We start from the raw sequence: 288358 nt of genomic DNA on the forward strand, positions 1-288358 counted from the left end.
AAATCCAGAATATATTGTCAAAGAAAATAAATAATACATTCACGTTAACATCTCCAATTTAAGTTCAAGTAGTGGAGGTCTGCAGCTTTGAGATATTGTGCACTTTTCACATGTATAATGGAAGGGGGAGAAAAGAAAAGGCAGTCAGTACCATTATTTAGAGTCAGCATTACCCTTAGAGGATGAAATTAAAAGGCAAACACAATGTGTGGGGCCTGCAGCTACATCCATTTGTATGACCAGGCTCCATGTAAATGAATTTAAATAACTAATTTTCTGCAAGTGGCAGCCTGGAATACAAATGACATCATTGGCTCGCTGCACATTGCCATGCACCGGTCGCTGGAGGTCGCTGTTTACCCCTACCAATAATTGACGCAAGTCTGACGTAGTAGGAAGTGTGCTGAAGAGCATAACAAAACTGCAGCAAATCTGTAGCCGGCTACTCACCATTTATTATAAGTTATGGCACCAGCAGGCAAGAATGCATTGACTTTTCATTAACACTGAAGCTCTCTCTCCTCTGGAATCACTGTGGTGTTCCGTTTTAACACCAAAAACGCCGAAGAAGTAAGTTTTTATTGATGTCACTGGCTCACGCTAGTTAGCGGGCTAGCCTTAGTTAGCCTATGATTGAATAAACAGCGTGGACATGTTGTTCCTTACTCCCATATTCTCGAAGCTACATATACTAACTACCAGTCAAAATGTACCTGGACCGTACATTATGAACACCTGAGGTATAAGGTCGTTTACGTGCTTCTTTAATTGGTGTAACTGTCAAACTGAACTCGGTCATAAACGCTGTTAATTTGAAACTAGACTGCTTGCTGTAGAAATTCATAACTATCTGGCAAAATAATAACCTCAATCCTCTAATCAACAGAGCTTTCTGGTAAATTCGGCGTGCATATGATTAACAAAATTGCATTTGAATTCTTTGTTTGACTGGAAAAGTTGGCTTTAATTCACCTGACCAGTAACCAGTGTGCGATGAACATAACGACACCAAATCCCCCCGAAATAAAATGTAAATATTAACGTGTGTATTAACTATACAATCCGTCTTTGACAGGAAACCATAAAGACCCGGGACCTTTTTGAGTAGACTTTTACGTGTGTAGTTTATCTGAAATCTGTCGAATATGAAATCAACCCTTGTTTTTCAGTTGAGTTTGTTTGGATTATTAATGCTTGTAGAAAACTGTTTGTCACCCTCAACATTAAGTCGGAGAAGTACAAGCTTGTAGTACAAGAAGTTGAAGTACAAGAAGTACAAGCTTGGGGCTGGTCTATGAAGTGCAAACAAATCACTTTCATTTCCCCTTAATGACTTTTTCTGTCCTTGTACCATAAACACAGTGGTTTCTTTGTTTTAGGTTCATTATAATTCACCCTTGAGGACCTGTCCAATGTCTTCTGGTTGTCCACCTCAGTCACCTGCTGTGGCAAAGTCTGAAGTAGCGGTAGAGGGAGAATGCCCGCTCCTGGCTGCCACCTTTGCCTACTGGGACAACATTCTGGGTCCCCGGGTGCGCCACATCTGGGTACCAAAGGGTGACCAGTTGATGTTCCTCAGCGATGGAGAAGTAACATTTTTGGCTAATCACACGCTCAATGGGGAGATTCTGCGTAGTGCAGAGTGCGGCGCCGTGGATGTGAAGTTTTTTGTACTGGCAGAAAAAGGCGTCATCATTGTGTCTCTCATCTTTGATGGCGAGCTCAAAGGGGACAAGAATACATGTGCCTTGTCCATTATTTTGCCTCAGACAGAGCTGGCCTTCTACCTGCCCCTGCACACCATCTGCGTGGAAAGGCTGAAGCACGTTATCCGCAAGGGACGCATTTGGATGCAGAAGGTACCCTTGACTTCAGGCTTTTTCCCTTAGTTTGCACAGACAAAGAGGCTAATTATTACCCTTTATACTCATAAAATCAGCTTTTTATCTTTAATTATTCCATTTAAAGGGCTATCAACTTATCTGTCACATTTTTTTTTTTTACCCTTTTGGGTTTGCAGCAACATTGCCGGAATAATAAAATTGTATCCTCCCAACACAGAAGGGTTAGTTAGCTAATTAGGTCTGAGGGATCCTGCAGGGGAAGCTAGTGAACAAGTAATAATAGGGTTGGACAGAACGATTTAACACACCACGAACTGGGGAAAAATTTGTTTTAAAAATAAATCACCATTAATTACACTGTAGTAAAAATTCGTCCAGAATAAGCCTGTTTGTCATGTCCTGTGTTGTGCATATGTTTATGACATAATCCATATTTATTAATTTAACCTAGATATATTAAATTTGTTAGTAGGACTTTAATTGTGGCTGATGCACCTGCTGGTTTTAGTCCTGTGACGATTGTAATGCACTGATAACGTACTCAAAGCTGTCAACATCTGGTCAGATTTATAACCTTGGATGTACTTGCATGCAGGATTGAATAGTTATGTTTTTTGGGGGGGGGGGGGGGGGGGGGGGTTCTCCTTTTTCCTTAAACTTCAGGGCTACAATATCATCTCAGTGCTGAGCTTAGAGATTGTCCCCATCATGGAGCTGTTGGCCTCTATGAAGACGCACAGTGTACCAGAAGATATTGATGTAAGCAATGACTTTTCAAACGATTAATACCAGCTTCAAAGTAACAGACTAAGGTCAGCCATGTTCCAGTGAAAGTATTCAAAGAGAGTGAAAACTGTTCATTTTGTATCAAAAACACTGGTTGGTAATGTTATCATCATCAGGAGACTTTCAAAACTAGCCAGTTAGAATGACAAAATGATGACAGCGTTAATAGTATTTTATCCAGGCTGAAAGGAGCTTGAATTACAGCAAGTAGTGAAATGCATTAACAAAACTGTAAAATATTTATCTTTCCATGGTTTTGCTTGTTCAAATGGCTTCTTTTTCTGAGAGGTTTCACTAAACGAGGTTTTCTCCTTACCTAGATTACCACCCAGTGTGATTCAGCACATTTGCTCCCTTCTAATATGCAAATGCAGCAAATGCAAAAGTACAGAGAAGCTCCCCAGAATCTTTCACTGTTCTTTTTTTTTTTTTTTTTTTTTGCATTTTACTTTCATTACAATGCCTTGCAGATGTGCCCGTCAGCACTTTTGTCTTTGTTGTAGACCAGTTTTTAAAATGACTCATTTGTTTCGCTCCTGCTGAGCAGATAAAAGACACGGTGCTAAATGATGATGACATCGGGGACAGCTGCCGCGACGATTTCCTACACAAGTAAGCAATCCGGTACAGGCAAAGGGAGGCAGATGATGAACAATGCCCATTTAACACCCATCAACCTTCAAATGATGAGTAATGGCCCTCCACTTAGCTGAAGTTATCTCCTGAGAAAGGACGAAAGCTTAATCGCTGTTTAGTGTCGAGAGTCTGGAAAGTCCATTCTGCCAATGAAGCGCCAAATTGCTCGGAGTTGAACAGGATTAGCTCACCATCCTGTGACGACGACAGAGCATCTGGAAACTGGAACTTATATGGATCTTATATTTATAGCTCAGGCCTTAAGGAAGAACACACTTGCTGTGTATTACTTGAAATAATCTCAGGTTTAGAAGTAATCCTCTTTTATGAGCAATCAAACAAGTCAATTGAAAAGGCTCGACTGTGAGCCAGGCTAGATGAGTCAAAAGATTTAAGGCGTTGTTTTTCTGGGATGCATTTCCTTTGTCTCAGTTGTTAGTCCTAAAACTTGTCACTTATAATTAGAACAAATCTAATGAAGCTAATTGGAGCTAATCTGCATGATGTTGTCTCTGTGGTTCAGGGCCATCAGCTCTCATCTGCAGACGTGCGGCTGTTCAATAGTGGTTGGAAGCAACCCGGAGAAAATAAACAAGGTAAATGTAGTGGATTAGTGGCTGCACACAGATGCAGCATCTACATAATTTTAAATGTTTTGAAGCTTTTTTGGGGGGGGGGGGGGGGGGGGGGGGGGTCTTAATGAGCCCCTTTTTAGTCTTGCATCAGTATTTTGATTGTCAGTCTTGTTACTGCTCTTCTCTCTCTTTTCACACCCTTTCAAGTTTTCCTCATTTTTCTGTGTTTCATGCTCATCCTAAAAAATCACATTTTCTCTCACCAGTCTCTGCGAAACACTCCACACTGACAGAGAAAAACCTGTTACTGCAGTATGATGACTAAAATTAAGCTCTCTTGCATGTCACGTCTATCAGTTGTCCTTGAGATGTTTTTACACCTCAATTGGGAGTCGAGCAGGAAAGGCTCACACTTACCTAGAGAGGTCAAGATGATATGTGAGAAAAAATTGTACCAAGATAGAGATCAGAGTACAAGACCATTTCTGCAGAATTGAAAGCAACCAAGAGCACCATCACTTCTGTCATTCTTCTGTTAGTCATTGATAGATATTTGTGACCATGACAGTCTGGCCACCCAGCCAGACTCAGCTTTAAAGACAAAGGGTCTTGGTCAGAAGGTAACCAAGAACCCAGTGGTCTCTATAAATGAGATCCAGACTTTACTACTTTGCAGTACACCTGTACTAAATGAAAAAGCACTCAGCTAATCAGGACCTAATGGTAGATTCTCAGACCATACGAAACAAAATCCTCTGGTTTAATCAAATGAAGACTGAACTAACCAGGCACTGAGCATCGCCTCATTATTGTCATCCCAACACAGTGTTAGCTTCTTATTGTGTAGATGTTTTCTCTGCAAATGTGGACTGAGAGACTAGTTAGGAGACAGGAAAGATGAAGAGAAACCTTATCCAGAGTTTTCTCGGGCTGTGGCAGAGGTTTACATTTCAAGGCTGACCTGCAGCATAAAAGCATCTCTAGGGAGTGCCGAAAATGGATGTGCACTCATCATCCAACCTGGCTGAGCTTGAACAATTCTGGCAAGAAAAAGAGTCATTTTTATTTTTTTTTTAAAGTGAATTGATTCCAGTGAGTCTGAAACAAAGTGAGAAAAACTTGGAAAGTCTGAGAACTTTCTTAATGCAGTGTTTGTGGAACCACTTTAAAAATCTCCAGATACCCGATTTAAAGAAAGATTAGTAGTGCGAAAATACAGCAGATACAGTTTTTCCCAGTGAATATCAAAAGCACACACTGCATTAATTTGTAGGTTTCTTGGCTTGAGGCCTAAACTGAGCACCAATTAAATCAAGACTGTTTTTTCTTTCTTGCACGAAGCAGCCAGCCTCTAGCTGTATGTCAGATTTAGGTGGTTAACCAACATGTGGTTTCTTTTAGTAGATTTAGTGCTGAAGTAGCTTCTTGAATACAGTTTGTGCTGACAGTGACCCTAACCACAAAAATACAGTTAATGAGTTTTTAGATAAATAATCAAAACTAATTTTCTGAAGTCAGAGTGTGTGGTGATAAATCTGACCGTCTTTTTTGCAGATTGTGCGGACTCTCTGCCTCTTTCTCACGCCGGCCGAGAGGAAGTGCTCTCGCCTCTGCAGGACTGACTCCTCCTTCAAATATGACACTGGCCTGTTTGTTCAGGGTCTGCTCAAGGTAGCCACCAGCTCCCTCTCATTATACAGTGCAGTGTGGTTAGGATTACACTGTACTGTTTGGTCTGCTGGTTTGATGTTGCCCTTGTTTGTTGCTCTGACCTAATTTCTTTTTCATATCAAGAAAATAATGCAATAAGATTTTTCTTTTACACTGCATAAAATTCTGATCTATTTTATTTATTTATTTATTTACTTTGCATTTTTGGTCATAATTGTGACATCGTTTAAGACGATTTAGACAGCTTATCAAAGAAAGTATTCGAATAAAAATCTAGAGTCGTAGAAATGTTTCATTTTTCAATGAAATAGTTCAACTTCACTATTAACTACAAAAGTTTTAGAAATCTAAGCATTCCTTTTTTCTACTCGTGGATCTGTATGTCATTGAGAATTGATATTCCGCTTGTCTCAGGTATGTCAGGTAAGCTCTGACTGTGAACACAGAAGCCCCACCCACTGCTGTTTGTGAGGGGCAGCCAATCAGAAAAAAGCTGGCTTTAAATGAAGGGAGGAGGCCTGAAGAAGAGCTAAAATGGCTTCTCTCTGACAGAATGAACTGAGGGGCTGCAGTAGGTCCTAGCATAAGATTAATGAGGATTATTTTGAACTGTGAATTTTGCAGAGCTACTCCAGTAGAACCCAATAATAGAAATAAAGTATTGGAAATGTGCATAATAGATCCACTTTATTGTAACGTAGATTGTTGTTTGCACCCACAGTTGCTCTAAATTTGATCACATTTTTGAAAACAAAACCCACACACACTCTCCCACCTTCTTTTTTTTTTTCTTCCATTCTTAGGACTCGACCGGCAGCTTTGTTTTGCCCTTCCGCCAGGTGCTCTACTCGCCCTACCCAACTACGCACATTGACGTCGACATAAACACAGTGAAACAGATGCCGCCATGCCACGAGCACACGTACAACCAGCGGCGCTACATGCGGTCTGAGCTAAGCGCACTCTGGAAGACGGATAGCGAGGAGGACATACCTCCAGATACAATCATCCACACTGACGAAACCTTCACACCTGACCTGTAAGCCATGCTCATATCTGCTGTATATATCTGTTTTCACAAATGCACTCCGGACAGTGTTTCCTTTTCACATTTGCCACACAAAAGGAGATGGTCTGCTTCAGAAATACTCTGAGGAAGCTTCCAACATTGAGCAAAACCTTTCTTACATGGACACGATTGGACATCACATTTCTAATATAAAGACAGTTTAATTCCTGCTACCATCACATGTTTGCATTCTTACATGCTCCTTCATTCTGTAGTGTCCATAAAGATTTAGGGCTTGTTGGAAAACAGCTTATGTAACATTAAAGTTATAGCTTTTTTACGCTAATTAAAAAAAACACCCTCTCAAATGAAAAACACTAATATGATAACCTTTGTGCCTTTTTTCTTAGGAATATTTTTCAAGACGTCATGCATCAAGACACTTTGGTCAAGTCATTTATAAATGAGGTAAGAGTAAAACGAGACTTTGTGATCTGTTGTATATAAAAACAGCACAAAGGAGACATGTATATCATGTATATCCCTGCAGCATATTGGCACAATAGGTACAATAGCAACATAATAATAAAATGTAGTCATGCGGTCTTTTCTTGGCTTTCATTTAAAATAAGTATGCATATAACAATAGAAGGAGGAAGAACCGTGCCTTCTGTGGTATGAAATGAGAGTCAGTGGCCATACATATGCATTGATCCATGCTTTATCTTTCCCAAAATAAACTCCTTTATGACTGAGTGTTGCTCGAGCCAGGCTGCAAAATTCGTTCCAGTAATTGCTGAAATAAATGACATGTTTTTGCAGGTATGTGTCATCTAATTTTTTGGGCTCACAGTCAGTTCTGAGGCAGGGAAATGAAAATTCAGCTTTTACTCTCCAGCTGTTAGGTGGGAGTTTTGTACATGGTGTCTGCTTAAAATAGCTGTACACAGTCGCTGTTAACATTACAAACAGTCACATTAAATAGAAAAAAACTTAACAGAATAAAATTGAGTTCAGTTTTAATTAGATTTGAGTTACAGAAAGTTCGAGGATTTCAGTTCATGAGTGTGAAAACAGCACCCCCAAAACCTCATTGACTTATAATAACTCAAGGTGATGCTAAAGCACATTTACATAGGCAATAATAATATAGTTTAAATAAAGGATTTCTGGCCTTTGCTGCGTATTAATGCTTGCTTTCTAATCACTGAGTTGCTGGTTGTTAATTGATTATTATGTAATCGCTGCTGTGTGTATTATTGTGAAGTGGCTGAGTCGCTGTCATAGCTGGTCATCAAATGCAGGTCACATTTGTATCTGGCTTCACGGCGTATATTTGAAATGTTGTAATCTCATATACAAAGCATGAGAACTTGTTCCCCAAATGGTCACAACCCCTCATTTGTTTTCACACACACACACAGACACACAGCTAGAGCTGTTGCTGTTACAAGTTTTCCCCACAACAGTAGCAACAGCATGATTCTTTCTCAAGGTTAGCACAAAGGAAGGGAGGAGTATATTATTCAGCTCTTCTTCCAGCAGAGCCGCAGCTCGGACTACTAATTGACATCCTGTGTCGTACCCAGGTGTTCATGCTGAAGCCGGGCCTGTCCCTGCGGAGCACCTATCTGGCCCAGTTTCTGCTGCTGCTCCACAGGAAGGCCCTCACTCTGCTCAAGTACATCGAGGACGAAACGTAAGAGCTGTCACTAATAAGTCTTTAATCCAAATAAGAAAAGAGATTACCATGTGACACGCAGAGACACCGCACCACAGGAAGAGTCAAGGAAATCCCAGAAAGAAGAGCTGATGATTTCCTTGTTTTGAGCCTTTTTGATTTGACTTTGCACTGTAGCTGTTTTGACCCACCAACATTATAACTGGGCATCTGTAGGGCACACAGGCAGAAGTACCCTAAGGCCTTGTTATCAAAATAGTAATTTCTAGTAATGTCTCCAGGGTTTTGCTGTGCAGTAGTGAGGGTACAGCAAGCTCAGAAGGACAAGTTAGCAAAAAGTGGATAGTTAGTATCTGAGAAACATCTGATGGCTTTGAGTGACGACCAGTGTTCATTTCGTTGATGAAATATTTTCGTCATAGCTTTCGTTAACGACCCTTTTTTTCATGACAAAAACGAGACGATATCTAAATAAAAACTACCTAAAAGGATAAAAACGATAACGAAATTAACTGACACTTTCGTCAATGAATGAAAACAAGATGAAAATGCTTGGCGCGGACGAAATCCAATCAGAACGGATTTAATTTTGTGACAGGGCGGGACAAGTTAGGAAAACATCCAATCAAACGCACAGTTGCGCAAATTTGCTCTAAACGCGGGAAGGACAAACTAGCCTGTGATTCGTTTTTACGTCCGATAGAACTAAGTTATGTAACCAATGTCAGCAGGGAGAAAGAGAAGAGCCGATGTATGGACACATTTGTCCTTTGATGCTGTGACAAACAAAGTGATGTGTAAACCATGTGGGGCGACTATCTCAGGTAAAAACACAACAAATCTTAAACAACATCTGCAAACCAGTCACCCAGATCTCCGTGCAAAGGTCAGCATGTTAATGTCATGCAGGGTAAAGTGTTTTTCCCAGTTTAGCGTTTGTGTTTAGAGAAAATCTCCACACCGCGGTGGATTAGCCTTTATAATCTTAGTCCTGAACACTGCCCTGTACCTTTCAGAGCGTCCTGCTGTAAAACGCTCGGATTATCTCAGTAAGGTGGTTTAATGATCAGGTGTGTGGGAAGCAGGTGAAACGCTGATGTTAATATTATTAATAATATTCCTTAACTTTTAATAAATGTTTAATTTTGTGTAAGTGTGTATAATGACTAATTCAAGGGAACTGAAGATAAAGCATTTACATTTTACACCCTTTATATTTTAGACTAAATCGACTGTAGATTTAGTCGACTATATTCTTACCATAATTTCGTCGACTAAAACTAAAACTATTCAGATGACTAAATTATGACTAAAACTAAATCAAAATTTGCTGTCAAAATTAAGAGATGAAACAGATGAAGACGCAGATGAAACCACTCTCAGATGTGATTTAGGTAGATGGACAGTGGGGTTAGAGGAGAGGGAGCGCCTGGTGAGTCCACTCGGACTAAACCACAACAACACAGGAGGAGAAGTGTCCCTTTATCTGTGATGTTAGATTGAGAAGCACAGGAATATAGACAGCTCACATTCAGCTGACTGCAGGTGTAAGCCTACACTTAAATCAAGATGAAGAGGAGTGTGTCAAGAAATACACAGAGTGGAACAGAAGGTCACGGGAACATGGGGGTTGGCTCTTTGCAGGAGAAGTAGTGCAAAGAATACAGACGCTGTTCTGCTGAGCAGGAGGCAAAAAAACTCCTATGATCAGATGAGTCATCCTTCACACCGGTCTGAACAAGCAGGCTCTGATGCATTTCCCAAAGAATCTATAGGTCTGAGCGCGTGTTTCCCCAAAGTGCTTGTTTTGGAGGGAATTTTGCTCCTATGCGTTAATGTTCGCCATTCTGCTCATGAGCAGAAAGTGTGAACATTGATGCTGTTGGCTTAAATAATTGCATCTAAAACTCATCTGCGTGTTGCTATTGTACAGCAGGAAATAATAAATATCCCCAGATTTCTGGAAATACCAGATGCTAGTAAATATAATGTACTTTGCAACCTTTTACTTAAGAGTGCCATCTTCCTAATGTGTGTTCACAACTAGAATAGTGACAGCAGAACACTTCCCTTAACAGCTGCTGTCTTGTCTACAAGACTGATAGCACATCTCTATATTATAAAAATAGCACATTTTTATAATATAGTGATCAGTGATCTGTTTTCATAATCAGCTGTTCTGTTTTGTTCATAGACTAAAGGATGGACGGTTGCGTATCACCCATTGGCTTGTGAATTGCACACACTGAAGCGTGACTTGAGCTTTTTTTTGTTTGGGTGGAGAACCAAGACATGACCATGTGTATATATTCGATGGTGGACTGTTTAGCAAGCTTGGGTAGACTTCAGTAACGCACCCATCGGGTTACTGCAGTGGCCCGTAGTTTTCATGGAAGGCGCTAACTTGTCTGCAAACACTCGCTGTTTACTCTCCAAGTGAAACTTGGAAAAACTGCGACGCAGGCTGGAAACTGAATTGAATTTCCCTGCAAACTGCTGGTGACTGTGGCAGCCTGGTAGTGACCAAAGCAAAGAGGTTTTCAGTGCAGCAACATTTCTCTCTTTGCAACCAATCACATGCTGGTGACTTCCAGCAACCACTCACCAACTGGTTGCAGAATGCACACTTTTTCCTAATGACCAGTAGTTGCCAGGGCATCACTGACTGGTCTCTAGGCCTAGCGATTTGTTTCAGAGCAACAACCAGCAACCACTTGCCAACCAGTGAAGGAATACTCATTTTTCTTGACCAGCGGTTGCCAACTGGTTGCCGACCATTGCCTGTGTGACTTGGGCCTGAGCATGCTGCATCCACAAACTCTATGGGTGCGTAGCAGTGACACAGCCACCTGTTAATTGGTCAAATGCTAGAATTTTGCTCAACAGATCTGGAGCACAGAGTTTTTAGACTACAAAGTTATTTGTCAAACAGTTTGTTAAAAATGCTCCAAAAGATGCCACCAATACAACTTAGGGCAGCCTTTTGGCACCTGCATTCTGCTCATAGTGACCATGCCCGCTAATAATGCAAGGTTTAGGTCTTGTTAATGTTAAGGTAACCCCCTGTACAGTTTACAGTTGTCATATTTTTTTGTACCAGGCTGGAAACCTACCTATTTCTGCTATATAAATTTTAGCATTTAAACCTGGGTTTTATGTATCCATATTTATGTGTCCACGATGATATCTTCTGTTAGTTAATAAAGTCCCCCTGTGAAGCTTCAAGCTGAAAATTATTACTGTCGTCATCTGGTTTATGAGATGGATTTCAAGAGCAAAAGATGCATCTCTGTGTGAAACTGCACTCTTAGTGGCTAATGACTTGTGACAAGGTGTTACCCTTGTTAAGATAAAATATGATAAGAACTTAAATAACCCCAAGGGCAGTTCTTGTGCCTCTTAAATACTCAAACCAATAAAAATAGAAATGGAAATAAGAGTATAAACAAGAGCTGAAGCAGAAACACTGGCTGTAGGGAGCCACACACAGGACTGTCAGTCACTAACCGCAGCGCAGAAAGGACAAAAAAACAGCAAAAATACATTTTAAACAACAGGAATAAAGTGTAGCTAGTAAAAACAAGAGGCAGATAAAAGAAAAATAGTTGGAGTTATGAATATAAATATGTTCATGTGTGACTAGTGGTGTAAATAGGCAAAAGGGACCAAGTTTTAAAAGATCTCCTGTAGCACTCAGTCCTGCACCTCGGGGCACTGAGCCTTTTACTGCGTGTGCATCTGACACTTGTAATGACTGTAATTTACAAAGTGAACTTCATCTTTTATTCAGTCTGACCTGAAACTACTAATTGAGTGTGTAAATTCATCAGGAAAATATTTACAGAGAAAAGGAGCTGAAGGATGATTTTTATACAATCTGAAATGGTTGTTTTTGGCAACACATCTCACCCCCTGTTGGCCATTGGAAAGAATGCAGGTTTAAGGCGCATTGGTGTCAGCTTCAGTTTTGCATGAGCTCTTCTTTTAACAACACTTGGAGAGCTAAGGAGTCCAGCTGCTGTAAGCAGATGTTTTCCCATTCTTGCTCGATACAGGATTTTAGCCTTTTTCAGTGGGTGACAGATGTAGCGTGCAAGCAGGTCAGTACAGTATCTGTACTGCTTTCTGGTCTTTCATTTCCTGAAAATTATGTCTTTCAGAGGGCACCATGTGCTGCTCCAAATCCTGCATAGTACTGCGTGTACTTCATTCGGTTAGTATTTACATTTAAACTGTGGCCCAACTTTTTCAACTATGTTGATTGCTAAGGGGTTTTAATCATTTCCAATTTTCCATTTTTAGCCCTCTGAAGGGACACATCTTCAAATAATGCGCCTGTATGGTGGAGAGCATAAAATCTCTGTCCTGCAGTTACGCACCAAGAAAATGGGTTTACACTTTCATAGCTTCATTGAAGGGAGAAAAAAAGATCAATTTAGTTTTGAGGGCGTTAATGCCATTCCTGTAATTTAGTTCACAGCTTTAACGTGCACACAACAAACTGTGAAACAGAGGGCTAAAAATGAGAAGACTGCGTGTTGTGCATTCAGAAGCAGGAGATTCCTGCAGTGTAGCACTCTTTACACTCCTGAAGATATAAATAGTTTAAAGTGTTACCACAGAAAACACCAAATGGAAAAATGCTCATGACATCTGCACATTTATATCTGTTGTGAGGCGTTTAGTGACAAACGTGAGTAGATCTTTACTTCTTCAGCAGAAAAAAATATATATATATCAATCATGAATGCTGACCGCTGGCTCGTGCCAGCTTTTCAAATATTAGGATTGGCTTTTTTCTAAACACAAAAATGTGTTTAGAAAAGATGATTCATTAATAAAGAAAAGGAAATAATTTCAGGTCTAATATGTGTAAGATATAAGGAGGAAACTGGGATGAAGAGGCTGCTTTTGTGGCCACACAGGGTGATAAATCTTCTGCATCCCAGAAGGACAGCTTCCCCATCTACATAGCACATGAATTATGTCTTTTGAGAGAAAATGGTGCACAGCGCATGGCATATCCTTCTGAGGTTACTCCAGCTAAACTTCTGATTTTCAGGTTTGGGAAATTACATTTTCCCCTCCAAACACTAAATGATGTTTTTATGATCGCCATTTGATCCTGTGTGACTTTAGTCCAGGTTGCAAGGTGACCTGGTGGCTTATGGTGGCCTCATCTCACACTATAACGCAGCTTTAATTAAGGCAGTGTGTTTGAAACCAGCACTGAAGCTTTGCGTTCTACTCTATGCTTTAATTGCCTTCCCCTCTGTCTTTGTTAATAAATAAAATGAGACATAATTGTAAGTCCAGTCACACTCTAATCCCATCAGACTTATTTTACCCATCTCTGGCTCGTGTCCAGAAGTGCCTCCTTAATCCCCTTCAGCTCATCTGAGACTCTAAAGTCCACCACAGTCCTCAGCCGCTCTGCATTGTTTGATGCCTCCCACCCTGTGGTGACCTGGTCATAGCTCCATCTGGCCTTGACTCATCTCCTTCTGTGCTCCACAACAGTTGACTGACCTTCCTCGACTCTCCCGCTGCTTCTACAAATCAATAATTTGATTTTTGTTCGCCTCCTGTGTAAAATGCTTAAAATGAGTCAAAATGAATTATTTTGAAGCCTGCCTGTTCCATCCGAACGTATCTCACTCCAGAGAAAACACTAACTGAACAAGCAAAAACATTATTTGTGAGCTCGTGTGAAAGCATAAAAGCCGTCTTGTTTATGGTGCCGTCGACAGATTTAGGTCTAAGGGCATACTATTTTACAGGTGCCTTGACAAGACTGTTTATGCTCAGGTACCATCCTGTAGCAGCATACATAATTCATTATGGCATGGCATTCCTGTGCACAGCTGCAGCCTGACTAAATGCTAATGCAAGTCCGCTGACCCTGAGTTTTACAGGTTAACCGTTGCATTATACTTCAGCGTCTCCTCGTCTCTCTGCGCAGGCAAAAAGGGAAGAAGCCGTTTCGATCTTTACGCAACTTAAAGGCGGACCTGGATCTGAAGGCGGAAGGAGACCTGAACATCGTGATGGCGTTGGCTGAGAAGCTGAGAGCCGGACTGCACTCGTTCGTGTTCGGGAAGCCATTCTACACCAGCATGCAGGAGCGAGATGTACTCACGAGCTTTTAACTTTCACTCGCAATTTGTGTTGTTTTAGGTTCGTTTCATTGTTACACGAAAGCGCGTGTGTTGATGCGAGGCTACCATCGTGCTGTGTCTGCTCCTGCTTTGCTGAAAGGAGAATCACTTCTCACCTAACTTTTGTGTCTTTATTGACTGACTGTTACTGCTGCTGTTATGAGCCATCACAATTAAAGTTTTGATATATTGCCATGATCAACTGTATATTATCAGTATGTTTTCAGTAGACATGATTCTCTGAGGGATAAAGTATTCATGTTTTCTCATCCTTCTCTTAATAGAGGATCTGCATTAATTTATTGTTAGAATTGGCTGAGGTGTCCACCGGGATGTTTGCAATTTAATTTAAAATTATATTTATTAAAACACGAGTTATTAGTTTCTTCACTGCCTGTATCGTGCAGCAACCTCAGCTGGCCTTTGAACCTCTTACACGTGTGGCTTGCCTTTTTTTTTTTAATCATCTTTGTTCAATTAATGCTAAATGTGAATGATGTCGATTGCTTGACGTTACAGGAAGGTTGTGAGTAATCAAGGTGCCCATATTTCATTATGGAAAAAGACAAAAGCATTGTAAATGACATCTTCTCACAATCCCTGCTGAAAAAGTCGATGTGTGTGTTCAGGTGCCTTCGCTGGATGCATTTCCCAGTTGTATGTAAAATTGATTTTCCCCCTCTTACAGTAACAGCCTGGTTATTGGATTGTTGGAAATGCTCGGCTTTAGTGCAACCCTGAATTTACTGTGGTCTTAAAGTCTTGTTTATGTGTAATATGCTGACTTAATAATGTTGTGCTATATTACATTTTTATATTTTTAATCTAGAACTTTCTTTCTACTTGCAGATTGGATTTTTTTTTTTGTCTAATTGTACATTAACTTGTTTACATCAGCTGATGAATAATAAACACTGTAATTACAAATGTCTTGTGCGATTTGATAATATAACCTGCATAAGTATGAAAAGGTACATGTTTTATAAACGTTTGCCCTTCTGCGCACCTCGAAAAGCAGCGTATAGAAACTGAACGTCCCTGATAGGAAAGACTCATTCATGTCACATTAGGGCGTTTCAGGTAGTCACAAGTCAGAAACTCAGATTATATATTATGATGCTTCTTAACCAAAGCAGCATTCACGGCAGGTCGTTTTGGTTTTAGTTTCAGCAGTTTTTATTTTAGAAATGTTTCTTCTTGATGACAACAAATTGAGTAATAACACTTTTGCAGACATGTATCTGTGGCCAAGTGTCTTTAACAATCATTAGATTATAAACTTGGCATAAAAAATGAGTCAATTTGTGTTTGAAGAAAACCTTTTTTGGTCCCAGAGGGAAAGCCATATGTCTGACATTGTTCATCTGTTTGGATGATAAATGAAAAGCCTGATGACTGTGGGTACGAATGATTTTCTGTGTCTAACAGAGAGAGAAGAGTCCTCCAGTACAGGTGTTATAAAATGAGTGATCTGAGTCAGGATGGTAAGACAGTAGCTCCGTAAGATTCTTTGACACTGGTGTACAGCAGATCAAGGGTTTTATTTTCTCTGGTAGGACAGTCAACAAACTGTATGACTCCCGTCAGGTGGGAGGAGAGAGAAACGTGATTGAAGGCTCCTGAAATTATCAAGAACGCCTCTGGATCTTAGTCTGTATCGTAGCAACAGTTTCATGGAGAACTTCACGTGGAACTTCGGCCTTGGGTGGAATGTACACAGCTATTGTTATGATATGATTGATTTCTCTTGGCAGATAATATGGTCACATACCAGCTGCCAATAATTCAGTATCAGGATAACACATCCTCTCCTTGACAGTGACATGCAGGATTACACCATCTCTGGTTGGTTTTATCAGATCCCCATCATAATCTAGGCACTACTAATATCTGCAAGACAAATATATCCCAGAAGCTTTAGGATGGATGTTTATGAAATATTGTGCAAACATTTGGTGTGCCCAAGAGATGAAGCTTATACCTTTTTTCACCTGGTGCATGTGCAGAGCCAGTTCTGCCTCAGTGCCCACATTTCAACAGGGTTGATAACCGAGTTTATATTGTGTCCAACAGCAAATATTGGGATCATTTGTGTGGAAGAAACTCTACAGCATCCATTCTTTAATTTTCTTAACCATTTATTTCAGGGTCATTGGAGGAGGGGGGGCTTCAGCCTATCCCAGCTATGGGTGAGGGTGCACCTTGGAGAATTTGCCAGCCCATCACAGGGCCAACACAGACAGACAATCATTCTCGGTCACATTCGCACACAGTGCACAGAGAGAACCCAGGCAGGCACAGGGAGAACGTGCAAACTCAGCATAGAAAGGCCCCAGCCGACCTGCAGATTCAAACCCAGGACCTTGAGGCAACAGCGCTACCCGCTGCAGCTTTACGCCCAAATGTTCAAGAAGTATCTGTGAATTTCTTGCAGGACCCTCTTCTATAGCTGCTGCTGTTAATGGGTCCATGGGTTAATGGGCTGGTGTCCTGCAGGTTTTAGATGTGTCTCTGCTTCAACACACCTGAGTCAAATAGAGAAGTCATTAGCAGGACTCTGGAGAACTTGACTGCATACTGAGGAGGTAATTCAGCCATTTGATTCAGGTGTGTTGGTTCAGGGATACATCTAAAACCTGCAGCACACCGGCCCTTGAGGCCTGGAGTTTAAGACCCCTGCTTTAGAGCTTTTAACTTTGCCTCAGTTGCTGCTGGGAGGTAGAGCATTTGTAGTTCTTAGCATTATTGGATTGTAATTAAATTTTTTGGACATCAAGTGTCATGGCCCCTAACAGTATGCACCGCTTCGGATTCCCGTTGACTGGGAACATATATGCACCACTGATAGCTGGGGCCTCTCTGTCATCACCAACTTTTAGAACTGGAAGCTTTCACAGTGATTTTCGCTGGCAAGCTCAGTTTGACTGGCTGATGAGTCCTTGATGTAACTGAGTGTGCCAAATGTACTTTAGACATTCAGTAATTGATTTCCTGAGATAAAGTGGTTAATAAATCCAAGTTATAACATCTGGCAAAGTATTCACAGTGAAATTTGATACCCTGATGAGACCAAGTGGAGGTCTTCAGTATGCAAAGAGAGCAGCGTTGGACCCAAGACCCTGAGAATACACATAGCTGATCAATCAAGCGGATACAGTAAACACCAGCGGGCCCATTTGGGAGCTGCATCTGTGTGTTTCAAGATGTTTTTGCTGAATAACATTAATTACATTTGAATAATACAAAACTGGTCAATGGTGTCAGAGAACAAGCCCTGAAGGGGAGGCCTTCATAAGCTCACTGCGGCTTCTTTTCGATTTGATGGTCTGTAAAAATGACAGTCTATGAAAAACCTGCTTTCTCTAAACCATTGGGGTGGGGGGGCTGCATTCTGAAGTTCACAGCCTTTCTGTAATTGCCTCAAGCAAGAAAAGTCTAATTATGTGTCCTCTAGAGAGCCTTGAGTTGCTGCATATTTAAAACAAGAGAGTAATGAAGCAAAAGTGAAGGAGCTGTTAATTACTAATAGAGTATTTGTAGCAGCTACGCCGTGGACATCCTTCAGGAATTCAGGTAAAATAACACTCACAAGACCAGAAAACGGATTTGTGTGAGATGCGGTTTCTGTTAAAGCTCCAGCCAAAATGAGACGGCCTTGTGGGAAAGGTTGATTGGCAGGGAAAAGCTTTGAACCTGATGTTTGCGAGCTTTGCGGTAAAGCGACTCCCACGTGTTCTTTGGGGAGGCTTTGTTGTTGTGACTGGAGGAGGGCTCGACAACATCCTCTCACATTAAACAATACCCAAGAGTTCTGGCAATTCCTAGAGATAACAAAGAGTTGCATCCTGGACTGTTTTCTGGTGCTTTTGAAATTGCTTTTTTGAATATAACAGGAAACCTGATTGTTTCTTGTTTTCTTTCATTATGGCTCCCAGGCTAGAAGAGTTCTCATCAACTTTAGATTCAACAATTTTCAACAGTTTAACAATATTGGTTAAAATGTTGGAAGCATTTCTCCAAGAACCATAACAGAGGAGGTGAAAAGCAGCATAGTTTAGCGGCTGCGCCTGCAGCCTGGACCAGGACAAGCAGCAGAAAATGGACAGATGGGTCAGGATGAATTTTAATAAATGTGGGGTTTCACTTTCCATTTGCAGCATGATAAATTACCAATTTTAACATGTAGATCACTTTGTGTTCACTGCCAGTTAGATAACAATAATTATAATTAATTATAGTTCCATAAATAACACAGCTGTGACTGGCCAAGGCCTGACTTCTACAAGCGCTCTTAAGCTGCCCAGGCACCAAGACATTTGCATCAGATCCTTTAAGTTGAAGGTGGAACCTTGAAGACTTTTTCATTCTCCTCAAACACTTCCTGAAACTTTTACAATGTAGCAGCATGCGTTATCCTGCCATCAGGGAGTACCGTTGTCATAAATGGATATATGGATGCACATTGTCTCCAACAATGTTTAAGTAGATTGTAGGTGTTGTGGTAACATCCATGTAAAGACCAGGACCCAAGTTTCCCAACCTTCACATCCATCACTGAGCTTCGGACACCCACAACTCTGTCAGTGTCTCACTGATTGTCCTTTTTAGCAGGTACTAACTCCTGCATGCTGGGAATACCCTGCAGGACCTGCCATTTTGGAGAGACTCTGACCCAAGTCCATCACAATGTGGCCCTCATTAAAGTTGCTCAAATGCTTTTCACACATGCTCATTTTTCTTGCTTACAAAGCAACAACTTCAACAATGTTCACTTGACAGGTGCTGTTGTAATGAGATAATCAGCTTAGAATGGCCATGTAATTAAATAGTCTGAAAAACAACCTAAAGTCATTAATTCACTGTGGCATTTACATTTTCACTCACAAGTTGCAACAAAGAATTTCTCTTCAAATAGCTGCAAAGAAACACAAGCAGAATGTGACGTGGCTGATTCACTGGGAGCACCGTAAGCTTCTTATTGTTGTGTTCAAAGCGTGTTTTCTGCACCTGTAAATTTAGAAGCAAATCTGTCCACTCTGCATGCATCATGAAATTACTCCAAGCAGTTTCTTTGAAGTGTTATCTACATTCATTTAAATTTGAGTTTTTAATTTTCAGTCAACTATGATATAAAAAAAAAAGTTCTTTTAGAAAATATACTAAAAATGTACTTTAACCATCATCTTTGCTGTTGCAGACAGGTCAAGTGGGGATTTTTCTTTTTTTATAAAATTCCCCACCTGACCTGTGGCTGCTCTTTGCCCTCCAAACTCGGGTCCTCTACCAGAGCCCTGGGAGCCTGAGGGTACTGCACAGTATCTTAGCTGTTCCTAGGACAGCGCTCTTCTGAACAGAGATCTCAGATGTCCGAGTTGGCCATTTTCAACCACCTGTGGGGGCGTATCCCACTTTGACCTCTGGACTTCCAGGTCATACTCGGCACACATGTTCCTGTTTACTGTGCCAGCAACTTTGTTGTGGCGTTCCATGTAACCCTTACCTGCTAGCATCTTGCACCGATCATGTGCTCAGAGCTTGTTCCTGTGCGGCCATGATTAGTGCCTCTGCGCTGTCTGTAAGTCCAGCTTTGTCCAGCCATTGGTAGGATTTCTCGATATCAACCACTTCTTCTATCTGCTGGTGGTACATGCCGTGCAGAGGCCTGTCCTTCCATGACGGTTCCTGTTCTTGCTCCTGTTCTATCTCGGGTTTCTGCTGCCTGAGGTACTCACTAAGCATGTGATCAGTTGTGGCCATCTTCCTGATGTACTCCTGGATCTTTGTTGTTTCATCTAGGACAGTGGTTCTGATACTCACTAGTCCTCGGCCTCCTTCCTTCAGCTTAGCGTGCAGTCTCAGGGTGCTGGATTTGAGGTGCAACCATCCATGAATGGTAAGGAGCTTTCTTGTCTTAAAGTCTGTGGCTTCCATCTCCTCTAAAATTAACTATTACTACATTATTTTAGTGTTTATTCCTTTTTATGGTCTGTATTTTATTTGATTTTTTGTATTTATTCTATTGTTTTCTTATTCAGGTATTTATTCTGTTTTGTTGTGTCACACTGAGTGAGTGTTTCTTGTCAGTGCGTGGAATAAATTGCTGTTGACGTGGCAATAAAGTACTGAAATTTGATGACTGGCAGAGTGTAGGTGTCACATAAAACTATACAATATACATAAGACAGAGATGTTTACAATAAAACACACTTAAACAACATATAGATTTAAGACATACATCATACTAAGTTGAATTCTCCCATTTACTTCATATCAAGATTATTTTTGATTACTTTGTCTTTCTCTTATAGTGCCTCTAATTTAGCTTTTTGAGTTAACTAGTAAGTTGTCAACTGTAGAGAGAAGGAGAAACAGTATAATACTGTAAACTAACTTTCCATCCTGCGAATTCCCTGCTGCTTAGTTTTGCAGTATTTTTCTTATAACATCTAAAAGCTGCACAAATAAAGGTCAGTAATTTTCTACTGTACAAATCTCGACATAGTCTAGAAGAGCACAAATATCCAAAGCTAATACAAGAACTTGGCAGGATATTGCATATATTCTTAGGGAAAGTCTCACTCTAAACAGTCTCTGCAATTTCATAACAGTGAAATGTTATAGCGACATCTTGGAGCCATTTACAAAACTAACAAAGATAATTGTTTGAAATGGCTAGAAGAATAAATATGAGGTTGTTATAATTCTTTTGACTACAATATTTCGCCATTCCCAAGACACAGAATTAGCATAGAGTAGCTGTGCTGCTCAAAACACTGTAATGTAATTTAGAAAGAATTTCTTCAACCAGAACACCAAATTAAGATTGTGGGACAGGCTGAATATATATTGTTGAATTTCTTGACGTGACCAGCCTACACATTACACTTTCTGTTTTGATGAGATGCCAGGAAATAAAGTATTAGTATACTTCTCCAGAATAGCCTGCACTGAGGGATGCAATGTCAGCTGGCAGTGCACTATTGAATTTTTTAGTCATAAAAATTGCAAAAATAAATAAATAAATAAAAATGTAAGCATGGATTGGTCCCACAAGCATTACTAAGTTCAAGTCCATTGTAGTCATTTCAGCAAAACAGTCTATAGGAGTTTGCGTTGTGTGCTCACATATACAAAGACACATCCAGCAGCACACAACACAGCACAAAATACAAGAGCATGTAAGATATCAACCCATAAAAGTATCTTTAATGTGCATTTTAGTGCAACAACGTACATCCAGACTGGAGAAGGGAGACAAATACCATCCCTGAAGCATAATGTTCAAACAAAACAAAACAAAAGAAAATAAAAACAAAAAAACAAAAAACAAAACACAAGGTTTTAAGAAAAAACAAAACAAAATAAAGAAATAATATTATGTACTTAAAAAAAACTACATAAAATTAAATGTATTGTTGTTATTATTATTATTATTATTAATAATTTTATTTTTTCTAGACTAATGATTAAAAATAAACAACAAATTCAAAATAATAAAAACTATTCTTAAACTGGCAAAAATAAAGTTAGCATTTATGAAAAATACAAATATGTCTGATCCATATCTGCTCATCTCTATGTTTTATACTTTGACAACTGACGGACTAATATATGTGTATTATTTTAATGCATTAAACCATTTTTATGTTCTTGTACCCTGGAAAACCAAAACCCAACCAACCAAACAAAACATATAGGCAAATAGATTTTATATAACCAACACGACATCAACGCATCACTGCCACAAAAGCATTCACGCTGGGAGGTAGGAAAAGTGACTGTCAGCTGTGTGCCTCGCTCTCCTCTAATTGGTCGGAAGCGGCCCTGCTTCTTTTTTCCTATTGGTCGAATTGTGGCCGCTCTCGACACAACAGGAAGAGATGCTAACTGGCCGTCTGCCTGGCAGGTAAATATTACACTGGGGATGCTAACTGTGGCCATCTCCGACACGACAAAAGGGCAGAAACTCCGGACTAACTGGAGCAAAGATGAAACCACGTGCTTCACTGAGGACATTAAGGTAAGTAAGGAGCAGCAGCTGTGTTGTTTTCACAATTTAGAAAATGAGAAGTTGGAGGGCGCGGCCTGCTGTCATTAGCCTGCTGGCTAACCTCAGTGCTAACGTTGTGATATTGAGCGGCTTTTAAATTAATGGGCTGACACGTCATTAACCAAGAAGCATCCTGGCCGCATAGGACAGATCACCAGTCTCTTGTTACAAAAAGGAGACGAGTTAATTTCAATACCAGTTTGTCTTTGTAGGCAATTGAAGTTGATCAAGACCTGGAATTAGCTAGGTGTGTGTTAGTTTCAGGTGTCTCTGCATTCCAGATTACACCTGAGCTGGAGTGAGTAATCGTTTTACACCTGGCCGTGTTTAGCTTAGAGCTCATAGCCTTGTATACAATTTAACTGCCCTGTCCCTTCATATCTTATCACCTCTCTCAGCAAAGATACAAACTGTCGACCTCCCCTCTCTTGTCGCATTCTTGTTGTCTGACATTTAGTTGGATTAAATATTAAAACGGATGTTCTGTTGACTACACTAGTTTAGTGCTGATAATCTAGTTAATGGCCACATTTTGGAGCTTTTTAATCTGCCAGTCATCTTAGTGACGTCTTAGATCAGTATTGTTTCTCTGTACATTTTTTTTTAAGTACAGCAATGAGACAGTGCGCCTTGATTGTTAGTTTGTGCACCTTTGTTTGTTCGGAAGCAAGCCATGATTGGCAGAATCCCAAGCACGTTATTATTAATTATAATCCCTCCTAAATAACATATTTTGGGGGCCATCTGTGGATGATAATCCATTGAAATGATATCCCTCCGAGCTTATTAGTTCCTTTTATCAGTCCTTGCATGTTTTTCTGCTGGTTCCACTGATACCAAGCTTGTGGCAGTTGCATGCAAGGCTTTTTTCCTCTCTGTTTCTACATTGTGTTTGGACTCAAGTAATAAAACAGCTGAACTGATACTGAAAGCCCTTCCTTGTCCACATAGAAAATTGAGCAGGAGTCAATAAAGGACCGGACCTAGAAATGATAATGACATTGGTATCAGTAAACTCTTGGCAATATCCCAGAACTGTGCTAAGGTAGGTTAACACAGGGTTTAAGACAGGGTTTCCAAAGTGTGAATTTTTGAATCTAGATAAGATATAAATCATAAAGATACTACTGTTTAGTTACAGTGGCGTTTTGTGCCTGCATAAATCCATTAGATCTGTAAACTGTATGATAGAGGGGGGTTTGTTTTTCCATGGAGTGTATTATGCAGTAGTTTTGTTTAACTACTACTCAGGTGTGTCCATTGAATTGTTGTTGACATGAAAATGTTTGTATACAACAATTATGTTAACTAACAAAAAACTGATGGGTGTTTACTTCAGGTGACGGCTTATTGCTGTAATCAAGTCACCATTTGTGAAGTGAATTTGAAAACAGTGAGCTTTCTGAGAACACTCGTGACTCACTGATTATCAGAGCTGATCTTTCCTGGAAGCCAGCATCTCATAACTTGTGCTGGATAGTAAAACCGGAACTCACCTTACAGGTAGTCACTGGTTTTGCCTGAATAGAACATTCATTTTTCCCAGGGTTTGGTGGATCATCTCCAGCATGGTAATAAATTATTTTTTAACAAGTTTCCTAAGTTGAGATGTCATTTACTTTATTATAGACATGTTTGTTCATCAAATGGTCAGAAATAATAGGAACATTTGTTTAACTTTGGTTAATTTAAGTATCATAGACTCATTCCGTTTACTGTATGTGGAAAGGTTGTGCTTACAGTGCCATCACCCCCAAAGTCCCATTCTGAGCTAGGAAAAACCCAGGCACAATTTCAGTGTTAACATTAGGCAGCCCGAAGCAAGGGCGTGGCCCACATATAATCCAGTATGACCAGTAAAATTCCTGAAAAATAAACTAGAAAAAATCTAAATGATTTTCTTTCCTTTGGTGTAAAGAAGTACATTGTAAAAACGTGTAATGAACCATTTATATACAAAAGTGTACTTTCAATGTAAACTTTCTCAGTTTTTCTGCAGTCATCAGAAAAATCTTTTCATGAATTCAAACAAGAGTTGCCTCAAGTTGCTCTATATTGTGAGGTCAAGACCCTGCAATATTGGAGAGAAAACTCCCAACAATTAGACAATCCCCTTTGAGCAGAGCTTGGTGATGGTGGGAAGAATGAATTCCCTTTTAACAGGAAGAGATCTCCAGCAGAACCAGACTCAGGGAGGAGTAGCCTGGTTCAATAGGGGAAGACCTCGAACCAAGAACAGTAAACAGAACAAAACACAAATTATGGGAGAGAGAAAACAAAAGTTAATGAGATTCAGTAGTGGTATAAAAACACATTAAACTTAATTTATACATTTGTGTTGGATCTATGATGTTGCCTTCACAAGTGGCTGTGCATGTGTTGCTCTTTTGTTGGCAAAACATTAATTTGGTGGTGGGGTTTATTGCTTCAAGTTGGTCTTTTCCAGTTGATTCGAGAAATGGCAACAGAACCAGCAGTAGTTGAAAATGCGTAGGAGGAAATGATGGTACCAAATTGGCCATTCACAGTTGTTGAAGACTAAGAGGTGCATGTCAGGGTGTGGCATGAGTTGCCACGTAGGATTTTAGAGAGGTTTGTGTGGTTATGATGTACCTATACGTTTAACACAGGAGTATAATTCTCCTATCAGGAGTGATATGAAAAAACAAACGGGAGAAGAAATGCTAAGTGAATCATGGGAAGTCTCCCAGCAGCCTGAGCCTATAGCAGCATAACTAAGGGATGGTTAAAGGTCACCTGACCCAGCCCTAACTATAATCTTTATCAAAAAGACAGTTTTAAGCCTAATCTTACAAGTATAGAGAGGTTATCTGTCTCCTGAATGGCTGCAGTCTGAGAGTGAAGTGCTCTTTTATGATAATATGATGCTATGATGTCTTTAAGATATGATGGGGACTCATCATTGAGGACATTTTATGTGAAAACGAGGATTTCTAACATCAATTCTTGATTTAAACGGGAGCCAACGAAGAGACACTAATATGGGGGAAATATGATCTCTTTCTAGACCCTGTTAGTACTCTTGCTGTGGTGTTTTGGATACAGAGAAGGCCTGTCAAATAAGGGTTTAGAGCACCCCGATGATAAGGAATTATAGTAGTCCAGCCTGGAGATAAGATTCTGGCATGTTTGATCCCTCTGACCTATAGGAACATTTGCCCTTTTCATCGTAACAGCCACAACCAGAGCTGGATTAGCATCTGGCAGGTAGTTGATTTAAAGTCCAGTGTGAGGGGCTTCTGTTAATTTATGTCAACTGTGAAAAGTGAACTCTTTTTCATTCTTACATGTAATATCTGTCAGAAAGAAGCATTTAGAAACTGTTTTCTGTGGGAAACTGTGACGGGTTTGTTTGCATCTCACAGGTCTTACAGCCAACAATGTTTTGGGTGGATTAGATGAGGATTTGTTTGTGTGAACAGTGCTGAAGCCTTTAAGCATGGGGTGACTGAGATCACAACACACACACACACACACACACACACCCACCAGCCTTTCACCAGCTCCCCACCACACGCGAATAGTAATAATCTTTGTAGAAGCAAAGTTCAAATCACTGAATGCAGCCACAACATGCAAAGTTATTACACATATAGCTAATTGTAATGTGATACACCATTACAATTAGTTATTACACATATAGCTAATTGTAATGGTGTATCACATTATGTACACTGTGGAAAGTATGATTAAATGACTTAAGCAACACTTTAGAACCTGCACTTTTTTGTGCTGTTATTATTTTCATGTTCTGGGGTTGCCTGTCTGTACTTGTGTACAGTTGTGAACATGAAATCTCTTAGGCACAGACCTTCATTTGGACTCAAAGATGACCTGATTAGATTTTAATATCCAAAGTTCAAGAGCACTGTGACCCCACAAAACATATTTCTGGACTTATTTGAAAAATGTACACACTGACTGTGGTGTTCTGATGTGTAAAAATGCGTTATTTTTGCTGCAACTTTGCTTTATATCTAGAGGGATGTGAACTGTAACTTGGAGACATATAAGATGCAGTATGACTTGAAATAATTAATGACCCTTTTGCCCACAGTTCTTCCTTCAGCTAGCCTGCTATTATTCCTCTCTTACAAAATTATATTTGCAAATGAATCTGCCAAATTTGAATAACTGCAGTGGGAAGTGAACCAACTTAAAGAGACATGCAGACATGCAGACATGGTGAAACAGCAATGTGGACAGCACAGATTGTTTATCATTATGTATAACACAGTTTAAAATAGTCAAGAAACCATAAAATGTAAATAAAAGCAGAACGCAAAAAGATCTGAATCACTGTATTAAATAATTTACAAGGGCAACATATCAAAGTTTGAAGCTTTATTATTTTTTGAAAAATAGATCCTCATTTTGAATATAATGAAGTTGGGGCAGTGTTTGCCCAGCATTTTTTATCACTGTTTCTTTTAGTTACACTCTGCAAGTGTTTGGAAACAGGAAACAGAACTTCCTTTGCTTTTGTTTCACAATGAGCCCAAACTTTTCAGGCAGTGACGAGTCTAGACTGCAGCCAGTCCAGACTGTTGTAACATGTGCAGAAAATAGTTTGAAACAAGCAAAGGCCTGCCTGGAAAAAGACATTAACTGGATGCCAGCATTTCTTTAAAACTTCCAAAACCTGGGACCTTCACAGTTCTGCAAGATGTTCATGTAGTGTCCACCGGTGCCATCCCATACCCCCACGGATGCTTGCTTTTGAATTGTACACTGATGAGCTGGATGGCCCAAAAACAAAACAAAAAAATGTAAACTGTTGATTCGTGCCCAGAGGAGGCAGCTGGATGCAGAGATGAGCTGTTTATTGACAGATGTTGACAGAAGCATTTCTGAGCAGTTTCCACCACAGAATCATGTTAATGATTTTTTTTTTAATCACCAAATATCCTTTGTCAGCCAAAAATATGCTTTGAACTGAAACTGCAAAATTAATTTATTCCATCTTATCATATTTAATAGTGCATGTTTTCCCTCCATGTTGTTGTATTTGTCTGCCTGGTGGTTGTATCCATCCATCCATCCATCCATCCATTCCGCTTATCCGGGACCGGGTCGCGGTGGCAGGAGCCTAAGCAGAGAAGCCCAGGCTTCCCTCTCCCCAGCCACCTCCTCCAGCTCATCCAGAGGGACCCCAAGGTGTTCCCAGGCCAGCTGAGAGATATAATCTCCCCAGCGTGTCCTGGGTCTACCACGGGGCCTCCTCCCGGTGGGACATGCCCAGAACACCTCACCCAAGAGGCGGCCAGGAGGCATCCTAATCAGATGCCCGAGCCACCTCAACTGGCTCCTTTCGATGTGGAGGAGCAGCGGCTCTACTCTGAGCCCCTCCCGGATGGCCGCACTCCTCACCTTATCTCTAAGGGAGAGGCCAGCCACCCTACGAAGGAAGCTCATTTCTGCCGCTTGTATTCGCGATCTTATTCTTTCGGTCACTACCCAAAGCTCGTGTCATAGGTGAGGGTAGGAACGTAGATCGACCGGTAAGTCGAGAGCTTCGCTTTTTTACACTAAGCTCCCTCTTCACCACGACAGACCGGTGCAGCGTCCTCCATTTTCATAGTAATGCGCTTCATTTCCACACTTGAACATGTTCATGTGCCAGTGAAAGCAGACTGACAGTTAATCATTTCAGTTTCAGACATCAGACTGAGAGCCTGTAGCCATGGATGGACCTGCTGCCAAAACCAATGAAAGCACCTTCCCCAGCTTTGTGGATCTTGACAACTTCCTTAACAAGCACGACTCCAACTTCATCTGGCTTCTCGTTGGTCAGTAGTAAAAATTTTTATGGAGAAAATCTGTATGTGTACCTTTGTTAAATTCGGTGTTGATTACCCTCATGGTTACAAATATTGGCTTTGCAACACTGTTATTATTTCAGTCAATGTAACTTTATGAGGGTGTGATGCAATTCAATTCACTGGACATAAAAGGTGTTTTCTGGCCTTCACACTCAGCATTGAATGCATAGGGATGACTCAGCAGTGATTCAGCTCAGTTTACTGTAAGTTAATGTGCTCTTTTGACGTATTGGAAGTTTGTTGTACTGAGCTGCAAACCAATTGTTCCATACAGCCTCAGTTTCTCTAGTCCTAGTTGTAGACGAAACTTTTTAATGGGGGTCTTCATTGAATTTTTCTTTTAGTCTGGGTCTAAGTTTAATCCATGTCTGGGAAACTTGCTGTATGTGTTTAAGATGGTCTGTGAATAATTAATTGGTGTTTGATTTAAATCATTTAGTTAAACCTACTGTTGATTTAATGATTATTGCTGAGTTTGCATGCTGCTTTTCGTAGGCCGATTATATCGTGTGGCTCAAAGCTGCCATTTCGTTGGACTGTAGAGTCTTGAATGAAACTAAGTCTGTAAAACACAGCTGTCACAAGTTAGTTCACTGCTCAAAAAAATTAAGGCTACACTTGATCGTCACAGTATTACACAAAGGTCAGTTAAACTTCAGGGGTATCTGTGTGTCCACTTACTGAGCAAAAACCATGTCACCTGCTTTGGGTCAAATGAAAGTGACAACAGGCACTGTGGAGAGTCAACAACAAGACAGCTCCCAAAAACTGTTGCTCTCTCCATATCCCTCCTGACTGATTATTCCCTGGTTTTGCGATTTGCTGCTGTCCTGTACCTGAACCTGTAGCCCATTAATGTTGCACAGGTACTCCAGCTCCTCATCCCCGCACATCCAAACGTGCCATTGGAGTAAGGTTTGCAGTGTCTCCCAGCACTCTCGAGCAGGGCACGTATCTGCTCCTTTGTGTGAGGAGGCACAGGAGGAGCACTGCCAGAGCACTATGAAATAACCTCCAGGGGGCCACTCGTGTACATGGCTCTGACCAAACTGTCAGAAGCAAACTCCATGAGGGTGGCATGAGGTCCTGGGATCCTTTGGTAGGACCTGTGCTGTTCTGTAATGATCAAGTGTTGCCTTATTATAGTTTAGTTTTTTATTTATCTATTTTTTATTTATTTTTTTTAGCAGTATATATTAATTTCATTGCGTTCATCCTTAAAAACACCAGGAGTAGTTTCAGGTGGAATTTATGGAAATCTTAGTATGAGTCCTGCGGTGTTGCTGCAGAATTTGGGGCATTGTACTTAAAGAACAAAATATGTTTTATTAAATGTAATAAAAAAAAAAAACAGAGGAAGAATTAGGCCTAACAGACTAATCAGCATTAGTGATTATATTTGAAAGTATGGCCTACTTAGCTGTTTCATTCACAAGCAAATATTTCTAAGCTTTGGGGTATTAACAGCTTTTTAATTTTTGTAATTTTTTTATTATTGTTTATTTTTAAAATGAATTTTACTGACTGACATCATCTTTTTTTCCCCCTCTCCTTTTCAGCCACCATTCTGTCCTGTGGATGGATTATCTATTTAACTTATTACAACTCACGCAACATTGGTCTCATCCTCACCCTCATCATCAACAGACTCTACAAGGATGGCTACATTCACATCGGTGTGTTCATCAGGAGCTCTGTCGCACTGTGATGAATAGGGAGGAGGAAGCTTTCAGTTGAAGGCGTTAACTCGGTCTGCTGAATATTTCATGATGAGCCGGGTTCTCTCAGTGATTATATCCGCATTGTCTGAGCAGCAAAGTGCATCCAATACCAGATTGGGTTTTTGTACATAGGTGATACAGGAATTAATTTCCAAAAGCACGTTGAAGCCACAATTCAATGAAACTCTTGCTTTTTAGGATGTGATGAGTTTCTATTAAACACGAGTTCCTGTCATCTGTGCTCTGAGGTACTCTGAGCACTGCGCACACCAGAAATAATTAACAACAACAGAACGTCAGAGCTTGGCAGGAAATTGACAGATTCAATTCAGTGTAAATTACCGCAGACTTGCGCCTGACTGGCTGCATGAATGATAAGTGCAAAACGACAATAAAGGCAGCATAAAAGTTTAATGAGGAAGGCACAGCTTAGTTGACGTTTCTTTGCCAACATATGTTGGTACAAATTGAGTAGGCACCTGTTTGTTTAATAATCTGTTTTGTTTTTTTGCTTTTTTTTTTTTATTCATTATTTTTGTTATTAATTTAAGTCAGTTTATGCCATTTCTGTCCAGGGCATTTCCAGCATTTCCAGAAAATTTGCACTTTTTACCGACAGTTTGTCGGCACATTTGTGTCAGGTGTTGAGCGGGTTTGAACGCGCCCCAGGTGTGTGTGTTGTCATCAAATTTACTGGAAAACATTCGCTTCTGTAGCTCTGTGTAGATTTTTGGGTGACTGAGACATTCTGTCTAAAGTCACTGGAAAAAAATTCCACGAATGTGAGGAATTGTCACCATGGATGATAATGCATGAAGCACTCAGGTGCTCTGTTTGTATGAAGTAATTGAACCTGAGAAAGACATGTTATGAGCCAAAAGAGGTTATTAACAGGAAATCATGTTCGAGCTTTCAAATTCCTCTTTCTTGCTCAGTGACAGCCTGTGACCTACTTGCTGATTTAGATGCTAATTAAGATTGTTTCTTTCTCTTTGATAAGAATGAAAGTGTGATTAAATATCCCAGCAACACCCATGCTGTTGTTATTCTACCAGAGCTTTCATAACCGTATAATTGCAGCTTTGTAATGTTTTAATTAACTGGTTTGACTTGAATTGAAGATGCTGTTATCAAATCCAAACAAACCTGCCATGGAGGAGGTTACTAGTATGATGTAATAGTAAAACCAACACTTTATGTTGCCGTTGCTAAAACTAATTGCTAATACTGTTCAACTTTGCCTTTCTCGACAGGCTCCTTCTCCTTCTCCGTGCTGTCAGGGAAGGTCATGTTCAGAGATGTCTACTACATCAACCAGGACATGTCTATCAGGTAATCTGACCGGTGTTTGTGTTGTTGCTTCTCCTCCATCCGTCCCTCTGTTATCTTCTAACGTGCGTGCTGATTATTGCTTGTGTGTGTTACAGGATACAGGACGGCTTTCTCATATTTCGTTGGTGGAAAATGTATAACCCAAAACAGAAACAGCATGGTGAGTAGAGAAGGATTTGTTGACTGATTGGATTAAACTTTTAAATGCATATATTATTAGTCTACCACATGTTTAAATATTAGTATGCTCAGTCCATCAATATTTGACTATCAAGATGCAACAATCACCTTGAGTTCTTATTTATTTATTTTTTTTGTGCATCAGATCCCAAGGCAGAGACGAGGCTTTACGTGACTGTCAACGGCTTTGAGTTCCACGTCTACAACCGGACTGACCTCTACGCACGGCTGCAGGAGACCTTTGGACTGGACCCCACGCTCCAAAGGCCCAAAAAAGATGAAGAGAGGGGGCGAGAGGACAGAAACAAGACACTGGAAAGGTATGACTATGGCATCCTCCAGCACCTTTACTTTGTATCCAGTGTTAATATTGTTTGGACAACATTTGTCTTCAATATTTATTTGACGTTTCGAGTTGTTGATTGCTAAAAGCTATCTTCTCTAGTTGTGTTAGCCTAAGATCAAATAAATGTGTCACTGGTGTCACTGGCCAGTTTTTAGCTGTAGCTAAACCAAAAATAATGTGCAGCATGATTGTCAATCTAAATGCCTGTTAAAATAAAAAAAAAAAAACATGCATACAGACACTCGTGCTTACTGAGCAGGTAGTTTCTTAATTGTGATAACACATTTAGGAGTATATTGTTATATATTCTCACCAGTATGGCTGTATGGTTTCAGTTGAGCAGAACAGAAATGAGTGCAAGAGCATATTTAGAGCTGTGGCTGTGAATGATAAGCAGCTGCTGAAAAAGCTGCATAATCTCACACCCTTTTCTCTCCGTTGTTACCAAGTGCATCGGGAGTGCAGTCAGAACAGAGCTGCTGTCATTTCCTGCTGACAGTCAAATTAAGTGAACTGACTAGAAACGTAGCCCAGCTTAAATGCCTCCAAACTGAATGTTTTTTTGTTCCTTTTATAGCGTCAGCATTAAAGCTGAAAGTCAGGATCCCTCATCGTCTTGGCGGTCCCTCATTCCCGTCATCAAAGTTAACATCAGTACTGTAAGTGCCACTAATTCTGTGGAATTTGGCCAAGTGGTTTAGTTTTAAAGAATTTTAGGTTCATGTTTTACCCTGTATGACAGGAAAATAACGTGTTCAGTGCATTTAGGAGTCGCTGCTTTAGCGCTTGTACGTTTGCTCTCTTGTAGGGTCGCTTGGCATTTGGGAACCACTACCTCCCCCAGACTTTGTGCATGAACTTTGAGGACGCCTTCCTGACATACGCCACCAAACCTCCCTCCAGCCACTTGGACCAGTACATGCACATTGTTAAAGGCTCACTGGAGAATGTGCGGGTCATGCTGGTTCCCAGTCCGCGCTACGTGGGCATGCAGAGTGACGAGTGAGTCCAAGTTATCGAGGAGGAGTTCTGAGGGTGACATTATGCATTTTTGGAAATAACTTTAAAAATCGCATTTTCAAAAGCAGGGAGTTAATGAAAGATTAGGTAATGTAACAGATGTATTGCTATATTAAAACTTGCACATAAACAATGTTTTTCAATTTAAAGTGTTGTCGGTAATAAAATATTTTCCCTCAAAGCGTTTTAGAGACGTTGTAGTCTAAAGAAGAACTTGAGGAATATCCTATGCCACTTTTTTTTTTAAGCACACTGAAATGACTGCAGAAGATTGGCTCATTGTGGGCTGCTCTTTCCATGGTTCCTGTTTGTCCTGCAGCATATCTGTGGTGTGAATCTTAAGCACAGACAGGCTGAGGACTGAATTAATATTTTTCTGCTGGTTTGTACAAAACACAAGGCGCACATTTTTATTACTTTACAATAACTTTTAATTACTGTTGTTTTTTTGCTCAAGTACTCAAATGCCTTTAAGTGAAAGGCTTTGTTTCAGGTGTACTGAGTCTTTAGTTCAGTGCAGTACAACTGAAGGCTTTAGAGTATTAAAAAAATGAGGCTGCAGAGTTCCTAATCTCTGAAGATATTTACCTGTGAATTTCTCCTCCAGACCCCCTAGACTGATGGGAGAAGGATTTGTGGTGATGCAGTCCAATGATGTTGACATCTACTATTACCAGGATGAACCAGGTGGGCTCATGCATGCACACATCCACCCAGATACCTTTTTTTTACTTCTCAGACGAAAAAGGCTGATGGGGTGTTGTTGTCAAACTTCCTGTTTTGTGAACGTCAAACTTCCGTCAAACTTCCTGTTTGCATCTACTAAAAATCTCAAATGAGTTTGAATCTTGGTGAACTTGACCTCAAGGTAGAGGTCAGAGGTCAAGTTTTCTGAAAATCTGATGAACGCAATAACTGGAATGATGCCACCTAGGATTTTCAAATTGAGGCCATGGATGCATTTTTTTAAACAGTTACTTAGTTGTTAACATAATAATGCCAATCACAGAAAGTGACAGTATTCTCAGTGGTTTGTATTTATTATATTTATGTGTACTAGACCTTGTGCTTCCAGGGGATTTGTGCCAGTACGCTGTCTCTTGTAAAGTGTATTCATGATTATTTTTCAGTGTTCTTTTTTTTTGTGCACAGTTGTGTGTTTTTGTGTCGCCGCCTTTTGACATCCAGGATTTGACATCTGTGTATGTCCAGGTCTGGTCCCTGCGGAGCAGGAGAGTGGCGAGGAAGCAGAGACGAGCAGTGAGGACGATAAACTCCAGGACCTGCCTCCTTGTTGGGGTCTGGACATAGTCTGTGGGAAAGGAACTGATTTTAACTACGGGCCTTGGGCAGACCGCCAGAGGTGAGTGGAGAATAAACACAAAAAAATAACAAGATTAAAAATATACATGAACTAACATTATAATTGTAGTGCAAACCAAGCTTTTTTTTTTATTCAATTGGAGGTTTTAGTTTTTTAGAAATCTCTATATTTAATTTTGGACAAACACACACTTCTGTGTACCCAAATTCCCCAAACAGATTTTTGCATACAGACTTTACTTGGGTGAGCTGCCCAGATATATTAACCCCCTACCCCGCTATATTTATTGTGGCACTTTTTTATTTCTCTGTCCTTCTGAGAAATGCCTTTCCCAATGAATTTCCTAGTGGACACCCCCATCACTCTTATTTTGAAAGTTCAGTCCCTGATAACCAGCCGTCTTCGGCTCTTTCTGTCTTCCGACTGACTCGCTGTTGTTGCAGTCTTCTATCATTCAGCTGCCTCTGTAGTGTCATCTTATGGGCAGATGGACTCCGACTCCAGTGTCCTGGATTTGAGGTGGCGACAGTAATCATTGCTCTTGAAGTCTGCAGCACGCTGGAGGACCGCTCCCATTCATGTGCTGTTGAGCTCACCCTGGCTACAGAGTAAAAGCTGTACGAGCCGCACCTCAAGAAACTGAAGTTTGAGATTGCCTGTGGAGGCAAAGTACTTGGCATAAAAAAAAAACTGCCAGAAGTAGTAGGCTGCGCGGTGATGCTGTGTCCAGCTCTTTATTGCCTTAAATCTCTGGACGCCTTGTGTGAAATGTTACTGAGATTGTTCCTGTGTGCACATAAAAAGCCGTTTGTTGCTTGTTTGCTGAAGTTGTTCAGGGTCATTGTCCACTTCCATATGTTAGATTTCATTCAGTCTAAAACATGTATGAATGCACTTGAGATGGGGACACACTGCTCATGAACAAGGAAAAGAAATGAAATCCAACTCCAGTATTTTCTGAGGAGCCGGCCTCTCGAAACTGATTGGGCTTCGTTGTGATGGATGACAGAAAGAAGACTCTTGATTTGCTGGTTCTTTTGGCTTAAGAAGCTTGCAGTGATGTACCTGTAGAAACTGTCTGAACCGAAGAGAAAAAAATATGTAGACTTAAATATGTCCCACTAAAACAAAAATGTCCACAGAAGTCCACCATTAAAGGGCCCGTTGACTAATAAATGATGGAAGCTTCATTCAGGATCATTGCAGTTAAGCTCAAACCAGTTACATCAAGTCTCTAAATACACCACTTTTAACATGGATGCAAGTGCTGGAGATAGATGGTGTTTATGATTAGTTCAAGCTTGTAGACTTTGCTCTATAATATGACTTTACCTTTCTCAGGGACTGTCTGTGGAAGTTCTTCCTGCCTGCAGACTTCCAGGCCATGAAGGCAACTGAGGTTGCACAGCCAGGAAAACCCAGACAGATCCAGGCCTTCGAGCTCCGCATGAACATCATTGCTGACGCCACCATCGATCTGCTTTTCACCAAAAACAGGGTGACTTGTGCTCTCTCTCCTGTCTGCTTTCTTCCCTGCTTTTTTTTCCCCTTCTTGCTAACCTCTTTGATCTTTCTTCCTCTCCCTGCTGCTGTCCTCATCTTTGTCTTTATATCTCACCATGTTTGAGCTATTGATATTGGTTCATGTTTTATGCTTTTTCATATTTTCTTCCTGGAGCAGTGCAGGGATTTTCACAAAGCATGTGAAGCATGTGAAATGCATACTAAATAACGCCATTAATACACACTGAATAAAAATCTAAAATGGCTTGAGCCAGCAAAGATTGCCGTTTTATTACAGCTTTTGAACACATTTCTCTTCAGATTAGGTGATTTTCTCGTATTTTTATTTGCTGAAGTGCCCACGGATAATTTGACAGCATGTATGAAATTTCTGCTTGCTTTCTCTCCCTCTCTCTGATACATCATCATCCCTGTTACTAGGAAACCAATGCCATTCATGTGAATGTAGGTGCAGGCTCTTACCTGGAAGTCAACATCCCCATGACTGTGGGAGAGAATGGTAAGGGCGTGTTTCACAGAAATTACAGCAGCAGACCAAAATATGTGTTCAGATCAGCAAATATCCGTCTGGCTCAAGGTCAGTTCTTGTTAATGTAGGCGCACACGGCAGTTTTCCCGTCATCTAAGTAATAATCTTTTGCGATGAGTAATGGCTGAACTGCAAGTATGATAAGCAGCTTTATTAGACGTCAGTATAAGTTCATTTAATTGTACAGTGACAGATTCTTCAAGCTGCTTATATCATGGGCAATGATGAAGGTGATGGTATCACAGTTTTTATTATTCTTCAGGACATTTATTTCTATTGATATTTATCCCATCCCTTTATTAATATTTAAGGCTTAATTTAATTTTGCGGTCAGATTTTCGTTATAAAGTCATAATTCACTTTTTATTTTCAGCCCTTAAAGTGAACTGTTGTAAATTGTGCTGTGTCCAAATACCTCATACCAACTGTCAGCATAGTGGTGGAGGGGCGAGTACTTGGGCTTGTTTTGCAGCCACAAGACCTGGGCACCTTGCAGTCATTGAGTCGATTATGAACTCCTCTGTACACCAAAGTATTGTGGAGTCAAAGACGGATCATATTATGTCAGTGCTCTCCTCTGTTCCCAGAAGTTAACATAAGCAGCTTTGGTAAATGACCGTATTTCTAAGAACATCGCTGTAGCTCTGGGTTTTGAGAGATGATGTTTTTCTGCTTCTGCCCTCAAGGCTACTCTCCCACCATCAAAGGTCAGCTGCTTCATGTGGACACCACCAGCAGCATGCAGTACAGGACCCTTCTGGAAGCTGAGATGTTAGCTGTGAGTATCACGCACTCAGAAGGCTTTTCACTTGAAATTTTGGAGAGATACTAATGGTGCATACACACAAGGCCTTAAAAGTTAAAATTTGTCTTTACCCTTTTTTAAGTTCCACGTGATAGCCAGCTACCCCCGGGTATGGAACATGCCCCAGTCGTGGCAGTGCGAGATTGAGGTGTACAAGGCCACGTACCATTTCATCTATGCCCAGAAAAACTTCTTCACTGGTAATATTCAATATTCAGATTCTTTTATTCGGCTGTGTGTGTACTGACACATCAGGAAATCCCCGAAAAAATCTACAAAAAAACTGAGAATCACTATTTCCTCGTTCTTCTTCTTAGATTTGATCCAGGACTGGGCGAGTGACAGCGCCCCTGATATCTACTCCTTCGTGCCGTATTCCTGGAAGTTCAAGGTCCTTTTCCACCAGTTTGAGATGATCTGGGCAGCAAACCAGCACAACTGGATCGACTGTTCCACTAAGCAGCAGGAGAATGGTAAGAAAGCTGAACAGCTTAAGCTCATCTTAAATGTTTTCTTTTTAAAATAACTTGAATATTTTGAAAACCATCTGAGTAGGTACGCTTCTTAGAAGGCTCTGAGGGACCCCTTTTAAGTAACTGTCGCTTCACTGGTCGAGCATTTATTCTCAGCCAGTTAAGGGTGCCGTAAGGTTATAAAATATGTCCTGTTAAAGCACGAGATGGTTTAATAATTATCTGTCTGAAGGGTTCTTAATATTTCCTGCAAATGGCTGCAACAATGTGCTGATTCAGTGAGGACATCATTTTAAAATAAGTAATGTGTGTGAATTTACACTGACTAAAGATTTAAGAGCCTTTGTAATAATGGGAGTGATGTAGTATTGCAATGTGTCAAATCAACCTACTGTTTATGTACATGTTGAGCAAAAGTGTACGAAAAACATCCAGATAGAGCTACGAAGCCAGTCGATACTTTAATACGTCTTTAACACTGCCAGCTAATGTCCAAGGCACTTTAGCTCTATTAAGTCATGATATATCTTACAGTATATGCATGCTCTACTTAATCCTAGAGGACGGCAGACTAATCAATTATATTATCGATCTTATATAGTGTACCTGGCAGCCTGCGGCGAGACGCTCAATATAGACTTCACTTTGCCTTTCAATGAGTTTGTTCCAACCACCTGCCATACCCGCTTCAGCTTAAAGGTGAGTGAATCAGTTTATAGTTTATTCCAAAAATAAAAATCCAATAAAAATGTCTTTTAAAAAAAAAAAAAAAAAATTGTAGTTCCAAAGTATTCTTCTGTTTAGAAAATACTTCAGCAGTATTTTATCGATACAGATGTATTTGCTATGTGCTCGCAACTCCTTTGGCACCATTTATGAATGTGTGTGGGTACGTGGACGTTCACATCCTTCGTCCTCCTCAGGCGGAAGATACAGACATGCGACTTTCCCTGCCAGAGTGCCATCCGAGTCGCTGCCCCCTGCTCACCCTGGCCAAAGACTACCAGAATGTGAAGCTGCCCCCAGACATGTTCATGCCGGGGGAGAATCAAGGAGCTCCCCCTCCGAAACCCGCTAAGTCGTGCTGGAGGAACATCACCCGTGCAGAGTGAGCTAAATCCAGCAATTATTTCTCTGTAGTTCTGGGGGGGGGGGGGGGTTAGTGCGTTAGCAAAGAACGTGATGACTCACCACCGTAACACTGACTCACATCTCTTACTTGTGAGGTAGAAACACAGTAGGTGGTAATTTCAAGTAAGAGTAGCACCAACCTTCATTTTTTATGCTTTGGTCTGATCAGTTGTTGCTAGTTCTGTTGGTTTGATGTAACATGAAGTAGACATTTTTAATGGGGCTAGTTTCTGCTCAGAAAAGGGTCCTTTTTAAATGCTTGGGTATGTCTTATTTGAGATGAAAGTATAATTGTGTGCAATTTAAGTTATAAAGTAGTAAATACAGACATTCAAAATGAAAAAATAAGCCACTGTTGCAGCCATATCTTATTATTTTGTGAGGGATGTGAACAGCAATTGTAAAAATGTGGATAGCTTACAGATATCACATCTTGCAAACCTTCCTTTTTTAACCCCCCCCAAGGGTGTTTCTATTCTTGATTTAAGAAATGTCAGCCACTCTTAGTTGCATATCGCTGAGTTCTGAGATATTTTAGGGTGTCTTGCATGCACATGTTTAAGAGCTGCACATCAAATTTTCAGTGATGCTCACATCAGGGTACTGTGAGGGCTGTTCACTTTGTTTTTTGCTTTTTTTTAGGGGGATTTTTGAGTTCTCCTTTCTTTCCATTCAGGGTATCTCTTTTTTTTTCACTGCATGAATAAGATTTGAATCCAGATATGGTGGAATCCATTCTTCCTTTTACTGTTCAGTGTTTGCTGTGACACAGCTTCAAAGTAGAATTTACACCCTCATTTTTAACAAGGTGGCAAAGTATTCTTCTCATCAGCTGTTAGCCTTTTGTCTCCACACGTAGCTTTGTTGAAATACAGTACCTCCACAAGCTGTGGGCGGTGACCGAAAGAAAAAGATTACGGACAGAAGCGAGCTTCCTCCAAAAGGTGTCTGGGCACTTGCTTAGAGATAGGGTGAGGAGCTCAATCATTCGGAAAGGGCTCATAGCAGAGCAGCTACTCCTTCACATCAGAAGAAGCCAGCTGAGGTGCTTCAGGCGTCTGATTAGGGTGCCTCCTAGGTGAGTAATTTCGATCGTGCCGAAACACCTCCCCAGGATACGCTAGAGAGATCATGTCTTTTCGGCTTTCTTGGGAGCTCCTCAGTGTCCCACGAGAAGAGCTGGAGCTAGAGAAGGTGGTTGGGGAGAGGGAGGTCTGGGCGCATCTGGTTAGACTGCTGCCCCTACAAGGATGAATGGATAAATGGATGGATATGTAGCAACTTTTAAGTTAGGTAACATCAGCCAACGTTGCCTTTCTGTCCAGCAGAGGGACAGTTTGTTTGGTCTTCCAGGAGAATTTATGAAACTCAGCTGACAAATTCTATAATGGTGATGCCTGATATACCTTACAGGTGTTAACACTGGTTTAATGAGTTCTCCTAACCATGTTACAATAAGAGCATTTTATAATCCTGCAGGGCACGCATGTATTTATTTTCCACCCTTAAGACTCAGCAGGCTATATAATTTGCTCATGGATGCTTAGAGCTTTTTGAGGATAATGATGACAAACCAGGAATTGAACCGAGGATTTTTTTTTTTTTTGCTTGTTACACAAATGTGTAAACCACCAGGTCAATGGGAGTTTAAAGAGATCCTAAAGATCCTTTGCTGCTCGGGCAGCACATGCCTTGTGCACTCGGTACATGATAACCAACATCCAGATCATTTATTATACATGGCCCACAGGCGCAGCACTGTGAGACACCCACTAACCCCCTGGGAGGTTACGATCGAATACTTTCTGGGCCGGCGCGCTGTGTGCTGCAGAGAAATCAGGCGTGACCTATTTGCTGCCTCTGCTCTGTCCTCGGATGAATGGGTCATGAGGCAAACAATAACGTGTAAAATCCATCTGAAATGGTGATAAAGCATTATGACTGTGCCCTGAGTGTCCATGTTTTTGTCCTTACGTCAGAGCTGGTTGGGTGGATTGCTGGAGTGTTCCCAACTTCTTGCTCATCATTGACTACACCTGGCACCCCATTTATCCTCAGAAGGCTGATGAGCAGCTCAAACAGTCATGTAAGCTAACTGCTCAGTTCAGTTCTTTCAAATCTGTCATCGTGTTTTAACTTGATGTTTATGTACTGTTGTTTTTTTTTTTACCTCGGTGGGATTATTTCCCCAGTGTCTGAGATGGAGGAATCTATGCTGTCAGCTTTGCGGCCCCCGGAGCACACCTCAGTGTCCCACAGTGTCCCGCCCCGCTTCACTTCAACGACTGCTTCAGCTTCCCACAGTCGGGCAGCCACCGACCCCTCCGAGCTGCCCCCTGACAGACTTCATGTGGAGATGGAAATGTCACCAGATTCTCAAATAATTCTCTACGGGCCTTTGCTCCGAGCTCTGATCTCCATCAAGGTATTGAAATTCTTTAGTCAGCCAGTAATAATAATAATAATAATGAATTTTTTATACTGTGCTCAGCTGTTATTGCTTACTGTCTAATCATTGAACCAATTTAATGATACACACTTGATAAGCATAAGAGGAGTGAAATCATTGACAATTCTTACAGTTTTCTAATCTCCCTCTTATTTGTTCTCACAGGAGAACTATTTTGGGGAGGATGACATGTACACTGACTTCGAGGAAGCCGTGTCGAGCCCCGTGTTGTCCACTTCTACTTCTTCAGGCCTCGGCTGGTCTCCACTGGGAATGGAGGACAGCGAACACAAGGAAACCTCAGACATCCATCCCCTTGACCTGCGGCCCTGGGACATCACCGTGCTCATTAACCTCTACAAAGTTCATGGCCGGCTGCCAGTGGTAAGGCTGATGGCTGCCAGTAGTTGAGAATGAGGGAGAGGGACATGAAGCAGTAACTCATACTATTTAAGTATAGTAATAGATTACAAAATACTGTTTTATCTTGTAAAGCAAAAAATAAAAAATGCAAATTTGTGCTATATAGACAGATTATATACATTATTTATTTATTTATTTTTAATATACTTTTTTTTGTCAGCTATTTTCCGTCAGTGTGTGTCTGTGCTGATGCGTGACTCCATGTGTTGCTTACTTTCTCGGGGGCTTACAGCATTGCAGCAGCGAGGGTCCCGAAGCTCCATCCGGATTCTTGGAGCGGCTGTGTTTTGAGATGAAAAAGGGCTACAAGGAGACGAAGCTTCAGCTGCTCCTGTCCCCCATTCATATCTTCATCAGTGATAACTACCAGGTATTATACACTACTGCACGTCTGCCTGCTGCCGGCTCCTGTAATTTAGTATTAAATGTTTTTAAAAATATATTAACTAATGAAAGCATTCGATCAGAGTTGGGTCAGAATACTCTAAGATGTTTTTAGTCATGTCTCTGCGTTTTTCCAGCACACAATGCTGCTATTTCTCCCCCCTCTATGCATTTAGATGACGCAAGGCACCTGCGTCTTAGGGCTAAGCTATTTTTGGAGCAGGCCAGACTCCCAAGCCACACTCCCAATCACAAGGCTATACAAGCAGGAGCACACTTTACCGTGCTAATGCAGCTCTGAGTGATTTAGCCAGCTGTAATGAGTAATCTGACTTGGTGGTTTTGAACAACATCTTAGAGACACAAAAATGCCCAACGCTCGGGTCCAGCTGGAGTCCCGTACATGAATATTTTTTAATACGTCCACATGAGCACTGTTTTGAAAAATATCTCTACATGAAGAGTGAAGAGCGTGCCGAAGCAGCAGGTGGTGATATAACCCCTATAGAAATGCTGGCTAATCAGAAGCCTGGGGGGACAGTAACACAGCGCACAGCCTGACGTCAGAAAAGGAGAGGTGCGCTCATTTCATCTTAACTTTCATTTGTATTAAAACGTCTTAAAACCTTGCTTTCATGATATTGTTCAAAACTATTAGATTGTATTACACAGACTATGTCTTTACATTTTGAGTCAATATTAAATACACAAACAATGACCTTTTATTCTTCACCTGAAAGGGTGATTCAGTCCTCTGAAAGCCATAAAGCCTGCAGTAGATGCTGCCTAATGTGAAGCATGCTTGCAACAGCCACATGTTTGCATAAGCAGCTGCATATTGTGTAACCGCACAGAATTTCTAATCTTTAGCTGTGAGTTAGATCCTATTTGCTGCTGAGTTAATAACTTTCTCTAATCCCTGACAGAGAATGCGTAGTCTTCATCTCCCTCCCTTGGCTAGATAATAAGCACTTTTTAAATCTGGAATCTGGAAAATCTGGAGACTTATTAAAGAACATTGTCACAGGTTTCATGTTAGGAAAACAAGCATTGTGTCATTTCAATTTGTTAGTTTTTTTTTTTTAAAGTGCGAATCCTCTTTTTGTTACAGCGTCCCACAGCTGATGGGGTGCTGAGGGACGGCCACCTGAGTCTGTCTGGCCTACAGATGAGGGCCCATGCCATGTTCTCCGCTCAGGGCCTTCCTCTGGGCAGTGACACACTGGAGTATGCCTGGCTTATTGATATGCAGGCTGGGGGGCTCACCGGCAGGGTCACTGTTCCACAGGTGTGTGTGGGTCTGTTTTTTATTAGCTGGAAGTAAAAAGAGAGGGTTGAATTATGGAATGGTGTTAAGCTTGTTTGTTTGAACATCAGTATCGTCCTAATGAAACCAGCTCAGCAACAATTCTGCATTTGCCAATTTTTAAGAGATTATTTTAAAGCTTATTGGGGTGGCGTGTTTGAATGTGCTGTGTTTTTAAGGTTTTTCTCATGTTTTGTGCAACTGCACAGTGACTGTATTAATTTTTTTCTGTGCCTTTTTAAAGTGACTGTTTGTCTCGGTGATTATTTAGGTGGCCAGCATGATTGAGTGGGCCAAGACTTTCCTTTTCCACGTGTTCTCCCGAGAGTTCCAGCTAGAACAACCCAAGCCCTCTGTGATCTGCCAGCATGGTGTTGATCGTCGCATCTGCAATGCCAAGGTGCAGACAGACACTATACAATGCTTCTCCGCTGTAGCTGTCAAGCTCCAGTTTGAACTAGTTAACAGCTGTGTGTCTGAATCTCTTACTGGAAGCAGCTAAATTAGATCATTATGGCTGAAGGCTGTTTTCTGTGAGATTTGAATGCTGATAAGAGCTGTCCTTTGTAAAATGAAATGTTCAAGTGAGACCAGAAAATAAACGGAGGCCGCTCTGAACCGTTCTCTAATGATGCATGACTCAGAAAGTGCAGTTTTTCACACAGAAAAACAGAATTTGAGGGGGGAAAAAAAGGTCTAACTTGGAACAGCTGTACATAGATAACACCATGATGTAGAAAATGATGTTCAGAAAAACAGACTGTCTTGCCTGTATTCGAACACTAACAAGGTTATTTTTAAAAACTGCCTAAAAGCCCTCATTAGCGTCCAAGCCACTGTGTCTACAGGGTATGCAGCAGTATGTAAAGCGCAGTCTAAACTTAAACACGAGCTTGGCTTCTTAGTAACTGTTCCAAAGTTTCTGCTGCTAAATGCTGATTGTCTTTCAGCTGAGCTGCCTACCCGGTCACTGTCGCACATCTGAGGAACTGAAGTACACCATGACACGGCTGGCCATGGATGGAGTTGACCTCTTCATTGTGGAGCATGGCTGTGCTGCCAGTATCAAGGTAATTAGCATAAAAAAGTTCTGAACTGTCAGTTTATAAATAAAATGTTTGGTTTTTTTGGGTATTTGTAAGGACCTTGTTTTCTTTCTTTCTCCACCCCCACCTCCAGACGGGCATTATTCGTGTAGCCAACTGTAACCTGCACAACCAGGCAGTGGGCGAGGGCATCAGCGCCGTGGTGCAGGATGTAAACATCCGACAGTACATTGAACAGCAGCACACCGAGGCGACCAGGCTGCCGCCGGCCGGACAAGGTCAAGGTCCGGGTCAGCCGTTGGGTCTCGGTCAGCCACCTTTGCTGCGACGTTCTGTCTGGCTGGAGGCGGGTTCAGTCAACCTGAACCTCATCACAGCAGATATCGCCCTGGCTGCTGACCACCCAGCCAAATGTGAAGTCCAGAGGCATTTTCTGGAACTACATGATGCTCAGACTAAAAGGTAGAAAAAAACAAGTGGTAATCTATTTTAGTTTCCAAGCATCTATCACCAAAAAAAAAAAAATTTTTTTTTTCTTTTTTCCCCCCCTCAACTTTCCAGCAGTGCGGTCACTAGCAGCCATGAAATGAATCATGGGAGAGCAGTAATAATCGCACCAGTTTAGGGAAGTGTAAAAGCTGAAAAAGAGTAGAACTGACTCACAGCGTCTATCACACTCCTCTAGAATGGGTCACTGATGCAGTCATGAACATAAATCAAATACATTTACATGTAGTTCATTCTATTTTTGTCATTTACAGTGATCTGACAAATTAAACATGATGTCAAATGAACGTAATCAGAAAATGTTAAGGAACCAGTGTCAGCAGATGCTTTCTGTCTTGTAATTCAGCATGTTGCTTCTTATTACTGTAGGTAAATATTGAATGTACATTTTATTTTGTTGCTGTAAAAAAAATGGATTTACAGCAACAAAAAAGCATTAGTTTTTTTTTCTAGCTAAGATCCCAAATCCTCTCTTTTTCTAGTTCACTGCATTTGTCTTATGTTACTTTTTCATTCCCTTTTATTCACTCCTTACGTCCCCTCCATTTTCCCTCAGACTCTGGTTCCTGTGGCCAGAGGAGGCCGCCATTCGGAACAAGCGAAGCAGGAACCGCTGCGGCTGCCTCGGCGGCTGCAGGTTCTTTGGGGGTACCAACATGGGCCTGGACTTCTTCAAGCTCGAAGAGCTGACCCCCTCCTCCTCGTCTGCGTTCTCTTCATCCAGCACTGAGTCGGACATGTGTTATGGCCAGTCTTTGCTACAGCCTGGGGAGTGGATCATTACAAAGGAAACACCCAAAGTGGATGGTATGGATTTGCTAAGATTGATTCTTTATTTTCTGCCACCTTTAATAAGAGCGACTCTTCTTTGGCGTCACTAGAGGGGTTTCTTGTGCATCCTGGGAAAAATAAAGAAAAAACGCAATCTGTAATGTTTTAATTAATTTATAAATGAAAAAGAACCTCTCTGAATATACAAGGCCCTGCAGTAAGAGTGGGTGTCCTTGTTTCTTTTTTTGACTGAGAATGTGTTAGGTATATGATGACGCCTTGAGCTTTTTTTCTTTTCATCCCTACTTTAACTACCCGATTAAACTGTGACCATTTCTGATTTAGGAGGGAAGGTCGCAGGACTGAAAACAGACACACACTCTCCTTGCCTGCCTCCTGAGGTGCCTGAGAGGCATGGTCAGCAACACCTCAGTCTCCAGGTGCCCCAACGATCCCACAGCTCTGCCTCTTCCTCTGAAGAAAACAGCTCTTCCAGTGCTGCCTTGCCCTTGCTGGCAGGGGAGAGAGATTCCCCCTCACCAAGTACAGAGGAACGCATGTTCCCCATGAATGGCAAAAGCCCTGCTGAGTGAGTACCAAATAACACATTTATGTAATTTACTGTGCCCCCAAAATTCTGAACTCTGCTTCTAGTTACTCATTGATTTATTGGATATAAGATTTAATGTCTATACATATCTTGTTGCAACTTCTGAATGTTACATTTTTCCCGGTTTCTTTGCAGCACCTTAGGGGAAGTCCCGGAAGTGTCACCAGTGTCTCCCAACAGCTCCCAGGACCGCTCCTCAGTGCGCTCACCTCTCTGCTCTCCTCTCAAGCGTCAGTCCTCTGTGCACTCCGGTCGGCTGGGCAGCACCAAGAGCCTGTCGGCGGCTGTTTTCACAGATAAGCCACCGCCAGTGCTGTCGGGAGGCGTGCAGTTCAGCAGCGAGGTTTCCCGCAGCGACGAGAACGTCTTGGATTCTCCCCGTCAGCGTAGAAGCTACGGTTCCTTTCCCTTCACGCCGTCAGCAGACTCGAACACCTTCCATCAGTACCGGTCTGCCGACTCCAGCATGTCAGTTGCCGACAGCGAGGCCTACTTCTCCGCCGCTGAGGACTTCGAGCCGATCAGCAGTGCTGATGAGGGACCGGGGACTTACCCAGGGCGCAAGAAGAAGAGGAGGCAGCAAATGCAGCAGCCTCAGCAGCCACCGTATCACATGGAGAACTACAGGTCAGATGAGACGATAACATACTTTAGAAAATGGAGCGTGGAATATTCTCCAAATGGCGACTGGGTCCCAGGGAAACTTGCAAAAGTTCCCAAAGTTAAAGAGTTTGAAAAATTTGAGAGGATGGTCAGATCAAGTAGAAGGTTAAGCATGGGGATTAAGGTGATGGTAGACTGAAGACAGCTCGCAGTAACATCAAAGAGTCTCTTAGTTCTCCTCTCTAAGAGCAGAGGAATTAATGACCTGTGTAGCAAAGTTCTGACCTTGCTGTAGTTCTTTCAAAGTTCTACCCCATTTAAATAATATTAATGAGCAATTGTAAGGATTTTTTTGATTTATATTGTATGTGTTAAGATTCAGATTACATTTAAATACAGCAATAGAATGAGTGGTTTCACTTTAAGTTTGATGGTAGCTGGAGTTCGAAGCAAACTCAGACCTTTTGAAAACGAGCAGCGAGGCGATCTTCAGTCTTTACGATTTGTAAAATGTTCTGATTGGACAATATGCAAGAATACATGAACTGTGTTATGTAATTTTTATGTTTAATCCCAAACTAGTTATGAATGTAACTGCGTAGAGCAGCTTTCCCTGAAGCTAAATATGTTGCAGCTTTATTTTATTACTCTGATTCGATCATGCATGCATGTCTGGGTGTCATGTAGAGGGATTGAACAAATGAGATGTTTGATTCGCGGGCAGCCACTTACCGCTGGTATGTTTCACAAATTGGATTTCACTCTCGTTCTGAAACCACCTCGTCATTTCTATGCTGCCATAAATTGCTCTTGCATTGATTTCAGCATGCTTTTTGATTGATACAGCCTCCACAGCAACACAAATAATCAATTCGCTCTCGTGAAAAGTTTCAGCAGACGCAATCGTGGAAACAAAAAAGCACGAGGCTGAATTCAAGAGAAAAAAGTACACAGACGCACATTATCGTCAATTTGGTTCACAGATAAGCATTCAAAATATTTTTGATTTCAAATGCAGTGAAAGGCTGTTTTCCACTAAAACAGGTACCCTTAGATTGGCATTATTAGAACCCCGAGAAATTAATTTGATGCCTTTTTATTGATGTCGTCTTCTCCCTCAGCCGAAGCTCCATCTACCACAGTGTTGAGGGTCCCCTCACCTATGTTCTCAATGGGGAGCTGATCACTGAACCACGTCCTCTGCCGCTGCCCCCGACACTACCTCCGCTGCCGCCCCAACCCCTGCCCAGCCACACATCTCAGGCCTCCTTTGTCTCAGCCCTGGCCATGGAGGAGGAGAGCTCGGTGGAGGCAGAAAAGATGGCGGAGCCAGGCCCGGTAACGCGACAGCCTCATGTCATGGCGTGTTACCAGAACTACCTGGCCCACTATCAGGTAAATCCTTTGGCATTACACTCCTAAATTTGTTTATGTGAAGCCTGAAATAATGATTTGTTTAATGTCCCTCCATTTAACTTCACCTCGACTAGGTCTCAAATTGGTCTGTCAAGCAGCCCACCAATAAAAGAACCTCCAAGTCTTCTCTGCATCGCCCCCTGGATCTGGACACGCCTACCAGTGAAGAGAGCTCCGGCTCTTTTGACCAGCTCTCAGTCCCCAGCTTTAAGGTCTTTAACTTTAACTCAACAGCAATAATCTACATGCAGTGAGATTACTGACTCAGTCCACATGTAATACTTCCTCTGCTATTAATGCGCTTTGTCCGTCAGTTTAAGAATGGGCTCGTTTCTTTCACGTTACAGGTGATAAAGCAGGGCCTCTCAGCCAGCTCGCTGTTAGACAGAGGAGTTCAGCTGATGGGTGAGAACAACAGGTATTTCAGCTGCATTTTTTTATTTTAACTTCCTGATAACACATTCTCATAAGAATGCTTTTTTTTTTTTCATGAAACACTCAAGAGCACAATAACCTGTAATTATGAAGTTGCTGTATTGTCGCTCAGCCTGATGAGTTTGGTTGTTTTTCTTTTTGTCAGCCGGTAATGTGTCAGCCACCAGCTCTAATTATACACGAGTTACAGCCCTTTGAGGTTGCAGCCTCTTCTATGTTTGATTCTAGCCTATGAATGTCTCATCATATTTTCACAGTACACCTTATACCCCCCTGGATAAGAGGGCCATGGAGAACACAGATGAAGACACAACGACAGATGACTGGTCTCTGGAGCAGCCCCTCGCTCAGACCAGAACCACTGCCATTGTGGAAGTGAAGGGGGCCATCAACGTGGTGCTTACGCCTCTCGTGGCCGAATCCCTGGACAGGTAGCGACGAGGCTCATCAGACAGAGTCGGCTGGCTGGGAACACTTCTGTTGTCAGGCTGCCTAATTAGCCACATCGCTTTAGAAAATAGGCTTTTAATACTTGTTTGAAAAACCAGATTATAAAGATAACCTCAAGACTGCCAAAAAAAGCCTCTTTCTCACACTGCACTTTCTTAGTGTACGATTATTTTTAGCCTAAGGCTAAGATTTGACCTTAAGCCAGTTTAATCCCTCTGCACACTGAAACTTGGATCTGAAATTCTGCTGACAGAGCTTTGGACTCTGGTCCTTTTCTTGATTGTCTAACAGTGTGAATCTTTAGTTTGCCAGAGGCCAGCAGCACTGGGTTGGCAGTATTCTAAAAGACATTAATCTCTTGACTTGTGCAGTTTGGAGTAATGACCCAGTAAATCAGGTTAAAGAAGATTTTTTTTCTTTTTTTAAATTGAGAATCTTTTCTGATGTCATTACAGTTTGTTGCATATAGACTCGTATCAACTCATTCTGTGAAACTTTAAGTTTTCTAATAGCTGTTTGTGTATTTGGTTTGCGTCAGGTACATCGAGTCCATGGTCCACTTTGCCAGTATTCGACACCCAGCAGCAATTCTGGATGATCTGCATGGGAAAGTCCTCAATGAAGCCTATCAGATCAGCAAGTCTACGGTCACCGAGTCTGTAAGTACAGCAAATCACAGAGCAGACCAACAACCGTTAACAAACGAATGTTTCTCATCCAAATTTTGGGAGATTGAACAAAATCTCCTTCTTAGTTTAAAAGTGAGTTGAAGCAGGGCTTATTGCCTGTTGACTTTTGTCTCTCCGTTTTGGGCCTGCATCCACACAGAGCCAAACAGGCAAGCAGGAGCATAAGCTGTCCAAGACAGAGGGCACGACCCCTGGCTCCCTCAACATCTCCCACGGCCAGACAGACCTGTCCGTCAAACCAGATAATGTGAAAATCAAGGGCCTCCAAGCCAACGTGTCCATCCCCAAGGTGAGACCTGTGACCCAGAATAATGAGAGGCTAATGGCTTTCCTAAAAAATATGCTGTAACCACAAGGGGGGTTTGGGGGAGCAAGCATAGAATCGTGAGCATGGTTGTAGATCCCTTTACATTGAAATGATGAATATGTAATGGGCTCTGATTTAGTGCAGAATAATAGCAGTAAGTCCTCTTATTAAACGGTTTGTTTGTTTTATAAGCCCTTTTTAAATGATATTAGCATTTTTTTATTCCTCTGAATGGAAGCTGTAAGATTACCTAAAGCTGACTACGATCATGTTTTCCTTGTTTTCTGTCACGTGTGCTGTTAAACTGGTCGATGGCTTCTTGATATAATTATTTTGGGTGGGCCAAAACAACCTTCAGCTTGGGTAAAAGCTTGCTCTAACTTTATGCATCCTTGTGGGAGGATAATTGGTCTCTCTAAATATGTTATAGTAGACATGAGTGTTTATGTCCACATAATCTGATTTCTGAAGGTTTTATTTTTTTTCTTCACACAGCAGTTTACGTCACGTTGGATTTGTGTCTCTTTGCTTTGTTGTGTTTTGTGTGCAGGTGAACCTTTGCCTCCTGCAGGCCTCTGTAGAGGAAGGGTCACCATCTTCCTCCAGTAAGTGTGTCACACACGTGTCTCTGGTGGCGCTGTGCTTCGACAGGATTGCCACCCAGTTCAGGATGAACAGGTAATGCCTCCAGCGCTTGTCATGACGTTGTATGTGTTTGTGTGCTTCCAGTGACTAAGCTTCTTGGAGTGTATGTGCCCAGGGCAAATATCCCTGTTTGACATGCTCTGCTGTGGTTGTTGGAATTCATTTTTTAAAGAGGATGAGTTCAGTAGGATTTAGGAGTTTTAGCCTAATTTAAATTGTTATTCTTTGATTGATTGAAAACAAAATTTCAGCTCCAGAAGGGGTGCAGATTATGAAATCAATCAAATGTACTTTGTAAAGGTATCTAACATGATTTTATTCTGCTGCTTTCAGGGGTATTGTAGAGGAGACTCCCAACACCACAGAACATGGCCGGCCCTCCGTCATGCTGGAGAAGTACGCTTCAGCCACTAAGATGCAGCCTCAGTCTTCGGGCTCTTTGCGCTCCAACGCCGGCATCGAGAAAGGCAAAGAGATTGCTGCGAGGCTCAATATCCACCGAATCCACAGCCAGCTCCGAGGCCTGGACTCCACAGGTTGGCTCTGCAGAATGATAGTTTTGTTTGAACATCAGACACCGACTCTTTGTTAATGTGCTTTATGTGACAGTGTGGAAAAAAAAATTGCTGTTACTTGACCTACACTTTCAAGACCCGTTGGGTTTTTGTACATTTTGTACTTAAAGGGTATGTGGCGTTTTCTAACAGTTGTTGCTCCTTCATCATCTGTAGACATCGGCACATGTGCTATCACAGCAATCCCTTTTGAGAAGTCCAAAGTTCTTTTCGGCCTGGAGGAAATGGAGGAGTTTTCACTGGTGGATGAAACTGATGCCCAGGCGACAGCAGGCGACCTGGGCCGTTCTACCGCATTGCTGGAGAAATGGGGCTGGATCATGTTTGAATGTGGCATTGAGAACCTCACGGTCAAAGGTAAACAATCCAGACTCCTTTAATCATATATCACGCCTAAGTTTAGGTCTGGAAATATTAACACTCTTATTAAGATGAGGGCTGTTGTGTACTGATTTATGAATGTTACTTTGTTTCGCAGGGGGCCGTCAGTCAGGAGCCATTCTTTACAATGCGTTTGGTGTGATGGGGCGCTCGGACACTGGGGGGAAGACGGGCATGTCTAAGTCCAACGGTTCAACCGGCTCTCAGACAGGAAGTGGTTATAGCACCGACGTGTCTGATGACAACCTCCCGCATGATGCTGTCAGTCCAGCCTCTGATGTTAATGAGCACTCAGACTCAGACGACCAGGTGAGACGCCACAAAGACTTCTCTACTGTGAACGTAACTTAAACCTTACACACTGCTGTATTTGATTGACTTACGCCTTACATGACAGTGAGATTATGGGCCACTGCATATTAAACAGTGGTACCAAAGTGGTTCTAGTGATAAATAGTTTAACAGGAGGTTGAACCAAAATCATAAAGTGTAACAGTAATAGATGTGTAGGGGAATAAAACATGGTTGAGGGGACAGCCCCACTGAAAAGACGAGGTTGCCGAAGGAAAAAAATCTTACATCACGGCAGAAGCGAGAATAACAAAAGACAACAACACATTCATCTTGCTTGAGTAGGCAGGCAGAATTTTCACAGCCGACAGGTGTTTCCAGATGTGATGCTTAAACTTTTCTGCAGAAGCATGAAATAACAGCCCAAGGACCGAAAAGCGAGTGAAGCAGGCGAAAGATGCATCACTCTGACTTCCCTTCAGAATCAAAAGATGTTTTGCAGTGCCATCGGCTCCGATCTGGCAAAAAAATTAAAAAAAAAACCCAGTAGGACCCTGTTATACCCTTCTTTATGGAAGACTCGCAGCAACAAACAAATGCTGAAAAACATTTGCATCTGCAGTTTGTCTCCCACACACTCGATGAAGATGAGCGTTTGCAAGCAATAGTGAAGCATCATGCAGTTTCCTCACGGGGGCTTCATTTTTGAAAATGGATTTCAGTCAGAATTTGTTAATTTAATGCTGTGACTCACAGTCAGGTTAGTGTCCAATGCCACGCACCTCACAGGAGAAGTGTCACCACTATCAGATCATCCTGCAGCACAACAGTGAGCCTGAACATGAGCAACTAATAAGGAGCAAAGAGTTCTGCAACAAGCTAACAGGGTCCTAAATTTAATTCAAGTGCAAAAGCTCTGCTGCGCTTATTTCAAACTGACCGCTTTCTTTTAATGTCATTATTTGATTCACATTTTTTTTGCTCACATAAAAGGTTAAACGCTAAGATTAAAGGTACATTAATTTTTTTAGGTTATTTAATAGAAAAAAAGAATGTTGTACTCATAAATATACACTGATTAGTGTGCAGCTACATCTTCCATCTTCCAAATTAATGCATTTTCATAAACTTAATCCATTTAAAATACATAGGAACAGCCACTGGTTTGTGGAAACCACCCTCCATCTTGAATATTGTGGCTGAGATGGACGTTGCCGTTCCACCTAACTGCATTTTATTTATGTGGTTAGTGATCGGTCACATACACAGTACGCCAAAGGCGGAGGTGAAGAGAACTCGTAGGCATTCACCTGCTGTGGAGGGACATTTTAATTTGTTTCTGCACCTTCAGACTCAAGATAGGAGTCATGTGAGAAGGGGTCCCCTTCACCAAAAATGCAAAGGAAAGAAACGGCACGAGTGCCATCTGGATAAAAGGTCATCATCTTCCTCCTCACCTCAAGCCTCATCTCCTGAACTGAAATCGGGCTCTAAACATGCGTATTTATTCCTGATATTGTTTCAGTTCCTCATTGTCAGCAGATCAGACATGTGACCCTCCCGTCTCTGGACAGCTGACAATGAGCTGGCTAAACGACAACAACAGCTGGTTATAAGTTAACATTATGCCAGAAAGTGTCCAACAATGTAAGATCCACTTCAAAGAAAGTTTCACTAATGCCGGCTAACAGCAGCACTTACTGACAGAAAAGTTCAGCTCGCCTCAGTGTCATCGGACAGACGTGAGCTTCACTGACTCACTGACTCGTATCGGACTCCTTTCACAAAGTTTTAAAGCTTCCTCCAGAGTAAATAGATGCGGACACCAGCTGAGGTAAACAGTGGAGGTAAATGGCAGCCAGAGTTGTTTGTCCTACAGCGGCCACGGCAGCTAGGATTACGCACTGGAACTGGGAGGGGAAAGAGAACAGAATGCAGTTGACTGCAATTTGCAGTCTACTGATATCCAGCAGTGAGATTTTACACAGAGTAACTTTAAGGTTCAGATACATATATTTAAAAAAAACAAAACAACTAAAAAACACTTTTATTTCTTACTCACGAAAAATAAAAAAAATGCAATAACCTTAAATGTAGTTCATTGAATCTGAAGAACAATCTATGATGGCAAGTGCAGCTCCACACAAAGGAGAGCCATAAATCTGTTGAATATATCCTGTTAAAGCCCGTGCACTCTGCCCTGCAGGATGAAGGCGTTGAATCAGACGACCTGAAGAAAGACCTCCCTCTCATGCCCCCACCACCCGACTCCAGCAGCATGAAACTGACCATTAGAGAGATCTGGTTCAGTTTTGCTGCTCCCACCAATGTGCGCTCTGCGTCACAGACCATCTCCAGGTAGGGCAAGCTGTCACATAATTACAGTAACTGTTGGCTTTGCATTGAAATGATACAAAGAGATGACCTCACAGTTTGAGTTAACAAAAAAAAAGGTCAGCCACTCTTCATCATCGTCTGTCTGAAGCACACTACGCTGATTAATCATTCTCTTAGTTTAGAGTTGAGTTTTGAATTTTCACATTATTCAGTCTGGTGTCTGCACTAGAAAATAAAGCAACAGAGCAATTATTAAACACTTGCAGTTGCAGACATTATATTAATTTAAATGCCATGGCTTTTAACCTATTAACTTTGCAGAAGTGTGATTTATATTTCAGTTATAATGAGCAATAGTTATTAAGGTGATTCATTACTGTCTGACTTTATTGCGCGCGTGGGTTCGCAGGCAGTTGAATCTCCTCAGCACAGCCACGCCTGCCATTGGCGCCTGGTTGGTTCCCATCGACCAGCTGAAATCATCACTTCGGAAACTGGACATGGAGGGCACTCTGCGCGTTTGTGCAGTCATGGGCTGCATCATGACTGAGGCTCTCGAGGTTAGGAGTACATACGTAAACACGTGATCGCACATGAGGAGCCAGTGGGCACTCTGGGTTGAATCGTTACTTTAAAAATGATTTTTGTGTAGCATGTGGTTTTGACTTGCCTGCACATTTTGTCATTCCCCAAAAGAAAAAGAGCATCCACATCCCGATCAGGAGCAAGTACAACCGCGTGACCAAACGAGCCCGGTACCTCCACGAGAATCCCTCTTGTATGCTTTGTAACATCTTGCACCGCTACCTGCAACAGGCCGACTACTCTGTCATTGAGGAAGCCACCATGGTTAGTGCGAGCCTTTCATTCTCTTCTTTCGCACTCCTTCAGGTCCACAACATGATCATGTGTACTTAGTTGGCTAATAAAATTAAGAGATCTCAGAAACCTCTCTTCTCTTGGCTCTCCTGCATTATTTAAATTAATCTGTTATCACTGTGAAGCAGTGGCACTAATCCAGTTCTTTCCTCTCTTCTTACCCCAGAATGATGGGGTCCCAGCCCTGGTTACTCTAAAGAAAGGTCTGGTAGCGTTGGCCAGGCAGTGGATGAAATTCATCGTGGTAACTCAGGGTTTCAAGGCTATTGGTCTGATGAGGCCCAACCAGCTTACTAAGCCCAAGGAGCATCAGCAGAACCAGGGTGACACAATTTTAGGCCTGGACAATGGAGCTGCACTGCAGAGTGACACCAGCGCGGATGGGGCTGAATTTGAATTCGACGCAGGTGGGAACTTACAGCTTTCAGAGTGCTAATAATATTGTGAGCCACCCATCTGTTGCCACAGATGGACTGTGAAACTCTTGACCTTTACTTTCAGTGTTTGCAAAGATCCGTTATAGACTAATATCACTGGTTTACTGAAAGGAGCTGTAGAGATGAATGACAAACCGTTCAGCTTAACCTTTTTAAATTAGGTTTTTTTTCTCAGAGTTTTATTTTGTGGTGTTATTGTGAAGCCACAGTGAGTGAACACACGATGTTGCTGGAGGGAGCATGCAGCCGCCCCCCACCAAAAGAAGCCAACTCTGGTCCAGTGAGTGGAGTGGAGATCATGAGGAAACTTTCCAAGTCGCATACACACAACGAGTCTGTGCTCAGAATAAAGGTGAGTTTCAGCTAATGCATTCATATGTTCCCCTTCCTTTTTTGGATGCAAACCAAGCTGCATAGAAAGCACATGTTTGTAAGCAGGGTTTGTTAGAAAGGTTTATTTCTCTCTTTAGCGCCGCTGTCAAAGACGACAGTCAGCTGATCTGATACAGAGCCGGCGCCATCCATCAATTTTTTTGCTGAATTTGTTACTTCTCGGTCATTTATATTTGAAATCCCCTGAAACTTGAGTAAGACTCTACTTTTTAAATGTTTTTTATTTTATTTTTTTTAATGAATTATCAAAATTTTCAAGAAATACTGTACATTGATGTTTAACTTCAATCACTGCTCTTCCCTTATTTTGTTGGGCAGTTCCTGTGAAACAATGAGTGTTCATTGGTCAAAGGTCTGTTGAATGTTGCAGACAGATTTTCAATTTAAAAGTAGGTGTGAGCTCAGTGATGGTTGACCTGCAGCCAAATTAGTTTCCGTTCCAATATATTCCATATTGTCGTGTCTGAAAGATTAAAATCAAATACTTTAAACTAGAACACTTGATTTGAATTGATTAATTTATTAATCTATTGGTAATTAAATTTGGCCAAACAATTTTCATTTTTCAACCAAAATAGTGAAAAGATCAGTGACTTGACATCCTTAAATGCATATATCTTCTGTTTTTCTCAGTCTTATGAGCTTGTAGATTTCATAAATTTGAATTGTCAGTTGGACAGAACAAGGATTTTTAGGTTGTCATGAGAGATGCATATTATTTTTTTTTTAAACTGACATTTTATAAGCCAGGGTTGCATAACAATATCCTGGTTTATATAAGCACCATGTTAAGGTTGGAGCTCTCCGCTGCAGAGTCTTGGCTGTGGTATGAAGGTGATTCTGCTTTTGGAAAGCCAGGAGGGATTAGAGCCTTACATTCAGCGATGAGATGAAATTTTCCTCTCTCCCAAATTAAAATCAGATGTGTTTATATATATATTTTATTTTGTTTTTTGTTTTTTTGAGCCAACTCTGCTCTTTTGTCTAAAAAGTATTACCTCAGCTTTAGATTCAGCTGTGTTCATAATGTTGCCACACACAATTTATCCCACCTGCCGCCGAACTAGATCAGCCAATGGCAGCTTGTGAAAAACTTATATAGCGTGAACAGGAACTCCTCTCAGCAATCTGCACATTTGTCACACCCAGGGCTCCCATCCCTACCAGTCACTGAGCTACACCAGCGGTGACACAGCGGCTGATTCACCCGCCCATGTGAGCCGCGGAGGCCTGCCAGCCAAGGACAGCCCCAGGAAGGAGAGCCTTCTGAGCAATCTGACGGGCAGCTTTCGGAGTCTGCACAATCTGCTGGAGGGCACACCTCAGAGGAACGAGCCGTCTGCTGCCACCGCAGCCAAGAGCAGCTCGCTCACTCGCACAGGTGCTCACACTCGGCCGCTGCTCTGTTGCACTGCTGCTGACTGCAGTATGTTCTGGGAAAGGCTGATCATGAGTCTGAACTTGATTTTTGTCACAACTTCAAACCATCTAGTTGCATTTCTGTTCCAACACTGACCTCTACCGTTCATAATGTGAATGGTGGCAAACTGCAGCATGTGCTTACGTCAGCCACAAGCTTGCTATGAACAAATATGTAGAGAGAAAAATGCACTAAAACCTGAGAAGCATAAAGTTAAGAGAGGAGAATCTATAACAAATAGGATCATGTGTTTTTAAGGTATGAAAGTAGGAAAATTTTGGAAATCTTGCCTTTTCTTATTTCTTTTGTCATATCCTTATTTACATTAACCATATGTGCTGATTATAAACGATGAATTTTGCATGAACAGCAGTCAATCACTGCATGTCCAGGTTTTTTAGTATGTTCCATGATGCAATGTGCTCACAATCTCTTTTCTTGTCCAGGGACAGACATGCTGACGGAGCACCCGCTGCTGTCGGAGCCCTCCTCTGTCAGCTTCTACAACTGGATGTCCAACGCTGTGAGCAGCAGGACGGGGGCTGGAGTCCAAGAGTCTCCGGTCAACCGCTCCCAGCACAACAGCCTGCAGACAGGTGAGGTGATGTGAGCTTAATGGAGGATTTTTTTTTTCTTATTTTATTTGTTGAGCCATTCTTATACATGCACATGTGCTTATTATGATAAATGGATGTTTTTGGACCCTGATGTGCCACATAATGCTTTGTTTTAAGCCTTTTTTTGTTTTAAGTATTGAAGCAGTTTTGTTATGATGCTGTTGGAATAGATAAAAATGACCAACACATCCACTCTTGTAGTAACAGCTTAGGGATTCAAGCTAAAGTTTTCTTTGATGTTGTTTCAGTAGCCTCACTGGGTTCTTCTGTCAGCCTCTGCTACCAGTACCAACCACTCCCAGATAACAGTCCAGAAGGAGGTCAGGGATACTGAGTGTTGTGCTGATGGTGTTGGTGAACTAATTAGCTGATAGTTAGCGATTTCCCCCCATTAGTTTATTAGCCATCTAGAACACCTTCATTTATACCAGAGGGAAATTAATTTATTACAGTGACTAATATTAAATATATAATGAAGGGTTTTATTTTTTTGACCTTTCTAAAATCTGCACAAAGTGCTTTAAAAAGGTCTGCAAATTTCAGGCAAAAAAAAAGAGACTGATAAAAACCAGCGTGGTTTATAAAATCTGTTGCTTGCTGTCGCTGACTTGAACAAATTGAGAAAAGGCTCTACGAAAGTGTGTTTTAGGAAGAAAGGAGAGGAGTCGCTCAGCTGACCTGATTCGCTGAGCCACATCGTTCCAGTTTCCAGGCTGCAGACGTATCTCTGCTGTAAGGTTGGCCGTTTTACAGCTCACCGTATGTGAAAGTGACCGTAGCTGGATGAGAGGGTGGAAGACACTGAGGACAGTATGTTTCCAGCATGTCGTTGAGGTGCCAAACAAAAGAAGTGTTCTCCAAAAGGCTCCATCAGGCTTTACTTTTTTCTATCCTCTCCAAAGTTCTGAATCCTCACCAAACAGTCTGATTTTTTTTAAAAATCAGTACAGAACCTACATGCTAACATGGTGCCTGACTCTTAAGCTTCACTTGCATATAAAGTGAGTTCACGCTGCACCTGACAGGTGATCATTATTGGACAGTTCAGGCTCTGCTATATTTCCCACCTCCTCAGATGTCAATCCTTATTAGGTCTCCCATTGATATGCACTTAAATAGCTTTGTCTCAACACTGAGATTAATATAACCCAGCAGTTACTTCACCAGCCAATTTGCCCATTTGTTTATTCCTGTTCTCATAAAGCCCTTAAGCTGTTTCTAAATTCTTGATAGTATCAGGAAAGGAAAAAAAAGTCAGGATCCTGCCCCCCTGTTGCCCTTTCCTATATGTAGCACACAATAAATGGTCCAATTCAGAAGTGTTGTCAATATTGGAAATACTGTGGTTTAGATTAAGGTGCTATCTTAGTGGGAGCTAATGTAAAGACTCTTAAAGAGGAGGGATGCGGTCATCTTTCATGCAGTCTGGACTCAACAAAGAATCCATTCAAGTAAAGAGGCCGTTGCAGTAATCCAGGTGTGCCCACACACTGCTGCCAGTGTGTTGGTCTTTTTGGTACTACCGCTGGTGTTATTTCAGGTATTTTCAAACCCTTCACGCTACAGAAATTGAAAATAGAAATGTTATGTGGCACTAGGGCTCTTTTTTTTTTGTTTCATGAGTCTTAAACCTCAAGTCATGCGGTAGCTTGTTAGCCTCTCCTGCTAAATACACCGTTAGTTTCCTCACATCACTGCTTTGTCGCTCCCTTTGTTCCCCTCTGCTCCCGCTCATCTTCCAAGTTACAAACTGCTGCTCTCTACATTTTGTTTCATTCTCTCTCAATAGCAGTTTATTACTTGGAATCACCCATGCAAATGACTGAAAACATTTGTTACCTTCACAATTGTGCAGAGCAATTGTGGGTGCAATTATAACTGTGTAATGACCGGATTTGTGCCAAAGTTGATTAACTTCGTCATTATGTAGTCACCCAAGTGTGAGCCAATGACAGCACAGCAAATTAGCAGCAGCAGTTTCTCACAAACAAATTAAGTAAGTGTGATGCGGTTGTTTAGAGTTACAAATTGTGCATTTAATGGCTGTAAAGTTCCCCTTAACGTTCTCTCTCTCGCTGTCTCCGTAATTCATTCAAACATGTTTTTCACGAGGAGCTAGAGTGGTAAAATCTTTAACCCTTCAGCACCCCACTCTCTCACTGGTTCCACATCCTCAGGTGGGACGTGTAACCTGCCCACCATCCCTTCAGCCTCAGACTTCAACACAGTGCTGTCCAGTGACCAGAACACCCTTGACGGGACCCATTCCCAGCATTCCCAGCACAGCACGAGCCAGGATGACATGGCTGACATTGAGGAGGGGAACCAGTGTCCAGCTGCTGTTCAGCTGGCTGATGCTCAGGTGCTGCTGATACATCTGTTTGCACTTCTCTGTCTTTTAATCTGTTTCTGCGCTTTGTAATTAGATCTTAATTAGTCTGGTAGTTTGTTTGGTATCTACAGCTCACTGATAAGTTCAGAAATTGGTTTTTAAATGAGGTTTTTTTTATGTTGATGCTATTGAAGCAGATAAAAGCTAAAGCAGCCTTAATGCACGCTGATTTGCAATTAGCCAAATATATCCACTGAGTTAGAAAAAGTGGAATATCCAAAGGGTCTGCCGATAAGTAATAATTCTGTGCTGATATAAATGCCATCCATGTCATACTGAAAACCAATCAGATCCACATTCTGAAAGGTGTTCACTGGGCTTTCTATTTCCTATTCCCATTTTTATCTTAATTTCATGTGCAGATGTCAGACGCCCTGAATGCAAACCTTGTAGTTAAGCCTCCACAGAAATCTGTTCCTTCCTGTGCCGTGATCGTCTGTTTTCATCCCCTCAGGTTGTTTTCAAGCCTTTACTGAGCTACACAGGCATCCAGGCCCAAGATACAACCCCGCTTAGTTATAAGATGTATTTTGGAGAGCACCTGTCGTTTTCCGGCAACCTTGAGTGCCTCAGAGCAGATATTGTCGACTCCGATACCACCAAGGAGCGCAAAAACAAGCGATCCAGGAGGTAAAACTGTCCTAAAACACAGCAGGCACACGATACGTTACCCGTCCTTCTTTTTTTGTTTTTTAGGCTGTTTTCATTGGCCGCTTCTCTTAATTTTTAAATGTTTTGGGTTCGTTTTGTTTAAAGGCAAGGCTTGGTGAACCTGCCTCCGCTTGAGTTCAAGCCAGCGTTGCTGATCGAGACTTTCAGTGTGAACGCAGTGGTGATGGAGAAGTCGACCAGCGCCCCTCAGGGCCCCACTGCAGTGCCGCTCTCCTTCCACGACCTCAACCGCCGCCACTACAACACATTCCACTGTGACTTCACTACAGCCTGCCAGGCCATCAGCCAGCGTGTTGACATGGCCCTGGTGCGCCTCATCCACCAATTCAGCACCATGATTGACGACATTAAGGCCACGCAGACCGACATCAAGCTGAGCCGCTACACCGCCGGCTCGGCCTCCCCGACACCCACCTTCAAGGCCCGGCCGTACCGCCACTTCAGGTCGTCGGACTTCAGCCGCAGCTCCCGTGGAAGCCTGAACGGGGCGGGCCGCAGTGGAACCCAAACCCTGAAGAGCAAGAGAGGGATGGGTGGAGGGGGAGGGTCAGGAGGAGGAGGAGGTGCAGGGGGCGCTGGTGGTTTACCTCCAAATGGGCCTCCATCTGGCATGGACACGCTGGGACGAAGGGAGCCTAGAGGACGCAGCTCCCTTGGACGTTCAGAAAGACGCACCTCTAAGGTAACAGTGACGAGGGCAGATGTGATTATAGGTAGAAAATAACAAAATGACTGAAAGTAACGTATACATGTTTGAACAGAGTTGTGCAGCTAAGCCAAAGATAACGAAGACTTGGTACAATCAGATTTGATATTTGTAAAAGTTGAAATGGGAGAAATGAAGACCTGGAAAACCTGTCCAGACCTTTTGATAGATTCACTAAATTCATTCAACAGCTCACAATTCTCCACACAAACCCTAGAGGGAGCCAACAGATTTCTCAGAACAGACCGCATTATAATAAACTCATCTGTGATGTTCTGGTTTTTTTACTCATGTCAAGGTTTCCAAGTAAAATTTCAAAAAAAACCTCTCCTCAAACATGTCTGACTCAAAGAAAGCTCTTTTGTCTCAGCAGCTGGAACATGATCTGAGGAGCTAAGCACTTTTTAAAGGAGATTTTTATTAAAGTAAATGACCTATGAGAGAGACTCATGATACAGTTGAAGTACTTTCCACATGTATCATCTGTGCCAGCTCTCTTAGGAAGCTGTGCTGGAATAACTGAGTCACCTCTCTGTGTACCAGAGTTCATTTCACAAGTGCCTGTTTTTATCTTTGGTTAAGTGCGACTGTCGTGACAGCTTACTTCATCGTGACTTTACTGTCAGAGTAAACAGCAGCGTAATAAAAGAAGGAATAAGTCAGCAAGGCTGTTTATTTACCCTTCAGCCTCATGATGCATACTGCAGCATGTCTTATTTTCTCTTTCACAATGTGGAATGTTGCGTAATGCCCTCAGGTGTCAAGGAAAGGGTCCCGTGACGTGGCCGACCACATGGCGATCCCGATGGATGACTCCGACTCCATCACGGTGTCAGAGCAGAGCGAGCCATCAGCAGAATGTTGGCAGAACATGTACAAGCTGCTCAACTTCTACTCCCTCATCTCCGATCCCACTGGCATCCTGGAGAAAAGCTCCCCGGAGAACTGCCTTTCAGGTGGAATTCGGCTTTCAGCACGCATCCAGTTCCACATTTCAGTTCTTCAGTTCAGCTGTACCTTTTCATTCTTCCCTTGGACCTTTTTATACTTCTGTTGCACATTATTTTTATAAAACATTGCTGTCTTTTGGAATCTGCACACACTGCTCTTACATTTCAGTTTGTTTTTCCTTCCTCATCACTGTTTTATAACCACTTGAACATTAACTTCTCCTATATATAAGTTTATCCTGCTGTACTGATTCCCCCCATTTCTTCAAGGAGGCCATTAAATGTAACCGATAAGGCTGTAATGGTAGGACAGTGTTTCAGTAAACGAATGGATGCTAAAATGGGAGGCTAAATAAAAAAAAAATGTATATCAGTTAGAAAGAAACAGCACTATTTTTAAAACCTGTGAATCTAGTCTTTTCAGAACTGTAAATATAAAACCAGTATTATTATGTAAAGTGTAAATCTTATCCACAGAGACGGCACGTCAACCCTCGGAGCCGCTCTGTAAAGTGATATTTGAGAATGAGCAGCAGGACCCCAACACGCCCAGCAAACCTCCAGGTGCGGGTGGAAGGCGACGCAGCCTGGTGAGCTCCGAGCCTCAGCACGTCACGCTCATCGTGTTCGGCATCGGCATGGTGAACCGCACGCACCTGGAGGCTGACATCGGTGGGCTGACCATGGAAGCAGAACTGAAGAAGATCCACGGGAGTTTCACCCTGAAGGAAAAGATGAAAGGTTAGGCAGTGATATTGACAGAGATAATGATTTTTTTTTTTTCCCTTTTTTTGTGTGAGGAAAGATCTGATGCGAAACTTTGGGAAGTTCCAAAGTAGATCGATGCAGTTCTGCAGCAGAAGGGAAGTTGCTGGTCAGTAGAGGTTTGTTTTGTTTGATCTGAGCTTCCTGTTTTTGTCTTGTCTGCAGATATCCTGCATCAGAAAATGACAGAAACGTGTGCATCTGCTCACATAGGAGGGGTAAACATCGTTCTGCTGGAGGGGATAACACCTGACATTCAGTACGTACAAATTCAGCCGGTCGATTAAATGTTTCAGCAGCTGTTTAAAAAGAAACAAAGTATTTTAACTGGTCCCAATTGTATTGATCCTCGCTGTCTCTGGGTCATTTTTCTTTTATTAGGCCTTGTATTTGTAGGCGGTAATGTTTCGCTTTTATATTAGTTTGGACCTTTTTCTTGAATTGCATTTTTTTTTTTCTCACTACTTTCTCACAATTTTTATAGACGTAACAGTTTTTGATTGTTCTATTTTTTATATCATACTTTAACTGTTCATTATATCTGAAGTAAACAACTTTTGCAAACTGTACTTGTCCATATCAAAAAAGTTGTTTGAATGCTTTAGTATGAACTCCATAAGCACCTTTAAAAGCCCACTAAAACATGGTTGTGTTGGTGCTCAGTGAGACACGCGCAGGCTTTTTCCAGCCAGGTGATTTTTATTATCAGTTTTCGTTTTACTGCAAGCAATTTCCTCAAAACATAGCCAACCTAATCAGATTGCAAACCTTGAATTAGTGCATTTAGACAGGCCAGTGTGTCTCCACAGCTTTTTTTGATTTAGTTTGTTACTTGAATAGATGCCTTACTTAACAAATCCTCCCACTGTGAACATAAAACTGAGACCTGTTTTCATAATGTACCTGCAAACTCTGCCCATTTTTAAAATTTATGTAGCCAAGACCGTAGCATAGCATTCTTGAGTTGTTACTATGATTGGCTATTTTGGCCGTGTGCAAAGACAGCAGGTCCCAGTGCAGAAGGAACATTAGACCGTGTGTCTGCCTCATTAACTCCTTATCTGAAGTTGTTTTAGTTTTGCCTTCCAGATGAAGTTTACTTAAGAATATGTTTAACTCTACTTAGCTGAGCTCATCCTGCTTGTTTTAACTGCTTTGTTAATCCAGAGTCTTATAAATAAAGCCCGAGCAACTAAAACAAAACGTACATGTATGGCAGCGCCTCAGAACTGACCATGTTTTCACTGTTACTGCATGTGAAAAATTGCTCTGACCTTAAAGTGTCTCAAAGTATTTTACACTTTCTTTGTCTTCTTTTTTTTTTTTTTTTACTTTGCTTCCTTTTCCAACTACTTGCCTAGACTGGAGGATTTCCCAACATCTCCCACCAGCACTGCTAAACAAGAGTTTCTGTATGTTGTTGCTGCCTTTTAGGGGACTCATTAAACCAAAAACACAACTTCCTTAAATGTGCATTCTTCATTTGTCCAAGTCACCTGTCTGCCACATCTGTTTATGTAAATGGAGCAACTGTTACTGGCTAAAAGCATGTGCATTGTCATTCCTGTTGATTTAATGAAAATATTTTTCACAAACTGAAGAATCAGCTGATTATCATCTCACTTTTTTCTACAAGATGTCAGAAAGTAGTGAAAAATATATGTATGTATAAAAAAGAGCAGCAGCTGATCTAAACATTTGAGATGCTGAAGCCAACAAAAGTTTGGCAAAAAAAAAGTGGTTTCTCATATCTGCTAAATTTTCTTGTATTTGTTTACAGCATTCAGGTTCTTCCCTAATCCCATCAGTCTGCTAAAACACTGCACTGTGTTACAGTTTAGTCCACACTTCAGCATTTTCTGCTAGTTCAATTGCACCATAAGCCATCCAGGATCTGCATAAAGACCATGCATTCTTTGTTTATGTAGTGTCACTGCCATAACTGCTCATTGTGTCCCTCCAAAAAAAAAAAAAAAAAATTTGCAGTCCTGAATCTGCTTTGTGTTTCATTGTTTGGTGTCTAACCCCGCGTTCATTCACACGTCCACGTCTTCTGAGCGATCGGACTTCTGTCCACCTGCTCATTCCGGTGTCCCCTGTGTTTACAGAACGGTGGTGAAGTGCAACATCGCCAAGTCTCAGGCCTTATACAGCGCCCAGCGGGGCCTGAAGACCAACAACGCAGCCGTCTTCAAAGTGGGGGCTATCATGATCAACATCCCCCAGCACCCGGCTACGCTGCACAGCATGATGGTCCGCAGCTCCCACCAGCTCTCCAAGCAGATCTCAGACCTCATCCGGCAACCCTCCACCGTGTATGCCTGCTTCATTTATTATCATTTATTTATTTATTTTTTTTTAAGCAGCCAATTTCAAAATGTTGCACTCAACTTGAAACCATAAACAAATCCATCATCCAACACCTGCTGTCTCTAAATTGTAATATTTACTCATTCAGTTCTTAACATCTGCTAAAGCGACACGTTACTACAGCGTACCCACACTGTCGCCTGCCTTTAAAACCTGTGTGTGTGTGTGCTCTGTTTCCATGGTAATATGCTGCATTATGTTAATATATTTATAGAGTTGTAGGTGTGCTTTGGGTGTTAAAGAACTTGCCTGTAATTTGATTTTCAGTGGAATTGAAGCCGGTATCTGCAGAGTTGTGCATAATAACACACACGTAACTGAATCAAAGCAGTAGCGGCAGTTTTTGAGTGTGTACTGTAGCTTCCCTCAACACAGCTTACCTCATGAGGCTGGATGGAAAACCTGAGGCACTGCATCCCAAATCCAGTCCAGATATTAACATATTACATCATCACTTGATCATATGACTACGTGGCACTTTTCTGGTCTCACTGACCAATCAGTGTGCTTCTCACACACATTTATGAAGCGCTTAAAGTGCTTAAGTAGAAAACAATCTGCCCACTCGCTTACGGCCAATTTAGAATCATCAATTAAATTAACGTGCACTTTTTTTTTGGACTGTGGGAGGAAACCAGAGTGCCGGGTGGAAACCCGCACGGTCAGCTGCTGCCCCAACCGTGCAGCATCATCTTCACACACAATAATAAACCTAAATTTTATCAGTACAGCACTTTTCTTAAAGTTTCATCCTATGAAATAATTAAAAAGTAATTAAATCATCTGAGTGAAAAACAGAAATCATAAAAACAAGAGATTAAAAAAGAATCAAACACGTCATTAGGGATCAATTATAAACACATATCAAACATTCATTAAAGCCTTCCAGTAAAAGAATGTTTAAGAAGGGATTTAAAGAAGTTAATGGATGTAACTGGGATTAAGGCTATGTAATACTTTAAAAGCCAAAGTCACCACTAAAGTAGAAAATCATGCACTCCTGACCACATGAGTTCATGTTTTTTTTTATGGTTTTCGCAGCCAACCTCCTAACAGGGAGGACACCCCCACCCCACAACCCTCTGACAAAGCATCCAGCATCAACCAGACCCCCGTCGAGGCCAACGAGTTCCCTCAGCTTCCCGAAGGCCTGGAGAAGAAACCCATCGTCCTCAAGTTCAGCGCCATGATGGATGGCATCACCATTGGGGCTGCCCTGCTCCCGTCACTGAAAGCAGAGTACAAGATGGGCCGCATGAAGAGCCACGGCATGACGGGTGTGTGAAAATAGATCTGAGAGAAACTTCCACAATGATCTTTAAAACTAATTGCTTCCAGTTGGCTTTTCCATCTGTGCTGAGGTTAACAGAGTCCTCCCTTAAGACTCAGTCGCAGTACTTTTCTTTCTCTCCCCATCTTGTGTTTAGGAGCTCAAACCAGTTTCACCTTCGAGTTGCCGAACCACAAACTTTGCTTCCAGTCAAAAGTGTCCCCGGTGGACATGTCCCAGCACACCATGTCACCATCAGCCAGCCTCACACTGCCTCCGGTCACAATGTCGGGCGAGTACATCATGGAGGACCATGATAGTCACTCAGACCAGGGCTGGGTGCAAGACGACTTCCCGGCAAAGCAAGGAAACTACCTGCAAGGCAACTACCTGCGCTGCGTAGCTGAGGTAAGCGCCTCGGAAATGCGCAAACATCTGATGCCTGTGGAACAGCAGTAGGTGTTTAATATGGCCTTTTGACTTATGCTCTTAAGTAAACCAACATAATTAGTTTTGATGCATCTTAAGTCTTTATTAGCTCAATGATGGCTGACCTACAGCCAAAATAGTTTCCGTTCCAATCTATCACATATTATAGAAGTAAAACATTTGACAGTGGAGCTCTGCAGGCCAGCAGGTTTCCTGTTTTTAATAATTGGTCTTTATGTTCATCGTCCTCTCTGATGCACAGATTGGTTCCTTTGAGCACAATCTGACCACAGACCTACTCAACCACCTGGTCTTTCTGCAGAAGGTTTTCATGAAGGAAGTCAATGAGGTCATACAGAAGGTGTCAGGTACTGTATCGTACACCTCCTGTATTTTTAAATTTTTGTCTAACTCACCACACTCACAAATGACTGCAGAGCACTTTCCAAGACTGTTTCCTCCTCTGTGCCACTGCAGCAGTCCAGTTTTCCTCATGGATCAATAAAGTTAATCTAATCTCAAACATCTGGCTTTTCCCTACAGTATTCTGTAGCCTACAGCTGCTGCTTAAGTTGCTGAAAAAAATCGTTTTTCCTCAAAAATCAATGCCCAATGCACTGCCACAAATCCACCCTTGTTTATTTCCACAACGTTATTGATAGTAATTTGTTAAGCTCACCAAGCTTGATCGATATAATTGCCCAACAGAGAGAGGAGTTGGTAGTGTTTTTGGCCATTTTAGAGAGAGGAATAATGATGGAGCCTTCAGCTGAGTTTCAGGCAAGTATTCACATTCAGGAGGAGCAGCTGCAATGGAACACTTGAGCAGATTAGGACTCGCACATCTACCCTCGGTCCACGCTGTAGCATATTTTATCCATCTTCTGTGTGAACTGAGGTGACCTGGGAGGTGTGTTCATTCTGTTGTTGCAGGAGGAGAACAACCCATCCCACTCTGGAATGAGCACGACACTTCAACAGATGCAGACAAACCCAAAATCCTCCTCTATTCTCTCAGTCTCAGGTTCAAGGTATCTTCTGTTCAGTTTGTTTCAGAAATGCAAAATAATTCTCCCTGGGAGAAGGCACTGTGTTGTTTTGAAGGAGTGAAACCAGTAAAAGGTTTCTCTGTGGAGATTTTTATTGTTATTTTTCCTGTTCACAGGGAATCCAGATGACAGCAACCACTCCCTCCATGCGGGCCGTGCGCTTTGAGACAGGCCTGATTGAGCTCGAGCTATCCAACAGAATCCAGTGCAAGGCTCAGGCCGGAGGCAGCAGCAGTTACCTTAAACTCTTCGGCAAATGTCAAGTTGACCTCAACCTGGCTCTTGGACAGATTGTCAAGCACCAGGTACAAATGAAATCCCCGAGTAGCAGCGTGTCTTACTCAGACACACTGACGCAGAATCCTCACTTCCTACCAAGTTCTGCTCTCCCTCCGTTTGACGGTGTTTGATCGTTATCTGATCCCTTTTCTCCTTTTCACTTTAAAGGTGTATGAAGAAGCTGGGTCAGACTTCCACCAGGTGGCATACTTCCAAACTCGGATCGGTCTGAGGAATGCTCTGCAGGAGGAAATCAGTGGTTCCACAGACAAAGAGGCCGTCCTAATCACTCTTAACAGACCGATTGTTTTCGCCCAGCCCGTGGCGTTCGACAGAGGTTCAGTTTGCTGTTTCTCAGCATCCATCTAATACAAACCATTACAACTGGTCCTTTTTGAAACAATGAATTAGCAGATAGCTCTTTTTGGGCATGGGGTGTATGGCATTTCTGACTCCATCCATGTTTCAGAGTGATGATTTTCGGACGTTCGCCCAAAGGTCACTGTTACTTTAAAGCTTTATTCAGTACAACAAGTGATATCCTTAAATTCAGACCTTTCTTAACTTGGCAGCTTCATTGTTAAAGTTACTTTAGTAATTAGAGTGGGCATGTCTCTTATGAAGTTATGGGAAAACATATATACACGTGTAATAAACTTTAGTAAATGGTTCTGACAGCTTAAAAGCTGTGGCTGTGTAAAGTACACGCTTTAATTTGCTGTTGGATCCTTATCAAACCTGTCTGGGATAATTTGTTACAAGTTTTTGCCTTTTTGCCATGTGTTTAAAAGTCACCGCTGCTTCTCACTGATGCTGCAGTTAGTTTAAAGTCAAAAACGTGCGTCTATAAACAGCCCAAAGCAGCTGGATTCAGGCATGAAGCTGACATATTTAGATGCAGTGACATTAAGGTTGCATGTGTGAAATATTATTTATATTTTATGTTTGTTTTACATGATTTTGGTTCCGTAACACTTCAAAACTTGAACGAGCTACTTAAATAACATTTGAGATCTTACTTAATATTCATTCTTCCCACCTCTGTGCTCTCCTGCAGCTGTCCTCTTCTGGCTCAATTACAAGGCAGCGTATGACAACTGGAATGAGCAGCGCATGGCCCTCAACAAGGACATCCACATGGCCACAAAAGAGGTGGTGGATAAGCTCCCAGGCATCCAACAGACCTCCGCCCAGGCGTTCAGCACCCTCTTCCTGCAGCTGACTGTCAATGACCTGGGTATTTGCCTGCCAATTACCAACGCATCTCAGGTAATGTGCCTGGTTTTGTGCTTCAGTGATCAGTCCTGTTGAGCATTAGTGTTTTTATTGTTTATAAGTAGCAGTACAAAGTTTGAAGCCTGTTCTCTAAGAATCCTTTGAATGCAGGTTTAGCACATAAAATGTATCAGTTTCTCTCCCTTTTCAAACATTTAATGTTTTGTAAACAGTTTTAATATCCTGAACTGAATCACACCCCCCCACAAAAAGCAAAAATTAGATCCCCAGGCAAGGTGTCTGTCTGCTTCCAGCACTGCTGCTGTTTTCAGATGTTACAGCAGAACTCAGGACTACAGTAGAACTGTCCATTGAAATGCAAAGAAAAGGACAGTGCTGTCTAAAACTAGCATAACTTGATGTACTCCAGGGGGCACAAGAAGACTACTGTAAAGGACAGATCAGCCCAATTTGAATCAGGTTTGGTTTTTGCTTTCTATGGTTGTGGAATTTTGGTTGTAGTTTGTTATATAAATAATATTCTGTCTAAATAAAAATACCAAATTATTTACTGCAGCAAGATTAACACTTGGCATCAGTTTTATTATTATTATCCTCCCGCCTGATATAAAGCAGGAGGACACCGTAGTCTGTCCATCCGGGCATCTTTCTGTGAGGATTTAGCTTTCAGGTCTATAGACTCCAAAACCACAAGGAGGAGAATAATGTGTTCTTTACTCTTCAAAAATATGCACACTATATTCATATTCCTGGATGTTTAGCACCCTTTGTACACTGGCTGTATTCATGAAGTGGAGAGTCAACAACATGAAGGATTTCAGGCTGGTAGTGCTATCATAATATATGCTAATGATATGCAGCATCTTTCTCGTGCCTAATTGGCTTAGCCTAATCATGTGATCATATTGTGCTGTATGATTGGCTATACCTACTTGATCATTATTGACTGAAATGGAGAAAGTGGGGATTCCTTATATCTAGCAAATGACCTCAGTCACTGCCAGTAGCTGATAGTGAGAAACTGGGGAATCGCAAATTTCTGGATAAAGAGCCAGAAAAGGAAGTCCACATTTTTTCCCCCTTTTTTTAATTTTTTTATAAAGTATCTGGAGATTACCAGGCGATCACCAACCAGTCTGCAGTCCTGTGAGACTGATGACCGTCTAACAGCCTTGAAAACCATTCACTGACATTGATAAAAGAGCTGCTGTTTTATATAATCAGTGCTTCCCCAGCGTTAACTGTAAATCTGTGTACAATCCCAACAAACAGACTTTCTCAGTTAATCAAAGTCATTTACATATTGGGCATCCTATATTTCACAGTGCTCAATCAGTATAGTTTAAAGTATGCTTATTGTGCTTTGCAAGGTAAGACTGGAAAGACACACAACACCCCACATTCTAGTGAACCCATAAACAGTGTACCCATAGATCAGAGAAATACCAGCTGTGACGTTACACTTATTTCCATAGAGAGGACAAGAACCTGTTACGGAGGGCACCAACTCTGGAGCTGGGGCCAGCTCTTCAGCAGGCCAGCAGAAAAATGCACGAAAAGTAACCGGCTGAGTTTATTACCTCTCTTGGGATGGTGTGGTGTGAGATATTGAGTGATAATCTTCTATAACATCTGTCACACTGCAATATTACTGCATCAGATGTGCTTTGTTGTTTCAAAAGAAAAAAAACAAATGCTTCTCCAAAGCCGGCATAACAGGTAGTGTTGCTTGTGCTGGTGTTTGAGGTGTTTTCACCCAAAAAAAAACAAAAAAAAAACTTTATGCCTGTTGGTGTCCAGAGTATTGATTATGTAATGAACCCTTTTTTTAGACAGCCTTTAAATTATGTGCATTTCTGCACTCAAGCATGACAGTTATGAACAGTGTTGCACAGGGCAGGCTCAGTCTATGCTTGCATGCATGTGATATTTTGCACTGATTTTATTTTTTTTTAATCTGGCATCTTGTAAAAACTGCACCAAAATTGTGGTCTGGTTATTTTTATCCAGCTAATAAAAATGGGTTATTGGAGAGTTGAGGGCAGATGTATATTTTCCTGATGATGATCAGGCTGCTATTTTGGGACCAGTGCCAGGTTAATCTTTGAACTCTTGTAATCTGGGTGGGGTTTTTTTTGTAATCATTGATATTCTGCATTTAAACTTACTCTAACATACTGAAGCGCTTGGTAACACTTCACTCAGTTATATTTATGTCAGCAGCACTCATGATGCTGATTCCTGATAGGTTTTAAAATGGACCACTTTATTTTACTTTGCCTTATTTTCAGGTGAACGCTTATATTAAACAGTTTCAGACTACTCTCAGATCGGTATGACGCCAATTAGATATCCTGACATGGCAATCTAAGGTACGCAGCTCTGGCTGTGAGTGGCAGCCCATCAGAAGAAAGGTGGCATAAAGAGAGGGGGAGGAAAGCTAAACAACAGATGAACTAGGGGGGATGAAAAAGGCTTGTTTTGTTTTTTTTTTGTTTTTTTTTTAAACTGTGAATCATGCATAGCTAATCTACAATCCAAGCAAAAAAAAAAAAGTAGTAGTCGAGTTCACTTTAATGTGGAATAATCTGCCAATGTGCTATTATTTAAAATCCCAAAAATGATTCATATTTTATTCAGCTGATGAGAACAGTACAGAATGAAGTGTTACCAATGTTTCCTTTTTCCAAACACATGGAGGTGGTTTTCTCTTTCCTTGTACTCTCCCCATCCTTCTCCCTCCCTTGAGGCCTGAGTAACCCTTCTTCCTGCCATTTCACCAGGCCAATCACAGCATAGATTTTGACACGGGCTCTGCGCTGGTCCTGACCATCGAGAGCACGCTGATCACCGCCTGCTCCTCCGAGTCCCTGGTGAGTAAAGGACACTTCAAGAATTTCTGCATCCGCTTCGCAGAGGGCTTCGAAACCACCTGGGATGACTGGAAGCCTGAAATCCGGGGAGACATCGTCATGAATGCCTGTGAGTGACACGGTTCTATGCAGTGTTGCTGAAAGCCCTTTCAAACACGAATGTATATGTACTGTATGAGCCCGTTACCATTTGATTGGTGAGCTAGTGGGCAGACGATGATTATGTCAGTGTGTCTGCACGGAGATCATAAGAAATATTTATTGTTTGTATCTATATGTGTGTTCTGTATGCAGGTGTAGTGCCTGATGGTACATATGAAGTGTGTTCCAGGACTACGGGGCAACCCTCTGCAGGCAAGTTCTTTTAACTGTGCTCTGGTCCATTAAATATGGATCACACCCTAGAGCTGCACAGTAATCTTGAGACAGCTTTGTGGAAAATTTTATTATTTATTGCATTAATTTCACCCACATCTTCCTCTGTTTTCCCTCTTCTTCCTCCTGGCTTTCTCTTCGCCAAAACAGAAAGCAGCAGCGCCGGTACCTGGACGCTCAATGTGCTTTGGAAAATGTGTGGAATTGACGTTCACATGGACCCCAACATCGGCAAACGCCTCAACGCTCTGGGCAACACGCTGACATCACTAACGGGCGAGGAGGACGTGGACGACATCGCCGACCTGAACTCTGTGAACATGGCAGACCTTTCGGATGAGGACGAAACTGACTCCATGTCGCCCACCACACACATGGTCAGCCATCACTCAGTTAATTTACATCCCACAGTTCAGTTTGGATTAGGAGGAATGCTAAAGAGTAGCTGTTATATCCTTTCCACCACAGCTAGATTCAGACAGTCGCTGTCACACAGCAGGACTTTAGAGAAACATGCAGCTGTTTACAGTTGGATCAGATGTTCTGCTTTGTTAAAGTCAAGTTCGACATTTAGGGAAATGCATCTTTTCTCTTTTTTGCAGCAGGTATTATGAGAAGATTGGTACCAGTCTTGTGTGTGTATGTTAGATAAAAAGACTGCAAGCAGCAGCTGGTTAGCTTAGTTTGATGCAAAGATTGGAAACAGGGAATCTGATGATAACTAAAGCTGCCTCTAGCAAATTGGTTTGAGCTGTCTGGGGGATTGTGATGAGTTTCTGCTGGTTTCCAGCAGCCTCACAAGATCGAGGTCACAGCTCCCAGCTAAGAAATACTCGCATAACCCCCTCAGTGAAATTGCAAATTGCTGGTTTTACTCTTTGGTTTTTGTACAGATCAAACAAACTGATAAAATATGTTTGGGTGCTTTAGCGGTGCACATTTTTTACAGATATTTCCTGAGCTAATCAGCTGCTGTTCATTGTGGTGTCATGTGTAAGATCTAAGGTATCTTCTTACCATCAAACAGGAAAGTGCGTGCGGATTTTTCCAAAATGTTGAACTATTCCTTTAATAATGTATCATTACACCTGGCTTACCTTTAACAAAGCCTCAGAAGGTAACGTGTGACCCGGGCTATCCATTGATCCACCTCTTCATCCGCTTGTCCCTGCCGTTGTTTACAGAGTCCAGAGAGCCAGTTCAGCCCTCGGCTGACCTTAAGGAAACGTCTGGTAAACCGCATCCTGGGCCTCAGCCCCAGGCCTCAGAGTGTATCTGTCCCTGCTGACTACTTAAACTGTGCAACGCCTTGCCTTCGAGCGGGCGGTGCCAGGGCCCAAAGACCCCTCTCCTGGGCTTGTGTATGTAGCCACCCACAGTGTTAAATTCTTCTCCAGGCTGGTTAAATCACTTACAGGGTCACATTTCAGGCACCTGCCCTTAAGACGTGAAAGCTGTAGATTCCAAAATGCTGAGCTGTTTTATTTGCTTTCATGTATGGGTGATGGGTGAAAAGAAGTAGATTAGTGCCCCGTAATTCCCTGTGGCAATAAAGCTTTATTTTTCCCTCCTTTTACTCTGGGTGGTGATGGTGTCTCCTGTTTTGGGACATTGTTCCTGGTGTGTGGATAAGTCTACAGATGAACTTTTTTTTTTCTGATTGAATCACAGAAATGCGCCTTTAATCCGACACACTTTGGGAGCAATGATTTTGATGAGGTGGTGTCTCACAGCTGTCAATCACTTTTACCAGATGCATGTGTTTCCGTGTGTTTCATTGCTTTGGCGCAACAGGAGACCATTGACCCCAGAAGGCCGATGGTGATGGGAAACCAGATAATTGATGCTCGTGGGAGGAAGTTCACAAAGAGGGTTGTTGACATCCGAGAACTGAACGAGCAGGCCAGAGTCATCGACGACCTCAAGTAAGACTCCTGCAGTTTATCAGTGTTCTGTTTAAAGTGTTGCAACAACTAAACGGCTATTAACGTCCTCCTCGTATGATCGCAGGAAACTGGGGGCCAGCGAGGGAACCATCAATCAGGAGATCCAACGCTATCAACAGCTGGAGTCTGTGGCGGTCAACGACATCAGGAGAGATGTCAGGAAGAAACTGCGTCGCTCCAGCATGAGGGTGAATTCCTCTTCTTTACCTTCCCCAAGTAGAAGTGCATTCGCCCCAGCAAATCAGCTGAAAATAATGCGTAATAATGTCAGGGTGCTGTTCATATTTATCCTTTTATGGACCTGTTTCTAGCTGTGTTTGTTCTTTCCCAGGCGGCCTCTCTGAAGGATAAGTGGGGTCTTGGCTACAAACCAAGCTACAACCGTTCCAAAAGCATCTCGGCGGCAGCGGGCCGGCCACCTCTAATAAGGATGGACAGACAAAGGTAACAGAGTCGGGCGGCAGGAGGCACTTTCCCTGGTATTATATTATCATGGAAACGACACCATTAAGGGAGCTTCACCGTAAACAAACACAAACCGAGTGACCTCTGTCTCACACTGCTGCTGGTGCCATTATGTCTTTTGAAGCATTTTCCTATTATTACGCAGTGACTCACAAATTAGAATGTAGTGAAGAGGAAGTGCTCACGCATGTGTTTATAGTAATTCTGCTCATTATCTCAGGACTAATGTAGTATTGATATTCAGGCAGCTCACAGACCTTTCACAATAGAAGACAATTTACTCTGGGGGGGGGTCAACAAATGCTCAAATGGCTTGAAAGAAATCGTACTAATAACAGGCTGGGCTTTTAGAAGTGTTCAGTAATTAAATGCCAAATAATCAAATAAAAATTCTCATAACGTCGGCTTTAGTTCCAGAATCGGAGACGCGGATGTGGATTTGCCAGATATCCGTGTGGACGCGTCCTCTCCGGCGCCGCGGGTCACCTTCAACATCCAGGACACGGTAAACCCGCCTCCTTCATGCGTCAGATATTCACTCCTGTGACACGTGAACAAATAGCCTTGTAGCTCTTACTTGATTTGATTTGCAAACGTATGTTGTTGATAAATTATTTCCAACCAAATCAACATTTAATTTAATAATTTTCTAGTTTTGTGCCATTTTGTGTGAGATCATTTTCATCTCATCCACCATTTGTTACTGTAACTGATCTCTATAAAAGATGATTTGTACAGTATGTTACAGTAGATACAGAGGGATTTTTTTTTTTTTTAATAACTCTTTTTTCCAATTAAAGATTAATAATCAGGCTTTGGACTCTGCACATGCACCTGTCAGTCAAGGAGAGGTATTCAAGGTATATGGTCTAAGAATAAAATTAACTAATTAAAATGTATAACCAACATCAGATACTTCTGTTTCCTCTTCTCCTCTGTGATTACCTTGACGGCGCTGACAGGATTTTGAAAATGCATAATCAAAGCAGGATGATGAAGTGGGAACAGTAAATACAGTAGATACACAGCACTGTGTTCATTTGCATGAGAACTAACAGTGATCCTCTTCTTTTCTTAGATTTTGATTTATTACTGGTGCATAAGGATCACCTGGATTTATAGCGTCACCAATTTATCCCTGCGTTTATTCAGATGACCTCAGCACAGCGAAGTTCTCAGAAAATCAGTTGTTTGCAGAATAAAAACACGTCACGGTTGGATTGCTGCTTAATGAATTACAGTTTCACACTCCACAAACTCATCCTGTCTTGAAACTGCATAAAATAATCCATCAGCATTTCTTTTTTTTTTTTTTTTTAACCTTTAATATATTGAGTGATTTCTAACAGCTCTGCATGGGTGGCCACTGAATCACAGTCTGTCAGCTTTTGTTTGTCACAAAAAGTCGGTCCTTATTCGCCCCCAGCCAAAAACTTCATGAGGATAAAATAACTTCATATGTTTGTTAATATAAATTCACTGTTACATCCCCAGCCTGTTACCTTTAAAAATGGCGGTATCTGATTGTCACTGACTGTGGCTCGTACTGTAAAGACAATTAAAGGGCAGTCACAATAGTGTGTGTGTGTGTGTGTGTGTGTGTGTGTGTGTGTGTGTGTGTGTGTGTGTGTGTGTGTGTGTGTGTGTGCTGAGGAGAATTATGATCTTGAAGGAACTTTTTCTTATTATTTGTGGTCATGCCTGAAATGTCACTATTTGAATGAGAGTTTCTGTGGCTCTCGGACCTTTTTCAGACAATCCCTTCTTCAGAAACCAAAAGAAAGGGTCACGACCCCACCCCTGCAGTCTTTATCAATCATTAACAATAAAACAGGATCAGAGTGAAATTTCAGTGTAGTGGTTTCAGCAAAAACGTATTTCAGGGACTCTGATTGTATATTTTTTCCTCTTGATTGTCCTCCTGGAAAGGTTGACCTTACTATGCAGTTGCCAAGCAACCTGTGGCTACTCAGTAACATGGACTCAAAATCCTTTTATGACCCACGTTATTTCATCTGTTAGGTGATTAGGTGGGGGGGTGGGGGGTTTATTTCCTCAGTGTGGATGAATATATCGTCCGGTGGGAAAAAAATCCTACACTAATCCTTACTGAAAGACCAAAACTGTGAGTAGATTAAAACCACCTTTTGATAAAAATCGTGAGTATGACCAATGAGGAGAAATGATGCTGCTGGTCTGACTGTCAGACTGCAGTACTGCTCTTTTAATTTCACTGATGCTCCGCAGCACTCAGCCTCTGTCAGTGTGTTTGGGATCTCTTCTTTTTCCCGGATGCTTCGACACTTTCCTGGGTGTTTTTTTTTTTTTCCTGTCGTCACCATCTCGAGACGGTGTGTGTCATCTTCTCATCCTCATCTTCCTCCTTTGTCTCAAGCTGTCATTCCTCCTCACAGAAAGTGCATGACCTCTGAGCTCCTCGGTGAACAGTCGCGGGCTGTAGTGTTCTGTCACTGGACATGTAGCCGTGAAAGTTATTTTGATTTGAGCAGTAAAGACGAAATTCAGAAATCATCAAATAAGGCAATTAATATAGTCCAGTCTACAGAACACTACTTCCATCCTTGGCTGGATTCCTGCTGAAGACATCAGCTCCAGCTCCCAGATTCTTGGTTTGATGTCTCCATGTAGGAACAAGTTGAGACAGACATTAAACTGTTTCCTGTGTGAGTTTGACACTCTGTCCTTCTCTGAAGTTCCCTGAGGAGTCAGAGGGGGACCTGTCGGGAGTCTCCATTGATGATCCATCCCATCCTCATCACATCCACCTTCATTCTCTATCTGTTGTCGACGGCCATCACTCAGTTTTCAGTGCCCCCGCCACCCCTGCTGTCTTCTCACCAATACTTCCCTTCCAGCACGACGACATGAGGCGCGATGACCTGTCCTCGTCCTCCTCGGAAGACTCCGAGAAGGACGAGTTTGAGCACGAGAGACAGATCAGCTATCGAAAGCCTATGTGAGTTGTTTTATTGTGTTTGTCAGTGCAAGCATTCTTATGACTGTTAGGAAAGAAAGCACCATTAATTTCATATTTCTCTAAATAAAGCCTGGCAGTTTTCAGCAGCAGTCCTTTTCTCCTTGATTCTTAGCCAAGTGTCTCAGAGGAAGTCCTCAGGCTTTTCAGCTGTGAGTCAGTTGTTCAGCGAGCGCTGGCCAAGCACACCTGCCAACCGCAGCTTCAGTGGCCCAACAACGGAAAGAAACATTGACTTTGAGCTGGATGTCCGTGTGGAAATTGACAGCGGAAAGTGCGTCCTTCACCCTACTACTCAACAACCCGAGCATGAGGATGTTTCTTTGAAAAGGTGCAGCGGAAAGTTTATCCCTCAATCTGGAAACGACAAATTCCTGTTTATAGTTTGCCTCACATTTCCCTCTAAATATAATAAAGTCAGACTCTACATTAGCAGATGACATGCTGTACATGAACAGCTGTGATGGTTTATCCTCAGTGGACACAAGAAATTAGACTTTCTGTTTTCAGTAAAGTAATGCATGCGCTTCATTTCACTCTCTTCCTTATGGGTTTTATAGAAGCTGTGAGCGCAGCCTCCGGAGTCTGGACCAGGAGTCTCCCCCAAAGAAGAAGAAGCTGCAGCCCAACTACACCTCGTCCAGCCACCTTCTAGCTGGAAAGAAGTGTCCCTCCACTCTGCAGACCAAATCCAATGACCTGGAGACTACAGTGTTCTACATTCCAGGAGTGGACGTTAAGGTCTGCTTCTCCTGCATCATCCAAACTTCTTTTTTTTTTTTTTTTTAGGGGTTTAAATGAATAGTTCATTCTTTCTTTCCCTGCAGTTGCACTACAACTCCAAGACCCTGAAGACCGAGTCGCCCAACGCCTCGCGTGGATCCTCTCTCCCCCGCACTCTCTCCAAAGAGTCGAAGCTGTATGGTATGAAAGATAGCGGCCCTCCAATTCCTCCCAATGCTGTCCAAAGCAAGACTAACTCGCTCCTACCTCCCCCGCCCCCACCTATTCCATCAGGTATTGAGCATTCCCTCATTTAATTGCATGCCCTTCAACCATCCATAATCACCGGCACTAGAGTGCCACGCCCCTTCGATCTGATGATTTAAATCTGCACGTGGACCCACTGATTGAAATGCATGCAATTCCACCCTTATTTTAAGGCCTGGATCTAGAGGGCATCCTTTGATCAAATTGGTTTATGCATATTGATGCGCACCACAGAGGGAGAGACTCGAAAGGCAGTTTAAAAGAACTGCTGTTAATATGATTCCAGATTATTGAAATTTCAAGAAACAAACTTCTGAAAGCGCCGCGTGCTGTTTGAATGTACAGATGACTCTCACGTGTCGTTGCAGCCAAAGGTAAGAGCAGTGGAGGGGTAAAGACGGCCAAGCTGTATGCCTGGGTAGCCCTCCAGACTCTGCCAGAGGAGATGGTGATCAGCCCCTGTCTGCTGGACTTTCTGGAAAAAGCGCTCGAGACGATTCCAATCACTCCAGTGGACCGGAACTACACAGGTGTGTGTGTTTTTTTTTATTTAAATCCAGTCCTTTGGGACCACGTTCTTAGATGACTTGTGTGTCTGATATTCATGGCAAACATCTTTGTGTGCATGTCTTTCCATCAGCTGTGGCGTCGCAGGAGGAAGACATGGGTCAGTTCGATACGGTGGAACAGCTCGAGGAATCGACCACCTCCCTGGTTTCCTCTTCCACATCAGTGTACTCCTCCTTCCCTGTAGACGTGGTTGTCTATGTCAGAGTCCAGGTACTGATAAGCTGTAGTTCTTTCAATTTCTTCAGAGCTACTTGGGAATTTAAATCGCCTGTTTTATCAGAATCAGAATCAGAATACTTTATTGATCCCAGAGGGAAATTTCTGTTGTTACAGCTGCAACCGTTTCATTTAAACGAGTAAACCAAAAACACAATAACATACACTAAAGGCATAAAAATATAAAGACTAAAGAGATAATTTGACTATTTACACATCTAAATCTATACACATGTGAAACTTGTGAGTGCAAAAATTTTTTAAATAGGTGTCATTATATATATATGCACAGTCCTTTTTTGTACAATGTATAAGTGTATGTACAGTGTATATAGTGGATGTACAATGTATATGGAAATTTAAACAATTTTATGTACAATTGCAGGCACACATACCAATTGAATACTGATAAGTGAATGACACTGATGAACCACAATGTCACCTATTAAGGGAGGAGTTATAGAGTCTGATGGCCACAGGTAGAAATGACCTCCTGTGGCGCTCTGTGGTGCATTTTGGTGGGATGAGTCTTGCACTGAATGTGCTCCTGTGTCCCATCACTGTGTTGTAGAGTGGGTGGGAGCCATTGTTCATAATGGCCTGCAGCTTAGACAGCATCCTCCTCTCCGACACTGCCATAAGCGAATCCAGCTCCACTCCCACCACATCACTGGCTTTGTGGATCAGTTTATTGAGTCTGTTGGCGTCTGCCGCCCTCAGTCTGCTGCCCCCGCATGCAACAGCATAGAGGATGGCACTCGCCACCACAGACTCATAGAAGATCTTGAGCATAGTCCGGCAGATGTTGAAGGACCTCAGGCGTCTCAGAAAATAGAGGCGACTTTGGCTCTTCCTGTATAGGGCATCAGTGTTCTTAGCCCAGTCCAGTTTGTTGTCAATGTGTACTCCCAGATATTTGTAGTCCTCTACGGTGTCCACACTGACCCCCCCGATGGACATAGGGGCCACCGGTGCCTTGTCTTTCCTCCAGTCCACCACCAGTTCCTTTGTCTTTGTCACGTTGAGCTCTAGATGGTTCCGCTTGCACCATGTGACAAAGTCCTTCACTGTCCTCCTGTACTCATCCTCATCACCCCTGCTGATACATCCAACTATTGCAGAGTCATCAGAAAACTTCTGAAGATGGCAGGGCTCTGAGCAGTAGCTGAAGTCTGTGGTGTAGAGGGTGAAGAGGAAGGGAGAGAGGACAGTCCCTTGTGGGGCTCCAGTGTTGCTAACTACTCTGTCAGACACACAGTGCTGCAGGCGTACATACTGTGGTCTGCCAGTCAGGTAGTCAACAATCCAGGACACAAGGGGAGCATCTACCTGCATCGCTGTCAACTTATCACCCAGAAGAGCAGGCTGAATGGTGTTGAATGCACTTGAGAAGTCAAAGAACATGACCCTCACAGTGCTGGCCGGCTTATCCAGGTGAGCATAGACTCGGTTTATCAGGTAGATAATGGCGTCCTCAACTCCCAGGCGGGGCTGGTAGGCGAACTGGAGGGGGTCCAGAAATGACTGGACCATGGGCCGGAGCTGATCCAGGACGAGCCTCTCCATGGTCTTCCTTATGTGGGAATTCAGTGCCACTGGCCTGTAATCCTTGATGCAACTGGGTCGCGTCATCTTCGGGACCGGAACGATGCAAGATGTCTTCCACATCACAGGGACCCTCTGAAGCTCCAGGCTCATATTGAAGACATGAAATGATTCATGTTGTCCCATTAATGGATTTATGTGACTCTGATAAACCATAAAATGTTCCTGTTTTTCAGCAGTTATTGATCTTTAGTTTTCTGGCATTTTCATGAATGTATGATAATCCACACACAGGTTCTACTGTTCATTTGGATCATTAATGTGTCATAGAAAATATCAGCTTTAGGCAAATAAATCAGTGATGTAATAAAAGACAAAAAAGGGACAAACACAGTATGAAAAGTAACAATTCGAAGTCATAGTTTTACACTAAAACAAGAACTTCACATTATAACATCCATCACGTGTTTCTAGCCCTCTCAGATCCGCTTCAGCTGCCTGCCCATGTCCAGGGTGGAGTGTATGCTCAAGCTGCCCTCCTTAGACCTAGTCTTCTCCTCTAACCGTGGAGAACTGGAGACCCTGACAGGAGCCCATGTCGCAGACGGGTCACACCAGCCCTCCTCAACTCCACCCGGGCAGCACGTCCCCAAACCACCTCCCAGCAAAGGTATCTAGAGCATGGCTCTGCAGTTTATTTTGGCGGAATAATCGCGCTGTAATGTGTGCAGAGATACGTGAACAAAACAGTCGCAGTCTTTTAAAGTCTTTCACACACTGTGAGAATATCTATTAGCTGCCACTCCACGGTGTGTCTGAGCCCTGCGTGAGTTAATGTTGCTCACAGCATGTTCTCCTGCATTCATTACGCTGCTCTCCAGTCTGTCTTTATCCCAGATGATTTATGTTAAAAGGCATCTCAGGTCTTTTAAGTCCATAAGTCAGTAAATACAGTTTGGATATCTGGTCTAAGTAGCTCACTTCTTTCTGAAATTGTGTTTTTTTTATGTTTAATACACTTGTGATGTATTTTTAAGTGTATGCCAGTCTATAGTGTAGTTAATTAATATGTGTGTGTGTGTCTGCATGTCAGCATCCCCATTGCTGGGGAGCCCTCTGGGCAGAAGCCGCCATAGCAGCAGCCAGTCTGACCTCACCGGGCCCCCGAGTAACTCCTCAGGCCTCAGCTTTACAGCCTGCATGTCTGACTTCTCCCTGTACGTCTTCCACCCCTACGGCGCCGGAAAGCAGAAATCTGCAGTCACGGGGTTGCCTCCGGGCCCGGGGCCGTTAGGTACGCTAAACGTTTTGTTATTCTTATCTGTTAAAGATACAGGACGGCCACAAATAAATGTACCTGATGCAGATAGGATTCACACAGCGGTATATTAACTGGCATAATGAATCACGTTGGTGTTTAATGATCCTTTTGTTTTCCTGAAGGTACTGTAGATGAGGAGTCGACTTCGGTGACAGGACGGAAGGACTCTCTGAGCATCAACCTGGAGTTTGTGAAGGTCAGCTTATCGAGGATTAGGAGAACAGGAGGCCCCACTTTCATTGAAAGCTTCATTCCTCCTAAAGGTGGTAAAATGGACACCACTCTCATCAACATCTCAGGTACGCAGTCATCTCCATTAGAAAGATCATACCGATGATGGTCAGAATTTAAGGAATATTCATCAGAAAGCGAACGTCAGAGGATGCAATGCAGCACAAAGTTATTAGTTGTCAGTTTTTCCTCATCGGGATCAGGTAGAGGTGTGAAACTAATACATAGCTAACTGATTAAATCTCCGGGCACTTTGAGTGAAAATTCACAGCAGAACTTTGCATCAGTAGAGATGGTTGTTGAAGTATAACTTCCAAAGGGGAAAAAAGCTTTTTAATAAACATTTTGGGGCAGAATCATAAAACTTTTAATGAGGTTTTTTTTTTTCTTTTATCTGATTTGACTGCTGATTAGTTACAGAGATTTTACGTCCTGGTGACTGCCCAAATAAATACAAGGAGCCATTTTACCTCAGCTGCTGAGTCTTCCTCCTTGGAGGACCACGCTCCAGCGTGGTGCTGATGTTGATTCTGCTTTGATACGAAACTGCGCGGAGCTTTGAAGATGCATATCTTCATGTTGTCTCTGTCTTCTCCTAACGTGGGGGGGGACTGTCAAATACACTGACACTACTGTAGCTGAGGTTCGTGCTGTTGGTCCTTTAGAAAATTTACAATATTCGTAGAAATTTTTTGCCAAAACGATTCAAACTTCGCACTGTGCGTTTCATCCGTGCTCGTCTTTATTTCTCTGCACTTTTTTTTTTTTCTTCCCCCTGTTTAAGCCACTTTTCAACCAGTCACAGCAGGCAAGCGCATCAGTGCTGCTCCTGCGTTGGTTAAAGTGAGAGTGGTAGGGAAATGAACACTGACACAGACAATGAATCAGCATTTAAATGCAGAGCCTTCAGCTTTCAGGCGCCTCTTCTGTGGAACCAGCTCCCAGCTTGGATTCAGGAGACAGACACCCTCTCTATTTTTAAGATTAGGCTTAAAACTTTCCTTTTTGATCAAGCTTATAGTTAGGGCTGGATCAGGTGACCCTGAACCCTCCCTTAGTTGTGCTGCTATAGACCTAGGCTGCTGGGGGGGGGTTCCCATAATGCACTGTTTTCCTCATCGTTGTCCCCAAGTGCTCATAGGGGGTCATTTTGACTGTTGGGTTTTCTCTGTATTATTGTACAAAATACAAAGCGCCATGTTTGTTGTGATTTGGCGCTATATAAATAAAATTGAATTGAATTGAATCACTTAAATTGCTTTTAAGGCAAAACATCAATCAGGCTGTTGGTGGGTGACATTTGGTAAACAGCTTCAACTAAACTAAATAGTGAAAATAGGGGTGAGGCAAAGAATTTTAATAATTTATGTACAAAAATGAACCAAAATTAAAATACACCGTAAATCTCTTCAGTTTTATTCAGTCAATTTGACCAAATGTGTCAAACTGAGGAGTCCATGATGGATGTGTTTACCATGACTGGGACTCTGTGACTGTGGGTCAAGTGTTTGTTTTGTTGTGTTTTATTCTTGTATTTGTCAGACTGTAAGATTCAAACTAATTAGACAAATACCAACCGTGTCATCATAATGGGTGAATTATCCACATCTTCTGCTTCTGTGTGCGTGTTTTGTTTTGTTGTTGTCCATCCTTTTTTTTTGTGAATCGTCTCAAAGTTTGTCCCAGTTCAGCGGGAACTTTCACAACATCATGTTGTTGTTTGAAACTCCTACATAGTGATAAATATTTAATTTTCACTAAAAATGGGAATCAAGCAGCGTGCCCCTTTCTTCCCTTTGTAGAGCAGTCAGAGTTACAGCCAGAATATTTGAAGGGGAAGTGATGTACAACAGATGTGAACCCCTTTCAGAGAGGCATCTTTAAGGGAAATGAAACTCAGTGTTGAGCTCTGTCTTATCAGCGGCACTGTGGGAATCTACTCCAAGACAGAAGCAGGCTGTTGTGACCCCAGCTCACCGGGGGGGTGTAACGGCAGTAACACAAACAACCAGATGGAAACGGCTCAAGGCAAAATTGTTATCTTTTTATGAAAGTGATGAATACAAACAGTGAAGCCAAGCAAAGCACAAGTAACAGAAGTAATGAAAGCGCCAAGGGCAAACAGATACTGTTCAGAAAAAGAAATAAAGGAGTCCTATCCTGAATTCAGTTTAAAGTTGATAAAAAGGGGAATGAGAAAACTCTGTTAACCAACCAGATTAAACCCAAACATGTAGGACAAACAAGCCTAAAACCCGAATGTCACTTCACAATCAAATCATTTAACGAAGCCTCTCCAGTCTGCACAGCTGCACATAAGCACAGGAAGGTGTGTATGCAAACTAGTGCAGACCAAACAAGTGTTTAGAAGCACAAACTAGTAACCACTAACAGTGGCGAGCTGCTCGTCCAAATCACTGCCTCCTTGACTGACACATCACAGGTGCTGTTCAAAGCAGGTGTTGGCCGGATTGGTGCACAGGACTGGGCACCAGTCCAGCCATTCAGAGGCGGGCCAGAAGCAGCAGAAAGGCAGGATGTACGGTGAGTGTAGGCGCCGATCCTGGAGAGCCTGTGTGCTCAAAAAGAAAACACTCCAAAACGGTTAATCTCACTGCAAAAAGAGAGCGGGAACAGTCTAAGTGCATGCTTTTCCCATGCAGCCTTTAGGACTGTCGTCTTACTCTGTGGAATCTTTTAAAGAAGTCTTTGACATGTACACTAATGTGATGTTCTTCCATCAGCTGTGTGTGACATCGGCTCAGCTTCCTTCAAGTATGACATGAGAAGACTGAGCGAGATCCTGGCCTTTCCAAGGGCCTGGTACCGTCGAAGCATCGCCAGACGTCTCTTCCTGGGAGACCAGACCATCAACCTCCCAGGTTAGTGCTCGGTGACCGCACTCAGTGCCGTGATGGCCACGTGTTGTTCACATCGCCTGCTCTTAAGTCGTTGTTGTACAATTTCAGCTTTTCTGTGATATCTGACTCATAACAGTGAGCTTTTCCAGGTTTCTGGCAGCGCTGATCTTTATTTGAACTGATCATAGTGTAACTGATGTGCTTTTACTAAAGTGAGGTATTGTTGACTTCTATATAAATCTCTGCACTGCCTTTGAGATGGTTTTCTAAAAACAAAAGCTTCAGCTCAGTGCAGAAATGAGTGAACTTTTCTCTCAAATATGAGCGCCAACATCCACCTGCTAACCTCTGTGCATTTAGCCTTTGTTCATTTTTAATATCCTGTCTGGCTGACAGTTTTTAGCAAACATTCCCTGCAGTCACTTCATGTTGACATTTACGAGGCTGTCCTTTACGTGCCTCTTCGAACCTTTACCTCGCTCCAGCCTCTGGCCCCGCCACCCCTGACTCAGCCGAAAACGTCACCCATCATCTGTCCCCTGAGTCCAGCCGGAAAGCCTACTGGAGGACGTGGGACGGCAGCACCGGGACGCAGCACATGCCCCAGTCCCCAAACGTCTTCTCAGAGCACTCTACTGGAAGCAACATGTCCCCAGGCAGCCTGGGCCACCTCAAGTCCCCTGCACCCGGTCGCACCAGGAGCGTATCCGACTCCTCCGCTCCGAGGAGAGGTAATAAGGAACATTAAATGCTTTGTGTTACCTGAGCATAAATCTTCACACAAACAAATTACAGATTAAGAAAAAAAAATTACCGCATTGACTTCATTCTCTAATCTTTGTTAATTTTTTTTTTTTTAGATTCGGTCACAAAAACATCCACTCCTTCATTTGGTAAAAATGGGAAGGCCGCAGGTCAGCAGGGGTCACCCTGGGAGACGCTGGTGGTTTTCGCCATCAACCTGAAACAGCTCACGGTCCAAATGAACATGAGCAACGTGATGGGAAACAATACGTAAGTGCACCCACTGCCGGGCAAGCGCGTGCTAATTGTTGTTAATTTGGTGACTCAAACATACAAGTGAAATAAATTTATTTGCTGTATTTTCATGTATATATTAGCCACACTTGTCTGGTTTCACAAATCATTAAAATCAAAATAACATGAAAGAAACTTTAAGAAAACAAAGACAAGAATCATTAAAAATGAATTATGCACTAAAGGAAAAATTAAAAAAAATCTTTCATCTGAAAGTATCTTGTGATTTCCAATCAGAGTATATTCTTTGGCTGCCCCACTTTAATGCTTGTTGATGGCTACAACAAACTCATCTGGAAATGAAACCACTGCCAAGATCATATTTTTAACAAGTACCTCGGAGAAGCCCGTCATTCTCACAGCCGCACATCAGACAAAATCAGGCCTGTTTACAGGCGTCTGCATTTGAGCTTCCTTCGTTTGTCTTTTGGTGATTTACAGTTCAAAATAATCTTTATTTATCTTATTTATCTTACACTCTGCCCTGTTGCTGCTCTCAGTTCATCCTTTGTCTGAAACAAGCTTCCCAGAGCCGGAGCTGTGAGCTTGAGATGACCGTATTATATTATATTATATTATATTATACTCTCTGATCGTGGCGTCACAAAGATCCAAGAATAGACACAATAGACACTTCTTGTACATGCTGATCTAATTATTGTAATTTTGGCCACTGTAACATATATCAGGTCACTTTATATACTGGCTGGAAAGTAAAACTGAAGATATAAATCTAATTTAAGAATGTTGGTGTCTAAATTAAACATTGCCAACATCTTTTATTTACCTTTTGTTGTAGTAAACAGCTGTTATACTATTGTACAGATGTCTCTGGGGTGCTTCACCTCGAGTCCTTCTCACCCTCTATCACTCACTTGGACAGGCTCAGTTTACCTGTCCTTGCTCAGGTGGATTTCAGCGGTCACCACAATGTGCAGTGAGTACACCCCGGTCTCTGCAGTCAAGGCTGAAGTGCAGGAAATGATGCTAAATCAGTGGCAAACACAACACCCTCATAACTAAGGCAGTGCTGTTTTATGAGCTCCGTGTCACCATAAAGTTAAACACACAAAACAAAACCCCTTCCACTGTGGAAATGTGTGGGCTCCCCAAACTGCACACACCTGCTTCTTCCTCGCACTTCTCCAGCTCTAATTAAATCATTTATGAGCGCAGGATATTCTTCCTTCATAAAAACATTTATGTAAAGGTGCAGCCTGGGTTTAAACGAAGATGTGTATTGGCAAAACTGTACTTGGATATAAGCAAAAAAAAAAAAAAAGGCAATGAGGCATCAAACTGCTGAAGGTGAAATGCACAACGACACGTTAGAAAACACAGTTGACGTGTTGACTTGTGAAAATGGATTTCAGAACTGGCTGTGCTTTTCTTCCTCTGTTACCTGTGTTTATTCCTGGGCGACTTTATTTATTCATGTTTCATAGAGAACCTTTCTACATTATTCAGCAGCGTTTCAGGAGCGCTGACGGTTGTGTTTGTCCCTGCAGCTGGACGACCAGCGGGCTGAAAAGTCAGGGCCGACTGTCTGTCGGAAGCAACCGCGATCGAGAGATCAGCATGTCTGTCGGCCTCGGCCGATCCAAGCTCGACTCCAAGGGCGGGGTGGTGGGTGGCAATATAGACGTGAACACCCTGGAGATGGTCTGTAAGTAAACAAGGCATCGGCTTTTCCGACATCTGCTGTTTTTCCTCCAGCTCATTAGTAGCTTTTATTCTAACAGAGCTGAGCCAGCGTTCGGTGCAGAGTTCTTACAACACTGGGTGCTGTGCAGTAAGAAAATGCACGTAGAAAATCATTTTACTCTTACTGTTTAAATAGGCATATGTTGCATTTGATGTCTAAATAAGCTAATATACATTGGAGAGTAACACCAAGGATGTGCAGCCAGTAAATCCGCAGCAATCATGCGAGTGCGGCCCGAAATCTCTGAATGTTTCCAGAGCCTCGTTGAATCTGTGCCACGAAGAATTAATGCATCAGTGAGTGTAAGTTGGAGCTTTGTTCATTGATTTTGAATATGCAGAATAGCCGCTCCCAAAAATCTTAATAATAAACGTGATCTCCTGATTATTTCTCTCTCTGCAGCTGCTCCATTTTGGTGCTTTCCCGTTTTGTTCAGTTTCTTTTTAAATGTAAATGTTTAATAGCAAATTTCCAACATAATAAATGACCTTTTGTTTTCTTTATTTGTTCTGAAAGACTTGCTCTGTCTCATCTGTAGTGCATTCGTGGCCCAAAGGGGGGCTGCAGCTCCCACTTTGGGAATCACAGATGAAGAGTTTTCATTTGAGTCTCTGCTGCTGCAGGTTCTCATGTAACACTCGTGTTTCTGCTTTAGCTGTAGTCAACTAAAGAAACTGCTGGCTGAAATCGCGCCTGCTGTGTGTCCTCTCTAAATGAACTAAATCTGCCACACATTGCCTGCTGGCCTGTTCACCTTCAATAAATTATAAATTAACGCAGAAGCCAGTTTTACACCATAATGAGTCATGTTAACCTTGGTATTTTAGACTAAAATAATAACAGACTCTTGGCCAGTTTTATCACATCCAGTCTTAGTATCTGTGCAAAGACACTGAAGCCATGAAGCTGTGGCTGCAGGTGCATGACTTTATAAATCTATTATTAGTTTATTATAGTGATATGTAGCAGTTCTGGTTTGTGCTCGCTGAAAGCCTAAAGCTCTTTCGCGAACGTTCGTGGAGCATCATCACACAAGTTAGCTTACCATGTTTAAATGATGTGCCTTGTTGGATGTGGAGCTGTGAATTTAAGCTTACAGGGCTGGGGGGCAATCATGCTCAGACAACCACGTCTGGTGTGAAAACACCCTCAGTTCTGCTATTATCACAGCCCCACTGCTGTTGTGGTCCAGCAGCACTGGCAGTGGAAAAGAAAAACTTGCTCGGGCGCACTGATACTGATGCTAAAAGGGTGCGAGAGAGCTTTTGGTCACTTGGTGTATCCTGTGTTTTGCAGCCCACATATCAGAACATCCAAACCAGCAGCCCAGCCACAAGATCCAGATCACCATGGGCTCTACGGAGGCACGCGTGGACTACATGGGCTCCAGCATCCTGATGGGGGTGTTCAGTAACGCTGACCTGCAGCTGCAGGACGAATGGAAGGTCAACCTGTGTAGCGTGGACACCAGCCTATCAGAGAAAAGGTATGGTGTGATGCCATACCACTGTGCTCAGTGCAGTGCTTTTAGATGAGTCATGTTTAGTACATTTATTCATTTCATTCTTGTGGCCATCAGAAATTCAGCTGTTTCAGACGTCTCCATAAAGAGCACTTTGAAATGCAGATGTTTCTCTACAAAGAGGCTTGTGTTCAGTTTCTGAAGTGTTAAAACACAAAGCACACTAACCAGAGAGCAATTTCAAAGTGTCGCGGTTTATGAAGGAAAAACACTTTTCTGGCGTTTATTGCCCACATTTCAGGAAGCTCGGCAGGCCCGACAAAATGATGCCTGGACTCGAGGGTTTGTGTTTATATCTAGTGTGAACGCTAGAATAGAGAAATTACACAGCGTTATGTGTGGAATATGCACTATTTTCTTTCATCTACAAGCCATTTGTGCCTGCTCTCCTTTCCCTTGTTTTCTGCAACAACCTTTTTCACTCATCTGTTTCCCTCTCCCTCCCCATGCGCTGTTTTCCTCCCCATCTTTTCTCCTTCCAGTGAGATCTTCATCCACGGAGACCTGCAGTGGGACATTTTCCAGGTGATCATTTCACGCTCCACCACACCAGACCTCATCAAGATCGGCATGAAGCTGCAGGAGTTTTTCACTCAGCAATTCGACACCAGCAAGCGGGCCCTCTCCACCTGGGGTCCCGGCCCCTACCTGCCCCCGAAAACCCCCGTCGTGAACGCCGAGAAAGGAGCTGCAGAGCTTTGTAAGCGCGCCTTGTTCGGTACTGCGGGGTGGAATGTTTAGCACAGTCTGTAGCATAATAAGGTGGGCGCAGCAAGCATCTTAGACGGTCGTGCTGCTTACAGGAAGTGAGATGATTTGTAATTCTAATAAGCTTAATTTGTAAACAACTTTTTCAAACAGTTGAAAAGGTTGTTTAGCAACTGAATGTAATCAGACTCGCTCATGAGATAATCAGACACAAGACAAGCAGGCATACATTTTAAAGATCGAGGGCTTTATAAGGACAAAAATAACATGACACACTAAATCTGATCCTGTTAGCGCCAGCAACAAGCCTCGTGTTCCAGTCACAATTCATTTGTCTGCCAGCTTCTCATTTTGTTCCCTCCTAACCATCTTTGTCACGCAGACATGGATGCAGCCCATCACCGCCACTGGCCCGGGGTGCTGAAGGTAATCGCCGGCTGCCACATCTCCCTCTTCCAGACGCCCTTGCCTGAGGATGCCGTGCAGCTTGGCGGGTCGATGAGCCTCCATGGCAATCACATGACTCTGGCCTGCTTTCACGGGCCTAACTTCCGCTCCAAGTCGTGGGCCTTGTTCCACCTGGAAGAACCCAACATCGCCTTCTGGACAGAGGCACAGAAAATCTGGGAGGATGGTGAGACTAAATGTTCTTTTTAGGGACTTGTCAGCCCTGATAAACAGATTATAGTGCCAAAACTAAATGTAGAAATTTACATCTATTGATTATTTGTTTTTCTTACACCCAGGCTCCAAAGACGACTCTACCTACATTGTGCAGACACTGGATTTCCATCTTGGCCACAACACGATGGTTACGAAACCGTGCGGCGCTCTCGAAAGCCCGATGGCCACCATAACCAAAATCACACGCCGGCGACATGAAAACCCTCCACACGGCGTTGCTACTGTCAAAGAATGGTTCAACTACGTCACCGCAATGAGGAATGAAGGTAAACAAATGTATTCATGTTTTAAATGGTCGTTCATACATGCCCACAAACACCTTTACTGCAGAGGCTCCTCGATGGGTCGTTGATGCCATCTACTCGCTTATTGGGCATCAGAGTCAGGCTTGAACATGTAGTTAAGAAGGAAACATTTGGGGTTGGAAAAAACAGGGAAATCTGACTGCTGTGGCATGTTTGGAAAGCTGGCCAATCAGAGCCAGAGAGGCTGATAGGGAGACCTTAAAGAGGAAGGAGCTAAAATAGCCTGAGGCTGAACTCAGGAGCGGCATTGCTAGAAGTATTGTATCAATTTTGATCTGTAACTCATGCAGATTAATGCCAGTAAACCCCCCAGAATAAAAAAATAATGACCTGGAAATGTGCAGTACGTGTCCTCGTGTCATCTCTGTTATCAGTTCAGCTCACGCTATCCTTGGAATCTGATTACTCCATGAATAGGGAAGCAGTCTTTTTTTTTTTTTTTTTTGGTTGGATGTAATTGTGCCTTCTGTCTGTACTTACCATGAGGACAGCTCTCCTAGCTCAGTCACAACAATGGAAGAAATGGGGAACAGTCGTCGTTCTGTGCAAAAATGCATTCAGGTGTTTCTAAAACGAAGCCTTCACACTCTGAGGGAACCAAATCAAATGGGAATTTTCTGGGATCACACCCTTTTTCTCACAAAGCTTATATTTTCTGTTTTAGTTCTGCAGGGAAATACAGTCTGGGTAAACAAAGGGAGAATCTCACTTCATGCTTGGACTATAAGTTTGGAATATACTCACTTGATTTGTTTCACATAAACTTTGAGTTTTTACCCGTCAGTCACATTTGGGCTCAGTCTCGAGACCCAGAAGGAAGAAAAAGAACAATTAATGTGACCAAAAACAGCTTTAATGTACAAATGTGGGCACTGTTTTTAGCTAGAATGGGGGGGGGGGGATAGCAAACACTTCCTGCAATCTTTAATACATATGTATTAGCATCTACAGTGATGTAAGTTTAGTGAGTAAGTTTAGACAAACACTAACTGCTGAACTGATTTACTAGACTGTAAGTGTTAACTGGAGGTAACACGTCTGTCAGACTTTAACCTTTCCTTCACTTTAGACAGTTGAGACAAGAAGGAGAAATTTTCTCTTCTCTCCACCGTGCAGCAGCAGCCGCTTCTTATCTTAAATGTAAAATAGGTGGAGATAGCATTTAACAAAGCGGAAAAGCAGAGGAGTGTGAGCGTGACCTCAAACTCGGATAAAGAGTTCTGACATGTTTTATCTCGTGTCGCAGAGCTGAACCTGCTCAGGAACGTGGAAGCCAACAACCAAGAGAGCGGATCGGCCGCGAAGAGCTCCAGTCTGCTGAGCAGCTTCCGCAGCTCCTCCAGCTACAACCACGAAACTGAGACCATCTTTGCACTTCCCAGAATGCAGCTGGACTTCAAGTCCATTCACGTTCAAGACCCAGATGAACCTTCTCTTACAGGTACGCTTCAGTAAGACCACAAGGAAATCTGCAGAAGAATGAACTTTGTCTTTTTACCATGTTTAAGTACCATAAATCACACTCAATAAATTAACAAATAAATCAGTATTCAGCTCGTCTCATTTGGAGCGTCTGGATTCCGGCTCCGTCTTTAACCGCAGGAGTGACGGTAGCCCTCGTTTTGCTCTTTGAGCCTCGGTGAGAACCGTGTGACCGTGAACCAGTTCTCGCCCTGCTGCAGGTTCTCCTTAGCTTGCAGCAGATTTTCAGAGCAGAACCAGCGCAGTCACGTGAAATAGTCACAACCCAAATCTGTTGATTTAGTATTTCTGGACAAGAACTTAAGTTTTTTTTTGTGTGTCCCCCAACATGATTTTATTTTATCAGTCTGGGCTCATTCGTACTGATTCTTGTCCGTGTCCACGAAATGAAAACTTTCCACTTTTAAAGGGTTAAAAAATTCCACATTTGGAGGTTTGAGGGGTTAGGGTTAGAGACCCGAGCTGGAGTCATATCTGTCACAGATTTTCAGATGTCATTGGTATTATATTTTAATACATTGTTAATTCTAAATGAATTTAAAAAAAAATTAAACATTAAAAATTGGTTTGGGTCAAAACACACAACAGTTATTACTACTTCTACAGCTCTGGTTTCTTGGTTGCCATGGTGACTCATCCTCCACTTTGTCTGGACAGCACATGCTGCAGACACAAATTATAGTCCCTGCTGAAAAGGACTCCTCACAAAAATCAGCTTTTTGTCCATGAACATAAACCAATAGATTGCTTTTTTGTTTTTTTTGTAACAATGTTACATTTTGCTGTGAGTCCGGGAACGCAGAACAAGGAGTCCACAATGAGTTGGAGTCCATCTGAGCTGCTGAGCAACATCGAAGACCGCCACAATAGTAACCTGGTCCTAGAGGACCTGGATGGGAAAGACCGGGGCTAACTGAAATTTCAAAATAAGAGCAAAGGGTTGTCCATTGAGGTGCATAATATTCTTGGGTGGCCTGACCAAGTAAAGTGTGTAGGAAACAAAAGGTCATGCTTTGCTGAGATTTAGCATATTTTTAATATTGTCTTTCAAATCTGATGACTTGGCTTTGATTTGTTCCAGACTCCAGCAGCAAACCTAAAGTGGAGTGCAGCGTGGTGACCGAGTTCACTGACCACATCTGTGTCACGATGGACGCCGAGCTCATCATGTTTCTGCACGACCTGGTGTCAGCCTATCTGAAGGAGAAGGAGAAAGGTTTTGTCTCTTTACTGTTGCTCATCCATTTCGTTTGTCAGCGGGGAAAAAAAAAACAACAACAACAACAACAACGTTTATTCATTTCAACTGCCCACAAATTTATGAGTCACCTCGTCACGAAAAACACCCTCCAGAGTTCCCAGCATTGTACAGTCTGTCAAGAAGATGAGTCACCGAGCCATCAGAGGAGAAGACCACAAGATTAAGCGCATCTGTCTGCCTCTGTACCTGCGAAGCTGTTTGTATGCTGTGGGACACGTTTTGGAGAGCAGCGTGACACGCAGCCATCTGACTGTTACTTACGCACAGCACGGAGGTCAGGGCGCTCGACGCGCGCCGCATCCTAATGGGTTTCACGCCGTCACAAAGGAACAAATTAGCACTCTTTATGCCGGCAACCTCGCTTTCATCACCACAGTTAAAACAGCCGTGACTCTGCAGCGGAGGAGAAAGAGAAGCACGGCGAGCTCTCAAGACTTTTACGCGTTTGATTAATTCTAATTGATTGAAGTAGGGCAGGTTTGAAGGAGGATCGATCTGTAGCATCAATGCGCTGACCACCTTCTCACTGCTTTTAATAAATGCATGTTGTGCTCTGATGTTGTTGTTGTTGTTGTTCAGGAATGTGTTAAAAGAGAAAACACGAGTGCACCGGAGCGTTTCAGAGCAGATTGCCTCTCTCCCTCTGTGTCCTCAGCTCTTTTTGCCCCGCGGGTGTTCGCCGCTCGGCCGGGCCAGAAGAGCCCCACCGCCCTGCACGATGAAAGCTCCGCGGATAAAGACAAGGACGACGGCATCAACTACACCACGGTGGACTGGAGGGAGTTCATGTGCAACACCTGGCACCTGGAGCCGACTCTCAGGTCAGCTCAGCATATGCTTTTTTTTTTTTTTTTTTTCCTTTTCAGTATAAGACACACATTCGTTCACATGATGAGGAGGAGTCAGGAAACTCATTCGAAACCCGTAGAAGAGAAAATAGAAACGGATAAAATGGTGTTTCTAACGCTGGGAAAGCATCGTTCTCAAAGCAAACATGAATGTGCAAACCAAACAAAAAAAACATACAATGCTGTCATTCAGCAAAAGTTTAAAATAAAACTGGTGTGTTTTTCAGTTTAATAGGTCAAATGGTACAAACAGTTAAATGTAGGTCTTCTGGAACAGCTGAACCCCAATTATGGCCTATTTTTTTTATTCTTTGTGTTGGGTTTTATTGTCTTGTAAAGACTTTCTTGAATATTTTTGATTCCAATGAGCTATTTAATGAGCTGTGTTTGGGAAAAGTGCTGTTAAGTTTTAAATTATTTGCAAGCAATTTATGTTGCAGCTAGTTTAGGTGGAGTCAGTTTAAAAACTAGATTCACTGCAGAGTATTTATAACTCATTACTTCATTTGAACTTTATTTAAAAGTCCTGTATATATTAAAAGACCCTATAATATCAGAGAAAGAACCACACTGATCAGACGATGTCCTTGGTGATTCCAGGGAGAAAGAGCTCCCTTACAACAGGAAGAGACCTTCACTGGAGCCAGGCTCAGGGAGGGGGTACCCCTCTGATGTGACTGGTTGGGGGGTGTGAGAGGAAATAAGAGTTAAAATGAGAGCAGACTACAGGAGAGCGAAGACAAAAGTTAATGACATGCAGGAGTGCCATATAAGCACATCAAGAGAAGAGAAGAAATGCTCAGTGCATCATGGGAAGTCTTGTAGCAGGCTGAGCCTATTGCAGCATAACTAAGGAATGATTTAGGGTCACATGATCAGCCTTAATTGTAAGTTTAATGAAAAAGGAAAGATTGAAGCGTAACCTTAAAAGTAAAGTGTGTCTGTATCCTGAATCCAAACTGGGAGCTGAAGGCTCTGCCTCCCAGCCTGCAGTCTGAGAGCGAACTGCTCTGCTGTGATAATCTGATGCAGTGGTTTAAAATAGAATATCAGGAAAGCTAAAAACTAATAAAACAATGAACTGAGGGACAGTTTCATAGATGGCCTATTAAGGTGGACAATAGTTTGAGTTTGCAGTGTCATATCTCTTAATAACCACCTGAGCCCTTCTCATAATTATGTGAGAATCTGGTTCATAATTAATATATAATTGTTAGTCTTTTGCGCTTCATTTGTACAAAAACACACAGGAAGAAAGATCCCTGAATAAATGAAGCATCTTAATCCCATTACAAACAAAGAATTTCTCTCATTAATCCCAGAAAAGAACAAAGATTTTAATTTAAAAAAAGAACATTTTTGAATCTTTATATGGAAAAATCTGTGCACCGTGCAACACCACCTCTCATGAAAGCCTTTATTGAAATTCAGAAGGAAAAATCAAATCTATTAATGAAGCAGAAATGACTCTTTTCATGCATATTTACACTGAACACAGTAAAAAAAAAAAGATTGTTTGTTTGATGCACATTTAGCAATCCTCAGACTTTCCTCTACCTTCAGGCTCATCTCCTGGACGGGTCGGAAGATCGACCCCGTCGGCGTGGACTACATTTTGCAGAAACTGGGCTTCCACCACGCCAGGACTACAATTCCGAAATGGCTGCAGAGGGGTGTGATGGACCCGCTGGACAAGGTGCTGTCCGTGCTCATCAAGAAGTTGGGCACGGCTCTGCAGGACGAGAAGGAAAAGAGAGGCCGAGACAAAGAGGAACACTGAGGAACTCAAACACTCATGCCACTGGAATCAAAGCTGTGCAAACTGTTCAAACACTGGATTTACGTATTACAATGACCACTGCTATACAATGTCCAGCGTCCTGCGTAGTTGTTTACTGTGGTGCTTGCCTCTAGGGGTTCTGACTGAAACGTTTTGCACTGCTGTCTTTCTTTTTTCTGTACATTTTGAACAAAGTAGCAAATGCTAGCATTATTTGACTGCTTTAAAGGTAAAACCCTGCCTCTTTGACCTGTTGTAAATGACCTTACTGAAACCGCTTAAAAGTTTATTTTAAGGCTTTCCGATTTTTCATGAGAAATGATTTCTTAAACCATTGCCTTTTCTGTTTCCCATGGAACACATGGTAGGTATGCTTTATGTAATTTATAGCTTAGCTTCACAATATTTAAGAGCAGTTCAGTGACGGCATTCTTCATTCTTGACGTGAACAAATGAATTCTGGGAGGTTACTGAAAATTGTCCCCTCGTGAGGATGATATAAGCTTGTAATTAAATTTGATCATTATTTATGGATATGTGAAATTCAGTGTCTCTATGATGTATTAGCTTGATGTGTCAAGCTGTGTCTTTTTTTAATCCACACAGTAGAATCAGTGTATATAGTGAAATTTCTTAATGTGTTGATTTCGTAACTTAATAAAACTATTGCCATGAAGTTTTAAACAATAATGCTCAGATCTGTCACTTTTCCACAGCCTAAAGGTCAGTTACCTTTTCGAAGAGCAGTTTTTAAAGTCTAAAACAGCCCTGATCTCATTTCTGACAGCATCCAAATGGCACCTCCAATGAAACCAAATTGAAAGTGCCAAAAGCTGCAGTACCTCTTTTGGCCACTTGAGGCTGGCTCAAAAAGCGAGTCAGTCACCACAGACTCCCAATTTAAAAATGCCCAATTTTTACAGTATTGGAAAAACAATCGTATGATGGTAGAAGTATGGTTTTGGTCTCTGGATACATACCTCCTTCATAACAACTCGATAGTGGGTGAATAATTTTTTTCCAGAAATCACCCATCAGGTGAAGAGAGGCGCCGAGCTGTCAACTAATCACCACCTGGTAGTGAGTTGGATCAGGTTGCAGGGGAGGATGCTGGACCGGCCTGGTGCACTTAAACATATAATGAGGATTTGCTGGGAATGCCTGACAGAGGCCCCGGTCCACAGAGCTTCAACTCCCGCCTCCACCAGAATGTCTGCAGCATTCCAAGTTAGGCTGGGAACAACAATCTGAATCTCAATGATAACCTTTCCGAGGCTGCCGCAACGTGGTTGGTGCCTGACATGGTGGTAATCTTCAAAGCAGATGGACACTGGAGGTGAAGAAAACCATTAAGCTGGACTATTAAGGACTCCTGGTGGGCTTGGTTAGCCTGTGAGACTTCAGAAGCAGCTGATGGGTACCAGCAGACCAAACAAAACAGCGTGGCCATGGAAAAAGACTTTTGGTCTGTCTTAGTGATTCTGGCAAATCATCAGGAGACTCAGGAGGAGAAAGCAGTTCTCACTGAAGTAGTCAAACAACTCCGGGGGGTTGCTCCAAGTTCCTTAAGGCCCTGGATGTTGTAGGGCTGTCTTGGTTCAGGCCTCTGCAACGTCACGTGGCGATTTGGGGTCGTGCTTCCTTTTTTTCAGGAAGGAGGACTGGAGGGTGTGCTCCAACTCTTGGCGGATCACACTCCTCAGCTTCCCTGGGACGATCTATGTCACGGTACTCCAAAGGAGAGTTTGTCCGATAGTTGAATGTCAGATTCAGGAGGAACAACGCAGTTTTCATCCTGATTGTGGAACGCTGGTTGAGCTCTTTATCCTCTTGCAAATATTCAAGGGTGTGGGAGTTAGTCTATCCGGTCTACATGCACTATATGAACTTGGAGAAGGCATTGGACCATGTCTCTCGGGGTATCCTGTGCGAGGTGCTTGGGAGTATGGGGTCCAGGAGAAGTAAATTTTTGATGCAGTCTTGCAGAAAATTTACACAATCTCAGCCATCCTATATGATTATGCTGATTGATGACAATTGGGCTCGTCATCATTGGAGGCAATCTCAGTGCCGAAAGATATGAAGATGAGATTCTGCAAACTGTGGCAATTCAATATCTCCACAGTCTGGGACCGAGCTCTATCCTCCAAGATAGAACCTCAACACTCGCCCCCACAGAGTGAGGTTTATCAACGACTACTTCCAGAATTTGGGAGAGGAGAGGATGAAATGGGCTGCCTGCAGTCCTGACCTCAACCTCATTGAACACTTGGATCAGCTGCCCCTCCCTGAGCCCGGTTCTGCTGGAGGTTTCCACCCTTTAAAATGGAGATTTTCCTTCCCACTGTCGCCAAGTGCTGCTCACTGGGCGTCGTTTTGATTGTTGGGTTTTCTCTGTATTATTGTAGGGTCTTTACCTTACAATATAAAGCACCTTGAGGGGACTGTTGTTGTGATTTGAAGCTATATAAATAAAATTGAATTGAAAATTTGAATATTGTATAAACATCACGTCCATTTTGTAAATTGTGGTCACTCCTACTGTCAGAAAGGAGAATTATCCAGGGTATACTCATTGGCTAATCACTTGTCAATTACATATCTTTGGTTTCATAATCAGGTCTGCCCCTGGCTCATCACATCTGGTTTCAAACCAGGGCTATGTCCATCTTTTCTACTGTCTGTGGTGTCTAGAGTTTAGCGGCCTCCTTGCTCCACAATTTCAGAATGGATCCGGTTTAAGAACCAGTTTGTGGTGGGAACACATTGCAGTTTACACCTCTCTCTCTTTTTGTAATCTGCCTGAAGTTAGATCTCCAGTTTCCTGAAAGAGCAATGCTAAATTTGTAGAGTGCTCTTTAATGAAAGGGCAGCACTCTTTTTTTTTTTTTTTTTCTCGTCTAAGAGCCACTGACTCATTAGCAGCTCATTCTCAAATCTATGAAATGCTTTTTTTTGCGTCAGCCAGGTGTTAGAGAAGGAATGAGTGATGCTTTTTAAGTGCTTCAGATGGCTTAAATCAGGGGTGTAATGGTATCTGCATTAATACATTTCCTTTCTTGAGGCAGTAATTTGCCTCACCTCTGGGTTTTTGGATGAGGTAATGAGCGCGTGTGTGAGAGTCTTTATAATTTAACTCCTACTAGTTTCCACTCATGTCTGTGAGAAAAAAAAAAACCTCCCCACATGTCACCGCCTTTGCTCACCGCGGGGTTTTGTTAATACATTACTCTCTGACTGTAAGACCCCCTACCCCGCCTCCCCACCTCGCCGGTGCTAATCTCTTCCTCCGTGCCCCCCCCCCCCTCCCCCCCCCCCCCCTCACCATGAGCCATGTTCCACTTTTGGTTCCATGCCACGCTTTTGAATTTTTGATGGTGCGTTGGCGGGTGGAGCAGGGCATGCAGCAGCTCAGCAAAGGGGGAAGAGAGCTGCTGCGTTTCCTCTGTGATGTCTGCTGTGAGATTACAGAAGTGTCACCTGAGGAAAGGCAGACAGCTCTGTGTGAGAGCACGCTCGAGTCTTTGGTCTCACTCGCCAGGACCGGACATTATTTTTGATTTTTTATTCAGCCTACTCCACACGCACCCCTTTGAAGTGATTTCTGATTTGCATATCGTTACAGCATATTTCTTTTATTTCCTTCAGCTCCTGGAGCTACAGTATATACATATAAACATGAGAGCCAAGCAAATGACCAGCAGATGGAGTCAAAAGCCAGTCGTCTTACAAGCTGAACACCTTAATGACACCTCCCTGTAGTGTACTGCTGTGTTCCTGAATTATAAAATAGAAATGGAATAGAAGACATTAAAAAGTCATGAAGTGGCCAGAGATGTTGAACAGCTTAAGTTGGCCTCGTCTGACCTGGATCAGACTGGCTCAGAGTGCCAGGTCCAGGAAGACTAACAAAAACCACCAACAGTCTCCATCAGGTCCATTAGTGTGCAAATCACCATTCTAAAAAGCTAATTGTAACATTAACTTTAAGTCACGAAGAATTTTAAGAGCAAACTTGGTGGATTTCTCCAATCTCTCCAGTTCTCAGCAACCCAAATGAACAAAAACGAGCTGGACAAAAGCACCAGGGCTCGAAAGCTACATGAAAGTCGTTCATTAGCATGTTTCATCTTGCGTGTTTGATCAGTGGGGAAAAAACTGTAATTGTAAAAATTGCAAGTCATGGTTACCCAGGAAATCCAGACGGCTCGGCGTGAGAGCCGCGCTGAGTCTTTGGTTAGGTGCCAGAACGTGTGTGGAGATCTGGGGCTACAGAGGAGACGACATCGAGACGCGAGGTTTTAGTCTCGTTGTTGCTGTTGAGCATCTGTTTAAGATCACTGTCTCCCTTTGCCTTCAGTTTGTGTTTCTCTGCAGTGGTTTCCATCTGTGCTCATTTTGTCACTTTGTGTGTGTTCATTTTGCAGGCTCGTAGTTGTTTGCAGTGATTTCCATCTCTGTCATTTTAAGACTCCTGTTTAAGCTCTCTCTGTATTGCATGTTATCGGCTGACTGACTTATGAGCTGGTCTATCAATCAGCAAATACCTCACTGACAGCAGAAATGGATGGACATGGTCAGCAACAATACTCAGGTAGGCTGTGATGCCCGAAGTGTGCCCCCCCCCCCACACACACACACACACCATTACACCAGCAGCAGCAGCCTGAACCATTGAGACAAGGCGTCTTGTCTCAATGGTTCAGGCTGCTGGTGGTGAACATGGTGAAGGTATTCCTTTCATTTATTGCTTAAAAAGAAACCTAATTTAAAGTTCAGCTTGGATACAAGCTTTCAATTTCAGCCTCTTCAGTAGTTTTGACCTTGGGAAGATGGGATAGTAACTTTAGAAGCAAAGGCAGTACACAGAATACAAGTGAAAGAGTAAAACTACAAACTAAGTACATCGGCTCCGAATAACTTTTAGAATTGATTACTGATCACTTTTGATCGCTGGGTCATGCCCTGAGCTTCACAGTAGAAAGGCTGGTCCCGTATGTGCCAGTTCTTAGCCTGAGTTTCTTCTGCCTGTTTAGTCTAGATCTAGAGTCTAGATTTAAATAAAGGTGTCTGTACTTTTGTCATCAGGGATCCTTCACTTTAATTTTTATCATCTCTTTTTGATTCATTTTGTCTATTTTGTCATTTTTCAGGTGTTTTTTTTTTTTTTTAAGATAACTTTGTTGTCTCCAGAAACAAAAATCAAGACCAAAAAACAAAAAGACATAAAACAAGAGACTTTGTATATTGTCAATAGGATCACTTTGAATCCATTGTGTTTATTCTTTTATTAGTAGAGTAGCTTATCTTCTGGGGATTGAGACCAGCTGCTGGACTTTTTGTAAGTAATGTTGTCTGAGAGGATTGTAGCTGCTCGGCCGTCGCGGGTCTTCTTTGTCATAATTCTCGTTTCATGACACTCAAATGTTCTCAGCCGGTGAAAAGTCTGAACTGCACGAAGGCCGGTTCAGCCCCCGGACTGTGAAACCTGCAGTTTTTGTTGTTTTGATGAAATATGGAAGGCCTTCCCTGAAACTGACGTCATCATGTTTCCAGGTGTTTCCCCATACCATCAGAGGCTTTTGTACTGAGCTCTGATACTGAGCTGGATGGTCAGTGTTTTCCATAAAGAGTTTCCCACTTTGTCTCAGTCCATTTTCACTGAGCTCTGGCCCAGAGAGGGCAGTGGTGTTTCTGGATCGTGTTCACATCTGACGTCTTCTTTGCATGATGGGGCTTCAGCCCGGGTTTGCTCTTTTTATACCCAATAATCTTACTGACCTGCTGCGAATTAGTTTCTTTTTAGTACCACTTGCTTTTCCAGACTTTTTTTTTTTTTTTGAGATGTGTTGCTGCCATCAAATTCAGAATGAGCTAATATTTTTCATGAAATAGTAAAAACAGCTCAGTTTAAACACTTTACGTGTTGAATAAAATATGAGTTTATGAGATGTATGCATTTACATTTTACAGTGTTTTTTTGGGATCGGGGTTGTACATTGGGTGGCACTCTGCCAACACTCTTCATAAGACCACTCAGAACACCATAAACTGGCACTGATTGTCTTTGTTAATAATTTCTGTTTTATTTATTTCTTTATTTTACAGCTATTACTGGAAATTGCTTTCCAGGGGGGGGGGGGATCTCTTTTTTTTTACATCTTCAAATCATCACCTTGTTATAAGAGTCCTCATTAGCCTAATGATGGAAACAAAGAGCAAAGACATGATACCTTCAAGGATATTGGAAACTTCTTCAAAGCTGTCTTCCAAACGTTGCCCTACAGAACAAATGTGCCCACATGGGACAATAAAGACTGAAGTCCATTAAATTGAATACCACAGAGCGTTGTTATGAAGTACAGCTGCTAAACTGTTTTAATACAAATGAGCAGATTGAGATTTGAGCGTCTTTCTGATTGACTTTCTAATTGCTTGTTCCACCTCGTTGGCTTTACCTGATTTAATAATTCATTGGTAACAATATGACTAATAAACATTCAGAGGGGGAAGTTGGTAGTTGATAGTCAGATGTAGCTTTTCTCCAGTGCTCAGTTACTCATTCTGCTTTACAGAATACCTTAGAGGGTCATGATGACCTCACTGACCGCGATGTTTGTCTGAACTTCAGCGCCATGAACATCTGCGCTTGCTGCTGCAGCTCTTTCATGAATGCTAGCTTTAATATGGTGCTTCTGTAGCAATGCCAAGGGAATCTGTTTTCATGCCAACAGGCCAGTCGTTTGGAATTTAGAGTCACTTCTGTCCCACGGATCTTGTTTCAGGAAGTGCTGGATTGATGGACACTTGGCTGTGTTATTGGCTAATATGGGGGAGCCAGCTTTTCTTAATAACAACTGTTTCTACATTAGTGGTGAAGCTAGAGCTTCATCTCTACTTTATTTATTTATTTTTCTTTATTTGCACTCTTTGTACAGTGTCCTTGGGTTTCTTGAAAGGCGCTTTATAAATCTGAATTATAATTGTTATTAAGCAAGAGGCTTGTAAAGGGGAGCTGGAGGTCCAGAGAGCAAATTGTCTTTTTTTTTTTTCCTTCTTCTTTCAGCCGCTCCCTTCAGCAGTCGCCAGAGTGGACCATCTGCCTCCATCTCACCTTTGTCCCATCAGCCCTCTCAATGCTCTCCTTCACTACATCAGTGAACCTTCTCTGTGGTCTTCTTCTTTTTCTCCTGCCTGGCAGCTCATGCTCAGCGTCCTTTGTCCAATATATCCGCTCTCACTCTTCCGCACACATCCAAACCATCTCATCCTCGCCTCTCTGACTTTGCCTCCAAATCCTATGAGCTGTCCCTCTGATGTACTCATTTCTAATCCCGTCCATCCTGGTCACTCCCAACAAAAATCTGAGCATCTTCAACTCTGCCACCTCCTGTCTTTTTCTTAGTGCTACTCTCTTCAAACCATCATAGCAGCTCTCACTACTCCTCTTTTAAACCTTCCCTTTCACTCTTGCTGCCCTCCTTCTGTCACAACCCCCCCCCTCCCCCCACTCGTCTCCACCCACTCCACCCTGCCTACGTTCTCTCCTTCACATCTCTTGTGCACTGTTTGTTGCTTGAATGGTTGACCCCAAACTTGTCACCTTCACTTCATCTACCTCCTTGCAGCAGCCAAACAGAAGCTCACTGTCTGTCTGTTACATGGAACATGTTTGGTGTTGGTTCAGTCTTGAAATAACCTTTTTTCCACATGAATGACGGCATTAGCAGTGACACCTGTGGTTATAAAAGGACTTCCAGTCCTATCGAAGTCGCTGGGAAAACGACCCTCAGCCCTGACCTCTGTAAACCCTTTAATGATGAATTTAATCTTTCAGTCACTCAGGCCATATTTGGGTCAATGGGGAACGATCCAGGATAACAACTTGTTAATTACAAGTCGTTAGCCAATGAGCATGCTGTTTCATAGCCAGATCTGCCCCTCCCTCATCATATCTAGTTTTAAAACACCAAGATAGCAACAGTAAAAATGCACACTTTAAACCTTCATGACAGGACTTTATGAAGAAATGGATGACGTCACCATGGTCACGCCCACCTGTCTATGAATTTAACATGGGAGTCATAGGGGTCAGTGTTAAGTCATTTTTAAGCTTGGTTTGCTCATTTGATGCCTCCAAGTGACCAAAAAGGGACAAACCTGTGGAGATCATCACCCGCCTCCTGGATCTGTCTGTCCAGCTGCTTTCAGCAGCAAACAGTCAAAGTTAGCAACAGTGAATGAACTGCAGTTTACACATATTTCCTGCAGGAACGAGCAGAGGACAGAATAGCTGACGAAAACACATTTTACATATTGATATTAGCGTTGTTGCTGCTGCTCAGTGGACATTAGGAAACAGCAGATGGATGCAGAGCGTGTGCCTCCTGCTAAGGTCAGTCCTGCTACTCTGAATGTGAAAACACTCAGAAAGGATTTCAAACCAGTCGATTCTTTCAGGAAATTACACACCTTGGAGACCAGAAGGCACGTCACGCCACTGACCGCTCTCTCTCTCTCCTGTGGCACTTGTCAGACTTATCTCTGGCAGCGAGAGATAAAGTCTGTGGGTTCATCCAAACAAGCCACAGACGGCACTGACACAGCTTCATCATCGCAGGGACGCGCGCACGCACACACACACACACGCGCGCACGCGCTCACACGTTTGCATTGTTGTCTGCAAGAGCCGATCTCACCTGAGATAGTCAGGGTGTTAAAGGGTGCGCAATTCTTCTCTGGCAAATGTCATATGGGCCAAGTTGATTCTGCTCATTCATGTGAGTCTTTAATGAAATGAAGGTGTGTGTGTGTGTGTGTGTGTGTGTGTGTGTGTGTGTGTGTGTGTGTGTGTGTGTGTGTGTGTGTGTGTGTGTGTGTGTGTGTGTGTGTGTGTGTCCAAAATCCTCTCGGCTTCACCTTTTTTTTTTTTTGTGCTGATTTCATGCGGACTGCTGGTTAAAGTTAAACATCTCTCAAGGCACAACATGAACTTTAGATATGTCTGCTACCACAGCTTGTTCTGTGACCCACGATTATTCAGATTTATGTAAAGGAGGATGTGAGATGTTTTATCCAAGGAGTATTTGCATTAAAAGCCTTATGGGCTAATCACCGCTACTTAAATAGTGATGAAAAAAAAAAGAAAAACTGTGGATGTGGGCGATTAAGAGGGGAGATTCTTAAGCTCAGTGTTTGAATGGTACTATCTCAGCAACTTTATTGTGTATTTTCTGCCAAGCAGCTTAGACATAATGCCCTCAGGAATTATTATTAAATGTAAAGGAACACCATGTGTCTGTTGAGAACTCGTAATGGTAACAGGTGCAGCCCACAGGTCAGCAAGACCTTTAAAAACAAACAGTTTTGAGCACATTTATTTCTTACACCCCCCCCTTCCCCCAAGTCACAAGGACAAAAATGGCTGCAGCCAGGAGATTGCTAAGTCTTAATTCTTTTAGACTTCAGTGCAGCAGTTCGGATTTGAGCATGAAATTTTAATGGACTCACTTAAGCACTAAGGTGGGTACCTGGCTCAGTGCAGTGCTGTCTCAGATCCCATCTTTCTAACAGACCGCTGATAATTCATCCCGTGGAGTCGCACGGTTCCTAAATTGTCCCACAGAGCTCAGTCTCACGTTGTGTTGTTTTGTCCCAGTGCAAGCTCCCGCCTGGCAATAAAACCTATTAATAAGTATATATGGAGAGAGAGAGGGAGAGCCACACACAGACAACATCTAGATATGTTTGACCTTTAGCTGTTTGTTGTGAGTGTCTAAGATTTAAAGGCCACATCTAATAAATGTAATGGTGACCATTTGTTTCTTTAGTGTAGGGTGCTGACCCCTTATTTATGTAGTATTAGCACTTGCACCGACTCCATTTCAACGTTGTTTTACAATTTAATTTGAACTTTCCTAACACCCATGGCTGACTTCCATTACACTTTTATTGACTTGGATCCCAGAAGTGGGAATTGCATTTGGACAGATCAGGGCATAAAACTAAAAATAATGACAAAATGTACAGAAATGTTTCAGCCGGGGATGCTGGGGACGAGAAATGTGTGCTTTCAAAGGTTATTTCTTGTGCAGGTGAACAGTCTGGAAAAGACAAGACAGACAGAAAGAGAGGCTGGCATATGACAAATCTCCCAGGGGAGCATTTTGAATTTAGAGCAGCATTAGCTCAGGGTTGCGTCTTAGCCAAGAGACTCAGCAGGACGCCACTTAATCCGTCTCTGCTGACAAACACCTATCAATAATGAAAGTATTGGAAACTAGAAGTGGAGATTCCTTTAGTCGGCTGCCAGATGTTGGAGACGTTTGACTCAAGCAGGGAAATAGAGCACTACAGCTGTCTACATGCAGTAGATCCAAGTCTGAAACTCAGCCTGCCCTTAGTACAGGAATCTGCAGCGGTCTCTGCGTGAGCACGAGCTCAGCATCTGTCATTTTGAGTTTGTAGAGTTTGAATTTTTATTTATTTGGTTCTTAGTTTTGATTCTCATGTATTCAGTGATATTCCGAACCTTCAGTTCTTGTTATATTTGAAGTTTAGTTACTGTTTGTGTTCATTGAATCCGTTTGTTCCCTCAGTGTTTTCCCCTCAGTTGAATTCATTCTTTTTTTTTTTTGTTTATTTTGTGGCCTCATTTCAGCGTGGTTGTTATCCATTTCCTGTTTTACTTTGGTAATCATCTCTCATGCATTTAGTTCTGCTTACTCTCCTCCGTGAAACCCCCCCCCCCCCCCCCCCCTGTGTCCAATGCTGCAATTATCTCAAGTTACCCCAGTGTTTAAATGCTTTAATTGCACTTTTAAGCCATACAAGCGTCTGTATCTGTTGACCGAGCCCTCTGGTTCATGTAGACACAGGAGTCAAGTTTCATCAAACAAATTCTAATGTTAGACAAATATAAACCAAAGAAATACAAAATCGTTTTTAAATTATTCCATTTATCAAGGGGAAAAAAAGTTATCCAAACCCACCTGGCCCTGTGTGAAAAAGTAACTGCCCCCTAAACCTAATAACTGGTTGTCCCACCCTTGACTGCAAGAACTGCAGTCAGGCATTTGTGATAACAGCCAGTTAGTCTCTCACATCGCTTGGGAGGAATTTTGGCCCACAAAAATTGCAGAATTTTTTAAAATTCAGACACACTGGAGGGTTTTCCAGCATGAATGGCCTGTTTAAGGTCCTGTCAAAGCATCATAATCACATTTAAAGTCACTCCAAAACCTTCATTTTGGTTTTCTGAGCCATTCAGAGGAGGACATGCTGGTATGTTTTGGATCATTGTCCTGCTGCATAACTCAACTGTGCCGGAGCTTCAGGGCACGGACTGATAGCCGGACAGTCTCCTCAATCCTGCACAGTTTTCACACAGGTCCAGGTAGGTTTGGATAGCTTTTTATCCTTAATAAATGAAACCATCCTTTAAAAAAACTGGATTTTGTATTTACTTGGGTTATCATTATCTAATGTTAAAATTTGTTTGATGATCTGAAACACATTAAAGTGGGACAAATATTATAATACACTTCCATGGGAACTGTTTGGAAAGCTGCACCTTTTCTGGCTTCCTCTTTGGACACAGCTGTTTCAGTTTCTTAAGTTTCCTTATAGAGTTAATGGGGGCGTGGCCATATGGAGATATATGCAGATTGTATTATTTTGATGTGCTAACATAAGCACTGTGGTATGAACAAAATAAGCCAGTGCACACATTTCATTAGTAAATGAGGGCCATTTGCACACTTCCAGAGTTTGGAAACCATAAAATTTGTGCATTCCTGTTTTCAACAGATCAGCATCCAGGGAAAATACTCAGTTAAGATTCCCAGCCAGTTTCAATAGGGAAAAAAGAATCACCGGGCTTCTTTAGATTCCAAATGTTTGTTGTAGCAAATGGTTCAAATTCGGCTAATACAGATGTACTTTCTGAGGTTACCACAGGCTCAAAACTCAGTTATTAGAATGGTAGAATAAATACAAAGCGCCATTTTTTCCCAAAATGTTTGGTAAAAAAATGACTATAATGGCTTCATATATATTCAACTTTAAATTTAATTGAAATAGTACAAACAGTTGCAACAGAGAATTTTGTGCCAATTTTGAATTTGATGCCAGTAAAAAAAACTAAGACAGGGCTGGTTCTCATTGTGTTGCACCAAAAACACTGAGAATAAAGAACAACAGTTGCTGCAGTTTTAAAATGTGAAATCATTTTCCATATCTGCCATGCAACCTGTATATTGTTCAACATTAACGGTGCCTTCCCTGTTGTGCATATTTGCCTATGCTGTGTGCGCTGATGGACTCTGAGGCTGCGCTGGTCCTTCTCCTGCTTCGCCCACGAATTCTAAAAAGATTTCCAGTTTAAAATGTAAAATTAATGTTTTCCACTTCAACAGAGTCCACAAATGGGAATCTTTTTCTTTTTTGCATAGTAGAAATGTAACTTAATGATGATGAACTACCCTCAGCAGGCAGTTTATTAGGTACATGTATTTAACTGCTTGTTAATGCAAACATCAGCCTGCCACAGGTGCTACTCCTGTCAGCTATGAACAGGAAACTGAGGCTACAATCTGCACGGAAGACAGTAAAAAATATTTCCTGGTTTGATGAGTCTCGATTTCTGCCGTGACATTTGGATGGTAGGGTCAGACTTTGGAATAAACAACAGGAATCCATCCTGCCGTGTATCACAGTTCAGACTCCTGTGCAGGAATCCAGCGCTGCCTCTGAGTGAGTTAGTGTGAGAGAGCTTTCCCAGTGGAGAAATTTACCTGTGGACCTGTCTGTGATGGAGCCTTGGATTCGCTAACTGGAAATCCTTCAGCTGTCAAAATCTTGCTTTTGCTTCACTGTGAATAAACCTGTTAACTTTTATTCCAAGTCTGCATCCGAGTCCCATCCACATCACAGTCTGTGACAGTAACGGAGTGGGTGATATATTCTTGGGTACACTTTAGGTCCTTTAGTATCAACTGAGCATCATTTAAATCCACAGCCTACCTGAGTGTTGTTGCTGACCATGTCCACCCCTTTATGACCCCGGTGTACCCATCTTCTGATAGCTGCTTCCAGCAGGATAACACGCCGTGTCACAAAGCTCAAATCGTCTCTAATGAAGTGGTCGGTGGGTGTATGCTCACCGAGAGTGGTTTTCAGGAGTGTTCTTTGTATTATTTTTAATTAAAGACTTGCAAATCACTGGATTGTTAAATGTTTTCACAAGCATAGTGGTAAAATTTGTAGTTTGGACAGTAAAAGTAAACCACGACTCTTAAAACCTTGGTCTTACCTATGAGAAAGCAGTTCTTCAGGAGTGATTTACTTTGGCGCACCCTGTTATGTAATCCATTTTCTGGATCAACAGTTACTCCCGAAAGCCAGACAGAGCTGGAGAAAGGGAGATAAATGGTATGAAAAGGAAGCCAGGTGAAAAGCAAGAACGTATTGGACCTCAGGCTGAACTTTGAGGAACCGTGCCCCTGTTATTGTCTGCAGAGGATTACCGTCTGATTACTTTCCAATTCAAACAGAAAAGGTTTTACAGTGCAAAAAAGATAGAAGCGGAACCAATTTACAGCAGATTCCTTAATGCCAAGTAAAGAATTCAGACACACAAAAGCTGTGCTAAGATATGGAAGGATTAAAACAGCAGTTTCACCTAAATTCACTTACATTTTAACACTGGATACCTTAATCAGGGCAGCCTCCGATTCAAGGTCCAAAAAAACAGATAGAAAACTTAAAGAAATCCCTTACTTGCCAAAACAGCAAGTTCACCTCACCTGCTTCCTCGGGAGGAAAACTTTGTAGATGGTGACATCTGAGATGTTGCAGCTTCACCCGCACAAACAGTCTAGAGGGAACAAGAACAAGCCCGTGGGAACACGTGCATCATTTATCTCCAGTCGCAAGGGTCAGAGTGAAAGGAAGTAGCCCACCAACAGCAATTACTCAACTGGGCAAGTTGTTTTTTTGGGTTTTTTTCTGGTGCTGAAAAAGAATTGTTTTCAACACCAAAAATATTCCTAAATGATATGCCTGCTATGTAAAATGCAACCCTAGAAAAGGGAGCACAACAGTGGCACAGAGTGGCAGAATCGAGCCCACCAGCAGCGATTACTGAACAGGGCCAAGTTTTTGAACAAACTTGTATTCATCGAGTATTATTTTCAACGTCAGATATGAGCCTAAGAAAATATCCCTGCTATGTAAAACACAACCCTAGAAAAGCGAGCATTTTTAAATATAATATCAGAGGAAGAAAGTCACTTTGAAGCTTTGACACAAGGCCTTCAAAGCTCCACTGAAGTTAAAGATGATTTCCGGCGCGATGCACTTGCATCTGAGAGCGCTTTAAAAATAACTGATTGATGGTCCGACATACGGAAGTCTATTTCCTTCAGCACTGCGGAGCTCGGACCAGATGTTAGGACTGCATCACACTTGGATGTAATTTTCCCTTCGTGATGGGGCCACTCTAAAAGTTTTATTGCATATTAAAGTTTAAAGTACTGAAATGTAGGGGTGACATACAGATATCTCAGCCTTATTAAAGTCTGAGCTACAGCTTTAACGAGACTCCTCTCAGGAGGAGGAGTAGATGTTAGGCCAACAACTACAGAACTCAGCTACACAAGGGCTTGAGAAAAATAAATAGTAACTGTAACGTATGTACAGCACTGTGGCACAGTACTGGTACTGTATCCCGACAGCACAGTTTTGGGTTCAAAGCTCCAGGTTGGCTGGGGTCTACCTGTCTGTGTGGGCTTCTGGGTACTCCAGCTTTCCTCCCACAGTAAAGACACCAGCTTAACTGGTGATGATAATTGGCTGTGGCTGTGGGTGTGGGTGCCTGCCTGTCTGAGGTGCAGGCTGTAATTTGCTGTCTTAGGTTTGAGTCCCCTGCAACCCCAAACCTTCAATGAAACAATGCTAACAGTCAATATTAATATTAGATACAGGCTTATGTATGTTTTCTTCACACAGTGGCTCCAAAAGATCGCAGGTTCAGTTCATGGGAGGAGCTACGAATCCTTTTGGGGTTGTGTCAGGAAGGGTATCGGGTATGCTGGTGTTTAAGGTTCAATGTTGGCACCAGGGAATTCAGCAAAGGTCCAAAAACACTCCACTGGCTTTATTTACATTCAGCACATAGTTAAAAATCATGTCCCAGCAGCATTTAGTGCATTCCTACAAAGTTGTGGAGCTTTTGCATAGCAACTAAGTGAATGACAATAGCCTGTTATCAATTTCAGTGATACATTAGGTTATAATTAATTGCCTTAAATGGCAATTAATCATATGCCCAATATTTTCACAGGCTTGTGCACAGTGAAAGGAAAAGCTTTCATTTGTTAACACATTTAATTTGCAGGGAAAATCTGCATTCTCTTTAAAAAAAAAAACAGCTGTTGGCGTTACAGGTTCCAGCAAGCTTGGAATGAAACATTCTACAAGCTCCATTTCTACAAAATTAAAAACATTTTTTAGAAAAACATTGTAAAAATTCTACAGTGATGAATTAATTTTGCTGTGTTCAGACAGAGCTCAGCTCTCTCCTCTTGAATCCAGTCCTGCTGTTATTGTTTGATGAGGTAACCCTCCGCCATCGCTGTACTCCTTAATTCACAACATGGCCGCTTGGGGTTGTGGCTTGTGGTTGCAAAAAGACTTGTGGTCCTATTAGGTCCATGAGAAATCAGCCCTCTGCCCAGACCTGTATAAAAACCTTCCAGATGAGTGTTCAGGTTTAGTCACTAATTTCAGGTCCAGTAATTTCAGTCCATTTCATCACATACCTGCTGATCTCCTCGTGGGAGACAAAAAAGCAGGACCCTGAAACTGAAGGTGCCACAGGATTCGGCCTATCCTGGGGCCCTCCGTGCTATTCTTGGGGTCTCTGTGGTACACTCTGTCTTAGAGCCGTGCTTCTTTTTTTACTATTTTGTGCTGTTTGCGTTGCCTTGACTTCTTTTTCGAGACATCTCAGTTTAGTTTGAGCCCCAAATAAACAGGTAATGGTGCTCCAGTGGAGCTACATGGCACTTCTTACCGTTTTCTTTAATCTAATATTGTACAGAAATGTATTATAACATGTGAGCTGCTTTATCTGTGCAGAGCCTTTTAACCTTTGCAGCTCTGCCTCAGGAAATGTTTACGCACAACTCAAGGCTGCACACTGCGCTCCAGAAGACCTGCTATATTTGCAGTAGCAGCGATAAGTTGGAAGTTAGATTCCACCCTCCCTCCCCCCCCACCCCCTTCCGAAATCCATAACAGCCCTAAAACGTCAGATTTTGCAGGATGCTGAGTGGGAAGCCAGCCATTGAAGTATGAAGCTGAAGTAGCTTTCCTAACAATTGCACCTCTCCCAGTCCTCTGATGATACCTTTTCATACTCTGATGAAAGTGCTAGGCTGTAATATATTGCAACGGGGCTCTTCATCATTGTTACTCTCCAAGATCCACATTAACGCTCTAATCCAAAACATAAAAAAATACAACACTAAAGTCTGTCACTGATTATAGGCCTGTAACCACACATAATGAATCCATCTCTCATGTATTGTGTGCACTTAGGTAGTTGAGAGTCTATTTTTAACCTCTATTTCTCCTGGGGAAAAAAAAGATAGTTATTAGAGGAGGTATCATATTCTGTGTACAAACCTGTCTATACCACTAAAATCCAGCATGAGTCTAAAGATTGTTGGAGTCAGGCAGCTTTGGCTGGATCCCTCAGGCCAGCTTTGAGGAGCCAGTGATAAGATTGACTTTAAAAAAAACCCTCTCTGACCCATCACCCCTCCATCAGGAAAACGAGCCTTCATTCCCTCAAGCACTGCCTTTGAGGATTCCACAGAAATTAATTTGTGCCAGTGTCCATTAACAATTATTAAGCTCAGGCTGTCGGGAAAGCTTCACCTAGCCACAAAGTTGAAGGGCAACGTTGATTTTCATGTTGTTACTTCGTGAAGATAAATGTTGCTGATTGCATTGTAGCCCACCATTACAGTGATTCGGTTGCCACTAATTATAAATATGCATCCACGATTTCTCCTGATTAAAATGCCTCCAGGACTTAAAGACCAGCGAACGGGTTAATGTGCTGTGGTTTGACGCAGGGATGGTTAATAGGAGGACAGGCAGCAGGTGGGGAGTCATGCAGACTGATGAGCGGCAGCAGCAGAGGAGCCACTGTGCGCTGACAGCCGGGGAGAAATAAGCAGCGACCGGCGCTCCTCATTCGTCCCTGCAGCGGGAAAAACTGTGCTCATTTCAGGGCACGGACGGCTTTTTGAAAGAGCTCCGAGCTTTCAGGCATGCTTTCTCCGCCTGCCTCCGTCGGTAAACGGGACGCCGGTGAATAACACTTCCCGTTAGCGGCTGGATAAATGACTTGAGAAACTCTCGTCGAAGTGAGCGGACAGAGAAAGCGGCTGTATGGGAAATGAATGTTACCGGGAAACAGCAACCTGAGCTGATCGAGCGACCCGCCAGCCTCCCGGTTCCAACTTCGGCAAGTAAACCCTATAATTAATTTTTTATAAGAATTAAATTAAATCGCACATCAGTGTGTGTCCCGTTTCTGTGCGCCGTGCCGTGTTAGGGCACTTAGAAAAGGCACTCCGGCAGTTTCAGCCACTGATGTAGAGGAAACTCCAGACTACCTTTAAAAAATAGACTATTTATCTTTCTTTGCTTATAACTGATTGACATTGCATAGCTGGCGTTCAGGTATTAATAATCTGCAAACGAGCATGCAAAGCTATACAGTTCGGCATACATGCAGCAAACTATCGCTCTCCAACTTAAACAAACGTACAACTTTTATGCACGGCATTTTGCTTGTCATATAATAATAATTGGTCCATAATACAGGAGCTACTAATGTTCGGATGCTACAGGTTTAGGGACAAAATGTATCAAAACATGGGTATCTTAAGTATTATTTATCCTTGCATATGCCGAATCCAACAAAAGACTGCACTAATGTCCTGCTGTGGTTTTGTACCTTATTGGATCCATAAAGCTGCGCAGACGAGCGAGTGCTCATTAAATTGGCTAATTCCTGAATGAGGTCTGGTGCGTAGTTTCTTCCCTTTGATGAAACCCGGTATGGTTTGACGTATTTCAGCATTTGTGTTGCAGGTACATTTGAGGAGATTATAGATTGGCATTACTGTCATATTTGCTAACACTATTTAAAAAAAAAATATCCTGTCTTCATGATTGGGATCAAAACAAAAATCAGTTTTAATAAGTGACAGATTTGTGTTTCCTGCTAATTGTTTAGTTACACCATAATGGAACCATAGTTATATTATGGGTATTATTATTATTACTGTTATGTGTTCACTGAGCCTCCTTCGGGGCTTCATATCCAGCAGGGTATAATGTTTAGGCTACTTTAACAAGAAAACAGGTTGTCTGACCTTTTCCCACACTTTCATATTCTGTGAGTAAAGAAAAATCCAGCACAGGCTACAGGTCAAGTCACTTAACCGAGTAATATGCATATAAAATCACACATTTCCGGTTGCATCCACATTGTCATATATGCCATGTTTCCATGGATACCTTGCTGTAAAGTTTTAAGTACTCGGTTCATTTAAAAGTGCAGCTTCTGGCGCATCTTTACCTGCATTTGTCCATTTGTCACCTTCACTGGGCACACAGCACCTTTTAATTTCATCAAAGTCCTGCCTCGCTTTCACAAAGCCATTAAATACTGGATATCTGAGCCTCTGAGGACACACCAGTCTGGAGCTTGACTCTGTTTAGAGAGCGTTCAGTTTTCACATGTTTCCACTCTCCATTTACTGCTGACTAATGGCTAAAATTATACGGTAAACAGTTGCAACTTGCAACGGAGAATCTCCCGGCCCACAAAGCATATTTCTGATAGTCTAGTGTAAAGTTTCAGGGTGGTAAGCTGGACTTAATTTTTCCCAGTTTTATGTCAGGCCTTCTAAACAGATTGGTTTGATTGTGTTGTTTTAGGCAATTTTAGTCCATCTTCAGTCAAAGTCAATGTTGAACATGAAGCGGCAATCCTAAATTTGGGTTTTCAAACATGCGGATGCCCTGAATCTATCTGGGTGATTGGCAATCACTGATAAATTAGATGAAAGTGCTGGGAAGGCACACCTCTCCTGTTTTATTTTTATATTCCCATAACACGCTGGGTGCACATCAACAAATATTTGATGCCCTCTAATGATGAAGCATCTGAAAAGTGATTACTGTGAAGGCTTCTGTAAACCAGCGTGCAGGAACGTGTGGAGTAAATCAGGTTTGTGTTGAATTGTCAGAAGGCATCTCAAAAGTCAGGATAGATACAGTAAACTGAGTCCTCCTGTCCAAATACAAGCAGCTCTCTGCCTACAGTATATGTGTGCATTAGTTTTGCCATGTTTGAATTGTATGTCACGGTATATTAGTGCTGTGATTGGCAGGCAGGGTGTTTTCCTGCCTCTGCACGCTGGGAGAGACTCCATCCCTGACTTAGTTCAGGCAGTATATTTGTGTGGTGAACACTTGAAAACTTCATACATAATTTTCTGCCTTTGCAATGCCAGGATTTTGCTGGATTTTGACTTCAGAGATTGTCCTAGTTAAAGATGTAACAAATGAATTGTGAGCAGGAAGTTTGGCAAACATCTAGAGAAAGTTAAAACCATACCTGATTTACATTTGGTATTGCCACAAAGCATTAATCTTGTGAAGTGATACATTGTCATCATACTTGGACAGCAACACTTCAGTTTAATTTTGTGGAACAGGATGAACCGGAGACAAATCTGGCAACGGGCGGGTGGGGAGCGACCTTTGAGCGCCTTGAGGCGACTGTTGTGATTTGGCGCTATATAAATAAAACTGAACTGAGTTTGTGTTGGTGGGGCCAAAAACTTATAGGCGGGTGTTATTATGCTGAAGCACCCAGCTGCTATCATGCTCCTGTCCACCACAGACCCACTGGGACATTACAGTAAAACGTGATGCTGACCCTGGGGGATAAATTCATGATGCAGGATGTTAAATAAACGGTGGTCATGATCACGCTCCTGCTGCTCTGCTTTTGGTTTTCAAAGCTTCGGGCTCTTTTTAGGGAAGTCTGATGGTTGGTTAATGGGTTGTAGCCACATATCCATCCATCTGTGGTCTTTCATATATTTATAGATGTGTCATAGTGGTAGCAGGCTAAGCACGGTATTCCAGACATCATTCTTCCTAGCACTTTCCAGTTCCTCCTGGTGGATCCCAAGGTGTGAGTTCTGGATCTAACCTGGGGTCTCCTCACTGAGGGGCATGCTTGGAAAACAATCAAATGGAGGAGCAGTGGCTCTGCTCCAAGCTCCCTTCTGATATCAGTTTCTCACCCTGCCTCTAAGCCTGACCCGAAGCATTCCTGCAGAGGAGCTGCTTATATTTGTGATCTCACTCTCACGCGCTTGGTCATTACACAGACCTCATGGCCGCAGTGGAACGTAGATGGATTGGTAAATTGGAAGCTTTGCCTTTCAGCTCAGCTCTCTTTACTTCCACAGTGAAGTATAATGCCTGCATTGTTGCTGATCCTGCACCAAGCCGTTGGTCCACCTCACCTCACTGCACCTTCACATCAGTCTTGAATAAGATCCTGAGATGCTTGATCTTCCTTGCTTTGGCCAGCCCCTCTACCCCAACCCAGAGGAAGCACTCCAACTGCCCCCCCCCACCCCCAAAGAACCGTGGCCTCAGACTTATATGGTGTGTTCATGTATTGTCTATAAATAATGGCATTTGTTCTAGAAGTGAAAAATGAAGCCAAAAAATAAGCGCATTTAACCTGCATTTCTTCTAGTGGCCACCAGGGGGTGACCCCTGGTATCAAAAGCAAACCAAGATACAACTGAAGGCTTAAACATATAGACGGGGAAAAGTACACTTGACTTTATAAATGAATCCATTAATCCACCACATCCTGGTCACAAAGCTATGACATCACAACAGTGTGATTGGTCAGTTGCTGTGATGGACCTGGAGCAATATTATTGATGATGTTGAAGGAATAGCACCTACATGGGGATATCAGATGCACCCATATGACTTGATGTATTTTTTTTCACAAGTACAGTATGCAGAAGTAAATGGTGATTTACTGAAACATGTACAAGCATACATGGAAATACAGTGTATATAAGGCAAAGTTTGAAAGTCAATATTAGGCAAGCTTTCTTTCTTCAGGAACAGTTCTCCAGGAGTTCCTGAAGGACATTCAAAGCTCTTCTTTGGATGTTTCTGCTGTTTGTTCTGTTCTCTGTCAGGATGGTCCCACACTGCTTCAGTAATGTTGAGGTCCGGACTCTGGGGAGGCCGATCTATGACTGATAGTGCTCCACTGTGTGTGTGTTCTCTGTCTAGCTAAGCTTTTACTGCATTGGGATCACTGTCACTTTGAAAAATTAAACTGCTGCCAATCTCAGATGCTTTCCAGATGGTGCTGCATAGTGGATTAAAATCTGATGGTACTTTTCTGCATTAGATTTGATTAATTTAACACCACTGGCTGAAACGCAGCACCACACCATGACAGAGCCTTTGTCGTGTTTCACAGATGGTTGAGACACTCTGTTGTATCTCTCCTGACCAAATTTTTGGTTCATGATTTGAAGCAAAAATTTAAAATTTGGATTTATCCTCCCATCAGACCTGTCCCCACTTTTTATTTTTATTTTTTTCCCCCTCTTGATTGATTGTTGTGTAATTTAACATAATGCAACCCTATCTTCCTGTTTCCCTTCCTTAGGAATGGTTTCAATGGAAGCCATCCTTCCACCGAGACCATTTCTGATGACGCTTCAGTGGATGAATCGGCTAAAGAGCCAGACGCACCTTAAAGGTCCTGTCAGGTCTTTGCTGGATGTTTTTCCTGTTAAGGACATGACTTTCAGATACTGTTCATCTTGTGGACTGTTTTTAGGTCTGCTACTTCTTCTTTTGTCCTCCACCTGTCCATTTTCCTCAAGTGCTTGTTTTGTTTTTTTGCACACCATGCTCAGATATGAAAGTTTTTGGCTAATAGCTATTTGGAAATCACCTTGTTGGTGTAAACATACTGTTTTATGCCTGTCAAACTGTGTTATCTTCAGCATTTTTCACAGATTCAACCAAAGAAATGGGAACAAAAAGTGTTTTGGCGACGGGCTGCTAGTAACAAAGTGCCTCCATTTAAAATTGATTTTTTTTTTTTTTTTTGCTAAGTTGTCTGTTATGTGTAGACACAATTTTGGCTCATCCCTTCAGTTGCGTGCCTTTTTTGTGCTTGAATGATTCGTAGGTCAGTGTTAAGTGGCTTAACAAGCAAATAAAAAAAAAATACATTCCTCTGAAAATAGTCAGGCACAAGGACTGCACTGAAAATGAGTGAAAATGCCGTCATTGTCCAAAACAGTTTTTGAAAGACCTTCAGAAAGCCTGGAGACCACGTTAACAACTTACATGAAAGTCTGGCTTCATGGAAGCGAAATATAAAGAAACTAAAGACTTCTGCACACAGTGTTATACAACCGCGCTCGCCACTTCTGTTTCACATGCTGTTATTTTCAAAAACCTCAACATCTGCTGCGCCTTCAGTTATTTCGCTCCTATAGAAAAACGAGTTGTCACGTTTTTTTAGAAGTCAGTGTCACTGCTCGAGATCCTTGAGTTGTAACTGGCAAGTGTGAACTTCCTGTGCACTGGCTGCACCAGCTCTAAATTAAATGAAAACTAACTTTAATGAGCCGTGTGTCGCTTATGTTCGTTTGTCACGTGCAAGCTCGCACTGCTGACCCCGCTGAGAGCCAAGCATGACAGGTTCCCCCTTCTGACACAGTGCAAACACACATGCAACACAGTATTGGCGTTTTTTAAAATATTGACTGACTGAAATAATTATGCACACGCAGCCTTATAGGATTATACTCACTGTTGAGGATATTGACTTGCTGGTCAACATTAACATTTACAGAGGGGAAAATGCTGCAAGGACAACCGAAAACGGAGATCAGTGCAAATGGGATTAAAAAGAGGGTGACACAGTGTGATTATCAGACAATCAAACCCAGGCATGTCCCATTTTAAAAGCTTAAAAAAATAAGTGGCATTCATGTCACATAAAATTTCCAACCCCCTGTGGTCACCCGCTCGAGGGTTTCTCTTGGCAGGAGCTGCAGAAGCTTAATTATACCCCAGCGGAGTGTGAAAGTCTGCTTTTGTATTCAGGAAGTCAATCATATTTTAACCAAATCACTCCTGTTGGAGCATGAACATGCATTCTCTTTAACTTTTCATTTTTCCCAGAGCTGCTCAGGTAATTGGAAAAGACAAAATAATCAGACTTGATATTTAAAAAAAACCCTGAAATTCTATTCCTTTCTTTTTTTTAAAAGGTTATATTTAGTCTCTTTCATTGCCAGAACAATATTCAATTTTCCTCCTATCACTGCAGTCAGGCTCTTCAAAATGAATAGAATGATTTAATGACCCCAGAGAGAGCGAATGCAAACATGTGGCACATGTTGTTGAGACTGCTTCAGTCATTTCTGCCTTATACGATATTAAATGTTTAGCAGGACGTAAAATATTACACTGCAGATTATTTCCTCTCAGATGGGTCCATGATTTAATGTTAATGTCTTTATGGCATATGAGCTAATGGCAGGAACATGAGGATCCCATGAGAGTTGTGAAATGGGCCAAAGGGCAGACTCCAGCCTTATATCATAAATTAGTTTTTTTTTTTTTTTGAAAGCGTATAATTAGTCCCTGTAGGAAGTGCAAAGATACATATATAATACACTATCATGCACAATCATATTCCACTATTCAACTCAGTCCAAAATCAGGCAGTAATTAAAGCTTTAATTAGATGGTGTTTTAATTTTTTAAATGTCAAGAGGATGCGCAGTGCAATAAATCCTGATACATCAAAACAAGTTGTGGCTGTCACTGTTTCTCTTGAAATGTTTCCTTAGCAAATAAAAGGAAACTCGTCCTTCACATTATTAATACCCACGGCGTTTCATTAGCATTTTTATTTAGATTCAAGGCAGGAATCTTATGCATTTTAATGTCCCCCCCCCCTTCATTCATTTTCAACTGAAATGTGCTGAAATCTACCTCGTCCCTTCACCGGCTGACGGCACATTGTCGTGGACATTTTACTCACCTCTTCAAGACGAGCTGCACTCAAAAACTGCAGTGAGGGGAATGGTAGCTGGGCGCCTGAGAGTTGTCCTTGAAATGGAAATAAATGAATTATGGTAATATAAACAGTCCTACATTAGTTCCTCAAAATATACATTCACCCTAGATTATTCCTCCCACAGTAGCAACATAAAAAACAACTTTCACTGCATTGTTCAAGATGCATTCAATATTCGTGTGTGTGTGTGTGTGTGTGTGTGTGTGTGTGTATATGAATAATGAAGCTAAACCACTAATTTATACTCTTATCAACAATAGTAGTAATTCATTGAAAACCTGAAGACTGCTTGCTCTTTATCTTCATGTAGTTCAGCTCTCATGAAACACACATGGACAGATTTTTTTTTGGGGGGGGGGTCTGTGCTATCTAACACAGTTGTGCTGATGTTTGAGCAGTGAAGCTGTGAGACGAGCCTATTCAAACAATGAATATACAACAGAGAGGAAATGTATCAATTGGGTTTGATTCCCCGTGGAGCCGCTCTGAGTGGAAGATTGAACAAGGATGATTGCAGAAGACACAACTCCACATTTCTGAGAGTCCCATTCATGTGAAGGCGGCTCCATCCCGGCTACAGTTTATTGACCTTCCAGGATATTGATACAGTGTGTTACTGCATGCAGTGAGGAAGCGAGCTACTTATTTTGCCTGCAGAAACTAGGCGTTGTGACGCATACATATTAACTAATTGAACTACAACATTAAATAGTTAGTTGCTTTCCTGCAAAATCCCTTCTCCTTATTATTATTGCACATATCCTGAATATGAAAAAGATGTAGATACCCTGGTGTCCCTCAAAGGTCTCTGAACACTCATGTTGGCCCTTTAACTGCTGCCTTTAATTAAATAAATTAATTAATTAATAAATTAAATCTTATTTTTAAAGCCAGAAGTAGCCATATTTGGATGAGTGCATCCCACTGTGAAAGTTCAGAGCATAATTAGCTGAAGCAAAACAAGTCTCACTTTTCAAAAGTGAAAACCTCCGGAAAAGCAGACACAGATTCTCTCATGGTCTTAAGTTATGCTCGTGAATCTCTGCTCTTTATTTTTTAAATCCATCTGTTTTTACTGTTCCTAAATGAAGTGATGGAGCCATTTCCAGCTGTTATGCTACCTGAGTAGCTAGCATGCAGTGTAGCAGTGTGACTCTGCCTCTGTGTAATTATTAGTGTTACAATTTGTCACAAATGATCATATTTTGTGTCAAATGATTAAAACCTCAAGTAAAACGAGTCCACATTTAACATGGGTCCCCTTTCAGTGCGTGCCACAGTGCTACTGGTGGCCAGTAATATAATGCATTCAATAGGAATTTTATTTTAATAATTTTTTTTTGTACCAGGTGTTCTTTTTAATGCTGTAAAGCTGAACATTAGAGGGACTGACTCGGTTTTACAGCCAGCCATAATTGCAGTTGATGGGTCCGCTTCAATGACTTGAATTAGTGGAGGTGAAGCTGAGCAGCCTGACGAGCTGGCGTATGGAGATAGCGGGAGAGAGATTTGAACCCCTCTTCCAGTTGTTATGAATTAGAGATTTGCTGTAGAGACCAAAACCAGTCTGTTAACCATGTTAATTTGTGCTGCAAAGTTGGACTTCTTAACGTGATACTCGGAGGATCGATTCACTTTGGAGCCAGTCTTAAGTGGCCACTCAGGGAACTGCAGTTTCTGGCACTCCAGTGTTGGCTTCATTTTTCAGTCCCGGAGGCTGCTGCTTGTTCTTGCTTCAGAAATCTGAAATGTTCATTGCCATTTTCTTATTAGGCTTCTCACAGCCTTGGCATTACGGCTTTGGGTTGCGTTTCCCAATCTCATGAATTCACCTGAGCAATTTTACGTGGAACGTAAATTTCTTGTCCTTGCTTTAAGTGTAACTGCTGAAGTTACAGATCACACTGAAGAAGCACTTGTGTATTTATTGTGGTTCAGCCAACATCTCTGAATCATTATCTCCTGCTGTGATCAAAAATGCATTAAAAACAGCACGTTGAGCCATGAGAAAATGAATGTAATCTGTCACTGGAAATTACATTATTTTTCCATATAGCTCTCTAAAAAAAAAAAAAAATTAAAAACACCACACAATCAGTGCAGAGGTATATAAAGAGGGTTTGTGTTGCACTAACAGAATGTTTTGCCTGTTATGTAAAAATCTGTGTTGATTAGAAAAAAAAAAGTGAAAATAGTTTCAGTAATGAGCAGCGTTGTAAAACCATGTTAGGAGAAATTACCAAAGCTGTCTTACTGAAAATGATGGATTATGCTCATCAGTACAGCTGCATCTCTGGGCTGTTTTTGTTTTTTTTAAAAAGAAGAAAAGGGGAAGAAAAAAAAAACAAAAAAAAACAATATATATATATATATATATATATCTATATATATATTTATATTTATATTATATAGATATATATCTATATATATAGATATATATCTATATATATAGATATATATATATATATATATATATATAGATATATATAGATATATATAGATATATATAGATATATATAGATTATATATATATAGATATATATATAGATATATATATAGATATATATATAGATATATATAGATATATATATAGATATATAGATATAGATTATTAGATATAATCTTATATTATCATAGATATATATCTATATATATAGATATATATCTATATATATATAGATATATATAGATATATATCTATATATATAGATATATATAGATATATATCTATATATATAGATATATATAGATATATATAGATATATATCTATATATAGATAATATATAGATATATATAGATATATATCTATATATATAGATATATATCTATATATATAGATATATATAGATATATATCTATATATATAGATATCTATCTATATATATAGATATATATAGATATATATCTATATATATAGATATATATAGATATATATCTATATATATAGATATATATAGATATATATCTATATATATAGATATATATAGATATATATCTATATATATAGATATATATAGATATATATCTATATATATAGATATATATAGATATATATCTATATCTATCTATAGATATATATAGATATATATCTATATATATATCTATATATATATCTATATCTTATATTATATTATATAATAATATATATATATATAGATATATATATATATATATATATATATAGATATATATTAGATTATATATATATATATATATCTAGATATATAATATATATATAGTATAGATATCTATATTATATATATATAATATAGATATATAATATATGATAATTTATATAGATATATATATAGATATAGATATAGTAATATAATATAATATATATCTATATCTATATCTATATCTATATCTATATATAGATATATATATAGATATATATATATATATATATATATATAGTATATATATATAGATATAATATATATATAGATATATATATAGATATAGATATATATCTAGATATATATATATAGATATATATCTATATATATCTATAGATAGATATAGATATATATCTATATATATTATAGATAGATATAGATATATATCTATATATATCTATAGATAGATATAGATATATATCTATATATATCTATAGATAGATATAGATATATATCTATATATATCTATATATATAGATATATATCTATATATATCTATATATATATCTATATAGATATATATATATATATATATATATATATATATATATATATATATATATATAAAAATAAATAAATAATTTTCATTTAAACTACAGTACGAAGCTACCAGGCGGGAATAAATGGTAACTCTGCCACAGTTTGGCAACATTTCTAAAATCTTGAAAGTGAGCAGAAATCCCATCGCAGTGAAAACATGTTTGTTCTTTTGCAGCAGAAACCAGATTTGTCTGTACAGTAATTTTTCCAAATAAATGAGAATATGCCCGTTCTATCGCTCGCCTTCTCATCTGGGTTATAAATAACAGCAACTTGCGGCTTTCCCCTTGGATTTTAATATTAAAATGCCCTTTAAAAGAATTCCACATTTTTGTGTAACTGAAACTGTACACCCATCCAGCCTTTTCCCCGCTGACACAACCCCAGGGTAGTTTTAATTGACCTCAAAAAAAGAGGACAGGCTGAAGAGAGAGCAGAGTTTTGCTTTTCATCTTCTGCTCTAAATCAGATTTTTAAATGTGAGGATCGTTAAGGGATCCAGATGAAAGTGCTCGCCTTGACAATGGTACTATTTGTGACACCTCTCAACATCATTGAGTTCTTGTCATACACATGACTGTCATCAGCCATTTCCTTTCTAACAAGACCTTTTTGTTCTTGGACGTGCTGCTGAGGCTGCATGTATCCACATATCTCAATACAGTTATGACACTATCTGATAATTATGATGTGAAATGTTGTATATGCATACAGTAGCTGTTCTTCCAGCAAAGTCAATATTTCATACATTAACAACTTTGAGAACCCCTGGGTTCATATGAACGTAGGTTTATTGGCCTGTAGCCAAAGAGAGAATTAGGAGCTCCAGCAATCAAAACTCATGTGGGAAAATGTATGGAGTCCACCATGAGGATGTGTTAATGATAAACTGAACTGATGGAACTAAAATATGATTCACTGGGGATTTTTGTAAGTGGATTAAGTCAAAAACATTTCACCACATTTTACATCTTGCAGTGTATGCGCAGGTCTCGGACTCTTCCAGACATTACGTGATTGATCTGGACCAGAAAAAAGTGCATCTGGAGAGTGTGTGCGTTGAGCTCTGGCTGCTGGCTATGTTTGTATCGTGTGTGTGTGTGTGTGTGTGTGTGAGAGTGTGAGAGAGATTTGACAGTTGTGGTGCTTTTCAAGGTTATCAGTGTCTGGAAAGTTCTGCTTCTGCTGCAGCTAAAGTCAGCTCAAATGTCATCTCCACATCAGAAAGCAAGGTTGGAGGTAGCAGGACTGTCTGCTTCATTATTAAGATATGCAGGAAACCTGTACTTTATGAAATCACTGTACAGACTTCAGCTATGATTGATTTGGTGCATGGCCAGGTACACTCACTGTGGAGCATAAGCCTAGCAGAGCAATTGTGTACTTCAAACCTCAAAAAAAAAAACTGTAATAAAATCTGTCTACAGAGGATTGTAATCTTAAATGATAAACATCCATCCCTGCTATTTTTTTTTTTTTTTTTTTCAAGCGATGTGGTTGTGTTGACTGCATCCAGCACGTACTCGAGCTGTTTAGAGCAAAGAGTGAAGCAGCCAAGATGAAAGTCAGCAACTCCAACTTTGAGGCCTCAGTTCTCTGCCAAAAACATGGTGGATTGCTCCCTCTGGGTTGGGGGTTGGGGGGGGGTGCCCCAAGCAAGGGAATGTAAGGTTTTCAGAATCTTGATCACAAGTGATGGAAAAGGTGGTGCTTTAGTGGAAAAGAAATTGTCGGGTCAGCAAAAATGTATTGTATTGTACCATCAGCTGAGCTTTAGTGACACCCCCCCCCCCACACACACACACACACACCCCCACACACACACACACACGATTATGAACAAAAAAATGAGGTTGCAAATACAGAGTTTTCTCCTTAGCAGTGTTGGGCTTGGCTGTTGTTCCTTCAAGTTGAAAGCAGCCAGCTGCGGTGATTTAACGATAAAATCCAGACGCCTCTTGTCCACCTCGTTTGCGCCTCTTTTGGGCTTTCCCAACTGGGAAGAGATCCTGGGGTGGGCCATCAGCATGCTGGAGAGATCATATCTCATTGGCCTAGCTTAGGTGCAGAAACCATGGATGAGTAGATGGAAGAAATAATAAAATCTTTAAGTTTATGAGACACAGTCTGAGTTTCTCAAACATGTTTACTTTGTGGGATGTGCTCATGTTCATGCTGAAGTATCTCAAAACTCTCACCAGATGAGTTGCTCTCACGTTTCTGAGCCATTTAAAGTGTTCATGCTATCCAGCGTATGAATCCTAACTGACATATCTTTGACTGGTAGATTGGCATTAGAGAGGCTGCATCCTCTGGTCATCCTCTAGACTTTTTGTCGAGTTTAAATTTGGTGCACACTGTCAGAGATTTGTTTAAATGTATTTTGTTAGAGACTTAACCATCTGGTCAAATTTGGTTTGGTTCATGAATCAGTTATTGGAAAAATTAATACCATCTGGCTTAGTTTTAGTTTGTGTTGCTGAATATTATCTGCTAAACATTAATGTGTTGGCTTTGCCACTGTGAGCATAATGTTTGTATGCTTGAGCCTCACAGCAAGAAGAAAGATCCCTTGTTTCTCAACATCTGGCTGTAAAGTGGGTTTTGGTTGTTGTTGTTATACTCAGTGGTTGAGACACAAACCTCCCATTCAGTGTTGAAAAGATGTAATACATAAATGAAATGATTTCTCATGGAAATAAAATCATTTAGAGGGTGGTTCACGTCATGCGTGGTGCAGAATATTTTTCAACTTTTTAAAACTTGTGATCTACAGTATTGAGAGTTAGTACTGTGTGAAATGTTGGTTAAATGTGTTTTGATGAATTGAAATATTTTAAGCCCTGTCCTCATTTATGGAGCTATGAATCCTAATTGGCTTCGATAAGGGATTTGAAAGGATTTGGATTTGACAAAAAGCTCAATCCCAATACCACATTTTCCAAGACGGGCCTCAAGATTAGGGACTGGTTCACTGTTTTACTTGTAGCTGAAATGCTATAGCTCCACAGGGGAAAAATACAGTGGTCTAAATCTCAGTGCACTCATGGGATGGCGGTAATGTTTCGTTTCCAGTGAACAGGGAATGTGCCACTTAAAGGAACGGTCGATAGCAGCAATTTTTAGCTTTGGGGGGAAAAAAAAAAGCATCCTGGTACTCTCGATCCACTGAGCATATACGGCTACTTTTACTCTTTCTGTTTTCACTTCATTTGTGCCAAGCTAAGTACAATCTCACTCTGGTTCACTTCTTTCAACTCTAAAAAGTGTACTTTACCCACTCCCACTGGAGCCTCTGCTGTGATACCCTGGTGCAAACACTATAAACGGTTGAGATAATGGTTTAGACAGTTTGCAACCTCTGTCTCACACAATTTTTAGAGGTGCTATTTCTTTTGAAAATTGTGATATTTTTCTTGAACCCTGTTTCTTCCTTTTGTAAAACAACAGTTGTGCATTTGCTCTGGCAGAACAGCAGTCTACTTTTGTGTTTAAGGAGCATATGCTGCAGATATTCCCTGATATCTAGTGAGCGAGCATGCATTATACATTACATTGTGCAGCCTACCGGTCTAAAACCTCTACCAGTCATAGATGCTTTGCTCCACATTGGTTCCAGTAAAACTGCACATTCTTCATTGAACTAATGCTCTTGTATTGGCTATGAGATTTTCAAGGGGCCACTCATTGATTTGTTCGTGATAGGACTCAAAACAAGCCTCTCCAGCACTGTGGCCAATCGTGAACCTGTAGTTTAGTGGTTTGGTGTGCAAAACATGACTTGAGACTCTCAGCACTTAGAAAGCTGCTGCTGTAGAGGCTCAGCTTTAAGGGAGGAAATGTGTGTCAAGGAGTTTTGAGGTTTTCTGGGCTAGGCTCAAGGGAGACCTCAGTCTGCAATTGTAATATTCAGTATTAGTTTCTGTTTTTCAAAAATCTTTAAAATGATATACTGCAAATGATATACTGGTGATTAGAACTGTTGCCTCACAGCAAGAAGGTCTTGGGTTCGAATCCACTGGCCTACATGTGCCTGCGTGGGTGCTACAGCTTCCTCACAGTCCAAAGACATGCATGTTGTGTTAATCAGTGATTCTAAATTGGCGGTTTGTCTGTTAGCCCTGCGACAGACTGGTGACCTGTCCAGAGTGTACCCCACCGCCTCTTGCTCCATGGCTCCATGACAGCTGGGAATGGCTCCAGTACCTCCCATGACCCTGAATGGGATAAGCAGAAGAATTGCATAAATGATCATAAATAAAAATATTGTTACTGCAAAAACAACATAAAATGTTGCAGCAAACTTCAAGTCTATGGCTCCCCTCGTGGGCAGTTGTTTGCCAGCGTTTCAAGGTCACAAACAGTCACACTCGAATTAGACATCAGTCATTTCCAATTGGAGTTTTAAATGCTTTAAAGGCTTAATAAGTAAATCCTGATGCTGACACAAGTGCAGGGCTCATCATGGATGTAGTGGTTTCCCCTCAAAGTCTAATTTAGATTGTTGCTAATCATTAATGTTAAAGAAAAATACTTTATTTACTCTGTGTGTCATAAAGAGTGATCTTAGCATTTCCAGCTTAAGACGTTAAAGTGAATTTTCTCTACTGTATGTGCAGTATCTGCCTGGTCTTTTATCATTAAGTGACACAGTTATGATCATCAAATCAAAATGAACTCTGCCTCGAGCGCATCAGTGATGTGATGAGTTCATGGGCACTGCTCTAACTAGTGTGACCAATCAGTTTAATGACCAACTTCACATTGCTCTCTAATTTATTTAGCCCTGAGAGTGTGAAGCAGGTGCATTAGGACAGTCTTCAAATGCTGACACTCATTCTTGACCTTCTCCTTCTTTCTGAGGTCAGACATTAACGGTGAGTGAACCTCATCTTCTGTTCTTATTCCTTTGGCAGCCCCTGCTATCTCTATCTCTATAACACTTTTTTTTTCCCCCCACATGAGATATGTTTAAAAAAATGTTTTCACATGTAATAATAAATTTGAGCTGTTCTTTGAAAATGTTATTCATAATTAATATCACTGTCTTCAAATAAATTGAAGACATCAAGTAAGATCTTGTGCAATGTGTCTGACTGATGCTGTGATCTCAGTCTTATCTCATCTTCTGTGTGTGAAGATACCCCCCATCTAAACTAATTGATAATACATGTTCACCCTCTGGCAAACTCATACTTTCATATCCATGCAGACAACTTTATAAAAGTTTACCTTTGATTTATTTATTTTTTTCTCCTAATATTACTCAGTTCCTTCAGTACTACTGAGAATATGGTGGCCTCACAAATCAAATGCAGCACATTCTTCTGTAAATCTTTATTTATTTAGTGCTTTTGGAAGATTTTATGGTTTAAATAGATTTGGTCCTACAAAAAATAATTGTGATAATCATGATTTTTGTGAGGAGATGAAGTGTTGGACCAGATCCAAAACTGAGGTGTGAAAAACTAGCCTGATCTCGAATGAGACCCAGTCTGGAAGTTCTAGTCAGAACCAGTCCGATATACATCGGGGGGGTTGTTTGATGTTTTTGGTGGACCATATGATCAAAGCTGAGTATGAATTTACTGGGTGCATGTCTGATGCAGTTTATTTAGCATTGCACAAGTGGCATGTCTTTTATTTTGAAGATTGGGTGTCTGCTGTTCCTGTGTCTGCAGTGCATATGACGTATTTGCAAGTATTGTTGTGAGTGAGCGCGATCAACTGTTGCAGCAGCATCTGAACCCCTTCACTCGCTGTAATCCTGGCATTGGACACATTCACTCATACAGTCACTGAGAGCTGTAACAGTCTAATTGGACCCAATTAGAATCAGTCGATCCGGACCAAAGGGGCATCCACACATGAAGCGACTAGTGACGACTTGGTGACATTCAGCAACTTCAAGCAACTATAGGTGAAATAGATTAAGATAGTGTTTATTCGTCACATGCACAGTTATACACAGTACAATGCACAGTAAAATGTATTTTGTACCTGCAACCATATATACACACACATATAAATAAGAAGAAGAATAAAAATAAAAAAAGTAATTCACACTATACACTATACTCTATATACTATACACTATACACACTTTTACGTGGAATTATAGATTATAAATTATAATATTTACATTGTGCAATAATGGTCCAGTTAGGGCTCAGAGTTGAGCAGACGGATGGCTTGTGGGTAAAAACTCTTCTTCAACCTTTCAGTCTTAGCCCTCAGGCAGCGGTAACGCCGGCCTGATGGGAGCAGGGAGAAGAGAGAGTGTCCGGGGTGGCTGGGCTGTTTTAGGATCTTCATGGCCCTCAGCCTGCACTGCTTGGTGTAAATGTCCTGCAGGTTGGGGAGGGTGGTTCTGATGGTCCGTTCAGCTGAATACAGTGAATACAGTGCCTTGCGAAAGTATTCGGCCCCCTTGAACTTTTCAACCTTTTGTCACATTTCAGGCTTCAAACATAGATATAAAATTTAAATTTTTTGTGAAGAATCAACAACAAGTGGGACACAATCTTGAAGTGGAATGAAATTTATTGGATGTGTCAAACTTTTTTAACAAATAAAAAACTGAAAAGTGGGGCGTGCAATATTATTCGGCCCCCTTGCGTTAATACTTTGTAGCACCACCTTTTGCTGCATTTACAGCTGCAAGTCTCTTGGGGTATGTCTCTATCAGTTTTGCACATCGAGAGACTGAAATTCTTGCCCATTCTTCCTTGCAAAACAGCTCGAGCTCAGTGAGTTTGGATGGAGAGCGTTTGTGAACAGCAGTCTTCAGCTCTTTCTGCAGATGCTCGATTGGATTCAGGTCTGGACTTTGACTTGGCCGTTCCAACACCTGGATACGTTTATTTGTGAACCGTTCCATTGTAGATTTGGCTTTATGTTTTGGATCATTGTCTTGTTGGAAGATAAATCTCCGTCCCAGTCTCAGGTCTCTTGCAGACTCCAACAGGTTTTCTTCCAGAATGGTCCTGTATTTGGCCCCATTTATCTTCCCATCAATTTTGACCATCTTCCCTGTCCCTGCTGATGAAAAGCAAACCCAAACCATGATGTTGCCACCACCATGTTTGACAGTGGGGATGGTGTGTTCAGGGTGATGAGCTGTGTTGCTTTTACGCCAAACATATCGTTTTGCATTGTGGCCCAACAGTTCGATTTTGGTTTCATCTGACCAGAGCACCTTCTTCCACATGTTTGGTGTGTCTCCCAGGTGGCTTGTGGCAAATTTTAAACGAGACTTTTTATGGATATCTTGGAGAAATGGCTTTCTTCTTGCCACTCTTCCATAAAGGCCAGATTTGTGCAGTGTACGACTGATTGTTGTCCTATGGACAGACTCTCCCACCTCAGCTGTAGATCTCTGCAGTTCATCCAGAGTGATCATGGGCCTCTTGGCTGCATCTCTGATCAGTCTTCTCCTTGTTTGAGATGAAAGTTTAGAGGGACGGCCGGGTCTTGGTAGATTTGCAGTGGTCTGATACTCCTTCCATTTCAATGTGATTGCTTGCACAGTGCTCCTTGAGATGTTTAAAGCTTGGGAAATCTTTTTGTATCCAAATCCGGCTTTGAACTTCTCCACAGCAGTATCTCAGACCTGCCTGGTGTGTTGCTTGTTCTTCATGATGCTCTCTGCGCTTTGAACAGAACCCTGAGACTATCACAGAGCAGGTGCATTTATACGGAGACTTGATTACACACAGGTGGATTCTATTGATCATCATCAGTCATTTGGGACGACACTGGATCATTCAGAGATCCTCACTGAACTTCTGGAGTGAGTTTGCTGCACTGAAAGTAAAGGGGCCCAATAATATTGCCCCACTTTTCAGTTTTTTATTTGTTAAAGTTTGACACATCCAATAAATTTCGTTCCACTTCACGATTGTGTCCCACTTGTTGTTGATTCTTCACAAAAAATTAAAATTTTATATCTTTATGTTTGAAGCCTGAAATGTGGCAAAAGGTTGAAAAGTTCAAGGGGGCCGAATACTTTCGCAAGGCACTGTAACTGCTGGCAGTGCAAAGTGGACAGGTCTTTAGTTAAACTGTTCCCAACTTTAATGCAAGTAATCAAAGCAATTACCAGTGAGGGTTTTGACATACAACTGGGTGTCAAATGGCATCAGAGACAGAGCAAGGAGTGATGCACAAATTGCTTTGTGTGCAGACGCCCCTTATGGGATGGGCTCCACAGCTGGTTCCACTTTGTAAAATACTTAGACCTCAGTTGCAGAGGCCTAGAGACTGATCTGCAACCCCCTGACAACCTCTGGTCTTTAGGAAAAATATGTGTTCCCTGACCACTTGACACCTGACTGTCATTACTGGTGGCGGCTGCAAGATAAAATTGGATGCAAATTGAGTGTTAGACCAAAAACCACCTTCTTATGCTTGCTTGCAGATTGCCACAGGTGTACGCACTGGTGACCACCACATACCTTTCTGTGGTCAGTTTCATGTTAGTGACTGCCAGCAGTCACCAACAAGCACTGGCCAACCAGTCGGGGAATGTGTTTTTCCCCCGTGACTGGTGGTTGCCAGGGGGGTCAGTGAGCGGTTCCTAGGCCTGTGTGAGTGGGGTTTTAGTGACCGGCTCCACAGTAACTGCCAGCACCCACTCATAAACGGGGCGGGGAATACAGTCGTGCACTGATGTATTTTTTTTTTTTTTTCCTTGACTGGTGGTTGCCAGATGGTAACTGAACTGTCTCTTTAGGCCTTGACTGAGACCTTAGATTCTGACCCACCAAATCAATGAAGACTTAATGTGAACATGGGATATGTTTTTATTTAAATTTTTCTATCTTTTTTTTTTTTTTTTTTTTTTTTTAAGACTAGGTTGCTGTGGAGCAGTCTCAAAAGTTGCTTCCCGGCGGCTCTTTAAACTAAAATGCTTTTCAAACAGCTCTGACCTCTAAAACTTCTCTCTTCAAAAACTGATCAGATTTTGAAAACATAATTCATTTACCTATTGCAAACAGCTAAAGCCTCTAAGATTACCAAACCTCCCTAACAATCTTACCAAAGCACCAAAAAATAAATCACAAGCACAGGCTGCATTTGCAGGGCCGTTGTACTGGACTGTATTAGATGTCTGCCTCACTCTCTGTTTTTATTTCAAAGGGGAAAGAGGACACAATTTGACCACAGTCAGCACGATGAATATGATATGCTGTCACAAGATTTTAACTCAATTCAGCTTTGAATATACTGCAAAGAAATGTGGGTTTGCAAAGCCTGTGTGATATGAATGTTGAAAGTAGTTTTCTTTTTCCGGATTAAGGACTTTCTGAGAGACTGCCTAAAGAGAAATGCAAGCAGCTTTTGGAGTCTTACGAGATTGTTTTGTGTACAGGTGTCCCACAGGGCTGTTTCCCTTTTATGCTCTATCATTTTCAAACTACACAACTGTGATGAGGTGACATAGCAGTACCACAATAACCATAATGGACAGTATGGGCAAACTTTTGCATGCTTCATATGACACACACTTTTAAAATTCAAATTCATTGGCTTGGAGCATTCTAAAAACTGATGGTCTGAACTGCACATCCACGGTCCCGAAAACCTGCACACAGTCACACGTGAACAAGCTGCTTCCTACTTATTTACCTATACTTAGGAAAAAAGGCCCCATCACTAAATACTTTAAAATCCAGTTAAGCCATGTTCATCATAGGAATCCAAAACACCCACCATCAGACTTAAAAAAGTTTATTTTTTTTATGGCTTTAAAAGGAGAATTCACCCTTAAGATCAGCCTGTCAATCCAATTAAGTAGCTCGTTTAGTAAAACCCACCAGTTATTTTTTTAGCACCAGAACTATGTAGCATTACAATCACCCAGCCTATTTGCATTTAGCATTTACAGCAACAAGACTCTGAGGATATGAAAATACAACTTGTAACAACAGTGCAACCTTTGTGCACTTTTCTGTTCAGCAGTGTGTTTGTGGAAATGATGTCTCTGCTTTAATCTTTGAGTACTTTTCCACCTCCATTCCAGCAAGCTCGCATAATCCCAATTCCTGTTTCCAATAATGATCATTTACTAAATTAACAATGTTTATTTAATATAATTTGAAACTAACTATTAAGCCCATAAATTCATAAGGAAAGTGTGTCTGTGTGTACACGTGTATGTATGAATGTGTCTGTCTCTATCATTTAGTAAACAAGTCAGAGGAAACACCAGTGCTAAAATAGATAATGATGCCTCCACTAAATTTAATTTCAGTTCATCTGAGAAGCAGGGCAGTGCATTCACACACAATGTTTAGAAGACAATTAGCATACATTGATTGGGCAGTCGTTTCCTGGAGCTATAACTATTAATTTAGACAATGATGCCTGAAGTCTCGACTCTGAGGCATTTGCATGTATGCCTGCATCTGCAGTTGAAGCGGTTCCAGTTCTTGGCCACTGTTTCATAAATTGCGCGTAGAAATATTTCTAAAATGCAAGGAAATTGGTATTTACCACATGAATGTGTTTTGAACCTTGCACACGCAGCTGCATGTGTTCAGCATTAAACTCCTTTATTTACTGTTCCTGAAGTTTCCACACAATTACACACTCAATGCTGCTCTGTTTGCACTGATATATCAGCTGAACGTCCCCATCTGCAGATACCGTATTGTCCTTGTTGACTGATACGACTTTTACCAATGGCACTGTCTGATGGAATCTGTCGGGCTCAAAGATAGTTTGAGATTTTGGAATTTGAGGACACTTGAGGAAAGAATCGGTATTTGTATTGGCGATGGGCCAAGTTTAGATTCATTGGTATGAGTGTCTGCTTGGAACTCCACAATCCGTGCGTCCTTGTTTTCCACTGAGGCAAACTCAGCCATGGTCTGCTTTATTTGAGTGGCATGCACATTTTTTAGTTCAGTGGACCTAAATCTCTAACTTGTGGACTGTACTTATTTTTTTGGTTAGCACCTGTGTGGAGGTCTCAACATTTAGATTTAGAGAGCTCCTTCTGCACATCTCAGTTTCCACTCTTTCTACAAGGGACATCTGCCACTTGATCAGAGGTGCTTCTAAATTTATGCGTGATCTTTTAATAAATCACCTTCTGTGTGTGGACACTTTCATGCACACAGTTTTATGCACAAACCTGTGCTTGCAGAAAGGTGCGTGAATGAGGCTCCGTGTTGGTTCTTGTCTGGTTGATGCTTCACTTTCTTCTGTGGTGTAGCTGGACTCCTGGCTCAGCAGCACACTGCTGCAAAGGCGGCCCCTTTCAAAATGAATAACGGTTTACATTTGTATTAACACTCACAATAACTAGTTTTTCATCATTTCTGTAATGTCATTAGCAAAATACAAACTTTAGTAGGAACAAAGGTGTTTGAAGTCAACCTGCTCAAAAATAATTATGTAAAGTTTATGGAGTTGAACTTGTTTATGTTTGAATGTCATGTGTGATTTGCAGCTGACAAGACCAAATGCATTTTTTTTTTTTTTGTCAGTTTATTACAGGGTGTTATTATTTAGAGTTTAACAGCGCTGTCATTTGACAAGAAACAAGGGCTGCACAAAGGGAGCTGCCTGAGAGGGCGGGCAGTGACAAAGTAGAAGGTAGCAAGAGGTGAAACTGGTTTCCTTTTGTTATTTCATGCAGCACACTGACTTGTTCTGCTGTGTGCTTTAAACATTTAGACTGTGTTTGTGTCCTTTTGAATGTAGCGACTGCTCTCCTGCTGCAGCAGCCACGTATTTCCACAAAGCCTTAATTTATATTCTGCCTTCCTTAGTGGCCACTGAGCTCGACCTTCATCCTCGAGTCTCTCAGCAGAGAATTGGTTGACCTCACTCACACAGTGATGGTGACCTTTTTCACCCACTTTGATCACTTAAGAGCACATCATCTATGAAAAGGTGAATCTTCTGCTACTCTACAGGAATTTGGAAATTACCAGCAAAACAATACAGCCACAAAGCACTATAGTATTTTTTATTTTTTTTTTTCTCTATCTTGAACTTAATTTGTCTTTTTCACTCTTTAATGGAACAAAGTCACAGAGGACTGGGGCACTAAAAATAAGGTGCTGATTTAAAGGCACTCTTCACAGGGCTCTGCTTGTAATCATCACTGATGTGGGTGGCATTTGCTGACACTTCCAACAAAAAGGGAAACCAGAGGGTAAAACCTCAAGCATCAAGTGGAAAGAAGTGCTGGACACAATAACTGAAATGAAGCAGAAATGTCACAAATTCCTAATTTGTGAAGCCTTAAACATTTAGTCCGAGTGTAGTAAAATCTCGACAGATGCTCTAAACTGCACTTTTATTGTGTTCCTGTTACTGCTGTTTGCCTTCTGTGTGTAGTAAGCTCTTTAGTCCAGTCATTCAACTGAACTGGCAATCGTTTTTTCATCAAATGTAGACTTTTTTTTTTTTTCCATTTGTTTATATGCCAGATCATCCATCAATCCTATTGACTCTTGGTGGGATTGTGATGAAGCCTTGGGAAATGATGTAACTCACTCCATCAATTCAGCCTTTTCAAACGTGGAGAGAGGGCTTTAGAGGGGACGTAATTGCTTGTCTATATGATGTTTTGCATTGCAGAAGTATTATGACTAGACCTGTAGAAACGATGCATTTCACCCCTGTGTTAGCATTTTCAAAGCGATGCAGATTGATGCAGCTTTCATTAGAACATAATGCTATCTGAGCCCTTCTCTGGGGATTTTTTTTTTTTTTTCTCCCCCTCGCTTGTTTGGATGAAAAACACGCTAGGTTAATTCTCCACTACTCACCATGACTGGACACCCATCCTAATACTTCTAATGTGTGTAGAGTAAGAACTTCCCTGCACTGAGCTTTATGTTATGTTGAGCCTAGTAAAAGAGATGCCCTGTGATTATAACCCTTCTCCTGTTAGTGAAACTTGGGGGTATTCAAGAGCTCCCTCGGTGTCTATTGAAAGATGCAAAGTAGCTGAGCTTATTTGAAAAATGAGTCACTGCAGGTAATGCTTACTGTACTCAAGCATTTAATGTGATAGCCCAATATAATTCCCTAGTTTACCATTTTCAGAACTCACGTTAAATAGACTGATGCAGCTATTTTTATAGGTCAATATAAAATGCACATCCAGCCCCAGAGTGTGTGTACAGCTAAGCTTATTTACTGTTGACTTGAGTTTACATGCACAGGCACCAAATTGCTTTCAGCTGAACTCTGGCATCAGCATGCAAACACGTTAAAACACTGAAATTTGGTTTTCCATTAATCTCAGTTACTGTGTGTTTTGGATACTTGGATTCTTTAAGTATTAGTTTTGGGTCCAAAGCTGAAATCGAACCACCTACTGCCATAAAATCAGGATAAAGCTCTGAGTGGACCTTATTAGTCTGTTTATGCTTCTATTATCTCCCTATATTTGTCTGGTTGTTTCTTTTCTTGGATGGGTGTTCTGTTAACTATAATTTCCCCATTGTGGGATCAATAAAGTATCATTCATTGTTACCCTTGATTGATTTCTCTTTGTTTCATTGTCTTGTTACATTGTGCAGAGGAAACTTGTAGAGGAGAGCTTCTGAAATCACCTTTTTCTCCTGGTTTTCACTGGTTTGTTGGAGAGTTCAGGTGGAGGACTGTAACATTTCTTTTGGCTAACTTAGGTAGTTGATGGGGTTTTGATTTGTGTTGGGGCTGTTTTTGTTTTGTGTGTGTGTTTGTGTGTATGTGTGTGTGTTGGGTTGGCCTCGACTCTCCCTGAAGATAATTTATGCTTCCTTTTTAACATGCTGGCAATAAATCATTAGCCTCATGTTTCTCCATCTTGTATTTGTTACTCTCCTTACCTCTAGACCAGTTCGGGGATGCAAACATTTGCATCACAGGGTTTATAAATCGGGTAAGACAGGAGGTCACTGTAACATGTCCTGTAATGAACATAAGTTCCCCGTGCAACAAATGAAGCAGGACTGAGATGCACATAAATGTAAATGGTTTAACAGTGTTGCTTCCATTAGAGGATTTGTGGTCATGTGGCCATCTCATGTGCTTTCAGTTCCTTCGTTGTAATAATCTGATCAATATTTCTGACTTTGTGAGAGACGTTTCATCTGCATCCAAACATCTGCCTGCAGTTCAGCTTTTGCATTCATGCTGCGACCAGTTTTGACCTCTGAGATGACGTCAGGGTTTCATGTTTGCCGGATATCAGTTGATTCCTTAAATGTTATTTTAATGCCTCCACCAGTCAAACCAGTGAAGGAAGGATCGGTGCAGAATTGGACGAGGCTTTTGTGGACAGAGCTGGTGATTTTTACAATGTCCTAAATTTTCTTTTAGTGGCAACTTTTTATTGCTGTGAAATTCTGTGCACTCTTAACAACACACTTAATACTTTGATATTTCAGCGCCATCGTTGGGTCAAAATTTCTGTCTTTTGAATACCTTTTGATGACTGTCTTATACCCAGCTGTATATTGGTAGTGCTAATTTCCATATATAGGTATGTTAGGGCTAAACCAAAGTGGCACCCATTGGGGGGGGGCAGCTAGCATCCTGTCATAAGAGTTAAATAAGGTTTGTCAGTCCTGTCGTTTGACCTGTGGGCTGACAGCCTCTCACTAATCAAAGGGTGTTTAAAGATGTAGAAATCTAAAATTAATTTCAGTTTGTGTTTGTGAAAGAGTAAAGCTTTAAATCTGAGCTGCACTGCATTCGGTTTTCAGGTGTCTGAAGATTCTTCATCTACAAAGAAAGCGTGTGAAGTGGAACGTCTGCGCTGCTTTGATCTGGCTGACTGTTGTCACGTCTGTCCTCAAAGTTAAACTTGCTGGCACAACCGCCTGAACTTTTGTGTATTTCTTGTTTTGTAAGCTAAAGACGCTGATTTGAAAGACCAAAATCCTTACACAAAGGTTTCACAATGTCAGGCAAAACCCATTAACCCAAAACCAGACCAGTAGAACGGGATGCACAAATGACACGTTGAGAAAAGAGGATTAAAATGTTCATTGTCTACGTAATTGCTCGGCTTGGCAAAATGTCAATGTTCTTCTCGATTCCAACAGACAAAATCTGGAATTGCTTTGCTGTACAATGAGGAGACCAACAATACCTATGATGTCTGCCTGAAACTGACCAAAGAGGTATTAACCATACAGAAGCTGGATGTGGTTTGCACGAGTGGAAGTGAATCCCAAGTAAATGTAAGTGCACCCGAGGCCTCCAGGCTTGCTTTGTGATTCATGCCGCATAACTCCAGAATACTTTACAATGTTCACAATATCCTTTTGCCAATAAGAAATTCCCACTTTCTAAAGCACAGAACTGTTGTACTGCGAAGACAAGCGACTGGCAGTCTGGGCTTAAGCATCAAAGTAAGCAGATAAGTTTTGAGACTACAGTGGAAATGAAAGGCTTTGGATGGCAGAGATGGCTGTTTGAGAAAGCAGTTTTACCACCCGTACTTAGAAATGTTTATCCTCATCTTTCTCTCCTGCTTTTCAGGGAGGTGCCGAGCACAACGTGCCAGTGGTTATTTCAAAGATTTTTAAAGATCAAGTAGGTAAGAAACTATTTCATCTCACTGCTTTTAATGTGGCTTTGGAAATGGTTTTCAATGCACTCTGAAGTTTCACTGTTCAAACTGATTATGGACATGTTAAAGGTGAATATTATGATGAAAAGTGGGTAAAAATAGAAGCAGCAGAGATTATATTTCTCATAATGTGGTTTGATTCCCGTCTTCTATTAAAAACAAGTCACATGGTCACATTTATCAAAGGAGCAAATCCTGAGTGAGCAGACAAGAAAACATTTTAGGAGAAAATGGTAACAATTGTGACAAAACGGGATATTTGGGACGGCAAATTTGTGCCTGATTTTTAAAAGAATCAAAGTTTGTTTCTTTGCTCTGAGGAAGAGAAGACTGACGTCAATGCCGAAGGTTATTGTTTAGCCTGGCCTAGCCGTTAGTGTGAAATCAGGTTAGTCAACGCATGTAATGTGTGACTTCAGCCGTTTTCACACATGCAATGCAGTGATGAACTTTTTTTAGTGTTTACCCACAAGAGGTGCATGGAAAAAAAAAAATGCTCTGACTGCCACCGCTCTGGTACAAAGTGTGTGGGATGTTTTTCAGACATCTCCCAGGCCTAAACCACACTGTACATGTTAACAATAGTGCAAAAGTGCCTGAAGGGAAGTATTTCCTGCTGTGACACATGTGAGAGGACAGTACCCTGATCTGATTATAGAACTGGCTGCACGGCATGAGTATTAATTTATCAACATGCATGTTTTCACACAAAAACTTGAAACAAAAAATGTGCAATACCCAGATATTTAACAGGATACGCTACAGAACATGCATAACTGCACAGGATGCATAAACTGAGCTTATGGAAAATCTGGCAGTTTAAGCTCCAACACTGACTCCATTTATCAGTGCTTTTTTTTTTTTTTTGTTTGTTTGTTTGTAACACAAAGATTGTGTGCAGTGTTTGCATGTGGTGCATAGACTGTATATAAAAGACGGACATGTGAGTCATTGTTTTTGAAGCTTTGAGCTTGTACCCCCCCCCCCCCCCCCCCCCCCCCCCCCCCCCCCCCCCCCGCCCCCAAACAGAAGGCCACAGGTGATGTGTGGATCTGACTCAGAAGCAGAGTACACTTGATGCTCATACACTAGCACCTTGTCAATCACAAGGCAGCCTCAAGCATGCCCTGCTGTATTTTCTAAATGACTCTCAATCGGACCGTGACTGTTAGAGTGAACGTGGCGTTGTATTGAAGATGACTTGATACTAGCTCAGACAATAACCTCATTAGGAAAATCCTCATTGATCATTTTTCCCATAGATTATAAAACCTGGCTTCTATTTGCAAACAGCTTCTAGGCCGTGCAGATTTACTGCATCCAAATTTTATATACAGTCTATGACAGGAGTGCATCAAAGCAGGCAGTGAGGGCTTAAGTTAACCTCCTGCCCCCCCCAAACACACACACACACACAGTATGATTCTGTCAGGGAAATGACAAAAGCAGCAAAATTATTGGCCGATATGGACGCAGCTATTTTGTAGCTGATGTTTCAGACCTGTGGCCTGCTGTGCTGTGAGAGCGAAACAGAGATGAGGTGATCACGGTTGTTGCTTCTCTTTTGTTTGTGGATTTCTGTAACGGTGTGAAAATGGAGGCGGTGAGAGGCAGAAATGCAGGTCCGTACATGTTACTGGTGTGAATAATTATTGGATTGTTTTCGATAATTGTTTTTGTTACCTTTTTGTTTGGAGGATTTGTATTTTTTTTTTTTTATTCATTCAGTGACCCTTTTTGGCTCCATGTGTTCTGAAAACACTAATTTATGTCTTTATAATATATATATTTTTTTTAACCAAATGACCCTGTCCTGGAAACCATATTGTCCCCATTCACTGCACCCAGCTGCACAAAACACCCCTTAAAAACGCACACGTCTGCTCTTTGATGCTTTTACGTATGTTTTAAAGGCAGCTTGACGTGAAGTTTTTGCCTTTTGGTTCAGTCCTCTCTTCTAACTCTCAGAAAGAAAACACATTTTTGTTCATTTATGTGCACCTGCTGTGAGGCACAAAGTAAAAGATGAGCTGTTGTGATCTCACGCAACAGCTCATCAGTCCAATAGGGCAGTTAATTGATGATAAGTGAGCGTGAAGTGCTGTGGAGAAGTAAACCATCACCAGATTGGAAGAGTAATATGATCATGCTGCTAACTAGATGGAAAATACTTCAATCATGTCTGTCAGTTAAATTTTAAGAATTGATGACCTCCAAGTATCCCTGCATGGAGCCATATTAGAGCGTCATGTCTGTGAATCATTTCCCAGTAATTTTTCTTTTTGCCCACACGCTTTTAATACTTTTTCTGATACGAGAAAATGGTGTCTTGATATCCCGAGGACGTTAAGAGCCCTCTCCACACAGCTTTACAAATCTTTTCCCTGCGCAGCTTTCATTGTTTCCTCCTGTGCTGCTGCAAATGAGTTTATTTCCTGATTAGTTTCGAATTTCATGCCTTCCTGTGTTCTTTCTGCGAGCTGTAGGATGTTGCCCGAGATTAGACAGATGGGGGGGACACTGATTGCCATTTCCACCACATTAGCGCGTATGAAATGAGCAATTATTTTGTAATGTTTTCATTAACCTCTGACACTTGACGACCGACGCTCCTCAGCCGATCAGACGGGGAAGCTGTTCGTCGGGGACGCGGTGCTGCAGGTCAGTGCGTCACTCTGATTTATTTGCTTGGGTGTTGGTTCTGGTCGCAGCCCAGAGGGGCGGCTCTTTGCATCTTAACTGCTCTCATATTTTAACAGTGTTATTGATTTGAGTGAGTGATAGGCGAATATTTTGAACAGCATGGTGTTATTCAAATGACTCATTCACTGTCTGACCACAAACTTTATTTATTTTTAAAAATCAAACATTTTATTGCTGCAGGACATGAATCATTTCAGTTTAGCTAAACAAACATCTCACTCTCTGTCTGTGGCTAATTATTAAAAATTCACCAATGAATAATTAGCTGATACGATTGTTATTCTATAAGTAGTAATTAGTGTCTAGTGTTTAGTAGTGATATTAATTTAATCTTTTTAATAAGTTAATTTAAATCTGTCTGGTAGGTTTGCTGGATGTGCTTTTTATCTAGAATATCAAGTAGGTTCAATGGGCAAATATTACCATTCATATTGAAAATGATTGAGTTATAATATGAATAGAATTGCCACTGCTTCCATCTCTCACCACTGTTTCATATTTATTTGCAAATTAGGGGCTGGTTTCTAAACTTTTAAAATGGGGGAAGGGGGGGGGGGGGGGGGGGGGTTCAGACTGGAAGGATTTTTGACTAATAAATCATGAAGCCAAATTTTTTTTTTTTTTTTTTTTATTGGATTATTGACATGACCCCACTCTGAGTCTGCAGCCCTACAAAGTTTGTCATGGCAGAACCAGCTTGTAGCGTACAGGTTTTATTCATTAAAAGATAATTTTTTTTATCTTTTAAATGCAGTTCCTCTGTGTAGCCTGAGGCATAATATTTTGGGGTTAACCAAGCATATACTCACCGGCCACTTTGTTAGGTACACCTGTTCAGCTACCTGTTAATGCAAACCTCTAATCAGCCAATTATATGGTAGCATCTCTGTGCATTTAGGCATCTAGCCCTGCTGATGTTCAAACTGAGCATCAGCAGGGGGAAGAAAGGTGATTTTAAGTGAACGTGGCATGATTGATGGTGCCAGAGAGGCTGCTCTGAGTATTTCAGAAAGTGCTGATTTACTGGGATTTTCCCCCACACAGCCATCTCTGGGGTTTACAGAGAGTGATCTGAAACTGAGCTGGGCTGTGGCAGCAGAAAACCACACCAGGTGCCACTCTTGCAAGCTGAAAACAGGAAACTGAGGCTACTTTTGCAGGGAGTCACCAAAATTGGACAACAGAAGACTGTAAAAACCCAATAATTCCTTGGCATAATTTGGGGCTGTTGGTACCATTTGAGCATCATTTAAACACCACAGCCTGTCTGAGAACTGCTGCTGACCAGGTCCATCCCTGTATGACCTCAGTGTACCCATCTTCTGATGGCTGCTTCCAGCAGGATAGCACGTCCCGTCACAAAGCACAGATCATCTCAAACTGATTTCCTGAACATGACAATGAGTTTCACTGCACTCAAATGGCCTCTGCAGTCACCAGGTCTCAGTCCCACAGAGCACCTTTGGGCTGCAGAGGAACGGGAATGTTTGCTGCACCTTGTTGAATCTGTGCCACTAAAACATAAAGCAGCTGTGAAGGTGAAAAGGGGTCTGGCTGGTGAGTTAATGATCTGTTAACTTGGACTTATGGATGCACTAAATGGAATTTTTGCTTCTTTTTGTAGCTGTATTTTTTTTTTTCTTTTTATTGGCTGTTACATGCATTTGTGTAGTCTGTCATATCTTCATAAATAAATGTTAATCACTTCAGTCCAGGGGCCCCAGTTCTGCACCCAATAGGCCTTTTCAGAAATTCACTGAGGTGACTCAACTGCCTACCACCATCTGAGTGCTAAATTATCTTACTTTCCACTAAATGTTTCTTTGTGCTTTTCTCTGTTGCTTTCTTTAGGTCAATGGCATTAATGTAGAGCATTGTACTCACGAGGAAGTTGTGAGTATTTTTGTACTTGACTCTTGCACAAAGTCAATACCCTGCTCCATCTGCCCATTACTCTTCCATCCTTCCTCCAGGTCTAGCACCAAATCCCACTGGTTATCAACACGGAGGTGTGCCTGAACAATCTGAGTTGTCATCTTGGCAGGAGGCTGTTTTTCTTTTCGTTTACTCTGTGACAAATTGAAAAGCCTGAAAAAGAGTCGATTATTTTCAAAGGCGGCACTGGAAGTGAGGGTCCCAATATTTGTTTTTTTTTCTTCGTCTTTTTTCCCCCTACATTCACTATTTTTCAATTTTGATCAGTTTCCCTCTCTAATAGCCTCCCTTTTGTTAAATATTCCCTTTTGTTTGCGACCATCTCACCCACACATGCGCACACTCTCCCCGCCTGTCATCTCTTTTTCCTCGTGCAGCTTCATACAGCTGTTCGCTACATTCACCTCCAGAGCGTCAAAACACATAATGAGCAGTTTCTCTTCAGAACAAAATCGAGCACATTTAATAGCAGCCTGTCACACTGTCAGCACTGACAGATGCCTGGGCTCAAGTAACAAGGGCTACCACATGATGCTGGAGAGGATGGCAGGGGATCTGATGGCAGATATGCATTGAGGCTGTGCAGAAGTGACCTTGCACGTTTCTTTCACGAGTCTCATTTGCTTGCATTTTTTAATTTTTTTTCTCCCCCCATAAGATGCATGGAAGAAATGGACAGATTTAATCATTTTCACATATGCTTTTGCATCTTTGTGGACATATGTCACTTACACATCAGTCAGTGAGACATTAGGAGCATAATTACGTTGTGGTGTCAGCTGTCACTTTGGCTCCGCCTGTCATGAGTGAAATGCCGGCCTTTAAAATCTGCCTTTTTATGATTCGAGTGGAACCGCTTCAGCCGGGCTTTAACTTCTGATTTAATATTCTTCACTCATCTCCTGTTACATTTCATTTGCTCAGGCAGCGTACAGCTTGACATGAATGTGGCTTGTTTCATTTATATGAGATTAAGTTTTATCTCACTGTATCACTCAGGATCTCTCTCCCTCTCCTTGCTATCTATATCAATCTCTCCCGCTCCTGCCAGGTTCACCTCCTGCGTACTGCAGGAGATGAGGTCACCATCACCGTTCGCTACCTGCGAGAAGTTCCATCATTTCTAAAACTGCCTCTAGGTAAGCGTGCACTGATCGACACCGGTTAAACCACCTATAAACTTCATTTCGCTGAGCATTCTTAGCAAATGAGAAGCGAACCGCTTTTATGGGAAATTCTTTTTTTTGCTCAATTCAACGCTTTAAACCCGTTCAATAGATCAGCATTCATTTCAGAGTAATAAATTGTCATGCTCGGTGGCCTGAGGCGAGCAGTAATGTCAGAAACACCCAGAGCCGCACTTACCTTCAGCAGCTTGAAAAGATGAAGACGGTAAAATCATCCATGTGGAGCCGATAAAAAGGTGTGGAGTGCAGGATGAAGGTGAGAGGTGTGGGTGAGAAAATGATGGCAGAGAAGAAGACAACGTGAGCCAAGTGTTGAGGTAAAAAATAAACTATAAATATGGGAGTTTAGGGGATCATTGTTTATATTAAGTGTATGATAAAGTATTGCAGAGTGGAGGTGGGTGATTAAATGGCTCCAGAAAACATGTCTGACTTCTATCAGTCTGAGAGAAATGACTGGCAGTATTTTAGTTTCCCACCCTATTGCATATTGTAGGATTATTGTAGTATTGCGGTAATGTTTACTTTTATTTTTACTATTTTCATCATTATAGAACAAAACTGAATTCATTGTATGTTTGTTTGAATCCTTGTTAGTTACTACAGAGAGTAAATATTCACTCTGGGATCCACAAAATAATTAAAATGTCCTAAATGCATCATAAGTCAAATGAACTAATAATGTAATAACTCTGAATGATTCAGTAAACAAAATAATGGTTTTAATTTTTAAAATTTTTAATTACTTTTTCCACATCTGCAGCCATCAGCTGTGTTGTGCCCATGGTAGATGGTTCATGAAGGGAAAAACAGGCCTGCAGAGCTTTTGTCAGTGATCATAAATCTACACATTTGGCTCGTTTTATACTTCCTGTGCTTACTAAAAAAAATCCAGCTTTATCCACTGTATAAAACAGGAGAAATGGTCAGTTTTTGTTCTGTGCAAAAATCCTAAAATTATGACAACTGGAAGCTTCAGATATGATAAACACGTGCTTGTCTTTGTCCTAACAATGAACGTCTTTACGTTTTGGACTATTGAAGAAAAAAAATGTGATAACATTCATTTGGGTTCAAGGAAAATTTGATGGATGTTTTTATAGGAGAAAATTATTTTTGTCTGTCCTTTGCTCCAACTCAGCTGTCATCACATTTAAAATTGAAATATCGATGCTTGTAGTAAAAACTGTGTATGTGTATTTTTTTAACAGACAAAATAAATAAACACTTTTCTGAAGGTAGGCTTGCTAGCTCTCAACCATATTCAGCATTTACTTCAGCAGCTGGAGTTTAGTCTTATTTTAAAATGGTGATCTGATATTTCAGGGCTAATTTACTTTCTTGCCCAGAATTGGATGAAAACATCGCTGCCACGCTGTCTGGGCGTAACGGTCGGCTGAGTTTGCCGTATGAGCCCTACGAACTGTTGTTTCCATTTGCTGTATGTATTTTGTGTTTAAAGTTGCTGGTAGTTGGATTTTGTGACCTTTTGTCAAATCCGGGCTTTGCTTCTTACTTATTTTGGCGGTCCTCGGGTGTAAGAGTAAAAAGCTAATAAAACCCCAACCTGAGCTGTCCTCAGATGGCAACCAGTGGTTCTGAGACTGGATTTTTGGCAAATGCCGAGTGGTTGGTGAGTAAAGTTATACCACAAGTAGACCTGCGGTACAGGTTCTGCATATGCACATCAGTAAGGGTCAGTGAGCTCATGCCATCCATCCACAATTCACAAGAATCTCTCCTCCTTTAATCACACTGGAATAACAGCCCTAAAATACGGTACTGCCCGAGCTATGATACCCCTGTGTGCGTCACAGATACGGACAGTATCCCGATGAATGCGCACCGGATCTTTGATGGACACATTTTGAGATTTCTCTGTAAACAGACATCTGTTCCATATCCATATAATACCCGGATAATATCCATTTTAAAGGTCTGTGACAGATCAGATCTTCCCGTATTCTCTCCAGAAATATTATGGATACGTGGCAGATCCATAAAGTTGGATCATTCCGGATCTTTCCGGATTCATGCCCTTTTTGTCCAGTGTTGCACACATTGATCACTTAATGTGTCGTCACCCAGACTGTGCTCAAGGTTAAGGTCACGTTTGTCATTTTGTAGCCAATAACATCTAAATTGTGATGGACTGTGAGCCGGATGAGCTACTTCATGACTGATTTCCTGATTTTTGTGCTTTTGCTGTTTTTAATCCTGACTTAAACCAAACTTAACGAGACTCTTGGCTCGTATTAAAGGCACAGATAAGAGACTGGTACAGATTTTTATCTCCTAACTCTCACAAATAAACTTATCTCAAATGTAGTAAACGCAGCTAATGCATTAGGGCCACAGTTTGTAACTTCCTGCATTGCGTCTGGGCCCTTAGATGTTGACAGTTGTGTGTTTGCAGCAAACACTCACATTGCTGAGCCACTAATAATTGTTCTCCTATGAATTAGCTGTAAGCAGAAAGAATGAATGAATGAATGAAACCCATGCAATACAAATGATTTCAGTCCCCACAGTAAACACAACAATCACTTTGTACAATTTATCTAATTATGAAGAGCACACAGATGTAGGAAAATAATTAATACTAACAGGCATGCATGAATATTTATAGCTTGATAAACTGCCACATTCTCCCAAATTCAAAGTGTGAGTGCTCTGAGAAATGCAGCCTTCACATCATGTGGGTAAGTTAGCATTCATAGGAAGGCTGCAGTGCAGAGATGCTCAGGATTTCTGCTGGAGGCTGTTTGGCCCCGTGAATTGTGTGTTTTTTGTTGTCTGAGAGTGAAAAGGTTCGAGTCGTGTTCTCTCTAAGCCGTCCTTTGTTGTACCATGGCACGAGTGACAGGCAGGAAAGGCCAGGAGCCGCTTGCCACACTTTACCAAGTGTGACCGAATCAGAAAGCAGGTCCTCCAACGCCAAGTTAATATCATATCAAAGAGCAGCATTCATCTCTTCTGGATGCTGCCTGTGATCTACACTGCATGGCTCGAAGGCAGGGCAGCAGAATAAAGTCAATAATAACCCTTAAAATTTAAGACTATGAGCTGGGACGTGCTGTTTGAGGTTTATGTGCAATTCCTGACTCTCCTTTGTGTCCAGATGAATTCAAATATTAATATTAAAGGTGTGAAGTTGGTAATCTTTCTCAGCGATTCTTCAAAAGATTTTTGTAAACATGAATCATTCTTCTGTCTTTCCAGGTTCTCCGGGGCCAGATCACAGTCGAGTGTCCTCCCCGCTGTTCGACAGCGGTGTGCATTTAAATGGAAATGGAAACAACACAGTAAGAAAGACCTTTTTGATGTTGCACATGGAAACTTGATTGGTTTGGGTTTGATCTGTTTCCCGCTTAGCACCACCATCTTTTTAGTTTTTTATAGGTAGCTGATGCTTTCAAATGAAGCTAAAGGTTTAAAATGCTGTTATCTGAGAGCCTCACTGACTGCACTGATTAACACCTTCTGTGTGTTCTTGAAAGACGGGCATGCTTTTGAACCTGCAGTTCTTTTAAAGCATCTCTCTAACTTTGGTTTGAACCTGGGCCTCTTTCTAGAATATTCCAGCAGGCACTGAATGATACATGAACAAACCCTCAGTGTAAACCTTTGTGTTCCCATCACAGTTCCATGTTCAGTCGCATAGCTGGAGCTACAGACACGACCTGCCAGGGTGCAGTGTTCACATGAGCACACAGCATACACACTCACCAGTCGCTCTGTGCCAATCACATGGCACCAACTCAGTGCATTTAGGCATGTATAGATGTGGTTGAGATGGGGAGGGGGTGGTGTGGATGTGGACTAAAACCTGTGACGAATGTTTCCAGCACCTTGCTGAATCTGTGCAATGAAGAATTAAAGCAGTTCTGAAGGCAAAAGGAGGTCCACTCTGGTAAGGTTGTAACTAATAAAGTGGCTAGTGAGTGTAGCTTGTAATTTCTATACTGCTGAGGCATTAAAGCCATTAGCTTTAGCAGCAGTTGAGACTATTAATGCTCCTAATGTTGACAAATCCTCCCTGCTCCCTTCTGTTTGTGTACATTAGGGAAATCATCATTGTTAGACTATCAGATTCTTCTCATCTTCAGGGAGGCTTTGTCGGCATCACACTGAGTGATAGACGTCCATCCACCCCCCCCCCCCCCTCTCTGCTTATCCATTTCAGGGTTGCGGGGCAGGGGCGATGGAGGCTGGAGCCTGTCCCAGCTGCCATAGGGCAAGAGCCAGTCTGTTGCAGAGCTAACACAGAGAGACAACCATTTGCATTTGCATTCACATTCACACCTATGGGCAATTCAGAATCACCAATTAACCTAACCCCACTGAGTGCATGTATTTGGACTGTGGAAGCTGGTGTACCCGGAGACACGGGCATGGAGAGAACATGCAAACTCCACAAAGAAAGGCCTCGGCCAGATGGTGGATTTGAACCCAGGAGAGGCAGCGGTGCTAACCACCGCACCACCGTGCTGCTCTGTGATAGACAATAACAGATAAATGTGCCAGATCCTTCTCGTTATTCCAGTTAGTACGATGAACATCTTGTGCATGTAACATTTTGACTTGTAATAGCTGAAAAGAAGCAGGAAGCAGCACCTCGATATGCAGCCGTACCAGAACCTTGAAACTCTTTCAGTTTCAAATTTTATAAACGACACCTGAGCTTGTTTTCTAAAAAAGGTTAATTCCACATGAAATGACAAAAACCCAGTACTCCCACACGCTGAGGCTGATTTAGACCAGTTACAAAGGGAAGGTCTGGCAGTGGGATGCTGGGATTTATGTGAGATCACCCAAATGCATGTGCATAACAACAACAAGAGAGGTGTAGGTTGGCAGAAGCATTACCAGTGAACAGCTACAGGTCATCTCAGTTTTGCAAGTGCTTGATACACAATCATTTTCTTATTTATTATTCATCCATAAAACTCAGGAATAAATGGAGTTTTAATGAATATGAAGCCTCATAAAAGACTTCAAACCGACCTTGTTTGCAGGTAGAGGAGCCTTATCAACAGTTTCTTATTGATGTGTCTTGGAGGTGCATAATGAAAATGCTTTTTTAAGTCTTACAAGTTAAGCCTCCATTACTCCCTTTTCCTCTTTATCTGGGTTTTTGCTGTTTTGAGGTGAAGAAGGTAAAAAAGAATTAACTAATTGACATGATGATGAATTCTTGGTGATCTTTAATTATTTTAAACATGTTTGTTATACAAGTTTTCAGAAATGCTGTTGAAATATCCAAATGGGGGCAAATAAGACATTTTCATTTAAATCTGTGTGTATTTTCATACCATTCCAGGACAGTGAATACTATAAATATGAATTTTGGACAAATCCAGGTTCTAAACTCTTGTTTCATTTGTTGGACTTAAAGGTTTTTACAGCGAGGATTTCTTTTTTATTTATATATATATATATATATATATATATATATATATATATATATATATATATATATATATATATATATATATAAAAACTCTGTGAATCCGAAGATTCAGTCAACAGAAAAGTCAATTTCTGACATGTTTCTAGATCTAAAATATTCCATCAGGCACTGAATGATACATGAAGCCTCAGTGTAAACCTTTACAAAGAGGAATCCAAGTCCTGCTGAAGTGGAGATTTGTGGCTCAGATTATTGGAGGAAAAGGCATTTTTGAAGAAAAACAGCCTTTGAGGATATGCACTGTAAAAGTCTCTGCATTATTATCGATTAAATCAATAGGTAAAACTTTTAGTACACATGTACTAATTTGCAAAATGTCCAGAGTGCAGAGACATCACACCTAAACATGTATTTTGTACATAGTTTTTCAGATAATCTGAAATAAGGCGTTTTTATGGTGTGAGTGAGCAGTACCTGGAGAGGGGAAAGAGTTTAGTGTGTCACTAGTGAAGTACTCAACCCATTACTTGATGTGTTAACTGCCTAATTGGAGTCTGGCCCGGCCTGCTAGTTAGCACAAGGGGAGTGATAACAGCACATTATTGAAACCATGAAGCCTCCTCATCAGTATTGGCTCTTGATAATGGCTGATAAATGAAAATGAAAGAAACACAGTAACCAGCTGATCCAAGCAGTGCTGGGCAGAGTGTAAACGAGTAAATAACTGCATCTAATAAATGTTAGGGAAATCATTCACCGACTATAAAAACACTTTATTCTAGCTAGCTCAGCAGGGCTGACCACTGGCTCGGCTGCTGTAGTGTTATCAGCTGCAGCCTGAGCCTCTGCCTATCTTTTCGGACTCCGGCTCATACAAATCTCTTTTGACTTTGACATGTTATTAAATGTGAAGTAATCCATAATGTCCTCTGCACATATGCCAGGATGGTGTTTAGTTTGGCCCCTGGCAGACTCTCCCTGTTGTCCTTCCACCCTTCAGTGATGTTAAAACGCACTGGTGTGTTTTGCCTGTGATTTTAATACATGCAAAAAATGTTAATCAGCAAAATCTATTTGTTTTTTATTAGCATTTTAAAACTTACTGTGGAATTACGTATGTTTTGGTCAGTTTATCCCTTGCATATGGCTCTCGGGTATAATTTTTCATGCATTCGTTAATTCTGGGCTCTGTTAAATCTAAAGTGGTGGTCTTCACAGCTCTGTACCAGTATTTTAATTTCATATCCACAGTCTTCTGCCTACAGTAGCAATAGAGCATCTGTCTGTTTTAGCTCATGCTTTCAGGCAGGACTTGAATCAATGTGTTATCACAGGGGTAGCAAGGGTCAAAGGGGGGGGTGTCATTCATTTAGCTCTGTCATCCTACAAAGCTGTTATTCGCTCATTGAGCTTTCTCGATCTTCAGTGATGATGGCTGTGATTACAGTGTACTGCTGGGATGTTGGTTGGGAGATGTTGCAGCTGATTTCACAGAGGGGACATTTCTATCTCACAGAGGACGGCATGATGCCATTGGCTCATTACTTGTATTGACAGCACTAGCTTCCAAAAGCATATAGTGTACCATCCATACAGTACCATGTGTTGCTGCAGCTGAAGAGAATTTGTTCTTTAGAGTTCTTCTGGCTAAACAAATATTTTTACCCAAAGACAGTCTTTTAGTTTTAATGGTGAAGTCTCACATAATTGCATATTAATATGGTCATTTATAATGGAAAGGGTGGCTTTAAAACAGCATGTCTGGGTTGTTATTTTATCTGCATTATTCAGAGTAATCATGAAGGACAGCAGGTGATCATTTTAACCTTTCATAGATTTAAAGTGTTTCCATTTAACTCTCTAGCTGCATCAGAGGAGCCCAGACATGTCTCTGCACTGTCTGTGTGCAGTCTGCAGTCTTGACTGTGTGCACAGTAAACCCTGACACATGCCTACCTGTGCAAAAAGAATTCTGGCATGACTCTGTGACATAATGGGCCAGCTGACTCGGTGTAAGGGGTCTTTACATGAAAATATTTAGTTGCAAACCAGGTGTCTGACAGCACGAGCCGTTTCCCCACATCACAAATAACATTTAAAAGCTGCAAAAACACAAAATGGCAAAACGCTGGCCTCTGGAGCATTTTCGGTCGTGTCAGAAGAGATTGTTGTTGCCTCACGAAGGGCTGTTATGTGAGTGGTTGTTTTTGTTCTTTGAGTAGGCCTAATTGTGTGTTGTGTTTGAGGTATTTCAGTGCAGTACAAGGCATGATTTCACTTTCATGTTCAGAGTATAATGATAGGAAGCCGCAAGACAGAGATTTAAGGAAAAGTAGGGCAGCCCATAACTTAGCATGCAATGTCATTTTATTTTCTTTTTTTGGGAGAAATTAAGTAACTGTGCATCATAGGAAATAGTCTGTAATGGAAATGTTCTTTAAGCACGAGGTTGGCCACAGATGAACTACACAGCTTTTGCACAGTTTTCCTCCTTCCTGGTAGCTCTATATTCAATGTCCTTGGTCCAGCATATCCACTATCCCTCCTCTGCACGTGTCCAAACCATCTCAGCCTCGTCTCTTTGTCTCCAAACCGCTCAACCTGAGCTGTCCCTCTGATGTACTCATTTCTAATCCTGTCCGTCTTGCATAAACAAGAGTAACAAGAAAAACAAATTATTTGGCCTACAAAATTATAAAAAAAATAGCTGCTAGTTTCTGGTCCACACTGTGTGTGTGTGTGGGGGGGGGATTGTCGCAGCCTTGCCACCTCTGTGTTTAAAAAAAAAAAAAAAAAATGGTCTGACCCACCACTGTAACATCTCATTTTATATTCCACATTGTGTGTCTGTCCAGTGTCACAGCCAAGGTAAATGTCTGAGAGTGTGGTTTTCTTTATTTCTTTTTCCCATTATTATAATAACCTTGATGCATGATGACATCCACCAAAGGAAAAAAGCAGCATTAGCCACACTGGTCGTCCCCATACCTTTTTCTTACTATCACCATGTTTCAAAAGGGCAGATTTTTTTTTTTTTTTTTTTTTTTTACAACAAATTTGACATTTTGTCACATGAACATTCCAAACCACTAACAGGAAATGTTTTTGAGCTCCTCAGAAGTGAGGAAGGACTCACCGTTTTTCATTAACACTCAACAATCACACAGGGAGGAACGGTGGAGAGAGTAAGAGACTGCAATTTCTTCACTGACAGCATACCCAATAAACCCGAATGCTGTGCAGTCACAAGGGGCATGGCGGCGTGTGGAGCATTAGACGTTGCTCTCTTTTTTTGAGGTTCATATTGCTCTTTACCTTTTACATTAAATGGCTGCATTCTGCTGAGTTCACTGTGGATGTCAAAACTTAGTCTGGAAATGTAGGAAAAGTTTAAAATGGTAAAGGCAAGATGAGGGGAAGTTGGTACAAAAACAAAATCCTCAGAGAAGACCTGCAGTAATACACAACAATGACCAATGCACCACCATCGCCTTCGTTTCATGGAATGATGGAACGAATTAGTTGTTCGCACTTTACTTGTGATCAAAAACTAAATGATTTCACTTCAGTTAGAACTTATTGACAACACGTTCTTTGTTCAAACTTTTTCCAGTGCCTTACGACAGACATTCTTTGTGTTTGTGTCGAGCGTTGTGCAGCAGTGCTGAGTCATTGGTGCATATAATAATGTCCGATGCTGCGTTTTCAGAGAACGCAGCGTTTGTTGGTTGGTTGGGTGATTGAATAATAATCTTCCACTTTTGTCCAGTCTGAATGAAATCAACACTTAGATTATCTTGAGACTAGTTCTGCTTTATGGAACCGCTAATGGAGATTCTAATCTTCAAATATAGTATTGTGCAAAAGTCCTGAACCAACCTTCTTTATATATACTGCTTATAATAAATCAAAGGAATACTTTGAAAACATATCAGATCTCAGTGGGGGGTGGGGGTCATGCTGTATATCTATACCATATGGACTGGGTAATGTGTTAGGAACAAAATGATGCCACATCATTTGATGGATATGAAAATGATCAACCTACAGAGGGCTGAATTCAAAGACACCCTGAAAATCAGTGTGGAAAAACAGATGCAGCAGGCTAGTTCATTTTGCAGAGATTTCATTGCAGCAACTCTGAAATGGTACTCATTAATTTCTATGGCCCCAACATGCTTGTTTGCATGCCTGACATTGGGGCTTGCTCCTGCTGAGAAGATGGATGGTGGACCTGGTAGATCTCCTCCCAGATCTGGACCAAGGCATCACTGAGCTCCTGGACAGTCTGAGGTGCACCCGAAACATGAATGAATGTCTTTGTCATTGCATGGCCACATACAAGGACCTTTACTATTTCTCATTAAAACTGATACCAGTCATACATGCGCACACAACAAAGAAATTTGAAATTTTTATGTTCCCTAAAAAAAAGAAAAAGATAAATGGTAAAAGTGTTATCAAACTGAAGAAGGTAAGTCAGGTGCATGATTTCCAGAGTGTTAAGGCTGATTGTGCTGTTTGTGGGTGGAGTGGGTCTGATTCAGTTCGTGGATGGCTAAGAGGTAAAATCTGCTTCTCATTATGGTGATGTGGCATTTTAGGGCTCTGTAGCGCCTCCCAGAGGGTAGCAGTTGAAAAAGGTGGTGGAATGGATGGCTGTAGTTCTTAATAATCCTTCCAGCTCTGCTGTGAACATGGGACTAGTAAATGAAGTCCAGTGGTGGGAGTGGTAGACCGATGATGTTCTGCACCATGTTTGCCACCCTCTGCTGCTCCTGTGGTTGGTGACGTTCTGGATGCCCTCAATAAGTTCCTGCTTTGCTGTTTTAATGCCTCTTTTTAGTTTGTTGGGTCCCACTGTACTGTTCTGCTTCCAGAGCTGTAGGCTGCGTCATGTTCACTAAGGAGCTGCTGGACCTTCCGTGTCATCCACGGATTTCTGTTTGGAAACATACGGATGTGTTTGTTGACAGTGATGGTCTCCACACACAGGCTCGAGGAGGTGCATTGGAAGCAGTCCTGCAGCTGTTGTGATGCTCCTGCTGACAAGGTTTTGACCTTTTTGATGGTATACTGGTGTTTTTTAATAAGAGGACGGTAAACAGGAGTTAAAAACAGTGATAGGTGGTCTGACTGTCTGAGGTGGGGCAGGGGAAAGGCTCTTTGGAGATGAATACATACAGTCCAGGGTGTTCTTCCCTTTGGTTGAACATTTGACATGTTGTTTGAACTTTGGAAGCACAGTTTTCAGATCTGCATGAAAATGTCCCAGAGGTGTTCTACGGGATTTAGGTCAGGTGAGCATGGGGGCCAGTCAGTGCTATGAATTCCTTCATCCTCCAAGAACTGTCTGCATACTCACCACATGAGGCCAGCCATTGTTGTGTACCAGGAGGAACCCAGGACCCACTGCACCAGTGTAGGATCTGACAGTGGGTCCAAGGATTTCATCCCGATACTTAATGGCAGTCAGCTTGTACCTAGCTTGTAGAGGTCTGTGTGTCCCTTCTGGGATATGCCTCCCCAGGCCATCACCGACCCACCACTAAACCGTTCATGCTGAATAATTTTAGAGGCAGCATAACGTTCTCCACTGCTTCTCCAGATCCTTTGCATCACAGGGTGAACCTGCTCTGATCTGTCAAAAGTACAGGGCGCCAGTTGTGGACCTGACAATCCTGGTATTCTGTGGCGAATGCCAGTCGGGCTCCACAGTGCAGGGCAGTGAGCACAGCGCCCACTAGAGTTTGGTCAGAGACATTCACACCAGTGACCTGCTGGAGGTCATTTTGTAGCTCTGGCAGTGCTCATCCTATTCCTCCTTGCACAAAGGAGCAGATACCGGTCATGCTAATGGGTTTAATGACCTTTTTCTACAGCCCTGTCCAGCTCTGCTAGAGCTGGGGTCTTCAACTCCAGGCCTCGAGAGCCAGTGTCCTGCAGGTTTTAGATGTCTCTGCTTCAACACACCTGAGTCAAATATAGAAGTCATTAGCAGGACTCTGGAGAACTTGACTGCATACTGAGGAGGTAATTCAGCCATTTGATTCAGGTGCGTTGGATCAGGGACACATCTAAAAGCTGCAGGACACTGGCTCTCGAGGCCTGGAGTTGAAGAGCCCTGTGCCAGATTAACTTCCTGTCTCCTGGAATCTCCTCCACCCTCTTGTTCCATCCTGGTGGAGTTGGACTACATGTGCAACCTCTGGGTCCAGGTATGATCCATGCTTCCAATGACCCTAGCCAAGTGAAAAACCAGTCAGAAAAGATGAAAATGTCAAATGTCTCTAGTGCACCTGTTCATTTCATGAGCACCAAAGCTGCTGAAAGTGATTTACAACCTCTGCTACTTAACTGACCAGCTCAATAACTTACCAGCTCTGTATTAATTGACTTGATGCTGTACTGTGATTAAAATTGTTTACATTTTTTGAGCAGTGTCTTTTGCTTTCAGGGATACAGACTTTGTTGTAATTCTTTCTGAAGATCTTTGACTCATTTTCAGTCTAGTCCTTGTACCTGACTGTTTTCAGAGGAATGTGTTTGATCTGATTTTTTTTTTTTTTGTGTGTATTTGTTTTGTTTCTTAAGCCACTTAATCCTGACCTATGACTCATTCAAGCTTAAAAAGGCATCTGTCTCAAAGGATGAACCAGTGTTGTCTACACAAGACAACATAGCAAATAACCCATTTTTATCTTTAGACACTTTGTTACTAGCAGCCTGTCACCAAAATACATAATTTATTCCCATTTCTTTTGGTGAATCTGAAATGTGCCAAAGATAACAGTTTGAACATAAAATGTTATTTTGGCACCATGTGGTGATTCCCAATCAGCTATTAGCCAAAAGCTAAAGCATTTTTGTCCAGTGTGTTCTTAAAAAATGTAATTACTGGACAAGTGGAGGACAAAATAAGTGGCATGGCTAAAAATCTCATCAGATGAAAAGTATCTGAAAGTCATGTTCTTAAGAAAAGGAAAAAAATCCAGCAAAGACTGCACACAGGAACTATTAACTGAAAGGCCAGATGCATCTTAAGAAGCCTGTAAGGGAAATGGAGAAAAAAGGCTGAGGTATGCCAAATTACACAAGAACGTGACTGAAAATCAGTGGCAACAAGTTCTTATGGTGTGATGAATCCAAATGTGACATTTTTAATATTCCAGAGAACGTCAGAAGGGGGGGTGCAAAGATAAGGTAAAAAAAAGATAAGACATTTTATGAAAGTTTGGCCTAATAAAAGTTTGACCTTATTTGACTTTGAGGTCAGAGATCCAAAGTAGCATATTCATAATCCCTGTATATCATTGTTTTTATTACAAACAGTGGCAATGAGAAACAGTTTCAAAAATAGCTCTATATAGCATTATCACTTTAACCTTCAGATCTATCTGTTGACCTTGAAGAAGAGGTCAGAGGTCAAATGTGACATTTTAAATCTTTATACACTATATGCTGACTACACATAACGAGCTTGTAAGAATCATAGTTTCTAAGTTGTAATGTTTTTTGGTCAACTTTCACTAATGAATTAAGTTGATCTTGAAGACTTTGGTGGATGTAAGCCAGATTTTAATGGCTTGTCTCTGGAGCTTGAAAAAGGCGACTGGACTTCTTTTTGTTTCTTGAAGACGTTTCACCTCTCATCCGAAAGGTGAAACGTCTTCAAGAAACAAAAAGAAGTCCAGTCGCCTTTTTCAAGCTCCAGAGACTACTATGACCTGGATGACTGAGAATCTACACATTTTAATGGCTTGTTAACATGACCCCCCCCCCCCCAAAAAAAAAAAAAAAAAAAATCTAATTAAGCTGAACATCTAAGTGTCCTTTTGATTTTACTGAGCTCGGTCTTCAGTAGCCTTTCCAATAGTTATTCTGTGTTCATGACTTTCTCAAATATCAGTATCCATGATGGAGTGGCTGGCTGTGGCCTCAGGTTCTGTTTTCCAGCTCCACAGAAGAGGCAGGTGCTTTGTCAGTGTAATCCATTCTGACAGCTTGATAGTTTTCCATTTCCTGCCACCTCATCTACTCTCTGCAGAGCTCCACTTGAGAGTTAAGTAACATGTTGTTCGGGGTTGACATAATTGGAGCAAAGGATGATAATTTCTTTAGAAATGTTGCTATTACTGGTGGCGAGCTGACAGGGGTCTGCGTGTGACATGTTATAGTTCAGCAATGATGTGCCTCAATGTGCAAAGGTGGTCATTTTTTCCTTTGCTGTTCACTCTTGATTACAGTCCACCCGGAGGCTATTTTAATGCGCTCTCTTCAGCCATTTCAAACTCAGAGGAAGGCAGGTGACTTTTTCTTCTCCTGTGCGTACAATGATGGGGGGGGGGGACTACATCAGATTATTTGGGGGAATTTGTGCTGACAGATAATCTTTGGCTTCAAGAATGATTCGCTGTTTGATGTTCACTCAGCTTCACTCATTTGATCAACAAGCTTGTAATGCATTAGATAATGTGTAATCCATCTGTTCTTCATTAAGTATAGTGTGATTTGCATTTAAATGTGGCATACTTTCAACTATCAAAGCTTTTGTCAACATATTTTGCTGCAGGACTGTTTAGAATGATTGATTTTTGGTGCAGTGCATCAATCAGGAGTTTTATTAAAATTTGAAATACTGAAAGATTTTGATGCATTTTAATTATGTCACAATCTGGTGTTTTTTTGTCTTTGTTTTTTCACTGCAAAGCCAATAACATGGATGTCAGTAATGGAAAAACAAAGACAGGAGACTAGGCCAGAACTTTAAGCAGCTGTTTGCATAAAGTTTGTATTCCTAAAATATTACTTGCTTTAGACCCCATTTCAGGCAGCCCAAAAAGAACTGTTGAAAAGATGGCTTCCTGGTAGACCTAATATGTATATTCTAATCAATAATAAGTAAGGTTACTGTTATACAGAAAAGACCTTACCTTATTTATCAAAATTAATCATTACTTAATCATTAATCAATCATTACATGATTGAAAGTCATCAGTCGGTGTTTGAAACAGTCGATGAAGGTAGATCGACTTTGAGTTCAAATCTGAGTGCTCAAAAACTGCACCGACCAGGGAACCAAATGACTTCTTTGCTAATCTAACATCACATAACGCTGTGGATCATGACACCCTTAACTTACAACTTGGTCAGATTTGAGCAGAAACAGAAATCGAGACAAAGAGAACACAAAGCATTGTGTACATTAATGTTGGCGTGCCACAGGGATCTCTACTTGAACCACTTTTAGTTCTGTAAATATATTCTACAATTGAAATGCAGTTCTCTGTGCCAACAGCAGAATTTTATCATTGGTGTGTGTTATGTCCTACACTTATGACATAACTATTTAGACACCATGGAACCTTCAGTGGAGCGTGACTTCCTTTTTATTAGCCATTTGCAGAAGAACACAGCAGATCAATGCGCACATACGCCACACTTGGTGCTGTTCTACTTAAACACAAAATAGTGCCACTGAACCATGTATTTCTAATGCTAAATACATAACAGTTCCTCCCATCCAGCTTTGATGAACCACAATTAACATCAAGCACCAAAATATATTCTAGGAAATGCTGTAACCCAATAAATTTGCTCCAGAGAGTGTAACAGAAACATAATAACTACTCTGAGATCTACAACATAGTGGCAGATTGTTCACTCTAAACATTTTAACTGTTTCCTTATAAAATGAACTGGAAATCTATAAATTCAGTCTCTGAGGTGCTCTGCGATTTCTCTCAGGGTAACGTCTGCCAGAATGGCCAGAGTCCATAGTACTCTGTGTGGAAGGTTCGGCTGTTTGGGCATCAGTGGTTTCACCTAAACCCTGAACCTCAGGAGGTGTTGCGAAGATAAACTCTTCTGAATCCTGAGATGTGGATGTGCTCTCAGGTTGCCTTGGAACCATGTGGGTTTCTGCATCTACAATCTGATCAACATGTCGCCGCCAGATTAAGTTGTCTCCAACATTAATGTTGTATGTCAGAGGTCCAGTCTGTGACAGAATCATGCCAGACTGCCATTTCTGATTTGGGCCTCTATAGTCTCTGGCAAGAACTTTTTGTCCAATGTCAAATGATCTGGTTCGGTTCTTTGTTGTTTCCACCAAAGAAGATTGTTTGCCCTGGACATTCTTGCGGATGTCTGGTTTTAACAGATCCAAACGTGATCTCAGATTTCGTCCCATGAAAAGCATTGCAGGTGTGTGTCCAGTAGTTGCATGAGTGGTGTTTCTGTAAGCCAATAAGAAGCTGTCGATTTTGTGTTGCATTGGCTTTCCCTCCAATCGGCTGGCTTTCATTGACCGCTTGAAGGACTGAATGAACCGTTCAGCTTGTCCATTTGTTGCTGGATGATGGGGAGCTGAAGTCATATGTCGTACACCGTTGTTCTTGAGGAAACTCTGAAACTCCTCTCCAGTAAACTGACGGCCATTGTCACTTACAAGCTGTTGTGGCAAACCTGTGCGTGCAAAGAGTGATCGAAGGATGCTGACTGTGCTGGCAGCTGTTGCTTGCTTCACAGGAAAAATTTCTGGCCACTTTGAGTGAGCATCAACCACAATCAGGAACATTTGGTCCATAAATGGTCCAGCATAGTCTATATGAATGCGTTGCCATGGAGTGGATGGCCACTCCCATGTGTGTACAGGTGCTGGTTGAGGCTGGCGCAGTGTCTGCTGGCAACCAGTGCAGGATTTAGCCACGTTCTCTATTTCACAGTCTATGCCTGGCCACCAAACATAGCTCCTAGCAAGACTCTTCATCTTAACAACACCCAGATGTCCATCGTGTAGTGAGTCTAGTACCCTTGTACGTAGTTTGGGTGGAAGGATGACACGGGTTCCCCACAAGACACATCCTTGGCAAACAGATAGCTGGTCTTTGCGGGTAGAATACACAGATAATTGAGTGTCACTGGAGGATGGCCAGCCATTCACAGTAAAATCATACACTTTGGATAAGATTGTGTCTCGGCTTGTTTCTCTTTTCACCTGAGCACTGGTGACAGGTAGAGGTTCCATCTGTGCCACGTGAAACACAGTTGCTGGGTCAGTGGTTTCTTCAGTGGTTTGCCTTTGTGGAAGGCGTGACAGTCCATCTGCATTCCCATGCAGTTTTGTCCCTTTAAATTCAATGGTGTAAGTGTGTGCACCAAGGAATAAGGCCCACCGCTGCAACCGTGCTGCAGCCATGGTTGGAATGCTTTTCTGAGGGTTAAAAATGGACACCAGCGGTCGGTGGTCTGTAATCAGGGTGAAGTGTCTTCCATATAGATACTGATTAAACTTCTTCACTCCCCACACTAGACTGAGCGCTTCTCTGTCGATCTGTGCATAGTTTCGCTCTGCTGCATTTAGGGACCTTGAGGCAAAAGCAATTGGTCGTTCCAATCCATCAGGCATTTTATGAGATAGCACAGCACCGATGCCATATGGGGAGGCATCACAGGCAAGGCGAAGGGGTAGGTTTGGGTCAAAATGCGTCAGCACCTCCTCTGACGTAATGAGCTGCTTGGCACCATTAAATGCCTCTTCACATTCTTTTGTCCATTTCCATTTGACATTTTGTTGCAGCAGCAAGTGCAGGGGGTGCAGAACTGTCGACAGGTTCGGTAGAAACTTGTGATAATAATTAATTAAGCCCAAGAATGAGCGTAGTTGGCTCACATTTTTAGGTTCCGGTGCCTTCAAGACTGCGTCAACCTTGTCTTTGGTTTTGTGGAGTCCATGCCTGTCGATCTTATGGCCACAATATTCAATGGCATCCTGGAAGAACTCACATTTGTTTTTGTTTGCTCTCAGTCCATATTTTTCTAACCTGGCCAGGACTGCTGCTAGGTTAGCCAAATGAGTCTCCTCATCGACACCTGTGACGATTATGTCATCCAGAAAACATTGCGTTCCTGGAATGCCCTGCAGAACCTGATCCATAGCGCGTTGCCATACTGCTGGGGCACTGGCGATACCAAAGACCAGTCTGTTGTACTGATATAGGCCTTTATGAGTGTTTATCACTAGATATTTCTTGGATGTCTCTTCTACTTCCATCTGAAGATAAGCTTGAGCAAGGTCGATTTTTGAAAAGTGTTTGCCACCTGCCACTGCTGTGAATATGTCTTCTATTCGTGGGAGTGGGTACTGATCGATGCGGAGGACTGGGTTCACTGAAACCTTAAAATCACCACAGATTCGCACACTATCACTTGCCTTCTTGCTCACTGATACTATTGGTGTGGCCCAGTCTGACCATTCCACCTTGGTGAGTATTCCTTGCTCTTCCAGGTGTTGGAGCTCTGCTTCGACTTTGGGCCGTACGGCATATGGTACAGGACGTGCTTTGTGAAATCTGGGTTTTGCATTGTCCTCCAGTATGATCTGTGCTTTAATATTTTTCAGAGTGCCAATACCTTCCTTGAACACCTGAGCATGCTTCTCGAGTGTCTGTTTCAGTCTTTCATCCACAGGATGTGCACTCAGACCATGTGCTAGTCTCATGGACTTTATTCCTTTCCAGTTGAGGTGGATGTGTTTCAACCAGTCACGCCCAAATAATGGCACACCTCCATTTTTCAGAACATAAAGTTCCAGGTTGCACTTATCCTTCTCATATTCCACTTTCACTTTCAGTTTTCCCAAGGGAGTTATTCTTTCACCTGTGTATGTTTTTAACTTCACTGAGGTGTGTTTTAGTTTCAGATTGGGAAATTTATCTCTGTAATCTTCATATGAGATTAGTGAGAGGGCTGACCCAGTATCCAGCTCCATCTTTAACTTAACTCCTTGTATTTTTGGTGTGAGCCATATTGCATCATTATCTTTCCCCTGTATTGTGTTCAGCTCAAGACATGCCAAATCCTCTTGAGAATCATTTGAGTCTGTTTCATTTAAGTCATGCAGCTTCCTTTCTCTTTTCCACATTTTGTTTTTCTTTTTATCATACTGCTTTGATTTGCACATTTTCTGTATATGCCCCTTTTTGTTACATTGCAGGCATTCTTTATCCTTAAACCAGCAATTTGCAGCGTCATGTGACTTCTTTCCGCATCTGTAGCAGGTCTGTGACTTATCATTACGCTGCATGCGCATTTTATTTACAGAACGCGGTTCTGTGTATTTTCCCTGTAGCTCTCCTGCATCTTTTGCTGCTGTCTCCATAGATATGGCGATCTCTAATGCACGGTTCAACGTGAGATTATCTTTTGTGAGGAGTCGTTTCTGTATGCTTTCGTTGTGCAGCCCGCAGACGAAACGGTCTCTCAGTGCATCTGAAAGCCCCTCCCCAAACTGACAGTGCTCCGACAGCCGCCGGAGATCTGCGATGTACTCTGATGTGGACTCCGTTTTTAGCTGATGTCGTTTATGGAATCGAAATCGCTCGGCTATGACCAGTGGTTTCGGTTGGAAATGTTTTTGAAGCACCTCCGTGATCTCCTTGAAACTTTTGGCTGCTGGTTTGGCCGGTGTGATGAGGCTGCGCAACAAGTTATACGTTTTTGCTCCCATCACACTCAGTAACACAGCAACTTTCCTCTCATTCTCTACTTTATTAGCCACACAGTATTGTTCCACTCGCTCTACATATGTTGTCCAATCCTCTGTGCAGTTATCAAATATGTCCATTTGTCCAACACCGCCCGACATTTTCTGTGTCTTTATCAGTGTCCTTCACTTAAGAAGAGATGTTACTCACGCTGTCTATGCAGTTCGCTAGCAGGGGTATTAGCATCCACACGAAGGGTTAGCTTTTTCTCTTTTTTTTTTTTGTCTTGTTCGTCACTTCCACAAGGATTTCCCCCTCTCTGTCGTCTCATGCACATCAGGGATCCGTTTTAATCTCGTCGCCAATTTGTTATGTCCTACACTTATGACATAACTATTTAGACACCATGGAACCTTCAGTGGAGCGTGACTTCCTTTTTATTAGCCATTTGCAGAAGAACACAGCAGATCAATGCGCACATACGCCACACTTGGTGCTGTTCTACTTAAACACAAAATAGTGCCACTGAACCATGTATTTCTAATGCTAAATACATAACAGTGTGTAACAGCATCTGCATTTAAAAATAAATATCGCGTGCGTCTTGAATTTGATATACCCTATACAGTGTATTTAGCTTAATCCAATTGAGACACTGGAATCCATATTCATGTTTTTACTTGACAGGTATGCAGTGTTGGCGCGTACCTTCTAATTCCCCCACATGTCAACAAAAATCAGTCCGGCATCGGTGTTCAGTTGTCAGATTCCTTACAGGGCTTTATATGGACAGAGGCCGACCAACATTTAATCTTCTTCCCTCAGTTTAGGGTTGTGTGGCTCTTTCAACTTTGATGGTAAACTGTTAACAGTAAATGTGCTTCCCTCCTTTGGATTAAACTCCAGGGGCTTTATTAAAATGTAAAAAATTAAAATCTTACCCTTTCCCTCACTGCTAGTGTTCATCATCATTTTGGTGAGATCCTCATTTTGGGTTGGAATTTTTTTTTTTTTTTAGGTTGAGCTGTTTCAGACTAGTGATTTAATGAGCTGGGTTGCACATATTTGATAAAGATTTTATACATTTTTAAACTGGTTTCAAGGAAACATCTACAGTGCTCTTTAATTAATTTCTTTTTTTTTTAACATGGTAGGTATTAAATTAATGTTTATACACTGAACAGTCTTTTTTTTTAATATATTATAAATATTTTGTCAGCAATGTCTAGAGTTTACAGAGAATCATCTAAAAGAGAAAATATCCAGTGAACAGGAAGAAAATGCCTTGTTGATGTCAGAGAGCGAAGTGAAAGGCAACAGTAACTTAAATAACTAGTTACAATCAAGATACGCAGACAAGCATCTCTGAGTGCGCACGGCACATCCAACTTTGAAGCAGATGGGCTACAGCAGCAGAAGACCACACTGAGCACCTCTTCTGCCAGCTTAGAACAGGAAACAGACGACAATTCCCACGATCCCACCATAACTGGTGAAAATGTATCCTGGTCTGACGAGTCTCGATTTCTGCTGCAGCTTTCAGATGGTAGGGTTCAAATTTGGTGTTAACGGTGTAATCAGCATGAAAGCATGGAGCCATCCTGCCTTGTACGACTAGTCCAGGTATAGGTATGTCTTTCATATCGGTCATATACTGGTAAGCTAACAGTAGCTGTGTCATTAGGGTTTAATCCCGGGATCCGGGATTCCCGGGAAATGCGATCAGAACCATTTCCCGTTTCCCGGGAAACGTTAGACGGGAAACCGGGAAAAAAGTCGCGCGCGTCGATTTGACTTTCAGAAAGAAGAGAAAGCTTCAGAATGTTAAATTTAAGGAAATATTGAGAGAAGGGTTTGTTTAATGCGAAAAGCATTACTCTTCATTTCAGGCACGTTCAGCCTCCGTTTAAGGCTTCAGCCTTCATCTCAAGCGTTTTAATAGAGGTATTAAACAGTTGTGCTTTTTTCCTCTTTAATTTGTTGAAATCGTAGGCAATGTGTTTACCCTAAGGTATTTTGTATTATATAATTTTATATTATTATATATTGTTATATTGCATTATATAGCCTATAAAATATGCCTGCCCTGAACAATAAAGAAATATCTGTTTAACTTCGAGTGTTTCTTTTCCTCGTTTGCAGCCGCTTACTAACAATCATGAATTAGGATACGGGCCTAATGGGTGAAGAAATTATCATGAAATAGATTGCTTTAACATATTTCGCTTTTAAAATGGAGTTGAGTAAAATTTATATTTTTTAGGCTATAAGGATTGGCCAGTTTTTCAAAAGACGATTCACAGCGAACCTACTTTAACCCTCAGACACGGTGTTATAAATTTGCTGTTGCCAGAATGGCAATGACCAAGTCGTGGTGCATTACTCAAGGCCCTGTGTTATGTCATATTATAGTGTAGTACGGTAGTTAACTTTTCAATGACTATTACAGCGTTCCACTGGTGGAGATATAGTGCAACAGATGTCGCCACGACAGCGTGGCTGAGCCTTTATCAATGCTGTGGAGATGAACCGTATTGTTTTGCACCAGCAGTTGTAAAATATCTTGGTATAATTCCATGTACAATGGAGGAATATTCTAATTATATTTGTTAAGGGAGTGTTGAGGAACGATACAACACCGCATAGCTCGAGCACTCCAATGTCGAGATGTAGGTTTTATTGCGTTAATCAAGCCGACGTTGCCCCCTACTGGGCATAACAGGACATAGCTGGAAAGCTACCTCTACAATATCAGAATAGGTTAAGGCCGACACAGGCTACAGAAGGCCTAATTAAAATAAAAAAATAAATAAACTTTTTCCCGGGATTCCCGGGAAATGGCTCGTCATTTCCCGGGATTTGATTCATGTCATTTTCGGGAAAAATATTAAACCCTATGTGTCATTTTGTGGAGAAGTTGCATACATGATCATTTTTCTTGAACCTTTTGTCCAAAAACTGAGAAACAGCTTTTCAACACATTTCCCACCATTCCTGTTCTAAGCAGATTATAGCATAATGAAACACTGACCATTATAGTAATGTTGAATTGCTCTGAAGATCATTATAAAGTAATTTGAAGTCTCATTTAATGTCACCACCAACATATATCCATAGCACGCAATTTCCAAAAAACACATTTTATACTTCATATTAACGCATTTTATTATTGTTATATGCCAGGCATTTTTTAAATGGCAATTTTAGCTTTATTTGCCTAATGTTGGCTCTAAATATCAAAATGCATGTGTATATTTGCCAGAGGCTTGTATCTTGCACTCACTGCTTAAAAAAAAAATCCATTAAAGAGAGCTGAGAGAGACGCTGCCAAAAATGACTGTGACCCATCAATTTAAACAGCAAGTGTATTTTCCCTAAAATTACTCCCTAACACCTCAATTTGAAGTTTTTTTTGAGAACCAATTTCATTTTGTCATTAATCAGTGTCAACAGGACATTTTTCTCTTGGCCTGTTTTTATCTAATATGCGACTGTTTTCTACAGATCCACTTGTTTTTGAGTGTGTGTGAAGGATGCTGCATATTTGCACTGACACAGGTGTAGTCAGTATTTGTGCGAGGACCCTGGGAACACTGAGGTGCTAAATAAAAACATACTGAATCTATTCCAGCTCATTTTCAGACACCAAAGAATGGCTATTACCTCATTTGCTTGAACTTTCTATGTAGCCTGATTCATAGTGTGTGTGTTGTCCTGTCAGCTCGGTTCTTAAATGAAATGCAGCTTTAACTCTTCAGTTAAATTATTTTGTTTACTTTTATCAGACTGTGCTTAGTTTTGTTCCTTTGTCATTTGCAGTCATGCTCTGGTGCTGACCAATACAATGGGACAAAGCTCCTTTTCTAGGAATAGCATTTGGTCTAGCTACAAATAAATTCTGTGTGCACCCACAATTTAACCCAACTATAAGGCATGCTCTGTTAGAGTTTACCTTAACCCTGTGCTCTTTCTGAATCAAGGTTGGAGAGTGCACAAAGTTTGTTGGTTTCCTCATATCTAAGCAGAATGATCCTCTTTCAGGATACTTTTTCTGTCATTTCATCTCCAGACATGTTCACCGATGAGACCAAACATTGAGTCCTTGCAAAGGAAACAAATATGTTAAGGTTTACCTCATGGGAAATGTCAAGGTTTGGGATATCTGGAAGATGTAAAGATCTAAGTTGATAACAAAGTCTGAGAATCTTTAAAATGGTGAGACTTGTGAAGGGCTCCCAGCCAGCCATGACAGGAACCTGCAGGCACGTTTAATATGCAGCACCTCCAAATCACAATATGAAGGACTTCCAGAATCTGCTGCTCGTGTGTTTCTGCCACATATTGAAGGATGTTGGAGTTTCTGATATGTGCTGATGTCTAGCATATTGCTGAGGGGTTGATATTTTGGCTTATTTGTGTGTTGTCACTGTAAAAAGTAAACTTACACAAATGGCTATTAACTATTTATTTGCTTGACTGTCCTGTGCAAAAAGAAAAGCAGGACATATGAGACATTTACTCATTGATCCACTGATTTTTGACCAACTGTTGGTTTCAAAGTTCCTTTTGAAGCTGGAACCACCAAAATAAATCTTAGAGATGCCATCAATCATACCATAGGACAAAAGCACTACAATTAATGAATTCCCAATAAATAAATGCATAAATGGATGGATGTGTGCACAATTTTCTATAGCTTATTCAGAGGAATAATAACAGCTGGGACAAAGCTGTTTCTATAACACGTTCTGCATGTAGGGATTACAAATGTCCGTCCTGAGCAAGGAAGCTGAAATTCCCCAGGTTACCGTACCATGACACCAAAGAAAAAGGGAAAACGGACTCAAACGCTCTATTAAAAAAGCGTTATAACGGACTTTTCAGTGTGACAGGTGGACAGTTGCCACAATCAACACAAACGGTGACTGTTTTAGCACGCTGCTTCACAATTTGTGTTGAAACTCAATCTTGAATACTTATAAAATTGCACACGTTCCACAGTTTGACCCTTAATGTTGTGGCATTCCAGGTATGCTGGGATTTTTCCAGAAATCCACAATCATGTCTTTGGTTTTTCGATATATTGAGGACTACGTGAGACTCTTTACACCACCTGACAGAGTGCTCAACAACAGGTTCATGTCTGATTTCCTTACCGTGTAAAAGGCTAATGACTGTGTCATCTGCATACTGTAAAATGGTTTGACTTTCAAACACATGCCCACAGATATTTGTGTATAGAACAGGGATCCTTAACTCCAGGCCTCGAGGGCCGGTGTCCTGCAGGTTTTAGATGTGTTTCTGCTTCAACACACCTGAGTCAAATATAGAAGTCATAGTCATATAGAAGGACTCTGGAGAACTTGACTGCATACTGAGAAGGTAATTCAGCCATTTGATTCAGGTGTGTTGGATCAGGGACACATTTAAAACCTGCAGGACACCGGCCCTCGAGGCCTGGACTTGAGGATCCCTGATATAGAATAACCAATAAGGAGGACAGGGCACTCCCTTGTGGTGAACCAGATTGGTCAGATAGAATCCCTGTTTACTCTTCATTAGTCTAAAATCCAGACAGCAAGATTAGTACTTAACTCAAACTGGCCTAAAAACCCGCAGATTAAAACATGGTTGAACTGTGTTAAATGCTGAAGAGAAATCGATAAATGAGAGTAAGAGTTTGGCGCGACACTCCTCTCCTACCCAGTGTTTAAGGAGCAAGAGCAAGTTAAAAATTCTGAGTGTGGCGTCTTCCACTCCACTGTGGGGCCTATACTGGAACTGCAGAGGATCCAACACATGCCCAGTGTTGAGTTAAATGGGTTAAGAATTCAAAACTGGTCCATTTAGTTTCAGGACTAAAAGTAACAGTTTATGATGCATACTGAAGTCAGAACATGGTTTCATTAGTGGAGTGAGGGAAATATTTGCTTCATTAACAAATTATGGACATTTTTAGGTCCTGCTGAGGGACTCTTTAAAATCAGTTTATTCAAACTAAACCCACTCTTATTCTGTGCATGTCATTTACACGTACAGTCAATAAACAAGCTATTGATCCAGAACCATTTTCATAGTGTTCACGGCAACAGAAGGTATTTTCCCTCATTCTGGAGAACATTTGTATTTCTTCTTGTCTTCCTGGTGTTCAAATAAATGTTGTACTGGCTTAATCTTACTCCACTTAAATTGAATAATTGGGGGGGGGGGGGGAACTGTTGCTATTTGTAATGTATTTTAGAAACCAGCTAGTCTATAAATTCACCCTGTGAGCTCAGCTGCGACATGCCTGCACTAAGCAGACAGTGAGAGCTTCAGACAGTCTCACAGATAGTATTAAGTTAGGAATTTGCAGGCCCATTATTTTGATGCAGAGCTGATTATCCTGGTTAAGAAGGGAATTCTTTGTGCATGTAAATGCTCCTTGTTTTTGTCCATCAGTAATCAAAAGGATTTGGAAACAGGAACAGAAAGCTCACGCATCGTTCATGTATTCCACGCAGGCTCCATCACCCCCCTCGCCCTCAGCTAATGAACCAAAGTATGAGAAGCGCTGGCTGGATGCTGTCTCCCTGCCCTTGTTGATGGCCAGAGTCTCCAGATACAAAGCCGGCAAAGATAAATTAAGGTAAGGGTAATCCAGCATGATATAATTCACCTCCAAGGTGCACAGTTCACTGAGCGCAGTTGTTGGCTTAGCAAGCGCTTTCCATTTAAGCGGGAAGATGTTAATGCCAATATCTATGCACAGGCATAAACGGCTTAAAAGGTCACTGCAGCTGCGAGGCTGTGGCTCAGGAGGTGTGACTGAGAGAACACTGGTCGAACTTGTAACCGCTTTTGATTATTATACCTGTCCTTTTTTCTATTGATTTTCTTGTGTACTGTAATTTCACAACAGTTTTCTCGAAGCTTTTTCAATCAGGATTTTCAGTCATTATACTGCAAAATAAACATACGAGGCCTGTTGTTCAGGCCATGTTTCACATTTGGCAGTCACAACCTATAGATCCCAAATGGCAAGCTTGTATAAATCGCTGAAATGCATTGATTTTTTTTTTTGCTCTGCGTGTACCAACCATTTTTTCAGTTTGATTGTTTTTGTATTTCTGTTTATTTTCTATCATTTCAAACTCTGATGTGTTTTGAGTTTTTATTTTTGAGCTTTGCAGTTAGTGTCCATCTGCTCCCATGTGTATGTGTAGGACATTAATACAGTGGGAGAAAAAGATTACCTTCACAATAATTAGAAAGTGGTGTCATATTTAATTCTAAGGTAACTTTATCAGTGTAAATACTGTGAGTCTCTCTTTTTGGGAGTATCCCTTATGGATGCAGTTTGTTTATATGGGAATCCATTCATCCATTTTCTCACTCTAAGCAGAGATGCCAAGACCTCCCTCTCACCCCCTCTCCTCCAACTCTTCTCGTGGGACGCTGAGGTGTTTCCATGCCAGCCGTGTGATATGTCTCCAGCATGTCCTGGGTCTGCCCCAGGGCCTCCTCACGGCAGGACATGCCAGGAGCACCTCACATACAGTAGAAGGCATCCAGAAGGCATTCTGGTCAGATACCCGAACCACCTCAACTGGCTCCTTTCATTGAGGAGAAGTAGCCCCTTCCGAGGGACCGAGCTCCATGCCCCATCTCTAAGGGAAAGCCCAGACACCCTTCACAGGAAACTCTTTTCCATCACTTGTATCTGGAATTTCATCTTCCCCTTTCGGTCTCTACACACAGCTCATGGCCATAGATGAAGGTGGGAACATAGATCGAGCAGTAAATCAACATCTTTGCTTTCATGCTGGGTTCTCTCTCCTCACCAAACATACAATACAATATCTGCATCGGTGCACCAGAAGCTGCATCAATTTGTCCATCAATCTCCCATTTCCTCTTTCTCCCACTCATAACCAAAATACTCAAAATCCTCCAACTTGGTGCCAACCTGGAGTGCACACGCCACCTTTTTCTGACTGAGAATCGTGACCTTGGATTTCGAGCTGCTAATTCCAGTCTGCTTCACACTCAAGTGCAAACCACCCCAGTGCAAGCTGGAGGTCATTGTCCATATTGAGTAATTGAGCAGCTATAATCAAACCACAGGTCTGAACCCACATTCATCATATGTAGATATACATATTATTGGCAACCTGTAAGCTACCAATAATGTAAAAATGAACATCTAAAATTCTATCTCAAATCAGTATAGAGCCAAATCACAAATAAAATCATCAGGGTGTTTTTATATTGTTAGGCAAAGACAACACAACATTACAGAAGCCAGAATCATCCAATAATTCCCAATGTGCAAGCCCCTAGCAATCGAATAATATTACACAATGTATATTATTGTTTAAACAGTAAAACAATTATCCCTTAAAGGTGTTATTAAACAGAGGAATTGAGAAGAAATGAGTAGCTGCTGTAGAAAGCATGTAGAATATGCAGGTCCCTAAAGTTAGTCTGGTACCATGAGTTTAAGTGCTTGAGCTTATGCTCTAAACATCTATTAGTTACCCTTTTCACAAACAGGAAGCTTAATGAAACCTCTAATTTCTTCTATTTAAATGGCTTTTTTATTCATATTGGAAATTATTCACCTTAGTCCTTATCATTTCCTCCACTCGTGCTGTGGTCTGAGCACGAGTCTCTACAGGGTGCGTCAGACTGCAGAGTTCAGAAATTGCAGGTACTTAACGATAAGTAAATGATGGAATTCGGCTCTGCACAGTTAATTAAAAATGTTTATTAAACTTGTTTATTGGACACCACATTGGTTATTATGCTGTTTCAGGCCATAGGCAGCAGCAAGTGATAAGAAAATTGCATAAAAGTGCTACACTGTGTATTTTTTCCCCCCTCCCCTCATGTTCTCCCTCATTAAAGGCACAGTTTAACACAACAACAACGGATAGGTTGATTCTCACGTACATTAAAAATAAAAAATCCTGCACTGGAAAGTAAAAGTGTGTATAGTAGCTAAAGGAGAAATAAAAGCACTTGATGTGGAAAATGGCTTCTCCGTCTGACGATTATTGCACGCCATTAGAGTAATATTACACTCATATAGTCAAAAGCAGCAAATCCACCCAACTGGAAAGCTGGAATTAAGTGTGTTTCTATTATATTTTCACTGTAATGTTGATCCAGTGTTCTGATGCATCCTTCCACTTTATCTAAGTCAGCATGAACCTCGAGAAAAGATGTTGCCCCTCCTTGTGTTATAGCCACACCAGTTACTGATGCGTCTGTCATGCGTAGTTCCTACATGACGACTCAGTTGGTCAGGTCTGGGTTCAGCAACATGATGCGCCCCAAAAAAATGAGGTCACCCGAGTACCTAAATATACTGAATGACCAGGTTTTTCCATTAATGGATTTTTTTTTTTTTCTTCCCTGATGGCACGGACATATTCCAAGATGACAATGGCAGGATTCATTCTTTCATATTGTGAAAGAGTGGTTCAGGAAACATGAGACATGCTTCTTTGGGATTTGCTGGCAAAGACTTTACTCAGTGGTTCAACTCTCCCATCATCAGTACTTGAAAAATACTCGGCAAAAAAATGATGCAACTTGGAAACTCGGATGGATGGATGGATGGATCTACGTACACCCATCTCTGAGGAGGGGGCTAACAGTACATCGTTCACCAACCTACAATGCTGTGATCAGCCATTTCCCAATTCTCTGTACTCAAGGCCACTGATTAATAGTCATGACAGTTTGCATATCAACAATGATGAAACTCATCTCATTGCTCATTATTATGCAACGGTGCTGGTTTTGATTGTTATGCAACTGTGCTGTTTATAAGGCTAGGGAAACCTGCAGTCAGCTGAGACCGAGGAAGTCACTTGGATGAGTGATGAAACGTTTCTCCCACTGAAAACATTGCATCCAGATGAACTGAGTCAACTTTCTGGGATTGCATAAGCTTATTGAAACAATGCTACGGTGAATGTGTGCCATCATCGAAGCTAGCAGCGGTCCAGCAAAGTAACAAAGCACCAGTGTGTGTAACTGTTTTTTTTTTTTTTTTTTTTTTCGGGCCGGGCGGTGCATATTGAGGTCAGTGCATTACAGTATTAGAGGAGACAAATGGCTTTTAAAAAATCAATCAATCTATCCACCCACCCACCCACCCACCCTCTCTCTCTCCTGGCTGCTTGTATTGTGGAGGAATGGTGGGAAGGCTCTGACCGAGCTCATCATTCTAGGTCAGATCAAACACATGTCAGAGAAAGTTCATTTATGGAACACGCCAATTATGGGCACTCATTTAAAACAATTATTTAGTCACTGGCATAACAAATTAATAAATAAGCTCTCATATTTACAGTGTAAATGCTGTACAGTATTTAAGATTTGGCAAATCAGTTTGATGCTGTGGCTTCAAAGTCTGCGGCCGTCTTAAGGATGAAAGAAAACTTGACATTTCAAAGTGAAAATATTTTTTAACTGTAACACGCTCTTAGTAAATATATTCTTTATTAAAGTATCTCTTGATCAGCCCAAAGTACAGAATTTATGGCACAGTTCACAGCAGGAGGCGCTACTTCTGGAGCTGTTTCTTACTCCGAGATTTTCTGTTTGGATGAAGCAACAGTCCTGCAACACTAATTCTGTCGAGTTCTCGGTCCAATCAGCAGTTCAGTGACTGGTAAAAGGGACCAAAGAAATGTATTGAGGAGATTTGGAGCTTAGTCACATTGAATCTAATAACCTGATGCTGAATCTGAAATACCAGAGTCCAGTCAATAAGGAACCCTGGAGGCAGAGAGCATGTCAATATCAGAGTTTACACTGAAAAATGTGCCTAATATGGGAATGTTAGGATGCACAAATATAGATCGGAGCGGTGTGGATGTGATGGCCACAGCCATGCTTGTAATGAGATCCGCCTCATTATTCATTTACACATGTTAATTTCATCTGCATTAACCCACAATTAGTGGTGTTGATTATTTAAGATGGAGTTTGTTCATGGGGGTGGTTCACGTGCTTGACACGGTCAGGCTTTTACTGATGTCAGAAATTAAATTCATTCATAAGAAAACCATCAAAGAGCAGTAAAAATCTTTCAGTTTGATGAAGAATTATTATTTCTGTAACCCGTAGCCCAGGTTTACTCATGAATGCTTTTATTTATTTATTCTGATGTCGAACAAAGTGCAGGTCAGCCAAACAAACTTTCTCTGCGCGTAACTAAAACTCGTGTAGCTACGAGCATCATTTTGGGGCCAATCATTGCACAAAGAACATCCTGGAACAAACGGCTACAGTACACAGAGTACACAGAGTACACAGAGAGGTGTTCTCCACTTGCTGAGGTGAGTTCTTGCAGAAGAGCAAGACTTCCAATCACAAAGCAGTTCTGGTTATGAATTTTTTTGCTCGGTCTATGAAAAGTCAGTAAATATAGTGACAACAATGAGGTGAACTGAAGTGTGATAATCATTGCTTTAAGCTGGGAGTCTTTGTGTTGGCTCACACAGGCCTGGATTGGGATGGCACATTTAATATCAACCTTATATTTTTACTTGGTTACGTGCATAGATCCTGAGTGGGTGGATCTTACAGCATGGGTGGGTGCTGAGATCATTTCCATAAACCTTTTCTATCCTTCGGTATTGAATATTTCATTCCCAGTTCCAGCACGAGGATCTTCCATCAGTGTTGATGGGAAGGTGCTGACTCATGATGATGTGGATCCTACACTGTGGTGTGTTTGTATCTGAAAGTTTGAACAATGCTCTAGTGGTCCTTGTTAGTACATACTGTATACTTCCAGTTGGTGTGCCAGATACTTTCTTTTTCCTCTCATTTGCTGGATTAAATTTCAGTGAAAACAAGTGCTACATGGATAGCTGAAAACAAAGAAGCAGCGAGCAGGCCTTGTTTTTCTCCTTTTGCACACGTTTTCAGTAATACTGAGGTGTCAGAGATGTCCCTCATCCTGACACTGAGGTATTATCGGGCTTTTGTTTAAATGGATGCATTTGAAAGAGAAGAAACCTTTCAAATTAACAGGGCTTTGTTGAACACACTTTATATTAACAGCTGTTTTTTTTTTCTTGTCTAAAAGCAAGCAATTATTTGCTGAAAGTGTTACCCATCAATTAAAATTTCAGCCGTGCTCAATGCAAACACAATTAATAGGTTAGGAAATGCTTCCTGAGAAAGAAATGTCACAGAAATATAAGCAGCTGGTTTACAAAATAAAACTCAAAAAAACTTCCATTGTTGTTTAATGAGGTCATTTAAATAATTTGCATTAATTATCTAATTTATTTCTATACACGATCTAAGAAGTGTTCCTTTTCTACTGATGAAACCCATCCAGGAGTCAGCTCAAAATAAATGGTGCCTGCTTCACACTAAGAGCCACTTGATAATATGAAGGGTTCACAGCCTGGCTCATAAACAGATAATATACTGATGAAAACAATACATATGAACAAAGAAAAGGACCGAAACAGTGTGCAGACCTATTTTAGGGGCTCAGTGGGAGCTTAATACAGTTGCAGTTGAGTGAACGCTGTGATATAAACACTTTTTTTGTGTGTAGAGGTTTAAGAGCCTGATTACCCAGCACAATCTGACAAAAGTACAGTTAAGTACAGCTGCTGTTATTTCCCTTACTCTTACATGTGAAATAATCACTCAGAGAGAAAGTTGGTGTAAGATTATCTGGCACACACTCCTCCTGTTAGACCCAACCATAAGAACAACACTCACTGCTGTTTGCTACTCGCTGCTACTTACTGAACGAGGCAGACGCAGACAAACGTGTATCTGCACCGGGAAAGAAAAAACGTCACGTTCGAGGCGCAACTGCTGACTGCTTGTCATTAGATTTGTTGCCAAGCTTCTTTTCTGTAGCTTCTAAAGGGGCGTGAAAGGTCACTCAGGTGAACTGAAGCTTAGTGATCATTTCTGTGAGAGGGAAGTCCAGCATCCAAGCTGGGATGGGGTCTTTAGGGTCCAGCAGTTCACCATAAAAAGGATGCACGAGGCCGCTCTCAGCCATGCGGCAGTTCAGCGCATGGGTCTGACACTGAGCACATAACTTTGCCTTAATCACATTACCAACATTAGCAGACTAAACATATTGCAGGCTACTATTAAACAAACTGATGGGCGGCAGCTGTTCAGTAAAGGCAAATCCAGCAGAAAATAACACGCACCAAGCTGAAGTTTCACTAGACGTATTTTTAAGCACCGTAATCTTGGGTGATAGATGTTCTTGGAACTCGAGTCCAAAGGGAGAAAAATGTTCCCCAGGATTCTTTTAAGTCTGTTATAGGCTCAGTATTTTGTGTGGTTTACACTTTTAATACAGCAGCACACCAGCACAAAGTTAGATCACTGTTAATTAGATAAAACTGCCATGGATTTCATACAGGCCCGCCACTATCAAGAAAATTACTATGTAGAGAAATAATCACTAAACATATTGATTGGTAGTTGTGGAAATTAAGCAGGGACAAAAATGGGGGTTTAATTTCATGAAAATCTTGGCTCTAATTAAAAGAATATTATATTCCACTTTAATGATTCAAGCTGGGTGTTTGATCAGTGTCATGGATTCAAAGTTGCACTTACATCTATGCATTTCTTGGTAAGAAATCAAAAGCAAACAAGTTTCTCTCATTCATTATGCCGAGAACGAAATGCCCCAAAGCCTGCTCATTTCCCTGCCTCACTAATCAGTAGCCATGGCACAATTTCGCTCTCTCTGCCACTTGTACTATACTGAAACTAATGGCTTGATTTCCTTCAGAAACACTTTCTCCCTGTATATTCTTCACGTGTTATCCTGCATGTTGACTGGGTGAGATGTCCGTGCTCTGTCTCAGTGGATTTATTACTGCCTAGTCAGCAGGCAAGACACAATAATTTGTGCCGTTGGGAATGACGCAGATGTATGGGGGGGAGCGAAAACGCGCACTCCCTAGATCCCATCTCTCAGTGAGGATCTTTTTTTTGTTCTGCTCAGTGAAGGTGGAAGGGCTTTAGCAGCTCCTCCTGACAGGGCTGTTCTCCCTGCATTGAGCTGCCAGCTGTCCGTTCCTGTGATTAATCTCTGAATTTTGAACTCCTCATTCATTCATTCCACTTTCATTCTGTTCCTTTTTTTTTTTTTTTTTTTTTGCATCTGTCCTTGTGCTGTGTGGCCTTGAAGGTTTCACGTTATTTGAAAGAGATCTAATTGATATACATTTTATTTTATTTGTAAGGTCATTTCATCAGCTGCTCATTTGTCTATGCAGTACTCACTAAAATGCAAGTAGAAGCATTTGGCAATGCTTGCCTGCAAAACAAAATAATTCTGAATATCTCATTCGTGATGCTTTACAGTGACACAAACCACAACATAAGGCAAATTTGGGTCAGGCACTGGCACAGAAAGAATTTGCACCCTTGTTAAATCAAAAAACGACATTCGAGTCCAGCCAAAATCACCCCTGGAGAGTCACTGGGTCAGTACACAGGCAGCGGAACATAAGATTTTAACAAGCCTATTGCAGATACAGTATAACAGTCATGCTCAGAGGATTTGTTAGGAATGCTGACTTTGTATAATCTAACCTCGAGTAGCTGCTGTGTCTGTGCGTGAGGATGGAGTGTTTGGTTTAGGAGCTAAGAAGATTTCCCTCTTCACACTGTGCGTTGGAAGCCTTTTTATTGTTTCTCTGTTTATCAGCCTTCATCTCACGTACCTTAGCAAAATCTTCCTGCTGCTGCTCAACGCGTCTCAAACCTTCGAGTTTTAAAATTTTTTATTTTTTTATTTGTAATGTTGCAGGTTCTCCATTCCAGTGCCTCAGATTGCTTAACCATCTAATATAACTGCTTCCATGTGTGGCGTTTTTTTTGGTAACCATCTCCAAAGCTCAAAGTGTCAGCAGCATGCAAATGCACTGAAATTAAGTGTCAGAAAGTTTTGCATTCTGCTGATGAGCATGTTCCCCTGAGATGACCTCATCAGCACCACATCAACAAATGTACTTTTTAATCGTGTTTGTAAAGCGACACCCTTGACCTCAAGGCACTCCACAGAGATGACAGATTTTAAAATGCAGGCCAAAATGAAGGAAAAGAAGAGGCGTATGCAACAAGTTTGAGTTGTTAATAATCTAATTTTATCCTGTAAATGGTTTGTGAGCCTCAACTGCAGTATGATATATTTTGACATCTATTAGCCAGTTAGAGGTCATGCAGGGTGCTCTTGTCATCCTCTGGAGTATATTTGGACAGGGTGGTTGGTAATGCTCTTATGTTTCCAGTAGACCTATTTCACAGGCAGTTTGACATAAAATAGTAGGAAAACTTAAGTAGTACGGATGTTAATGAAGGTTGTGTTCTGTTCATGCACAGAGCCCTAATTGCCATTAACGTGTTTCTCTACTGTTTTTATGTGCAAAGGGCTGCTGTGAAACAGGCCAGTAAATATGAATCTACAGCTAGCAGCTGGTTAGCTTAGCTTGGCTGATTTGTGGAAATCCTGGAATTTGAATTTTACCTCTGGGCAGAGCCAAACTAATGGTTTCCAGAGGCTGTTTGTGCTGCTGGCTAGCTTTCTCCTAGCTGACCTCTCACTTTTTTTTTTTATAACTTAGCAGCTTTTTTTATTTAAACGTGCAGCCTTTATAGAGAGGCACAGCTGCCGTTACATCACTCAGTGGTGTGTGTGGACTGCTGTTTTGAAGCTTTGGCTTGAACATTTCAGTCATCCCCATTTTCATCATTTTTTCATTAGAGCTGTACATTTTTACGTGGTCCTCTTTGGGGAATTTTCACTTTTTAGCACTTCTTCATTGGCTGTTTTAACAGGTTGTTGCTTGGTAACCTTACACACCTATATGCCCAACAGTGTGAAAGCAGCTAATCAGATGATGATGATGATGCTGAAGTTCAGTTTGACTGCTCCAGCTTCACCTGTTCAGTATCACCACTGATTCCTGTTCTAATTCTGACCTCTTTGCTCCACCAGGTTCAACTGTTTTGAAGTTTTTGCCTTGGATGGAGCCAGCACCAATATTCTTCAATTTTGCACTGCAGCAGAAAGCACAGACTGGCTCCAAGCAATATCCACAAATATCAATGACTTGACACAGGAGAATGTAAGTCCATTTCTAAACAGTGGAGGCTTGGTTGGATCTTCCTGTGAGTGTGTATTTCAAATGAAGGTGAAAAGAAAACTGGTGATTTGAATGCTCTCATGTTTCTGGGAAGTATACAATTTAATTATTTACGCGTGCAGGTAATAGTTTCACAAAGGAAGGGAGGAAGGAATCACAAAAACTGACAAAATTCAGGTTCTGAATTATTTTCCACGTTTGATCTGCTCAATAATAAAGGAATCATTGAGACTGGCAGTGCAGTATGTTTTGCCCACAGTTGTTTTTCCCTGTCGCACATTAACGTGGTTTTAATAGACCCTTCCTGACAAGCACTCATTGACTCACAGCAGCACCTCTCCCCCTCTGCTGACAAAAAAAAAAAAGAGGCTCTCCGATACCTAATTAATGACTGCTAAGTAGTCATTCGGCATGTGCTCTTCTCTCTCTCATTTCCTCCTATTTCACTTTGATTATCACGCTGATGATGCAAATAGTTTTTGGTGAGGATGCAGACATACTGTAAGCCCGTGCTCGTCGATGGCACAGCTGTCTTTTTTAAAAAGTGTGATTAATTCATGCCTGCATTCACCTAATTACGGACGTGCAGTGTGATTGCTAAATGGCCAATCAGGATGTAATTGTGTTGCCGCTTTGGGAGAGAGAGCGGAACTTTTGTTTTAATGACCTACAACCTTTAAATAGACTCTCTGACACCCTTGGGGTCCTCCGTGAGTGTCATCTGGCATGATGGAAGACTACATGATGCTCTTTGATGTTCTTTCAGGAAGAATGGGGGGAAAACAAAAACAAAGACCTGGGCAGCAGCTTGCTGGTGTCTAATAATTTGAAGATTTCAGGTGAACTTTCTGAATGTAGCTCAGGTGGAACAAGCAAGTCACCAGCCCCATGCTGATTGTGATATGCTGACACACCAGGTGTGCTTTCAGTGTGGAAATGCTTTGCTCTGGTTTGTAACATTTTTTTTTTCTTGCTGAGTGACAACCTCTGAGGCACATTTAAATAATGCTTCTCTTTTTCTGGACCTATATTTTCTCAAGCTGATCCTTAATTAACATTCATTATTATGCAGTGACTTTAAAACAGGTCTGCTGCTTTGCGGATCGCTGGGGGAACCAAAATGTTTCTCCTGAGATGACTGATTTGGCTAGAGTCAGTACCTTTGGGCTCTTTGTTGAGTGCCTTGACAATTTCCTGAGCAATTTTTTTTGTGGTGTTGCAGAGTTCACTGTCCTCCTGGGGGAGGCCACTGCCTTCACATTGTGCCATGGGGGTGTACATGGGCTTTGACAGTGTTTGAAATGGGCAGTATGTGTCAACAAAATGGTTCACTTAGCATGTTTCAATAAGTCAGCCGATTGTTGTATATCTAATGAGGTGTGTAGAATATTAAAGGTTCAGAATGCCTTTATGTAATCTGAATGATACATATTTTTTTTCTAATGTATATCTTGCTGTTTAATTTCTCTTTCTTTTAATAGATAAAGATTATCAACAAGTACTGCTCTTCAGATGATCAGGTATGCTGTCACTGTCTCTACTTGACACACCAGCATATTGTATCTTTTTGAGAACAGTTGCTTAATTGCCACAAGCACAACTGACCATTTAAATTCCTTCTGGCACCTTCAGAGCAGGAGACAGAGTCCAAAATCAAAATGAAAAAGCTGCCCAGCTGCTTGGATGACACCTTGTGAATGTGTATCCTGCCTCTAAGAACAGAAATCTGACACATGTGAATTTTCCCCTGACCATCCTCTGGATATGAATACTGTATTTTAGTCTCTAAAACATAGGTCTCCATGATGCTGCAGACCTATGCTTTAGAGACTGGGTTCACCTGTTACATTCATCTCAGCTGCCAGTTGTCCAAAGCTCCTTTTGGCCTGCTGTATTGGAGATTCCAGTGAGATATCATGACCGTGAACATTTGCTGCTTCTAATGATCTGTTAGATACTAAGTCCTGAGCACATTCCTAGGAATGTTGAAGTGGAAGGTTTCTTTTTGCATATGTCTACTTCATGGAAATAAATATGTACAAAATGGCATCATCTGCATACAATTGCACATCTCGTAGCAGCTCTGTGCTGAATCTTAAATATGTAAATAATAAAAATTAAATACAATTTGTCAGGCCACTTAGCAGTGGGGGGGGTTTGCCCTTCTACACTCTAAACATTACTGCAGAATTCATTAGATAGAAGGTATTGTCAGAAAACAGCCAAGGCCAGCACTGAGAAATCGATGGACATTGTTAACTACAGGATATGGGAGGATATGGGAGTGTAGCTGATAAGGAGTGCTTGGGATTTTCTCTGCTTTCCTCTGCTTAGATGAGAACAGAGCAACTTCCGAGTCAATCTGGTGTAGATTAAAGGAAATTGTTGCAGTGCAGCTGAGACTGCAGCACTGTACTCAGAAGTATCTTTTTGAATGGATCCCTCCTGAGCTGCATCATTGTAGTTCTTTTTCTTTAATTCATTTAATTTGCCAGTGCACTTTTCACTATTCTTAGACTATTGTCTGAGGAAGAACATAATTTATTTTTCTTTGTGTGTATATATATTATTTTTTTAATCAAATAATGAAAATGTCATCTTCTACATCTCTGCAGATTGTTCACATGGGCTGGGCATGTGAGTGCCCCGAGGGGAGCGCCTCTGGTCGAACTTCAGCATTCAAGTTCCTGGCACTGCGAGGACCATATTTTTATATCTTCAGAAGTCCCCCGGTAATTCTTCTTTAAAATTTTCCTATTTAATATGAGGAGGAACAGGTAGACTTGTGTAGTGGTTCAGAATGCTCACTTTGAGCTTAAATCTTCCCCAGAGGAGTTTGGCAGTCAGTTTCTGCAGCTGGTTGTGGGATGGTGGTTATTTTTGCATTGTCACTCAAAGTAGCAGCAAGGTACTGGGTACAATTAATTATCAAAGGCAAATGTTATACAAAACCCCTTTAAAGTTCTCCAAGTCTCTCATATTACACAGTATTTTTTCATTGTTCATTTTGTACTGTTCTGTTCGGGGCCGTGCTCATGACTTCATCTGCCGGCACATTGGCTGCTTTTCCAATACTTTCCGTATTGTTCTGTGCGCTATCGATTAATTATTGTGCATGAATTTAGTGTCAAGGTCTCAGCAACCAAGGGCTTTTCCTCATCCAATGAACACCTTTATGCTGAAATGAGTCCAAGCAATACCGGATTTTTAAGGCCGTAATGTTGTGAATTAAAAAATCTGATGTTCTAATATACTGGCTGAGTTTTTTTCTTTTCCTTGCAGAGACATTAAACATAAACAGATTTCCCTATCATTTGTTATGTGTAGTTATTTATTAACTCATCTACGCTCTGCTCGACTCTGCTCAGTTCAGCTGGTTCCAAACACGTCTTTTGCCGACAGGGAAGTTGCCCTCTGGTGGACCAACAATGCAGTGTTAACAATCAACATGGGCCAATTGTATTTCTCTTGTTTTTACTTTTTAATTTTTCATTTATTAGCCATTATAAATCCAATTATTGATAGATGAGCAAATGGATAATAAAATATTGTCCTGCTGTTAAATCGGTTGGCTCTAAAATCAGCTGATGTATGTTTGAACTGGTTGGACGGATAATCTGCCCGCTTAATCTAATCATTGCTGTTCCACTTAGAAGAAGTTCTCATATGTACACTTTTATTCATCCATAGATTGAAGCAGAACTCTGGGTAAGACAGTGAACCTTAAATGGGACGAGGGGCTGAAAAACTCTTTCTGTATAAATGCTGGAATATACCATTTATATGCTTTTTATAGATACTATTTTATTATGCATTTTATTGTGTGCTCTTCTCTGTATTATTGTAAGGTAAAGACCTTACAATATAAAGCGCCTGGAGGTGACTGTTGTGCTTTGGCGCTGTATAAATAAAATTGAATCGAATAGCACAGCAGTGTTTTGGAGCAGTGCCCTGCATTGGTGACCTTAGGCCATCTGCATCCAAATGAATGCAAGGGTGGCTTAAATTGGTCTAAAAGCTGCGCTGTGACATTACTTCAGAAGATTTCCCCCGGTGTGACAGTGGTATCAGTGATGCTGTAAGATGCACCTCATCAGCATCAAAGTCACACTAATTAATGCCCTCAAGAATATTTTAGTTGTCACAGGAATCAACACATACAAAATGCATTAAAGTTCCAGGATTTAGGCCAGTGTGGATATTTCTGGAGTAAATAGTCAATATTTATTTACCGTATATTTAGCACACTTCTTGCTAAAGAAGGAAAAAACAAACAATAAAAACCCTTCATGTTCTCAGTGGATTAAAAGCCAGTTTGCATGGAAATTTTGGAACACAAGTAAACAGCTTGCCCTCATTTTACGCTTAAATAATATTGAGACCTCCTGAGTTATTGCGTAATTTAGATAATTAAATATCATTGTTCTACAATAAACTTTGGACACATGTAATATCAAAATAGAGTGAGAGAAATTATGGTCAGCAGTTAATTGTGTTTAATGCTGGTTCCTCTCGCAGCTTATAATGCTTCTGCCTGAATATGAGAGTTACTGAATGGAGAAGGCAGCGACCTTTTCTGTGCCAAAAGCTCTGTTCACTCATTGGTATAAAAACCAACATAGACCAAACTGTGCCTACTTATTTCATTTAGAAAGTGTTCCTGCAGGTTAATCACATTTTCTCACTGGATGCTTGAAGATGGGGGGTGTGCACATTAACAGTGAGTTACTTTATCTTGACCTTCCGTCCCAACTGAGTCACAGTGTGAGAAGCTAATGTTTTCTACGGGCTCTTTTAAATTCAGACTGTGAGAGACTTTCAGTCATGTTCTTAGCTGGAAGGAGAGAAAAATCTCTTTGCTTGAACAAGTTGTGGCACATTTAAGTTTTTCAAGCTTGAAATGTGCCAGGGAGGCACCTGTAAGTGCAAACACCCCAGGAGGAACTCCAAATATTGCAAGCCGTAGATCTGTTAACATCTACTTATTACAAATAGTGGATAACATCTCAAACACAGCAGACCAAAATAATATAAAAGCTGGACAGCTCTGACAGAGGACAGAGTGACCCCAGCACCGAGGTCTGCACGAGCAGATATTATCTAATCTTGGGAAGCCATCTTATATTTCCTGAAGAACAGCATGTGTGTTACCCTAAATTGCAATGAACCATGCATGTTGAGTGCTGAGGACCATTCCACATTTTTGTATAAGATGCAATAATGAGTGAGAAAACAACTGTGATAAAAGCAGGTGGAACTGAGCAGCTTCAAGGTGGATGGAGAAGCATGTATTAAAAAAAAAAATCATATTCAAGTGCAGATAAAACTGAAGATTGTACAAAGATCATACATCCTGTAAAAGAGAAGTATCATTTCTTTCCAAGTTCCCGTTTCTTTGCTTTTCTTGATGGGTTTTCCACATGAAATTTTGAAAGTGAGTGTAGGATCCAGCTCAGGAGGTAGAGCGGGTTGTCTTCCAGTCGGAAGGTCCGTGATTCAATCCTCAGCTCCTCCTGTCAGCACGTCGAAGTATCCCTGGGCAAGATACTGAACCCAAGTTACGCCCATGGGCAAGGCACTTGGGTATAGAGGGGGAAAAAACACTTATATGAATGTGTATGTGGTGAGGGAGGCTTGGAGTGAAAAGTACTTTGAGTGCTCAGAGTAGAAAAGGCACCATATAAGTACCAGTCCACTTACCATTTACAGGTACACGAACAGGCTGTTAATTACTGTCTGTTATGGACAGCAATTTGCATATTGTTTGTGGAATTAATGTTGTGGATTACTAAAATAATTTATATGGGCAATATAACATATACATCTAGAAAGTGAGATACAATAATCAATGTGGGAGAAAACTCCTCCCACACCCAAGTTGCTTAAGCCACCACCCAAACCACGTCCCGCTTGGCCCGTCGTGCCCATCAGCTGCCTCTGAAGTCCCACTGCCTAACAAAGCCTGACAAGACTCCTTCAGCTCGATGGCTCCCTTCACCTCCGGTGACCACCATCTGGTTCAGGGATTACCACCACAGCAGACACCAATCACCTTGCAGCTGCAGCTCCGTGCAGCAGTCTCAACAATGGAGGTGCAGAACATGGTCCATTTGGACTCAGTGTCCTCAGCCTCCCTCAGAATGCTGTTGAAGTTCTGCTGGAGGTGGGAGCTGAAGATCTTGCAGGCTGGGACCTCTGCCAGGCGTACCCAGCGCACCCTCAAAATGTCTTTAGGTTTGCCAGGTCCGCCCAGCATCTTCCCCACCACCTGATCCAACTCACCACCAGATGGTGATCAGTCCACTGCCTCTCACCGAGGGCATCTCCAAACCACAACAGAGTCCTTCGACTCTCCAGGAGACTGGTTCCAGAGCCCAGGCCATGCACTGAGGTGAGCCCAACAACATCTAGTCGATATCTCAACCTCACGCACTAGCTCAGGCTCCTTCCCCACCAAAGAGATGACATTCAGTGTTCCAAGAGCCGGCCTCGATAGCTGGGGATTGCTCCGCCAGAGCCTCCATCCTTGGCTGCCTCCCAAGACACATTGCACCCGACCCCAATAGCATTTCCTGTGGGTGGTGGGTCTAATAGGAGATTGGGCCCCTATCTCCTCTTGAGACTGCGCCCAACCGGACCCGTGGGCTAAGGCTCGGGCACCAGGTGCTCTCCCTTGAGCGGCCTCCCCAGGCCTGGCTACTGGTCCTGCACCCTTTACCGGACAGGGTGAACTGTTCCCTTGATTGTTCTGTCATAGGAGTCGCCTGAATTGCTCTTCATCTGGCCGCTCATCCAGGATTCAGTTAGTGAAAGCTATCAAATAAAAGTGATGTTTGAATGTGTGGATAAAATGTGAGTAGTCAGTAAGACAAGAAAAGCATTGTATAAATGCAAGTATTACATAATACTGCAGCTGGTATTGCTGTGTTTTTGTGCTGATTAGCACCCTGACAGCATTCCCATGTGCAGAAATGCCTTTAAAAGTTCTGCCAACTTTGCCCTTGCCACTTGACATGGCACTGACTATTTCCAGGAAATTAATCAATCATCATCTATGTAGATGCTTTCTGCAGCTGATGTAGCCACACTGATTTATTCCTTTTCAGTTCCACCCTCTGTAGTCTCTCACAGGAGACTTTCTTTCTGTGTCATTTCACACAGATGTAGCATTTTTACAATTCCCGCTGCACACTGATGCTTTGTGTTAAGATCAGCGATGGTCACACCAGCTGTTTGTGGAAATGGCAGGAACAAGAGCCTGGCCTTGTTTAAGCTGGGCTTGCTGATGCCATCAAACAGTGCTTTTGTTGCAGCCTGTGTATCATTCTGCTTGAGGCATCACTACAGGAAAGAGAATCATAACAATCAGAGATTGTTAGTAACACTGTAGGTGATGCCTGCATTGTTTCTAGAGGCCATTGTAAACCCGCTGTACAAAATCTTCCAAAATGGCTTTTTCCAAACCATAAGTAGCCCTCCCATAAATATCCTAAATAAATGAGTATAATTATATATGGATGAGCCACAACATTGAAACTTAACATGGTGTATGTCCCCCCCTAAGACCACTAAAACGTCTCTAAATAGTTGGGATGTGGACACAGACCAGTGGGGGTGCCCTGTGATGTCTGGCTCTGGGATGTTGGCCTGTGGCTTGTGAGGTACAGACTTCATGCTTTAAGCTTATCAGGGCACATCCCACAGATGCTTCATCAGATTTGGGACTGGAAAATTTGGAGGCTGAATCAAAGTTTGGAGGTCTCTTTGACATGTTCTTTGAGCCTTTCCTGAGCAGTTCTTCCTGGTGTGGCGGGGGGTGCACTGTCCTGCTGGGGCTGGGCAACTGCCATTGGGTAGTGCTGTTACCGTGGGGGGATTTGTTTGCTCTTCAAAAAAGCTTGATGTCTTTTAAAGTAGCATCTGCATTAATGCCAGAACCCAAACTTTACCAGCAGAACATTATAATGTAACAAGATGATCAGTGTTTTTCACTTCACCTGTCGGTGCTTTTAATGTTGTGGCCAGGATGTATACGATTTAAAAAAAAAAAAAAAGTTATTTAAAATGCTGCAGGAAATGTCACTGAAGTCTTTTACAAAGAATATGCCAGAGGCCAAAAAAAAATCCTGACAGAAACTGAAGTTGAGGTAGAGGGAAAAAAAAAAAAACCCTTTTTGTAGCTTTTCATAGTTTAACAAGAGAAAAAGTTACAGCCTGGGAGCAGGTGAGAGCTGCAGTAAACTATACACCACGCAGTTACAAAAATGAAAAGTATTTTCTAGTTTAAGATATGGACCAGTCGACTGGGACCAACAAATCATGTTGACGAGATGTGAGCGAAAGAAGTAATCAGCTATAATTTTAATGAACTACCTTAATGGATGTATTACGAAGTCACTGAAGTTACGGTTCCTTGAGCTAAAGACATTATGCAGCTGGCAGGTTGTGAAATGCCAGACGTGTCCTCTGGCTCGAGTTGAAGAATGGAAGTAGCCAACATCCCTGAGGTCGAGAGGCCTTGAATATTCAACAGTAGGTTTTTTTAGTATTAGTTATTATGTGTCAAAAAGAGGTCAACAATAACAGCACAGTGCAGTAAGAGAAAACTAACCTTAGTACTTTAATGCTGCACTGTTAGCTGTGGTAAACCTTTAAAAAACAGCATGAAGTGACTTCTTTAAAATCCCAAATTTTCCATAGATGGGATAAAGATGGTATATTCTTATGTTTTGTAGTTAGTGAATCCCATGAAAATACCCAAACCAACAGTGTGGGATTTGTTTTTGTAATGATTTATGTAAAGGAATGTGGGAACGTCATTTCACCACCATATCCATGACATGACGCCTGGCACGGACATTAAGGAGTCTTTAGGAGTGTTTATGGCTGTCGCTGCATGTTATACAGTCAGATATAATTTTAATGCAATGCTCACATTGATTTTTTTTTTTTTGTTATATTTACAGTACAGCACAACATAACCAGTCACTGACCTGTCACAAAGATGACAAAGCAGGTCTAGACATTGTTCATTTGGGCTTGTCATTAAAATATCATTAAGTGTAACTACACTGCAGAATGATTTTATTAAAATGCCATCAAGAAGAACGTTGTAGAGAATAAAATATATATATATATATTATTTTTTTTTGGCTACAGCGGCTTTCATTGGTAGTAAAGGGAGACAGGAAATGGGGGAAGATACACGGGAAAACTGGCAACAATTCAATTTTATTTATATAGCGCCAAATCACAATAAACAGTCGCCTCAAGGCACTTTGTATTGTGGGTAAAGACTCTACAATAATACAGAGAAAACCCAACAGTCAAAACGACCCCCTATGAGCAGCATTTGGCGACAGTGGGAAGGAAAAACTCCCTTTTTAACAGGAAGAAACCTCCAGCAGAACCAGGCTCAGGGAGGGGGGGTCATCTGCTGTGAGGGGAGAGAGACATGCTGTGGAAGAGAGGCAGAGATTAATATCAATTAATGATTAAATGCAGAGTGGAGTATAAACAGAGTAAATAAGGTGAGTGAAAAGAAACAGTGCATTATGGGAACCCCCCAGCAGACTAGGCCTATAGCAGCAATAACTAAGGGAGGGTTCAGGGTCACCTGATCCAGCCCCAACTATAAGCTTGATCATAAAGGAAAGTTTTAAGCCTAATCTTAAAAATAGAGAGGGTGTCTGTCTCCTGAATCCAAGCTGGGAGCTGGTTCCACAGAAGAGGCGCCTGAAAGCTGAAGGCTCTGCCTCCCATTCTACTCTTAAGTATCCTAGGAACCACAAGTAAGCCAGCAGTCTGAGAGTGAAGTGCTCTGTTGGGGTGATATGGTACTATGAGGTCTTTGAGATAAGATGGGGCCTGATTATTCAAGACCTTGTATGTGAGGAGAAGGATTTTAAATTCTATTCTAGATTTAACAGGGAGCCAATGAAGAGAAGCCAATATGGGAGAAATCTGCTCTCTTTCTAGTCCCTGTCAGTACTCTAGCTGACAGGCCGGGACTCGAACCCGCGCCCGCACCACAACGCGGCATATATATATGCGGTCGCCTGCGCCACCACTGAGCTATCCGGGCACCCATAATTTGTATTTTTATGAATACAGTAGTTTGCGGATGATTATTAAATCCTTTCTGCACTCTGGAGTTAGATTTTTTTAAATATTTAAACATTTTCTGAATAAAATGCAGCAACTCTTACAAAAAATTATTCATTCACCCTCACAGTGCAGCAGGTTTGTACAGTAACCGCTAACATAGCTAACATAACTGTTGATGCTAATTGCAAACCTATTAACAAATTATACATTTTGGTTAAGAATGCTAAACGTTAAAAATCTAGATTAAGGTAAATTTATCTGAGAATTTTTCTCATAGAGCATGCTGGCTAAAGTAATAGAGAATTTCTTTGAAATCTGTATTTCAGCAAACATGCTGATTTCAGGTGTTTCCAGTATGGACTTAACAAAAAACATTTCAAACTTAGCTAATCATATAACATCTTATTTACACTTGCAGTTTTCTTACCGTGGCCAGTTGCCAACTTAAATTTGAGTGATTATTTAAAGGTTTTGTATTTGTGAAACATAACCTGGAACTTTTTAAAGGCATTGGTTTATTTCGCTGTAGTCTTTGTGAATAAATGTTACTTTCATGATGTAAATTTTCTCCCCATGCAGAGTGCAGCAGGATAAATTCATTTTGTACCCTGACATTGGCAGTCATCCAGGCCTTCCCAGAGAGCAACACAAAATGACCTGCCTAACTATAATTTGCATTTATTATGTGGATAAGGAAGTGCTGCTAACAAGTGCAAAAATGCTTGTTTGTATATGCTTCCTCTTCATCTCATCCTCCTTGATGTTTATTTCTCAGATCAGTGCTGCTGACTGGGGACAAGCTGAAACAACATATAACCTCTATGAGGTTCTTTTCAAGGTTCACAAGGTAAGTTATGGGAAGGATGCTGCGATGTGCATCAAGGCTGTTCAAATTTTGATCACCTCTGTAGAGACGTCTCTTTTCCTCTGAGCATGCAGTATAGCGAATCAGGGAGCTCACTAACCAAGACAATGTACACAGTGAAGATTTTCTGGTTAATCTAAGAATATAGAAATCTACTACTGATTCCACCTACTGACATAAACTGTAGAAGGTGAAATAACAGCACCACCGTTCCCCCAGTATGTAGTAATTATAATGTTGTGTTACAGCTGTGGATGGCAGAGGACTGCTGGCTCCAGGCGAGGCTCTACTTGGGACTGGAGCATTCACCTGAGCAGGACACAGAGTCTCTGTGTTTCAGTATTCTTGTTGGCCACGGCCAGAGCCACACCTTCAGGGTAGAGCTGGCCACTGACCTGGCCATCTGGGAGAAGTCCTTCCAGAGGGCTGTTTTCTTGGAAGTACAGCGAATACAAGTGAGTACTTCCATATAAAAAAAATTCTTAGATTATATGAAAAAAAAAAAAAAATGTAATATAACTTCTGTTCATAAATTCTTCTTATATTAGTTGGGTTGAAGAACTCTGTAAAGCAGGAGTGCCTCTCAAATAAATCACCTTCTTCTGACCTCAAAGGAGCAACATGAAGCGTTTAATGTTTGTGGAAATTAAGACCACAACACAACTGTGCGTGCTTTGTGTTGGGTTTTAGAGCCAGGAGGAAGATAAATGCAACCAATAATCTTGGCTGATGGCTAAAATGTACTCTTCCAAATACAAACATGACAGTCCCAAAATGGACCGTTATAATCCTTTAATACCAGTATTATTGCACAGAATTGTAAATGTTTTCATTATTGCAACACAATCATGTTCATTTAATTAACATGGCAACATGACACACAACAGCACACAAACACTAATATATGAAATTTGACATTTAAATTCTGTAACATCTCTATGACATTATCATATTTGTCAGTGCATCTCTTTCTATAGAAATACACCTTTATATCTTGAGGAAGTGACATCCATCCATGATTTAGCTGCTGTATATTTATTCCCCCTATTTGGGCATTTCTATGATATTTGAGTTTTTGAAGACCTCGTAAAGAAGGAGAAAAAGACTTGTGTTGATTGTTTAGCCAGAAAGACTGAGCTGGAAAGGATGTGCAGCAGATTAGGGTGATTTAAAGATAGAGATGCAAATGTACTAATGAGTGTGTTGAGAAGGTGGAAGGAGTAATTTGAGGAGCTGATTAAAGTAGAAAATGAGAGACTGTGGTGGGTGGACCAAAGTTAATGAATCAGGAAGAGGATTAGAAAGAAGGAATCGAGGGCTTCTGTGAACAGAATGAAGCATAGGAAGCCAGGTTGGTCCAGAGGAAATACCTGTGGAGGTATGACACTGGTATTCTAGTGTGTTGATGAAGCACTATAGAGAAGGTCAGAAGGAGTTGCACTGTGTCTTTGTAGGTGTCACAGATGGATTCAAGGTGGGGGTGGGAATACATCAGGGTGATGGACAGGCTGCCAGATGAAGTCATTCAACAAAAGGTTGCTCTCAATTCATTTGCAATACACAAGAAAATCTTTACACTCTGTCAATTCTTTCTCACTGCATCCCTTAGTGAACAGAAAAGCTACAAACTAAATTTAAAATGTTGTAGGAAATGTGTGGGTCTCTTGAACTGTGATTGTTTCTGATTAAAATCAGGAAGTGGATTAGATATGAGTTTTAGAAGACCTTCTTGAAGGATGGACAGGATTAGAAATTAATACGTCAGAGGGACGGCTCAGGTCAAGCGGTTTGGAGCCAAAGTTAGAGCGGCAAGGTTGAGGTGATTTGGGCATGTGCAGAGGAGGGATAGTGGATAAATCAGATAAAGGATGCCGAAGATGGAGTTGCCAAGCAGAAGGAAAAGAGGAGGACCTCAGAGAAGATTCATGGATGTAGTGAAAGAGGACATGCAGAGGGTTGTGTGACGAAGAGGACGTTAGGGATGGGGTGAGGTGGAGGCAGATGATCCGCTCTAGTGAACCCTAAAGGCAGCACCTCTAAATCACTGATGGTCGAGACAATCAGTACTTCTCTGTGGTATAAACGCATCTTCTCCTCACTGATGAGTTATAGTATCCGTGCATTGCAGACAATAACAGGCCTCTGAATACTATACTTAAAATGGACGCCTTCATGTAGAGAGTTGCTGTGTTTTGCAAGGGAACTTTTTTGAATTATGTAGCTAAAATTACTCAAATGTGTGTATCGAATATGATGTTACAGAGTTAGGAGGTTGGCTGCTAATCCGTATATTGATATTCCATTTCATGATACATTCTGCATCATTCTTGCCACAGTGATAAATTTACTGTTTTGCTTATATAATATAACTACTTCCAAGATTTACATGTTACTTTAAGATCAGTGTTGTACACGCAGAAAATTCCCCATTTATCAAATGTGGCACAACAAAAATGCCAGATTTGTAAATATTGTTTTATATTGTTTAAAGATACAAAAACATTTAAAAACAGCTATTTAAAAAATAGAATTTCCCAAATATAAATTTGATGTCAGGTTTTACAGACTTAAGAGTTTTTATGGCACAGGTAGTGCAAGTAAAATGATCAGATTAGATTTGGGTCTGAGGGAATCAATACTCAGTCGACACGCTTAACACGCCACAACATTTTTGAATTCTCTGGTTGCCACTCAGAAAAATGCCCGAGGCCTTACCTGCTGCAGATGAATTTGTCTGGTTTGAAAATGGGGCTTAACTTGTTTCCTGACAGTTCCATCCAGCCCATTCCTCCTCTCACTTTGGCAGCCGTGCACTGAACTCAGCCACTTTCCATTGATTTAGGGTTGCAGACACCAAAATCCCTCATGGAGTCTGAACAAAGGGTTGCTCTCAATTCATTTGCAACACACGGGACAATCTTTACACTCTATCACTTCTTTCTTTCTCCCAGCTATCTTTCTCAAATGATAGCTGGGAGAAGAAGCTAAAAAGTTAAAATTTTGCAGAAAATTGTGGGTCTCTTGAACTGTGATTTTTTTTTTTTTTTTTTTTTCTAATTAAAATCATGAAGTGAATTAGACACATCAATAATTTTGCCTTAATGTAATGAAGAATGGTGGAAGCTGCCCCATTTTGTACTTAGTCACTTGTTTAATTGTCAGATATTTAAAACACCTCTTGATTAAAGATCAGTTCATTTTTTGGCAACTGATACGTATATGGATGTAAGCCCTTTGTTGTCTAGGCAAATTGCCAATAGTTTGACTGCAACTTAAAATTAATAACTACGTCAAAAACAAATTCAAATATTATACTCAATTTACTTGAGTATAACATCAAGTCAATTAAACCTCTGGGATATTTATGAGGTCAGGTAAGTGGGGGGGGGGGGGGGGGGGGGGGGGGGGGGGGGGGGGGGTGTTAATCAGTTTCAGCTGCTTTGGTGTTCATGGCATTAGCAACAGGTGCACTAGAGGGGCAACAATGAGACGGCTCCCAAGACAGGAATGGTTGTGCATCCTTCCTCATCTTTTCTGACTTTTATTTCACTAGTTTTGCATTTGGCTAGGGTCATGAGGCCATACCTCGACCCTACAGAGGTTGCACGGGTAGTCTAACTCCTCCAGGATGGCACATCAATACGTGCCAGAAGGTTTGCTGTGTCTCCCAGCACAGTCTCAGTGCACAGAGGAGATTCCAGGAGACAGCCAGTTACTCTAGGAGAGCTGGACAGGGCTGTAGAAGGTCCTTAACCCATCAGCAGGACCAGTATCTGTTTCTTTGTGCAAGGACGAACAGGATGAGCACTGCCAGAGCTACAAAATGACTTCCAGCAGCCACTGGTGTGAATGTCTCTGACCAAACAATCAGAAACAGACTTCATGAGGGTGACCTGAGGACTCAACATCCTCCAGTGGGCCCTGTGCTCACTGCCATGCACCATGGAGCGCAATTGGCATTCGCCATACAATACCAGAATCGGCAGGTCCACCACTGGCAACCTGTGCTTTTCATAGATGAAAGCAGGTTCACCCTGAACGCATGTGACACACATGAAAGGGTTTGGCAAAGGCACGGAAAACTGTATGCTGCCTGTCAATCAATGTGACCGGTTTGGCGTTGGGTCAGTGTTGGTCTGGGGAGGCATATCCATGGAGGGATACACAGACCTCTACAGGCTAGGTAACGGCACCCTTACTGCCATTAGGTATCACAATGAAATCCTTGGACCCATGGTCAGACCCTACGCTAGTGCAGTGGGTCCCGGGTTTCTCCTGGTGCACGACAATGTGGTGAGAGCATGTAGGCAGTTCCTTGAGGATAAAGGAATTGATACCATTGATTGGCCTCCATGTTCACCTGACCTAAATCCAATAGAACGCCTCTAGGACATTATTTTTCGGTCCATCTGACAGTGTCAGGTTGCACTTCAGACTGTTCAGGAGCTCAGCGATGCCCTGGTCCAGCTCTCGAAGGAAATCCCCGAGGACACCATCCATCATCTCATTAGGAGCCCCGATGTTGTCACGCATACGTACAAGCACGTGGGGGCCAAACAAACTACTGAATACTATTTGAGGTGCTGCAATTAAATTTCAGAAAAATGCCCCGGTTGGGCCCCTCCCTGTGCTGGAGGGGTCTGTGCCCCCTTGGGCGTGCCGCCATGTGGGGTGGGTTGGCCTGTGTCAGGGTGTCTGGCTGGCATTCCGGGATTCTGTGTGCCCCCCCATGGGGGGGTGGGGCGCTTAGGTGAGGGAGCAGCAGTTACCCACATGGGGCCGGTTGGTTTTGGACTCAGTACCACTGTCTGTGTGTGTCTGTGTGTGTGTGTGTGTGTGTGTCTGTGTGTGTGTGTGATATTTGTTGTCTTTTGCATGTGTGTGGGGGTGTGTGTTGTGTCTTGTTTTGCAGTGGGGGCGGTGGGTGCCGGCCTGGAGCATGGTGGTGTCCTGGGGGTGCGGTCATTTCAGGCCCTGGACCTGCCTTCCCTGGGCTGTGGGGGGGAGTGTAGGGAACTGGTGTGCCTAGTGAGCCAGTAGCTAGCTGTCATATTTATCCTGACCCCTCCTCCCACTCAGTTAATCATCACATCATGCACACGTAGGTGCTTGGGGGAGAGGGGCTCATGCTGCAGTGAGTAGGGCCACCTCCTTGGCTCTGCTCGCTGCGTGATGTCCCACTCCTCCTCTTTAATTGCATTATACAGCTCACAACACATCATAGTACATATAGGGCCTTGGGGGGCAGGTGTGTCACACAGTGGTTAGTGGGTGGCACTGCTTAGGTGGCCCCACTTGTCTGTTCACTGCTGCCTGCTCCTCAATTTTATTTACATTTTAGACATTGAGGGCCTTGGGGGGGCAGTGTGGATGGGCGCTGTTATTCAGTGCTCATATTACATCTGTCCCTCCAATTTTAATAGCACTGTAGTTTTCACACAGCCATACACATTCTTCTCATTACATACACTCACATTACCCCAAACACGCTGAGTAGGAGGAGGGGGTGGGCGGGTCTTCTCACACCCCTGTTTCATGCACCCTGCCTGGGATGGGGGACTGGCTCGTTGTTCGGGGCTTGGTTGGCTGCTTCCCTGGGTTGCCGCTGGCTCTGTGCTGGTACCCACTCTCCCACACTAGGTGTCCATGTATGTTACGTGTGTGTGTGCATGAGTGAACGACTGGTGTGTGTGCGTGTGTGTGTGTGTGCGTGCATGCGTGCGTGTGTGTGTGTGGACAGCTGGGCCTGGGTCTGTGGCTTGCTGAGCCTTGGCACCTCCGGGACACGGCTGCGGAGGGCGGGAGTTACCCCTCCCTACCGCTGCACGCTGCTCCCCACTGATCGTCACTACCACCCCTGGGGTGTGGGTGCCCGTGGGTCCCGGGGTGCGTGGCCAGATGTCTCGGCGTGGTTTTTGACCTGCTTCCTGCTCTCGGGCCGCGGGGGCCGCGTGCTCGGCTCGTGATGGGGGTGCCGGCCTGTGGGGGGGGCTGCTCGTCACCTCTGGCTCTCTGGACTCTTGCCCTTTGGCCGTGGTCTCCCTCCTTCCTCCTCTGGAGTGTGCACGCAGTTGCCATCAGGATGTGTGGCCTCAGGTCTTCTGGGCTCCTGGGCTGTGCACGGCCTGGGTCCCCTGGGTCCTTCCCTATTCGCCTCTGGATCGCGGGGGGCATGGTTGCAGTTTCTTGCCCTCATTATTGAGTACATTGCATGACAGAGGCGCATACACACACATTACTTCAAACCAGGGTTATAATAGTTTTGGATTTTACATTATAGTTTAGTTTTAGTTAGTTTTTACTTTTTTTTCTCTAATTCAGTTAGTTTTAATTAGTTTTCAGAGAGGTTTTGCTCGTTTTTATTAGTTTTTATTTTTGGTTTCATGCTTAGTTTTAGTTAGTTTCAGTTAGTTTCAGTATTAGTTTTAGTATTTTCATACCTGATCAGGTGCAAGATTCAAGGCGCAAAAGTGACTATTGTGTAATGAAACTTGACAAAAGATACAGTTTAAAGAAATATAGTCAACAACCAACTGTTCACAAGACATGCTAAATGTGTGTAATATTAAGGACACACATGAACATCAACAGGGAGAAACAAAGAAAAACATGAACTCCCAAACTCAATAAATTCTACAATAAACTCCACAATAAACTTCAGCATCAGTGCAGCAGATTAATAACGCCTACATGTGGTGTTAAACAAAAACAAACTCTTTGAAGGAGTCAAAGGTCAAATCCATCTGCATCCTGATGTTCTCACCACCTGAAGCTGCTTCTGTTTTGGAGCTAGCTTGGTTAGATGCTCGCTAATTAAACCTGCAGGGTCTTTGCGGCCTCTGTACACAAGCTACAGAAATTGCCGACCTCATGTCCGCATTTATGCTTGTGTAGCTGGATTGTGTGTGTTAATTACCTTGTGGTCGTGTGCAGGTGTTTGTACTCAAAGAACCTCCATACGGGACTCGGCAGACCGCAGCCATTACTTTGCGGACCAGTGCGGTGAGCGCACGCACATGCGCACTCACACAGTTGTCCTGTGGCGCTCCCAGCTTAAACTCGGAGAGCGGAAACAATGATTTCATATCAATCCACAAGGCTTAAAAAACCCCCCCAAAAAAACAAGTAAATGAAAGTCAGTTTATCGATAATTTCAGTTAGTTTTAGTTAGTTTTGTAAACTCACAATTCAGTTTTAATTAGTTATCGTTTTTTCCTTTTAATTATAGTTTTTATTTATTTCAGTTAACGACAATGTTTTTTCAATTTCAGTTTTCGTTATTTCGTTCGTTTTCGTTAACTATAATAACCATGGTTCAAACAATAAAATTGTGTGTATATGTATGTGTGTGTGTATATCTACTTCAATCTTTTCTTTTTCCTTTCTTCCTTTTGCCCCCCCCCCCCCCCCCCCCCCCCCCCCTTCTTGCCCCTTCCTTGTTGCCTGTCAGACCTGGCATAAATAACTAAATAAAAAGATAAATAAATAAAAATACAAACATTAAACAAGAATAGCCTATAGAAAACTTATAGAGCTGTTCTTGTAAAAGCAAATATGTTTGGTACATCAGTGCATTCGGATCATCATTCTGATTGCAAAAAATGCCAGACATGACAGGCTTAAAAAGAAAAAAAAAAAATTAAATTTCAGAAAAATGCACTAGCCTGCTGCATCAGTTTTTCACTTTGATTTTCTGGGTGCCTTTGAGTTCAGCCCTCTGTAGGGTGATCATTTATATTTCCATCAAACAATAAAGTATCCTTTCATTCCTAACACATTACCCTGTCCATATCAGTCAAAATATCCAGCATGTTATGTTTTGTTTTTTTTTTTAACCCACTGAGAACTGATCTGTTTTCAAAGTGTTCCTTTAATTCTTTTGGGCAGTCTTTTCCAGCATATAGCAGGAAAACTCTAAGCTTTCCTGTGTCTTATGCCAGGTTCAGACAAAGTGATGTCATCCAGGAAAAAAAAAAGCTCACCAGAAATACCTAGCATGTAGGACCCAACAATGAATCACAAGTATTCTTTGTAGTTCATTTGAGCTGGCACTATACAAAGCTGCATCTTGGACACCTCCCAATGTTCAGACAAACCTCCCAGTGAAAGACACTTTATTTTCAATCTATTTTTTTTTGTAGGTTTTACTGGACTGCATGTTAATTTAACACTGATGTTTTGGAGTTTAAAGCCATTGCCAGGCCACAGAAGCTCAGTGTTTTTATGCTCATTCTGCAGTGAAACACTTCAGGGACAACTTCTGATTTTTTTTTTTTCAAACACCTGCTGGTGTTTTGTCGTTCTCTTTGTGGTCGGCTCTGCTTCATCAGAGGACAGATGTTTGGAGGTTATTTCTTTGATGCTGGCTAACTAATGCCAACTGTGAGCTGCACTTCATATTTAAAGTGGATTCACTGAATACTAAACCCAGACCACTGGGTAGCTACAGCTACCTCAGGTCAGGCTGAGCGCGTTTGGTATTCGGGCTGATTTAGCAGGGAAATCATGTTTGTGTTGCACTGAATGCATTTGTAGTGTGTCTACAAAAAAATGTATGTACTCTGTGTGCATGACACTGATGGACAGAGGGAGCTCTTTGATATTAAAATTATGCTACTTTCATTATCAGACTGGAATACGTTACCCAAACAAATTCTAGGCCCAATAACTTCTAAACAAATCTTCCTGCCTTATCCCTAAATACTGCTTTTACAGTTGGCATGATGTGCTAACTTACTGTTGGTGTATGGATGGATGGATGGAGATATAGATATAGAAACAGAGAGCAGTCTGAGAACAAATTATGAAGCTGCAGGCCTTAAAAATATCTTACAGCAGATGACCAGTATCTGAAAGTCATGCCCTTAATAAATAAAAAGTAAAACCTGACACAGGACCCGAGAGTTGCATCTGGCCCTTGAGTTGATCCATCTACTGCTCACTGAATCCTCTTCAAAAATTCTCTGTGGAAGGGGGTATCAAAAAGCCATTCTTAATGAAGGGAACAAGGAGGAAAGGTATTCCAAATTACACAAGAGCTGGACTGAAAATCAGTGGCAATAAGTCTGATGGAGTGATGAATCCAAATTTGACATTTTTGGTTCAAATGGTCATCAAATGTACTGTATGGAAGGGGTCAGGAGAGAGGTGTCTACATCCATCTGTGAAACATGGTGGAGGCTCTGTCATGGCTTGGGGCTTCATTTCAGCCAGTGGTGTTGGCGATCTTGTGTCAAAATGGATGGATTTATAAATGTGAAAAAACACCATCAGATTTTTATCCACCATGCAATACCACCTGGAAAGCATCTGATTGGCAACAGCTTAATTTTTCAGCTCGACATTGATCCCAAACACACTGTCAGTGCAGTAAAAGCATACCTGGATAGAAAAAAACACACAATGGAACAGTCAGTCAGGATGTGGCATCATCCTGACAGAGAACAGAACAAAAGGCAGAAACATCCAAAGAAGAGCTTTGAATGTCCTTCAAGAAGCCCAGAGAACTATTCCTGAAGACTGCTTAAAGAAATTACAGAAGGCTGCCTCAGAGAGTTCAGGCAGTGTTGAAGAATAAAGGTGAACCATAAAGGATTCAGGCTGAATTCTTCAGCACAACCTGAAATATTGACTTTCAGAGTTGTTGGAATTGTACAAGCTGTTTCTGGCTTTCTCTGCACCCATTTCCAAGCAAAATATAAAGAAATGAGGGGTTGCTCTTGACTTTTGCAGAGTATTGTATGGTAGTATGTATGCCTGTGGATTATGGACTTTGGTCCAGCTTGTTCCAAAAGTGACCCCACTGATCTCCATGTAAAAATGCCTCCTCAGTAATCAGAGTCTTTAACAATATAAAGCGTTAAATAGCCATACAGAAAGGACAGTGCCCTCTAAATAATGTGCAGTTGAAATATTGACATTTTTTTTAGATGAACAAAAGTAAGTTAATTAGTGAATGTCAAATAAAAGCAATTAAGTCATGAAGCCTAAAACTCACTGATCAACCTATAAATTTAGCATCTATATTTGAAATTGTGTTCCAGGCTCTGAAGGCATGTGTATTCAGCTGATCTTTGTTGGTTCTCTGTCTTTTCAGTAAGTAAAGCGCTCATTTGGGTTTTATCTGATGGTCGGTTCAAAAACTTTTCAGTTTTTATCTCTAGTAAAAGCTTTGTGTTTGGGATTGTAGCAGGAACAAGGTCCAGGGAATGAGGTAATGAAGTGAATTTGCATCACCATTGGGAAACAAACTTATTAATGTAGTCAAGCAGCCATAAGTTCCCAGGCCAGGACACGGCTTCCTACATGTTTCAAACACCAGCTTTCTGGGGCTGGAAAATGAAGCAAACACAGGTTGTACCAGTTGCTCCAAAAATGACTTTCCCCACTGACCCCCAGACTCACAAAGATACAGTAACTTGGTACTAATAAGCATTTTTTTCTGTGAGCAACCACACAGTCATTGGATGCATCTTGCTGGCATTAGAGTTAGCTGATAACTTGGCACTCCACCCTCCAAGTTTGGTCACTTTTGGCTCTAAAAATAACAAGATGGCAACCACCAAAAAAATTAGGGTCAAGGTTTCAAACCCCGTGGGTGACGTCACAGTCGATGGCTCTTGGTTTCACAGTGGTTTTGATCACGGGCACTTCTTGCCTTTCTCTTTGGCTTTCCACAACTGTATTTTGGTAACTGGCCATCCTGCCTTTGGCTTCCTCTGTGCTGGTGTGAGATTTCCATCTCGCAGCATCGTCACTGTGAGTCTGCTGTCCAGTCTTTTGTCTTGATTGTGATATTTTCACACCTGTGCCTTCTAGACCGACAGTCATGTCCTTGACTGTTGTTTTGAAGTTCTTTCTCACAGCTTGAGGGATTTTTCTGTCATCGGCTGAAGTTGTTCCCTACGGGCGACCTGTCCTGTGTTTATTTCGAAGTCTACCACTGGGAACTCTTTCTTCAGATCTCCCCACACTGCTGTTCTTAGTGTGTTGTTGTGGTTCTTTTTTTGTTGTTGTTATCTGTCAGTCAGGTTTCGGGTCTTGTTGTGTTAGCTTTTAGCTTTAGTGGCAAACGGATGAAGGGATGGACTGAATGAAGGCTGAACACCAGATGCTCTTTCATTTGTGAACAAGCCGCTTGTTGTTTTTAACTAACTTTTGCACCAACCTATGAAATGCATGTAAATGAAAGTTGATATTTTCTCGTTTACTTTGCTGTATCGTTTAAGTTTAAACCCAAAACACCTTAATAGTGAAAAGACATAACTTCACACTCCTTTTACCTTTTGGGGGCACTTTAGTTTTGAAGTTAAGATCTTTTTCTTTTTTCACCCCAGTGTTGGTTAACCACATTAAGTGTTTAAAAAAAGTTTTCAGAATTTCTTTTTTTTTTTTTTTTTTTTTTAATCAGCGCTGCTTCTTTCTACCAATTTAATGCTTCAGCAGTGAGAAGTGATTTGGACGTGATGAAGTTCAGTGTGATTTTCATTTAGTCTTATTAAGAAACTAATTGCTTTTGAAACAGAAAGACTAGCCAGCTCTCTGTTTTCCATAAATGTTATTGTTACTTTCAGTGCATTTATCACAAGGAACCTAAAGAATTTGTCTTCACATCATTGAGCCATTAAATTGCCTCTTAAGCAAAAATGTTTAAAGTGTAAAGCTCTTGTGGAGAGTGCTTTGTTAAGAAATCTGTGGTTGTAGCTGTCTCGTGTCCATCAAGAGGTGTAAACATAAACCCTCCACAGACAGCTTTAAAATGCTCAGGAGTCACTCGGGCCACATTTTATTAGGGCCCGAGCACGAACTGTGCGAAGGCCCTATTGTTTTTGCTCTGTTTATTATTAGGGCCCGAGCACGAACTGTGCGAAGGCCCTATTGTAATTGCTTCGTTTATTAGGGCCCGAGCACGAACTGTGCGAAGGCCCTATTGTAATTGCTTCGTTTATTATTATTTTTTTTTTTTTTTTTTTTTTTTTTTTTTTTTTTATTATTATTATTATTCAGGCAAATGAATTGGCTTTTTGGGGGCTTTATCATATTCAAAAACTCATGAAACTTTGCACATGCGTCACACCTGGTGAAAATTTAAGTATTTTAATGGGCTCGGGCAAGGGCGCGCCCAAATGGCTCGCTAGCGCCCCCTAAACTGGAGCCCCACCGCTGTGTTTCACGTACATGAATGAAACTTCATACACATGTATATCATGTCCAGGCGCACAAAAAATCCTCTGGGAGCCATGCCCTAAACCCAACAGGAAGTCCGCCATTTTGAATTAATTATGCAAATTTGGCGATTTGCAGCCCTCACACTTTTTCTAATAACTCAGAGGTTTTAGACGTTATCATCTTCATATTTGGTTTGTCTAACCTACACCCCCAGGGGAATCTAAATCTCGAAAATGGTGAGTTTTTGCCAAGGGGGAGGGGTCCTTATGCCCCTTTGAACTTTGATCATTCGCCATGAAATTTTGATTGCCTCTCATTCATACCTACATGATCCAATGTGCATCAAACTTCTCCAGTAGGATGAGGGTGCCCCCCTGAACACATACATATGACAATATTTAATATCAGTCGCAGCGCCACCTAGTGGGAACAGGAAATGTCATATTTTACACTTGGAGGTCCAGCTCCAAGGTGGTTTAGCAGAACCATCTCAAATTTCACCTGGAAAGCCTTAAGAAGTTGGACTTACTGTGTTTTCAAAACTGTGACTTTTTGACAAAAGGGCGTGACCCTTATGGGACGGCAAAGTTCGATGATTCGCCATGAACACAAAAATGGCTGTAACTCAAAGCCAACTTGCCCAATCTGGCTCAAACTTCAGTGGTGTGATAAGCATGCTGCCCTGAACACACTCATATGCATAAAGTCCATAAACGTTAGAGCGCCGCCTAGTGGCAGCTCGGAATATCTTAAAATAGCAAGTTTTTTGAGTAGCCCCGGAGCTACGTTTTATCTACATGTATGAAAATGTACATGCTCATGTAACATACTAAGACGTACAAAAAAGTCTCTTGGACCCATACCCCAAACCCTACAGGAAGTCGGCCATCTTCAATTGAAGGTGTCAATTTTTGCGATTTCCACGCCTGCTATTTGACCGAACTTGTCCTAGGGCATTTCACCCAGTGACACCAAATTGGCTCCAGATCATCTACACAAGTAGCCCATCAAAAGTTATTCAGGGTTTTGTAGAATATTGAACGGTGTTGCCATGGCAACCCTCTGAATTTGGACTTTTTTCAATATCAAATTCACAGAGATTCTAAACATCAGCCCCTGGGCTGTGCTTTCTCTATGTACCTGAAAATGTGCCTGCTGATGTAAAATGCTAACATCTACAAAAAAGTCTCTTGGACCGATAGCCGAAACACAACAGGAAGTCAGCCACGTTCACTTTAAAGTGTCATTTTTGCAGCATTTTTCGCCTTTTCCAGGCCTTTTTGCCTCAACTCCTCCTAGGGCATTTGACCCACCGAGACCAAAATGGCTCCAGATCATCCACACAAGAAGCCCATCAAAAGATATTCATGGTTTTGTAGAATATTGAACGGTGTTGCCGTAGCAACCCTCTGAATTTGGACTTTTTTTCCATTTCAGGCCCAGATAGGTTCTAAACATCAGCCCCAGGGCAGTGCTTGGTCTGTGTACCTGAAATCGTGCATGCTGAAGTAACATCCTAACACGTACAAAAAAGTCTCTTGGACCGATAGCCGAAATCCAACAGGAAGCCTGACATGTTCTAATTAAGGTGTCATTTTTGCAGCATTTTTCACATTTTTCAGGCCTGCTATTTGAATCATCTTCTACTACAGCTTTTCATCCAGTCACACCAAAATGGCTCCAGATCATCTACACAAGTAGCCCATCAAAAGATATTCATGGTTTTGTAGAATATTGAACGGTGTTGCCGTAGCAACCCTCTACATGTGGGATTTTACTCATATACCACAGTGCACCAAATTGTTACATCTCTGACATACATTGTCCGATCTGCCTCAAACTTCACAGGCTTAATGGGAGGGTAAGGGAGACTGGACACACCCCTCTATCAGCTTTGTTTCACACTCATAACGCCACCTAGTGGCAACAGGAAATCAGTAGGACACTGATACTCATCATCCTATGGTCATTACAGTTTCATTGATGGCTGCAGGCATTACATAGAGCATTGTGACATATTAATTAGTGGGCACTCACCGACGCCACCTAGTGGGAGCGGGAGACGATCGACGCGAAGTACGGCTAGCCTGCTGAGCCGTCAGCAGCCGGGTGAGCCAGCTACTCTCTCGTCTGCGAGAACCTCCGAGCGCGGTTCGGCTGGAGCGTGCCACGGGTCGACGCGCGGCTTGGCTGGAGCGCGCCAGGGGTCGACGCGCGCCGGGTGCGAGGGCCCGCTCATCGCCGCTTGCGGCTTTAATTATTATTATTATTATTATTTTTTTTATTATTATTCAGGCAAATGAATTGGCTTTTTGGGGGCTTTATCATATTCAAAAACTCATGAAACTTTGCACATGCGTCACACCTGGTGAAAATTTAAGTATTTTAATGGGCTCGGGCAAGGGCGCGCCCAAATGGCTCGCTAGCGCCCCCTAAACTGGAGCCCCACCGCTGTGTTTCACGTACATGAATGAAACTTCATACACATGTATATCATGTCCAGGCGCACAAAAAATCCTCTTGGAGCCATGCCCTAAACCCAACAGGAAGTCCGCCATTTTGAATTAATTATGCAAATTTGGCGATTTGCAGCCCTCACACTTTTTCTAATAACTCAGAGGTTTTAGACGTTATCATCTTCATATTTGGTTTGTCTAACCTACACCCCCAGGGGAATCTAAATCTCGAAAATGGTGAGTTTTTGCCAAGGGGGAGGGGTCCTTATGCCCCTTTGAACTTTCATCATTCGCCATGAAATTTTGATTGCCTCTCATTCATACCTACATGATCCAATGTGCATCAAACTTCTCCAGTAGGATGAGGGTGCCCCCCTGAACACATACATATGACAATATTTAATATCAGTTGCAGCGCCACCTAGTGGGAACAGGAAATGTCATATTTTACACTTGGAGGTCCAGCTCCAAGGTGGTTTAGCAGAACCATCTCAAATTTCACCTGGAAAGCCTTAAGAAGTTGGACTTACTGTGTTTTCAAAACTGTGAGTTTTTGACAAAAGGGCGTGACCCTTATGGGACGGCAAAGTTCGATGATTCGCCATGAACACAAAAATGGCTGTAACTCAAAGCCAACTTGCCCAATCTGGCTCAAACTTCAGTGGTGTGATAAGCACCCTGTCCTGAACACACTGATATGCATAAAGTCCATAAACGGTAGAGCGCCGCCTAGTGGCAGCTCGGAATATCTTAAAATAGCAAGTTTTTTGAGTAGCCCCGGAGCTACGTTTTATCTACATGTATGAAAATGTACAGGCTCATGTAACATACTAAGACGTACAAAAAAGTCTCTTGGACCCATACCCCAAACCCTACAGGAAGTCGGCCATCTTCAATTGAATGTGTCAATTTTTGCGATTTCCACGCCTGCTATTTGAACGAACTTGTCCTAGGGCATTTCACCCACTGACACCAAATTGGCTCCAGATCATCTACACAAGTAGCCCATCAAAAGTTATTCAGGGTTTTGTAGAATATTGAACGGTGTTGCCATGGCAACCCTCTGAATTTGGACTTTTTTCAATTTCAAATTCACAGAGATTCTAAACATCAGCCCCTGGGCTGTGCTTTCTCTATGTACCTGAAAATGTGCCTGCTGATGTAAGATGCTAACATCTACAAAAAACTCTCTTGGACCGATAGCCCAAACCCAACAGGAAGTCAGCCACGTTTACTTTAAAGTGTCATTTTTGCAGCATTTTTCGCCTTTTTCAGGCCTTTTTGCCTCAACTCCTCCTAGGGCATTTGACCCAGTGAGACCAAAATGGCTCCAGATCATCCACACAAGTAGCCCATCAAAAGATATTCATGGTTTTGTAGAATATTGAACGGTGTTGCCGTAGCAACCCTCTGAATTTGGACTTTTTTTCCATTTCAGGCCCAGATAGGTTCTAAACATCAGCCCCAGGGCAGTGCTTGGTCTGTGTACCTGAAATCGTGCATGCTGAAGTAACATCCTAAGACGTACAAAAAAGTCTCTTGGACCGATAGCCGAAATCCAACAGGAAGCCTGACATGTTCTAATTAAGGTGTCATTTTTGCAGCTTTTTTCACATTTTTCAGGCCTGCTATTTGAATCATCTTCTACTACAGCTTTTCATCCAGTCACACCAAAATGGCTCCAGATCATCTACACAAGTAGCCCATCAAAAGATATTCATGGTTTTGTAGAATATTGAACGGTGTTGCCGTAGCAACCCTCTCAATGTGGGATTTTACTCATATACCACAGTGCACCAAATTGTTACATCTCTGACATACATTGTCCGATGTGCCTCAAACTTCACAGGGTTAATGGGAGGGTAAGGGAGACTGGACACACCCATCTATCAGCTTTGTTTCACACTCATAACGCCACCTAGTGGTGACATGAAATCGGTAGAATACTGATAACCATTATCCTATGATCATTATAATTTCATTGATGGCTGCGGGCATTACATAGAGCATTGTGATACTTTCATTAGTGGGCACTCACCGACGCCACCTAGTGGAAGCGGGAGACGAACGACGGGAGGTACAGCTAGCCTGCTGAGCCGTCAGCAGCCGGGTGAGCCCACTACTCTCTCGTCTGCGAGAAACTCACAGCGCGGCTCGGCTGGAGCGTGCCACGGGTCGACGCGCGGCTTGGCTGGAGCGCGCCACGGGTCGACGCGCGCCGGGTGCGAGGGCCCGCTCATCGCCGCTTGCGGCTTTAATTATTATTATTATTCAGTAAAATGAATTTGCTTTTTGGGGACTTTATCATATTCAAAAACTCATCAAACTTTGCACATGCATCACACGTGGTGAAAATTTAAGTATTTTAATGGCCTCGGGCAAGGGCCAGCCAAAATGCCTCAGTAGCGCCCCCTAAAGTCCAGCCCCACCGCCCCAACCCAGCCCCAACCCTAACCCTATGCACAAAAAATCCTCTTGGGGCCATGCTCTAAACCCAACAGGAAGTCGGCCATTTTGACTCAAACATGCAAATTTGGCGATTTGCACCCTTCAGACTTTCTCTAATAACTCAAAGGGTTTAGAAGTTATCAACTTCAGATTTGGTATGTTTCATCTACACACCAAGGGGAATCTACATTTTAAAAATGGTGAGTTTTTGGCAAGGGGACGTGGCCCTTATGCCCCCCTGAAATTTGATCATTCACCATGAAATTTTGATTGGCTGTAATTCATACCTACATACTCCAATCTGGATCAAACTTTCTGGGTACGATGAGTATCTGCCCCTGAACACATACATATGGCAATATTTTATGACAATCGCAGCGCCACCTAGTGGGAGCAGGAAATGTCATATTTTACACTTTGAGGTCCAGCTCCACAGCGCTAGAGCAGAATCATCTCAAATTTCCCCTGGAAAGCCTTAAGGAGTTGGGCTTACACTGTTTTAAAAACTGTGAGCTTTTGCCAAAGGGCGTGACCCTGGCGGGAGGGCAAAGTTTGATGTTTCACCATCAAGACATAAAGGGCTGTAACTCAAAGACACATTGCCCAATCTGCCTCAAACTTCAGTGGTTTAATAAGCCTCCTGCCCTGAATACATTGATATGCATAAAGTTCATAAACGTTAGAGCGCCACCTAGTGGCAGCTCGAAATATCAGAAAATGGCTGGTTTTTTGAGTAGCCCCAGAGCTATATTTTATCTACAGCTCTGAAATTTTGCACACTCATGTAACATCCTAAGACGTACAAAAAAGTCTCTTGGACCCATACCCGAAACCCTACAGGAAGTCGGCCATCTTCAATTGAATGTGTCAATTTTTGCCATTTCCATGCCTGGTATTTGAACGAACTCCTCCTAGGGCATTTTACCCAGTGAGACCAAATTTGTTCCACATCATCTAGACAAGGAGCCCATCAGATATTGTGGAAATCTTTACAAAATATTAAACGGCCTTGTCACATCAGGCTATTGAAGTTGGCCTTCGTTTTTCTCTGTTGCCACCAAAAGTGTTTGTGCCCTCCTTTGCACATGCTTTGTCCAATCAGCCTGAAATTTGAATCACTCATGTACACAATGTTGCTGAATCCATAACTACAGATTCAAGACTGTAGGTGCAATAGCGCCCCCTACAGAAGGAAATGAAAATTTGTATGACCGTCCACAGAATTAGAATATCATAAAATAGCATGTTTTTTAGCTAGCCCCAGAGCTACATTTTATCTACAGCTCTGAAATTGTGCACACTCATGTAACATCCTAAGACGTACAAAAAAGTCTCTTGGACCCATACTCCCAACCCTACAGGAAGTCCGCCATCTTCAATTGAAAGTGTCAATTTTTGCCATTTTCAGGCCTGCTATTTGAATGAACTCCTCCTAGGGCATTTTACACAGTGAGACCAAATTTGCTCCACATCATCTAGACAAGGAGCCCATCAAATATTGTGGAAATCTTGACAAAATATTAAATGGTGTTGTCACACCAGGCCATTGAAGTTGGCCTTCATTTTTCTCAATCACGACCAAAATTGTTTGGGCACGTGTTTGTACATGCTATGCCCAATCTGCCTGAAAATGTAATCACTCATGTACACAGCCACTCTGAACCCATAACTATGGATTCAAGGCTATACGTAGCTGCAAGAGCGCCCCCTACAGAAGCAAATGAAATTTTGTATAGCATCCACAGACTTAGTTTCTCGGAAATGTATGAAAATGTGTTTCAACATTCTTGACATCATCCTGATCAAAACGGTCTATCAGACCCATGCCCTATTTTGCATGCTGGAGCCGTGACCCCACCCCCAAATATTCCATTGCGTCTATGCCGAGAGCAAAAGATATCTTTTCCTATAAAAGAATTCAACTTTCTACAGACCTTCTGTACACCATCACGATCACAAGACCTCCGAGTGCGGCACGGGTCGACGCGCAGGGAGTGCGAGGGCCCGATATCACCGCTTGCGGTTTTAATTTTCAGTTATGTTTCATCGTTTGGTTGACTTGGCTTCTATTTATTGTCCAGTACGCACATATGGGACCAGCTGGATCCCCAAAACACTTGATGCAGCACTTTGGGTCTCACTTCATTATGCCAGTGTCATACCTGTGTGTAATGTCAGGTATACTGTTTTAACAGTTGTTAGATGGCTCAAATGCTGCTCCTAGTAAATATGGCGTGTTGAGTGACATGGTTGCAGCTAGCTTTTTGTAATTATTATTCAAGGCTGATCATCAGGCATCATCAATTCACTGACAATGTCAACACAAACGATAAAAATAAGAACAAACAGAGGGCTTTCTATTCTCAAAATATTAGTTTTGAGATCAGGGCACCAGTATAGGCACCAGTTCATTGGCAGATGTCCACTGAGCTGCACACTGTTGGTCTGTGAGCAGGAGATCTGATGGTTCGATCAGAAACATGCACGAGTACCCCACTGCAGGTCATTTTAAAGTGCTTTGGTAGTGCTCTTCCTGTTCCTCCTCACACAGTGGAGCAGATACTGGTCCTGCTGCTGGGTTGATGCCCTCCTATGGCTTCGTCCAGCTCTCCTTGTGTAACAGCCCATCTCCCGGTATCTCCAGCACCCTCTTTAGAGACACAGCAAACCTCATTGCAACGGCTCGAAAAGAATGTGCCACCCTGGAGGAACTGGACTGCCTTGTGTAGCCTGAATAGGCAGCAGATGCTATTTCATACTAATAGGAGTGAGATGGACGGAGCGATAAGCAGAGAGTAATGGTCCACGGACCCTTCTGCAGGCTGTCGTGCTGTTGCCTCTCCACTACAGTGTACCTGTCACTTTATTTTGCAGATGCAAAATAAAGTGACAGCAATGGATTATACCCTTAGTGTGTGTGTGTGTGTCTGTGTGTCTGTGTGTGTCTGTGTGTGTCTGTGTGTGTCTGTGTGTGTCTGTGTGTGTGTGTGTGTGTGTGTGTGTGTGTGTGTGTGTGTGTGTGTGTGTGAGAGACAAAAAGAAATCATCTGAGATTTGTAACTTAGAAAATGTGTAGCTATACTATATACAAAGACTGCAGTTGACCTTTGTTTTTATTTGCAGTCTTTGTGTTGGAGTGTCTTAATTGTGTGAACCGTGGAAGAGTGCAGTGTGATGTGAGAAATTTCCATCTCGCAACACACAATTCATTTTAAAATCTGAAACACTTAGTCGATACCTGCTCTGTTTTCTCAGCTTTGATGTTCCATCTGAAAACAGAAACGTGGTTTTTCTTTTTTCTGCTCATTTCCGTCATTTTCTTTGTGTAAATTTCCGCGCCTTAAAAGTCAATAATTGTCAGTTTCTGCTATCATGAATTCATGATAAAACAGGAGTAAGCCATTTTAATATTAATGTGTTTGATGTGAATCAACTTTTTTTTTTTAATAAATAATAAAGAATCCAAACAAGTAACACCGGCAGCTCGGGAGATGACCTGCAGGTGACACCTGGAAATCCTCATTTGTAGCTGGCTGGAAGCTGTGGATGAATTTAACTGGACACATTTTTCTGTATTTGTTCCCAGTAAAATGATGGAAACAGCTGCATTAAACATCTTTAAGCTGGGGTCATTTGTGTAACCACCATTAACAGCAACATGTGCTCAAAAAAGATACATGGCTAGAATCATTTTAAATGTGTTTCTTATTCCTTTACATTAGGAGAGAAAAATGATGGAAAGCAAATAGAAGACCTGCACAGGGATAGCAAATAACTTCAGTAATGGTACAGTGAAGATTTAATCCTGGCATGTCCCCCACTTTGTTTCCAGTAGTCTAATGGAGCACAGCTGGGCAGTTGGGGACTCCAGCTGTTGAGCTCAGTAATATTTACTTACCAGTAGTGGGTGGAAATGTTATTGCTTATCAGTTTGGATACTGGAGTCAGGGGCACATTGGCAGGTGTCCTAAATCAGGCAGCTGTAGAAAGTTGGCTTCTTCTAGGCCTGTGCTAACTGGAGTCACTGAACTGGATCTCTAGAGCCTTTTGAAGCATTTTTAATGGACTTACCTGAGTAAGAATTCGGTGTGTTACAATGTGTGTTACAGAACATCTCAAAAGTCTGTGCTTAAGTTTGGATGTCTAAAATTCTTGACTCTGTTATTTTATTAGTATTTTATTAGTATACACTTTATGACTGCAGCCCAAAGTGCTTTAAACTCTTCTTGTTTCTGCTGCACCTGGGCGTGGGGGGTGTCATCTGCCTCCGTCTACCTCCATCTACATGCTACATTTAACCGCTGGAGTACCCAGAGGAGACCCATGCAGGCACAGGTCAGAGTAGTAACCTTCACACTCCCGTGTCGCCCAGTGGAGCTTTTGCAACCTCAGTCCCATGTGTTTGATTAGGATTCATTAAGGGAAAGAAAACTAAGGATGTCACTGAGGGTTAGCGTGTTAAACCAGCCATATGCTTCTGCCCATCACTGAAAGTAAAAAAAAAATTTAAATCCATCTCCTCATCTGTACTTTTTAAAATGGAAATTGCTCTGCAGCTCTGAAAACATTCCTCACATCACAGAGAAGGAACGCAGAATGGAACGTGGCCAGTTCTTCGTTTTCATTTTCACCACGATATAAAGCACCTTCTGTGAATCCATTTGTGCCGCTTTAAATTCAGAGCTGAATTATCTGAGGACTTGCAGTAATGCAGAAATGTTAGATATCAGGCAAGAGCAAAGTTTTCACAACAAGTCCAAAGTCTGCATAACAGACAGCTCCGCACATGAGTCTGTGTGATCGAGCTTTCATCAGCACTGTCTGATTCTTCCCTTTTCCAGCGTTATTACTAAAGTGATCCTGAGCTTCTTTTAATTCAAGCCTCGGTTGAGGAGGGGAAATAAAGCAAGTTTGATTCACCTACAGTACTGTAATAGGTATAATCATGAGCACAGATATAGAGTTCCTTGCTTAAGGCCCAATTGCAGTCATCTCTGTCTGTATCATTAGTTTCTCATGGAGCTTTGCAATCCCCCACTCAGCCATGTCCACACATTATATTCAAGGATTAAGAAAGTATGGCACATGTCAGGTCAGACTCTTCATGAGATGGCCAGCAGTGCCTTTTTTAATTTTTCTGCATTCCCACCCTTTCACCCCTGAAGTGCGGCCAACCAAAGATAAAGGCTAAAAACACCATGAAGCCGTGGGGCTTTGGTGCTCGGGACCCTTAAGTAGGGACATTTATAAATATTACAAAGCAGAGCACCTGTCAGAAGCTATTTAAATCACACAGTCACAATCTGAAATCCTTTCCGGGTCAACATGGGAACCAGGCATAATTAAATGACTTCTTATTTCACCAGCATACTCCGTACTGCATACCGTACGAGGGTATAATACCAGCAAGCAGCATCTTTGACTCGGCATGGGGTGCAGGCAAAACCCATCAGTCTGAAAGCCTTAGGAACCATGTATAATCCCTTTATGTCCAGAGAGCTCATGTGGTCACTGAGAGTTTAGAGTCATAATTCCACAGGACTCAATTACATTCTCCAGTTAATTTGGCAGATGCTAATTCCTAAGCCTAAATAACTGTTAACTGTTAGCGACTGTAGAGGGGACGTGTGTGTCTTACATACAGCAGCATAAAATTTTTTATTCTGCACAATAATGTCTCTATCAGTTCTGGTGACATTTGCCAGAATTTCCTCCTGGGAATCTGATGTAGTCTGTATCAGAGACGGTGCTGTTAACTACACCTGTAGTCTCCGGATCAGCTGGTTGGTAGGCTGATATGATTGAGTGATCTAAATTCTCATTGGTTAAGCAACTAAGCAAAAAGAAGAAAAAGGTTCATTTGGAAAAAAAAAAAAATCATAAATTCTGTGTGCATGGCCATGAAGTGATTTCAGGTCATGAAGATTAGAAATCTAATGTCTCAGATTATTACAATCTTCCCTAACATCAAAGGACTTACAACACAAAAATGTCCAGCTTCTGATGAGTATGTTGCATAACTCAATAATTAGTTGGACTGCTCTACCATGAATTACTGCATCAGTGCAGCTTGGCACAGAAGTGATCAGCTTGTGGCACTGCTGAGGTGTTATTGAAGTGAAGAGGCGGTGATGCCCCTGATTATGGCTGCGACCCGCCTGGTGCAGCAGGTCCTGTGAATGTCCTCTAGTCTGGGGAGCCGAGCGCCGGTGATCCCCTCAGCAGAGAGCTTTTCTGTTGTCTGCAGTGCAGCCAGAGTACCGCGCTGAGATGCAGTATGTGAGGAGGGACTCGATGGCGACCTGTAGAAGCTCACCAGCAGCTATTGTGGGAGTCACGCTGTCTTCAAGCACCTCAGGAAGTGAAGCCTCTGGAGACCTTTCTTGACTGTTCATGTAGACGGTCCAGGTCATGTCGTGGTGGCTGATGCTGACCCTGAGGTACTTGACGCTCTGCACGACCGCCACTCTCTCGCCGCTGATGGTGATGGGGCGATGGATGAGGGGCCTCTGTCTCCTGAAGTCCAGGATCAACTCCTTTGTCTTTGCTGTGTTGAGGATGGGATGAGTGGGAAGCGTGAAGTGCTCTAAAATCTCCTGGTAGATGCTGTGCACAGTGAACCAACCACCATCAACACCAGCCGATGGCACAGAACCCCAAATCATCAGAGACTGCAGAAAATTCATGCTGGGGTTCAACCACCTTGGATTCTGTGCCTCTCCACTCTTCCTCCAGACTCTAGGACCTTGATTTCCAAATGAAATGTAAAATTAACATTTTAGCCCAGGCAAACTGCTACTGACTCTGTCTCTGGTTCAGGAAAGTGACAGTTGTGGCGCCTTTCCTGAAGATATCAGGTGATGGTGGCTCTCGATGCACCGACACCACGATGAGTCCACTCTTTATAAAGCTCTTTTCTTGACAGTCTTCTTAAGGCTGCCGTCATCCCTGTTGCTTGTGCACCTTTTCCATGCACACTTTTCTCTTCTAGCCAACTTTCCGTTAATATGCTTCGATACAGCACTCCGTGAAGCGATGACCTTCGGTGGCTTATTCTCCTTGTGCAGGATGTCGATGATCGTCATCTGGACAGCTGCCGTGTCAGCAGTCTTCCCCAAGATTGTGGTTGCATGTATTAAAGTAGGCTGAGAGAGATGCAGTGTTTGTGCTGTTTGAACAGGAATTTACTCAAAGTTGAAACAAAAACAATTTGAAATGCTGTATTTCTGATTTTCATGAGCTGTTCCACTTTACATGTAATGCATATAGAATGTAGGAAAGTTTACTTTTTAGAATTACATTAAGGGGAAAAATTGAACTTCTTTACAATATTATTTTCTTTTTTTAGATGCACTAGTATGCTTTTATGATTAATGCATTATTTTTGGTTTGACTTTATGTCAAAGAAGTCACTGGTGTGCTTGCATTTTGTTAAAATGGGTGGCCTAGAAGTCGAGTGTAAACTTTACAGCAGTTTGAAAACAGAAATTCCTCTGATCAGTAAGATCTTAAGGCAGATGGGCACAGTTTGAGACGCTGTGTAGCTTCGTTGGTACTGAGATAACGAGCGAGATGGCTTTGTGAATTTGTTAAATATTAAGAATGTAGAGTTTGTCGCTCAGTGTGATAATAACCTTTGTTTTTATATTTAAAAAAAAAAAAAAGAAACAACCACAGCTTCATTTATTTAGTAAAACCAGTTTCTATCATGTATCATCTATCATGTATTTTCGCAACTCTTGAGATTTCTCTCCCGTGTGTGTGTGTGTGTGTGTGTGTGTGTGTGTGTGTGTGTGTGTGTGTGTGTGTGTGTGTGTGTGTGTGTGTGTGTGTGTGTTTAGTTTTTGGTTTCCACTCTCTGTGTAGGAGGATTGTTCTTGTGTGTCCATGCAGGGATCAGCTGTGGCTGGAGACTTGTTCAGGATGATTATCTGGATTTATGCGTACAGTTCTCATGAACGTGATCGCTCACCTTTAAGGAATTACTTCAAATTTGGCGCAAATCTTCACTGAACGGATGCTCGCTCACTCGCTGTGACATCACAAAACACTTTTCTGGTCGGGGGGTGGATAGGTTATGTCCCATTTGATCAGATACAGAATTGGTATCTTTGTTAGATGGCAGGATGTAAAATGCAATTTTATGCAATTAATTTCATATTACTTCAGACTTTGTTCCCTTATATTTTCACAATGACTTTAATTTTCACTCGTTAAAACTCGCTTTGCTGTGTGTATGAAAATGTCATGACTTTAATTAAAATAGACCTTTTCACAGTGTTAACCATACGTTAGACAGCTCCCTTTTCATTTTGCTACGTTCTCAGAGTAACGAGTCCCACCCCTGCAATTTTCCATGAAAACTGTTGGGAGCTCACAGTTTAAGGGCCGATATAGTAAAAATAAATTCTTCTCTGTGGACCGACACATTTTGCAGTGAGTCCGGGGCCTCTGCTTTCCTCACAGCCTTGGGGAGTTGGGGGAACTCTTGCCTTTAACTCTTTTTAAGTCAAAAGACTTTAACTTGGAAGAATTGCAGTTCAACAGATTTGAAGGTGCCTGAAAATCCGAAATATAAATTTCAGGTCAAATTAGCGCTGCATTGTACTTCCTCTAAACTTTTAATCTCCCACCCAGAGTTGAAATAAATTGAAATCTGACCCTAAAAACGTTGGCTTCGCAGCATAATGGACCGATGGCGTTGCCCACAGCGGCTTTGCAGGCTTATATGCTGCTCTTTGTTCTGTGTCACCTCACACAATCTATAAGCTCTGGGGTGTTAGATGTGAAACCAGCATTAGCTGGATAAACCGCATAAAGATGAGATTCACTCTTTATCTACACGAGCATTGCAAAACAGGTTGTTTCGGTTCTGCAGCAGAAGGAACTTTAACAATATGAGCAAAATTGGTGGTTTGGCAAATCTCTGAGCTCTCTGAGCTGCACATCATGCTGCTTCCCTAAGCCTTTCAGAGGGCTGAATCTGGACCCGTCTTCAAACACTGGATGAGACACTTCCAAATGGAAAAGCCCAGTTCAGTGCTCATGGCAGCCACCATAAATACGCTATGAGTCACAAAGAAGGGAATAAATGTATTGGCATTAGACGTTCAGCATGTGTGAGGGGAGGGGGAGGGAGGGGGGGCGAGTTTTTAACTGCTCCAACTCAACAGTGTTTATATTTAACTCGGTTTGTTCTCTGCATGTTCACATGTTCATGATTGGTGACTTAAAGCGTTCCACCTGTGAGCCCAAACACGCCGTCGTCGTAACGAAGAAATGACTGAACAAAATATTTGATTTATGTTTGACTTTGCTGCTACAGTTACAAGATCAGAGCGCAGTGAGCTCATGCACGGCTCTGTGGGCCAAACAGGGCAGACGCTAATTTCTTCAGGCACAGAGCATTGCAAAAAAATAAAATAAATATATGATCAGCTAACAATCCAACTGTGGGAGAAACACAGACTGGCTCGCTGGTTCACTCAGTGCTTTATAAAAAGTGGGTGTAGTTAATAGAATATTTTTATGCACTCACCATATCTTTTAAAGTGGCTGTTATGTAATAAAATAATAGTCTGCTATGCTAAAAGAAAGTAATATAAGAGCGATAAAATCATCTGTTAACAGTGAGACTCCACGTGGTGACGTAAAGAGACACCGTTGTTTTGTAGGAGTTCAATGATATGAATATAGTTTTTTTTAAAAAGTTGGCACCATCGCAGGACTGTTTAAATGTTGCATTTCTCCAGTCAGCAGTTTGAGTCGGTCTTTATAAACCAAAGTCCCAAGAGCTAAAGTGTAATTAATGGATTAAACAGCATATTATTGGCTCCAGTGTTCAGCCAACTGCTCACATTTCTGTTTGAGTACCTTGCCGCCTACACTGATAACCTAGTGTTGCTTTCTAGGACGAGATCTTTTGGGGTGACAGCTCACTTACATGATTACATAATGGAATATCAATAGTCCTGTTCTGCTTTTTTTTTTTTCCATCTTGTGAAAGCCAGCTGTGGAAAATATCAGAGTTTAAGAGTTTAACTTAAGTCTTGTGCTTGGGTCGCACCAGAAAACTTTCAAAATAAAGTGTTGCTGTGGTAGCCTCGGTCACCGCTCTGCGCTTGTGGATGGTTGGTTAATTGTTCGAGTGCAGCGGCGTGCCGCGCAGCTGTCAGTGGAGGGGACAGTTTTGATTGCTTGTTTGCTGTTAAATTGACCTCGAGGACTGTTGACGTTCCCTTTCAAAGAGGATGAGCCCTCAATGCTGATGTGTTGACAGTGGAGTTATATCCGTGCAGCAGGAACAGTCCCACTGGCTGCGGTACTTTAACTGACAAATACAGTGTTCATTTAGAACAAACCATTAGCTCCAGTCTCAAATTTAATTTGAGATCTGCTTTACAAGGTTTCTGTTGTAATAAGTTATCTGGAAACATCATCTTTCCACCAGTGTAGAAGAGATCCTATCCACAGAGAGAGACTGTCACCGGCAAAAGAAATTCAAAGATGATCTGGCCTGTTGATTGCATCCTCTCATAAAAATGTCTCATAGAAATAGAACCCTACATTGTGTAACCCTGTGTAATATTCAGTTTTCAGACCTGTACTAAGATACGGAGCAGAACTGGCTGCATCATTGGAAGAGAGATAATAGTCAGCCAGAGGCAGTTTTCAACCAACACATGCAGATGTTATCTTTGCATGTTAAAAGCTTTAAAAAAAAAAAAGTGCTTGAGAAAAGTATGTAATTACTGTCAAGAAATATGAAGCTTGCCCTGTCTGCTTCTGTCTGAAATCAAGGATCCATTGTTTCAGAAGTAACTTGGACGTAGAAATTGTAACTAAATAAGGAAGACGGCGCTCAGCAGGCAGTTGTTTGCATTGAAATAACACACGCAGAGAACAGTGAATATTATATGCAGCAATCCAGGGGGGTAAGTTAGGATCACTGAATCAGTCTGCTTTCATTTTCATGCATGCATGTTAAAGAGGCTGCTGCCAATTTTTAATAAGATAATGGTCTAGTGTACTATTATTATAAATGGGAATGTTAATGGCAGATGATTTGTGGGTGAAATGTGTCCTATTGAGTCATGCCATATAAAGATTAAATTGTTAACTTGGCGGCGGGTGCTTAAGAAGTGGAACATTAACTTGATTGTCCAGGTTTTGTCTCGTCTGTGCAGCCTGTGCTGCATGATAGATGTTAGCAGTGCAGCGGGATGACAAAGAGGTACACAAACAAAGGGAGAAAAAAAGTCGGAGGGAAAGTTGTGTGATTGTTAATGTATTTGCTTATAGTCAACATAAAAGGCATGGACACATTCGTGCATTAACTGGCCGTGTGTTTTTCCAGCGCAGAAGCGAACCCAGACTGCAGGATGGATGAAGAATAGACCTGATTTCATCCTCTCTCTGCTTTAACAATATCCCGTTCCTCTGCTGTGCCAGACGTTAGCTTCAAAGGGGAGCAGTAATATGCAGGGGCGTTTGATGCTGCAGTCACACAGTCAGCTCTTTGCCAGCTAATGATTGGCTGAATCCACTCTTGATGTGACATCAGTGTCAGTTGTAAAATTGTGAGTGACATTCTGGACAATCTGAATTCCAGGCTAAGCAGCTAGACTGACACACATCTCCAACAATGCAATCTGATGTCAAACCACTGATTGATGTCCAAGATGTTTGCATTTCTGCATGTGTTTGAATGACATTATAGATACAGGTAACATTTCTGATTGCCAACACCAAGGCAGTGAAACATTTAGTGTGACCAAGACAGGGGTGCATGGGCAGTTTCTCTCCCTATTAGTATGAAAGCAAACATAAATATGGTAATGTAGCATTTTTTCAGTCTTTAATGATGCAAATGTGGGACACCATCCTTTGGGAAGCCAATGAAAGTGATGAAGGGTTTCAATTTGCTTGTGAATCTCTGTTCTCAAGCCAATTAGGCGAGCCTCCTGTGGATTTTGAGGAGCACTCAGCAGAATCCAGCGTAGACTAACCTTCAAATTGACTGGATCAGGGTATTACATAAACACTGCTGATGGGTGTGAGTATGGGGTATAACTAACAAAACTATCCAGCCTGCGTCTTCTAATTTTTACTCTTTTTGTTATTTGGAGGTGATGAAACCCAGCACGCCACTGATGGGGGTCTTTAAGCTTGTCATGTTTCACGTTTGCAGCATTCTAGAAGTTGAAATATCACCAAAAATAATTTTCAATTTCCTGTTTCCAAAATCCTTACCAAAGCATGGATCTCACACATGTTTGGGTTTTACAGAACTGTTCTTATTTGGCCTGACCACACATACACACAGGTATGCTGGTAAATGTGCTCTTAAGCAATAGTTCTCCAGGATTTATGAAGATCTTCTTGATAAATTGGCTGCTTTTTCACTCATTTTCAGCTTGTTTGTTTTTTTAAGTTGTTCCAATTTACTTGGTTAAATCTACAAAAAGTGCCAAAGTTAATACAGTTCAATAAAATACTACTCATAAAATACTATTGTTGCACCAAGAAGGTGATTCCCAAAGACTTGGCGTATCTTGGCATGGTGTGCAGTGTGTCCTTAATAAATGTGAGGAAGCTGGACAAGTGGAGGACAAAAGAAGTGGCAGGCCTACAACAGCAGATGAACAGTATCTGAAAGTCATGTCCTTAAGAAATAGAAAGAAATGCAGCAAAGATCTGACACAGGACCTGAGAGTTCATCCGTCTACTGTCCACTGAAGCCTCAGAAAGGTCTCAGTGGAAGAGCGGCTGTCAAGAAGCCATTCTTGAGGAAGGGAGACGGTGAGAAAAGGCTGAAGTACGCCACATTACACAAGAACAAGAAAATCAGTGGCAACGGGTCTGATGGAGGGATGAATCTAATTTTAAAATTTTTGGGCTCAAATGTGTCATAGTTTGGGCTTCGTTTCAGACAGTGCTGTTGGAGATCTTGTTAAAACTGATGGAATTATGAACACAGAAAAACATGCAGTGAAACACTATCAGGTGTGCTTTTATTACATTGGCAGTGTAATAAAAGCTTCAGTTGCGTGGCAGTGCATGGTGGACCAGAATCTGATGGTACTTTTCTATCAGTCATGGATTGGCCTCCTCGGAGCTCAGGCCTCAACATTATCGAAGCAGTGTGGGATCATCCTGACAGAACGGAACAAAAGGCAGAAACATCTAAAGAAGAGCTTTGAATGTTCCTCAAGAAGCCTGGAGAACTGTTCCTGAAGACTGCTTAAAGAAATTACAGAAAGCTGCCTCGGAGAGTTCAGACTGTGCTGAAGGAGAAAGGTGGCCTCACCAAATAATGACATTAGAACTGTTTCTGATTTGGATGCTGTATTTCCATGTATGTTTGTACATGTTTCAATAAACTGCTGCACCTCCAGCCAACCCAAGGAAAATTAAGTTTTTGTCTCCAATGTCAAAGTGCCTTCATCTCCTTTTTTTGACATGAGACTGTGCACTCTTATTATTTATTTATTTATTGATAAGCTTGTTGTTTGCCAATATTTCTCTATGGTTGAGCATATATTGCCACCTGTTTGCTTGGGAATCCTCTCGGCAGGTTTCATGTCCTCGCTTTTAGGTGTCTAATGAAATCTGGATTCGAAAATTTAGTTTTTCTTCAAAACGAGGTGACGTTCCTGCTGAGCAGGGGTCCTACCTGCGCTGTAAAAAATTAAATGTTGTAATAACAAAATTTTATATTTTTTTTTATATAAAATAGAAATAGAACAAAAATTGACAATGCATAGAGAAAAAAGGTAAAACGTGAAAAATGTACCAGGTCTCCTGCAAACTCTGCCTCTCCCTGTAGATGGCGCACTTGGCCTCTGAAGTGCATCAGCTTTAAATTTTGCAGATGATTGACACAGATGACTGACACCGGTTTTACCTGTTTCAGAAGCTTTTCATCAGATCGTAATTACATAATTACACATCAGAAACAGGTGATTTACAGTTTATGTATTTACAGATGTTCATGGATTGTCTGTCAGCACTTTTGTGTGGCTGGATATTCAAATATTATTATAATGTTTCCTGACACAAAGCAGGAAATGCAATGATTTCTAACCTTGGCAAGCTGCACTGGTATCAACTATTATTTGCAATAATTATTTTACTATTAGTTTACTTACCAAAAGTGTTATTTTAGGCACCTGATTTTAATATAGTTCGTCTCTGGAAATTTAGTTTTAGTCAGTGTTACTCTAATTTTGCTCAGTGATATTTTAATTTTGCTTCTTTTTCCTTCAGTATATTCAAGCTTTACTAACTGCTACAATGTGGGATCCCAAAAATACTGCAGGTATTTAACTTCATGAACATTCTTTAGAAAATACATATTTTTCCCATAGTTCTAGTTTACTTTGTATTTACTTTCACAATTACAATCAAATACAGAATGGCAGGTGTGATGTTTTACATGTTTATCCTCATTTGTTTGCCTGTTAATATTTGCTTATTAGCATCAAATCTATGTAAGTATGTAGTCACAGACTAATGGTCATGAAAATCCATCCTGATGGAAATCTGCATCAAATCATAAAGACACATGGCTCTAAAAACAGCATTTGGACCAGCCCTACCTTTTACTTTGTAAACAATGAAAGTCGTGTCTTTGGGAAACAATAGGCAGTGACACATTTTATAAGCAGCTTAACACCAGCTAAAGTGTCTGGCTGACATCCAGCAGCTGAAGTCCTTGTGCTCCCTGTCATGTACAAAGGGCGGGTTCAGTACATGGTGGCATTGTTGGGTGTGGTTAGAAGTACAATAGAGCACACTTTACCCAGCAGTGACAATGGGTGTAACTTCTTTTAGAAGGTATGCAGCCATAAAATAAGCCAACCTCATGCTCAAAATGATGAAAATGAAAATGTGCTGTAATCATGGTAAATACAAAGTTTATATTCATTTAGTGTGTCTGTGTGATGGTATGGGGGGGGGGGGGGGTCCACACTTCTTCATAGACTCTCATGTTAAGATATTGGCTTCTGTGTTTGCACCAACACAACCTCTCTTCCTCGGTCGGCGTCTCGGTCAGGTGCAGTGAAGTACAGTGACACACGGTGGGGTCAGAGGTCAGCTGAACATTGCCTCAGGTTGGAGCTTTTTGTGCCAGTATGTATGTATGTAGCAACTTCTTTTAAGTGTGTGTGCCACCATTTTCAAAAAGATGCATCTGTGGCTTTCACAGTCTTCATTGCTACCCTCCTTTTTTTTTTCTTTTTTTAATCTCAGCACCTTTTATGATCAATTATGGAAGGAGAGAGCGGCTCTTCACACTCATGCGTGTTCCTCTATCCTACAGTATGTTTCTTTTCCCTTCTGCACATATGCACCTACTTTTGTCAGACTTTTAAGGGGATTTTCTTTAAAAAATATTTCATGTTGCTAATTCCCTCAGAAAAATCCACTCCAATTACTGAAGTGTAGTCACTGCTCACCATGCCACAACACGGTTTTACATTTGGTGACAGAACTTAGCAGCTGGCCTGCCACAGCGCTTTCTTTTTCCCCTCCATTCCTTTCACAGCTGAATTCACGACACCACTAAAGACAGGGCGGTTGAGGTCTGTGAGCACAAAACACTTTGAGTAAAAGGACTGTACAGTCCCTCGCCACATTCTCTGCACACTGCACTGTATAATTAAAATCACCATGGCCCGGCTGTCTGTGGAAATAAAATGAAAATATAGCACAAATAGAAAAATCAGAATACACTTCTTGCCATTCCGATTGAGTGGACCACGCAATTGAAAAATGAAGTCGTGAGGCAAGAAAAGCCTTTTGAGGCATAATGCCCCCTCAGAGGCTGAAAAGCTTACACATCGGTGCTTTCAAAAGATTTGCGTGAAAAGAATTGGAGAACACATGCTTGTTTGTGTTCCAGCAGCAAAATGAATGTTAAAGATTTATAGCTTTTTAAAATAGATTTCCTGTCATGTGTGTCGTGTGTCATCAGGCGACCGCACGGGATGCTGCGTGCGCCAACAGCTCGTGCAGGAGCTAAATAAAAAAAAAAAAGCAGATTTGCTCTTGTTATCAGATCCTAGCATGTCAGACTTTCATGAGAGGCCGCCACATGGGAAATGCATATGAGGTATGAGTGAAGAAATACTGTGAGTGTGAAACAGTTATAACACAATTAAGACAACAAACACGTACGGTTTGCATGAAGATCCACGCCGCAGCAGTGAGATATCCCACAGTAGGAAACAAAGTGCAGAAAACAAAACAAAATAATGAAAAATTAAATAACTCCTTTAACATTGTGAGCTGGAAGACACACCGGACGAAGATCATTTTTTTAATACCCTCATCTTTCACACTAAAGGATCAAGTGTTTGTTCACAATATATACTCACCAGCCACTTTTTTAGGTACACCTGTTCAACAGCACGTTAACACAAATATCTAATCGCTCAAGCCCATGGCAGTAACACAGTGCATTTAGGCATGTAGACATGGTCAAGCTGATCTTCCGAAGTTAAAACTGAGCATTATGATGGAGAAAAAAGGGGATTTAAGTGACTTTGAACGTGGCGTGGTCGTTGGTGCCCGACGGTCTGATCTGAGTACTTCAGAAACTTCTACTACTGGAATTTTCCCACACAAGCATCTCTGGGTTTACAGGGAATGGTCCGAAAAACAGAGAAAATATCCGGGGAGCAGCAGCTCTCTGCTGTCAGAGGAGAAAGGCCAGACTGCTTCAGACTGATAGGAAGGTAACTCAAATAACCACAACCAAGGAATGCAGAAGAGCATCTCTGAACACACACCACGTCATACTTTGAAGCTCATGGGATGCAGCAGCCACTCCTGTCAGCTGAGAACAGGAAACTGAGGCTACAGTTCACACGGGATCGCCAAAATTGGACACTAGCACATTGGAAAAATGTCACCTGGTCTGGCGAGTCTCGATTTCTGCTGCAGCATTTGGATCATCTGATCATGTCCGTCCCTTTATGACCACAGTATACACTATGCACATTAAATCCTGGCTGCTTCCACCAGGATAGTGCGCCATGTCTAAAAGCTCAAACTGGTTTCTTGAATGTGACCGTGTTCTGAGTTCATTGCCCTCAGATGGACTCCAGTCACCAGATCTCAATACAATAGCGTAGCTTTGGGTGTGGTGAAACAGGAGATTCGCATCGTGGAACTTCAGAGTGAAAAGTGCTCTGAGCTGATTGTTGTCAGCTGGCACTAAGTAAATCAAACTGAATTAAATCTGTACTTTTTCATCAAATACTAAAGTGTTCCTGTGCATGTTTCTTACAGCGGACGTTTAGACTTGTCATCACGAGTGTTTGTGATACAGAAATATGTCAGCCACTTTGCTAACAGATATAAATTCTCTCTCACCAGTCCAAAAGCTACATGTGCAGCAGCCAGGGGAATGTGCTGTGCTTCACCATAGACTTTGCATCGGGCTTCACCTGCTCGGAGAGCACTTCGAAGGTGATGCTTTACTGAGTTCACAGTTCTTGTTGGCATACTTCTACTGTTCTTGCTCTGCAGTTAAAAACCTCCTTTGTGCTGGTCGCTCAGGTTCTTGTAGGATTTAAAAATAAATTTCACATTTTGCAGAAAGGATTTTCTAACATTAAGATTTCTATATCTTCAAGACTGCTGTGCTATCATTATTAAAACAACAGTTTGAAATTAATTTAGCAGCTCTGCATTGGGTAAAATTCTTCATTTAATAACTTCAAAGATGGTCCAGTATGCTTCCTCAGTGTTATTGCGCATTAAAATGACACTTCTTGATCGTGCAGCTCGTTCTGCTCATTATTGAAATCCCTCTGTTGTGTTTTTATAATCCTTCCTTCCCTTGCAGACCATACTATGGCGATATAAGTTCTCTCAACTTAAAGGCTCCTCTGATGATGGTAAAACCAGGGTAAAGCTCCTTTTTAAGAATCCTGAAAGCAAGCAGATAGAAATGAAGGTAATAAAAATTTTTTCCTTCTATTCATTCCAATTAAATAAACACGGTGTGTTTAATGTCAGCTGGGTTCTTTTAAACTAGTTGTTACTTGAATTGTGGAAACTGTGCAAACAGAAAAGGAGATCTGAGTTTTCCAGGAGATGGTCCTGCTTTGGTGTTTCTGTTGTTGTAGCTCAGAGGGTGAATGGGATGTTTCTCCCTTCGTCCTCGAGAAACTCAGACAAATGATGAGTCGCACAAGAGGATGCGCAGTTAGGACCATAAGTATTTGGACAGCGAACCTGTGTTGTTGTAGTTTTGTTTCTGTTGCATAAATCAAACAGTCAAGACATGATTGAAGTGCGGACTGAAACATGCCGTTAACTGTTTAGAAATTACAGCCATTTTTATACATGCGCTTCCATTTTCAGAGGCTCAAAACTATTTGGACATGTTAACAGATTTTTACAATACTTGAATGGAAATTCACTGAAGTCTAGAACCTGTGGAGAGATGCTCGTCAGGCCTTTACTGCAGCCGCCTTCAGCTGAAATTTTTGCTACCTGAGACGATGGCCTTGACATCTCCTTATAGAGAAAGTTCTAGTGAACAGCTACAAGTTCAATGAACTCCAGAACTTTGATCAGCTTGCTTTGCCATCAGATAACAGGAGAACAGGCCTCACTTGGCCACGAAACTGCTTGTCAAGCAATCGTCCAATTACTTTTGAGCCTTTAACCCCTAACGCAATACACCTGTTAAACCTCGTGAATTAAAGCTGCGTGTCTGCACCTTAATCACGTGTTGTTTGACTGAAAAGCCACTGCGGTGGTGTGCAGAGGCAACACCAGAAGATAAATTCATTGTCCAAATACCGAGCTGCCTGTACTTGTGCGACTCATACTGCGACAGATGTGGAGAGTGCAGTTAGCATGAGCCACAACTGCAGCATTAATGGGGAAAAGTCCCAGCTGAAATAAACCACAATTAGCCCTTAATTTTTTTTTTAAATACTGTGATTTAAATTCTGAACATAATGGACTAATCAGTGTGTCTCTTGTCCTTGACTCGTGCTTTTCAGGAGCTGGAGTTTGCTAATCTGACAGCCGTCCTCCACTGTATACATTCTTTTATCGCAGCCAAAGTGGCCTCCATGGACCCTCTCTTTATGTGCAGTCAAAGCTTCCTCGGAAATTACACGAACAGTTAAGAAGACACGTCCTCATCGTGATGTGCACCTGAGGCAAATCAGCAGTATTTTATGCACAGAGCCCATTGATATGTATATCTTGTTCTTGCTATTTTTGTATGAACTTCTGAAAAAGACATCTTTGTAAAAGACTCCTGAGGTGGAAAATGTGTGATGTACTGAGGGAAAGATGATGATGTTTCATTTTTAGACAAGTAGTGATATCCAGTGAGAGAAGATATATATAGTTCTTCCACGTCCTTTAAGTTTTTTTGTTTTTCATTTCACGATGATCAGAGTGAAATTTAACACCTGTGATATCATGAAAAATGAAGTAACTGCCACTGTGTTTAACAGAAAACCTAAAACTGAATTTTATTTTCTGCATACCTTCAAATATTGAATTCATTTCAGCTGAGTAAATGAATCTGATGCTGGCCTACTCTCACAGGAGGATACAGAATTGAAAAAGTATCCTTTTTTCCCCCCAAACTTCTCGCGGTTTACTTAGTTTCATCATGTCTGAAAAAGTACCGCACACACCTTACAATAAAAAGCAGAATAATGTGCTCCAAATAACCACTGAATTGAGTCAGCGTCACTCTGATATGGGCCCAGACTAAAATTAAGCAGAAGCTTCACAAAGGCAGAGCTTGTGCCAGGCTTCAGTGCTTATTTGTGCTTCTGTTTCCATTTTTTGTATCAAATAAAGGCAAAAGTCCAGAGTGCTGCATTTCTCTGGGAAACAAGGACGTTTCAGCCTCGCAGTATTGATCCAGACCTGTTTTTTTTTTTTTCCTCATCCCGATACGGTGAAATATATTCTACATCTTCAGCTTTCTGTAATGGGTTCAGTGTTAAATAACATGTTTGCTGTATTTTCAATAAACCGCTTACAGAGTACGTCTTTGTGTCGTACGAGGCATGTCAAAGGTCGCTGTGGGTTTACGTGTATCTGCTTTGACACGTCTGCTAGCCCAGCTTCTCATCTCCTGCTTATCTCTTATTTTATTATCTTATTTTGTGCCGCACATAATTTTTCTGTCCTTTCCAAAGAAACCTGGAAAGGTAGCTGGATTTTCTTAACCTGCTGCACAGTCCTGATTAAATTGCCGAGTTGTTTAATTCTGTAAGTTTCTAACTTGGGTCTTTTCATGGAGAGGTCGGCGACAGGCAGCTTTAAGAGTCTCCTAAACGGTTCCTGTCGCCTGGCTCATCGTTGTTGGTCTTTAACACATTCTGGTTTTCTTTGCTACCCACAATAAACCAGGGAATAGTAACCCAGACTTTTTGGTTTGTGTTAGTTTTTTTTTTCTTGTTTATATGAAGTTGTCAAACTGCAATAATTTAAACAAAATAATAGCACAATAAATGTAAGTAAAATGTGACTTCTTTCCCTTTTAATAATTTACATTACTGTAGTTTTGGTGCATTTAGTAGCATATTAATTCATTTCATTATTTTTGCCATCTCTGGTCCTACATAGAAGATCCTTCCCTTTGTCCTTTTTCTTGTTCTGCTTCCACTGTTGAAACCTCCACAGCTCCAACTCTGAACACATCCTGGAGGTCACAGGTCAATAATAGTTTGATGCAACAGGAGGTGACAATGAAGAGATCCTTCACTGCTTCTCACAGGTGAGTGATGACAGCACAGGTATTTTATAAAGGGTGGGGCCCGACGATGCTGGAGGCGTTGCTGCAAGAGACTAAACCTCGAACTTTCAGGGCTTTTTTGAAAACTACGTAAGCTTTAAGCAGGGGCGGCTGTGGCTCAGGAGGTAGAGCAGGTTGGTGGTTCGATCCCTGGCTGCTCCAGTCTGTGTGCCAAAGTGTCCTTGGACAAGATGCTGAACCCCGAGTTGCTCCCGATGTGTTTAATGGCGTGTGAATGTGTGTGCAAATGTTAGACAGCTGTTTTTGAGTCGTTGCCCCACCCTACCATCACAAGTTATCAGTTAAGAGGTAGCCATAATGACTGATCGTGGTTCATGACTCAGCTGTGTTCCCATTAAGGGAGTGCACTATGATGGCATTAATATGACAGCCACACATTTGTACCAGGAATCTGTTGATTTCCTGGTATGGTACAGGGCCGTGGTTCTGAGGGTTCCCGCCCACTCTGCGTGGCTGTTCACACATCCTTTAAAGATTTTGAGCTCAGCGTTTTCCACCATCAATCAAAGGATGCAAAAAAAAAAAAAGAAGCATATTTACCAGCAGTACTGTGGTTTGCATGTCTGTGTGTTCTGTGTTTATGGTGATTTATACAAATCATCTCTCTGCTGCTGTGACTCAACTGGCTTTTCTTCTTTGTTGGAATCCCAAATATTTTGTTTTACTGATATTCCAGTTCAGCGACATCAGCGCATCGTTTAAATGCTGCCTTCCTGCTGACAGACGCAGGTTGTAGCAGCGATCACACTGTGGCGTTTGTCCCAGGTAAGGTTTGAACCTCTGCACGTGCACAAGCAAAACGGTGTCACGATTCTCTCACGTTGGTCTTCACTCCCAAAAACAAAAGAGAAAGTAAAATACGTGGACAGGTGTTAGAATGTCTTGGATGCTTGGTGAAGCATGAGAAAACAGATTTCATCCACTGTAATATAGACCTTTGAGTATTTTATTTATTGTACACCCCACCCCACCCCGCCCTTTTTGCAATGTTATTTGGCTCTTCATATATTCCTGTGTAACCTTTTTAACACACATTGTAAATCCATGAACTTTAGAAGACTTGGTTACTATTCTGATGGTAACTAGATTTTAATTCTATGAACTGAGTTAAAATTACATTTCAATAAGCACAGCTCATCTGGAAGAATTGAACTGATTTATTGATAGTTAATGTCAAAATGGAAATAACGAGAAGAATAAACTTTCAGCCGATCACTCAAGAAAGCAGATGAGTGATTACAGATCTTCTTTATTGAACTTACTCCTTTTTATTCAAATCCACCTGTGAGCTGATGAATCAAGCACAGTTTCTAAGCTAACTTACATCAGTATACACAACAGATATCAATCAATGTTTGGGATATTACCAGATGGCACAAAAGATATTAAAAAAAATGATGCAATAAGATCATGTGAAGAACATATTTATATAGTTATTTAAAAAGCGCCAGAGGTGAAATGCATGATATTTAGCCTATACTGGCAGCTCCTATCTGTCAGTGTGTAAGCTCATATTCTGTTAGCACATGTAAAACACATTATTTTATACAATGAAATGTAATGAAATATGCCCATGTCCCTGTAACGATACAGCTGCCCCGATGTGTTACTCATGTTGCAATATTTTATTCCAGCTAGCAAATCCTATAATAGGATGGGCTGTTTATGCACATTTTCAACATAACTTAGTAGTAAAATTGAATTAAAACGTTGCGCAGCACAATAAAAATTTGTAACATGCCCAAAGTAAAAATCAGTTTTGTCCTTGAGAATTCCTGCAGGAACTCTGAGCATGTGCACAGTAAGTGTAATAACTCGAGCTTGTTTGTAACACACTCGAGTGTGTTACTGTTGCTCCCAGTCTCCTACTTTTAAACCCTTATATACCGAGACACAGAGCTAAGTGGAGAGCCCACATCTCACCCTCATGTATAAATTCAGCCTTAAGAAAGAATATTGACAAACATGGTTAGTTAGTCCAGTCCTTTCCCAATACATTTTTAATATAATGTCTTATAGTGTTTGATGAAATATTTAAAAGGAGCCTTTTATAGAATGAAAAATAAAAATTAAAAGACAATTAAGAAAGCAGCAAATATTTAATAGTTTTACTAAAGAAAAATCCAAATATCAATCATCAGTTGGCAGCTTGTAGATATTAATTTCAAACTGTTCTATAGTGAATAAAAGAGAACTCAAATTTTATGTCACAAAGCTGCTATGAGAGTTTTTTTTATTATTAAGCAGAACTGAATAAAAAATGTACCTTCACTGCCCGTCTGTAACCTGTAGCTCGGGCAGGCTGAATACTGATGCATGCTGACTGTCACGTCTCTAAGTGTTTTTATATATATATATGCAACTTAAAAAGAGAGAGGACAGAGTTTGTGCTTTTATTCTAAAAGATGCAGCTGTGAAAGTGGAGAACTGCAGAAATCAGCCGCAGACTGTCAGTAAAACTGACTAAAGGACATTAAATGGGATATTTGCATGACAATACATCAGACTATGGTGGAAGGAATAATGTTTATTTAAAATGTTCTCATACAGCGAAAGGTAGCATTTCCTGCACATGCTTCAGTCTCTGGAAAGTCTGACTCATTTAGTGAGAAGTTTGGGAAGATGAAAGCAGCCACCGTGATAAGAAGAGCGCGTGGAGAGGCGCAGCTGAGATGATCTCCAGCTCGCTGCTGAAGTCACTAAACACACACAGCATCACGAAGTTACATCAGCACCACGCCAAGCGTGAATTTCAAGCACTGAGCTCGACTTTCAATGGGCCGTGACTCTCACAGTTGGCGCCACTCGCAGCATTGGAAACCGAGTGCTAACGGGAGTATGTGTGATGAAACATTTTCAGGGAAATGTTGGAACGGCTGTCGTGACCTTTCGCGGAGTCACTCATCTCCACGATCGGCATATAAAACTTTAAAAATATCTGCTTGATGTCAACGCAATACATTAAATAAATGAAAAGCATAATTATGACAGGTCTTTGATACTAACTACACAGATCTCTAAAAAAAAAAAAAAACTGCTAATTTCAACAACTGAAATGATCTCACATCAATAAATGCTTCTTATTGGTCTTCATACAGAACAGCTTCATCACTCACAGGGCCGGAGAAAATCTGTGCTGGTCTGACTCCATCGTTAGCGCGTTTCACTCACTCCTTTGATTAAAGGTGCCCTGTGGAGATGAAAACAAACAAGATATGTGGATACATTCATTTATAATGAGTAAAACTATTTATCTGAAATATCTTAAATCATCCATGTTAAGTTGCTGACTTGTTCTCCTTTGGTTGCTGATATGAAATAAATGATAGAGTGCTCAACATTTAAAAATGAGTTGCAGACAGTTATGGGACAAGAATCAAAGGTTTAGTTAAAAGCTGAGAAAAATGGACACAAAACCTAAAAAGCAAACATGGACGTCGGCCATGGCTGTGAGACGTCATCCATCTGTTAGTGAGGCCTCCAGGTGAATGATTTTTCTAGCTTATTGAAACTGAAACCTGCATGAAGGACAGAAACCATCCATGATCCAGAGCTCACCACGTTATCTGTCAAACATGCTGGAGGTAAAGGTGCAGCATGGGTGTTTACTGATGATGTGACTGCTGACAGAAGTAACAGGATCAACTCTGAAGTGTGCAGGGCCGCTCAGATTCAGCTAAATCCTGCAACGCTGGTTACAGCGGCACTTCTCAGTGCAAACGGTTAATGACCCAAAACAACCCCGAGAGTTTCTCAAGGCAGAGAAATGGAATATTCTTCAGGGCCGAGTAACACAAGATCTCAACAAAATAGAGCAACTTTTCAGTTATTAAATAGAAACCTGAAGGCAGAACAAGCAGCAACTGAAGGTCACTGCAGTGAAGGCCTGGCAGAGCAGCTCAAGGAAGGAAACTTCAGTCACTGACTGCACAGGATTTTCATCCGTTTAAATAAATTAGTATCACACAGCTGCAAATAAAAACACCTAAAATGAAAAGAATAAAACTGAAAAGATCTCACTTGTTCATCAAAGAGTGTAAAACAATTTTGAAACTTTAATTGTCTTCACATTTTGAATGAAATCAAACTCCTAAAAAACCCAAAAAACTGGAGCTGAGGTCCTGAAATAACAGAAAGTAAAAATACTTCAAGTGAGAACAAGAGAAACTCTCAGTCTCTGAGTTACTCAAGTGTGACCTGGTTTACTTAACCCTGGCACTGGGCTCCCAGCTTTATCTCAGTATATATGGGCACACTCCACTGTGGACGCAGCACTAAGATGCATCTCAGATTGTTGATGTCTCTTCCTTAAACTGCCTGTAACAATGGCTTCCTTCCACTCACTTTTCCTGTTAATGTTTTCCTGCATCGTTCTGCCAAGTTTTTCAGATGATGTCACAACACTATCATGTAAGTATCCTTTTAGTCATGTATTTTACGCAACTGCTGAAATTGTCATAAAAAAATAATGAACAAAATTCATGGATTGACCTGATTGGGTGATTTGTGTGCATGACTATGTGAAGAGAAAGCATATTTTATTCAACATTTAACTTTATTTCAACGCAGCAGTTTGAGTGAAACTTGTCACACTTTCAGGATATCCATTATGCACTCTGAAATGATGGTGAAACCAACTTCTTCTCACTCAGAAATGAGATTTCAGGATACGGTAATGACCTGTATAAAATATAGATACATTTATTATGGAACAGCTCGTGCATGGATATTTTAAGCAGTGTTTCACCAAGAATGGGGTTAAATGGTGCTGATATCAGGCCATATTGTTATTTAGTGCTAAAGTATCTTCAGATAAGAACAAATGTGTGTAACCGTCAGTTCACAAAAGGCTCCACCGGTTTATGGAAACCTGATGACTCGTGTTATTCCAGAGAGGTTCTCTTGGGATGCTTTGGTCTTTCGAGTGCCCTTATACTGTGGGTGGGTGGGTGGGTGGGTGGGGGTGTTAATTCATCCCCTGTTGAATTGACTGTTGAATGACAGGTCATCAGTCCATCACAGGGCTAATCCAGAGAGCTGACGCTCACATTCACACCTCATCATCCCGAGAGTTTCATATTGTTTCACTCCTGAGAAATAGTTTGGAGATGACTCCTTCTTCATGTAGCAAATTCCTTAGTGATGAAGATGATTTTCTCCCTCATGAAGAGCAGAGCTGTCTATTTATGTTTTGGATACAATGGATGCGGTTTCCACAAAATGTTAGTGATGTGCCACTTATTGTTCCCTTAGAAACTTTTATTCATGTAATTTTTTTTTTTACTTCTGATGCACTGCTACTTAGGAATGACTTTCTGCTTGAAACGTGAGGCACAGCTTTGTTTATAACAGGCTGAAAAAATGGCTGCACACTGATTTACTTCAACAAGCCTCTGATAAGTTTCTAAAATCCAAATCTGAGCTCCACTTCAAGGGAATCTGACCACTTAACAACTGCTGACATAGCCATATAGTTAGTCCTTCACACTAAGAAATAGAGGGACAGGAATGGACCTAAAAAGGTACAAAGGCTTTGTTGCTCCAGCTGTACCTTATCAGGTACATAATTTGTACCTTTTTAATGGGTACAGTTTTGTACCTGTATATAAAGGTACATATTTGTCACTACAGGTACAGAAATGTTCTTTTAAAGGTACAGACAATAAGGTACAAAATTATTCCGAGGTTCAGAGGTACAATGTTGTACTCCACTAGGGTACAGCTGGAACAACAAAGCCTTTGTACCTTTTTAGGTCCATTCCTGTCCCTCTATTTTTAGTGTGTTCAAACATGGGGTGGGGGGGCTTATATGTTAACGTCTGACAGATATTAAAGTATCTAAAAAGCTCCGAGTAGAATTTGACTTGGAACTAGTGGAACAACCAAACATTTAAAACTTGTGTGGAAAGAGGGACCAAACTCGGTCCAATTATTTTTTTTCTTGTATAGTTTGCTGCTCAGATTACAATTAATTTTGCACTGTAACAGTAAAGTAAAGGGATGTGACCATTCCCCTCCCATTGTTCTTTAGTCTGCTGTGGGAGAATGCCTCGGTCACGCATTCGTCAGTGAGCCACTTTGTGTAGTGTTTGTGGAAAAGCGCTGCTCAGTGCTTACAGAGCATTAACGTCATCGTGTTTCAGTGTCTCAGATCTCTGCCTCAGTTGGCTGCGTCCACAGTCTGCCTACACAAATGCAGGATGCTTGAATAGTTCCACTGATAAACTTATAAAAAGGGAAATACTATATCACATTTAAACAAAAACCTTTATTTTTTTCAGAGTAGCTTTTGTTTATTCAAACTATATTTCAACTACTTCCAGTGTGAAGTACTTTGCACTTCCTGCAAACTGTGAACGTGTTACTTTGAACCATGTATACTTAATATTATCATTACAGAATAATAGCATGACAGATGAAATAACATTTCTCATGTTGTTATATTTGATGTTTTCCAGCGTCATCCATCAAAGAATTGCTTATTTCATCACATCAAGAAAGCCTTTACGATGCAGACGAAGACTTCCTCGATGTCAGGCACCGGTAATAAACCATCACAGACTTTCTGCCTCAGTTTGAACTAAAATAATACCTGTGCAAAAAAGGACCGAAGGAACCATAACTGCCCTTTTATCTGTCTATTTATCTGGAAAGTTGGACCAAACCCTCAGCTTTCCAACACATGCTTAAATTCCTGCGGCAAGCTGAGCCTGAGACTAAACAGATTTCCAGAGCTGCAGAGGTTTTCCAAAGGACTCTGCGTGTCCTGAAGAAGAGAGTAACACCGAGATATAATGATGAGCTCACGGCACCAGGTAGATTATCTTTCTTTTATTTAGAAAAGTTTACCACAAGCCATATTTTTAGTCAATCGAAATTTCGCCGTGGTCAAACATTAATTAGTTTAATTGGTGACAGATTATCACCATCAGAATTTTAATAAGGCTAAATTGAAGCATTCTCAACTGTTTCTCATTTAATCGTGTTTGTTCAGATTGGAAACACTTGTAACAATAAATTCAGCTCAGTCTGTTTTGTTACTCTAGCTAAAGAAAAGCTGCTGTCATGGAGGGATTTGAAGCTGAGTGCAGAGCTGTCGAAATGTCCTCCTGTAACACATCCGGCCACCTGTCAGTATACTCGTCTCAACAAGTACCGCTTGATATCAGGAGTCTGCAACAACAGGTAGTTAAAATGACATCTGATAAGTAAAAGAACAAGAACTCTGCAAAGTGTGTTGTATACAGTCTAAAACCCAGTCATGTAAGCAGATTTTCTCCAGACATATGATCCACTACACTGATCAGGCATAACAGCATGCCCACTGACAGGTGAAGTAGATAACACTGATTATCTCTTCGTCATGGCATCATGAGATATATTAAGGAGCAAGTGAACATTTTACCTCAAAGGTGACGTGTTAGAAGCAGAAAAAATGGGCAAGCGTGAGGATTTTGAGTTTGGCAAGGGAAAAATTGTGATGGGTAGACGACTGGGTCCAAGCATCTCCAAAACTGCAGCTCATCTTGGGTGTTGTCTGCAGTGTTCAGCATCAATCAAAATTGGTCCAAGGAAGGAAGAGTGGTGGCCAAGGTTCACTGATGTGGGGGAGCAAAGGCTGGCTTGTGTGGTCTGTCCAACAGATGAGCTACTGTAGCTCAAAGTGCAGGAAAAGTTAAACCTGGCTCTGATAGAAAGGTGTAAGAATAGACAGTGCATTGCAGTTTGTTGTGTACGGGGCTGCGTAGCCACAGACCAGTTAGGTTCCCATGCTGACCTCCATCCACCGCTGAAAGTGCCAACAATGGGCACATGATCATCAGAACCATGGAGCAATGAAAAAGGTAGCCTGATCTGATGAATCACATTTTCTTTTACATCACGTGGATGGCCGCATGCGTGGGGAACATGTGGCACCAGGATGCACTATGAGAAGAAGGCAAACTGGTGGAGGCAGTGTGAAAGCTTGGCTCCTGCTATCCATGTGGATACTTTCTGGTACTTTGACACGTACCACCTTCCTAAGCATTGTTGCAGACTGTGTACGCCCTTTCATGGAAACAGTATTCCCTGATGGCTGTGGCTTCTTGCAGCAGGGTAATGCACCCTGCCGCAGGAATGGTTTGAGGAGCACAGCAACAAGTCTGAGTTGTTGACTTGGCCTCCAAATTCCCCAGATCTCAATCTAATGGAGCGTCTGTGGGATGTGCTGACAAACAAGTCTGATGCATGGAGGCCCCACCTCACATCTTACAGGATTAGAGGAGCTGTTGATAACATCTTGGTGCAGATACCACAGCACACCCTCGGGGGTCTAGTGGAGTCCATGCCATGACCAACACAACATTAGGCAGAGGGTCATAATGTTATGGCTGATTGGTGCACGTAAAGTGCATAAAAAGTAATCATATCAGTTAAAGAAAAATGTTTTTGAAAAGTGAAATTTTTTTTGGTGACTTTCAGCTCAAAAATTAAATATTAAATATGCAAACAACCCTTTAAGTTTAGTCAAAATGTCACATAACAGTTTTACATGAGTTACATACAAGTGGAAAATGTTAATAATTGTGTTCATTTAAAAGCTTAATTAAATGTATTAATATTATCTTGCACTACTGACTAAAAGCAGACTGCTTTTTCCAAGCATTTCTAGATTTTACAAAATACTGCATGACTCACTTGGAAAGAGAATTTTCTCAATATTTGAGTGTCTGTCAGATTTTAAAATTATCCATCCATCCATCCATCCATCCATCCATCCATCCATGGTTTATCTTATTTATTATAATTACTGTACTAAAATGCAACCAGAACTGCAATCTCTTCTGAACCTTAACCAATAATATGGAAATTACAAAACCTGCAGTTTCTCTAGTGGCCACTTGAGTCTGTCTTCACAATTCAGTGGATCCTCATAGATTCCTATTCGTATATACAGCCTGGTGCAAGACACAGTTTTGGCCTGTACCAGGGGTGATTTTTTTTTTTCTGTATGCTGGAGTTGGGCCATGACCACTTGGATTAACAGGTGTCCTGACAGGGAGCTTCAGTCAATCCTGTCTGCTCGGCCTCATCTCTGCTGACTGGAGTTGCTAAACCGAACATCTGAAGCCTTTTTTTTTGTGGTGTTGGTGCCTTTTGGAGCATTTTTAATGGAATTGTTGGTTTTCTCTATGGTGCAGCCTGTCTGAGAAGTTGGAGCTTCTAGTGTTGCAGTAATCTGTCACTTAGCACTAATGCAGAGATGTCTGTGGATAACACCTGTAGAGTTTATGAATGCTAACCAAACTTGCTAGAGTTACGTAGCTGAAAGATTATCACGCCGCCCTCTCACTTCAGTATGGCCACTCTGGCTTAAAAAAATAAGGTTTCAAAATCCCCAGACCAAAACCAGTGGGCGACATCCCAAAGGCTGTGTCCACAGTCGATGTTTTTTTACTGCATAGGATTAAATTGCTTTGTGGCTTCAAGTGATGTGAGGTTAGTCAGCACTGGGTGAGGATGAAGCAACAAAAGAAAGAAAAAACTTATTACAAACCAAAGTGACCTTTTATCATGAAGGCCCCACATTAGTCATATACACACACTGTATACATATGTGTTCCATGTGTTAAAAGTGAAGCATGAGGAAGTACCTCTAATATGCATTCTTTGTAATGGCCAAAAGGGTGTGACTCCTCTTGTTGCAAACAAACAAGTTAAGTCTTAATGCTGTCATGATGTTTATTATGTAAAGTGTGGTCCCCATACATGTGCAGGAGGATGATAATGGAGGGTGTGCTTCAGTGTGTGATTGGCCTGTGAGCATGTCTCATCAGTTGGTTTCTCAGTCAGAGCTGCCCCTCGCCTGTGATGTCTAATTAAAAGGAAATGTAGCAAATTCTCAAATCAAGAACCGGGAACTATGAAATGTTTGTCAGCTGTCAGCAGATACGTTATCTCGTGTGTAACGTATCTGCCAGCTTTTGACAAGGAAGCCAAAGACAGAAAGAATATGAGAGTCGGTGTTACTGGTCCTTGCAATCTTTTTCTATCTTAAACTGTCAGTTGTGAGTATGAAAATGATGTTGGTTGCAATGATAAATCAGTCACTGTGCAGCACAGCACAGAATCCCTTCTCATAAGTACGCTGTCAAAACAGACCTTAAGGAAGCTACATGTCATTTAATGTATATGAATGCACTGAATGCGTTCTTTTTAAAATCTTAATAATCCAGAGAACTGGATGTTGCTTCCAGTGACTGGTTGTACAGTTTTGCATGGCAGTATTTTTGGACACACTTCATGATTCTCTTTGTCAGGCAAAATCCTCGCTGGGGAGCAGCCAACACCGCCTTGGTCAGATGGCTACCAGCTGAATACGAAGACGGAGAGAGCGAACCAAAAGGCTGGAACCCAGAACGGCTCCATAATGGATTCCAACTTCCCCTGGTAATCTGCAAAATGCCGGTCCAACGGACACAAAAGTCTCGGTGGATAAATTACAGAAATATAGAAATGAAGCAGGCTCACCCTGCAAAACCCTGAGTTAATGCAGCATTTCATTTATTTTCCTCACCTGTTTTACAGCAGATAAAGTCCGCAGCAATTTAGGAAGAGCACAGGAGCGTGCAAGATGACACAGATTACAGCTGCATTTAAATTTTGCATCTAGTGCATACAGATCCATAACCTAGAAAGAGTTGGTTTTGTGTCATGTGGATAAACATTATTTCTTCCAAAGAGCAGATGAAACTGTTTTACTCATGCTTGAATTGAATTTCAGTCCTAATTTATGCGCTCATTACACACACTGAGGGCCTTTAGTTGAAGAACTCATCAAATATGCATCAGTTGTATCCAGCCAACAGTTTACCACCAAATCTGAGTGCTAAAATTTACTAAAGTGTTTTAGATAATTCTTTGATTCTTAATATTCTGTCTTATTAACAGTGAGTGAATAACAGCTTGAAAAAATTAAAAAAAGTGTCCATACAAAATAAAAATCCTACTTTGTGTGCAGCCACGGAGAGTCAGCAGCGAAATAATGACGAGCTCTTCTAAGTGGACCGATGATTCCTACTCTCAGCTGCTGGTGGAGTGGGGCCAGTATATTTCCCATGACATGGCCATGACCCCTCAAAGCACCGGCAGTGATGTTTCCATAGATGCGAGCTGTTTAAATACATGTGAAAACGTGCATCCATGCTTTCCCATTCAGGTAACCTGAGAACACCCGAAGTTCTCTTTATTTTCATTGCCTGCACTTTTTCTTATTTATTTTATTCAGTTTTGTTGTACAGCACTTTGTGACTGCCGGCCCTTTATAAATAAAGTTTGCTTACTTAAAGGAACAGTTCAGCAGTTGCAGTAGTTTTGGTTTAAAGTGAAGCTGGAGTCAGGGTGGCCAGCAAAGACTTTAGAAGAAACAAGAGCACCTCACCTTTGACCTCCTTCAATACATGAAAGCAATGAAAACAATAAATGAAAGTCATGGCCGCAAAAAAATGAAAGTTGTTATTATTAATTTCAATATGAGAGCTGTGAATGGAGAGGTGGATGTCCATTTCATTGTCCCTGCACATGAGTGGAGTTTTCTGAACAGCTGTGCTTGTTTGCTTTTTCCTTCTCAGTGTAACCTCTGCATATGTACACAATAAAAGGTCCATTTAAAAGCAGGGATACATGTAACTATTACTTAGCTGTTTCAGAACCATGTTGTACTGGAAACATATTCATGTCTTAATGTCAACCTAATTAAAGTGACGGCACCGACAGCAGCAAATTTACATATTTCTTGATTACAAGCCTAAATAGGGCGACACGGCCGACGCATAAACCTAGCATGGCCTCGAGCAGTTGGGCACAAAATTGTAATCAACCTAAATTTTACATAATTTGCAAAATTTCTGTTGTGTTAAATATAAAAGTTTCAAAGTTGTTTTTCATTTGCATGGCACTATGATGTAAAAATGTAAGCTGATAATGGCTAACAGTGCAATTTTCAGGTGAATCTGCACCACTGCGTTGGCTACTCAAAAATAAATGTTGACCTAAAAAAAAAAGCATAAAATCTTCCTGCTGTCGCTGATAGTTGGGGCTGTCATGGTGGTAATGGTAGCACCTCTGACTGAGCCTGAGTGTTTACCACTAATCTGCTACACAACCTGCCTACCAAGAAATTTAATAACTACTGTCAACATACAAGGCATGAGATACAGCTAGTTTTCCAGGTCTTGGACTATGAGGAAACATCATGACATTGATAAAATCAGTGCTTCCAGTGAGTAAAATCCCACAACATAGATAGTTGTTAGAAATAGGCAGATGACAAACAATCACTGGGCCAGAGACATGTATAAAATCACGCCCCTATCTGCCTTTATTATTACCAGGAACCCAGTCTATCCTTTTAATATCCTACTTTTAAGGTGGCAGGAAACATGTGACAAAATGGTATTAAATTACATCCTGGGATAAGTGATGTTTCCAAAATGTGAACAATGTCTTTAAAATTCCATGATGGCAGCAGCAAATACATTTGGTAGATCAGCTGTAGTTTAAAGTTTAACTGAAGCACCATATTGTAAATGATTCTGTCTTCTCTGCAGATGGATGATGGTGTTGACGGCTGCATGCCGTTTTATCGCTCCACGTCAGACTGCTTTGTCAGTTTTCGGTCTGGGATAAGTCAGGCCCTGCAGCGACAACAGCTCAATGCCGTAACTTCATTCATTGATGCTTCTGCTGTATATGGCCACTCTCCAAAGCTGGAGAGCTTCCTTCGTGACCTTTCGGGCCGTAATGGAAAACTTGCTGTCAATGACCAATTCAAGGACCCAAAAGGGAGGCCTTATCTTCCATTTGTTACCAGGCTGCCATCAGCCTGCCACCAAGACCTGCAAGGGGAGAGAGTGGAATGCTTCAGTGCTGGAGACAGTCGGGTCAGCGAAGGTCTACCTCTGACTTCCTTACACACACTGTGGCTCAGGGAACACAATCGAATTGCAGAAGCACTGAAACACATGAATGGTCACTGGAGCCCGGAGATGGTATACCAAGAAGCTCGCAAGATCATCGGCGCACTGCACCAGGTAAGTGATGACCACACCCAAGGATTTAAAAAGTGGGCCAGCAAAATGAAAGTTTTAGCTGATATTTCAATTCATGGAACACTGCTGATTTTCAAAGAAGGAAAAAATATTCATTTGCTAGCACCAAAGTAGACAAATATAAAGGTAATTAGACTGAAATTTTATATGTATAGTATTTTTTCTCCTCCAAACTCAAGTTGGAGGCCTGGGGAACTCGAGGGTCCCGTGCAGTAGGACCCTTAAGCTCCCAGGACTGAGTTCTTCTCAACAGTGATCTTGGATGTCGTTCCTGGAATCTGCTGAAGTCACTCTGTCAGTTTGGCTGAAAATATCCCTGAAATTGCTTTGGTTGTGAGCAGGTTGTGAGCAGGTTGCTGCAGTTTGCGTGAAAGGTGCAGAATTGTGTGTCAGAGCTTCCATGGTTTAAGTGTGATGCAAACCAAATGTGGAAAACATTTGCCTTTAAAGTAAAAGGTGTGTTTGTTGCAGCGGTAAGGCACAATGTTTATGGTAAGGTGAACATCTGTTTCAGATATGCATCACACTTTTTTTAAGTTTCACAACTCCGTGAGTTCTTGGGTTGTTCCTGAGTGTTTGCAGATAAGAAAGCAACCTCTTTGCAACCATTTTCACCTGCCTTTGCTGGAGATTTGTTAGCCAGCAACTTCCAGCAACCAACCAGTCGCCAACTGGCCAAGAAATACACATTTTTCTCTAACAACCTGAGGTTGCTGACTGGTCTCTAGGTCAAGGGTAGTTTGGAGATGGTATTTATACATGTACCTAATTCTTTAAGGAAAGTGAATATGTTTTTTACCCTTTACCAAGTAAACTAGTGTAGAGTAGATAATTTCCTTCATATCATAAGACAGGACGATGGCCTTGAAGAAGGATGGTGCATTCTGAGTTCCTGTTTCATTTCTTGCTTTTTAGTCCAACAATCCAAAAGAAAGAAAACAACACTCACATATGACAAATTATAGTTTTTTTTGTTATATTTGGTCCACAATATAAACTGACTTAGACAATGAATTTCTTTTCAGAATATTTTTCAGATTTCAAGGATTCTTTATTGTCACAAGAAGAAAACATGACGGAACAAAATGTGGTTACTCAGGTCGAGAGTTAAAATAAGTAGTGACCAAATCAAAGTATAATAATAACAGTAATATAAATTAAACAATACATTAAATTAAATAAATAACCCTTTAAAATAAAAATGGCCTAATCAATACGTTCATTAAAAAGTGCAGCAATGTAAAATTTCTGATTTGAATTGTAAACTTTCAGTAGGTTGACCCTAATTTTAGTAATTTTAAAAATAAATATAAAAAAGAAATCGGACTTCTGTCCCTTCCTAAAAAGGTAAGTTTTGTATCTTTGCTATGAGTAGTAATCCATCTTTATCTGAATGCCTGTTAGTTTGTATTTGTTTTATAAAACCACCTGAGAAACACTAATGTTTGCATTCATAGCAACCATTAAAAACACCTCAAACAGGGTAGAAGATCAGATCTGAAAGGGACGGTATGAATGCTGAGCAGTGAGAAACAAATGCAGATTTTTCTATGATCTGTATGACGCAGCACTGCTTGAGGGATTCACACGCAGTGACTTCAGGCATTTTAAATCTTAAAATCTGGACATACTGCACTTGATCGCCGATACTGTTAGATAAGCTTGGTTACGACACAAGACTCGGGGTATGATGAAAATAAACGCCACTGTGATTCACAGCTATAAAGCTTCTACTCAGTAACACAAATGATGCCTGAGGGGAAACAAACTAATCTAGCATTTATGAGCACAGCGATTTTGCAGATGCGAGTGTGTCACAATTACGTGAGCAAGTTGATATGAATGAGATGTGCGAAAGAAAAGAAGAGAATTTGAAGTTACTCAGGGTCACAACAGCATCGGCTGTATTGTGGAGTCTGAGCCTTGTCTACAGCTATCGTACACATGGAAAGAGAATTGTTGTATTTCTGTGATGTATATAAATGACGGGCATAATATATATATCGCTAGTGGTAATTTAACATCAATCAAATTTATATGTAAATACATTCAGAAGAGGCAGAAAAGCCGTCATAGATTATTTAAGTTCTACTTATATTTTTATCTAAAATGAAAGTAAAAATGAATGTGATACAGTAGGTACAGTTGAGTCTGTAGCAGTGTAACTAAGAAGAGGGTTCAGGATCGCCCGATCCAGCACCAGTGACCTGCTGGAGGTCATTTTGTAGCTCCGGCAGTGCTCATCCTGGTCCTCCTTGCACAAAGGAGCAGAAACGGTCCTGCTGCTGAGTTAAGGACCTTCTACGACCTTCTAGCTCTCCTAGACTAACTTCCTGGAATCTCCTCCATGCTCTGAGACTGTGCTGGGAAACACACCACACTTTCTGCCAATGGCACGTATTGATGTGCCATCCTGGAGAAGTTGGACTACCTGTGCGACCTCTGTGGGGTCCAGGTAACGTCTCACGCTAATGACACTGACCCTAGCCAAATGCAAACTAGCCACTTGTAAAACCATTCCTGTTTTGGGGGTTGTCTCAACAACCCACGCTGCTACTTAACTGACCAGATCAATATCCCAGAAGTTTAATCGACTTGATGCTAAACTCTGATTAAAAATTATTCCTTTAATTTTTTGTCACCAGCTGCTCCAAGCAGCAGCTACACAGTTTCCAGGATCAAGAATTACATTAGACCTGGGTTATGTTTCCTAATGGATGTCAGAATTGTTGCAGGATCAGCAATGTGGCTTTGTGCCGGTTACAGTAAGTGAGGAGGGAGTTCTTGTTTCAGCACCATCTATGAGAACGACAACTCACTCTCTAAGTTGAGTCAGACATTATGAAGATAAACAGTGAAAAGTCTTCTCTGTGGGGAAAGCTCTGTTGATTTAATGAATTCAGAGCTTGTCCGACCCTGACAGCTGCTGTTTTAAGTCTGATGACTGTGAGGATCAACCAGCCGTGGAATTCCCTGCTTTGCTGTCATTGCTGGTGATGCTGCAGTTTTCAAGAACTGCAACTCCTAAGCCCATAATTGGTTTAAATTGGCTGCGGGGAACAATTTTTTTATACTAACCCCTGTTCACGTTAATATTATATGTATTTACAAGTGTCCGCTCGTAGTGACATAGAAACAAGACAGAAGATCATCATCTGAGTCTGCTGCTCTTCTCTGATCTGACTTGCAGTTCATTGTTTTAGTTACACAGCAGTACTTTAAAAACTACTGTAAGAATCTTGAACAGCAAAAAACAGTGAAGCAACAGAGGCACCATTAATCTGTGCAGCAAGAATGGGGTACTTGCTGAGGTTCATCATGAGGTTAGTAACATGCCCCCAAATAAATGATAAATATGTTATAATGCTGGCCTGTCCACTTAACTGGTAAATGTATTTATAGCTGCTCTGAAGTGACGAAAGAAATCAGTGAGTGTGAGCAGCTGCATTTCCTCAGTTTTCCTACAAACTAAACAGCAGACTATTCTTGCCTTGGAGGCTCTTGATAGGGGAAGAAAATAGCAGATGGCATCATCATCATAGCTATGATGGCTTTTTCATTTTTTTGCAAATGTGTGTCTTTATTATCCAGTAGAACCAGCTTTTCACTACTGCTAAGATGAGATCACAAATTTTGTAGCAGGCCGGGCTTCAGAGCCAAGCGGAACAACTGCATCAAAGAGTGACAAGTCATAATCCATCATCATATAAACAGTCTGCGTGCAAACACTCGCAAAAACATCAATTTTTATGTTTTTATTTCAAAAGGAGAGTGCTTATTTTAAAACAACTGTTCCCCTCTCAGTAGTTTTGGGTGCAGCGATGACTGATTGGACTGAGTGCTGTTCCTTTCAGCTGCAGGCGGAGAGCGATTAATGGCGAAGGAAATGTTGGGTGTGTACATTCTTCATGAAAAAATAATAAGAAAATATTTTATGATTGAATGCAGATGATTTGTTGCTTATACCAAAGGGGACTGATGACCCTGGTGCTATTGTGCAAAGTTTCCCAAACTTTTTTTTAGCAAAGGGAAAAAAATGAGCTTTTGGGGCGGCTGACATTTGACTACAGCAGTGGATTAAAAACTGGTATTTTCAGGCGACTCTGGGACAAAGCTGGAGGAAAGAGATTTACAATATTAAAAAGAGATGGCCTAAGGTGGAAGGGCTCTTTAAATAATTTGGGAGGGTGAAGCATAAAAGGCAGGTAAAGGATTTACATACTGAAGCTTCGACCATGACCAGCTTGGGAAAATCCCTGTATTGGAAGCGCAATGAAAAGTGAGGGACTATCTGGGCTGACCAGCCTTCAAACCAGCAGAGTGTAACGTTATCTGTTTTTGCAAAGAAAAAAGTCAAAGCTGAGACGAAGAATTAAAAAAGGACAGAAGCTCAATTTTTATTTATTTCTCAAGTCTTTCATAGAAGAACTGAATAAAAAGTTTATCCTCCAGCAACCAGCGAACGATTACATCAGACCCGCAAGTTCAACTTGAATTGTTAATAAATGCACTTTAAAACTGACAAGATACAAACATCAAAACATTCAGCTGTACAGTATGATCACTAAACTACAAGCTGATCCTTTGGAAAGGCCTGCAGAATAAGTGATATAAAGATTTTGTATTTTCAGATGTTGGTAAAGTAATCCTGAAGGAATATAAAAAGTACTTGACAGTAACAGTTTGTAACAATGTAACGAAGTAATTTTGAAGAAATGAAGAGCTGCTGAGTAAATACTCGGCATGATGGCTCACTACTGATGTTGGAGTAACCAGTGATGAATTAATATGTTGTGTTTCTTAGAGTTTGAGCTAGAGATGGTCAGAAACTGCTCATGAAGGAAGCTACAGTGAGATTGGTTAGCTGATCATTATTAATTAAGGGGTCATTCACAATTATCAACATTTTCCAAAGCATACAAAGCCTGCTCTTCCTAATGTAATAGGAAGTATTAACACATCCTGGTGTTGAAAAATTCTGTAAAACTTGGTATCAGATCTATTCTTTCCTATCTAGTAAAACCATGTGTTGTTGCACTAATAAAAATCCATCCATCCATTCTCTTCCGTTTATCCTTTTCAGGGTCACGGGATCGTGCTGGAGTCTAGCCCAGCTGTCATAGGGCGAGATGCAGGCTACACCCTGTAATTAACAGATACACCTATATATTAGAATTTATAGGGCGCAATAAACTGATTTGAATTTTTATTTGAGTGTGTACTGCACTCCATGTACGCAAAACGTACATGCTGCCACACTGTACACAGTGGCAGAGGAGCAATTTGTCATTTTAAGAGCTGGTTTTTATGCCAAAAAGTGATTTCCGGTATTTTCCCAAAAAATTATTGCTGGTATTTATATTGTTGTAAATGACTTGCAGACCTATAATCTGTCAAGCACATCTCAAATTTTCATATTTCAGACCCTACCCCACCCCCCACCACTTTTTTTTTCCCTCAAAAAGCGACTAGCAACAAATTTAGTGACTTTTCCCGGTGACATCAGCAACTTTTGGAGAGTTTTGGATATATGCCAGTGTTGTGCCAAAAAGTGATTTCTGGTATTTGAAGAGTTTCAGTCAGGTTTCAGAATTCATCACAGTACAGAAACAGCATTAGTGAAGGTTACAAATGATCTTCTTACAGCCTCTGACAGTGGACTCATCTCTGTTCTTGTCCTGTTGGACCTCAGTGCAGCTTTGATACTGTTGACCATAACATTTTATTACAGAGATTAGAGCATGCTATAGGTATTAAAGGTACTGCACTGCAGTGGTTTGAATCATAGTTATCTCATAGACTCCACCCACTTGTAAATGGGGAGTCTTCTTCCCACATTAAGTTTAATTATGGAGTTCCACAGGGTTCTGTGCTAGGACCAATTCTATTTACATTATACATGCTTCCCTTAGGCAGTATTATTAGAAAACACGGCATCAGTTTTCATTGTTATGCAGATGATACTCAGCTTTATCTATCAATGAAGCCAGATGACGCACATCAATTAGTTAAACTGCAGGAATGTCTTAAAGACATTTAGGCCTGGATGACCTCTAATTTCCTGCTTCTAAATTCAGATAAAACTGAAATTCTTGTGCTTGGCCCCACAGATCAAACACAATACTCCAGTAACACTGAGAGTGTTACTGGAGTCATTTTTGAGCAGGATATGTCCTTCAATGTATATATGAAACAAATATGTAGAACCGCTATATATATATATATATATATATATATATATATATATATATATATATATATATATATATATATATATATATATATAGACACACACACACACACTACTCACAAAAAGTTAGGGATATTTGGCTTGAAATTACAGGACGAGCCTAAAATGCATTCAGACCTTTACAGTTGAACTTAATGTGACCTTCTCTAAGCTTTTGAATGCACATGTCCAACTGTTAAATGTTTTAGAACTTTTTGCACAAGTTGCTGTTCTCTAACGAGGAGCTTAACGGCAAAATTCACAACAGGTGTTTGATCCTCGAATTGACCAATAAATGTCCTGGTTCAGTTAGAGCTGGTGATTAAACAGTTGTCCTCATCGTCTGTGTGTGTGTGTGTGTGTGTGTGTGTGTGTGTGTGTGTGTGTGTGTGTGTGTGTGTGTATATATATATATATATATATGTATATATATATATATATATATATATATATATATATATATATATATATATATATATATATATATATATATATCCTTTCATAAATCCTATGCACCATGGTCTATTTACCGATATAAGCAAAGGTAATACATTAAAAAAAAAAAAATAGGAAATCACTTTTTGGCACATCTCTGGAAACCTCAAAACTTCACTGTCGCCATGTTTTATGTACACACAGCGCCTGTATTGCGCCCCTTCATATGCTATGGCAACGCCCGGACCTTTGCTTCGGCACCGAGGGGGCACAGAGGGGGTCATTTCCTGCGGTTTACTGCGTCCGGTTTCCATTTTTGGAACAATGCTTCCACTTCCTTGTTGAATTTACCTCCGGTGACTTTGGCTGCTTTCCACACCTGCTGCGCGGCACTTGCAGCTTGTTCCTGCCTAATATAGAGTAGACTCTCGTTCACTTTCTATGTATTATTGTAGGGTCTTTACCCACAATACAAAGTGCCTTGAGGCGACTGTTTGTTGTGATTTGGCGCTATATAAATAAAATTGAATTGAAATTGAATTGAATAGATGCCTCGGGCGGCGTTCAAATAGTGCCGACTGACATTTTCTAACTATTTGAAAAGCTTACGTTGGCTGTTAACCCCCTCCCCCCTGTCGTACAGTTTGTACGCTTTGGAAAATGGTGATAATTGTGAATGATCCCTAATGATTCACTATTATAGTATCTCCCTTAGTAAATAATCGTTATGTACTATATAATCCTGGATTAAGAGTTTTAGGTAAGTTGTGATAAAATACTCATTTAAATTGGACCTAACATGCTTTTCTTATTTTCCTTATCACATATATAATTTTTACAATAGTGGATGCTCGTATTAAACATGAGCAAATGATGATGAGATCATCCCTGTGACTGAAAGTTTCTGGCTGCAGACTGCTTTAAATGCTCAGTTTCAGACATTTCTTTCTACTCTTGGATGTCTGTGAGAGTGGAAACACTGAAAGTGGGCATTCTGGGCACCCGGGTGGGGCTGTGAGCCCAAAAGCCCACCTGCTGTTTAAACCTTCTGTCTGCTGAAGGTGGTCAACAATGAAAATGCACAGATCCAATAGTAGAGTCCAAGGATAAAAATGTGGAGCTGGAAATAAACACAGCAGATCCCCTATATCCATCATGCCGTTCCTCATTTGTCTCTTTATCACTTTTCTGTGACCTCAGAGGAAAGCATCGTGGGGTCAAAGAAAGGTGTGAAGGAAAAGTCGGTGCACTGAGGATCAGGCTGCTCTTGGACTCAATAATGCATGTACGCTGTGTTGAAACGACAAAATCCAGAAGATGGACTAAAAAAATGTGCGTCTTACCCCACTGTGCCGGTCATATGGGGGCCCACTGATGAAAATATCACTTCATTACAAAGACTGGAATTTAAAATATTGGAACATAAAAAATTTAATCTAATTTTCTTATTTTTCCTGCTGGAGAGCGATCTAATGCAACTCCTTTCTTTCTTCTAAGATTTCTATCAACAATATTAAATTATTTGCATCCATCACTTACCCCGGCTGATCAGAAGGGACAATTAATTCATGACAATCTTAAAGGCTGCAATATTACAGACATTAATGCAAACTGAACTGCTTCAAACCTCAAACACACTTTGATCAATTAACTCTACTGTCTTCGTGCAAAGCAGATTTTTTTTTTTTTTACAGCAGCATCATGTTCACAGCTCAGCTTTGGGTCTAAATTCAGAACATATCAGCAGGTTATGGCATGAAATGGAAAACAAACTTATAATTAACATTTACACTGTTTTCATAAATGGATTGCACGTCACTGTGACAAGTTATTATCTCCTTTCGTTTCACACAGGGTGGTCCCGTCTATCCTCTGCTAGCGGATGTAATAAAGGAAGTGCTGAACCACCTTTCCTCAGTATTTAGAGACTTTGACCAGTTTTTACTGTGGCTGCCGTGCAGCTGCTTCTGGGTCACTTCATTCAATTAGAAACCTTCCTAAGCAAGCTTCGCTATTCACCTACACCTTCAGTTTTTAGTATATATTTAGTATAGTATATTTAATATAAAAAACTATATGCAGTTTTGTGCTGCATATCATCTGCAGCACCTCCTTGAGTTTCTGCTTAAAAGCAAAGCCTTTTTCACAGTAGATATTTTCCTCAGTGGCCAACAGAAAATTGCAGATGAAACCAGTTTTGTTAGCAGTGGCTCGTTTCCATCAAGTGTCCCAAATAAGCAACGAGCGTGTGCAAAATAAGAATCTTGGAACTGGATGCAGGTACCATTAATGTTGTCAATCAAAGATCAGGTGTGAAAGATCTGTTGCATAATTGTAACCAAAATAAACATTTAGTAACTGTCACTTTATCTGCATTTTATACAGTAAGAGTGCGCGCTGTCTGAAACAATTCAGTAACACTTGTCTGCAACTTACCTGGCACAGCTATTCATTTATAATTCATAAACAGAAATTATTAGATGGTCGAGGAATCCGTAGTACCGGTAGTGCCACTGAAAAAGATCTTTAATCCCAGCACTGAAATGTCTTCCTGTACTGTGGAAGTTTCCTAGTTATCGTGTCCCTCAGGGAGAAAAAACCATCTAACTGCAGCTTTCAGCAGCGATCAGCTCATTGTTGTGGTTTTCAGTCCATATGGTTGAATCCCAACAGCTCTCATGACCCCCCCCCAATCCTCCGGCAGCTGTTCCCAGCAAATGAGCTCGTACTGTGTATTTTTTTTTTTTTCTACAATGCTGTTTTTATTTTTGCATTATTCTTGACAAGTAACTGTAAAAGCACAACTTTAATGCTTTAAATTATGCACTGTGACGGTAATTGCTAAGTGAAAAACCCACTTCCAGGCCAAAGGTAGGTAGCAATTAGGCAGGGGAGTGTTTTAAGGCTGGTGCTGTGAGGCAGATGCCCATGGATGTATACCTACATATGTAATGTATTCCTGTGGCTTACAGACACAACTTACACTGTGTCAGACTCATGGATGCAAAAATGTTGGTCAATCATCCCGTCCATTCTAACTGTGCTGGAACATTTCAGAAAAATTGAATCTGATTGATCGGCATAAAAATACAGATTTTTTTTTTTTAATCTGGCTGAACTTCAACAGAAATATCTGCAAAGAACCAGATGTATTAATTTTATTACTACACCAGGTTTACAACATTAACAAAGAGAGAGGAGTTGTGTTCAAATATACACAGAAAATATCTCTTTGAAGATTATGACCTATGACACTGACATTAAACACACACACAGAGATACTCACACCATACTGTAATTAGTGGAAAACAGTTAAATAGATCACATATGGAAACAGCTTAATGAATAGCTATTATGGGTACATATTTAAGTCAGCAAAAAGCTCTGTTATTATTTTTATGTTTAAAAAGTAACATAAAATCTGCAGCTCAGTCAGTGAGCGAAGTCAGTGGGGAGCAGGCAGGTGTAACTATTCATACTTTGTTTCCAGCAGACTGTTTGTGGGCAGCCTCTTGAAAACATCACTCTACAAGACTTGCAGAACAAACAGACTGAAAGGTCAGAAGCCATTTCAATACAGAGAGAAAGTCTATTATCTGCAGGAAACAGGAAATGATCGGCAAACAGCATCTGGTTTCATTTCGACTTCAATCACAGTGCACGGTTGTGAAGGGCTTTTGCTTTTCCAGTCTTAAGTGTAGCAGCAATATCATTATGTTCTATTTAGTCTGAAAGTGGGAGAAACATAGCAGCTGAATTATTGTTAAAAAAAAAAAGAAAAAACAGTTTGAAGGGTCAGACCTGCGCTGCTTAAAGTGCTTCAGTCCATTAAGTAAGAAACTCCGCATCGCATTTATTCATTATCTGAAAATTCAATTCAACTGCAAATCATAAGCATGTAATAACAATTAGAAAAGTGTTGTTATTGTATTAAAGGAGCTCTTTTGAAATTCAGTCCTGCACTTTTAAAAAGGTTTGGGGGCTTTTTCAAAGACAGAAAAACCAAAGCAGCACAGCTGTCTTGAAAAATCCTGACTTTTAACCTCTAGTACAGTATGTGTTAGATTTCCAGTTTCTTCTTATAATGCAACTGGATGCATTAGAAGCTGAGTAGTCAATTGCAAGCATCACGGTGACTGATGCTTCTTAAATGGTTACTGGAATAACGAACTCAACACAGATCAGCCACAACATTAAAACCACCTGGCTGAGATGGCGGCCTTCATGCTGCCAGAACCGCTTTGATCCACTGAGGCCTTGAAATGAAGCCTATTAGGGTGTCCTTTGGTGTCTCACAGTGGATCCTTTGGGTCCTGTGAATTGCAAAGTGGGCTATCTATGGATCAAACTTATTCCTGTGTCTCTCACAGATGGCTGATTGGACAGGAATCTGGGGAGTTCAGAGACTGGGTTTAAAACCTTCGGATATTTCCTGTTTCTTAAGTCATTCCTTAGCAGTTTTTGTGACGTATCAGCAGCCTTACATAGCAGATCGTCTGTTATAGTAGAGTGCTGCAGTCGTCACCGAGGGTCTAAATGGTCTGCATCAGTGTTTAGGTGGGTGGTTAACGATCCAGCGAAGACTAACCACAGCTTGCCAGTTTAATTGGTGGACTTGACGAGATCAGGAGCAGGTGAATCTCATCACTCCCAGGTGAGCAGAATGATGAGAGGGCGGAGGCCCGGATCAGGCCCCGCCCCCGCACATCAAACATGAGACCACAAACACACACAGGAGAGGGGAGAGGGAGAGCAAAGATGAGTTCAGCTGCACAGAATTTAATCTTTGGGTCAGTTTATTAAAATTCAACCATCTAAGAAGTTTAGCTGTGTCCAGACAGTCCATTCACTCGTCCCTCATCGTTTGGAAACTGACAGTTGGGTGGTCTAACCAATGGACAGTCCAGCCTCCAGTTGCTTAGGTAACCCTCTATTGTATATTTAAAGTAGAGGGTTACCTAGACAAGCCTCAGTTGTAAATATAGAAGAGATGAGACAAAGGAAGTAAAGTAAAAGTAACACACAACGGACAAGAGACTGACAAAGTAAGACAGGAAACACTGAACATGGAGACAGGAATGCAGACTTGACACCACACAGGAAGACAGGCACACTGAGGAAACAGACACATGAGACAAGACACACGAGAGAGGGAACATTTATAGTGGGGAAAACACACAGAGGTTCACAGGAACTAAGGAATGACACTAAATATACTAAAGAGAAAAACATGTTACAATATAAACATAAATAACCCAAGAAAACAATAGAACATATCAGCAAGAAGACTCAAAAGTCAACTCAGGACCATGACAGTAAAATGTGAATCATTGGTGTCCTGTTCTCTCATTGGTGGATGCTTCAATCACTCGCCTCCAAATTGAGAAAAGTTTCTTTTTGTCACCCTTTTGTTTTGCTAAAAACCTCTTTGAGTTGTTTTCTCAGCTACCAAATTCTGCATGTGATAAAGTCTGAGTTCATAAAAATGTTTTTCTTTTTACATTTGAAATAATTTAGTGTCAGGCTTTTCTGACCTTTTTGTCCTTGGTTTCATTGTTTAGGCTGTATAGATCTGTCCTACCTTACAGGTGAAGGTTGTGCGGGCCATATGAGTCTCAGTAGAACACGCACATCCAAAAAGTAAAAGGGTGCAGGAAAATGAAGACTCAATGAGAAACAAAGAAGTCCGCACACCAAAGCGCTCCAGTGTGTGGGCCAAATGAACCCTGACAGGAATTCCTGAGTTCTCCATCTTTCCCATCATTTCCCACATTTTATTGTGTGTGGTTCCAATGCTTCCTTTTGCATTAAACACCATCCAGCACAAAAATGAAGCTGTTAAATCAATATTGAGTATGAAAAGAAACATTTCTTACAAATAAATACAACATATCCTCTCTGGAAGGTAGAAGTGATATCCTGTGTCTGTGTGTATGCATACAACTAAAGGAATCCCTGCAGGATTACCAGTGAAGTGTCTACTTTTATAATAACTCTGGCTATGATTGAACACTTGTTCCCTCACGGTTCACTGCAGAGAATTTCATCTGTCCTCATCACTATTTATAAAGGCCTCAGTTCAGCACCTGAATCTCAACATGTCACACGAGTGTATCCCCCCACACACAGACACACACACAGATGCACAGAAACTCTTTTGTGACTGCATAAAAGATTCTTTCTTTCTGATGCCACCCTCTTTTTCTCTTTTGGACTTCCAGATCATAACCACAAGAGATTATCTTCCAAAAATTATTGGCCCGGAGTCCTTCGAACATTACATTGGCCCCTACAGGGGGTACGATCCATCTGTGGACCCCTCGGTCTCCAACGTGTTCACCACAGCCGCATTCAGGTTTGGCCACGCTACCATCTCTCCAATCCTCTGGAGACTGAATGAGAGCTTCCATGAGCATGAGCGCTTCCCCCACTTGAGACTGCACAATACTTTATTCAGTCCATGGAGAATAGTCAAAGAAGGTCAGTGCGCTCGTATCAGAACGGAGACGAATGACACATCCTGCAAGCACAGTAAACACAGCAAAAGAAATGAGGAGGAAGAAAAAAAATACTCGTTTCAGTTCAGCACCAGAATCTAAAGTTCATCTTAATGAGATCACATGCAATTTGCATGCAGTTTTAGAGATTCAGACAAGCAGGACCAGTAACATATTTTTCCCTAATAAATATGAAAACCTGCACCAATATGTCAGACCCAGAAAATGACCTATGCAGTGCACACCGAGTCTCGGAGAGTCTCATTACAAAAGGTGTAATAATCTGTTGTACAGGCTGTAAAGACCTTTGCATTCATTATCACAATATCTTAGTTTGTACTAATTACTGACTTATTTAGCCTTTACTAAGACATATGCAGAACATGCACTATTACAGGAATTCTTGTAGATGAAATGAAAAATCTTTTAACCTATTCTTTGACCAAAAAACCAAGGTTGTGCATTTTTCAGCATAATATTGTGGTATTGTGGCCGTTAGATGATTATGGGTTATGCTAACTGAAAACCTCAGTGCTCCAGGAAGCTCACACTGCAGCAACAGGGCATATGTATTAGTGAGTGGTGTCAAGCATCCACTTGGATGTTTGATTTGTATTTCTGGCTTTTGTGTAGATTTTACTTTGCCAGATTTCTTTTAATATATAAATAGAAATAAATAGACCGAATCATTCTGCCAGTTTTTTTGGGCTATATGAAAGATAGCAATGGTATGTTTATTAAGTCTTTAAGTTACAACAGTGGTCATTCATTTTCAGCCATATCTGTGACCAGTAAGAAATTTAATTTCAATCTTCATGTTTGCATTAGATCTCCCAAATTCTTCAGAAAAAAACTGTTTTATCAGCTAGTTCTCAACTATGTGTTCAGCGTTCAGCTTCTTCAGGTTCAGGCTGTGTACTGTTGGTTTTTAGAGCTTTTTTGCCTGCTGGGAATGAAAATGATGCTATGATGCTAAACAATGAGATGAAGCTCAGTAAAGCATGGGGGTGCTGAAGACGTGACTGTCTGAACTTTCTCTACAGATGTGACAGTATCAGAAATGTGATCGTCAATAACAGTACCAATGAATCACCATAATTCTTTTTATGAACAAAAACTGCTGCACAACATTGCATTTGACTAACTAAATGGTACTGATGTGACCAGCTGTCTTGAGGAGCACCCAGCTTATGCTATGAGCTAACACGGTAGCCTTTGTACTGTGTGGTTAGCAGTAGGGTTTAATCCCGAGATCCGGGATTCCCGGGAAATGCGATCAGAACCATTTCCCGTTTCCCGGGAAACGTTAGACGGGAAACCGGGAAAAAAGTCGCGCGCGTCGATTTGACTTTCAGAAAGAAAAGAAAGCTTCAGAATGTTAAATTTAAGGAAATGTTGAGAGAAGGGTTCGTTTAATGCGAAAAGCATTACTCTTCATTTCAGGCATGTTCAGCCTCCGTTTAAGGCTTCAGCTTCATCTCAAGCGTTTTAATAGAGGTATTACACAGTTGTGCTTTTTTCCTCTTTAATTTGTTGAAATCGTAGGCAATGTGTTTACCCTAAGGTATTTTGTATTATATAATTTTATATTATTATATATTGTTATATTGCATTATATAGCCTATAAAATATGCCTGCCCTGAACAATAAAGAAATATCTGTTTAACTTCGAGTGTTTCTTTTCCTCGTTTGCAGCCGCTTACTAACAATCATGAATTAGGATACGGGCCTAATGTGTGAAGAAATTATCATGAAATAGATTGCTTTAACATATTTCGCTTTTAAAATGGAGTTGAGTAAAATGTATATTTTTTTAGGCTATAAGGATTGGCCAGTTTTTCAATAGACGATTCACAGCGAACCTACTTTAACCCTCAGACACGGTGTTATAAATTTGCTGTTGCCAGAATGGCAATGACCAAGTCGTAGTGCATTACTCAAGGCCCTGTGTTATGCCATATTATAGTGTAGTACGGTAGTTAACTTTTCAATGACTATTACAGCGTTCCACTGGTGGAGATATAGCCCAACAGATGTCGCCACGACAGCGTGGCTGAGCCTTTATCAATGCTGTGGAGATGAACCGTATTGTTTTGCACCAGCAGTTGTAAAATATCTTGGTATAATTCCATGTACAATGGAGGAATATTCGAATTATATTTGTTAAGGGAGTGTTGAGGAACGACACAACACCGCATAGCTCGAGCACTCGAATGTCGAGATGTAGGTTTTATTGCGTTAATCAAGCCGACGTTACCCCCTACTGGGCATAACAGGACATAGCTGGAAAGCTACCTCTACAATATCAGAATAGGTTAAGGCCGACACAGGCTACAGAAGGCCTAATTAAAATAAAAAAATAAATAAACTTTTTCCCGGGATTCCCGGGAAATGGCTCTTCATTTCCCGGGATTTGATCCATGTCATTTTCGGGAAAAATATTAAACCCTAGTTAGCAGATGCATGTGTCACAGTTTCAAATCAATAGCCTTTCAGATAGACACATTTTGCTGACATGCTGATAACGTGCACTGTGCACACAGCCTTTCTGTGTGGAGTTTGCATGTTCACACTGGGCACTCAGGCTTCCTTCAGCAGTCCAAAGACATGCATGGAGTTACATTAACTGGTGGTTCTAAATTGTTTGTAGGTGTAAATGTGAACACGAATGGTTGCCTGTCTATGTGTCAGCACTGCTACAGGCTGGTGACCTGTCCGGGGTATGAGCTGGGATAGGCTTTAGGCCCCCTGCAACCCTGAATTGGATAACCTGAAGAAGATGACTAATTGAAGGGGGGGGGGCGCTAACATAAAGTTAGCAGCTTTTGTTGCATGTACACACCACAATCTCCTTGTGTGCAAGGTGTGATCAAAAAAACAGAATTAGAAAGAATTAGAACCTTCAGCTGATTGAAATTTGGCCCATCTCAGGTTCAAAAATAATCTTTTCGGGCATACAGTGTGCAGCATTGCTGTGCCATTTGTTTTTCTTGTACTATTTTTGGACTGCTTTTGGAAACACTGTTACAACCACTTACACTGTGTGCTCTGCAATTTCACCATGGACCTCAAACATCAAATTCTGTTTCAAACTTGCCTGGATTTTTTGCGTAGGATCAATTTCTAAACGTAGATGCAACACATTAGGTAAGTAGCGAGATCAGGAGTATATAGTATCTTTTTTTTTTTTTTTTTTTTTTTTTTTTTAGTATTCATTGCATTTTATTATTCCCCAGGGTGAGACTGTCAGTATCAAATTTGACTGTTATGTCCTGAGGTGTCTGAGGGAGAGTATTCAGAGGAAACGATCTGAACTTCAGTGTTTGCCAGGAGGCCATCTCGTGCTGGCTCAGAGCCCACTGAAAACACTGGAGGGTTTTTTTTACGGACCAACAGAATCTTCGCTCACCACCTGGACCACTCGACAGATTTGGCTCTCTGCAACTTTGTCCTCTTCCCAAAAATGAAAAACAAGTCGAAGAGTCGGCGTTTGGACACACTGAAGGAGATCCAGTGTGTATTGCAGATGGAGCATGATGCACTGACAGGATGGGACTGCAGAGAGTGTGTTTTTCCCCATAGCTACAGTGGATCTGTTGATCTGCTTGCACTTTTCATCGCCATAATTGTCCACTGTTGTTTGCACCTGTTCACCAGGTCCCTCCTGCTGTCAGAGTTTTGCTATTATGACGTTATGACCTTTGAAGGTTGACCACTCTGAGCAACTTTTTATGTTGTCACGTTATCATTTCATATTTAGTTATATTAAAATTACTTTAAAACTCAGATATGCATCTTTCAAACAAAAATCTTTACAATACTTTACTGCACAACAAGCTGTTTGGCAGTGATTCGCTCACCCAGCCTCATGCTGCTTTTTCCAACTGAGACCCACAGCGAGCCCCCCTGCCCCTGTGGGACCAACTTTCCTGTTACGAAATGTCATCTCAGTAGATTGACTTTGTGGATTCCATTATTTTTACTGCCCCGTCCCCATGACATTGTTACTATAAAGCGTGGTCTACTTAGCTACTGCAACTCAGCTCTCACTTCACCAGCTGTGTTCACATTTAAATGGATTATGCTACCCCAAATAATAACTTAGCACCAACTGGGATGTTTTGCTGACCTCCAGTGGCTGAAGCAGTTACCTTGCTGCTTGCTTGCTGTGTTCAGTAGCCTTTCAACTGAGAACCATGTGTATTACTTCTATAAAATGATGTGTTGTTATGATAACTAGTGCCTTCATCCCCAACAGTCCATTTATCCCGTTTGCTGAAAAGAAATTGTTTGGACGCTGCAGAGCCCCTGGGAAGCAGCAAATCTGAGCCCGGGAGTGATACACAAACCTGTTTTCTGAGCAGCAACAATGAAAGCATTCAGTCCAGAGAAAACAGTACCTGCCAACCATATGTTGTTTTTCTTGTCATTGTTGTCAACCCCTGGATTATACTGGATTATAGATAAGCTGTATTCCAAAAAAATTAATGAGGCCTTTGCAGGTTTGTAAAATCCCATTGTATTATCTTTTTATTGGGGAAAAAAGAAATACAGTTACAGTCTTAACAACAACTCATGATGATACATATATATATGTGCATGCGTGTGTGTGTGTGTGTGTGTGTGTGTGTGCATGTGCGTGCATGCGTGCGCGTGTATGTGTGTGTGTGTGTGTGTGTGTGCGCGCATGTGCGTGTACAGACTGTAGTAAGTAAGACACTTTTGCACTTTTGTTTCTAGGGGGGATTGAACCAGTCCTGAGAGGTGTAATTGGATCTGCTGCGTCAGCTGTCAGTGCAGACATGCTGCTGGCAGATGAAGTAACGGAGAGGCTGGTGGTCCTTGATACACTGCAGCACATGGACCTGGCTGCACTGAACCTGCAGAGAGGACGAGATCACGGCCTCCCAGGTATGAGTCAGAACTACCATTCAAATAGCATCAGAGTTAATCACAGTCAGTGCCCGAGCTTAAAAATCACTCCTTTTGTCAGTAAATAGTTTTCTGAAGTTTCCTTTGATAAACCGCAGTCTTTAATATGAATAGATCACGTAGAGCAGTTTTTCTGCAGTTTGTTGCTTCCTGCTTCCTTACAGTGCTGATTATAGTGAGTGAGCAGTGCTGTGATAAATCACTTTTTAGCTCGCAGGTATGAAGACATACAAGAACGAAACACATATGAGAGTGAAATTTAAAAAAAAACCAATAACAATCCCACAAACATGCCTCCTTTCCTTGATTTATAATCACAAAGCTGATGGATGAGTCATAAAGTCTGATAAGCACAAAAACATTATCCATGCTGATCCAAGTCAAGCTCATCACTCCACACAGCATCCATTACATTTCACACTGATTCAGGAAAGCTATTTGTCTTAATTTAAAGGAGTAATTCCACAATATTGGAATTACGCTTATTCAAATATTGCCAAGCTTGCAAACAACATGATCAGACTGATGTTGCCCTTTCTCATCGTTTCTTTGTGTGTTTGTTTTTTTTTTAAATTACCCTCTCTGCTGACACCAGGAGAATAAAACTAAAGTAATCTGAAAACTCTATATCACAGAAAACACCTGTGCATTATTCACCCAAGCCGGCTCTGCCTTCTGCTCCTGTCAGTGACCTTGTTTCAGTTCTAAACTTTTGACTGTATTAACGCCATTGTTTCCACAAAGATCAAAGTTGTTCCTGAAAAGGAAAAAAAAAAGGCACCATGGAGGAATGCCGAGCTGGTAAAAACAGAGTAGACAGGCAGGACGCAGGTGCTGGACAAAAAAACAGCTTCACATTCATTATGTGTATAAAAAAGACTGCAGCTATAACTTGAAACCTGAGAGAGCGCTAGCCCCTTTTTTTTCTGAGATTGGTAATAGAAATAATTATAATGCACACACCTTATTTGACATGACAGTCTGTAAATATCTGGGCAAAATTTGTATTGTTCAAGTGACATTAGTCAAGTCAAGTTTATTTATAAAGCACGTTTAAAAACAACAGCAGTTGACCAAAGTGCTGTACATTTAAGATAAATAAAAAAACTTAAAACACAATGTAAAAGAGATAGTTAAAACAGGAAGCATAAAATTATAAAAACAAAAATAAAATCTCATACATCTCATACAACCGATTGGTTTTTATACATGAGTTCACAATAGTGTCACAGCAGCTAGAGTCAGATTTAGCTTATTCAGTGTCTTTTCGGTGCATAAAAACATTATGGTGAGTTGGGTTAGGGATCTGATGGCGTGCCAAATTTCCTCCGTTTCCTGAGGAAGTACAGCCACGGCTAGATGCAGACAATCAGAGAATGCTCACCTCTACTCAGCCGAGGACACATTCAATTCAATTTAATTCAATTCAATTCAGTGTAATTTATATGCAGTTTATACTGTAAGGTAAACCCCCTACAATCATACAAAGAAAATTGCAGCAATCAGATGACTCCCTGTGAGCAGCACTTAGCGACAGTGTGAAGGAAAAACTCCCTTTTAACAGGGAGAAACCTCCAGCAGAACCAGGCTCAGGGAGGGGCAGTCATCTGCTGGGACCGGTTGTGGCTGAGAGGAGAGAGACAGGACAAAAGACACAACTCAGACACATCATGTATCATCATCGCTTTGAGTGCTCATACTGAGTAGAAAAGCGCTATATAAGAGCTAGTCCATTTACCATTTACCATCTCATTCGGGTGCCAATAAAAAGAAAAATATTGTAGCGTCCAGGCTGTGGGTGCATAGTTTGTTTATAGGGAAGTGCTGGACTTAAGGTTGAGCTCATGAAAAAACATTGTAGCCTGTTTTTTTTTGTCTACGTGAGAGAATGCTACTGTGTGTGCATAGCTGCAGAGATGGGGTCGTATGAGTTTTTAGCCTCCTTTTGCAGCTTCTGTTGCAGCAGAGGACTCTGCAATTTGTCTTCTTCCATCAAGTGCTAGAGGGTCCCCCTGAAAGGGGCAGGGGTTTGGGGTGAATTGAACACTGTAGCCTGGTTTTGGAAGCGAATGGGTCTAGCAATGCTCATCAGCAGCTTACTGTCATGAGCAGAAGTTAAATTGGCATTCCAGTCAATCCATCCATCCATCCAGTTTAGGGTTACTGAACTGGGGTGCTGGAGCCTATCTACCTTTCATAGGGCGAGAAGTGGGTGTATCACAGAGCTTCCTGCACCTTCAGTTAATGAATATTTAAGTCTGATAGGCAGTTTAATAATCATATCAATCAAGTTGATTTCTTCCAGCTGCCAAGGTGACACACACAGTGATTCAGAAAGTAATATTACCTCATGGTCTCACCTGCACTCTACACACGCCCCTTTTTCCTTCTCGTTCCTTGTGGTCACAGCACTTATCTCCAACATGTAGCCATCAAGCTAGAGCTGTAGACTGGAAGCAAGCATAAACTTAATTACTTTTTTTGAAGTGTTTTGAAGTGTTTTGAGAGACTCATCAAGACATTCATCACCTCCTCACTGCCCACCACCCTCGACCCACTACAGTTTGCATACCGGCCAGACAGATCCACAGATGACGCCATATCCTTCCTCCTCCACAAGACCCTTTCACACATAGACACTGGTAAGGGGAACTATGTGAGAGTGCTGTTTGTAGATTACAGCTCAGCATTCAACACCATAGTTCCCTCCAGGCTGGTCTCTAAGCTGCTGGACCTGGGCCTGGGCCCATCCCTGTGCAGGTGGGTTCACAGCTTCCTGACCAGCAGACCACAGGTGGTACGAGTGGGTCACCTCACCTCATCCTCCCTCACCCTCAACACTGGATCCCCCCAAGGCTGTGTGCTCAGCCCTCTGCTGTACTCACTGTACACCCATGACTGCGAGGCCACGTCAGAGTCCACCGTCATCATCAAGTTTGCTGACGACACTGCTGTTGTGGGACTAATCTCTCACAATGAGGAGACAGCCTACAGGAGAGAGGTCTCCCGCCTGGAGAACTGGTGCCAGGAGAACCACCTCCTGCTCAACGTCAGCAAAACAAAGGAACTGATCGTGGACTTCAGCAGGAAGCAGCAGAGGGACTACCATCCACTTGTCATCAGTGGTGCTGAGGTGGAAAGAGTGGACACTTTCAAATACCTGGGAGTGACCATCTCACAGGACCTGTCCTGGACTCATCACATAAACATCACTGTGAAGAAGGCCAGACAGCGTCTCTACCTCCTCAGGCGGCTGAGAGACTTCAAGCTCCCACTCAAGGTGCTCAGGAACTTTTACACCTGCACCATCGAGAGCATCATGCGTGGGAGCATCACCACCTGGATGGGAAACTGCACCAAGCAGGACTTCATGGCCCTAAAAAGGGTGGTTCGTTCAGCTGAACGGACCATCAGAACCACCCTCCCCAACCTGCAGGACATTTACACCAAGCAGTGCAGGCTGAGGGCCATGAAGATCCTAAAACAGCCCAGCCACCCCGGACACTCTCTCTTCTCCCTGCTCCCATCAGGCCGGCGTTACCGCTGCCTGAGGGCTAAGACTGAAAGGTTGAAGAAGAGTTTTTACCCACAAGCCATCCGTCTGCTCAACTCTGAGCCCTAACTGGACCATTATTGCACAATGTAAATATTATAATTTAAAAAGTGTGTATAGTGTATAGTATATAGAGTATAGTGTATAGTGTGAATTACTTTTTTTATTTTTATTCTTCTTATTTATATGTGTGTGTATATATGGCTGCAGGTACAAAATACATTTCACTGTGCATTGTACTGTGTATAACTGTGCATGTGACAAATAAACACTATCTTATCTTATCTTATCTAAATTACTTGTAATTTCAAATGGAAAACGGCTCGACAGATGAACAGATGGTTCCTGTGCAGTTTGGAACACAGTCTGTTACTCGCTTAAGGTACAGTGACTATACCGTAATTTTTAATACCTTTACTCTCAAATTTAAAGAAAAATGTTACTTAAGAGAAGACGATGAGCAGTTTGAAAGCTAATAACTGATCCACAGATGATGTTTGATAAACCTGTTGGCTAAACCGGGTAAAGTTCAGATTAATAGAGTGCCTATGCCTGGTGCAGGGCAGCCTGTGGCATTCATGTTCACCCTCATTGATCCTCTGAGGTGGTTCTCCCACTTACCATCCATCCCACTTTTCTCTAGTTACCTTTATGCATTTTAACCCCTTCTTTCATATATTGAATTTTCATCCTTGACAGAAGCTGTTTATCACTGTAGACCTTCAATCTGCTATCCTGACATTATTGAAAAGGCTGTTTTTCAACAATATAATCTTTTCTTGGTGCAAATAATTTTTTCAGTGCAGCGAGCCATCAAAAGTATCGGTAGCAGTCAGTATTGGTATCGGAATTAAATTGGGATTAAATTGATTCCAACCCAGTTAGGGACTATTGGGTTGGCAGATGTATAGTTTGTAATTATACATCTGAAACTTGCATGTAACGTTACCAAGAGGTCTATTCATAGGCTTCTTTCTGTTCACCATTTGCTCACTCCTCCTTAATTTGATTATGGAACATCTCACCATAACTTGTGCAGATAAACACCCAGACTACAAACCATGTTATGGACTCTGGCTTAAATAAGTTTTAACATGACCAAATCTTTTTTTTTTTTTCTTTTTTTCAAAATCACTTCAAAACAAGCAACAAGGACTTTAGTCAAAACAAAATGTAGGAAAAATGCATTTATCATCATCAGGGTTTGGGGTTATTCCATCTCAAATCAGCATTTTAGAACCTTTTCTTCTCAACCATCTCTTATAGTCCAAAGTTTGAACAATTTCTGTGAAATTTTAACTTCATATATCAAATATTTTTCAGGCCATTTTTTTTTTTTTTGCACAATGAAATCCGTGGCAACATTTGAGCATGAATATCTCAAAAATTATTAAAGATAAAACCCAGAAATTTTTCACTGGTCTTTCTTACCATGAAAATCAATGAGAATTTGTAATTTGGGACAGATACAGTAAAAATATCTGAGTACTGTAAAAAGTCTGCCGCACTGCTTTATTCATCCAGGATGCTGCTGCGAGAGTTCCCATAAAAACCAGTGGAGGACATTACACCAGTGTCCAAATCACTGCAACACATTTTTTGATTTTCTTATGTGTTACAAATCATCCAGGCTCCTCACTCAGCTTATTCTAAATTTAAAACCAAGCAAAGGTGAAAAGAGAGATTTGTTTAATTCAAGTTGAGGATAAAAGAATTTCTGTTGACTTCCATCATATATTCTTAAATAATTGTTGTTGTATTCTATTGTCTTTCAATGGAAGTTGTATTTTGTTATTGTATTTCTATCTCTGTCTCTATTTTGAATTGCCTCATGTCTGAAAGGTGCCAAAACCTTGCGTTACTTATTTTAACCCCAATGACTTTACACATCAGAGTCGTGGGGATTACTATCACCAATGAGAAAAAAGCTTTTTGTGGCTCCTGTGGAGCTCGGAGACATCTGATATCTGAGGACTACTCCTTCTCTGGGAAATTTAGAGGAAAAAAAAACAAAACTGAAGTTTTAGTAAAAAGGTAATCGGGCTTCATCTGTGTTTGAAGCTTGTGGCTACATTAGTTAGTGCAAGTGCACCTCACCCAAGGCTCTGGTCAAATTGACTGGTAAAGCTGCATTAATGTAAGCAGAAGCTTTTGGAAAGGAAGGAAATAACCAGCCAACCTTAGACTTCAGAGTTAAATCAATGGAGTAGATTTATCAGAGTAAAACCAGAAACATGAGAAATGACGAGCCTGATCTGTCCAATCATCTGTCCATATAAAACTCTCCGAACCCAATGAAGAAATCAAGTGAAAAATACAGAAATCAAAGAATGGAGTCAAGAAAAAATGTTTTTGTGAGATTTAGAGAAAAGATGCAGCAGTGAGCTTTACAGGTGTTGGACACCTCTAAACAGCTTCTTCATACAAAACTCTTGACAAAACAGGCAAATATAAAAGGATGTGTTCACTTTTAAGTTACATTGTGCTAAAATTGTTTTTCAGGGTACAATGATTGGAGGGAATTCTGTGGACTGAAGCGTATCAAGACACTGGATGATTTCTCGGTGCTTGTGCGAGACCGCAGGGTTGCTGAGAGAATATTTGATCTGTACAAAGATCCCGACAACATCGACGTATTTCTGGGCGGACTTGTTGAGAGGCTTTTGCCTGGCTCAAGAACCAGTCCTCTCCTTGCTTGCCTGATTGGAAGGCAGATGAAAGCGCTCCGTGATGGTGACAGGTGCGTTAAGACCGGACTAGATTGAAGAGTCAAATGAAACGACGGCTTCAGTGAAACATATTTATTTTTATTTTTCAGGTTTTGGTGGGAAGCTGATGGTGTGTTTACCCGGCAACAGAAGGAAGAACTTTTAAAGTTTTCTCTATCCCGTCTGATCTGTGACAACAGCGACGTAGGAGAAGTTCCTCTGGATTCTTTCATATTTGGGAAATACCCCTCTCATTATGTCTCCTGTGATCGTATACCCTCAATGAATCTGGACGTCTGGCGAGAGGAGATGAGTGAAGGTCAGCCTGTGAAGCTGTTGAGCTCATTTTTTTCCTATTATTTTAAAAATCGTTGCTTTAGGGCACCAGGGCAGCTCAGTGGGTGAAAAGGCGACCATATATGCTGCATGTCTGCGGTGCAGGTGGTCCAGGTTTGCCTCACACCTGTGGCCATCTACTGTGTGTCTTCCTATCTCTCTCTGACCTATACACTGTCTAATAAAGGCATAAAAGACCAAAAAATAAATAAATAAATTTCCATTTTTTCACACATTAAAGTGAAAAACCTTTATTACTCGATTCCAGATTTACGACGGTGTGGCTCCCCAAAACAGATCAACAATGGGGAATATATCCTGTCCTCTACATCTGGAAGACTGGTTGCCCTGTACTCTTGTTACCATGGTTTCAAACTTAAGGGTGCTGTTGTCATAGTTTGCATGGGAGATCGATGGAGTGATCAACCACCACAATGCACCGGGTATGTGTACTATTTATGACACAGATTTGTCTCATGAGATCTGTTTGCACTGCTGTCTACATGCAGCAGTTTATTGAAACATACTTTATGATGCAGATCAACCTTTGAAGGATTTTCAGCACATCCCCCAGCATGCAGAGTGTTTGTGCACTGCTGCTGTGGAGCTTTACTGCTATCTGCTGGCACTCAGAGAGAGACTCAAGTGTTTTAGCAGGGTTTCTTTACAGTTTGAGCCATTTGTCAGACATCACCAATCACATCAAAAACAGGTTTAATCAGGTGATTATCAAGTGTTTAAAAATCACCTTGCAAATGCTGACTCTTTCCTTTTCTCCCAAGTGTTCAGGTGTTTGTGGGAATGTTGGTAGAGATTCAATCATGGATCATTAAAACTTGAATAGAAAGAAAATAAGTTTTTTGTTCTCTTTTCATGCTTTCTAGTCTTGACTGTGCAGCTGGTAAATCTGAGAAGAAACATTTCACAACTTTATAAGAACGGATTCCTTTAATGTTTATTTTCATGTATTTTCATGTATTGCAAGATATTATCAGGGATCTCATTTTGTCAAAATGAGATCTCTGCAATTAAAGGGATTAATCTGATTGGTGCTCAAGACTTTTGGCATGATCACTGGAAACTGTCACTGAGAAACGTGGGTGGGTCCCTCACTGAAATATTCAGGTTGTTCACGCTTTGCTCGTATGTTCTATCGGTTTGTTTTGTTCATCGCTAAAAAAAATGACAAATGGTTTAACGTTTAATTCCTGTTGAGTTGGCACCAGCTGACTGCCTTCCAAAGAACACCAACCTGTAAATGGACATTTAATATTAGCATTTTGGACAAATTTCTGTGGTGCTGGTGAGGCAACAGCGCTAACCACTACACCACCGTTCTGCCCATGTTTCAGATCATCAAGCAAAATTTAATATTAGACAAAGACAACCCAAGTTATTAATTCTGTAATGAGGAGTGGGCCAAAATTCGTCCACAACCATGCCAAAGATTCATTGCCAGTTAACAGACAGGTGAGTGCAGTTCTTGCCAGTTATTAAATTTAGGAGGCAATTACTTTTTCACACATGGGTGAAGGTTTGGATAATTTTTTTTTTCCTTTAATAAATGAACTCATCATTTAAAAACTGCATTTTATATTTACTCGAGTTATCTTTGTCTAACATTAAAATTAGTTTGATCTGAAATATTTATGACAAATATGCAAGAAATTAAGAAATCAGGAAATAATGAGGTGTGGAAATGTTCAATAACAGTGAGAACAGTGAGCATCTTAATGCAGGAGATGCTAGATACAGTTTCATCAGATGGAGGGACTCGTGTTTGGTTGAAGCGGCAGGGGAACAGAATAAAAAGCATTCCTCCGTCTGTGCTGTGTGCGTCGGTACTTCAGAGTCTGTCAAAATGCTGAAAGAAATATTGTCTGTGACATTTTTCATTCTGTCAAGAAACAGAATGCGTTTCAGTTTACTCTGATAAGTTGGGCGTGTGCACTAATAGGAGGGATTACTGTAAGACATCATTTTGTAAGACAATGAAAAATCACCATATTTTTTTTTTCTTCTTCTTTACAGGGAATCGCCCCTAAGGTGCTAACAATGGAACAGATCTGGAAATTTTCCGTAGCTTTATAATCAAGTTCCCTGTGACATCATTGTTTTGATTTTATTGTCTGTATGTCATAAACTTTTAATCACATATCTTTAATTGAGAGTTTTATGATATTTGTGTATCTCATATCTGGCAATGTGTTTAACAGTGGACAGACTTTTGTTCTCTCATTAATTACAGAAAAATGAATTTTATTTAAAAATAATTAAAAGCTAGCTATAAACCGAAATACTTTGTTGCCATGATTGTTGCCTTCAATAATGGCTGTGAGACTTTTTCAAAATTACTTTTCAGCCCAGTTTTTATTGCTTTGACAATATTTAGCCTCAGAAGACATCAGTATTTATGTAGTTATATATGTGTGATGTTTATTGCACAAAAGGTAAGTTTAAAAAAAAAAGTAAAAAAGTTTCAAGATAAAAATTAAAAAGTGCTTCACCACAAACCATCATCCATCCATCTGTCCGTTTTCTTCCACTTATCCCTTTCAGGGTTGCAGGTAGGGGTTGAAAAAACCTCTGTCCCCTTTAGCTTTCAGCTAAAGGATGCACAAACAGCAGGTCCCTGAGCACGTGACCTCAGGCACCTGCTATATTCTATAGAGAATTTCAAAAATCTTTTAAATTACAAAAACATTCAAGTAAATTTCCTTAACATGTGCAACTGTGACACCGGTGTCACTGTGGGCTCTCATGGGGAGCCAGTGCAGCTGGGTCAGCAATGGTGTGTCATGTGAGTACTTAGAATACTTAGTCAGAAGCCTTGAACCAGCATTCTGCACAATCTAGGTATCGCTAACATCCTGACAGGCTTTTCCAGTAATAAGGAGACACCTTATTGAGATCTGGCCAAATGACTCATACAAGCCATTCAAAGTTAGTATGAAGTACCAAGAACTCGTTGGACCTATTGTGTGACATCAACTAACAGAAAACACTGCACATTTCAGCAGTATGGGTGTTGTGTGCTGATTCCAAGAAACAGAGCTTTAAAAAGTTAAATCCTCCTCAGCTCACTCTCTCCATCTTGCTTTTATCAACACACAGAAAAGTAATTTAAAAAATCAGTCTTCTACCCTTATAAAACTTGAGAAATCTTAGAAACATGGTGTCTAACCAGATACTTACTCTGGATGGCATTACTTTGGCCTCCAGTAACACTGTGAGAAATCTTGGAGTCATTTTTGACCAGGATATGTCCTTCAATGCACATATTAAGCAAATACGTAGGACTGCTTTTCAGATTTGTTTCTAAAATTAGGAACATCCTGTCTCAGAGTAATTCTGAAAAGCCAAGTCATGTATTTGGACTATTGTAATTCATTATTATCAAGCTGTCCTAAAAGCTCCCTGAAAAGCCTTCAGCTGATCCAAAATGCTGCAGCTAGAGTACTGACAGGGACTAGAAAGAGAGAGCAGATTTCTCCCATATTGGCTTCTCTTCATTGGCTCCCTGTTAAATCTAGAATAGAATTTAAAACAAAGCACTTTGCTCTATTTTAAATAGAGCAAATACCATAAAAAAGAGTGGGCTAAAACTCCTTCCCAGCAATGTGAGAGACTTGTTTTTTCACAGAACAGCATAGAGTCCTATGGAAACCTTCATATGCATTTATGATAAACAGTCAGGTATATCTAAAAGGAAACCCCAGAAAAGTTAATTTTGTTCATCTGGATGCAGCAGTTTCTGTGGGAGAAACATTTTTATCACTCATCAAAGTGACTTCCTCTCAAATGACTGCAGGTTTCCCCAACCTTAAGCAGACCAAAACTAGCATCACTGAATAACAGTGGGCCTTGAAGTTAGTTTTGCGATTATTAATATGCAAACTGTCATGACCACTGATCAATGGCTATAAGTACTATTCACAGAGTTGGGGAATGGCTGCAATCACAGCATGGTAAGATGTACCCTTCGGCAATAGATAGAATGCCTTTATTGTTAATATACAGAATGTACGATGAGATTGGAGGGCCACTCCTGTTCAGTGCCGTGCAATAGAAAGTCTCACTTCCTAAAATATAAAATAGAACTTCAAAAAAAATACAGAAAATAAACCGAATGTATACAAAATATACAGAAAATAAAACAATGTATAAAAATATATACATTGTAAAAAAAAAAAAGCAAATACATATTTAATGAAGATGGTGAATATTGCACTTGGTGAATGAATATTGTATATCACACAATATAGGAGTGACAGATATTGTTCAGCATGAATAATCTAATATTGCACAGAGATGTGGGTGTTGCACAGTTACGGTGGGTGAGTGTGTGAGTTCAGGGTGGTGATTGCTCTGGTGAAGAAACTGTTCCTGAGTCTGTTTGTTCTGGCTTTGATGCACCTGTAGCGCCTGCCAGAGGGCAGCAGGTCAAACAGGTCAAAGCCAGGGTGTGAGCTGTCCTTGATGATGTTCCTGGCTCTGCTGATGCAGCAGGAGGTGTAGCTGTCCATCAGGGAGGGGAGAGGGCAGCCAACGATTCTTTGTGCTGACTGACTACCCTCTGAAGCCTGACCCTGTCTGCCTCAGTGCAGCTGCCGTACCATACTGTGATACAGTACGTCAGCAGGCTCTCAATGGATGAGCGGTAGAAGGTCAGCAGCAGGTTTGAGTCCAAGTTGTTCTTCCTGAGGACCCTCAGGAAGTGAAGTCGCTGCTGAGCCTTCTTGATAACAGCTGTGAGATCAGCAGAGATGAGGACACCAAGAAACCTGAAGGTGTGGACCCAGGCACACGGATGTGGATAATGTGTGTGTGGTTGTCTGTCTCCCTGTGTTCGCCTTGCGACTGATTGGCAAGCTGTCCAGTGTGTACTCCACCTTTCACATTACATCACCTGTGATAGGCTCTAGACCCCCCACGACCCACCCATGGATAAGTGGTTAAGAAAATAGATGGATGTTTGTGTTCTCCGGTCTCTGGGAATAAACTAATTCACACATAATGTTTTAAAGTCACAGATAAGATGCAGAGAGCTTGCAGCTGACTTTGAAGTGACTCTGTAAAACACTTTGTAACTATGTTTTGAAAAGTCTTATAAATAAAGCTATATTAAGTTATAACTCTTAATACCCTCATGGCCAGGTGATTTTTAATCTCAATGAGACTTTTACCTGAATAAATAAAGGATATACAGATATTAATACTTTTACATTACTGGTTATGACACTGACAGAGTTGGCTGTAATAGTACCTCAGGCATTAGGACAGCCTTTCTTTCCAGGAGCCCAAGAGCAGCAAGACATTATTGTTCTGTGTATATAAATAACACTTCCAGTGACTCAAATGTACTTCATACACTTTTGTCAACATCTCAGCTTTCTAACCTTCATGTGGTTGCAGACACACATAAATATAAGACCTCAAGGCCACCAAGATTGGCAGCCTTGTTGCCTGTCTGCTGTCTGTCTATCAAATCTACTCGTCGTGCTATAGCGCAGAGTCCCAGAAATGATGTTTTTGGGACATTTTTAGTAGAAAGTGAGAGACTGCATGTGAACATCCCGATCAATGCTGAAAATGTTGAGAATTTTCACAGGCTCCTCCTGTCTTGTGTCACTACTTTTATTTATGAGTTCTGGTGTCCTCCTACTGTAGGCATTTAAAGCTTCCCTGAAGCTGCTGTATGAGTCATCTCATACAGTGGCAAGTTTTGTTTTTTTTTAATGCAAGAATTTCTGTCAGCATTACAACAACACAAGTTAATTCTGAATGACTTGACTTAATTAAACAACCAGAGGGGGAAAAAAAAATGATGAGTGTACTGGGTGTGTGTGGGAACCAAAAAAAAAGTTTAAAAATAGATTAAAAAAACAAAAAACATTGGTGCCAATTTTACATGAATTTAATGCCATAAACAAGTAAAATGTGCAGTTAAAAACAGCAGCAGTAACTAAAAATCAACACATTACTGTTATTAGTGTTAATGAAACTTATGTTCCAAGCATAAACACATGTCTCATTTTTTGTAATCACTTAGCTGTAGTGCACAGTTTCCTTACTGACTCATATAAGTCTTCTCTTCTCACAGTATCCTGTGTGAGATATAGCACCTTTGCTTAAACAGTTCTTTTGTTCTAATAAGAATACCAGAATAGCATTTAAGAATAGCATTTAAGAATAGCATTTAAGTTAAATTATAGGACACTGTATAATACTAGAGAGACACCATCAACCGGAACCAAATTCCTTGTGTGTGTAAACATACTTGGCCAAAATAAACCTGATTCTGATTCTGATTCTGACCAGCATGCTTCTGATATTTGCCAGGGATTTGTATCCATTCATTCATTTATTATTTTGTTTTGTGCACTTATATTCATGGTAAAAAAAGAAAGTACACCGTCTTTAAATTCTAAGGTTTTACAGGACAGGACATAATAAAAATCATCCATAACAGGTCTTACAAGTAGGTAAATACAAACTCAGATGAACTAAAAAAAAAAAAACGGTTGCATATTACACTCTGTCATTATTTATTTAACAAAAATTAAGCCAAACTGCACAAACAACATGTGAAAAACTATGTACATCCTTAATGCTTCTGTAGGCTTTAAGACGGTAAGTAGCATCCAGGTGCTGCTAATTAAATGCACTTGATTAACTGATGTGTGTTGTGTTCAGTTTTGCTTCCCCGTTTCTCGTTAGTGTAATTCTGTTCACCTGTTCTCCCGGATGTTTCCACTCTCCTCTCATTACCTCGTGTCTGTTTTCTTCACTTCTTTGTTGTGTTGTTGTCTATGTTCTCCTTATGCTGTGTGGTCCTCTTTTTAGTGAGCTCTCATCTCCGAGGGTTAGTGTTGTTGACTCCTTTCCTGCCTTGGTTTGTATTTTTTGTGAGAACTTTCTGCATTAAAAGCTTAAATTAAAGCTGCCCTTTGAGTTAAGTTTTTTGTCTCGTATGACAGATTGGCTGAAATTGGGTCTTGCAGCAGGACAGTGATCCCAAGCACAGCAGCAGCAAAGTATTGCAAAGGCTCTGTCAAAGTGTAAACCTCAACCCAGTTGGCATGCCGTTGTAGGACCTTAGGAGAACTGTGCATAAACGAATGCCTGCAAACATGAACAAACAGCATTGCAAAGAAGAGTGGGCCTACAGTCCTCCACAATGATGTGAGACTGATGAAATATACAGAAAACTATTATTTCAAGTTGTCTTTGGAGCTTGAAAACTGAGAAATGAAGAAGCCTGCGTTGTAGTGCATCAAAGGAACTTTGATCAGCTGGCTTTTTACCATAACTCTGCGACCGTTTGTCCTATTGGAAAAATTCAAATGGTTCCTGAAAGCCCAGAAATTGCACTTCACAGCCATATAGGGATATTACGGTATTTGTTGCCAGAAGTCCGCAAACGGCAGCACTTTTGTAGTGCGTTGTGCCACGGCCGACACCTTCGAGGTTATAGAGTTAAACAACTCCTTGTGGTGGGCCCCTGGGTTGGATGAGATTCGCCCTGAATTCCTGAAGGCTCTGGATGTTTTAGGGCTGTCTTGGTTGAATCTAAAATGAATGCAGGTATTGTGACATGAGAAGGTGCAACATTGTGTGGAGATCTGGGGTGGTGACACTGGATTGGCAGACCGGGGAGGTGGTCCCCATCTTTAAGAAGGGAGACCTTGTCCTTGTGCTCTCCTATATAACATATATCCAATAAAAAAAAGAAATTTGTTTTTGTGTTATCTTTGGTTGTTGCTCTAATTTAGGATGAACATTAATGCCACTGCAGCCGTACACGCCTACCAACCAACAAATAGGAATGCGGCACAATGCACAAAAAACCAAACAACAACAACGACAAAAAAACAATGTAGGTGATGCAAACCCACATAATCCTAACAAATTGTTAGGATTGCTGAAATCTCATAGTCTATACTCGTCTTTATGACTTGCCCAGCAGTATTACTTTCTCCACTGAAGAGAACACCTTTTGATATTTCAGTTGAATAAATAATTCAAACATAAAATCATTTTTGTTAGGTTCTATATCAAGTATTTCATATTTTCAAAAGGGCTCTTGTTGAAATATGTGGAGAAAGTCAACAATTCCCACTCAGTTTATTCACATGACTGTACCTGTAACATTGGCCAAGTGTGCAGGATTAAAAAAGTCAAACTCCATGCAGCAGTCTCACTGCATGGTGTCTTTAAGTAGGGAATCCTGCAGTGTGGGTGTCACAGAGGTGAGGAGCAATAACATTTTTATCAATTTAGTCACAGCACCACAGCAACTGCACCTGAAAAAAACACAAACAAAAGTAAAACAGGACTGACTGCAATTTTCACTTTGGGTGTGTCGCCTTTTAACGCATAACATTTAGGAGCACCAAAGAGGCCTTGATGCAGTCGAATGCTAACACGTGAATTACACTGCCTAAATGATGTCATTGTTTTGCCACCACATAGTGATTTTGTTTTTGTTTTTTTTTTAGTTGAACATGTACAAATGTAATTAAAACAAATGTATATGGACTATCTTGTGTTTGGAAACATGGTACAGATTAAACATCCTTCATTCACATATCCAAATTTGATGTTGTTGGTATTTTTGTAAATTCTGTTCATGGTTTGGTTAGGATGTACTCTATCACTATAACTTTATAAAATTATACTTATAAAATTGTAACTGTGGCAGCTTCAGTCACCTACGGCAGTGCTGGAGCCCTGGGAAGTGTAGCCTGTGTAGGTTTTACATAACACTGAAACTCACCATCCAGGTTGTACTAGTGCTGGCTGAGCCAAAATAACATAGCCCAGAAGCAGATCGTTTTCATGCAGTATTTCTCGGCACTCTGGCGGACTTTAAATTCATTTAAATTTAGCATCGACTTGGTGAATCGCAAGTCGATGCTAACTGAAAACAGGGCAGGATATGGGACAGATAGTTACATCTACACATTACTTACCTTTCACTTAGCAGGCTGTTTTTATCTAGAAAATGATTTCCTAAAGAAAATGTGCACAATAGCTGTGCACTGCTGGTCAGCATAGTTTATAGATGCTCCTGTCAGGTATCACCATCAGACCTGAATATTTCTGAATGCTTTGGGGAACCGCTGAGGGCTTTAAAACTCTTCTCCATTAGACTTTCCTGTATCATATTATGACCTGTATGTGTCATCATAATCAGCGCTTTTGAGATTGATCCGTGTTTTTATACCAAGCATTATGAGATTTGAATAAGGTTTTACTATGTACTGCTATTGAGTTGCAAATACAGAAAGGCCTCTTTTCAAGTGAGCCCAGGTGAATGAAGAAAAACTGAAGGTCCATGGAGGCCAAATTACATTCCCCTTGCTTGGCACCAAAAATTATTGCCAATAATTATGGATGATGAATTATGAATTCATCATCCATAATACCCTGCATTTCGCCCAATGTCAGCTGAGATAGGCTCCAGCCCCACCGCGACCCTGAACAGGATAAGCAGAAGAGAATGGATGGATGAATTATGGTGCGGTGTTCCAATAACACTACAATATGTGTAAAATCTGAAAGGTAATGACTGACTGCCATTTTTATTACACTTTTATTACGCAGCTGTTGAGCTGTGTGCTGTACCTGCTGTACCATGGATGAAGAAAAACTGCACAAACCTCCACCAAGGCATCTCATTCTGTGGGCAGTATTTCCTTTTAAGGTATTTTGTGTATATTCATTTTGTTTTCTTTGTTCTTTTTAAAAGTACTTTGAGAAGTTTGTAGTGCAGTAAGCATCAGATAAGGGCAGCATGACATATGTTTACTTTGATTACACAAACATTATGTAGGAGTATGTGATGATTTGTAAATAACTGGACATGAATAACTAGAACTTATTATGTGATATAATCCGGAGTACCCAAAGAACAGAAAGGCCTGGGCCAAGGTGGATTCAAAACCAGATCTTCAAGCTGTGAGGCAACAGCGCTAACCACCACGCCACCGTGCTATATATAGTATATGCAATATATATGTAATATTATACTACAGCATATTTCTAACTAAGCCAGCAGCTCGTTCTGTCTCTTACCAATACTTTCTGTAAAGATAAAACACATTTTGGGGTCAACTTGACAGAAGGTTTGACCTTCAGATCAATCTAGTGACCTTGAAGAAGAGGTCAAGGTCAAATGTGACATGGTATTTTAAATCTTTATACAGTACTTCCTATATGTTGACAATACACACCAAACTTGTAAGAATCATGGTTTCTAAGTTAGAAGCCTGTTTGTCAGTTTTCGGCCAATAAATCATTAAGGTGACTTTGAAGACCTCAGTGGATGGAAGCCAAACTTTAATGGATGGCTAATATGACTTATCATATTTACCAATAGAATGACAGGCAAAGACTACCAAAAACATAACCTCTATGGTGGAAGTAAATAAGTAAGCGTGTTCTGTGTCAGGTAGATATATGACTGACATAAATAAGAAGTCTGGATACTTTTTTTGGCTTCTTTGCAGTCTTTGCTAAACTTGAACCAAAACCACAATATTTTAACCAAGTTGTAGTTGTAGTCAGCTATAAGCAGACCAACAGTCCCTAAATGTGTGTGACAAACTTCTTCTTCTGTTGTTTGATCTAATTTGTTATGTTGATGTAGAGAAATAACAACAGCGGCAATAATATAATCATGATTATCTTTAAGTGGCATATTCCATAATGTTTGTGCTGTGTTGTAAAACAAGTTTACCAAATCGAATCTTTTAGAACATTCTCAGCATTCTTTGTTTCATCTTCATTTCTAAAGTCAAGCTGCAATTTTCTTTTACTCCACCCAGAGTATACCTGCTTCACCTCTGACAGCAGCCTTCAGTCTTCTCTCGAGGAGCGCAGGAGTTGGAGAGGTGAGCTCGACCGGTTAAACATCTTTCTTTCACTTCTCTTCTCTTCTCTGATATACTATTAACTTATAATCACTGTGCAGAAATGATAAATAATCAGTGCAATTTCATCTTTATTTTAATTTTGTAGGAATTCACAAAGAAAATTTGGATGAATGTTTTAGAGTTAAATATCATTTTTAAAAGTGCAGATTTTGTCACAGGTTGTATTTCAGTGGTTCTGTCAGAGCTGTTTATAAAGCATAACATCAGTGATGCCTGAGAGCAAATGTGCATTTAAAGGGTTATTTAAAGCAGAAAAAACATTAATTTTTTGTTTTCTATTAAGTACAGTGTAAAAAGGAAACTAAGCTATTAACTGAAACATTATCCAAAAAGGGCTGGAGGGTGCAGCTTAAAATGTATGAGGTTATTTTTTTCAGTTTAAAGTTTTGCCGGCATTAAAACTTCCACTTATTTTATTTTTTTTCTTTACTGCAGTGCTCCCGTCTGAACAATTATTACATGTAATGCATTACAATACTTCAAATGTAACCTTCATTTTTCTTTTCCAGTATTATTTACTTTACATCTTCATCTAAAATAGCAATTAAATAATCTGAAGATCACTTGAGGTGAACCAATGAAACAGTGAGGAGAACGTAGAACAGCGTTCTCACAATGGGTGGCACAAGAACTTCAGTGCAAGTTCTGCTGCTGTCATCCATTGGTAAGTGTCTCTGAAAATTCAATTCGCTTTTTTCTAAAATTCATACATTTTTATCTAAATATATATTTTTCTTATTTCTGTAGTATGTTTGTCAGCACTGGTCTCTGCATCTGTAAGTCTGTTTTGTTGTTTTTGCAACAATAATTATATGCCTAGTAAAAATACTGAATTAATGTTTTGTGCTATAAATTTATATTGTAGGCCAACACAACACAAGGTAAGGCCAAACTTTTTTTTTAATAAATCATTTGCAATATAATAGGAATAGAAAATGCACCTTTTAATAAAAATGGGGAACTTGCGTTAATTACTTTTTCATTTTTCCACGAATTATGGAAAGTGTTAATACATGTATTAATTTATTTTTGTACTTGCAGGGCCAGGTTTATCTGAAAACAGGTCAGCATGCAAATTTCAAATAATGCTTTAAATATCTAATACATGTTAATACATGTTTATAATACGTGGGATATTATTTTATTTCTAGATGACTTTATTAATCATTTCTGTTACCTGTTATTCTTCTTCTTCAAGCAATGCCACCACTGATGGAAATGGTTACCAGGAAGTTTGCCGCGCAGTAAATTTTCGATATGCCAGTCAGAAGGTAAGCCTTTTGGAATTTTAGTACAAAATTCTAAAGTCAACCAATAATATTCGATGACACCATCGAGGACTGTTAATAAATGCCTCCCCCGTGTGCCCAGCTGCCAACAGTAACCTGCTCTCTGTGTTCATAGATATCTGCTGCAGTGGACACACTGGCAGGGGAGCTATCCTGTAAAAGGGGTAATAATGCAAGCTTAACAGAAGACAAGTCGAGGAAGGTGGAACAAAACCTCAGACAGATTGTAGAGTCAACTCTCCAAGTGTTCATTGACCTGGTAAATGAACTAATTTACCTTTGCTTCAGTAAGTGTGAAAATACTAACCCGAAATCAGACATCAGTAAATATCTGCCCCGTGGTGTTAAAATGGACCCAATGACGAAGAAGACCCCACAAGAAAGACTTTGATGAAAATATTTTTTATTTGTTTTTTGAGTTTTTTCATTCTTTTTTGAATGAACAGCCATAGTTTCCACTGTTGTGTTTAATATACACAGTATTCAACAGTTATTAAATAAAAATGTTTCCCACATAACATTGAAAAGATTTCCATATGACAAAAATAGATACTGCAGCTTTTTAAAATTGTAAATCATGGTTTTGTCTTGTAACAGAGCAGCAATGAGTCTGGATTTGATGTTCTGGACATATTTGGAGTCCTGGACGGCCTACGTTTGGGTAACTACAGTGACCCAAAATTCATCAGACTCTGGTTCTCTGTGAAGTTGGTTCCTCTTTTGCCTTATGTCAGTGAAAACTTCCTGATCCAGCTGAGCAACGTGAACTTCAGCTGCAGTTCTTTCCAGGAGCTGTGAGTGAACAAATTCCATTTTACTAATTTACTGCTCTTGTAAAAAAAATTAAAAACATTAAAACCTTTAGCTGAAATTGCTCACATTGTATAACTTGAACTAATTGACATCACTATTGGGTCTGGGCGGAGCTTCAAAAACAGCCAATGCAAAGTGGCAATAGAAAGAGAGAAATCTTTGTGTGCGTGTGTGTGTGTGTGTGGGGGGGGGGGGGGGGGGGGGTCTGTAGTTAATCCTGATTAACAGCAACACTGTATATGTAATATGAAAGGAAAGAAAAGAAAAACAGGTATAACCTGATTAATGTAACTTCTGATTTAACAATTACAAGTCATTACAGTGCACCCCCTGCTGTTGCACTGTGAGCATAAACCTTAATATAATCATTGTTCATGAAAATGTTTTTGGACGTATATAAAACATTTAAATAAAAATACATTTAAATTATATTTGCATCCCTATGTCTGGCTTGTGCAAATCTTTCTGTGCTATTTAACATCTAGTCTACATGGAGTTTTCCATGCAAAGCAAGTCAAAGTTGGAATGCTATATAATTTAAATTCATTGAAAATATTGGAAAGACAAAGTTAACTGAGAATCCATTCACCTAGTATGTATGTACTGTTAACCTCAGCAGTGCTGTCATGGCTGCTTTCCAATCTCTAGTAGCGGGGATGCAATTCAAAAAAATTCTGCACATTGTGACATGTTTTTGAGATTTGGCATGGTCAAAGGTGTGGACATAAGGTTTTCAAAAATCACTGCAAACAAGTTGAGGTGGCCCCTTGGTGGCCAAAAATCCAATATGGCTACCATGAGAAAAAGGAAATACCATACCTCAGCTTTTATTTATTTATTTAGTACAAGAAATCCATTTCTGAAATTTCAGTCATTTTCATATGGTTTTTAAGGACAAATGCTACTTTTATGGTTATAAGTGTACCAAATTCCATTAAAAAAAAAAAAACTTGTTACAAAGTGCACAATTCTCATTTTTATGATTTCCCTATCAGCTTTTACTCATAGTTTGTTACTTATGTCATAGCTTAGCAAAATCAGCATACACCAGAATTATTTATTCTAAACTAACTGATAATTATTATCAGTGTGTAGAGAATCTTTAATCATTGTCATTACTGCTGTGCACACCAACATGTCAGTTTGATGTCCTTTGGTTAACAAAACTAGTTAAGTTTCACTGCTGTTATTTGTGCATCGCCCTTCACACTTGGAAAATGTGCTACATCTAAGTCTGGCTCAAGGACACTTGCAGTTTCTTTTACAAGCAACCACACAGCCACAGTAAAGTAGCAGTAAGCATGCCTGGCTGAAATCCTCCAGATCTGTCCAATATGGCAGCCACTCATTTGTTCTGTTATTCCATTCCCAGCCCCATTCACTTGGACTTGGGATCTTTGGGCATTTTGAGAGGTTGTTTCAAATGCTGCAGTGAGAAAGGCACAATTGGCATGTTGAAATAAAACATGCTGAGTTGGAGGAATTGAGCCAAGGGACTTGAGACCATGTGTGAACATTAGTTTCCCCGCATCATTAACCAACTTGATAGCATGGTTTTCATTGCTCAAGAATCCTCATATGCAGTAACTTCCTGCTTTGTATCAGTTCATATCACAGATTAAAGGACGCAAAGTGTGTACTTGTCGTCTTGCTAGTAATCGCTGTCTGTGTTTACCTCTGTGCTGCACACAGATTCTGCAGTAGTTTGGTTTGGACCATAAAATGTGTTTGCAGCACAAGACAGGGGAGCGTGTTCTCCCACACCATGCTTCTTCATGCATCCCTCATCAGAGATTGTCAACAACAGCGGTCCTGGATGTTCCTTCTGGAATTGATAACAGGGTGATATCTCCAGCATACTCATCAATGTATAGTACAATGGTGAAGTCTGGACTGAAGCTTCCTCCTCTTCTGCAATTGAAGACATTTACTTCTCACTGCAATTGAGCAGTTGTTTGCTTATTTTCTCCATTGTGTGTCTCAAAATGTCCCCCAAACTATAACTATAAATAATATAAATTCATATTGGATCCGTCTTTCTTTTCTGCACTTTGATGAGGCTTTAGAATCACCTCAGTTCATTTCACCTAAGTGTGTGCACCTTCAAATTTTTCAACTTGATCTGCATCTTGAAGGATGCACAGAAAACCTGACCTGTAAACAAGGTCATTGAAACACTTTCAACATCATTTTGAAATAAATCATTTCCTTTCCAACAACTTTTTATGTCATTTGGCATGCTTAAAATACCTATGTGAAATTTTCTAAATTAGCTCCCCACTTCAGCCAATATACAAGTAGAATAGAATTGCAGTGGTGAATTGCAACCTTATCGTAGTGGAGGGGTTTGTGTGTCCCAGTGATCCCAGGAGCTATGTTGTGCGGGGACTTGTCCCCCTGTTAGGGCCTCGCATGGCAAATTGGTCCTGGGTGAGGGGCCAGACAAAGAGCAGTTATGAAGACCCCCATAGAAATACCACCAAGGGAACTGTTTACTCTGCCCGGAATAGGGTTACCGGGACCCCACCCTGGAGCCAGGTCTGGGGAGGGAGCTGGTGAGAGTGTCTGGTGATTGGGCATTACCCTGTGGTTCCCACAACCCGAAGAGATGACATGGGCCCACCCTCCTGTAGGCCCACCACCCGCAGGAGGCGTCATAGGGGTTGAGTGCAGTGTGTGTCGGGCGGTGGCCAAGGGCAGCAGCCCTGGCGGACTGATCCCTGGCTATTGAGACTTGCTATTGGGACATGGAATGTCACCTCTCTGGTGGGGAAGGAGCCTGAGCTAATGCGTGATGTTGAGAGATACCAGCTAGATATAGTTGGGCTCACCTCAACACATGGCCTGGGCTCGGGAACCAGTCTCTTGGAGAGGGGCTGGACTCTATTCCAGTCTGGAGTTGCCCTCGTTGAGGGGCGGTGAGTTAGGGTGGGTATTCTCGTATTTCCCAGGGTTGCTTCCTGTATGTCCGAGTTTTCACCGGCGAATGAGAGGGCTGTTTCCCTGCACCTTTGGGCCAGGGAACGGGTTGACTGTTGACTGTTGTTTGCGCTTATGCGCCGAATGACAGTTCAGATTACCCACCCTTTTTGGAGCCGTTGGGTGGGGTGATCAGGGGTCCTCCATCCAGTGACTTCGTCATCTTTCTGGGAGACTTCAATGCTCACATGGGCAATGACAGTGAGACCCGGAGGGGCATGATTGGGAGGAACAGCCTGCCCAATCTGAAACCGAATGGTGTTTTGTTATTGGACTTCTGTTCAAACCACAGTTTGTCCATAATGAACCCCATGTTCGAACATAAGGATGTCCATGAGTGGATGTGGCATCAGGACAACCTAGGTCACAGGTCGATGATTGATTTTGTAATCGTATCACCAGATGTGCGGCCGTATATTCTAGACTCTCAGGTGAAGAGAGGAGCTGAGCTGTCAACTGATCACTACCTGGTGGTGAATTGGATCAGGTGGTGGGGGAGGATGCTGGACAGACCTGGCACACCTAAACGTGTTGTGAGGATGCACTGGGAACACCTGGCAGTAGCCCCAGTCCAGGTGAGCTTCAACTCCCACCTCCAGCAGAACTTTGACAGCATTCCAAGGGAGTCTGAATGGACCATGTTCTACACCTCCATTGTGAAGACTGCTGCTCAGAGCTATGGCTGCAAGGTGGTTGGTACTTGTAGTGGTGGTAACCCCCGAACCAAATGTGAAGGGAGCCATCAAGCTGAAGAAGGAATCTTATCGGGATTGGTTAGCCTGTAGGACTCCGGAGTCAGCTGACAGGTATCAGCAGGCCAAGCAGAACACAGCCCGGGCAGTGGCTAAAGCAAAAACTCGGGTGTGGGAGGAGTTCGGTGAGGTTATGGAAAAAGACTTTTGGATGGAATCGAAGTGATTCTGGCAAACCGTCAAGGCATGTTCCACTGGGAGGAGGCCCTGAGGTAGACCCAGGACACACTGGAGAGATTATATCTCTCGGCTGGCCAGGGAACACCTTGGGGTCCCTCCGAATGAGCTAGTGGAGGTGGCTGGGGAAAGAGAAGCCTGAGCTTCTCTGCTTAGGCTGCTGCCCCCGCGAACCGGCCGCAGATAAGTGGAAGTGGATGGATGGATGGATGGATGGATCATTTCCTTCGTAACAGCTTTTTATGTAATTTGGCATCCTTAAAATACATAGAAAATTTTATAAATTCCCTCCCCACTATAACCAATATACAAGTAGAATAGGAAGTCAATTTTGAGGAGTGAAACTCAATAGCATCATCAAGCTTAATTTCAACTGACAACTGCTACCATTAATCTAACCATAGGGTCAACAAATTTTCCAGACATGAAAAAGGTGAGCTGAAAAAACCTCAGTACTACAGTTTTTTTTATCAATCATTATCAATAAAGGACTTATACTGAGTTTAATTAAATTAGAATATGTATCATCATTTTAGAGCACCAGAATATACTTATTTTTGCCTAAATAAATATATTCACATTATGTTAACTCATTGCTTTTCACCTGGCTGATCACAAGCCATAAGGGGAGAACATCCCACAGTTTAAGAACCACTTTTCTAACGTAAGAATTGCTGTTAATTCCAAAGCCCGCCTTGTATTTATTTAATATAGTGAATTACTGAAAACTGTACTGCAATACTGCAAAGTAATCAGTATACCTTCACAAAACTGTATTTTCATACAAATTGAAAAACACAAAGGATTAGAATTCAGTTTGTTGTTTTAATTATTTTACAAAATGAAATATCCACGATGTCTTATCTGCATTTGCAACTAAGATTAGTCTTGTTTTGCCAGCGAAGGAATTGACAACCTCAAACAAAGAAAGCAAAACATGAATAAAAAAGAAAAAGGCGCAGACTGTCACAGGTTGGCTGGGTGGAAGGCAGGATGGACCCAAGTGCAGACTCTGAAAACAGGCTTAAGCGTAGGAGAGGTAGCTTTATTGCAAAGCTCACTCGTTAACCTATGAACAAGACAAGGTTTCCCAGCCCAGTTATCCAGTGGAATAAGAAATACATGAGACTTAAAACGCACACTACCAGCAGGGAACCACGAGGGAAAGACGACCTGAGAAAGTACAAAGAAAAAAACAAAGAGTAAATGCACACAACAGGTAATTAGGGAAACGGGAACTACTGGGAACACCAGAAACACCTGGGTCACACCCCAGGATGGCATGACTGAATGCTATAGTCCGTGGTTTGGGAAGTTGTTACAAAAGAGGTTGTGATAAAATATAGATATTTTATATTGCTTAGTATGTTTTAAAAAACAGATGTGCTTTAAAACTGGAAAGTTTGAAAGTGGATAAGTTTACATTAAAGAAGAAGAAGAAGAAGAAGAAACAGCCTTTATTGTCCCACAGAGGGGAAATTTGGGTGTAACAGCAGCCGCAGTTATTATAAATATAAATAAAGATATAATAATTTACACTATTAAGAAAAGAATATATATAAAATCAACAAACAAGATTAACCTTAATACTACTAATAATAACATCATGTACAATGTACATGATGTGCCTGTGTGTTGAACCTTAACAGGCCGGACTATTTACAGTATAAAAATGTGTTGAGTAAAAATGTGGTGAGTAGTAAGATTTTGAAAGCTTTTTCTCAAATATAGCATCCAGGCATTTGGGAGCCAAAGGGCATCTATGGACAGACAAAGACAGCAAGCAATCTTCACTCAATTCATCAAACCATTCCTGTCAAAAACTGGCACATCAGGTAAAAGCAGGGACTCAAGCACATTTTGGTATTTCCGTGATAACATGCATTTTGACCCAGCTAATGTCTGTTTCTTTTTGTGCAGATCCTGGCTGCGTCTCATCAGTCACAGGGAGCCAAGACTGGCTACAGGCAAACCTTGGAGAGTTCTATGATTTTGCAACGCTGCAGGATTTGCAAACCCTCAGTCACAATGTGTCCATTGTGAGTGGCAATTGAACTTGACTTTGTGGTGCACACTGAAATCTATTAATCACAGCCTTGCCATTAATGCTGAGTGACATGTTGATTCCTTTTGTAGGCTGGATTGTTGTCAGCGCTCAGTCCTAATCAGGTGGCACAACTGATACTGAACTCGGGAGCCATGAATACCACAGATTTCATTGATCGTGTGTTTGAGCGACTGGAAAAGGGCAACGCTCTGAAAAATGTGGATGAATTCCTGACACAGCTGACAGCCAATGGACAGGTAGGCTACTCTTCAGTGAGGAGTAAAGGAAGGCAATCCTGGATTTGAATTCCTGCATTGTCAGAAGAAGACGCGTCAAATCTGTAACAACACATTGATGAACTGATACACAGCAAATAATCTGTTGCATCCTTTGTAGCATGTTGTATGGGTGTTCTTGCAACATACGGTCTTTAAAGTGCTA

General features: G+C 41.3%; 4 protein-coding genes across 7 annotated transcripts; all 4 read left to right on the plus strand.

The window, feature by feature from the left end:
- Nucleotides 1–401: 401 nt before the first annotated feature.
- On the plus strand, nt 402–15249 carry c9orf72 (C9orf72-SMCR8 complex subunit). Its single transcript, XM_030718463.1, has 10 exons — nt 402–570; nt 1380–1859; nt 2508–2603; nt 3178–3242; nt 3790–3862; nt 5396–5512; nt 6316–6551; nt 6932–6989; nt 8111–8220; nt 14165–15249. Exons 2-10 carry the CDS (start codon nt 1413–1415, stop codon nt 14349–14351), a joined length of 1389 nt encoding a protein of 462 aa, XP_030574323.1. The 5' UTR covers nt 402–570; nt 1380–1412; the 3' UTR covers nt 14352–15249.
- Nucleotides 15250–22245: 6996 nt separating this feature from the next.
- On the plus strand, nt 22246–98532 carry kiaa1109 (KIAA1109 ortholog). Of its 4 annotated transcripts, none has more exons than XM_030718453.1 (90): nt 22246–22380; nt 28085–28220; nt 29813–29929; nt 31228–31306; nt 31402–31466; nt 31632–31806; nt 32410–32491; nt 32641–32834; nt 33460–33539; nt 34065–34215; nt 35518–35674; nt 36121–36199; nt 36916–37007; nt 37117–37234; nt 37352–37507; nt 38109–38206; nt 38431–38615; nt 40618–40724; nt 40831–41063; nt 41253–41471; nt 41743–41880; nt 43006–43182; nt 43472–43600; nt 44151–44270; nt 44380–44708; nt 45310–45560; nt 45870–46113; nt 46270–46761; nt 47859–48132; nt 48228–48365; nt 48501–48571; nt 48846–49019; nt 49577–49697; nt 49867–50016; nt 50585–50712; nt 51013–51215; nt 51387–51611; nt 51733–51944; nt 54133–54284; nt 54673–54823; nt 54960–55112; nt 55309–55549; nt 55783–55931; nt 57122–57353; nt 57839–57988; nt 60187–60371; nt 60856–61031; nt 61158–61755; nt 62537–62735; nt 63207–63470; nt 63660–63753; nt 65603–65809; nt 66906–67141; nt 67292–67542; nt 67826–67931; nt 68497–68594; nt 68729–68917; nt 69060–69228; nt 69949–70160; nt 71603–71686; nt 72911–73109; nt 73295–73354; nt 73526–73752; nt 74560–74736; nt 75170–75300; nt 75386–75509; nt 75653–75765; nt 76198–76291; nt 76587–76646; nt 78501–78763; nt 78897–79112; nt 79342–79522; nt 79609–79798; nt 80140–80301; nt 80412–80551; nt 82577–82772; nt 83196–83396; nt 83546–83722; nt 86399–86536; nt 87001–87246; nt 87376–87529; nt 89062–89219; nt 90555–90744; nt 91263–91480; nt 91871–92122; nt 92235–92438; nt 93724–93918; nt 95041–95175; nt 95876–96041; nt 97632–97848. In XM_030718453.1, the coding sequence occupies exons 2-90, from the start codon at nt 28115–28117 to the stop codon at nt 97846–97848; spliced, it is 15549 nt and encodes a 5182-aa protein (XP_030574313.1). In that variant the 5' UTR covers nt 22246–22380; nt 28085–28114. The 4 variants fall into 4 exon arrangements, with proteins under 4 accessions (XP_030574313.1, XP_030574314.1, XP_030574315.1 ...); XM_030718452.1 differs by lacking the exon at nt 22246–22380 and adding an exon at nt 64856–64906 and having other exon boundaries at nt 28115–28220; nt 97632–98532; XM_030718454.1 differs by lacking the exons at nt 71603–71686; nt 74560–74736 and adding an exon at nt 64856–64906 and having other exon boundaries at nt 51411–51611.
- A 16533-nt stretch (nt 98533–115065) lies between these two features.
- sntg2 (syntrophin, gamma 2) lies at nt 115066–230591 on the plus strand. The gene is made up of 17 exons (XM_030718462.1): nt 115066–115387; nt 140878–141015; nt 141130–141186; nt 141317–141374; nt 144025–144068; nt 145962–146003; nt 147097–147184; nt 150455–150537; nt 172636–172760; nt 182136–182265; nt 183765–183803; nt 184899–185015; nt 193166–193237; nt 193504–193710; nt 227713–227805; nt 228185–228295; nt 229356–230591. Exons 1-17 carry the CDS (start codon nt 115319–115321, stop codon nt 229482–229484), a joined length of 1602 nt encoding a protein of 533 aa, XP_030574322.1. The 5' UTR covers nt 115066–115318; the 3' UTR covers nt 229485–230591.
- A 10832-nt stretch (nt 230592–241423) lies between these two features.
- On the plus strand, nt 241424–271131 carry tpo (thyroid peroxidase). The gene is made up of 9 exons (XM_030718461.1): nt 241424–241570; nt 242142–242339; nt 243730–244212; nt 257116–257374; nt 262132–262302; nt 268379–268616; nt 268695–268903; nt 269189–269363; nt 270952–271131. The coding sequence occupies exons 1-9, from the start codon at nt 241424–241426 to the stop codon at nt 270971–270973; spliced, it is 1902 nt and encodes a 633-aa protein (XP_030574321.1). The 3' UTR covers nt 270974–271131.
- The last annotated feature ends 17227 nt before the right edge of the window (nt 271132–288358 follow it).

This window comes from Archocentrus centrarchus, chromosome 22 (genome assembly GCF_007364275.1).
Source record: "Archocentrus centrarchus isolate MPI-CPG fArcCen1 chromosome 22, fArcCen1, whole genome shotgun sequence".
NCBI classification, from domain to species: domain Eukaryota; kingdom Metazoa; phylum Chordata; class Actinopteri; order Cichliformes; family Cichlidae; genus Archocentrus; species Archocentrus centrarchus.

What these genes read in the sequence shown, in the direction of transcription:
- c9orf72 (XM_030718463.1), top strand. Translation starts at nt 1,413, where the DNA reads ATGTCTTCTGGTTGTCCACCTCAGTCACCTGCTGTGGCAAAGTCTGAA. An exon ending in TTGTTCAGGGTCTGCTCAAG is followed by an intron (nt 5,513 to 6,315) that starts GTAGCCACCAGC and finishes TTCCATTCTTAG; the next exon opens with GACTCGACCGGCAGCTTTGT. An exon ending in TCAAGTCATTTATAAATGAG is followed by an intron (nt 6,990 to 8,110) that starts GTAAGAGTAAAA and finishes TGTCGTACCCAG; the next exon opens with GTGTTCATGCTGAAGCCGGG.
- kiaa1109 (XM_030718452.1), top strand. Translation starts at nt 28,115, where the DNA reads ATGGATGGACCTGCTGCCAAAACCAATGAAAGCACCTTCCCCAGCTTT. An exon ending in CTATTACCAGGATGAACCAG is followed by an intron (nt 33,540 to 34,064) that starts GTGGGCTCATGC and finishes GTGTATGTCCAG; the next exon opens with GTCTGGTCCCTGCGGAGCAG. An exon ending in GTCGCATCTGCAATGCCAAG is followed by an intron (nt 43,601 to 44,150) that starts GTGCAGACAGAC and finishes ATTGTCTTTCAG; the next exon opens with CTGAGCTGCCTACCCGGTCA.
- sntg2 (XM_030718462.1), top strand. Translation starts at nt 115,319, where the DNA reads ATGAATGTTACCGGGAAACAGCAACCTGAGCTGATCGAGCGACCCGCC. An exon ending in ATGGAAATGGAAACAACACA is followed by an intron (nt 150,538 to 172,635) that starts GTAAGAAAGACC and finishes TATTCCACGCAG; the next exon opens with GCTCCATCACCCCCCTCGCC. An exon ending in ATATCTTCAGAAGTCCCCCG is followed by an intron (nt 185,016 to 193,165) that starts GTAATTCTTCTT and finishes TTTATTTCTCAG; the next exon opens with ATCAGTGCTGCTGACTGGGG.
- tpo (XM_030718461.1), top strand. Translation starts at nt 241,424, where the DNA reads ATGATTCTCTTTGTCAGGCAAAATCCTCGCTGGGGAGCAGCCAACACC. An exon ending in ATCCATGCTTTCCCATTCAG is followed by an intron (nt 242,340 to 243,729) that starts GTAACCTGAGAA and finishes TCTTCTCTGCAG; the next exon opens with ATGGATGATGGTGTTGACGG. An exon ending in ATGGAGAATAGTCAAAGAAG is followed by an intron (nt 257,375 to 262,131) that starts GTCAGTGCGCTC and finishes TTTTGTTTCTAG; the next exon opens with GGGGGATTGAACCAGTCCTG.